Below are 227,038 nucleotides of genomic sequence, written 5' to 3' on the forward strand. Positions count from 1 at the left end.
CTTTGGCAGGTCATTTTGAAGTCACCACTTAAACGTGCAATAATAAAAATAAAAAAAAAGTAGTATGAAGTGAGGATTAGTGACTTGATTTATGCATATGCATGCAGAGTCTGATTGTGTAATCAGAGCTGTGTGCACTGCATTTGATAGCGAAATGCCATGTTGCATGTGTGGGAGTGCTTGTGGATGTGATATTCACATATTGTGAGGAAAATCATTTTCAAAGGAATGACTCAAGTGCGGCCAACAATTCTCATTGCCTGTTTGTGCCTTACAGGCCCTGTAGACCACTGAACTGGCTGTGCTCATGGCAAATGTGAAGTTAGTGGCCCTGCTGGGATTATGATGGCCACGTTTTTAATTATCATTTAATGACATTATAATTACATTTTCATGTCAATGTGTCTCTGTAATTGTCCCTGTGGCTTTCAAAGTATATGGCTGGCGGGGCGTTCAGAGGGCTGTGCTGAATAATCAGAATCAGGATCTTAAGACGCTGCGAACAGAAACTTATTTACTGCAGGTTCCACCAAAGGCAGTCTTGATTTATAGGACATCAATAAATGTAGTGTTTTAACAGTTTGTAATGGGCACTGACAAAGTTTGAGGTGGGGATACATTTCGTGGACCAGGCATGTGACTGTGCTTGTGCTCTATAATCAGGAAAAATATTCTTCCTCTGTCTTTTTATGTCTGGCTGAAAAATCTCTGCGGAATTACACAACAATGAATAATGAAGTATTTAATATAACAGTTAAAGTAAACGGTGCAGTTGGTGAACGGTTTCATTTGTTACAACCGTCGTAAAACACATGTCGACCAAGTACAGTAGCCTATGTTATATACATTTAGCATATAGCATTACATAGATTTATGATCTATCCCTCCACTAGTGGAGCATAAGCGAACACCAGCGAGTATGAACTAACCTGCTTTAGTTTTGTGCTGCATCTGCCATGACATCCACTAAATGAATAGAACCAATTGTGTAACTTTATCTAGGAGTGTCAAATTATCGCATTAATTGTGATTAATTAATTAATTACAGTTATGTTTTTTAATCGCGTTAATCTAATTTTTAATCTCTAACTTTACTGTTTCTGTATGCAAGCTCTTTTTTATAAAATCCGTTTTCATGTGTTGGGATTCTTGTGCCCCGACGGCACCATTAAAATCGACGGCGGAATTTAAATCTGCATCTGTTCAAGTTTGATAAAGCAATACATGACTTTATAAAGCCCCTTTTTGTTATATATCAACCTTATGAATAATGAATTTCAATGAAAATACATCAAGGGCTTTTCTCAGCAATTTTTAGGTGAGATTAAAAAAAGAGATTAATTACAGATCATAATTAATTAATCTCTCAATTTGTTTAATCGCTTGACAGCACTAACTTTATCACTTGGTTTGAGCGGGGGAAGAGGAATGGAAGGTGTGTATGTGTGGAGGCGTTATTTGAAAGGAGTAGAAGTCCTATATTGTGTCATTTTAAGATGACGTAAAAGCAGCAGAGAACAATTGTGGTAACCAATTGCCATGCGGTCATTATATTTGGGCCAAAGGCCAAGTCAGGCCCAACTCATGACAAATCACTTGCCATAGCTTAGTACTGGCTCATGACATTTGGGCCATAATATAATTGATGTGCCAATTGTGACCCTGATTAGGTCAAAGTGTATCTGCTGTCTGAGATTGGAAGGGAGCTCATCAGAGACTGTGTCAGCTAGTTAGTGATGTGTGATGTGTGTTTGCAGTATGTCTCTGAGAAAACAGAGATGTACAGGTAAGTGGACCTTTTAGGTTTCACAGTCAGTGCTGACAGAAACAATATGGCTGAAATTTGTGGTGTCCAGTCGTGGTCTCGGTTATCCATCACATGTTAAGCGCACGTGTGTGTTTGTGTGTGTGTAGAGAGAGGTTGTCGACCCATTGAGTCTGGCACTAAATCCATGGTTGAGATTACTGGCTTCCGTTATCAGGGCCCGCTGAGCCACAGTGGAAGATTGCACATAAATCTTTGTGAGACAACAATAAGGGGCTTGTTCCACTCATCTCAAAGCTTTTCATCTTAGTCCTGCAAAACACAACCACCTACGGAATCGCACTGCTGGACGGACATTCACACATATGTACATAAGTCAAGCACTGGTACAGACAGACAAACCGACACATTTATTCATCATGAATAGTCTTTTAAAGGTGTTTCAGAAATATGTCAGTCTTTTTTATTCTAAAGGGCCCAAGAGGCACAATTTCAGTGATGCCAAGTGCACAGATGACAAGCAGCTCTGAAGATGAGCTGGTTACCAGAGCGCGTCCTCACAAATGACTCTGGGATCTTCACACTGTGGGGATGATGTATGAATCGCCCAAGCTGAACTTGATGCAGACTGTATTGCCGTATTACAGCTGTGCTGAGGGTTGGGGGGGGTGATCCCCCCCATAGTGAGGACACTCATAGACATAATGCACCTTACCCTAAAGTTAGCCATCACAACTAAGTGCCTAACCCTAACCGATAAACCCAACTCTAACCGTGACCCTAAAACCAGGTCTTAACCCACAAAATGTCCTCACTCTCTTAGGTGTATACGTTTTTTTGGTCCTGACAAAGATACCCATACAATAGCATTTATCAGCAGAGGTTCATTTGTGAGCAGAGGCTCTGTGAAAGGGTAACTATTATAGTGGTAATATTCCTTTATATAAATCACAGCATTCTATTAAAGTCAGATGAGGCACTCAAACGAGAAGCTCGGATCATATTGTTCTGGTGAAGTGGCTCATGTCCATATGTACACATGCTTTCCATTTGTTGCTTAATACGCTGCTTATTTGATGACGACCAGCAATGTTTTGATTTTCATCTGCCCATAAAAAGCACATAAACATTGTATGGTCTTCATAAACGCAATCGTGTTCACATTCATTAAATACATTTTTAGGAGGTGTAGTAGAATCAAGATGTGAACACAGCTGGACCATCCTTGGAGTCGATTAACATATGTTTGAAAACACTTTCCCATTTCCATAAAGCAGACACTCAACCACTTTGCCACTCATTTTGAGACATAAATGTAACATTTGTGATTTTTTTTTATGTCCTTTTTGGTAAAAATATGTATCTCTTAAGTTTCTAAATGCCCAATATCGTTCACCAGCTAGTACCTGTGCTGTTTGATGCTGAGCAGGTAGCACACATTTGCCTTTTAGTGTTTTTTTCCCCTCCTTGTAAACAGCTGCTCTCTCTGCAGCCAACATAAAAGGAAATGAATAAGGAAAAAGCTTTATTAAATAATTAGCACAGACTCAAATGTGAAGCTATGCATAAACAGTAATGTTTTTGAACCTTGCTGCTTATTAAACGTCTCCATACACATTTGTGCAAGACTGCACGCACTCTCTCACACACACACACACACATACACACACACACACACTGGGTGGGAGTTTTCCTGAACTCTATGTAGGTGGGAGTCGATCTGCTTTTCTGAAACTTCTATTTCAATCCATTTATTTATCAGGGAGGGCAAGGAAATGTGATACTGTGCTACTTCGAAAAATTAAGGGAGCCCATTTACACAGCAAATAAAATGCAATGATGATTGTGTGTGTGGACCGAGAAATCACTGTATGTGAATATATATATATTCATATATATCTGTGTGGGCAAGCATGTGAAGGCGCGTTGTGTTCACAAATCGGCATGTATATACTGTATTTCCATACATCTGCAGCCTCCTCATCTCTGCCCTCTGGCCCCCGGCATATACAGTATGTACACAGAGAGTCTGCTGGGAGCTTCCAGAGTCAGCTGAGCCAGACAGACCTCCACACTGTGCGTCTGTCTTCCTGCTAATCCTCACATTTCCCATCCCTCCTACTGAGTTAGATATCAAGCAAATGAAATGAACACACATCCCCAGTTGACGGGTCTCCATTTGAAAGCAAGAGGCATTAATGCGCAGCCCTATTGCACTCTTCCCACACTCCACAGTTGAGGAGAGGAGAGAGAAATGACAAGGCAGATCTCCCATGGGCTTCTCCTCAAATGATAGATGTGTGGTGAAACTGCTTCATGCTAGGCAGATGCATAAAGATGCTTTTCATCACCAAAGAATTGTGCTATATGCCCCAAATACATCCCCTGCTGTTCCTTAAATAATAGAGGATCTCAGGGAGGTTTGAATCCTCTTGATAATGAAGCATGAGAGAATACTCAAATGTAATTATTTAGGAAAGGCATTAAATATGTCTGCAGTCTTCAGCAATACCACCACATTTAACTACAGCTTTCACTCAGTGTGTTTACGTGCATGTTAGAAGTCCAATTTTAGTCGGACTAAGGCAATAATCGGCTAATTGGATTAAAATACCTGAATAATTCAATTCATAGTCTGATTAATCCTGCATGTATACGCTCAGGTGGACTGGAGTCAGACTTCCCTCCCTGATTTTTTGACCTGGAACTAGAAGGAGACGATGTACAAACTGCAGTACTGTTCAATACAGAACCACAGCACCATCCATCTCACCGTCCATCTCGCCATTCACTGTTTTTCTGTATTGTAAAGGTCAACGGGAATCTGATACAATACGCACTAGCTTATGGAAAGATACAGCGCCACCTACGGAGGCGGAGTCAGACTTACACGGCCAATAAATCAATTTTCTCCTCCACATTTATACTCGGACTCGTCGCAAGTTGTCCGATTGCCTGTGTTAGTTGGACTACGGCCTTAGCTTGATTAAACTTTGCATATAAACAAACGTACCGAGCGACACAAACCAAGCCAAAATACAGCTTGAAATTAATTGTGACAAACTGCTTGCCAATTTAGCAATCAACTGCTCCGACTCGATCACTGCCTTGAGGAATATTTAAAGTTCTGCAGTTGGACAACAGGGTTGGCTTCCTTTTCTGACATTTCAAGTTGATTTACATTTCCCTCTCTACAGTAAGATTGGAGTTGTTGTGTAACTGTTTTTGAACGTTCTTGCCAAGGTTATACATTGCTATGTTACATCGCTTGTAACATTGTATACAAAAGGTGGACATCGTCTTCCGATTTGCTGGGTGACTCTAAGCAGGAAGTAAAGATTTATTGAATAGGGAGCTGTCACTGGGTAATTCCGGAGGTTCAGTCAGAACGGAAGTCTTGGGAAGTTGGGAAGAAGCCTAATTCTCACCTGATTTATAACATAAGTAAACATTTTCGAAAGAAGTTAATGGTCTTCATCACTAGTTTCAGGTCTTATATGAGTGAACCCTGTTTGACAGCTTGTGCAACAATACTTATAATTCTTATCAATCCAGGCAGTTTGCTCTGGACTACTGGAACAAAAAGGGCAAATATTTTTAGCCTTAGGTCTGAGATGTTGCAGATATATATTTTTTCTCTCTCTGACACATGTTGGAGGAAAATGCATCCCTTGTGCCGTTTGTGTATTTTGGCATGTTATGCACAATCTACAGCCTTCCTGAGAGGCTCACAGCAGCTGTTCAGTTTTCACGGTGAAGGAGCTTGTGGGCAAAAAAAAAACTATACAAACAACAGCTTGTACTTTGGCTACGTGAAGGCTTTACATAGCCGGGGGGAAGGACTTCATGCCAAGAGAATGGCAACTTCTGTGGCTTCATTTAGTGAAACCACAATTATACGCGTCAGTGTCACGGCACATTTGTTGTGCTCTGTATATGTCGCTGGTGTTATCTGTTGGCAGTGTGCGGATTTTCTGACGGCCCATGCATTATGTTGAGTTTGTGTGTACCATATGGAATACGGTTTGTTTGTGGATGTCAGAAGAGGGTCACAGTTTCCTCGGGGCTGAAATGTCGAGCGAAAGATCAAGTGCAAAAGTTTGTGGAGCTTCAGATCTCTGGATCAAAGTTGTTAGTGTAGCCTACTTTAACATTTAGTACAACGCACACGGTTTACACAGTGACATTTGGCTGTCAAAGTGTATACATATACATGGCTTTTGTGAATAAAACTACATTTTCTATGGGTGGCTGTAGCTGAGTAAGCAGGTCATCTTCTAACCAGGAGGTCAAGATGTTTGATCCCCGGCTCCTCTTGTCTGCTGATGTGTCCTCGGACAAGACACTGAACCCTGAATTGTTGCTGACAGTTGCGCTGTGGCGTGTGAATTAGAGCTGCAGCTAACGATTATTTTCATAATCGATTAATCCGTCGATTATTTTCTCGATGAATCAATGAATCATTTGGTCCATAAAATATCCGAAATGTTGATAGGTGTTCGTCAAACCTGGAAATGATGATGTTCTCATGTCTTGTTTTTTGTTATACAGAGCAAAGAAATTAAGAAAATACTCACATTTAAGAAGCTTAAACAATCGTAAATCTTGTTTTAATCACAATAAAAGCTTCAAATCGATTAACTGATCATCAAAATAGTTGTCGATTCATTTAGTAATCGATTAATAATCGATTAATGGTTTCAGCTCTGTTTGATCATCAAAAATAGAATAGAGCTACATAAAATTGGTTTCTTTTACTCACGTTCCTGAACTTCTATATGTTCTTGGTTATTATGATTCACTGATTGCAGACGATGAGGGGAAAACAAACTGATAAACTCTTTCAGACTGAGTCTGCAGTGTGATAAAATGCGAAGGGAAATGAAAACTTAATAAATATGCTTGACTTGATTTGTAATCACAAGAAATCACTCGAGTGTATTATCACATCTGCTCGTTGTGCGGGTCGATTCTATATCTCCCCGGTTTCAACGATGTGCTATGTACATTTCTAATGCGATGAAGATTCTACTCATCAAATGTGTGTAACCATTGGGTTCTAAGTTAGAAAACAGTCTCTGTTTATTTCCATCAAAAAACACTTCCTGAGGCATTAATAGATCAGATTCCTAGATTGTATCAAAGCAATTAGTCGAACACGCTGTGATTTTTCTTTTTTTTTTGATGAAATTTTGTTGTTTTACATTCAAATGAGTGCGAGATGCTTCAGGGCAGTCACATATTGTTATAACAGAACAGTGGTGACAGTGGGATACAAAAATACAAGATAAGGGATGTAAAAAAAAAGACTTAAAGCCTTCATCTCTAATACCTCTCTGAGTGTATCTGTGTTGTATCTGAAACACTATGAGAAGAGTAAGGGTTTTAAAAAAGCGGAAATAAGATCAAAGAGAGAGAGAAATAACTATTACACTCCCCTCCCTCCTTATCCTGATAATTAGTTCCAAGTTATCCATGAAAGTAATTCATTGATAAGGCAAGGAACAAACAGAAGCCAATTACTAACCTTATCCTGTGAGAAGTGGAGCATTTTAACACCAGCGGCTTTGATGAAAAACATTTAGGGCTGGGTCTTGTGGGCTGATTGGACAGGTGTTTAGAGGGAGGGTGTTTGCAACCGCTCTGTTTGCCTGGCAGCCTGCAGCATTTCTTTTCATTACCAAGCCAAGCACACACAGTCTTACCGGCTGTTTCCATCAATGATGGGAGATGAGACGTCGCATAAAACAAAAGGCCATTTACAACAAAAGCTGTGATTCAGGGAGACCTTGGGACCTGAGCTTCGCCTCGAGGGCCACAAAAAGCCCAGCGGTGAATCAAACACACACACATGCATACACACAGAGCAAAGCGGGGCTTGTCTAACATGTCTCTGTCTCTTTAATATGTGGTTATGTCCATGCACTTAGTCATGCTTTATGCTTCTGGGGTCCCAGTGCTGCAACAGCATCAATACATTGACTCCTCTGCCTCCATTCTTCACTGCCACCCTTTGACCCAGGAGGAGAGTTTTTCCACAATAACCCGAACAGCTGGATTTCTTTGCACACACTATAATTAGGAATTGATTAGATGCTGACTGGTCTGCTAATGCATTATGGTCAGAACCACAGTAGCTTCCAGCAGATCCCCATATGTTCACTAATGCCGAAAGGGTCCAAAGTCTAAAGCTTCGTTCAACACAGCTGGGTAGTTCGTCTCCAAATGTGGCACAACCTGACATTTTTTTTCTTTTACATCTGTTCTCTTCCCCATTGTCATAATCATTACCAGCTCTTGAAAAACACAATAATCAAGGGCTATTATCCAACTGACAGTCTTTACTTATTTAAGAGCACAATTTTTTTCCTTCCTCCCACGGTGTATGTATTTATCCACCCTGGACATTATACTCTCAGATTCAGTTAAGAAAAAAAAGCGATGTCCACCAGCAGAACTGTTTTGGTCACCGTAGTGCAGCCTCGTAAACCCCGGGCCTGCCCTGGGGATGCAATCAAAACCTTCACGCAGTCTGGCTTGCCATTGGATGAGACTTTCATTGGGAGATAATTGACAGTCAATTAGAGACAAGGAAAACAATGTGAGAGTCTGCTGGATGGCAGTAAATCACTACCTGTCAGTCAGGCGGCTGCGGTCGCCCCTGATCTCGTCTTCATTTTCTTCACTCTTTGTTTTAATTCCTCACTTACACAGTGTGCCCTCAGAAATATCTTGCCCTCACTTCCTCACACATGGTCTCATGCGGCTCTCACTGATGGTATTTATGGTATGTACGGCTGTTGACTCGTGACCTTTCCTGAGCAGTGATCACTCCATTCACCAGGTCAGTAAGGCTGAGTGAGAGGCTCCCGTTTTTAAAGGTCCTCCCTGCCACTGATTGTCGCCATTCACGTCTTGCTTTGCTTAAAGTCTTAACACCCTTGGTAACATTTCTCAGGTTACAAACACATTGACTCGTGTAGGTACCTAACCCCCCCCTTTTATCTCATCACGGTGGGATCACTGTGAGTGTGCGCATGGCACTGTAGCGGCATTTATTCTGGTAAGCTCTATTGAGTTGCTGGCTTCTGTCTGTGCATACAAGCGCAGACACAATGCAGTGACACAGTCAGTAACTTTAAGGGCTATTTAAATGATCAGCTTGTGCTGTGACAAATCCCTCAAAGTAAAGTATATGTGTATATGAGTTATTTGTTTTATGATAAGAGTGCAACTGCAACATTGTGCTAAGCAAGACGGCTGCAAACAGGTTGGACTAGTGGAAAGGGAACTTCGCTTGTAACCGGAGGGTCGCTGGTTCAAGTCTGCACCAGGTCAAAAGGGCTGGGCTACCCCTGAGCAAGGTACCCAACCCCCATTGCTCCCCGGGCGCTACTCAGTGTGGCAGCCCACTGCTCCTAATTCTAGGATGGGTCAAATGCAGAGAAATAATTTCCCTAAGGGGATTAATAAAGTAGAAGAAGAAGAAGATTTAAAATACAAAGAAAAGAAAAGTTTGAGAAGTGAATTCTACTGCTAAAAAAACCCTGATCCTTCAGCAGTTTGACCCAGCTCTGCACTGCTGCTGTATACACACAAATGCTCCCTCAGTCAGGTCTGATAGTATTGCTTGACAGAGCCTGTTTTCAGATGAAGGACCCAGCATTTAAATAATGTTACAATCTGTTCATAAAGACTGATCAGTGGCACGGAAACTCACCCAAAGTTATGCACTACAGCGTTATAACGATCCCTGCAGCTAATAAACAAGACCAAAGCAATCACGCTCCTAATCAGGCTGATGATTCCAGCTGGAAAAATTGGGGGTATTAAGTGAAACCTCCTGCAAACAATGTCTTGGTTTATAAGCTGCATTTTAATCAAAGAGATAAACCTCATACCTGAAACTAATTCTTGGCAACGTATTGCGCTGGTTTGCTTCCTGAGGCTGAGGTAAATGGAGTTGGCCCTCTGCGTCGTCCCCTCCCTGCATGGAGACTTGTTTTTGAGAGACGTGACTACAGTGCCGAGGAACAGAGAAGTTGCAAATGGTGCCTTCAGGGGACAATAAGGCCTGTGTGTATTGTTAAAGACAATGACAGGAGCAAGCATGTGTGGGTGGTGCGTGCATTATTCAAAATATTACTGTTGCCTATAGCCGCATGCTGCTGTAGGTCTCATCTCACTCATCTGACTCCCGCCGAGTCGCAGTGATCTGGAGCATTAGCGCACTGAAAACAAGAGCGTGCAGATGTCAGTCCTCTGACACGCGGCAATCTTTTAGGAGCCATTAATGCAACCCTCGTCTGGGTCGAGCTACGGGATGTCGACAGGTTTATCACTTGAGAGCTTTGCATATCATCATTTTTACCATTTGGTGGTGTTTTATGGGGCGATGAGAATACCCAGCACAACCTCTTTCCTAATTAGGTACGGCAGCACAGTGGCATTTAAATGACTGCGTACATGTTTTTTATGCAGATCGGCGAAAGTCGTGCAAAAACAAGAAACGGGGAAGACGTAATTGACTTGCCTCCTTTTAGTCAGCAGTCGTATTCCTGCAACCTTGACATTCAAAAGTCAGTATTCCCTTGTAGACATTCAATTGCTCTCAATTTACACAGTGCAAATTGGCACTACGCAGTCATAAAAGTAGCGGAAGCCCATATTTTCCCCTGCAGTGTATCACTGCTTGAGGCATCACATTGTTTTTGATTAGCAGCCATTCTTCCACACCTAAGAGGTCTAAGCCCCTTTAACTGCTGTGCTGATTCCTTTTTAATGTTTCAGTTAATGGAAAAAACATTCTAATCTGACTTGTGACACATTGAGTCTGGCGCTTTTGTCGCCCGTGCTGGCATGAGAAACATTCATTTTGTCAACCAGAGGACACGTTTGTATTCTGTCCTTTTCTAATCACCAGTGCGAAGGGGAAAAACAGCAGCTTTTGAAGCCAATTCCTCAGGACTGCCATTTGTCACTATAGACACCCGCAGCTCTAAGCTGAGCAGGTTGCTTTGAGTCGTCCACTTTATTACGTTTCATCCACACCCTCCTGCTCCTCTTTGTCCTTAGGAAGCTTTTGAATTTCACAGACAGTTGCGACTCTGCTCGAAGCATAAATGTCCTCGCAATGGTTTCCATTCATATGGACAGCCTAACTAAAGCGTTATCCTTAACCTCAACCATAACCCGTTAATGCTTAACCCTAACTTTATGACCCTTTAACACAGAGCGTATCACAGATGACACTTTGCATTGCCGTAAATACGCGAGGTGTTGTGCTATCGAAAAGATTCCAACCGTTTTCTGAAAGCTGAGAAGTTGCAGGCCAACATGTGGTTATTATGGTAATTTCACTTGTGCCGTTGCAGGAAGCCAGTGAGGAGAGAGTTGGAAAAACACCTGTACATAGTTTCCATTTTTTTGTCTGTTTTTTTGGTCTGACATTGACACAAAAACTCAAACAAATGTTATTTTAAATATGTTTTACACTGTTCAAATTTCAAATTTGACACGCTAAATCTGGTGTTCATGTACAACTACAGTATTTTTTCTAAATAAACTAAGCCTGAACCCTTTTTTAGAAAAAAAATTGTTTTTCTTCATTTTAAATTGTGAATACACTATTTTAACATACAGTAAATTGGAAATAACTGCCAGTATTGAAAGTTATTCTGGAAAAATGGGCAAAAACACTTACTCACAGGATCATTTTCTGGCCCTTTTATGATTAAAATAAGCAAAAAAAGTCCAGACTGACAATTTTTTTAACACTTAGATCTTAAAAGGTTAATCTAAACACAATTAAAACCTCAGCCCTATGTGGATGAAAACCAAATTTTTTTCATTTAACCTTTGCTTAGATATGAGTGGATGTGGTTTTGCCACTGACAACATATTTCCATGGCTGTGGTTTCTTCCTCAGTTGTGTGTGTGTGTGTGTGTGTACAACACTGTCAGAATATTAATCAGCTGCATTTTAGACATGAATTGTCTAATAATGTTCAAATATGAGGACAAACGGGTGTAGGCTGATTCGCTATGCTTAGCATAAAGAATTGGTTGAATTGAGGAATATCCGCTCCGTCCAAATGAAACAAATTAAAACCGACGTCTCGTTCCAAATGAACATTTCATAACTGGGTTTGTTTAATCTCCACCAAACAGAAGTGGCGCTTTTAAAACATATGAGATATAAGATGTTAATTAGTGAGCTTTAACTGAGCAGAGCTGCGGTTTATTTTGCAGTCTGTGTGACAGAGGTATCTATCGCTCTTCTTATCTTGAGTCAAGAAAATACACACAAAAAAAAGTACTTCCAAAAATGTCAAGTCATTCCTTTGAATAAAATAAAGCCTTCATAAATATTTGACTAAAAAACAGAACTCTATTATCCACACTGATAACTGCTTTGTCAGCGTCTTACTTTATATTATCTTCCAGAAAAAAGATACAGTATGTTCCCCTCAGCTGCTTCCTGAGACCAACTTTGAATAGATACACATTCATTTGTACAATCCCCCGGCTCCGTCTGGCTCCACTTCACCTTTCTTTTGAGTTGATAAATAAATCTTTACAGAGGCATCCCTCTCTCCCTCCTGAGGCCTTCAAAACTCCAAATAGATTTGGTTGCATCTCGCCCTCCTTTTGCTTACAGACAAAACAACAAGTGCAGCAGCAAGAAAGAAGAAGAAGCCGGAGTCGTGTGAAAACATGAATTTCCTATCTTTCATTGAATTTAAAAAAAAAACGCCTTCCCTGGAAATACAGAACGTATATTATTCGACAACTGTAAAGAGTCACTGGTGCAGCAGCAGCAGCAGCAGCAGCAGCAGCAGCAGCATCAGGCTCTCTATATAGGATGTTTGTTGTTTGGCTCTTTGACAATAGAGGACGTACGGCTGTGAGGTAAACAATTGTCCAAATTTACTATGAAAAGGACGGCTGATGTGGCAGAAAAGTCCGGTCGCGTCGCACACTAGCTTCCAGATTAGTCCCCAGATTAGTGTAAACGGTCGTACGAGTTCCACATTGAGTCTGACGACATTTGCAGCTTCTCCTCATGAATAAATGACTAATACAGCGCGGTCCTCTCATCAGTGTTATTCAGCAGGGACACAGCCTTCTTTTCTCTGTGGCAGTTTTTACTAATTGAAAGAGATAAGGAAATAAACATATATACTCAGAAAGAGTAGCCTCTCTAAATAAAGGGATACTGCAGGTAAAGCTCTATAGCAGCGTTCAGTTGGAAGACGACAATGCGTTTGTACCAAGGCGTTTTTTTTCTTTTTTTCATGTTCAGGATGCTTTAGCTGTCGCTGCAGCCTTAAAGAGCGCTATGGAGACGGAGCCAACACAGCCTGGGCCCTGGATGCTCGTCTCATCCAAGATGAAAGCATTTGGATAGCGTTACATCTGTATGCTTTTTTTTCCCCCCCCAGTCGTCTTGCATTACAGATTCACAGGGTACAGTGAAAGCCAGCTCCTGTTTACTTAGTTACCTTTAGAAAGTGCCTGAGTCATCAGCCAATTCCTTTTTATATGAGTATGCGATCAGATCCAAAAAAACTTTTTTTAATATCATGTAGAGCTGTAACTAACGATTATTTTCGTAATCGATTACGCTGTGGATTATTTTCTCGATTAATCGAGTAATCGTTTGGTCAAACCTGAAAATGTCTTTGTTATATGGAGCGAAGGAACCAGAAAATATTCACATTTAAGGAGCTGAAATCTTGTTTTAATCATGAAAAAAGCTTCAAACCAATTTCATCGATTATCAAAGTAGTTGACGATTCATTTAGTAATCGATTAATAATCGGTTCATCGAGTAATTGTTTCAGCTCTCATATTCTGTGATATTAAATTGTATGAAGTGAAGTATGTGGATATCTGAAAAATGATCTGCAGCGCTTACTATTTTATGCAAATAACACACATAATGACCTATTCTATTTTATGTCAGCTCTCTGGCTGGTATGAATACTATGAATAAGAATCTTAAAAAGCCCTTTATTTCGCTAAACAAAACATCAGAACACTTAAGGGAGTTGAGAAAATCTGGGTTACAATGTCTTATACACACAAACCCCCACTTTTCAATGTGGCGGGTCGAGAAAACAACACCATTTTTTTTTATCTTATCTTATTTATCTATGCGATTGATTTCCAACCAAATGTGTTGTGTTTTAATTTGTGCCTTTTCTCTGGGGTTCCAAAGAGCAGTCGTCTTCACGTGTATCAGAAAATAAATGATTTAAAGCGATAACAGCAGTTGCTGAGACTGAGGAACCACAAGCGAGGAAGCTGTAACTCCACTGAATTGCAGTTCTTGTCATGTGTAGACACAGCCATACTGTGAGAGCCATAAAGAGCAGGATTTCCACGGTATTTCACCATCTCTGAGTAAAATACAATAATCAGTTGCAGGAGCTGCACTTGCAGAAAAAAGCCCGCAGTCTAGAGTTACAGCCTCCACTTGGACACTTCCAAACTCATTTGTCTCCCACGATATCATTTTGGCAAGGAGTCTTTCTCAGTCCTGGTCCGTGAGGACTCACTCCCCTGCATGTTTTAGATGTTTCCCTGCTGATTCAAATAAATGGCTATTATTATCAGGCTTTTGCAGAGCTTGTGTGTTGGAGCGAGGGGAAACTTCAAAAACATGCAGGGGAGTGAGGATTGAGAAACTCCACGATAATAAAGGCTGAAACTATTTAAAAAAAACAGAATCATCGACAGATCACAGGAAATGGAGGCACCAGACACGTAATTTAATTAAAACTCACACACATACACATGATTCTTAAAGGGAACGCATGAAACCCCCTCTTGCACAACCAGGACAAGCAAGATATTCTTTTCTGCTCCGTGTCTGTCAGAGGACACTGGGAAACACAACAGCCTTTTTTCTTTTTCTTTTTTGATCTAGTGCTTATTAAGTCAGTCTTCCTCTGTGTCTGGTGTGGAACACGGCTTGTTTCACGTATCCTGGTGCAAAATAAAAGTACATCAGCGCACTTTCACCCCTCATGACTAAGGGCGAGCGTCCCAACAATGTGCTGCAGCGTGTTCACCCACAAAGACATCGGCTTATGACTCACATCTTGCACATGCCTATAATAAGAGCTGCTGCTGCTGCTGCTGCTGCTGCTGCTGCTGCTGCTGCAACACAAGCACCTCAAACTGTAGGATGTGCACCGACCAAGCAATGTTCAATCTGCAATACACGACAATTAGCTCCGACACAGAGGGATTCACGTGCATACATTTGAGTTTAGCAGCGTCGTCCTCCAATACTTTGTGTAAAGCCAATAATTAACTCAACAAAAAACAAAATGCATTTTACATGTGCGATATAAAAGGAAATGAGTGGATTAAACTGCACCTAAGTGGTTGTAAAAACACGCACTGCAACCTAATGAGTCAAACAAGCATGCATGTTGGAACAATTAGCACAATTAGAGCTACATTTCGTAAGATAAATGGTTCGTACAGTTAAAGTTGTTGATGAATATTCCGTTTTTATATAGTTATCCAAATCAAAACCGCAATAACACAATGGAAAGGCGGTTGAGTACTGTGCATTTGAAGCATTTTAAATCAAAAGGAACATTAAATGAATTAGATACTGGGAAAAAAAAACGGAAAGCTCTGGGGGAGAAAAACTAATTATGTCAACATTTAAAATATTAACAAAAAAGCCATGTGTGTGCAAAACACATTCATTAAGCTAAAAATATTAACCAGTTATTTTGGTGTGGTGGAGGGAAACAAGCTCATTTGTCAAAGCCGTGGGTGAATCAGACGGCAGCGGTTCACAACCGCAGATGTTGAAACACTAAAAGATAATTGCTGCTCCTAGGTTGTGGGAGTGTGAACATCACCTTAATAGAAAGGCACAGTGTGAAGTCGGCTCATGCTGTTTCTGTGAGTGAGACGCTGAGTGGATTGCAGCGACGCGTCTATGTTCGACAATCGTGATGGGTTACTGGACGTTAATAACGTGTTGTTTACTGCACACGGCTACAAGAACACTGCAACGACCAAACTTCAAAAGCTCCTCCTCTGTCTGTTTCTGGCACAAAAAAAACACCTACGCTCCATGACTCAGCCAGCGTGTTTGCTTCTGTTGTAAGGACGACTCGAGCATCGCAGTTACTCAGACACTTCTCTCCGGTTGTGGAGGCTTTTGTTGTGGAGCTTTGTGTTACATATGTACAGAGGAAGTCAGTGTTTGCTTTTTAGAAAGGCTGTCCTTCCTTTCTCATTTATTTTTCATTTTTCATTACATTTGATCATGTCTTTATTTGCATTATGTACATGTTGCCTTCACACAAGATAGAAAAAAACCACAAACCATAAATTAAATAATAAGAATAATTAAAAAAACAAAGTCATCTTCTTGAATTTGGCTTAAAAGCACAAGACAAAGAGAGCACGGTCACTCTGGCGTTGAGGAATGAATTCAGCAGAACATCTTTGTCGCGTGGTCGTGTACACATCAGCTCATTAAGATGAGGAGGAAAACCAACATACCGTTGTAACACACTGAACAACACCAGGTTTTCCAAAGAGGCCAGATAAAAACACATCAGCTTAATGACACGCTACAGAACACAAAACAAGTTCATCATTGTCAGCAGGAAAAGTTTCCCCTAAGAAATGAAAGCAAACACTTCAGTATAGTTACAGTGACGGCCGTGGCGTGTGTCTGTGTGCATACACTGACCTGGAATCAGCTGCTCATAAATTATCATAGGGCCACGCGTGTTCAGAAGAGGTCAGAAGTCATCGGGCTCCATGCAAACAAACCAATCAGTGTTCAGTTAATTACTTTTTCAGACGACCCAAACATTCATACAGTAGCTTCCAGTCCTGTAAAGCAAAGCAAACATAGGAAGCTCTTCCCAGTGTGAAGAATATGGGCAACATTCAGTCTTCATTAGCACAACTGAACTGACTTTCCATTGTTTGTTTTAAAATGTTCTTAAGAGTCGAGGTTGCCTAAATGGATTGTTTACGTGTAGGGTCTGACAGAAACCAGTGATGCCAAAAGTGGCTTATTAGTGAAATGAATGTTGTTGTGCTATTTTAGGGCTAAGCTCCAGAGAGTACACACACACACACACACACATTTCCCTCAGAAAAAAGAAGCCATTACCGGGAACTAATTGTGCACCATAAATGTCAGGTATGACTAATGCGCGACCTGTGCAGGGAAAACCAACTGTGTAATGTCACCTCATCTCAAGTTAAGTGTGTAACATACAATAAAGGGAAAATAAAACAAAACCAAAGTTTCAATAATTAATAAGCCCTTCGTTATAAACTTAATCGGTGGTCTTGGTGCTTCTGTTCTTTTCAGCTGAAGATGAATTCTCGAAAACAAACTCACAATGTCTCAATGCTATATTTCCATGAAACGCTCTTTGTTTAAATAGCTAAATGGAGAAATGTTGGTTTAAGTATTGCACAAAGAACGAGCCTCTTCACAGAACAATTTAAAGTTTAAGCTTCTTTCTTTTTTTCTTTCTTTTTTTTAATGATCCGACAAAAAGGCTCTAAATCTACTCAGTCGTGTGGAGTGGTCTTGTGCTGGCATAGGTAGAGACATGCAGAAAAGTAAGTGTTTACAGCTACATTCGGAAATTGCAACACTTTGTTTGTATGTGCAGCCCTGCACGATATGTAAGGCCCAGCTCTTAGTGACACCATCAGGATTTCTTTATCTTTATTTTTTATTTGGGCACAGCTCCCGTTATGGCCAACCTCACCGTCAGTGCCTTACTTTCTCAGAGTGATCAAGGTGACTTAATACAGCAGTTACAACATAAAAGGACAAACAGAGGAAAAAGCAGAGCACATTTGCATGTATGTTGGCAAACTATATCTGGCACAAACTTTTTGTTTGATGTCGCGGCGCATCTTTAATGGTTGCACATTGTCTTTGGGGTAAAATACAGGACTCAGGCTCCAGTGAGATTCGTGTAACTCATGCCGTCTTCTTCTCGCCTCCGTTCCCAAAACTACTATCAGTGGTGCTGTTTTTTCTCCTTTTCTCAAGAACTGAGAACCCTCCTTAGTCTTGATTTTAGAAACTGAGAAAGTGTTTTTGTTCTCCACATTTTTTCATCCAGAACCAATCAGAGTCCTAGTATTTGGAGTTGATGAGTTGGCACGTGACAGTCCTCCACAGAATCGCTCTGATCTTTCCACCAGCTCCGATAACAATAACTTGGTTTAAGATTTATGATGTGTGTGTTTCAACTGTCCTCGGGCTCCATTTTTCTAATAGTCACTCAAGTCCAAGGAGCTATTGTATAGTCATTTCGCTTCAGTGTTTCTGTGGGGTCTTAAAAGATAAAAACCAGCCAAAAGTGGACGAAGCCAACAGAGGCTTAAGTAAGTGGGATGCAAACTGGGCTCCAACATACTTCTGATACTCAAACCCTCTCCCTAGAAAACTTAAGATTATCCCCAATCCTCCTCTTCTCACCCTCCATCTTGACCTCTATCCAGACATTGGGGCTAATCTTGGCGGATGGAGGGCCTGTGGGGAAAAAGGGCAGGTAACGGAGGAAGGTGGAGGAGGAAGAGGAGGAGGAGGAGGATGGGGTAAAACTGTACATCCCCGAAAAACTTTCTTTGAAGTCTGCAGGGGTAATGCTGTTCCCCAGAGGTGTTGCGCTTCTCCTGGGCTCCCTGGAGGTGTGTGGAGGGAAGCTGTGGCTGCTATATGTGTCCTGGTTTAGAAAGGTAGGCAATGAGAGCTACCACCACACCCACATACACACCAGTGCCTATAGTGATGGAGAGGGCAGCCAGGAACAAAGCCCGTCGGGAGGCGATGTTGGCCAGGGGGAAGTCACCTTTGTTCACCGCCTTGGTGGTCTGAAGGAGAGAGATTGTCAGAAAAACAACACAGTCAGATACAGTTTGGAGGGGGACAGCGAGAGAGACAACAAACCATTTTTGAAAAGAACCCTAATTACAAAGGCTGTTTATTATTTCCGCGGCAGTGTGCAGAAAAGAAAATGAAATGGAACTGTACGACAGGCCCCATTGACCGAGTGTGTTCGGCGTAACCCAGGAAAGCTCATCATGCATGGCAGGACTGAAAAATGGCAATTAGTGTGAAAATGTCAAGGGCTGGATGTTGTGATCATCTCAGCCGCGAGCAGCGAATGATGAACGACACGGGAGAAAAGCACATTCATCACAATTTGTCATCACATTAAAAAACACCCAAAAAAAAACTCCTCAAAAAGGATTTTGAAAAGATAGGAAAAAAAAAACGGAAGTATATTTTGACAGCAAATCTGTTGTCTCCGTTTAGATAAAATGGCTGAATGCACCTGCATTGTCTTATTATATGCAGAATTTCATCCGGCACCAACATGACCCAGTTTCCATGTATTTAAGCTCACTGGGCACATATTGTATAGATCCTCTGAGGTGTGGTGTTAACTGTTCCTCTTAAAAAACGGTTAGACTACAGTATAAAACAACTGGAATGTGTTTAGTTATTTTAATAAAATAATAATCTGTGTATGGAATCTCAGAGATTGTGGGTCCAGCATGTTTACTTGCTATGTCAAAGTGAAAATGAAGAAAATCCCTAAACATTTTTAATTAAGTAAATTAAGGCAAAATCAAAAGAATTTAAAATAGCCCAGGCCTCTTTTCTGCTAATACTTAAAATGAATTTTAATCATGTGGACTCTGAATCACATTTAAATATGTACAAATGTCTGTTAGATCCAAGTCTTTTGTCAATTGAGTTCACACAGTGCTGAATAAGTCTATCAGTGCCACACAGCAGCTCTCTCACTGTGTTTCCCAGTATAGCAGTGTTTATTCCCACGCCGCACACAGGAAGTGATTTGTTTTATATCAAGACAGATGGCAACAGCTACATGGTGCGAGTAAGGCTAGACAACGGCAAACAGGTTGGAGTATGACTGAGAAACACAGCGTTTCAATAGTGAATTGTACTGCTCTAAAACAAACAAGAAAAAAAGAGTTGCTCAGCAGTGCCCCTGCTGGTGATTGTACTGTTTGTCAGAGCCCGTTTTCAGATGAAGTAACAACAACAAAAACACCAAAAGTTATGCACTGCAACTTTAAATTGTGTAATACCTTGCTGTTGGAGATTACTCAACTGAAACAATAGGAAAAGACATTGTGACGCAGCATCAGATCCTGGCAGTTGTCTTCTCTGTCACTGCACACAGGTTCTAAAGTGTTGGTCATCAAATGATCATCTCAAAAGATGAATATATTTGCTATTGCGCAACAATTGAGACGAATGTCCGGTTCCCATCAAAAACACAGCAATGACGGGTGTTGCTGCTGCTGCTGCCGGGTTTGAACTAATGTTCCCTCTGATTTGTTTTCCAACGTTGGAGAAGGTTATTCGTGTTCCCCGTGCATGTTGGCACTACCTGCGTTTCGTATCGCTCTGCTATTCATTTACAAAGTCCAGCCTTTTTCAAATTGCGGATGTCGTGTTGGTCTCTCTTTGTGCCAATTTCCTTCATCACTGTGTGGGTCCTTTCACACTGTGAGCCGCTTCAGCCTCACACAGCTGAGTCATAGACGTGTTCCCTAAAAGAGCTGAATGTGATCAATGTGAACCAAAAGAAAAGGAAGGTTTTCTCAACGTGAGTGACCCCAATATCATTTAATAAAGCAGTTTTAAATATTTTTTTTAAAAGTAAAGAATAAAATAATACTGTCAGAGTGTGCACCTGGGATTGGCTCCTGATCCACGCGTGACCCTCAAAGCTTATACTGAATAGAAAATGGACGGAGAGTTGTTGTTTGTTTTGTTCATCGTGTCCACAGTGACGTGTTTACACTGTTGTTGCTTTCATTTAACTATCTTACTATTTGAATTCACTTGCTTGCCAGGAGACGAATGGAGGAAATAGAGATGCCATCTTTGATTTGTTGCTTTCACTCACGTCGGTGAATAGAGGTCAACGCTGCAGTGGATATTACAAACAAACATTAGAGAATAGAGCAGTAGCATTGTTTGGAGCATTCTTTTTTTCCACCTCTCTTGTCTTGCCCTAAACTCATTTCTGTTCTGTCATTTCCAAATGTGTTCACATTTTAATCTAACGATGTTACTTTGTCTACTTGATGAAACACCGTGGTCAGCGGTTCATCACGTTGCTTAATTCCACGCATAATTAGCCGTGCATAGAACACAATGGACCCCTCCGACTATTGTGCAGGGATGCACACAGTCTGTCGCTGGTTTAAAAGCACTGGCTGAGGGTGTGAAATGACATTCATTATTCCACTGAATCCATTCCAATACGACGGCGCTGACATGTGATGAGTGTGAGTGAGATAAAGCTGGCACCAGGCAGCTGCAAATAAACAAGGTTATGTTTCGCATTCACCACTGAGATGGAGAGCGGACGTGGCGGTGAATTTCGATGCGGTGTTTACAGTGATGTGGAGTTTGTATCCGTCAGTGGTGGCGAATGAAGCGACTAAACAAAGCAAGACTCTTCTTAAAATCCCTGTTTCGACCTTCAGCTCCGTAAGCTCTCAGATTCTTAATACAAGTGACACAAATGAGCTTTTCTGGAAGGATGTCTAACCCCAAACCTCAGAAAAAGCCATCTGCTTTTTAAGAGGAGGTGGCTGGTTCAGGAGAGCTGAGGCGAGAGCCTGAGGTATAAACAGTACACACAAAGACACTAAAACACTCAAGCCCGCAGGCAATCGGACTTTCCCTGAGAGGAAATCGAGGAGGTTATCCTGTTGACTTTGATTTGACTTGATATTAACACCATCCTGGGTGATTTAATCACATGCAGACAGCTCTAAGTACAGGTGTGAATGTGAACGCACCCGATATGTCATGAATATGTCCTTGGATCCGATCCCAGGAACACATTTAGAGGTGGTTTGTGCATGTGGCCTGATTCTTGAGGCCCGTCCTCGGCACAGATTAGACACCAACTCCTCATCTGACGTGCCCTGACCCACAGCAGGGAAGCGACGGTCGTTTTTACTCTAATCAGTGTCAGTCTGTCACACAGGATTTCTTTTCTAATGGTTCAACGTCTTTAAAAGCAGCATGAGTAGGGCTTTGGTTCACTCATCACTCATGCAGATACACACACACACATTAATGTCCTGGAGACTTACTCTAACCTTAACCATAAATACTACTGACCTAATCCTAACCCTGACCTCAGCCTAACGTCCTTACATTACATTACATTACATGTCATTTAGCAGACGTCCTCACCTTAAGATGAAGCCATTGATTTTTGGACCCATAAAGAAGACAAGTCCCCATAACGTGACTGTGTAAACACATTTAGGTCCTCACAACATCAGGAATACCAGGTACACAAACACACACACGCACAGTGACAGTGGACCCATCTGCGCAGTCAGACTCATTAACATGATATCAGTGTGTACTTGAATGCAGCATGGGTGAGTGCAAATCTAATCACAAGTGGGCACAGGAGACACGTGCAGGATGAATTTTAATGCCAGGTGTGATCGTCTCACTCGGGACGGACATTAATGAACTCTCTCAGGGGCATCTTTACACACCCTGAGGTGCTGCCTGGTGTGGTATAGACCTCAGGCTTGCTCCTGTGCCGCCATGATTAGTGCCTCTTTGTGGTCTTTCAGTCTTCAATGTGATGGTGGAACATGCCATTTAGGAGCTAATGTTTATGGTCGTGTTTGACCTCCTGGCTCCTCCTCTTTGCTGGTCAGCACGAGGAGATGGCTTTATTGTAAAGTTCAGTTATGAATTTGCTTGCTTGATTGTAAATTAAATTTAATTTAATTGGAAGTGTGTGCTGTACATGTCAATGTGAGGATTTTCCCCTGAGAGAGACATTGTTAGAAAGATTAATCTCATCTCCACAATATAGAAAAACAAATACAGATAACTTCTTCGAGTTACCCATAATGCAGTTCACTATGAGAAGTCGTTTTTTTTTCTTTCCAAACACACAAATCTCTCCCTCTCCTTCTCTCTGTGTCTGTTTCTCCACACGCGTGCAAACACGTAGACGGCTTCACAGCTGCTCATTCATTTCCATCCATTATGATGACTTGTGTGCCATAACATAACTTTGGATGAAACTTATTTGCATAATCGTGACAGGAATCACTGGCGCTTCTCATCTCCGCACTTTCCAGCGCCGACGTCTCGGAGCTGAGAGAAACATTTATCTGAATCTCCAAACAAAACACTCACCCTATTAGTGGCAGTAATTGAAACTCAATTCCACTTTCCAATCAAATGCTCAAAGCTAATTTTCCCCGCTTATTCATGGTATTGTAGTCATTATCGGTGGCGCGTGTGTGTGTGTGTGTGTGTGTGAGTGGGGTTAGTGTTGAATGCTAAAGAGTGCGACACTATTTACCATAAAGACGTTACGCGGTATTGAAGTTGTGGTATTTGGCAAATAGGACACGAGCCATCTACAACAGCACATGAATGTGTGTGTGTGTGTGTGTTGGTGTTAGATGTGACGCCCTCGCTGAGCTCCTCTATCAGAAAGCCATTCAACAGCTCTCTCTGTTTGAATAGGTCTGCCCTTTCAGTGGGACAAAAAGACTATTGATCGGCTGTCCACAGACTCTATTACACTTGCTAACCTGTTTGTTCATAAATGCCCTCACAGTAAGTTGTGCAGCTGATGTGCTATCATTTCCAAACATTGCTTCTTGGCTCGTCCTGCTCGCTTGTCAAAGACCGTGATGTATCTGCTTGCACTGCCCGACAAAGGCAGAGAACAGTAACTTTGAAGAGAATTTGCTTAAGAAGGAAAACGACACTATACTACGACCTAAACAACCATATAGTTTTTTCTTTTCCCATGTTTTTGTGTTACCATATTCACTATGAAGGTTGTGGAAGGGTCTCGGATGACAGAGGGAACAAATGAGCTTCAAATGGAAGGCGAGGAAGTGTTCCACGTCCACGTTCTGTACATTTACAACATGATTACAAAAAGATTGCATGAAGGCATTCCAGTTGTAAATCGGAGCTATCATTGTTGACAGTTAATTAAATATGTCTGAACAATAAAAATCAAAGCGCTAAAAACTCTAAGCGGCCTGACCTTTGTGGGTGCAGCCAAAATAATGTCTGCGTGTGGATTTTCTGAAGTGCACATTTATGACTAATTAGAGATTTTACAAATGATTTTTCAGCAAACCTTGTTAAACTGGTATTAGGCACTTTTTTTTACCCACTATAGAGCTGTAGGATAATATTATGGAGAAGATTATTGCTCACCTAAAGGGACACAGGTCGGATGATGTGGTAAAGTTGAGGATAAATGCATCTGCGGCTTCACTTTGTTGCTGTGGGCATTTTTAATAAGGTAACCAAGCCGCGTTTTTGTCCGTCTGTAGTTTATACTTCTCTCGGGACAAAGCAATGCAGGGGCATAGAAGTTCACAGAAAATCAAATCCCAGCCTTTTGGTCTGCTGAAAACTTACAATACCTGTTAACTCCTACGGAACTAAATCATTTAGTCGGCGGGAGCTTTCCTCTCCAGTTGAATGGAATGAAGACCACTGAAGTGGTTTATTGAGCTATAAAGTGAGGCGATCCCGGACTCCCACCATATTTCCTACTGACAGCTCTTGTGAACGGCATCATCCGATGGAACCCTTTACTAAACACAACCATCGCTTGCCCATAATTACTCAAGAAGAATCAAATTAGCTCCTGACAAGATAATTCACTGACTGCCTTCGTGCCCACAGATAAGACAGGTAAATGCACAAGCTTTTGATAAGACTGTCAATGTCAAGGCAATTTACTAAAAAGCCTGTCTCTAGCATACACACGTGTGTGTGTGTGTGTGTGTGACTTGAATTTGTTACTTCTTTACGACATTTTCTGACACCTTGTCAGGACCAGTAGCCCTCACGGAGACCAAAACCTGGTCCCAGTGATGCAGAACCGGAATGATTGGACATCAATGCAGTGTCCTAAGAAGAATAGCTGCACAGACGTGTGTATGTGTGTGTGTTGTGTGCATGCGTGTGCACGGTTGTTGGCCCTTTATCCCTTTTTGCCTTTCAATATTGATGAGGGTCAGAACTGATTAGCGGCAGGAAAAGTGGTGATCAGTGTTCTTTGTCGGACTGACAGGCCATCAGCCGAGTTGTCTGCCTGGAAACCTACTGGACGATCATTGTGTTCTGATTGCGAGGTAACTGGCACAGAGCACAGCGTTCCCTTCCCTCCCTTGTTGGCTTGACAGATCGCAGTCTTAAGATCCTATGGAGCCGTTATCTGTGTAAATAATTCCGACGCTCCACACATAAGACGCTGCTTGCGGTTTAAGTTGAGTTTTTTTTTTTTTTTTTTTTTGTTTATGATGAATATTGAAAGTGAGTGGAACCAGAGCTCGAGAGACAACAAACCAAACAGTGAACACGACAGGCAGTCTGTTGTTTGAGTTCCAATCCAAACAAACCCAGTCACATCCTCTACCTCCTTAGTTTTCCCTGAGTTTGTGCTGCCTGAAATGTAAGAAATGCTCAAGTCTTGTGCTTAGTTATTGTCGTGTAAATATAAACAAAGACAGTTAATCCATGGGAATATAATTACAAACTGACAGGTTGGGCTGGGTGTCCCCCCCCTTGAGGATTAACCAGCGTTTAGTGTGACCTTTCAGGTCACCAACACAGGAAACACCTCTGTGTCGACATAATGTGCCTTAAATGTTTTCTTACATGTTATCAATGGACTCACGCTCTGCATATAAGATCTTATATTAATAATTAAACATGCAGAGAGTCCTTCAGTTTAATGCTTTGACAGTATCATTTAATGTGTCCACAGAAGCAAAAATGGAATAATCCAGCCACGAAAAACATCTCACATTACAATCTCCTTCCCAAACTACAGCCCAAACAGAACTCTATTATTTCTGAGAGTTCAATGCCTTTAATACACCAGCACACCTGTCATTGGGTTCATCCTCAATCCCCTTGAAATCCCCAGGAGTTCAAAGGCCTCCTCTCATATTATCGACATCTCCTTTGTTTGCGTTTACAGATGGAGCCTTGAAAGTGATTTATACACTCCCTAAAGCTGCTTTTCAGCTTGTTTAATGCACATCAAGCTGCTATTACGGACCGGCCTTGAGTTAATGACGGGAATCTTGGTTAAAAGTGTCCTTGCGTCGGTGGTGAGCAAGTCAGCTGTCAGTCCCTTTTATGTGTGAGAGCCCTTAATCTGTGTGTGATGAGTCATTCACAAAGCCGAAGCATGTGCATGTGTCCTTGTGTCCTCGCGCGTCTCCAAATTCATGGAAAAGTGTGTGTGTGTGTGTGTGTGTGTGTGGGTGTGGACGGATGCACCTGTTTTATGTCCGAGCTCCATTTAAAAAGGATGTTGCATCACTCTTGTGTGACAGACCACAACTTTGGAGATGTTTTCAAGACGTGCATGCAGTGTCCTTCCTTACCCCCTGTGAGAAGTAAAAGGCTGCAATCCCCAGAGGCCAGAAGCAGCAGAGCATGGAGAAGATGGCCAGGCCGAGGTGATCTCGCGGAGGGACGACAATGAAGTTGTCCTCACTCTCGCTGTCACTGGAGCAGTCTGTCTGCACAGAGAACACAACGTCCAGGTCACAACCATTTTATGGACGTTCTTTACATGGGAAATGTTGAGATGTTACAGGCGACGGCAAGTGATCAACAAAGACATTCATTTCAAATACGTACATGAGATGGTTTGACAGATTAATGTAAGAATTTGGATTGCACTCTGTAGAGTGAATTCAAGGCTACAGCCACCAGCTGTTTAGCCCACATATGAAAAGCAAAGCAGAAAAAGGACATTTAGCATGGCTCAGCAAAAATATACTAAAATCAACAAATCCCAGTACCTGTAACATTCACTAATTAAATGTCCAACGTGTGCAATTAGGGATGTCACCATTCTCCAAATCCTTGATTTGATTAGATTTTTGGTTTTAAGGTCACAATTTGTCAAAATCTATTCTCCCTCTCTTTTAGCACAGATGTGTCTGCCATTTTTTAGACTTCTCTAGTTTAGTCTACGATCATTGTTTTTATGTCATGATATCTGATCATTTTATCCCATTTCAGTTGTCTACATGGTGTCGTGAGCGATATAATGCCCATCATTTGTTTGCAATGTACCGCTCTGTAACGCCTTATTGTCAAATTTAAATCATTTATTGTGAATTTAATACGAATGTGACAATAACCAGTAAATGCTTAAATTAAGTCTTCCACCAGTGAATAAGGTCACATGTCTGATGCCACAAACACGCCTATAGAGTTGAATTTTGAGGAAGTTTTGCTCCAAATGAGGACGGAAGAGTTGTTTTCGTAGTTACGTCTACGTCCTTATGATGCATGGGGGGAGATATCCTGTGCTACACTTACATGTGCATAACACGTGCTTACACGTCGCGGTTTTCTTGTGGAAAACGCAAACTTTATTGACAAAACTCACGGGGAATGCCAAATATTTCCACACTGGTGATTTCAGAGAAGCTAGTTTGGGTTGATGGTTGATGTTTTGCCCAAAATCAGCGGTTGCTGTGGTTACTATTACTTGGCAGCAGCTTTCGGGTTAGCGGGTGGAGGTGACGTGTAGTCGCGCTGCAATGGCTACAACCACAACACTGTGTTTGTTCATGGTGAAATCCTCCATTCCACATTTGCTTTGGAAGGTCGAGATTTTGACGTCCTTTCGATCAATATTCAATTTAAAAATGGCGATTGTGACACCTGTAGTCATAATTGGTCTCATCTAATGGTGAGACTCCTCCGCTCACTCCTCCCTTTCCCAAACATAACATGGCCTCCTCATTGCAGAAATGATTTAAACACTCTATCACAACTCTCTCCAATCGCTCTCCGCTCTTTCCCCCTTCTTCATTGGTTTATGATTCACGCTCTTCCTCATTTACAATCACACGCCCGTTCAGGCTGCTGTAGAGACGGGTCAGTGCAAGATGGCTGCCTTCAGGAAGCAAGGCCCTTGCCTGAAATACACATTTTAAAGTGATTACACTGACGCAAGCATTCGTATTGTTATTCAATTATTTCTGATGACCTATGCCCCCTAAATGTTACACACTGGACTTTTAAATACTATATCTTATGTGTTTAACCCAGTGTGTGGAGACAATGAAAGAAGTCAGCTGTCAAGTGTGTCTGCACATACAAGGAAGGTGACTCCTCTTTTTGTACTTTCACATCAAAAAAAAACAACGACAAAAATCAACAAACTCTGCTGGAAAGTTTCACCAGTTTACATCTGGATTGGCCTCAAAGTTTATGATGCGGTTTCTCAGTTAAATAAAGCGTGCACTGATTTCACTTTGGAATAAACTCGGGATTTATCATCGCGGACACTTTTCCATTAGTAAAATATAATTTATTTATGTCTGTATAGGCCCTATATGACTTTATCATTTAGACATTATATTATGATCGATAATTTTCAATTACCTTCTTTTTAAACTGTTTGTCAAGCGCATTCTCTCACCGCCACTGCTCTCGGCGGCCCATTCTCCTCACATATGAAGTCGATTTCTCGACAGACAAGTGGATTGAAGTTGATTTTATTGTTAAGAGTAAAAGAAAAAGATTTCCTCTGTCCTGCAAAATAAGCTGTCCACAGTTAGGTGTGATTTTTTATTTTTATTTTATCCGGTTGGGTGGGAACAGAATGTATTCGTATAGTAATAAAACGGCATTTGCATAATGGGAAACAAAACACGGAGGAGTCGGCACGTGCGGAATCATTTGGTCCCATGTAATGTCACAGCTCATTTTCGTGGACTTTGTTGTGGACCATTTGTTTCTCATTAGCTCAGAAATATGCAGATTCCTACATTTTGGCATGTAAACAACAAAAAGACATTAAAAAAGAGCCACGGTTGGAAGTGCACTTCATTTCAGACGTGAAATAGTTATAAATCAAACACACCTACGCCCTGAAGCCTTATGAAACTATTTCACGCTCCACACAACATTCCTCACACGGAGCAGCGACGCCGTCAGCAAGAGAGAGAAAACTATGCATCTGCGTACAGTTCAAATGGAACTATTCTCAAGCCTGGTCCACACGCAGCACTGGCGACAACACTGAGGCTCGCTGGCTGCCTCAACCACACATTCATCTACAGCTGATCTTTTCAGACAATAACGGCAGCAGCAGCAGCAGCAGCAGAGATAAAGATTTATTTTCCACAGTAATAAGAAGTCACAGATTGAGGTCACAGTTTCTACATGAGCAATTAAGCTGCGTCCTTCACACATCATCCTGTTTGAGGGATGATCCAGTGTCAGGGTGGAAGAAAATGGAAAAAAAAAAATCAAGGCTAAGAGTATTCTTAGTGTCAAAGAAAAATGAATTAAATGTTTTAAATTGAATGTTTTTAATCTGAGACAGCGGAACCGAGCGAGCGATGGGGACAACGAACCAAAGTGAGCGATACAGGCATTTGAATCAGCCCACACGTCATCGCCTTTACAGATAATAGTCTGAGGAAAGAAAAACGACTGCCACCTTTATTTATATCCTGCTCTCACACTAACGTCCTATTTTTTTCACCGCGTAATCCTTTCTTGTAACCGTACATTTTATTGAATACTTTCCTGATGATGGACTTTATACAACACTGTGTGTTTTAAGTAGCTTATGTATATTTGATGAACGTTGTGAATACACATGAGCACAATGGACCGCTCTTTAAAAAAAATCCGGAGTTTTGTTGTTTGAGTGTGAGCGAGCACCTCATTTGTGTTGAAGGTTTGTATTGAAATAGCTCGGTAAGAGCGTTGGGAGTGCATTAGTTTGAGGGAGTGAAAGGGTTTTCAATTCATTTTAATAACACACACCTTTGACAGCCATATTGAAGGATGAGGGGGATTAGCCTGTGGGGGGTTGAAATGTGTGGGGTCCCTGCTCACTAATGGAAAGGGGATTTATTTCCTCCCAAATAACAGAACTCTGTAAGACGAAACAACTTTATTAAGAGGCGAATGAGCAACTAAGACGTTAATAATAATTTGTCCGTGCGCTCAGAGATGAACCCATTCTCTGTTATTATGGACCTGATAAACGCTGTGAGCACCAGCTCCCATCGGGATGATCATTATGTTTTTTTTCCTCTTCATAATGCGGCACCGGGGTGAAAAAAGGGCCTAACACATGAGCATAACGCAGCCAGCATTCTGCATAATGTCATTCTGTCGTCATGGCCTTAAGCAAGCACTATAGTGCAATCTCTGCAGAAGCAGCCCTGTTCTGCTCTGTGCCTCACTGACAATATCTGCACAGCCTTCTGGCTGTTTGGAGAGTGAAAACACACATCATCCAGGGATCCGGGCTGCATGGTTGACGTAGGTTACCAGGGTGGAGAGGAAGAGGAGCTAGAGAGGTGAAGGGTGGTTGTCAGTCAGGCGTGACAGCGGAGTCAGCTGAAGGCAGACCTGCAGCGAGCGGCGGGCGTGCAAAGGAAGAACGCTTCGGCGCGAGTGTTAAGGTCATCGATCATAAACCTTTACAATGCTTGATCTGGAGAGGGAATGAAAGCTGGCCAACGTGAAGCTGCCACATGCACGTTATTAGTGCGATCATACCGCAGAGTTATCGCCCATTTCCTCTGCGTGTCATCCATCAAATCACGGCCAATTCTCGAGTACCTGTGTGGAAATTCTAGGTCACAGAAACCACTGCACGCGGGAAAGACTGACGCGTGAACTTAATGAGAGGCTGCATTTGATTTAAAGTAAACAGAATTCTGTTTACCAATGAAAAAATGAGTGCGGCAGCGTGTTTGTTTATGTGTGTGTGTGTGTGTGTGTGTGCATGCGCGCACGTGCATTATCATTCATTGCGCCATTTCTCCTGTACTAGAAAGCCCTAATGACTATGCATGCTGTCACTGCTCGCTGTGCTCAGATATGTCTTGTGGGGCGTAAATCCTGTCAACAAGAGGCAACAGGCTGACAGGTAACGAAGTTCTAATGGATGGTTTCACCACTCTGCCATGACAGCATAACCAAGAGGAGGGCTTGTGTAATTTATCAGCTGCTTTGCCCCCATCCGTTGTTTTACCCTCTGTTCTCCCCCCCACTCCATTCTCCCAACCCTGGACATTCATCTCTGAACTTTGTTCCTTTTCTTCCTGACTCTGTGTCAAATCTACGCCTCATACCGTGACGCCTGTGTCTACTTTAAATCATATAAAGGATATGGGTGAGCATGAATTTGAATGTTTGTATGTTTGAATTGAATTACCCCCGCGTACAGATGGTCTCGCAGAGCCGCCCGTTAATTTATTTTCCTTTTATGTGCGTTGCATGACCGCACGGAGCATGTCTGTGAATGTTTCTGCTTCAGATTTATAGACACGTCGGGGGAAACGATCCCTGCTCATAATTCGCACACGACAGGAAAATAAATAAGGACAGACGCAGAGTTTTTATACTCTGTGTTTCAGAGGAGGCATTTGAATTTACAGACCTCATCAAGACTACTATCGTGTTGTTTTCCTTTTTAAATAAAAAATGCAATTGTGCCTACATCAAATTTAACAATATTTGACTCTATTTGCTTTTGTTTTCATAAAACCCATCCAACAGAGTCTCTTAACAACGGTAAAGACAAAGTAAAGTTTGACTCCATCGGAGGAGACAGTGCTCTCGGATGCAGCATCTTGCTTGAATGTAACCCAAGAAAAAGAAAAGTGGAAAACAACACAAACACATCAGAGAGTATAAGACACAGGCCACACTGAGAGAAATTAATGTTGCCTTTCTGGAAGTTCTATAAAGTAAGCGGTCGAGGTTACAAAAGTTAATTGCTTCACTCTGCAGCTATGAGGTTCAGCGAGAGGTCTGAGAGCTCCAAGTACTTTACAACCAAAGGGAATTCAGTTTTTGCTGCAGCAACATAACTAACTTCACCTCAACTGTTAGACAGTAAACGGCATTGTTGGATTAAGGGATTTTAAGTTGCGAGTTACTTCATTGAGAGTCCGCCACTAAACGCTTCATTTAACATACTGTATTAATCCCGCCGATTTACTACCACTGATTATGCAGGGAGCGGGAAACAGGGAGAGTTTTTAATTTACTGCTTGCTTTCCTGTGGACTCTGTAATAAATGCACATCTTGATATTTATGAAGCTTCGAAGTGTAGGAAAGAGACCAGAGCATTGCTGTGCGCTATCATGACTAATAGCGGTGTGTATTACGGATAATAGATTAGATTATTTTATCTCATGTTAGGATTTTGAGAGAATAGAGCCCTTACTAATTGTTTCTGGAGCTGAATCGATTATTAATTGATTACTAAATTAATCGTAAACTATTTGGATAATCGATTAGTCGGTTTAAAGCCTTTTTCGTTATTAAAACAAGATTTCTGATTGTTTCAGCTTCTTAAATGTGAATATTTTTGCTCCATGTAACAAAGAATTCATTAAAAAGTGAATCACTTTGGTTTGTGGACAAAACAAGACATCTGAGAATGTCACCGTATCCTGGTTTGACAAACACTGATGGATATTTTTGACATTTTATGGACCAAACGATTACTCGATTCATTGAGAAAATAATCGACAGGTTCATCCATAATGAAAATAATCGTTAGTCGCGGCTGTAATTGTTTCCCCACCCTCCAACTTTGAAATCAAAGGCATCAAATGAGAAACTGGACTCATTTCTGTTAATAATTGATAAATGCAACCACATGATGATGGAATCTTTCCTATAGCACCAGCTTTTAGAGGAGTCCACCACTAATGCCGTTGTCTTTTACTACGACAAAGGCTTTCGATCATAAACTTAACTGTGCATGATATTATCTGATGATCTCATGTGCCTGCACCAGTGTCCTGTGTCCATGAGACGAGAGGGAAAAGAGAGGGAGCAGGAGAAAGTCGTTAGGATCTGTGCACTTCAAACGGTCCCCTGTCATTTAATTACGTCTTCCACAAAAGGCAGCCCACATCCGCTTTGTCGTCTGTTCAGAGTCATCTGCAGGTCGTCTGGTCTGTCACGAAGCGTGAGTCACATGCTCGGCATCCTAATGCGGGATCAGTGCAACATACACTCCGTCTGCATCCATGCTCAGTCATATTAAGTTATGCCGGGGCAGGAAACTGTGGCCCCCAGATGTAACTATGGCGTAATCTTAAGGGTCTGTAATTTATCAGGCGGTGTGACAGAGTGCTACCAAAGGGCCCGGAAAAAGGGGGCAAATCTTTACCATGCTGATAATACGACCCTGTGATTTACACAGTGTCTGGGCTCAGCAGCTCGCTAAGGTCCACCACACTCAGGAAGCTCAGAGGGACACTCAGCAGCAGAGCGTGTGATCACAATGATAAAAGCCTTGTCAGGATTCCGATACCTCTCAGACGTGCATCACAGTGAACCACCCGCTGTGCATTAATGAACAAAATATTTGTTGTTTTCCTTCCATTGCCCCATGGCCTCTTGTTGACAGGTGTATAATTTAGGATTTTAGGCCACACGACAGAGAGAAAACACTCCGAGTTCTCACATTGTGCTCTGTAAACAGGTTGGTGTGTTGTGGTTCAAAGACGGAATCTGACAAATAAGAAATTCTCCGCCTGTGAAGCCTCTTGCATAATAACAGTGTGTGTCCCTGTGGCCTAAAGTATAAGGTGCCAACCATGACCTACAAAATCAAATCAATTCAAAATGAGCAAACAACAACAAGGTACTTATGACCACTTGACCCAAACACTGCAAATGACCAGTGACCAGAACAAACAATTAAAATACAAAGTCACAGCCAGAGAGACGGCGTGTGTGTGTGTCTGGACCTGCCTACAAATAGAGCGGCACAACATCCCCAAGGTACTGCACCAATTACACATCCCAAAACTCTCTCCCTCCCGCTGTTGTCGTCGGCGTCGTCGTTGAACAGAAATCCATCTAAATCCAACAAAACTGGCGAACAGACTTGCAGCATGCAATCATCCCCAGAGGACTTGTATTATTAAAAACCCATTGCGTTACAGAGGCATCTTTCTCATTTACTTGTTAATACTCAGAGCTGCCATTCAGGCCAACATTAAAGCAGTGGATTTTTTTGGCAGAGAGAGACAATACTGTGCAACTAATTCATCAAGCAAGAATAAGAAGACGCTTTTATTTGTTTAATTGACATGGCTCACATATTTTATTTCAAGTATTCCAGTCTTTAATGGCACAAAAGTATAAAAAGCATTAAAAAATATTTTTTTATATATATATTTCTTTTAATCTTAAGATATAGATTACTGATGATTACAGAATCCAAAGGTTTAGTTTTTTTATGTACAGCTGACCCCCCAGTCCACATCCAGATCCAGACGCCATCCTATCTGGACTGGATCACTGAGGATTTGTCAATTTAAACAATCTACAATCGAACCAATTTAATCAATATGCCGCAAACCCTGCGCTTCCGTTTTTCTTTCAAAGTAAAAGCACTTTACCGTTCCAGTTGCCCGAATCCAAACACTTCACGACTCTCATTGTGAGAAGTATTTGCATGACTGACGCTCGGCTCCACACTGAACAGTCCTGCTATTCTCTTTTACTTGGCGAGTAAAACAAAAGCAGCCGTTTGTTGTGTGGACTACAGAGTGAGACACGCTGAGGAGGGAACTTCACACGGCGTGAACTGAGGAGAGAATGTAGACGGCACAGATTTAATCAAAACAAGAGCAGAGAGGTTTTTAGTAAACAAAATAAAAAATGGTGAACTTCATTTAGTGCAGTTCATTTACATTTTTATTGAAGTGACTAATGTGGTTTTTATTTGTCTGTGAAGATTCTCAGTCATCCAGACCATAGTTATCTGCAGTGGTCGCCTCCGGCAGGAAACACAACGACTGCCAGGTTTTCAACCATTTTCTCTGGTGGCAACAACATCCTGGCGGCTGCTCTCCTGTGTGACTTTGGAGCCTGCACCTCGGGGGTGGAATATGGAATTCTACCTGGCATAATATTGTGACTAGAATTTGATTTGACATAAGGAAGGATGCACGGATGAGAACTTAAAGATATGAGCAGTTTTCGTCCATAAAATGTTGACCGGGTGAGTGTTTCCCAAACATTAGAATGACCACGTTCTCAAATGCTTAATTTTGTCCATAAAAAACACAAAATATTCAGTTTACGCTTGGAGACAAAAAGAAACCAGAACATATTCACATTTAAGAAGCAGGAAAATTACAGCCCTTAGAATAAAAATAGAACGATGAAACTCTAGCCTTTATTTTTTAACTGCAAATTTGTTTTGAAAATGATTAATTGTTCTAATGCGATGTCTTTGAAATTAAAACTCCCCGAAAGTCAAACGGAAGGAAAGAAAAAAGGATGCATTTCTTCAAAAATCCCTTTTAAGATTTGTATCTTTTGCTGAGCATAATGCAAACTGAATATTAAGTAGAACATCGTCAGGCGAACAGGGTGACATTTTAATCAGTTATTCTTGAGAATGGCTTCTCTTTAATTATCTTTCATTATTCTCAATTATCTGGGCTCCACAGGGATGAGTCTTGCTTTCTCTTCTGCTGCCGTTGGACCGAGCCATTTTCACTCTCCAAGTGGCTATTACTGTGAGTAAGGGAAGCAAGGGGAAGTGAGGAAGGGCATCGGAAAAGATTATTGAAAAGCTCTGAATTACACTGATTAGCTGTGCTTTTCCCCACTCCATCCCAGCAAGAAGAAGAAGGAAAAAAAATCCTGCCTTCTCTCATGAGTCATGTTGCCATGTCGTCATTTTGAGCCGCACAGCACCACGAGACATTAGAATGATGTGCCATTCACGAGACACTGCGAGACATTTGGAAGGATTTTTAATTGTGGCAACAGCATTAACACTGAGGTGACTTTTAACCCCCTCTGAAAGTCATCTTTCATACTAACATCACGCCCGGCTTTAAACGAATATCCTTGGTGCTTTATATTTGTGTTTGACGCCTTTCATGTTCTCACACAAAGTGACGAATTATGTTTTTAGAGGTAATTCGGGGTTTATTATTGCACCAACACATGAAAAGGCAGACACAGAGAGACATTTAATAATTCTGTTTTTAAGCCGGTTCCTGTTTGAAATGGGAAAAAAAACCCAAAATCCCTTAGCGAAATGGAAATGTAGAATTGTCATTTTATTAGGAATTCTCACTAGTCTCACTCATTACTCAAACGTTACATCTTTCTGGATATACATATATTCAGCTTAGGTCTTGGAGAATGCATGAAATGAGTGATCACTGTTCTTTTTTTTTTTTTTCTCTGTATCTTTAAATTGCAATTTGCATCTCATATGTGAGATTATTTGCATAATCTCACATATTCTGTCGCTGCACCACACTGTAGATGCCGAACACTATTCTTGTCAAGTTTCCTCTCATTGAACAGTGGCGTTACCAAGTTTGTATCACTGGCCTGAATCCATGTGCTAATGATCACATTATAATTATTTCATTCTTCTTCACTTGTCCTTACAGGGACAACAAACTTTTAACAATGTAGCAAACACTGTGAATGAATGAATGAATGAATGAATGAATGATGCATTTGTCATTATTCACTTATTTTCATTGAGAGCTATAGAAAGCAGAGTTCCGAATGATCCAAGCTAGTTTTTTTTCATTTGCTGCTCAATTAGGGCTGGGATATCTCTGACAGATTTATATATATATATGAAGAAGAATATATGATGCGGGCTCATACCGAGTGCCGGCTCTTAAAGGACACAATATGTGTGCGCTGAACCAAAGCATGACTACATTTTAGATTTAATGGAGGCATGAGCGCTCATGTGCCCTCCGATTTAGTGAGAACGGACAACCCCTTCAATCAAACCTGGACTCAAACACAGCAGATGGGAGAGAATGGGCGATTAAAAGTGCATTTATCTTAAAGCCAATTTCTCTATTGTTTTATGGCGTGCTAAAAGGAAAATATCCCAACAAAAAGCAGAGAAGAGGCCATATTTATATAAAAAAAATAATAATCTGCACACAAGCACAGCTACCACGGGTATGATATGGGATGATAAATGCTAATTTAATGCACTGGAAAAAGTGGAACAGATGGCAGACAAATAGAAATGATCTATCCCTGGTGCTATTTACATATGTATGTATATATATGTATATATGTGTGTATATATATATATATATATATATATATATATATACATAAACACATGGAAATTTTGAACAGACTGAATCACTGCCAGATCAGAGGTGTCCAGCACCTAGAAGAGTAGATGTTGATAAACTGTATGTTTGGGTCTCTTAGAAATCCGGAACTATAGCTACCCGTGCAATGATTTATGGTATAAACTGGGACTGTCACTTCTTATCTGACGTGTGGAGATCAAAATCCCATTTGAAGTGAATGTATACAGCATAGAAGCACACCAGACTATCTGAAGGAATTACCACATGGTCCAGCACTGTAAGCACACCTTGGCTTTTTTTTAGTGAGGATGAATCAAACTGTGGTGTGTTTACCTCCTTTGTATACTTATTTTTTTGTTTTTCGGGTTGGTGTGAATGTAGTCCGAGACCTCTGGTGATGAAGCTCATTTCCTGATCAATAAACATCAATAAACATTTCACTGCAAACAGATCTCGAGGAAATGTATCATCACTTCGGTCGAACTGGGACTGAAATATTTTAAAGACAGACGTGAACTTGTCTTCCGCATACTGTTGAGGATGAAAGGCAGCAATGGGATCCGGATAAAATTCAGAAAAAAAAAAAAATCACCTCCTGCTGGTTCATTAACCCCAGTTAATGCTCAATCTGAGGCTACCACCATAAATAATTTCCAGAATGAACAGACCTCAGGCCTGTGTTGCACTCTTACTGTATTCTTCCAACATTGTCAGGCGAGCGCACGCCTAGAATATAAACGATGTACCTGCATGTTTAGCCTCTCAGGTTGTCATAAAGAGGAGCTACAGAGCGCCATCAGTCCTCTGACACTGCCCATTCAGCAGAAAAGTGGAGGAAAAAAACTACAGCATGACATGAAAAATGTCCACACGAGCATCTTAAGGTCATTTGTAATAGGTTTTCTGTCATAACTTACACACAATACAGAACGATGGCTGCATTTCCACTACTTCATCTCCTCGTTTCAACCCACAAACCCCCGGATCTGCCGCTCCCTCCTCTCCGTGATCACCTTTCATTGTGTTTCAGGATAGCAGAGCATGAAATTTGTTTTGTTGTCATTGACATTTTTCTCATTTTCTCATCAAACAAAACAATGACTCAAATTTAAAGCAGTGTCCATGACTCATAAACGCTGCCTGTTTACCGGAGGAAAATTGGGCACTGCAGAGCTGACAACATTGATCAAATCTTTCATGCTTGTGAAATCTAGCAGCAGCACGAGTATAAGTACACGTTTTCATATCTATCTATCCATTGTGTTTCCACTAGCGCAACTCGACTTGCCTCGGCACGGCATGGCACGGTTATTTTGTTTATCCATTAGCGATAGTACCTGGTACTTTTTTTTAGTACCTGCTCGGGCGAGGTTCTAATGCTGTATTTCCACTGGCTCTACTCGCCTCGGCACGGCACAGCATGGCACGGCACGGCACGGCACGATTAGGTTGCATCTCCACTACAAAAAAAGTACCGACTTAACGTGGTCGGGGTCATCACTGCACGGTTGCGTGAAACTGTGTTGCCTTCGTTTTATACACGACACACACACAGACTCCTGGTAGTTGTATGAGATTAACTCACATTTTTAGGATTATTAAATAGTTTTAACTGATCTACAGTTCGGCACTGTTAAACTTGATTTTTGTCCACACGTCTCCGGAGCACAGACTCCTATTCCACAGACTACAGCGCCAGCGGTCTGCGATGTCGCTCACGATCAACGGCGCTGTCCCTAAACACGCCAGACTCCTCTGTTAAATATAGAGATTTCCCTGGTAGTTGTTGGAGATAAACCCACGTTTTTAGGCTTGTTAAGTAGTTTAACCGATCTACAGTTCGGCGCTGTTTGGCTTGATTTGTGTGTCGGACGGCACTCTGGCCAGTCAGTGGCCAGCAGTCTGACCAATCATCGCATAGTACCTACTCAGCACGCCTTTGGAACCTTGCAGGAGCAGGTACTAAAAATAGCACCTGGTACCAGGTACTATGCTAGTGGAAATGCTACTTAAACCGTGGCATGGCGTGGCGAGGCGAGTAGAGCCGGTGGAAATACGCCATTAGTGAGCCGATACTATACGTGCCGTGCACTGATTGGTCAGAATGCCATCACAGAAAGAGGCACAAGAATCAAGCTGAGCAATGCTGAACTGTAGATCAGTTACAAAGAGGTTTTCTGCCCAACATTTAGCACGGAATTTAACAAAAGGCTGTAATCGCGATCCGCGAGCCACATCACAAATGTGTCAAATGCAGTCTGTGCAAGTACTGAACAAATCTTTTGTATTTACTGATTCTAATGATTCAGCACACTGAAAACAACTGCTTTACAAGTCACTAGTTTGTGTGTGTCGCGTATAAAATGAAACAATTACTCGATTCATGGATTATTAATCGATTACTAAATGAATCACAACTATTTTGATATTCAGTTAATAGGTCTGAAGCTTTTTTCATTATTAAAACAAGATTCCTGATTGTTTTAGCTTCTTAAATGTCTTAAATTTCTCATGTCTTTGCTCCGTATTACAAAGAAATCATTAAAAACATCATTTGGTTTGTGGACAAAACAAGACATCATCGTTTCCAGGTTTGACAAACACTGATCACCATTTTTGAAATCCTCTGACGTTTTATGGACCAAACGATTACTCGATTTAATTCGAGAAAATAATCGACAGATTAATCGATTATGGAGAGAATCGTTAGTTGCAGCCCTAAAAACGAAGTCACGGCAGTTTCATGCAGCCGTGCTGTGATGACCCCGCCCACGTTGAGGAGGAGGTGCTATATTGTAATGGAAAACCAACCAAAACTACGTAGAGTCGAGCCAAGTGGTACAAGTTCTGATGGAAAGTTTTAAAAAGAAGAGAGGCGAGTTCAAATGCAGCTGAGTGAGTTTGAACACGGCTGCACCTGCCAGCATGCAGTGAGGCTTACGGGGAGGCAGAGGAAGTGGGACGTCCACTTGGCAGACCTCCAGGGCTTACTGTACAATTGTTACCACTGGAGCTGATAAGAAGAGACGGAAGAGATTCTCTTGGTTAGCTGACAAAAAAAAAAGGCCTGAGCCATGGACAGGATGTGTTTGACTTGTCTTCCTCTCAAGACAAAACTCTTGTAGCTTTAATCTCCCACATGGAGGTCAGAATGAGGAACTGTGAACGCCGAGGGATCCAGTTGTTGGCCTTAGGGCACTTCCGCAGGAATAAAGCTCCGCTTAATAGATGTTCCACTCACTAACTGCTAATGTTACGCTCAAAAGGAATGAAAAACAAGTTCATTAAAAATGTGGACGATACACTTGTAGTAGTGCTACTCGGGGATACGCCAACAGTCGTCTCTGACAATTTCAAAATAATGAAGTGTGAGTGAACCTTAACATGAGATGGCTGTTGAAAAGCAGCATATTTTCCTGTGCTCCAAATGTCTTTGAGCATGACAGTGCGAGATTAAATCACGCTGAGAAAGAAAGTAATATCATTAAAAGTTTGCGTTTCATGGTTGACAGATATTAAAAGGGAAGAAAACTTTAAAATCCCTTGATGAAATTTCTCTTGACTCTGCTCAGAGGCTATCTGTAAATTTCACACGCACTTTGATAATTGGATAATGTGTGTGTGTGTGTTTTTTTAAATGATTCTTTAACTCCAGTATAGCAGTAGTTCCTATCATATCTTTTTAATGGGTTTCGGAAAACGGAGATAAATGGGAGGCAAAATAAGCAAAAGCAGTTTATCTTGTTGTAGCGTGAACCAATGACCTTGTTGGTTTTTAAATAACTACCTCCCATCCATGGACCATGTTGATAGTAACCATTCTGGCCTTTCTTCATTAAGTCATCCACTATCTCTACCAGTTCACACCTATGGACACTTTAGTCTGCAATTAACCTAATCCCAATCTGCACTTTGAAAAGCCAAAACACAGACAGATTATGCAAACACTGCACAGAAAGTCTCATGGTCAAACAGGAAGTGAGAGCTGTCCTGCTGTGTTAACCATCACATCACCATACAATGATCTTTTTAAGGAATTAATTGATTCATTCATTATTATACTATGATTAAATCCAATGCTTGTATAAATGACATGATAATACTATAACAATATTACAACCGTCCTTGGAGCTGTTCCAAAATAATTTAATCCAACTTTTATACAGAGTCTGGTTCTGTCAAAAGATTTCTTCCTGTTAAAAGGACGCGTTTTTTTTTTCTTTCTCTCTCCACTGATGCTAAGTGCTCGCTCATTGTGTGAACTGTTGGATTTCTCATCTCCACTCTCTCTATTATATTGTAAGGTTTCTAAGCGCCTTGAGATAATGTATGTAGCGATTTGGGTCAAATTCTGTGACTAGTATATCTGCTGCTCTCGCCTGTGAGGGACGTGCCGCGGTTTGACAATTGCTTTCTAATCTTTTAGAAAGCTCTCTGGCGCTGCCACAAGTTTTCTCTCATCTAGTTGCAAAGTGCTGATGAAAATGTTTCAAATAATACACGCTGGGAAATATGGATTTGTGACGACTATCATTCTGCATTGCGGGATTACGGTGATTGTAGATTAGAAAGCAGATTCGATTAAGCCACCGGGGTTTGGTGGAAAAGCAACTTTTGGGCACGGGAAAGCCATGACACTTTTCAGAATCATGCGTCTAACAGAGAAAAGGGAGAACCTGACCTGAGATCTCAAGTGATCACACCAAAACGACTGACTGTCAGGTGCTTGACGTATCTAAAAGTGAACGTAAATGTCTCATTTAGCTGGTGTTTGCAGTATATATTGAAGGTGTGAGTGTGTAGGTGACAGTGACATTATACAGCCACAAATTTAAAGTTGTTTTGTGGATAAAGAATAAAGAAGCCTCCAACACATGGCCATTTCCAGCCATTTTATTTTCTTGTGAATTCTTGTTTTCTAATGCAAAAATTGTAAAATTAATAAATTAATAAATGAACTTTTGACTACCAAACCATTCATAATACATAATACATACCTACCGGTGCGTCTCGGCAGAGCACAACCAAGCATATGTGTGTCAGCAGAGGTCCTTGCCTTGTGTCAGACCGTGAAAGAGACGTCTCACACTTTTGCGTGTGTGAGAGTGTCAGTGGTCTGTTGTCGGGAGGCTCCATAATGAGTCCCACTGTGTCTTTCCCTCTTTGAAGCAGACTGTGGGGGCCTCGTGATGTTTATCTTTTTAAATATGCTCCGTTCGTTTGTGGGGAAAAAAATGCAAACGATAATAGTAATGTGTTCACTTGACCTTTGCACAGCTGAGGCTGAGCCTCCGTTTGGTGCGCCACGCCGTGTCTAACTCATTTGTCCTGTTATTTGTGTGCATCCACCTGTGTGCGTGTTTGTGCGTTTAAAAATGTCGTCACGTTTGCGGGTCATTTGCACATCTGCATCTGCATGCCATCAGTTTTCTCATCTCTTGCTCTTTGAGGTCTGCAATTCATTTGGGTTTAATTTCATTTTCTGTCCATGACACTCACAATTCCTCGCGCAGAGTAAGCCCCCCCAGCTATAAGTCAACCCATGTCACGTTGAATTTCAGCAGCTACGTGTTTATCACACCAATCCAGGTTAATTCTAGTGGACCAGCAGGTGTGTGCTCACTCCCTCAGGTCTTGCAGGGCAGTGGTCAAACTCCTCACTCTCATTTCTGATTCATTTCATTTCTGCCCATGCAATCCCTTAAATCCTTTGGAGTTCTTAGTGCCGGTGGCCATGCCAGCAGAGGGAGGGGACACACTGTGGCTTATGCTGTAGAACTGCAGCACCCTAAGTGGGTGAATTATTGTCATCTAACAATTACTTTAACTGGAGATGGGAATTGACGCCAAGGTCACTAGATCAAATGGGATTTGTGGATGGTACAATGTCAGTCAGATCCAGGCATCAATCCCAATCCTTTGGCGTGGGGATCCAAGCACAGCAGCAGCACAGGAATACAAGTGAGCTCACGTGTTCTCTCACTATTCAAACATGGCTTTAATGCCTCTGCTTTAACGATGAGCAAATACTCACAATGGATACAAGACTGATCGATCACTCGATTGGATATTGAAAAAAGCAAAAGCGAAATGTTTATTTATTTTAAATAAATAAATAAAAAATTCACATTATATGCTTCCAGAGCCGACTGTTAAAATGTGGGCTGTTCCATTTTCTTCTTTGTGGGAGATCAGATGGTAAATGCATCAGCACTAATGCGTAAAATGGTAAAAGCTTGGTAGTTAGTAAATTTAAAAAAATTGACTGAATCAGACTGTTATCTCACTGGCAGATACTCAAGACTGAAATCAGCAATTTTGCCATATGCACTGTGGTCAACAGCAAGCTTCAGTGTTGTCACCCTTCCTCGTGTATTTCTCCCTTACCTCGTACTCCACGTACTCCTCCTCCTCTACCTCGTAGGAAACCGTCTGAATCTTGATGTTTTCGCCGTCCTCCATCAGCTTCGTCTGAGGATCCTCTGTGCCAGGTGTGTCCGCCCCTACGCTGATGGACGCCTCCTTGGCCTTCTTCTCGGTGAACGTGGTCTCGCAGCACTCACTTTTGTATTCCTTAGCCTTGATGCTGCCGCTGTCCTCTTTGTAAAGGATGAAGTTGGGCCTGTAGAAGGCCTCTACGGCCAGATGCAGCGAGGTGGCGTCCAAAAGTTGCTGGGCTTTCACCTTCCCGTTGGTGCTGTAACCTCCGCTGCTCGCAACAGTGCTGTTATTTACTTTACCTCCTCCTCCTCCTCCTCCTCCTTCTCCTCCTTCTCCACCTCCACCACCACCTCCTCCACCTCCTCCTCCAGCCAAATAATTCATAATGTTTTCCTGGTACTGGTTATTATGGAAGTCCCCCCCATAACCGTTGACCATATGCTTACTGTTTTTGTCCAACAACGGGTTCTGGAGCTCACTGAGGTTCTCCATAGCCACAGGGGATAAAAAGTGAGCAGGAGGAGCTTCTGGGTATTTTATAGATGAAAGAGCAAAGAGCGGGAGAAAGGCTCCTCTGTGATTTGTCGCCAGTCAATTTGGTTATATCAGTCAGAACGCAGCACTGTCAGACCTACAGGAGAAAAAACAACAACAACAGAGAAACAAGGGGGTTTAAAACTTGCAGGGATAATTCAGTTTGACATTTAGCAGCAGGTAGTTTGATGACAATTTACCAAACACAGGCTCAAAACAAAATGTGTCTGTTGCTCCCTCAGCAGCAACAACTTCAAATGCATTTCACTTTGTCCAGACCTGCACCCTGCAGGGCATTTAAGGAAGTCCCTCAGTCTAAATACATGAGCCAACACACACACACACACACAATAATATGTCACTGTACACATGCATGTTTGTCTGTGTGAGGACATTTTGACCTTGTGGGGACATTTTGTCTAGGTCTCACAACTTTAGAGGGCTTTTTCAGGGTTAAGACCTGGTTTTAAGGTTAGGGTTGGGGAAAGGGTTGGGCACTTATTTGTGGTGGTTAAGGTTATGGTAAGAATGGGCTAGGGAATGCATTATGTCTATGTCGATGTGTCCTTACTACGATATAAAAACATGGTTGTTTTTTGTGTGTGTGTGTGTGTGTGTGTGTGTGCACAATTGTTTGGGGTATTTTTTTCACGTCATGAATCGGATGAGGCCTCTTGCACAGGTACAGCTCAGAGGGGCTGTATTCTTCCATCTGAGCAAATACATTTATGTTGAAATGACTTTAAAACTTAATTTACAACATGACAATCGATCCACAGTAGATTGGAGACGAGCTGAATTAAAAAAAAACAACACAGTTGACACTGGACACAGTATGATGATGATGATAATGATGATGACGACGATGGATCAATGACAACAAGTTCACTGAAATGGCCGAGTCTTTGTTATTTCTTAGGAAAGAAAGGAATAACTGAATGTCTAATCATGTCAGTGAATCAGTATCAGTCAGGCTTGATTGCTCTTTGGTATCCTAGACACTCCAAATCAAGATCTGTTTATTAATATACAAACATATATTTATATATATATATATTTATATGTGTATATATATATATATATATATATATATATATACTATAAATCCAGTAGTATATTTAAATGTTAGCTATTAAATTCAATAACTCAGTCCCTGCTGCATTTATTTCTTAAATTATCATGACATTATTCCCCCCCACACAACAAAATAATGCTGTTTTCCATAAAGCCGGCAAGTGTGACATTTAAGCATTAATAATGGCGTTGTGCAAACATTTGTATACAAGTCAGTCTTCCAAACTCATAGTGGGCGTAGTATTGATCAAGATCTTATGACATATCATAGCAGCCATGCAGTGGAATACTAATACTCGCTCGCCCTGCAGAGAACAGACAAATATGCCTCTTACTCTATATTTAACCGTCAAAATGATCGAAACCCATTTCTCTCCCTCTTACTTTCACGCTGCAAAAATAACCTAGAGGTCTCTGCTTCTCGGCTAGCACATTTACCCTTTGTCTGATTAATCTGTGTTTAAAATAGAAATGCTAAAAGCAGATTGTTTTTGTGGGGTCCTGACACCAGTCACGTCTGACTGGCACACTGCAGCATTTCCAAACCCATGAGGAAGAGGTATTTCCAATTGAGCACAACAAGCTTACACATAATGCATAATTACACTGTGCCACTGGGATATGGATAATAGCTTTATGGCTCACAGGCTAATAATAAGTTGCACACTGATCATCTTCTAGATGATTTGAGACATACATTTAACTTTTATCGTATATGGTGGTGTGAGGATTTAAATGAAGCAAAGAAGAATCTACGGATGCGAGGCGGAGGCGGGGTTACGTCGCTACCTGTAACGTAACCTGGCTCTTCATATTCTGCGTATATGCCTCTCGCTAATAATGATTCCTTGCAATGTCAGGCTTTTGAGAATATCTTTGTCACTCATTCCCAGCCTAATATAAAACTCATAAAACTCATATAAAAATCACACTATCTCTGGCCGGCCCAAAGCTTCGCTTCCCTCCTCGCTCGCTTTACTTGTGCAGCTCTCCCGGTAATTCATGAGAATGTTATTAATATTATTAATTCTGTGCGCACATTATACCTTTTTCTCCCTGTGTGTAAGCATTCTGGTTTTATATTTACTCTAATCTTGACTTCCTAATTAGATTTCCTTCTCCTTCTTCCTTCTTTTTTATATTTACATCCTTTTATATCTATTTCATCGTTTCTCTTTGCAGTTTTTGTTTGCAGTCGTTTTTGCCTTTTTCATGTTTTCTCCCCATTAATAAAATATGCCCCGTGCTCCAAGGCTTCCAGGAGCTCACTAAGCACCGGACAGCCAACAAAGTTTTGTGTGGTTCCTCCCTGTAGGACCTCCTGTGCCTGGATGTGCTGACATTGTTGTTCCACACCAGCGCACCGTGTGGTCCGTGCACTGCACAGCTCCAGGCAACGCACACGCGTGTGATTCTAGAAAATGGGAGTTTGAAAATGCCTCGTGTTTGACTAAAGATGGTCAGGTGCTGAGGTTGCAGTTGAGTTTATATGCTGCTTGTACGTGTTGTACATGGCTGCTTTGTCTGGGCCACGATGATATGTGGCATCTGCCCCCATTCACATCCGTAGGGATACCGTTTGTGTGTCTCTCACTACATGCACTACTGTGAGAATGAAATATGAATTTGACCTATATTAAAAACAAGAAATCACATGGTGATTAGTGTTTACATCGTTGTCATGGTTAAATTGTGTAAAAAGTAATGTCACCTGAGGAGGGTGTTCATGCATCGTGCAGGCTCAGGAATCCTCAGATTACCTCTGATCGTGTTTTGGTGATCGAAAGATGACTTCAGCGCCAAGTGATGGCGTTTAGATTAGATCAGGACGGACGTTAAGACCATGTTTTGGACACAGCCTGAGGTGTTCTTCGGCAAAACTACACTGACATCTGCAGGGCTGAGCACCTGCTGTGATATTCTCATGAGACATCAAGACAGAGTTCATGATTGGGATCAGCAACGTTCTCTGTTTTGGATGCTTTTAATTGGGTGCCGAAAGCGAGACAAGGACACCGCACGTCCTTGTCTCCCTGAGATTTAAAAAATGTCAGAGTGTCTGCTCTTCATAGTAAAAGTATAGCCACTTCAGTCAGAGTGCCCCAAGAATAGCATTTACCATCAATAATCACTAGTTCATTAACACTGACGCACAACTGTGATTATGACATGTGACAGACGGGGGACTAAGTTACCTCCACTCCTCAGTTTAGATGTGATGTTGTATTTCTGTAGATCAGAGGTGATTGCCAAACAGCAACAACACACGCTCAGGCGTCTTCCTTATTTACTCTTCATTAAAGGTTTTCCAAAATAGACCTCGCATTGAAACCGGATCAATGCTAATAAACTCGCTCTCTGACAGCATCTGAGGAAGCAACAAGCGGCGGCTCTCATTATATGTCTTCCTCTAAGAACTTCCTCGAAGATACTTCCAACATTCTGCACAAGCTGACACTGGATTACTTTTCCTGTAATTACTCACAGTTGCTCTGACAAATCTGTATGTTGTTGTCACGCTTCCATTTCCATGGGCGCTGTGTTGTCGGTGCCTTTTCTAGTAAACGACAGTATAAACGGGACTAAGCCATTCGGTGTATTCAGCGCAGCAATGTAGGACACCTCATAATCTGTGCATGTGAATACTCCGCGTGTGTGTACATGTCTGTTTATCGGCCTTTGTGTTTCAGGCGTTCTCTCCTGTGAGCAAGATATATGTGCCTGAGTGGGCAGATGACTTTGTGGGAGAGAAGCAACACCCAAAAAAGAGAGAGGGAGAGACACACGGGGGACAAGAAAGCGAGAGATGATACTTGTGTCGAGTGCACTGAGGCATGTTGGTCGACTTCACTGGCTGCGAGGCATAAATAGCTGGGAGGTGCAGCTGAAAGTGAATGAGGCAGAGCAAACGCCACTCGTGAGGAAAACAATTCAGCACGACAGAGATGGCACAAGTGCAAGCCCGTGTGCTGCAGTGCCGCTGAGCCCCGAGCTGTCTGACAGGGGGCTAATAGATTAGTGAACAACCTGTAAGCATCCAGGTGCAGGAGGGTATGAATGAGGCCGTGGCACTGCTAACATGCCAGCCTCTCCGATACGTCGCTGCGCTCCAACCCCATTAGACTACAGTCAGCACACTCGGTTTGCCTGTGTCAGCCAATTGCCAATCAACCTCACACCTCTGACCCTGAATCCGAAAGCTGGTATTATCAGCCAAGGCTGGAGGCCAGCTTGGTGCGATGCAGCTGAATACCAATGTATTTCGGCTGTCGGCCATGTTCACCAGCCGATTGCATTCAGACTGTGTCTCTCACAGCTTTTCCTGGACACCGCACGACGAGAGCTGCTCGTGCTGCTCGACAACAACAACTTCATCTTCCTGTAATCTCATTTTGAAGGCAGGGCTGGTTTATAATACACATAATGAGGTAACGCCAAGTTGTTATTGATGATCACACAATAGCACAATTTCTAAAAGTTTATTGCCCAAAATACATGCTATTAACAGAAACAGGTTAAATTAGCAGTTGCTATTTTACTTCAGATAGTAACGGTGTTTCTTTCATTGTCATCTGCAATCCAAGGTTTTGAAAAGACATTTTTCAGTTGAAGGAATGTTAATTTGAAGGCTCACGTTTGTGCTGTGTCATGTTCTGAGAGGCTCTAGTCATTCTGGCCCGGCATTTTATTATTCTCTCTAATGTTATTACAGCACTAGCTGAGTGAACCCTGACTAAGCAAAACTGTAAGAACAAAAACATTTTATTTTCTTCTTGGCCTGATTGTATGTATTTCATTATTAGCAGGGGCAGCTACATTTCAGCTTATGGACCACTGTTCCATTCAGTTCGGATGAATGTGCGACTGACGGACTAACTGACATGTGACGGGCACTGATTTTGGAATCAAGAAATGTGTCATTTAATTTTTGGTTTGAGGAATGAGGGAAAAAATGTCAATTATCAACACATCACAATACAAAACAAGTGGATCGTGACAAAATCACGTCATGCCAGCACGACTGCACTATTCCACATCCAAGGATGCGTGAAAAATGTCACAATCCACTTGAAAGTAATCTGAATCCCATTAGTCATTGTTGATACTCCTGTCAATCTCAGGAAGCGATAAAACATTTAACTCAGAGTGGACACAGTCAAGACTCCCTGGAGTCTTATGAAGCACCACGATTGTGTCACTCGCTTTAGTGGTTTTTTTTCTTTTTTATCTCCACGTCTCTGTCACGTGTTTGAAAAATGTTCCTTGATGTCTAAATCTGCCAGTGGAAATCTCAGCCGCACATTTGCATAATTCAGTGTGGTCGCTGTCAGCGGCAGTTAGTACACTGTTGCTAGAGTAGTTTGCTGATAATGATAGACATGCTCTGTCTAAGTTGACTTCCTCCACTGTTATTACATATGTTCTCCACGAGCTGATGGCAAGACGAGGCTTTACAGTCAGACAGATAGATAGACAGATAGATAGATAGATAGATAGATAGATAGAGCTATTGTACTGCACGTTCCAAACAATACTTCATATTCTACTGCAAGGATGACATCCTTAACCACAACTTTTAGCTTTGTTCTTGATTTAAATAGGATTCATTGTTCAGCATTAACAGATTTGTTAGGGTTGCTTTAATTAACTGCTAAATGAACGGCTAATTATTGCTGCCTTGTACGTTGTTCTTCATTATATGTGTCTACTCTCCCCGGATGTTATTTTTCATTGTTGTTGTTGTTTGTCCGATTGTACGTGTGATGGTGCTAAATGACCCCATTTTTCGATGTAGGTCTCGCTTGTAAAAGAGATTTTAAGATTTCTTAGTCAAGTGAATGTGAAATGAAGAACAAACTAGATTGCTAGATTAATAATAATAATAATAATAATAATAATAATAATAACATCTCATTTACTGATTGTGAGTCGACGAACAGAGGTGTATCATTTCCATCAGTTAGGGCTGCGGTTCAGACTGGAATCAGAAGTGACATCACGACATATGACTTGTGCTGCCCCAGGTGTTGCAGGCACCAGGGGTTGATCACAGTGAAAGTGATGGGATTGATTGCTTTGTGTGTGTGTGTGTGTGTGTGATCCACAGTCATTATTATCACTTTAAAAACATCCAGAATGCAGACAGTCAACCACTCCTTTTACTGCTCTTTGTTATTCCCCCCCCCCCCCCCCCCCCCCTTTTGCCTTTCTTTGTTTTTCTGGGGGAGGTTTAAGTGTTTCCTTGAATGCGAGCCAACAGCGTTGACTAATCTCTCAACAAAAAAATGGCATTATTATAGTTCACAGCCCACACACAGTGATTTGATGAGTTCATGCCACGAGCTCATCAGTCACAAACACACACACACACACACACACTGAGACAATGAGAGAGCAGGATTTATGCTCCAGCAGTCGCAGGTGGAAACATTGTGCAGAGTTCATTATCGACCCTCTTCCACACACACACACATAGCAATGCGACATATTCACCTCACATTTCACATTTGATATATAAAACAATAAGAATAATAATAGCAATTCACTCCTTAGATTATTAGTTTACCGCGTTCAACTACTTGTAAACAGCACGTACACACACGCGCCCTACTGTAAAGCAACTGTAAACAAAACTAAAGAGGGACATTTAAAGGGGGGGGGGGATAATGTGTTGAAATGATTGTCTTACCGTTGACTTCTTGACAGTCCAAATATTGTGTGGAAGACGCGAACACTCGCCTGTCCCCGCCTGCACATGATGGCTTTGTCTCCGGGTTTCTCAGACTTTCTCATTTGAAGAAATAGCCAGTCACTTCTGACGAACAGGTCTCCGCTGCGCGAGGAGACAGCGCCGTCACGCGCTCCTAATCTCTCTCTCTCTCTCCCCTTTTCGCTCTCTCTCTCTTTATCTCTTTATCTCTCTCTCTCTCTCTCTCTCTCCTCTTTAAATACGAAGGTCTCTACCCAATAACCCGTTTACCTTGTGAGTCGACTCAAATGTTTTCGCCGCCGCAAAGTTAGACCGCCCTCTCTCTCTCTCTCTCTCTCTCTCTCGCTCTCTCATCCTTGTGTGAGAACATTCAGAGAGAGGATGGAGAGAAGAGGAAGAGGAGGAGGAGGAGGAGGAGAGTCCAACATCCATCCTCCAATGAACATTTCAAGTGTGTGAAGTGGACTGAGTTACTGAGCGTTTACAGTCTCCACGCTTGATGTCAGACACTGTAGTTCATGCATTGTTGGGGGGGGGGGGGGGGGGGGGGGGGGGGGAATATTATTCACCTGGAACAAGGGCCTTTCTGCATGTTCTCCCCGTGTGTGTGGGTGTTTTTTTTCTCCAGCTTCCTCCCACAGTCCAAAAACATGCAATATGGGGATTAGGTAAATTGGACACTCTAAGGTGTGATTGTGAGGGTGGATGTTTGTGTCCCTGTGATGGAGGATAAAGCGGTAGAAGATGGATGGACTATTCCCCTACTAACTATAGAAACTATACACAGATAAATGACAGTAATGTATGAACAGTAGCAGTGGTGTGATGTGGGCTCCTGTCACCTCCCGAGTCAGTGTTTCATGCTTCACAGAGCCAATTCTCTGAGTGGACCGATGATGCGTCCACATGAGCTGACTGATCTGATTAGAGCAAGAGGGAGAAAGGGCACTTTGACGTTTTTTGTGGCACTCATATTAGGCACTGTAACTTTATTAAAGCGACACGATTCGTGGGATCTCAACCTTCAAATAATGTCCCCAAGATTATATTAATGATACATCAACTTATAACAGGGTGAATGGCACCTCTGACAAAGCCCGAGCACGTCTGCATCACCTCTACTGGAACTATGTAACGTCTGATTTCCAGTGCTACAGTGGTGGTGACAAAGGTCCTCCCACTTTATTGATATAAATCATTGAATACGAACCGACTTTTTTTTTTTTGACTCCAAACCGGTCCAAAATGAACCACAAGTTTTTATTGTAACCACGGCAACACAGGTCTGCTATGCCTGCTGACACAATTGAATGAGATGCTGCTGTGCTCGCGGAGACAAAGGTCAGTGTGGTTGCAGGACTTGTTGCTTCACAGATAAATGGTTCATTGCACTCTTCAGTCGCCCTGTAGGTGGAGCTAATGGTCACTCACCATAAAAAATCTGTCTCTTGTAACAGAAATGGACAAAACTGTCACTGGTCATATATGCAAATTGCTATTTTCAAATTGAAATGTACTTTTTTCTTTGTTTGCAGTGTAGAAATTGACAATGTGAATTTGATCACTTACATGTCAAACATTCACATCACATCAAAATGTGACGTGAAAACGTTTTAGAATTTAAAAATATTTCATAACTGAACAAATCACTGCGCATTTTAGATGGCGTTAACTATATTTTCGAGTTAAGTTAACACAATATCATATTGTGAACAGACAAAAAAAGAAAATTCAGTTCCAAAAATATCTGGAAAAGAATTTGTAGAAATGGCTAATTCTATTAAATGCTGTGTGGATATGAAAACTGAAGAGTGCAGCAGCACTTTTTGAGTTTCAGCAGTTTGCTGAAGGGCTCCACTCCACAACTGTAGTGTCACAATCACTGGTGCGATTTTTTTTCTGGTGTTTTTATATTTAGCAACGAGGCACTAATAAAGAGACAAGCTCAGGAGCCGACACAGTGTTATGTGGATAAGGTAAATTTAGACAATAAAAAAACATGTTTAATGTTCACGTATATGCATTAAAACGTTGTGTGTAGTTTGCCATTTCTTGGACGTGACTCTTTAAAAGCCACGGTTAATGTTCCTACTCCAAAATGAAGGCCATTATTTAAAGTTCATGGCAGCTTCCATGGGGTTAATGCACACATGAAACAGCTCACTTAAGTGAATGGACTTCAAAGATTGCCGAGCACCAGGTCTGAAATATCATTATCTGGGATCTAAAATCTTCTTCAGCAGCTTGTAAGTGGAAACCCCCGACCACTATCTTGTCACTCTGATCTTAAAGAGAAAACTGCTGCAGCTTTTGGCAAGACATCCGCCGTGTTGACGCCTCCTCACTCTCACGTACAATATATATTGTGCTTGTGGCATTTGAACCTTGTGCACTTCAAACGAGAGGAAAGAAAGGTCAACAGATAGTCAGAAAGGGAAGAGGATCAGAAATAGTCTTGTTGCCGCACTGATCACGGCTGAGGATGACCAAGGGGTGGACAACAATGCAGAGAGTCTGACAGGCTGTGTAATAGCCTGAGTGCTCTGAAACTCTCTATCACACCTCTATTTCAACATTTTTCCAAACCGCTCTGTGTTCTCACTCTGCAGTGTTGCCTGTTATTTCCTTCCTCGCACTCCAACAGTATTTATGGGGTTTTTTTCCTCGACATTGTCATCCACTCAGTATCGCCGCAATCATAACCGAGTCAGATCCAGTGGCCAGCTGCACCCAGGAACCTCATCAGAAACCCATCAATCACAGATATCATTTTCTTCTTCCTTCCTTTCCCTTCTGTCCTTCCTTCTCTCCCCCTGCTCTAAAGCCAGCTCGACTATACTTCACCGATATCGCCGCTGAGTCCAGACAAATCCTCCTCGGCTTGTTAGAGATGGTCATTCAGCTCGACGTCACGCCTTGCATCGTAGATGAGCTGCAGAATCCAATTTGTTTGTGTTGCGATGACTTCGATTCCTTTGCCACAGAGCATTAGGGTAGTAATTTAATATCCCTGGTCTCCGTGGCTTACAGTCTTATTCCAGACAGGAGACAGGCCCGCTGGGATAATGACGCTTCCATGGCGAGAAATGTATAAGACATGAGGTACCGTGTTCTCGCTTTTCTCTTTTCTTTTGCCGTCATAGTTTCCATCCATCACCTTTAGAGACCTTCTCCCAAATGAATTTGGAGGGTTGACGACTCATCGGTGGAGGCGAGCTCAGAGTTACAGCACCTGCGGTTCCTCGACGTGTGTGTCTCCACAGACATCACGAAACAGGGATGAATACAAATGAGTAACAACGTTGAAAAGAAAGTTTTGAAAAGCCATAAGTTCTATATAGTTGAGCGGATGAAGAGCGTCCGGGTGTGTTGAATTTACACAGCACGTAATCTAAGCACCAGTGAGGCCTGGGGCACAAAGGGATTGTAGTTAGTGTCTGAAATATTTGTCGGCGCAATTAAGCCAGTCAGAGTTTTGCTTGTCATTCCCTATCAGGTGCATTGATATCTAATAGGTGAAAGGTATGTGGTTCTTGGCCAGTGTTATATATTGTAGGAGCAGCTAATGTGCCGTTTAACCCTCAGAACACGGAGCATTTAAGATGGGTTTTTTTTCCCATTACTATGTTAAAACGTTTATACAGAGGCTAAAAGAATATGTTCAATATAGAGTGTTTTAAATCCTTTTTTTTTCAGCACAACCTGATGAAATCCTTTTTTTCCCCCTATTTTCACCAACTATAAACATACCTGCACAAAAAGTATTCAAGATTATTAAAATCGGATTGAATTTGTGCAATTTGGAAAATACGTCACAGTTCAGAGTTCGCTCGGCTCGTTTTAATGAACAAAAATGAAAGAAAACCTATTTTGTGACTTTGGCACAATTATAATAATTATTATTTTTTTTTAAATATGATCTAAATATATAATTAATCCTAACTTTGACTTAACAACGCATATGAAGAGGATAAAATTAATTTTGTAGAGCCTGAAGGTGGGACTTATAAACACACACCCCCCCAGGATGTCCATATAAGGAGTTGTGTATTATTCCCTCATTTGAGTCTCTTGTTTGTGGCATGAGTATAACCACTTCACAAATAACAGTTTATTGCCAGAAAATCATAGGAGGAATATCGTGAAATGTGTATAAGATTTTCATGAAGGGTCTAATATACTGAAACAGCATGAGCTGATATGTTATGGGATGTTGACTTAAACCCAGCGAGAACTGTGACCGCATGATACAACATCCAGCAAATGAGAAGCCGTTTATATAAAGAAGGATAACTCAATAGCTCATTTCCTCTCAGCATGTGAATAACACTGTATTATTTAATGTTGTTAACTTACATAAAAGACTAGAAAGTGATGACTTCCATCAAACGTTACAATGACTGCAGGAAATCGACTCAAATCATGCTGCTTGTCACTGAGTGTCCCTATGATGTCTTGACTCTTATGGATGGCGATTGGTCTCACTGTGTGGACTATCAGAATCAGAATACTTTATTAATCCCGATTCTGATTGTTCTACTCTCAGGCTATGCATTTGTGCATGAACTGTAGAACATTAAAGAAAACAACAATAAAATGGATCTTCTTTCAGTCTGCCAACGCAAATACAAACCCGTGCCCGTGCCCGATCAATTTGTCAATCGTTACCCCCTGTAAACAGGCAACGGTTGTCTGTACAGTTATTAATTAAAAAGATAAGATGTAACCTGCCATTCTTCATCTTTGCTAAGATGAAGAATGGCAGGTAAGAGCCTGAGTAGTTGTTGTACATTGTTTACAATTTGTTTCCAGTTTGCTAATGAACCATTTGAACAGTACCCGGGTTCAGATACTGTTTGTTTGAAATATGAATATGTTGATTAATGAACCTGAGGCTACTGTGTTTCCTCTTCCTATCAGCTGAGGAGTGGGTCAGAGTTTAATTTTTATTTTGTGTGTGTAATTGCAGAGCCGAGCACTGAGTGTTACTGAACAGTACTGAACAGAAGCGGCGGGAAAAAAACATGTCCCTCCATATCCCTTAAAGCCTCGTTCTGAAGGTAAGATCAGTAGGTAAGAACATCAGTCACATGTGCTTAGCAATCGCACAGAGCCACTGGTGCTGCAGAGACGAGAGCTGCCGCCTGCATGCTATCAACACACCACTGTAATCTCTCTGAAGTCTGCAGACAAAGAAGCTTTTTTTTTTTTTTCAAATGCTGTTTCATCCTACGGCGTCCAGTGTTTTAAAATGCAAAGCGTTTGTGTCGGTAATTTATCGCTGTTTATGCAGAGTGGTGTTTTTTCTTTTTACTGTCACAATGATCGCGGATCACATGTGTCGAAGCTTCCTGTTCTCACCACGACACAACAACAAAAAATCATCAGAATTAAAGAAGACTCTTCTTTAATGCTGTAGTGTAAAACGGGACTGGAAATCTTTCATGAATTGTATTTTATTCTCATTTGCATAAAGAGATGAGTCACAGCAGACTGGAAAGAAGCTTTGCGCCTATCAAGAAAGAATGTATTAAGACAGAATGTATCTCTCTATTGCAGCTGTTTTTTTATGTACATCCATGATCCAGTCTTGTTACTCTGCTTTTTTTATTCATTCATTTATTTATTTATTTATTTATTGCCCAGCTCTTGTGCCACTGGAAATGGAAAAATGTGCTTATACTCCAGGGATTTGAACAACCAGTCCTTCTACGAATTCCATCAGTCATCTTGTTTTGGTAGTTTCTCACTTCCTTATTGAGGGTGACCTTTCCCCCCCCCTCTAATGTCCTAAAAAAATGTGCAGCAATATTTCGTATTCCACCCTGAGATTCATTTGTTGTTGTTTTTTGTATGTTGGAGTGCTTAAAAAACCCTGTACTCTGTAGTTACTATGAACTACAGTGAGGAACAGTGGTGACTACACTGCACTGACTACAAGTGTCAAAGTAACACGTTTCATGTTCCCATGAAAGAACCATATGTATTTTCAATTCACGCTGTACTTTTAAAAGTAATGCCGACTACTTTAAATCGTGAACTAAGTCGTCATATCACATTTTTACTTCCTCAGTCGTCCCACTGACCATGATATATACGCAGTTATGTATGTTATTCACACATAGTATGAATAAGATATTAAGTGTATGAATAAGACATCCACATTTTGATGTCTCTTTCAAAAAAATGTTCAGATGAATGAGTTCTGGGGAATAAAAAGGAAGTTGACATAAAAAGACTAAAAACCCCGGTAGAGTTCATTCAGGCATATACTTACTCAGACTGATTCATCCCTAAACCAAAAGTCACTTGTCAGAGCAAAGTGAACATGGTTTTCTCAAGTCAAACATGCATAGAAATGTTATATGGTGAATTATTATTCTAAAACAAAAACATATGTCATTTCAGAAGATTAATCACATGCAGGGTTCGTTGTGTTAAGGCTGATCAGAGCGAAGCAGCCGCTCACTTGTAATTATGGTCATTATTCTAGATCAGGAAGATGAACATAGAAAAACATGTTGGCAATCAGAAGATCATTTTATTAACACAATGTGCAAGTGAAGTAACTGGCCTGTAGGTGAACCTGTGACGCTCCAAGCGTGGCTCAGTCTTCTCTTTTCAGGATATACACATCCAATATATACAATAAAAGTGTATGAATACAAAGTACCAGGCACGAAGCATAAACGCTGCTTCTGAGTGTTCATCTTCAGTGCTCACGTGGCATGGATCTGTGCCGCAGGCGCACCCATGAAAAATTGCCATGGAAATAATAAACAACTCTTTATATGGACATTCTGGGGGTGTGTGTTTATATTCAAGCTTTAAAAAATGTGTATGTTGAGTCAAAGTTATGACTAATTTTGCATCACATTTTTAGTAGTGATATAAAGTAGCAATAATTGTGCAGAAGTCACAAAATAGACTAATAAACTGTGACATATTTCCAAATTCCATCCGATTTCAAACATTTTGAATACCTTTTGTCCAGGTGTGTTTATATAGTTGGTGAAAATGATTTTTGTGCTGAAAAAAAGGATATGACACTCTATATTGCACATCCTTATACCCTCTCTATATATACTGTACGTTTTATCATTTACGTTGGTCCTTATCTGCCATTGTGCCTGTAATTTGCATAAATATTCATCATTATTCTAGACTGTGTGCAAAATGCTATACTTCTGGGACTATATTCCACTGACGACTGCTCCCAGCTCATTCTCTCCTTTGATCGAGACCTTCTCCATCTCTGTTGCATCACTGCCAGCCTATGGGTGTCCTATTAAGCGTCTCTCTCTCTGCCTCTTTGATTCCGCCACCTGCCTGTGCGAGTTGTGCCGTGCTGGGCCAAGACTGTGTCAGCTGCCAGCCACTCAACGCCTGGCGTGACCACAGATAACCCCCAGTGACTGCTTTACACTCACGTGATCCGCCCACATGGGGATATATCACAGGTGAATAAGAAATTTCCCCTTAAACTTTGACAGAATCATTGGTAGTCATTTGATTACCTCAGTTGGTGTGTATTACAAAAACAGGCGTGTGCAGGTGGATGGTAAATTATCTTTCTAGTATGACATTTTCAAGCGTCCTCCCACAGTGAGGATGACGGTTGCTTCTTTGAGGGGAAAGAAATCTTGCTTATTCAGAGTTCACGAAATCAGCATGGAGGCAGAAGCAGAAACCACAGTACAGTGTGTTTTCATTTTATCTTAAAAGAAGGTGCCTGTCAGATTACCAGACTTAATGTTTCTGCCCTTTGAGCTCAGCCAGGCCTCATGTGGATGTCTCTGACCTGGATACTTGATTGCCCAGTGTTTAATGAGAGCTGGTGTACCTTTGATTTCCAGGCCCCACTAATGAACATCATGTCAGTTTTTCCCTATTAGCAGAGGAAACAGTCCTGGGCTCCCTGGGTAATTAGTAGTGCGGTGTGTCCAAATAACAGTCAAAGGGCACAAGTGATATTTTATGCAGCTCCCTGTGGAACATTTTCATCATCTATTCAAGCATTCATATACGTTTCTCCAGGGAGTTGTCATCTCAACCGGGGAAGTGGCTGAGACACATTTTAATGCATGGTGAAATAGCGTGTTTATTCTGAATTAATGTCTCTGGAAATGCACATGCACACACGTGACCACTTTATTAGGTATACCTGTTCAACTTGTTAGCACAAATATAATCATCCAATCGTGTGGCAGCAGCACAATGCACAATGCACTGAATGTGTTGACTGAAGGTCAAGAATCAGAATGGGGAAGAAATGGGATGTAACTGACTGTGAACATGACATCGTTGTTGGTGCCTGACGGTTACAGAGAAGTGTTTGCTAAAGAGAGAAAATATCTAGTGAGGGGCAGTTCTCTGGGTAAAAAACACCTTGTTAATAACAGAGGTCAGAGGAGAAAGCCGGGGAATGATAAAAACAAAACAAAACAACAGAAACACATTTAACTGCTGATTACTTCTGACTTCAGCAGCAGAAAAGCACAGTGGGTGCAACTCCTGTCACTTTATTAGATATCCTTAGTTCCTAATAAAATGGCCAGTGAGTGTATACAACCGTAGTGACTTTTGGGTTTATCTTTTCTTTTCTTTTCTTTTCTTTAAGAGAGGGTTTTTAGGAATCATTTTTAAGTCATCACCTTCAGGTAAATCATGCAGTTTACTTGTAATTTTTAAATGATTATTTTTTTTAATTATGCAATATATAAGTCTTAACAATAAATAAATACATTCATAAAAAAAACTAGTTTAGACAAAGAAATAAAAATAATGATAATAAAAACAAACATAATGTCATGTGATCTGTGTCAGCCAATGGGAGGAGAAATGACCTTTGAACCTGACACCTGCCACTTCCGGTGAGTCAGAACGCACTTTTTCCGGAACTTTACCGAGTGTCACAGTGGATCGTTTTAATCCGGAAAACATGTGTCCACATGAGCGGCCAAAACCTGAGCACTGAGAGGAACTGTGAAGGCGAGACGAAGTAAGACGAAGTGTATGTGCATGTGAAGCGGAGCTGCCGGCCATACAACGACGACACATGTGGAGGCCAACGCATGCTACAACAAAAACACACAGTACTTTATATATATATATATTTATAAACGTTTAGAAACTGGTGAGCATATCGCTGACACGGTCCGTCACGTGTGTGAGAAGTGAGCTGCAGTCGTGTCTTGTCATCCGCGATGGAAAAACTATTTGAGGAGCAGATGCTAGCAGTGGCGACTTTCTTACTAGGAACTTGTGCAATAAACGCTGAACAATGAAGGACCATGGACAGCGACACAACTCAACCACAACAACCGAGGCAGGCTTCTGACGTCTTCATGGTAAGTGCACGAGTGTGTTTTTCCTCTCCATTTAGAACACAGAGCATTCCGGCTGCTTTTTACCATTACTAGGTTTAAACATACAGTATTTATAGAGGCGAGAAGAGTGAGAGTGTCTTATATCCTTGTTTTCAGACAATCTGATGAAAAACAACAAATACTTTCACTTACTATATAAACACACCTGAGCAAAAAAGTACTCAAATTGTTAAAATCATATTAAATTTGTTAAATTCACTTCAAAAGAAAAGAAAAAAAACGGGCCATTTTGTGAGGTCCGCACAATTATTGCTACTTTATATCACTACGTAAATGTATATAAGATGAATCATAACTTTGACTCAACAACACATAAGAAGATGAAAAAAAATATCATAATGCATTTTTAAAGCCTGAATATGTGACCTATAAATCCACCCCCAGGATGTCCATATAAGGAGTTGTGTATTATTCCCACGGCAATTTACCATGGATGCACCTGTGACGCAGATCCATGCTGTGTGAGCACTAAGGGTTAATGACTTTCTGGCTGTTCGTTGGTTAGTGGTGGTGTTCTTCAAGACATGTGGTGGTAAATGGCAGCAATGGTTTTGTACTGCGGTCAAACTAATTTTTCTGTGGTTTTTACTCCCTCCTTACTAGGGCTGTAAAGTCCCAGTCGACTGGTTGATTTATGAGTCGATACGTTCTGGTTCTCGTTCTCAAATTCTGATTGGTTGACTTTTTGCCATGTTAATTTCATACAATCTATGGTTAATTTGATTTCATCTGGAGGAATGCACCGAGTGCTAATGGGGGTGTTTTCAGAGCACCCCGTTTCACCGGTTAACAGCGTGTCTTCAGAGAACACCCCCCTCGTTTTCAGTATTTTGGATTAGCCCAACCCACAAGCGATAAAAGTACGTCCGGTGGTTTTATTTAATTTTGAACTTTTCATTTTAGGCTATAGTCAGTCGTCCTGTGACATCCATGTCAAAGACCTCGTGTGGCAGCGTTTTACAAAAGTAGATTGTGGGTGAAAAAAGTTTTAGAGACATTTCTAGTCAAAGTCCCTTATTCACACCTTTTAATAGAAAATCAGTTTGAGATGACATGAAAACGACATTCTCAGTCAGGTCAGTTCTGACCAGGACTGACTAGGTTGTGTTCAGGACATCTATGACTACTAACATATTGTAAATCAGACATGTTTACTGTACAGTTGAGATTTTTTTGTTAAAATTCAAATTTTTTTAAGCAGAAAATGATCAACTTTAAGAAAAAACTTACCCCTAACCTAACTTCAAATTTCTCTTAAACTGCACAGTCAAAACTTGGAATATTGCTGTGCATGCAAACAGTCATTGGAGGATGTACCTGCATGTGTTGGAGGTGCAGCGTGGCTATCGACACATTTATGAAAAACCGTATGTTTCACAGCACAGTCACTGAAACATTGTGCACATTTTTTTTCTTTCTTTCAAATTATTTTGCTGCAAAACAGAAGGACTGCAGCTGGCATCATTTAAAACCTCCGTTCCAGGTGTTCCTGGGGTTATATGAAACACAGTGGTCTGGGCACGGTGACCAGACTGCTGGAGGGAAGAGACTGAGCACAGTTGTCGTTACAGATAGTTGTTGATACACATATGTTGCATTTTGTTTTCTAAAACTGCACAGAGAACATGGTTTTTTTCTTACTCTCTGTCCTGCCATTTAAACTTCTCTTATGAATCCGTATTTTTTTTTAAAGCCATATCCAGATCTAGTAAATATGAACAACATCAAACCAATTTCACATTCAAATCTGTATAAACATATATGTGTATATGTATATATGTATATATATATATATATATATATTTATATATATATATATATATATATATATATATATATATATAATTAAATCTTTACTGGCTTTAATTTGCGTCTTTTCTCATCACTGTCAGATAAGACTGAAATCCAGACTCCATTAAATCCTCACAACGATTATTTATTCTATCATCTATAATATTTTGCTTGACTGGTTATTGAATACATGTCTGAATTCTAGCACTTTTGAAACCTCACTCTCATGTACTATAGAGAGCTGTTCATATTTCCATGTCATATCACTCTCATTGTCCTGTACTCCGTCTAAATACATAGGTGCGTTGACATTTTTGACTATACTAAGCTCTACTTCTACTTCTTCTGTGTTTCCCTGTGTTGTCTTACTGCTCTTCGGTTTTGGTCGGTTCTCCAATTTCACATTTTAGAACTCCCGATTTGTTGGTGAACAAGTCTATTATTATTTTAACTTTCGACTGTACTTGATTGACAGAGAGTCCGTTGCATAATCGCTGCATCCTGTTCCTCATTGTTGTCTTATTACCTTTATACAACCACATTGTTGGGCTGTTGATTCAGCTTTCACAACAACATTACTTAGGTGACACCACAATGTTTTTCTTATTCCAGGGTTGAAAACATCCGTGCATGTTTCTGATTCATCCTCAGTAAAAAAATAAATAAAAACAAGAGCTTCCTAACAGGCGCTATGAACCTGTATCTTTACTTGAGCAGTAAATGTGGTTACTGGAGTCACCTTCAGTGTGGACAGACGTCTGAAGAAATGTGTCAGAATACACAATGAGGGGCTGCAGACGAATTATTCACAGCTGAGTGCTGGAGGAGGCAAGGGAGTCTAATCAGCAGCCAAGACTGAGGTCGGCAACGAAGAACACACTCACACAAGCACCAAAGTGTCTTCTTTTTACTTAAATAGTATTATTTTTTAGGCATTACTTGCAGATGTAACTACAATACTGCACTGTCATTTGGAAGATATGGTCGTGTACAGTGTACTTTCCAGTGTCTGTAGTTTGTGCCACTGTTGCTGCATTGAGGGGGGGCATGTGTTGTGACTCTTTTCCCCATATTTAGAGATGGTAATTTGCACGTTAATTGTTTGAGTGAAAACCAGTTCAGCCGTTTTTGCAGCTTTCACGCTGAGTTTAGTTCAGACTCACATTTACACCGTGTCACATTTATATCTCTTCACCAGTTTCTACATCTTTGTGGTCCATAAAGCATTCGGTTATAACAAGCGCACACTTAACAACTGAATTAAATCAAATATGGGTTAGAAAGGAACAAATAGGCTTGTGGACATATGCGTCTTGTTAATTCCCCAATTCAATTAAAACCTCATTTAGCATGTCTCATGTAGCCTAATCTCTTTGTAAGAGATATGGATGACTAAAAGAGGGTTATACAGACAAATTCTCTCACTGAGCAGAAAGTGATGACGTCCTTTAGCTATAGAGCTTATGAATAAGTGACTCAGCCGTACTGTGGGTATTGGCAATAAATCTTCACTCGGATTTACTGTTTCATGAACAGAGAATCTGGCTGTCAAGGCTTTTCCTTTGAAAATTCAATTAAAACATCCGAGTTTGTGTTTGTCCATGCACAACACCAGAATGTTTTCAGGGACAGGGGAGGAAGCCGTGGGTGAGTCAAGTGTTTGCTCTGGGTCGGGAATTTGTTTTCCTAGAAATGAAAAGAAAATTGGTAAACAATTAGATTTATTACAGATCAGATTTTTTACCCCATTTTGACATAAAGTAACAAAGTGCAAATGGTTAAGGTGTTGATGACTGTCACAGGTTATCATTCTTGTATTGGTCACCATCTCTTATAATGGAGAAAACGTTCAAAATAAAAAAATATATATCTCTGTGAAAACTCTATTTGACATAGTCACTGAATACAGTGTGTTGTGATGCCACTCGCAGGCTTTCATCAGTGCTGTCGCTAAATACACCAGACTCCTCTGTTGAATATTGAGGTTTTAGACATTTCCGTGCTAAATGTTGGAGATTAACCCGGGTTTTCAGGATTGTTAAGTCTTTTTAACTGATCTACAGTGCAGCATTGTTCGGTTCGGTTCTTGCGCCTCTTGTGCCTGTGACAGCACTCTGACCAATCAGTGCACAGCACTCTGACGATGTTGCGCATGGTATTGCTTCAGCTTGCTTGGAACATGCCTGAGCAGGAACTGAAAAAGTACCAGGTACTATCGGTAATGGAAAAGCAAAATCACCATGCCATGCCCTGTCGAGGTGAGTAGCGCTCGCTAGTGGAAACGCGCCATATGTAAAATGCAGGTGACAAAGTGTTTAAACCATAGCGGAGGTCTGTGCTCTTCCAAATTCTTTTGTTCCATTCAAATCTTAAGAGAAATTGACTAACTTAACTCGCTAAGGTGTTGCTTTCACTTCACCTCCGTATCAGTTTTAAATAGAAATGTATCAGCCCGACAACGAGGTGATTAGTGAGCCTGCGTGTTGTGTACACACCCTCATTGATTGCAGATTTTCTACACATCATCTACGGCTCAGTAAACAGACAAAGTGCAGCCCTGTGTGAACATTATGAATCTGCAGATGGAGATTGATTAATACAGCTGTGCCATTAGCTCTGTCACGGGCAGATTTATTTGTGCGCGTTGTTTTTTTTTCCAGAGGTTATCAGTATTCCAGCACCAACCTGCTCGAGGTACAGTACGTCATAGATAATCAGTGAAATGATGTTGAGTGTTGCGACACGGAGAGGCAGTGACTCACAGTCTGGCTGATTTGGCTCATGAGAGCGCAGGATTTACAGTAGATTCCAAACCTGTAGGGTAAATGAGACTGTGAAAGTCCAAAGCTTCATTGCAGAGCCTCAGGTCAGCTGTGGTCTTTACTAAACTGCAGGATACACAAAGGTAAAATCAGTTTTGATGGTGACACAAAAACAAAGGCCCCGGGTCACATGACAGAACGGGGCAGCTCACTGAGAATCAAAAAAGGAGGAGGTATATTCTCTTGGAAAGTTGGAGGTGTGCTGTGCATTTTCAACAGATATATATATACTGTGCATTTCCTCCAGGACTTAGAATAAATGCATGCTTTTTTCTCTCTCTCTCTCTCTTACGACAAAGAAACAAAAAAACACAAGTGTGTTCTCTGGGGAACATGAATATCCTTGACAGTTTTTATGGAAATCCATCCACTAGTTTTTGTAATACAATAGGTTGGTCTACATTAGCCTGTTTTATGCAGATTTTCAATGTGCACCTACAGAAACTGAATGAAAACACAGAAATGTATAAAAAAAAAAAAAAATTGATAATCTTTGAATATTCCATGAGGGGTTTTACACTCAAGGGATTTGGAAAAGTTGTCACATTGTTATAAATGGGAAACTGGTGGAAAATTGGATGAGAAGAGACCTTAACATTCCTCCGCTTATATTTCAAGTAGCAAATATTACTACAATAATTGATGGGAAGCAGCAGTCAAATGTGCCCATGTATTAACAGCAACTGACACTCTTTATTTGCATCAAGGTGCACCTTTCACATTCTTCTTCTGTGGTGACCTGGGCTGCTTATAATATAAAATGTCAACATAATACAATATATACAGTAGAGATCTACACTCTATACAGTGCTGAATGGATGAGATGGTTGTATGCATGCAGTTTTTGTGATTATATTATTTGGAAAACCATGTTACTGCCAGTGGTAGAGTTGTGCGGCCTGACAATATCTCCAGACAGAGTACTGGGAATAACATCCTCCGCTTCTTAGCATTAAATCTCCTGCTAATATGACTAACATCTTGCACTTGAGTGAAATTTTGCTCAAAAACCTGGACTTTGACGGAAGCTATTTCCCTTTCAGTGGCTGAAACTGTGGCAACTGCTCTTATTGTCTAGCATTTTAGCAGCATGGCTCTCCATGACCATGCAATTTAGCTTATGTAGTCATTGTGTAGAGAGGGTGAATCGTAGAAACATCATGGCAACTTAGCACAAGCATGTAAGCATGTTAATGGCATGAATCTCAAAGCAGAATCTATAGCTTCCCATTATGCTGCTTCTATGTATTATTGTCACTGCTGGTTTGTCCAGTAAGTACTTGTTCAACTGTCAAATGTTTAATATTGACACGATTCTGCATATTTTATATTGCAGTTTTTTTTTTTTGCCATGCTTGTGAAAAATTCATGGTCTTACTCCAATAATCATGTTTTTCAGACACCAGCTCTTTACGCCTTAGTCGGCACAATAATGCTATTGAGAAATCTGGCTAAGAATAACGTGACTTGTTTTTTTTTTTGGGGGGGGGGGGGTTGTTTGGGTTTGTTTGTGTTAAAGCTGTTCCACTCTGCTCCTGCTCTGCTTCCAAAATCCTCATCCCATCGCAGGCAGAGGCAATTTTGGCTCCATTGTGCCGTGAAAAGCTGAACGGGCTAAATGAACAGGCCCAGAACAAGCCAAGTCATTTATATGGTTGAAACATGTAATAGTGTCAACCAAATTGACTGCTTAAATCAGCCTGTGTTGTCCTCTCATCTTGTTTGCCACCAGACCCGAAATGCACAGCAGGATATAAGCGCACATCTTTGTCTTTGTCTCAAATGCTTCTCTCACCAGTAGAGAGGCACATGAACGCTGACACGTGTGAGTGACAGAGAGGAGATTGGCAGTGTCTGTTAGAATCTGTTTAGAATAGGTTGTTAGGAGAGGCAGCGTTTTTTTGGCATCAGTGTCTGATGTGTTTTGTTTCCTCGTCGATCCCCTCCTGTCTGGCTCTTTGTGTGTTTGCAGAGGCTGCTTTGAAGACATGCTTCCTCATTACTGGCAGACATCTCTCAGTGGAGCTGCAGATGATGGGAGTCATTCACCTGACAGTGGTGTCACATGTCTCCTTTGTCTTTACCTTGTTCCCCACACTGATGCATCCTGGTTGTATTCAGACTCTGACTCCACGGTTTATGCTTAATGCGGCAGGTTTTGGAGTCAATTACTTGAAAGAGACATTAAAATGATGTACAGTTCAGCATTTTATATAATATACAAAACATGTTCTTTGTATTACATGTACCTTTTATTAATATATGCTTTGTTACATTAAATCAGAGGTGTCAAACTTGTGGTTTGCGGGCCACATGCTACCCCCCAATTGATTACACGGGGCCCACCACTTGGCTCACAACGGATCTATTTTGCATCATAAATATGTTATTTTTGTGAAGTATGCATCATTCCCTGTGAAAAACAAAGACTTTTACTTTGAAATTCTGTGAAATATGATCATAATATCTCATAATGCCAAAACTGTCGCTGAAAAGTTTTTGTTTTTTCCCCCACCTATTTTCTCTGGACATGTTTTGTTAACATGAAATTATATATATCCAAAAGTACTGGAGGGCATGTGATTGTATTCCCGGTAGTAAATCAATTTCTATTTCTATGTACATAATTAACCCTCATCAGACTGAAATGAGAATTAGGCACTTTCCTATTCAGCCGATGTTCTGTTTTCTCTGAATATGAAGAAGGAAATTAGTCTTCCAGGAGATAGAGATTATTGACACATACATAAAACCCATAATGCAAACGTACTGACATATCCTTCCTCCCTTAAGTATAGATTTTCTTATGAATTGCTGTACAGCCCAGCTGGAAGCGGGACAACCGAGGGAGCTTTTGAAGTTTAATTTATAATTTTCTCCATCTGACAAGTCTATGATTAAGACATAGGAGGTGTTCCTGCAGTACCTTTGCCATCGCTTGACATTTCAACCAAACCATAGGGGGGCGTGTTATGGGAACTGGCAGACTTCTGCAGAAGTGAATGAGCCTCTAGTGCTCTGTGTCTGGAACAAGAGGCGGTAGACTCTGTGCCGACTCTGCAGAGAGATACATTTAGGAGAGAAAATGTCAACTTCTGTTGTGTGCCAGATCTGAGAGTGAAGGTGAGGCTGGAGCAACGTCTCTTAGCTAAACATGCACAAACACATGAAAAACACCAAGGTTTTTAACAGTGTGTCACCCTACTTGCAAATTATGAAGAAGCTTCTTTTTATATTTTTCAGACTGTCACCCAAATTGCTTTAATCGTTTTTTTTTTTTAAAGCGCTGTCCTTTTCTTTTGTTCGTAAAGCAATCACAGTTATACTTCAAACTTGTTTTAATGAGTAAATAGTGTTTTAACACTTTAGATTAGGGAACACATATTCACCATTAATTAGCTGCTTATTAGCATGCAAATTAGTAACATATTGGCTCTTAACTCGTCATTATTAAGTACATATTACTTAATACTTCTCCATGGCCTTATTATACAACCAGTAAGCCATTAACTAAGAGTTTTCCTAAATAACCTTAGAGTTAGTAGTAGTAGAAGTAAGATGTACTTAATGACTTATTAAGAGCCAATATGTTACTAATTTGCATTCTAATAAACAACTCATTAATGGTGGATATGTGTTCCCTAATTTAAAGTGTTACCATGTTTTTTGTGTGATATTTGTAGGGATGGACATGAATATTCAATCATTTCTTTATTATATTATTTAATCCATCCATTCTCTACCACTTTATCCTCCACATGAGGGTCACGTATAAAAGGTTAATCAGTTAATGTGACTAATCATTAGTAGGTAGTTTTTCACTTTTAAACCTGAGATATTGTACTTTATTGTGCTTTAATTCTTATTATTCTAATCTAGAGGCAGGAGGTGGATTTCCTCTGTGACCGCTCAGAGCGGTCAAAGTGACATTCATGTCAAAACACCCAGTAACATATGTGTTATTGTGTGATCTCAACAATAAAACCTATCTGAAATTTGCAGTTTTAATACAATGCAACCATCCATTATCTACCGCTTTCTCCTCCACATCAGGTGACACGTGGGCGCTGGTGCCAATCCCAGCCGACACGGAGCAAAAAGCAGGGTACACAGCCAGCACAGGTTGCCAGCTTCAGTGCAGGGCCAACATTATAGAGACAAACAATCATTTACTCTCACATTCACACACTATGAAATAACAATTTAATTGAATTCAAATTCTGATGGATCTAATCAATCAGTTGGCCCTCCTCAATACAACATTAGTACAATTACGAGATACAAATTAAAAGAACGCACAACATGGCTTGAATGAGGACAAGCTCGTCACTATAGCAACATGTGACAGGATTTATTCCCACATGCAGCTTTTCAGCCCATTGATTCATTTAATGGAATATTAGCATAAAAACCGTGAAAGTGTCCTTGAATGAAATTAAAGGGTGTGACACATGGCCAAATTTGTTTTTCCTCTATGATTAGAAATTGCGGCCTCACGAAAAATTATGATTAGCAATTTTTTTTCTCGCCGTATCACACCACAGATTATTCATCCAAGGCTTTTGGTTGCTTGTATGGTTGTATGCTCACACGGCTCCAGAGAAAGCATGTTTTCTTCCCTCTGCATGTCCTCCAGGCTTTTCATGTGATGGACAGGTAGGGGTTTATTAAAAGTCTTTATAGATTGTTGGTGCTTCCCTGTCTATCTGTTTGTCCATCTGTAAATCTATTGGACAGGACATCCAGTATACTACATCCCCCCCCCACTGTGTCTGTAATGTACTCAAAGGAATTTGAAGTCTGCAGGGGCCGATTAGCAGGGAATTTGACTAAGCTAATAAATCAATTTTAATGAACCTCTGTGCACCCAGACCCCTCCTGTTTGCCACACTCAGTGGTTTCACTCTTGTCGTCTTAAAATGCCGTTTAAAAAAAACTAAATGCAAGTGAGATGCTTCCGACAGAATGTCCAACCCCAATCCCCATCCCAACTCCTACCCCCTTCATCAGCATCATCTGATATAAGTGCAAGAGGAGCAAGATATTATTAATGATTTCAAGCAAATTATGAAAGAGATGCACATTGTGAAAGCTTTTGTAAGCCTATCCTTTGATCATACATTGGTGGGTACACACACACACACACACCCACACACACACACACACACACACACACACACACACACACTCAAATTAGCAGAAAAGTTTATTAAATGGATTTCTTTCATTTGCCTCCAAGGCTGTTTGCATTATCACTGGCTTGATAACGTCGAGCCTTTTATGTGTTCTCCCAAATGTTCATCACAGCGTGTGAAATGACAACAAATGAAAGGACGACGGAACACAGTGGGGTGAAAAAGGAGAGGGAGGGAAAGTCAATGAAGTCTCTGGTGATTTGTGGTTTATGACACTTCATTGTTGGGACTTTACAGCATTTGTTCTTGTTCTATAGCAATAACCGGTGTCACAACCTTGACTATCCACCAACATCGAGATCAGTCCAATACTGTTGTTTTTACAATACTACGAAGCTGTTGACAGCACATTTTGTCCTGACGCCGTCACCACTTTGCCATTTCCAGCTACTTTAAAAACCCTAATGCTGCAAATGTGTAGCAAATATCCAAAATACGGAGTATCTGCTTTAGAGTCCTTTAGAAACCCCTTCTTTACCATGGACTTCTGTTCAAATCCTTACTCCAGACTCCTAGATGCAGGAGCGTTGGACACTTTATCTTCTCCACACACGCATTAACACATGCCCAGTGCACTTCCACTGTCCCAGAAACCCTGAAAGACTAAGAAAGACAGCACTGGAGAGGATATGCCCTACCATTCAACTCAATACACGTCACAAGTTTGACACTGTTTTCCCACGGGGAGATGTACTGCACAGGGCTGCACCATATATTGTGCTGATGAAGCAGGATTAGAAGATATAACACTCACAGCTTTAGGTTTTTTTTTGTTATCTTGACTTTTGGCCCGCTTTCAACAGACATATGAAGGGAAACTAGTCTCTGTTCTGTCCCTAATGAATGTGTGCCCTATTGGATGCCATACCGATACACCATCAAAGAGAATGATCATCAGCACACCATGCTTCATTTACTTCCTCATTTCTCTTTCTTATATTCTCTTTGCTCCCCCCGGTTGCTCGCACCCTCTTGTTCTTTCCTCCTCTTCTCCTCTGCCTCATGAGGAGCCGTCCTTATTGCAGCTGCATTAGGACCCACTGTAATCTGTGTGGCACGGTGAAATGGGACCTTCAATGGCTTTTTCTCGTTTCCTGGCTGAGAGGGCCATGTAACGTACTAATGGATTCAGTGGCTGCTGCCTGAGCCCCAGGTAGAGCGAGCAGCATCGGGTCACACAGCTGTGACTATCACAGCCAAACAAGTGGAGCCTCCCTGAAATCTTTTCATAGTTGCAGCAAGACTGGTATTACAGCCTCCCAGGTGAGGGATCAGAGCCCTCTTTGCTGCATGTCGGTGTGCTGTAGATAACGTGCAATCTGACATAAAACTACTAAGAACTTGTATATTATCAGTAGCGACGAGCGATGTTTTTACAGTTACAAAAAAAACAAACTACTTCTACAGGTTAAACTGTATTTAGTGTGACCTAGCCCTACATTTGAACAATATCACCACCATGGTAAAAAAACCACTGGTAAAACCTGTGTTTGTCCGACCATCTCATGTCGACTAAGGTTTATTCAAGACATGTTTTAGCATTACGGACACATTTTGTAAGAGGAAAAGTCATCTACACCTTTCAGTATTATTGTGTTGTATTTGATGCTCTTCAGAGTAACTACCAAGTAAATAATATAGCTAAAATTGTACAAATTATAAAGTAGCCTAAAATGAAAAGACCCTTGTAAATCACAATCGATTCCAAATTGTACTTGAATGATAATGTACTTTTCCCCACTGATGCTTAAAAGTCCAGATAGAGATAATATAAAACTAAGATAATGTGAAAATGGGCTCAAAATCTTCAGCTGAAAATATGAAGAGTGAATGGCAGCAGTTTCTCAGTTCTGCTGATGTTGTTCATGACGTCGTGGAGTCTAAGTGAGATTACGAAACCTGATGTGCAGTTAGTGCTGTCATGAAAGATTCAAGTCATTCTGAACTCAGTGTGAGCTTCATCTCACAGAGGCATTTGGAGCAGTTTTGTAACATGAACTGAATTTGATTTGATTTGGAAAATTTGGAGCAAGGTTCTGCAAGTGCAGACCTTGCTCCAAATTAGGGATGCACCGATTGATCGGCCGGTGACCGGAATTAACCCATTTTCACGTGATCGGCCATTAGTAGTTAGTTCAGGCTCCGGATAGCAAGTTAGTTCAGAGAGTCGACAGATCAACAAGGATCATTACGTCTCGGCACCATGGATAAGCGTTGACAGTGAGCGCTTGTTTAGCCTGGCTGAGAAAAGAATCAGACTAAATGGAGACAAGGCAGAAATGCTTCTGTTTTAAAAGAAAAACTTGCCTTTGATGTACAAGTGATTGCCTTTGTGTTTTGAGAAATATCTTTATTCTGCCAGGCTATATTTATTTGAATTGTATTCGTTATTTATTCATTGTTTTATTGCCATTACCTGGTTCTTACATCTGTTTTCATAGAAGTTTACTTTTCCAAAAATTAAGTTGAAAAGAATGGTCACTGCACTATTAAGATGTGTGCACCTTAAGTTAGTCTTGAAGAATGTATCTGTTAACCCGTTCCATTTCTTTTAACAGACATTACATGATTTTTAATTTTATATTAAAGAAGAGATAGAAAATAAATCTCTGTGTGCTGTTAAGTGGTTTGAAAAAAATAAATCGGAATCGGCTAATATCGGTATCAGCAGGTCAAACTCCATGAATAACGGGTCATCGGTGCATCTCTACTCCAAATGTAGCCCAGTCGTAAGCACATAACTATCTCATTAAATAGCTGGTGTAACGTGAGCTAGATAGTAGTAGTAGACTTGTTCAACCATGGCACAATATGTGTGGGACACACGATTAAATGTTCTTCTGTCTTTCTCCCATATTGCCACTGGAAAGTAAATAGAGCAGATTTCCGCCACCTAAAAATAATCATTAAGGGAACATATAGGCAGTCACTGTCAGTAGAAAAACAGATACAGCAGGATGACAGGAAGTGGGCTGAGCAAACAAAAAGAGAAAATCACATTTATGTCTTAAAAAAATCACAATATTTTCCCAAATTGTCATTAGATTGTATTCGCAAGCTGTCAAATGTGATCTGCTACACGACAAACAAACAAAACTGGCAACAAAGAACATATGGAACACGTATTGTCATTGTGTGAGTGTGGGTGTGGCCATCACTAGAATAGGAAATGTCTTTGAGAGTGATGATAGATGATGAAGCTGGCTTTGACGCTGTTACCGTCTGAAAATGCTTTCTGAGAGAAAAGTGTCCTTTTAGCTTAACAGCTCCTGCAAAAGTCCTTCATCACCTTTTAAAGGACTGAGGGAAAACATCATTAGACGTCGGAGCTGGATTTCTGCCCGACTCTGTGACCTTGGAACATCCTCAAACCTCCAGCGCTGGTAGCTACCGATGCATGTATAACACCATTTTTATAGTTCTTTGACTACTCTTAAAAAGTGTCCACACTATTTTAACTTGCCCCTAAAGCACTTTGCTGACCACATGCGGTGCTGAGAATGAAATGGTATTCTGGCAACCAGGGGCAGCGAGACACACTTGATAGAGACTCGCTTAGCAAATCAGAAGTTATTCTTCCCTTTTGACTTGGATTTCTTTTCCATTTTCACAGACGACTGCAAATTGAGCCACTGGGGCTCTTTTCTTTTATCTGGCCGACATTGTAAGAGGCTTCCAGCTGCAAGTGTTTTTAGATTTTTTCATTGACTTAGAGAGATAAACACGCAAGACTATGAAAAAATGTCATTATTCAATAATTAAACTACTGAATATGAGATATCCATACATTTATGGTATCCAGTAGAAATATTCTGTATGATTAGATTTCTTCGGTGATAAGTGGAAAATGCGGAACTATGTTTAGATGTGTGTGGATTACAAAATGTGACTTTTAAAACAGCCGTAAACAAAATTCCAAGATCTGTTTTCACATAGTCCAACTGTCAAATAATGTCAGTAAAACCAAGCAAAATAAACTAAAATGAAGATTGTTATGAGCAGTGGGAGTGGAGGCAGCGATCCCTCAAGGTGACTTCAAAGTAATCCTCACCGAACATGTTTCTCCGCTGCTGAGAGACCAGTGTTCTCTAATTTATCTCAATTAATGAATGACCTTTAGCCATTATTCTACTTTAAAAATGAGTCCTCTCCCTTTGACTGGCTGTACAATGAAAACTGACACAGTAGTTTGCCTCATCGACCTACCCCATCGCCTTTTGTCTCGAGGAAGGAGCAACTCTCAGAGAGAGAGAGAGAGAGGAAAGAGAGCTGATCTTTTACCAATGCTGTCTTTTGTGTTTTCATGGTCCACAGACCCTGTGGGATATGTATGAGCCTCATTAGGGATATGAACCCTGATTTGTATTTCAAACCCTCTCCACAGTGTGAGGAGAAAAAATCAAATTTATTTCTTACTTTTGATCATAGCCCTCAGCATTTCCCTGCTCATGGCAAATTCTCTGCATGTTTATAATTTTGAGGTTTCTCCTTTTCATTTCAATGTGCTCATTGATAGACGCCAACACGAACGCTGTCCTGAATGTCAATGAAATATCTGTTCATTCAACACGTGAGTAACAATGTGATATGTGATCTTGCGTGTCTGTTGTGCAGAGTGTTTTACCTTCAACCTTGAGATTACACACTATTATAATACTATAATACTATAAACATAGTGTGCCCTAAGAATTAATAATGTACAAATCTTAGTAACAAGGATATCAGCCAGCCTTTTATCACTCACTGTACTCTGATAATTATGATTTACAAAGAATTGGGCTCAGACTTATTTGAAAGTTATTTTATTGTGCTTTATATTTTCATCTATTCATCTTCATGTTTAAGTCACCTTTAAATGCAGCTCAGTTTACATAAAAGTCACATAAAATGTGCAACTCGTGAACTTAATCTGATGCCTTTGTGAACATATGGAGGTGTGAACTAGTCGAGGAAAGGAAATGAAACTCTAAAGGATGAGAGCAGACATACTCTAAGAATAGGATCTAGTAAATGTAACTGGTTTAAAAACACAGTGACTGACAACTAACAGTATATGATGAATATTTTTTTATAGACAGGTAGCATGGTATGTGTGTTCTAGGTATTACTCATGTTATGGGGACCTACATCGGTTTGTACAGTTGCACATCAAAGCCACCATGTGGTTATTACGGTAATTCCATTTGCTTGGTTGCAGTAAGCCGCAGAATCAGCGTCTTTGTCACCACCCTGGTGACAAAGACGCTGACACCCTGGAGAGAGTTGGAAGACCACCTGAACATAGTTTCCAATTTTTGGCCTGTTTTTTCACACATTGAGAGACAAATGTTATCATAAATGATAATGAGATATTTACCGTTCATATTTCAAATTTATCACGAAAAATCTGTTGTTCATGTACAAGATTTAGATTTAGAAGAAGATTTTAGGAGATAAGATTTAGGTCCTTTTATGGTTAAATTAAACAAAAAATAGTCCAGATAGACATTTTGAGGCTTTATGTATTAAAGGATGAGTTTAAGGTTAGAGTTAGGGTTAGGCCAATAGTTTGTAAGGTTAGGGTTAGTCATGGACAACAGCCTGTGTGTATGTGTCTGTCTTTATTTCCACTTTTATTTGGAGACTCTGCTTTGAGGACAGGAGTAAATAGTAGTTTCTCTCTGTATGTTGGTGCTGTGATGGAGGCTGGTGACCTGTACCGAGGGTAATCTGCCTCTCGTCCAGTGTCGGCTTGGATTGGCTCGGGCTTCCTCCATGACCCTCAAAGGATAAACAGTGTAGATGATGGATAACCTTAAAGCTGCAGTGAAACTCTGTGTTATTTGTTTTTCTTCTTGTTGATGTTATTATTCTGCCTCTGTTTGATCTGTGGACAGAAAAAACGTCGCATTATGTGTATGTGTAGGCTCTCTCAAACAAAGCTATCAGACCTGACTGAGGGAGTTTTCCTGTGTATGCAGGGGCAAGAGAGGGCAAAGGGCCGAAAAACAAGTTTTTTTTGAGCTGTAGAATTCACTTCTGAAACTTTTCGTCTTGCACGTCTTTGTGTCTCCAGTCTGTTTGCAGCTATATCTCACTTTATTACCTCAATGTCACTGTTGCCTCTGTCTGTCTTGACATCAAACACTGTTTGCATGCAGCGTGGCAATGTCACCGGGTGACACGAGATCTAAATAGATTTTAATCAGCAACGTGGGACCTCATGTGACAATGCAACAGACATGTTTGAATGCGCTGCAGTTTACAGCTCCTCTATAAAGTGCTAAAGGAACTTTCCACATTTCCTTTTAAATGTGTGTCAGAGAGGAAGAAAGGGACTGAATATTAAAACATCGAGATCCTTTTAAATGCTTTGCCTTAATGAATCCGTTTTAAGGATGTGTCTCTCAGTTAATATATACCCTTTAGTCCTTGAATGGGATATTTCTTTCTTATACCCACAGCTACTGTGCGTTTTGGATTACCTCTGTATTATCATGAGAGGCTGGTCAGTCAGGGATAAAGAGCGGGTTGAGAAACATCATAAGCCCATTGTGATGTGTATGTTGTCCATATCAGCATACATTTAAAGCAATTCACTGAGCTGCCTTGACAGCTAAAACCTATTTGTGAAAAGACATTTCTACTGCTTTCAGAGAACTAATCCTGCAACACCAGCTCATAGTGGTTTCTATTTTTTTTTCTCCCTCTCTCTCTCTGTGCTTCAAAATACAGACCTGGATTCCAGAATTGAAAAAGAGCAAATGGAAGCCTCTGGGTGGACATTTTGTTCAGCCCTGCCGCTGATTCATTTTAGTGCATTTGCAGGAAGTTCAGTTTGACAGTAACTTTTGATTGAATACAATTTTTCGAGCAGGTTTCTCCATTTCCTTTCTCCCTTTGAAGCCCTTTTCTCTCCCTGCTCACCCTCCTGAACTCATTTTTACTCCCGTGTTTTCTTTGTGACATTTAAACCTCACCTCTTTCATCCATTAATTCATTTTATTATATTGCGTGGTAATATATTTGCCCTTTTCCCGTCGCCCCCTCGCTCTGTCATTAATTTTCACCCTCTCTATATCTCCGAGCATGCGAGATCATTCCACAACACGTGCTATACGATTCTCCATGCAGCATATGTTGCCGGTGCACTATTTCCACATTTATTGTGCATGAATTCAGGAGCCATTGGCTATAGGATATCAGTCACACTGCTACAATGTAAGGCGACTGCTGCCAGTTCCACAAAAATCTCTCCCAGAAAGATTTTGTTTTTCTTAAAACATATTTGTTTCCTGAACTGTCACTAGAGATACACTTCTTTTTTTTTTTACCCTTTTCCCAGCAGAGATCTTCTTTTTCTGTTGTGGTTTGCACAGTGGAATGTGGGTAATGTCAGTATTTGACAACATTTTATTATTTAGTCTGTCTGAATGTCTGCAGTACAAACAGAGAATGTGAATCGGTTAAAAAAGTATTTGACAAATTTGAAATATATTGGTACATTGTGTGAGTGCTTGGTGGACTGAATCACATAGTGGGAAAAAATGGTCCAAAACAGTGTACAAATCAGTATTTGTGACCAAAGTCCAGACACTGCAGCATAATCATCTGCAATTTTCCATATGAATATGCACAAGTTTGAAAATATGCAATAGATGTTATTTATCTGTAGAGTTGAAGGACACCTGCAGACTTGTGCTGTCAGTGAGTTGTTTCTTCTCCATGCATCACTACAATGCTCCACATCACTTGCAGCAGAAGTTCACTGAGCTGCAACACCAGCAGCTCCCTTTCATGAACTTTAATCAGCAGCTGGGGAGAAAAAAAACAAACAAAACAGTCTCTTGTCAGGGGAAGCGCAGACATGCAAGACCTTGTCTGTTATAAACATGAAGAAGAACCACTTGAAGTTGAGATTGACTGATTCCCCATCTACTTGACATTTTGTGGTGTCACCACCGCGGCTCTCAAACCCGACCTGATGCGTTTACTGCAGTCGAGATCCCACGTTCACACACACACACATCTCATTAGTCGCAGACATCTTAAAATAACTGCTAGTTTCTGATTGTTGAGATCCATCTGTGTCACTGATGAGCTAACTGATGTCCTTTGTTATAGAAGTACATCGAGGCTAGTATTGTTTTTTTTGAGTGCTGATTATTTCAGCAGTTTTTAATTGGATGCTGGTATTTGATGTTTTTGTTTCCTGCAGATATTTGATTCATAATCCTTTTGTGCACCTTCATTTATATCTTATCTGAAACTAATTGAATTTTGAACAGAAGCTACAGGCTAGTTGAATTGATTTATATTGATTCAAGGACCATGTTATGGCACTGAATATGGCTATTTAGAGCTTGCTTCAGTTTTCCTTCCACAGCAACATGGTGCTGTGATAGCAGTGATATACCAGTTTAACCCAGAGAGAGAGACTACAATGACAGCTTGAGCCACTCTGAAAGGACATAAATCAGTCACTCACATGCACAAGTGTAAAGTGGCAAATTCAGACCCTACTGTCTGTCCTCTCTCGACCTCCACCTCTTAGAGGCAATAATGAACCCTGGACGCTTCCTGCCTCCATTCTCTAAGAGCAGACTCACAGGCTACTAAACTGACAAAGTTATGTTTTGTTTTTGCGTCTCTGTTCCCTGCTCACAAAGTCTTAAATGTGTTCATATTTTTCTTCATTTATGAAATCTGATTTTCTATTCTTTTAACCCATGAGTCCACTCTGTGGCCTGTTGTAACTTTATTCTCTTGCAGGGTGTCTCTGCTGTCTGCATGAAAAAAATGCTTAGGGTTAGGGTTTGTTGATTCATAAAAGAGGAATTTATGGAAATAAGGATAACTGGTAATGACACCTACACACATCTTATATATATGCATATATGTGTATGTGTATATTCTGCATGTATATATATATATATATATATGCAGAATATTTGGTTCTGCAGAATATTTTTATAGATTTAAAGTTTAATCAGCCCTCCAGTATTTCACATACAGTTTTGTGATTATTAGGGATGTGTATTGCTGCTCATTTCGTGATCAATTCAGTTAAGATTCACAAGATCACCAGCTGATTAAATTATAGATTTGACTTGATTTGATTCCATATTGACTTAGCAATATCTCAGTTTCCATTCCAGTTTTGCTTGGTTATGAAGGTGCTCACAGATGAAATGCTGCAAATTGTGCCAAAATAGTACATTTAATGCACTTTTTATTTAATACAACCATGCCGAGCACTTCTCTAGTACAGTCGTAGGTTATAATTTGAAGTATAACATTAATCCTTAGCACATGGAGCATTTCGGCTGCTTCTTTTCCATTACTATGTTTAAACATACAGTATATACACAGGCTATAAGAATGTGCAATTTAGAGTGTCTTATATCCTTTTTTCCAGCACAATCTAGGCTATCTGATAAAAAATACATTCATTTTCACCTACTATATACTATAAAGAAAAATGTGTCTAATTATTGCTACTTAATTTGCTACTCACTACTAAAAATGCGATATGAAACAACACATAAGTAGACAAAAAAATCCAACAAGTTTTTTTAAAGCCTGAATATGTAACATATAAACACACAGGATGTCCATATAAGGAGTTGTGTGTTATTCCCACGGCAATTTACCATGGGCGCTCATGGTTATAAAACAGTTGAAAAGAAAAAAAAAATCCAGTCTAAAAACTCATTGAACACTTTAAAGTAATAAACAACTTGTCCTGTGAGCAGAGCTTGACCTGCGTCCATCCCCATCAGAAGAAGACGACAGTGAATGTTGTTCTTAGGTGACAATTGGGGACATAAACAAAGAAAAGTGTCCTCCAGAGAAGACAATCATGACACCAAAGCATCTGAAAAGCCGTGTGAGGAGGTATTTCTGCAAAAAGTAATGAAAAAAAACCTGCAGACTCAGCTGTTAGCCGTGTGACATTATCATGGTCATGTCATGATTGTGCAGAGGATACAGGAACTGGCATATATCAAATGACTGAGCAAGCTCTAACATGTCAATGAAAATTTCATACCACTACTACTTACTATAATATCCTCCGATACTGGCATTTGAATGTTGGGCTTGGACATAAATAGTTACCTGGTGAATCTTATGCTATGAATGTAAATCAGGACACGGATGTAAAAACATGTCTAACCTTGGATGTTCAACCGTGGACTAAAAACAACACTCAGAAGACAAAAAAAAACCCTTGTTGTGGCAGGTGTGAGTGTCTCCGCTCTCCGGCATCTGTGTGTGTGTGTGTGTGTGTGTGTGTGTGTGTGTCCTCATTCTAGCCGAACATGAGGCCACATGTCAACATTGTGTCAGCAGGTCATTTGTTCTACAGGGTGGAATAAGCTTTAAACTAGACATGTGGGCTCGATGCCCCATCTAACAAGCTGACAAGTGGCTGTAATGGCTACCTGCCTTCAATTGCCGAAAATGGCACCCTGACATGCTCCTGCAGCGTGTCCCCACACACCCACAGCTCTCAGAGCAATAGGAACTACACGGATGGTAGAAATGGAAATATAAGTGCATGGATGACCTAGAACCCCAAACATCCATGAAACCTCTAAGCCCTTGGAAGATAGGTTAACTTGTGAGCCGAGCAGAGCCTTAAGATACCTGCTGGAGCCAAATGTGCAGCAGGATTACACACTTTGCCTATCTAATCAGATAAGATACAGATAAAATAAACTAACTCTATTATCCCCAAGCTGCACAGCATCCTTAGTGGTAATATTAAGTCTCTCTGAAGCTCTTGCTTTAGGGAAGGCTTAAGAAATACATGCTAGAGTCCATGTTTACTGTGCTCTTCACTATACGCTGATGAGAATAACAATAATGTGACTATGACTGTGTGTTTCGGCACAAAAATGAGCGAGCACAGCGGGCAGGTCCATTAGTCCGTCTTTGTGTGGTTGCTGTCAATCTAGTCGATTGTTAAAAGGAAGATGATTAGGAGAGACAACGAGACAAGCAGCTGTCTGACAGACGTGGTGAACCTCGCTCTTAACACCAGACAGAGCTTCTTATGAGAAGACAAATGCTGCGAGATTAAACGATGTGCAGCAGTCTGAGAGTTATTGACAATTCACAAGGATTTGATTCTATTTTCCGAAATGTTGCCTGCATGGAAGAGTTCCACTATCAAATCCTAGGCAGATTTCGTCATTGGCATTAAATGTATCCTTGTCTATGAGAATGAATAATATGCAATAAACATCCAGAATGACAAAAGCTGCATTTGGCCTTTATTTTGACACAGTTATCATAATATATATGTATGTATATATATATATGTATGTATGTATGTATGTATGTATATATATATATGTATATATATATATGTGTATATATATATATATATATATATATACAGTATATATATGTATATATATGTGTATGTGTATATATATATATATATATATATATATATATATATATACACTGCTCAACAAAAATAAAGGGAACACTTAAAGAACACAATGTAACTCCAAGTCAATCACACTTCTGTGAAATTAAACTGTCCACTTAGGAAGCAACACTGATTGACAATCAATTTCACATGCGGTTGTGCAAATGGTATAGACAAAAGGTGGAAATTATAGGCAATTAGCAAGACACCTCCAATAAAGGAGTGGTTCTGCAGGTGGTGACCACAGACCACTTCTCAGTTCCTATGCTTTCTGGCTGATGTTTTGGTTACTTTTGAATGCTGGCGGTGCTTTCACTCTAGTAGTAGCATGAGACGGAGTCTAGAACCCACACAAGTGGCTCAGGTAGTGTAGCTCATCCAGGATGGCACATCAATGTGAGCTGTGGCAAGAAGGTTTGCTGTGTCTGTCAGCGTAGTGTCCAGAGCATGGAGGCGCTACCAGGAGACATGCCAGTACATCAGGAGACTTGGAGGAGGCCGTAGGAGGGCAACAACCGCGCAGCAGGACCGCTACCTCCGCCTTTGTGCAAGGAGGAACAGGAGGAGCACTGCCAGAGCCTTGCAAAATGACCTCTTGAACCCACTCAGCCTGTAGTGTGTTTTTCCACTTTCATTTTGAGTGCGACTCCAAATCCAGACCTCTATGGGTTAATACATTTGATTTCCATTGATCATTTTTGTATGATTTTGTTGTCAGCACATTCAACTATGTAAAGAACAAAGTATTTAATAAGAATATTTCATTAATTCAGATCTAGGATGTGTTATTTTAGTGTTCCCTTTATTTTTTTGAGCAGTGTATATACACACAAGCTATTAGCTGCAGGAAAAGCTCTCATCCTGATTCCTGCACGGATGAAAATCAGTTGTGGGCTCTTGTCAACGTGGGTGGTGAAAATCTACAGTAATGTTATTATTTGCTAAATAAAGAGACTGCATGTGGTGTCAAATATATATATGGAGGCACGGGCTGTAACATTAAAGCAAAAATTGGTCAAGTGTGGGCTGACTGGAGCGTTCCAATGCAAACTTTGCCAACTAATGGCATTAAAAGTTTTTGCTCTGAATGTGCACCTGTGAAGCAGTTTATTGCAGCATCACCCACCACGCTGCACCACAGTAATCAGTTTAATCGCCGCACAATCAAAATGAAAAATGTGTCCACTTTGTGAAAATGACACCAGCAGCATATAATTGAACCAAATGTAACCTAATGAACAGGCGTGGCATGTTTTATACATTGGCACAAACCTGTGAAAATTCTCTGGGATATGTTGAATCACGGTGATTTTAGCACATGCTAGTTCCCTAGCAACTAAACATTCATCGTCTTCTTTTCTTAATGAGTGGTGATCACTGCAGGACTGATGGATTAAAATCAGACACTATGTGGCCGTGGCACTTCAGAGGAACATTGAAGAACATATGTGTTCTGTATTCCTGACTAAAAATATACCTTTTTGAAATGTGTCGGCACCACTACCGCTACCAATCCCCTGACAGTCCTTCACCATATTTGAACATGGGTTGCTGCACAAAGATCAGTAGGAAAGAAAAAAAAGAAGAGCTGTCTGACCTGTCACAGTGTTGCTCCCTAGGGAATTCATTTAGTTTGTTCTTTTCTAGGTAAATCATGCACATGTGAGTGTTGAGGGTTTTGTAATAGAGGAGCCTGACAGTACTGTGTTTAAACATGGTGCAAAACTGTCATAAAGGATGCATTCACACCAGCCCTTCTTAATCGAACCGTAGTTTGTTTGCTTGGACTCTGATGCGCATCAAAGAAGCGAACTCTGGTCTGTCTAAAAACATAGGTCTCATTTGCCTCAGGTGAACCAAATGCAGGACTACAATGCAGGGCATTGTGGGTAAACACAACCAAAACATATGCGTGTATAGTCGAGCGATAGCTGGAAGGGATGGCTGAGTCCATTGTTGCAACGTATGTTCACATAAAACAAAATAAGAAACGCCAAGATTAATAGGATTTGACACAGCTCCATGTTTTGCTCTTATGTGGAGGAAACGGAAGCTCCTCTGCTGCATTAAACAACAGAGGAGCGAGTTTTCTTGTTCATTGTTTGACTCGTCTTCTCCTTCAGTCATTCTCGGAATGACATGCAGCGGAATATGTTATGCAAAAGGTTCGGCTTGTTTCATTAAAGTGCAGTCCCCAATCGTACTGATACAGCAGACTATTAGTGTGTGAAAACGACTTAAGTCACCTCAAACATTCACACCATAAAACAAATTGGTTATAGTAAAGCTACGGGGGTAGATTTAATGCCTTTTTAAAATGTCTTACAAAGGTGAAAGGAAAAGATACCGCTCACTTGTCTGTGCAGTAAAAATGTCACTGGAGCATAATCCTGGAAACTGTGGAGGGAAAAACAGTTTTAATCTGTCGTCAGAATTGGAGATATTGTTGACTGTAAATGTGACTGTGTCACGTATGACCATGTTGTGACTTCGTGTTGGTGTAGTGTCAGGTGTCATCCATTATGACACACTACTTAGAAACAATCAGCTGTCACACCTGGTGCACCGCGGATGGCGTCTGAACCCACTCAGCTCACTACTTCTTCTGCCAGACTTGAATCAGGCTGAAATTGTGAAGTCTGTCTCTGGCATGCAGCTCAACAGTAAACGTGGTTTTGTCACTTTTAACTTCTTCTCCTTCTCACCAGCTACGGCTACTACGTCTAAATAACCTGGAATATCTGAGGTCATGGTATGAGACGTGTGTATTAATAATTCAACTAAAATATTATATTATCTGTGATGTCTGTAAATGTAGATTAATGTGTGAAAGAACACGAGTGCAATAATGGGCACAAACACACAGGTAATTATGGGGAGCAGCGCACCGTGATATTAGGGAGGTAAAAATATCACTAAAATATTTTGTCAGGTCATATTACTGACAGTCATTACACCATGCTGATTTATGATTTAATATTAGCATCTGAAGGCACTTTTTATATCAGTATTTGCAAAAACACTGTATAGGCTTTTCTTATATTACCCTATGCCCTTTTGCTCTTTTATGATCTTGTGGTGTTTTTGCACATTGTTCTACTCTTCTTTTGCCTCTTGACTTAAAAGTAAATCCATTAAGGCATTCTCAATAATACGATATTGAACTATTATTTCCAGAATATTACAGCAGAGACTGAACATCGACCACAACTGCTATTCTAAATTCTAAATGCCAATTAAAGCCTCACTTACTCGTCTCCAAACTTATCTAAAGTAAAGAACTATGCACAGATGTGAAGGAGATTTCCAAGTGACCACCATGTTCTCTCATGGGAGTCAAACAAATTGGTCCACGTCCCAATTTCCATGGTAACCTCTATTTCGATCACAGTGTGATTTGGAAAGGGTACTGAGTTTCACCCAGACTGCCATCTGTCTCTCCAATATGGAGGTGAGTTTTGTTTTTTTCATTCCAAAAGAGGGGAGAAAAAAAAGTTGTTTTTTTTTTTAGGTAGAAGAAGAATAAAAAAAGAACGTCAGAGCCCCAAAACGGATTCCTTCCACTTTTGTATGTAAATTATTCATGCTTCTGGATGCATTATGCACCCGGTATGAGATGCATGCAGACCATGTCGCACTGTTTCCATGTTTTGTCTCCATGTACGCAAGCCGGTAGTCATTTGGCATGGACATAGTCATTCCTGATTTCTGCACTCATTCACAAGCTATTGCTTTCATCTGAATACAAAGACTAAGCTGTGATTTTGCTCGTATATGTTTTGGCACAATTACAGATGTGATTCTAACACAACACAACAATCAATAAAAGAAAAGAAAAAAAAGTATGGCTGCAGTTCGGGTAAACACAGAGTTCGGAAACTGATCACAAGTATGATGTAGAGAGAGGTCAGACACTTCTAGAGCTAAAACGATTAATCGATGAATCGATTATTAATCGATTACTAAATTAATCGACAACTCTTTTGATAATCGGTTCAAAGCTTTTTTCATGATTAAAACAAGATTTATGATTGTTTAAGCTTCTTAAATGTGAATATTTTCTCCGTTTCTTTGCTCTAAATAACAAAGAAATTATTAAAAGTCAATCATTTTGGTTTGTGGACAAAACAAGACATTTGAGAACATCATCATTTCCAGGTTTGACGAACACCAGTCAACATTTTTTAAGGTTTTCTGATATTTTATGGACCAAAGGATTAATCGATTAATCGAGAAAATAATCGAACGATTAATCGATTATGAAAATAATCGTTAGTTGCGGCTCTAGACACTTCCTAACCTTTTTTTTTACCCCTTTGGCAACTGTTCACTCAGAAAACATTCAGTTTACACAAATGCCAAACAACAATGTTCACATATTCAGATACATTTTGTTTTATTTATTTTGTTTGTCAAGGCTACGTCTGAACCAGAACACCTCGTCCTTCACGTGCTCACCGTCCCTGCTGGAGAGAAATTAAAGGAGATGTGCGGTCAGCTGTTTGAGGCAGAATAACAGGGGACAATCTGCTCTCTTCCACCATGTGCCTTGAAGCAATAATCTTAACACAGATTCATGCATCTGAAGTGGTGCTATGCAGTTCATCTACGATCTCGGGCCTGCTCTCACCGATTCGCAGACGTTGATGTGAGAAAGTGAGGCTTGTCCAACAGTGCAGACGGTGAGAGGGCTGTCTCGCAGACATGTGGAGCCTTTTATGCACACCATAAATCTACAATCCTGCAGGCGTTGCTTCAGGAAACGGCCCACAGTCAATAGCCTCATGGCGTTAGGGCACTGGCATCACTGAATAGACCCAGTATCAGACCCTGGTAGCAAAGGGATGTAGAATAAATAGTAAGACATTTTCAATTAGGGATGTCCCGATACAACTTTTTCACTTCCGCCGATATCCGATATCAATATCAGATCGGGACATCCGTATTTTCAATCATATTCAAATCTGCCACATATTTCAATAGGAGCGGAATGCTTCACCAATTTGCTTGAAACTGCAACGCGAATTCCACGCACGGTGGCCACGTAACAAAGGAGACAATGAAAAATACTAGCCCTATTCTAGTAATACAAAGCTAAATGCAAATCGAAGTATTCCTTTAAATGCAATGAAAACAAAATGGTTTGTACAGGGTTTAAACTTTCTCAAGTTGACTTTTCTGTAGTTTTCACATCAATTGTACAAACACTTCTGAAAAATTTCCTACGAAACTGTGATTTAAATCTGACGCAATAAGAGTTAGTGCTGATCTTTAATTTGTGTTTTTGTAAGGTTATCTTTTTTTGTATTAAGTCATGGTTTTCTATGGCTCAAGCCGATTCCATGTGGTTGCTGCCTGTTTTAGTTGTTTTCCAGAACTGTTGTGTGGCTGTCGTTAAATATAAAGACACGATTGCAAAAACAGATTCACTGAGAAAAGCATCATTAAAAATGTGCAAGTGCAACAGGTCGAGTACACCCCTGCATAAATTACTATGTGGAAAAATAGAAAAATAAAAAAAAAAGAAATGTGGCATCTGATTTTTAACTGCTATTCTTTGTCTGTGGAAAATGAACTTAGACATTTAAAAATAAGTTGTAATATTTGGGTTTCATTTACAACTTTTTTGTTCGTTTTTTTTAATTCAATGTTCTCCCTGGAAAAATGAACACTGTTTTGTATGAGTGGTGTGAGGGCTCTCTGTCTTACAGTCGTAACAGACAAGCCCACAGTTTAAAAACGACACCAAAGCTTCCGACATGAATCATCACCTCTGCTCGAGAAAAGAGGAAGGACAACTCCTGCTCCCCAATTCATCAGACTGTCTAAATACAATTGCACAGTCAGCCCTAGATCAAGCACACCATTTATTAACTGGAATCTCTTGGTGTCAGGCACAACACCTTATTCATTCTACCACTGTGCTGGTCCCATGGGCCTTTTACTCCAAGACAAGTGGATAGATCTTCCTGTTCAGGACCTGTGGCTGTCTGGCACAAATAAATTACAAATGTTTTGGTTTAGATGTTTTTTGCCTTTGTTTTTTTTTTTTGTCTGTGTGAGACCTCTCTCTCCTTAGGGAGGCATAGTCATCTTCTCTTTATCCATTTTGCCCCTCAGACCTGTGAGATTATTGAAGTGAGGGAGGAAGAAGACGGTGCGGGCTTCAAACAAAGACAAATCACATATTTCAGCTGCAGAAGTGTTGTAGATATTTTAGAAATCCCAATGTTATTCAAAAGCTATGAGCCATCTATTTCATATGCCTGACTTTTTTTTTGTTTGTTGTGGTGGCAACAGGTCATGATGTTACCCCCGAGAATCTGAACTCGCATTTTAGACGTGTTTCCATCATGGTACAGTTCAGTTTGGTACAGTACGGTATGGTTCGGAATGGTGTGCGCTGTGGCCGATGGCCGTGTCATCGAGATACATAGTGACTTTGAACGCGACGCAACAGACAATTGAATCGGACATCGAATCAGCTTGTTTTTTCTGCTCGGTTTGTGGCTGATTGTCTCGACAAGAAGTCCAGGTTGTATGAGAATAGACTGCTGTAGTGAAAAAATACCGGTTGCAAGAGAGTGGCGCTTTTCTGTCGCCCTTTCGGCTGACTGTCATGGGTCTAGCGCCACCTGCACCGTAGCATTACTCTCTTACAAAAAAATGGAACAGGGGGCCGTTTTTGTTGGAACTATTCCTAATATAGTATGTACTATTTGGTACTAATGGAAATGGAAAGAGATGCACGCGGTACCGAACATGCCATTAGAAACCTCAAGATTTGTGGTTTGATCAGACACAGACCAGTTGAGGTTTGGCACCCAGAAGTTCACAGAAGTCACCTGCAACCTGTCATTTACAATGGCGACCTTTTACAGATGCTGTGCTGTATTGTCTGTTTATCTCTAAGTGGCACCATCATTTACAAAATTCTGTTGAAGAAGGCCTGAATGGAGACCATAGAATAGATCAAGATTTATAAGAAAGTCTTTTTAAATATATTTAGAGAACTCTAGAAACATGTACACATACACATAAAGAAGACATTTCACATTAGTGTCCTGGTTGCTTTAAACGGCATTTAGTGTGTTGATGGCTCTGAAGTATGCAGTCTGTTTGACCTGCACTGTCTATATAGAGTCAAAATAGAGTGTCTGGGGTCAAATGGAACTTTTAGTAATATGTCCTTTGTCTTTTGAGGCAGCGGGAACTATACATCTCCTGCAGGGAGAGGAGAGGGCAACCAATGATAAAACCAATAAAATATCTGATATCCAGTCTGTCCTATAAACTCAAATAGTCAAGAAAGTGTACCGAGAAGCCACTTTGTCAGACAAATATCTTCCGAAGAACCAAACAAAATTGCCACTCGCATTATAATGTTTTAGCCCCGAGGACAGCACAGTGGGCTCTACGTGCATTGACTGACAACGGTTCAGCAATGCTTGGTGACAGACAGCGACAGGCAGGTGCACTCTCTCAGTAATTTGTTTTGTTTTTGTTTGGTTTTCCTTTTTAACACAAAAATAATGCAACATAGACACTTGCACCGTCTGGGACAGACCACGCCACCCATGGCCAGTCCACAGCAAAAGTAAACATCGCGGTTTGACACTCGAGCACTTCATGAGCAATGGCAGACACGTGTCAACACATGCATTAAATATGGAGTGATGTGACACATCAGTCCATATTACTTTGACTTCATAAATTGGTTGAAATGGCCATGTGAATGTTTCACTTATCAGTTTTCCCCCCGCTGGAATAAAGTGTGCTCCATTTGTTGCACATTACAGTCTCTTTTTAAAATACCTTTTTGAAATTCTCACCCTTCCTCCTCAATAAAACGCTGATTGATGCCCGCCTTGTCACAGTCCCTGTCAGCTCGCAGTAACATTAGACCGACTGTCTGCTCCATCATTGTCACTGCAGTTGTGGTACGAGGACGAGCAAGATGAGGAGTAAGATGTTAGACGAGCACGGGATGTAATTCAGCTTGCCTCATTGTTTCGCCCCTTGGGTTTTATTGCACCTGGTTTAAAGTTTCTGTCTGATATACTGCGTAGTGCTTAGCTAGATTTTGAAAGAATCAGATACAGAGCATCGCTCCAGCTCTCAGTCATGTGGCGTTTGGTCGACAGTCTGTGTATTTAAAATTCTCAGTTGGTCATTAAATCAAGTACATGCATGCACCGTTGTGTTCCAGCTACAAAGTAACTGTGGCTCACACCCTGTGGCCCGTTATGTTTTTATAAAAATGTGAAACTTTAGAAATGGGGTTATTAAAGGTCTGTGGGGGAGCACATTGAAAGAAATGTATGCATAAATTATACTTTAGAAACAAAAGGCAATGGATTTCTATGCACAAAACACCTGAAGACATGATTATTACTAATGAATTTTGTCTGTGTATGTGTAACCAGCCATAGTAAATCTTAACCTTGGATTTTTTTAAAGTTTTGTATCATTGCTTTAAATTGTGTTTGACAGGTTTAGCTTTAAAGTCACATATCGTCTTTGAAATCATGTTTTAAAGTGCTGGATCGTGACAGCATTCGTGACACTGACTATTATTGAATATTCTTCAGTCAAAATACAGGGTTTAATAAATATGAAATAGGCTTACCCTTCATCCCTGCTGCTAAACAAATGTAATCCAAGCTTTGAGCCATGCAGTGCAACACCAGCACATGATTGAGCTCTAATCTTAATGAAAGAAAAAATTATAATTTATCTTCGGCTGTGGAAATTTTAATTTTCTTTTGCTAATACCAACGGCACGAAGACAGAAACCTGAAATGTATATACCTGTTAATTAAATTCAATGTGCACACATGCAGACACGCACTTCAAATATTGTGTTTACAGTCATGAACAAGCTTAGAACCACTGCTGCCTCTTCGTTCCTCTCTATTTCTTGGTCTATTCTCCTCTCTATTTCTTGGGATCCATACATGACAGATATAAATGGAAATGTCAGCCCGTGGAGCAGCTTTCCAATCCTCAGTGTAGGATAATGGCCGATCTGCTGGGGATTTCCAGAGGGGACTTGTCTCTAACCCCCACATCCTCAATTACCAACCCACCAATAGGCACCTAAACGGTCTCTGCAGTGTAAGGATGAGCTGAGAAACAAAAGCTAAGGAATTAAATATATATATTCAGGATATTTCACAGTGCATATTTAATATAGAGCTATAGTTATAGCTGTTATCTTGAACGTTAAACAAACACAAATGTACTGTAACTGTAATGAATTTGTTGCATTCACATATTAAAAGTGACATTATTGTGAACACATAAGCGGTTGTTCTGAAAGATATGACACATGTTACCATACAGTTGAAATACAGACATTATGAACATTAGTTGAAGATGCACACAGCACATTCAGAGATTGGTTTTTTGTCTTATAAAAGGACTGATCCACATATTTTTCTCTCACTGCTGCAGCGTCACACATCATTTGTATCGCACAATGCATGTTTGTGATCACATTTGTCGATTGACAACCACAGTCACAGTCACACTAAAGCACATTTTGACACACGTATTTATTGTGAGTGGATTAAAGAAGTCTCCTGATGACATGACCTGCCCCTGTGTTCCTCTGTGGGAGGAAAGGATAGAAGCCGGTGTAATATCTTACTCATGGTTGCTCACTGTTAATGAAGCCAGCGTGCAGTGGAAACGTGCGTCGCGCTTGCTTGTGTATTCTCTGCTGTTGTGTGATACAGGCGTTTTGGGTCACCGGGAATGTTGGAACAGTCTAATGAAGAGGAATCGTTCCTGTCAACCTGCATTAGACGGCGCGCTGTAAATTTCCGACCTGTGAAATCCATCATATTGCAGGAAGTAATCATGCATACGTAATCGCACCGTGAACCGAGCATTACTCCAAAAGCAAATAAATGCTTTTTTGAAAATCCCTTGTTCTACAAGAATAACAGAGAGCAAGCCTCCCAAGCCCCTTGAGTTACAGCCAGGGATTTGCCACATATGGCACAACATAAAGGTAAACTGCTATCACTATAATGTTGTGTGTGCTCATAATCTTAACTGTGTGTGAGTGAATTTTAGATATTAACGTAATATCTGTACAATTTGGCCCCAGTGGATCCCGTCTTGCTTACTGAGCTGACAGAAACCTGGACCAATTGATATGTTTGGAGACATGTTTGTGTCCACACACATTCTTATTGTTCCGTCAATAGCTGGCGATCCATATACATAAAGGAAAGAAAGGTTACATTAATCTTCTAGATTGGGATTGGCATCAGTGACCCCCGCGGCCCTCATATGGAGATAAAGTGGTAAAAGATGAATGAATGAATAGAAATTGGTTAAATGCCAAAAGTCCTTGGATACATTGTTTGTTGACCATTAATATCTGATCGAATGCAAACCATTGCTCACCAAAATTCTCCTGCTTCATAATATTTTATTATTATTCTCATCAAAATGTAAAAGGTCTATGTGACAAAGTCTCAAGCTGAATGCCATCTCATGTTTACATCCTTTATTTACTCCACCCTGGACTCTGCTGTGTCCTTGTCTTTTTGTTTTTCTTGAGAAGAAATGTCCCATTTGTGTTTCTCCGGGGGAAAAAGGGCTACAATTTAAGGGGTTAATAAATCTAAAGATGCACCGTTTTTGGACAACCCGACGACATTTTTCTTAATCCTTATGTGGTGTGAAATCGTGGAACAGTTTAAGTGTGGAACTAAAACAATGTCCAAACATAACTCAGTACAAAAAATCTATATAAAGAGATTATTTTCACAAGGTAGAGGGATTCAGATGGGTGTTAATTACAAGGTGTATAACTTCTGTTGGTGTCTGTTTGTTTGATGCAGTATTTTTCTGTTCTTTGTTATTGGGATTTGTTGTTCATTCGTGTTTGAAATAAACTTATATATACTAATAATAACTAAACTAAAAATAAGTGGGCAATGTCAGTCGCCCCTTACTTTTCTGGCTTTGAAATCAGCAGATTACAGATACTACAACTGCAATGCAATTCTAAAGTCTGGAAGAGGCATTTACTATTTACCATCCTGTCCACCACCGAAAGCCCAGCTCGACATTTTGTGCTTCTTTAAAATAGATAGAGCATAATGTGTCTGTCTGCTTTGCATAAAGTCAGAGCAGAAGCATTTGGCTTGTCGGAGTGAATCATAATACTTTTGCTAAAACCACTTTAAAAGATGTTAAAACACATTTGCTAAAGTGTTAACTAAAATCACATCAAACATCGCTCCAGGACACTAATAAAAATTAAACTTCTTGCTGCTTGCTTTGCATTTTGGCTTTTCGGTAAGACAAAGTAAAAGCTGAAGCAAACTGTTTTCTAGACGTACATCTTAGCCTGGAGGATAAGTGGCACCAATGTTGTCTAATAAAAGTGAATTGCTTTATCAAGCCTGTTGATGTGTTTGTGGTAATAGATTTCACACAGGGAGGGACAGACATTTTGTTTTGTGCTTGCAAGTAATTGGGAAGAAGTGGGAAAGCCACTGATTCAGGCGTTAATTTCTGTCGGTCGACATCTTTAATGAATCATTTTGTCTATGAAGTGTTGATGAGGGATGACAGGGTGAAGACATTCAGTTCATTCAAAAGCTTCCTGCTCTTTGTGAAGCTGAAGATGCTGGTGTATTTATTGTTCCATAGTTAGACTTTGTTTTTGCTAATTTTGCTAAACTGCCTACCAAGCTTTAGAAGCTCGTTTAGTAAGTAATTGGTCAGTTCAGTTCAGTATCACCTAATGGTTTGTCATTCTCACGCTCACTTATTCTTATTTGCAGGTGCATCAACATGTTTCAAATCACGCCTCACAATCACTGGCTTTACGCGCTGACGAGTCTCATCATCTAACGATATTTGTGCATAACGAAAACTGAGAAACTCCCCCGCTCTTCATGATGATCTATACAGCACGGTATATTATCCTGGTGGGAGAGATTTGATTATATAAACACTGCCGTTGAATGGATAAAAAAAAAAATAATAATTCACTCTTTGACACACGTATTTATATGGACTCTTCAGCTGCGGTACTTTGAACCGCTTTGGGGTGGCACTTATCACAGGAATGAAGACATCCAAAACATGGATCGTGACCCATGTTTTGTGTATCTTGGGTATTGCAAGTTCACCTCATGCCACTATGGCTGCGACTAATGACTATTTCATCAGTCGTTACAGTTGTCGATGACTAGTCGGATTATGAACTGCACAAAAAAAACATCGATCGAGGTGCGTCTGAATCATCCAAAACGTGTTTCCTCTATAAATGTTCATGCATTGCTGAAGCGGCGCCATGGTACGTGAGGCTCAGCTTACATTAGGGCTGTCACTTTTTTCCAAAATAAGTTAGAACCAATATATAATGACCCGGAAAATGTTAGAATATATTTGAACATTAACACACACACACACACAGTTTTCTTAGGTGCAGCCCTACATACCACACAAGTGCACAAGTGCATCCGCAGTTAGTGGAGGTTTCAGTGCATACATGACATGCTCATCATACCAAAGAACTCTTGATGGGGTCACCACATAGTAGAGGAATCCATGACTGTGAATACTCTATCTCTTTTTAGAGAAAGCTAGAAGCAATTGCCGTCTCCATAACTCCTAGAATGAAATGGTGAAGGAATCGGGATGAAATCAATCGACATTTAGCTGAAAATAAAAAAGAACAATGACACACACGAGTCATAAAGGAATGACTTTACGAGTGGGTAAAGGAAAAGGTGTTATTGCTTATTTAAGAGAAGATGTGGAAGACAAATTAAATAAAGAAAATACACTGACATTGAGCTGTTACTTATGGCTACAACAGTAGAATATTAAAAACCTAAATTGGACATTCACTTTAATCCCTTTGGTGGTGAAACCAGCTCTGGCTCTCCAAGGAGCTTGATTGCCAGTCGTAAAGCGTAACAATATCAGGCTGCTGTGTGTGTGTGTGTGTGTGTGTGTGTGTGGAAACCTAGTCTTACAATATCAATAAACACCTCAACTATATAATTCACTTTTTCACTCTAAGCACGCACATATGTACGCGCACAACACGTCAGCAATTCAATCAACCGTGATCCAGACGGAGAGGTGTTTAAGTTGCCAGACGTAAAAGGGTGAAATCCTCATCTGTTGTGTTACTGCCATACTTTTAAGTGCAATGAAACTCCACATCTGCCAGATATTGACCTGAGAGGTTTCATCACTTTAATGCATCTGACTGCACAGAACTATACATCAAATATTTAATAAACAAAAACAAAGTCAGCAGGTCAGAAAAAAACACCCCCTTGTTTATTTTTTTTCTTTTTGGAGGAATATTGTAGTCATTAAAAATAAAAGACATCATCGAGATGAAAATTTAATGTTTGCATTTTTTTCCTCTACGTTGGTTGAACATATACATTGTTGCCTCATTTGTCTTTTCTTTTTTTTTTTACTTCATTAAAGTAAAGAAATTACAGGTCAAAACTAAATGAAAATAGAAATGATAAGCACTTTGTTTACAGGTGTCTGCAGACAACTTTAATATGGTTGTATTAATCTGTCTAGACTGTTTTTGTGGATTTTGTGAGGTGGAACGTGCTTCCAAATATCATTATCATTTAAAGAGATCTGTTAAATTCAGTGTACTGTCCCCATTCTGTAACGGCAATGTTTATTTAAACAGGGCTGTTTCTCTTATCTTCTGCTCATCTTTGATCACAATATCCAACTTGGCTGCATCTCCATCTCTGTGCCGGAAATTTATTCTTTACTCTATAAAGAGACGTGCTTTCTTTTAATCAATAGTTGGAGGTCAGGGAATTGTCTCGGCCTTGATCATTTTTATAGTGTTTTCATCAGTCAAAGGAAATATTGGAGACACTTTTTTCTGTTTTCAGTTGCTGGAGCATGTTGGAAGAAAACTGTAGACTCTCATCACAGTTCCATTTAGAGTCCCCTTCCTCAGTTTCTGTGCAGAAAGCAGTAGTTATCTCTCAGCACTCTGTCAAAACTTTGGGATCTACTCTCACAGTTTACGGATGATGGATGTGTTTTGGGGCAGAACGTGCAATAAACAAATCGGCGTATCGTCTTCCATTCCCGAGGTGTGCTTGCACCTTGGAGAATTGCGAATTTAGAAACGAAGACCGCGTCTCTTCGGAGGGAACTGATCTTCTTGTGTGCAAAGTCAAAGCTTATGTGAGCTTTATTCTCGCAACATCAGGATTGAACCAAAGTTCCCTGAGGTGATGACGTGTTTGTAACGAGCGACACAAGAGTTTGCACACATTTCTGTACACGGGAGATACAGGGAAATGACACACCGCCAAGTTCACACAAGACTTAATGGGGTTTAGTTTCATTAAAACTTGACACTAAGTCACTAAAAATCACATGACAATGGATGCACTCATGAACCATGACATCATCCACTGCCATTGGCTGACAAATGTCACAAGCTACTCCTCATGGCATAGCACCAAAATCATAAAAATGCATTATCTCAAGGCACTTTACGTAGTAAGAGTGAGACTTTACAATATTATAGAGCGAAAGAGAGACCCAGGAGATAACGTGATGAACATACACAATGAAAAAATCCCCAAGGACACATCAGCTGCAGCAGTAACCTGTACTAATAACCTACAATGAGACCGGCAAAGCAATTTTCTGTTTCACCAAACCAGCAAATCTTACTGTCCTTCAGTAAATCTGCAGCCTCCGTCTTTGTTGATTGGACTTCCTGACAAAATAATCCTCCCAGTTTTTTTTCTAAAATACACATGATCACCAGCTCAGTACAAGGTGCTTTTTCTCAGTTAAACAACATTGACACTCGTAGGTCGTTTTCAAATCGGAATTACATTTTCCAGTTCTCATCCTTGAATTGGGATAAGAATAATATTGTTAATATTTTCGCCCCGAATTTTCCATCTCATTTTAAATCTATGACACAGTTAATATGTAACTGCAAATCCAATTGCACTCACATTATATGTCAGCTATGTCAACAACTGCAGTGATAAGAAACAACGTTTCTGCTCCCAACACCCTTGTGTTTCATCCTGCTTTGTACCAAAATGTAAAAATAGTGGCCCATAACCTCAGGTCTTGATCCCAAACCAGTTAGGTTTGGAAATTGTTTACTTTGGGGCAAAACAGCAAGAAAACAGCAAGTCCAAGAGGAGTAGTATTTTGTTAGAAAAGCATGGAACCGATATAAGGGTTAGAGAGGTAACAAGAATACTTGATGCGCATCCTTTTTTTTCTTCTTTGTATCTATAGGTGCTTTGTCATTTTCTAGCTGTCTAAGCTTCACCTCCTTCATAGCGAGTGCTGAAAGCATTGAAATGCCAGCGAGGTGTGAAGTGCTCCATAATTTCATTTCAGAGGTGATTGGAACCTCCATTCTTGAAGTGCCGCATGTGCAAGGGTTCTACCTGCAGACACTCAAGTGACAGAGGACATTTTCCACTCACTGGGCTGTGACACAGTCCAACCCCCTTTTCCCTCGCTGAGTGAGCCGCATGTTTGAAGTAAAAATGTCTGTGATGTGATGCTTTTTGATGCGTTCTTGAATTTTCTCCTCCGGGGGGAAACAATCGTCAGGATTTCTGCTGTCACAAGGTGAATCAAGCAGCAAATTGCTTTTAACCTTTTCAGCAAATTACAGAAAAAGTAAAAGAAAACAACTCTCCCCAAAAACTTGACAATATCTTTCAGCAAAACATTTTCTCTTCTGCTGACGAGCCTTTGTGGACAGAGCTGCTGAATTCAAACTAGAGAGTGAACAAATACCTTGGGCATTATAATAAAATCTCTGCCGTGTGATGTATGCTGGCATTATCTTTTGCTGAGTATTGATGGATCCAGCCTTTGTCCGTTTAAGTGGCAGGGCTGACACTTCATTTTCGGCTTTACATCCCAGAATCCTTTCAAAAGGAAGGTGTTAGGCTTTAAGTTCGCGCTGTGCTTGCATAGGCTTTCTTTTTGATACAAGGAAGAGCCACGGCCATAAATCGTAATGCAGTTACTGCACAGGAGCAAAGAGACAGAGAGGGAGAGAGAGAGGGAGAGAGGATGCATTTTGATGAGAACAAAGAACTAGGAATGGAACAGTGGGAAATAAGAGGAAGACAGAAGGAATATTGAATTCTCACTGGAGCATATTATGAGTGAAATAGAGGGGCGGCTGTAAATTACAGGTAATTTATGTCACGAGTTGGAGGATTTAAATCACTTGAATCAATGTCAAGGAGGAGAGAAAAGATATTGCACACAGTCAACATTACAAAGCAGAGGAAACTAGGGCTGACGTTAATGTCTGGGTGGAGAGGGGGAGTTAAAAGTGCCAGTGCCTGGGAGGAGGTCAGGAAAAGAGATGATGATTTTTCAATCTTCTCACCCTGTCTGTTGGCAGGTGTATGCACGCATCATTAAAGAATGGGGGAAAAAAAATGTGCGAGGAGGAGGTGTGGTGACTCACTCATGACCTTGACCGCTAACTTCAACATGTACGCCGCGTCATGGGCAACAGGAGGAGTGCGAGCATGATGAAATGCACTCCTGCCGAGAACATGAGAGAGGGGGAAAGAACATTATATATTCCCAGTATTAAAGCAATCTTTGTTCATTTATCACCTTTTTTTGTGTGTCTCTCCTGTCTGCCTGGAGCCCAGAAATACTTGACACATCCTTTTGTTCCAAAAAAAACCAAATGAAAAACAAGAGCAAAAAAAAATAAAAAAATAAAAATCATTCTCAAGGTTTCCTGTCTCTCTCTTTAAATCAATACAAAAATCACAACAGCAGCCTTCCCCTCGATCGTTTCCACACTGACATTTCCAAAAACAGACGGATTGTTAAGTTGCAGATAAATGCTGATTTCTAAGAAAAGACGAATGGACACCGAACAATTTGTTCAGCGTGTGTCCTTACTTCACCTGCCATTTAGAGCTGCTGTTTATGGGGATAATGAAACGTCTGTCTGTCTGCTAGCAGAGGGCCCAGAGGTTTTCAGCCACTATAGGCCAATATCCTCAAGTCTGTGTGTGTGTGTGTGTGTACTTGTATTCTCTACACTTTTCTGTAAATGAATGTGTAAGTGTGCAGCGGTATTTCATTATAAAGTCACACTTGGATTTAATCTGTAAACCTCATTTCTATGTCCAACTTTTACCTTTTTTTTGAGTCATCGGCCGAAGCCTGTTTCTTTTACATTATCTGTCCTTATGAAGCCGACATCCTCAGCGGCCATCGGCAAACAGCGGGCTCGCGCAATTTTATCTACCTCACCTTGTCAAAGAGGGAGAAGAGAAAGCGAAGAGAACGCCAGGAAATGAATTACAGAGCAAAATGGAGAGAGTCATCTATTGCTGATGACAGAATACACTCCGACTGGAGATAAGGAAATCCCATTTGTGGGGGGAAAAAGGCCACTCAGCACTTTTCATCATAACCTGTTAACAGAGCAGGTCACCCTGGGTCACCAGATAGATAATACTGCTATGATGGTTAAGAGCAAAAAAAAAAAACATGTCAGGGATATTGTCACTGTGTGAACATGATTATCTGTGTAACATAGAAAATAGACCTGGATTTGTGGCTGGCTGCCCAGGGATACTCATGTCAGATTTAATACTGCATTAAATGAGTTTACCGCGGGAACATATGAAGATAAAATAAACTCGGTCCAAGAGGATATTTCTTTTCCTTCTTCTCTTTTCTTTTTTTTTTTCTCTGCTGCAGCTGCAACAGTTCACATTTCAGCTCCGGTGTGCATTTGTTTCTTGATGATCTCAGATTTTGTTGTCCCAGTGGTAAAGTTTTCATGATGGATTATTCCCAGGCTGCAGGGCAAGGAAAAGTACATTGTTTATGTTATTTGTTTTGTTGCCCTGCTGACAAGCATTCTGTCTGGGTGAATGACTTTCCACACACTATTTCTCTAAATATAAATATGGAATTATATCCTACTGTCCATGTCAGGTACAGGGAAGAATGGAAGTTGTCATTATGGATGTAGGCAAAGGGCCGGGAAATGGCTTTAATGCCTTTACTTCCTCAATGTGTTAGAACTTACTTTGGCTATTTAGCTCCATGTATCTCCCCAGTGTCAGTTTCTTTTAATTACAGCCCCTGCTTTAGTGGGAATCAAAGAGAAACAATTAAAAGAAGATTGTTTTTAAAGCACTCAATCTAGCCAATTAATTGATTTGGAATGCAAAGTAGCTACAAACTTTCTACAAAGTTTAAAAAGGGGGAATTAATTGGGCTGAACTCGGAGAGATTGTATTTCCAAAAGAGGATGTTGTTGGTCAGGGATCCATCGCTAGATTGAAGAGGGCTGTTTAATGATACAGGCTAGAATGACTTCTTAACAAAATGTACACCTGAGCTAATGTGTGAAGTATTCAAGGCCACAGACTTGGCTTCCACTTTAATCAGCCTCAGCAGAAATGAGCCATTTCGCCTCGCGATCTCATGAACTTCTCTGAGGGAGAAAGGAGACGAGTGAAGGCAGGGCTCCTGGCAGAGATACAGCTCAAATCAGGGATAAACCTTCAGCCACTCATGTGCATTTCAATGCGGAGGAGTCACAGGGGCCGGGTGTAAAAGTTGACATATAGCAGCAGTAGAAGCCTGCTCAAGACATCTCAGTTTGATCAATTAATAAACAGACTCACTTGCTCTGCTTGAGCGTGGTGGTGATGGATGTTGTTCCCACTCTCACAGCAAATCAATCACATCTCTGCCACAGGCTGTAATCTCAAACGAGCCTGTGCAATCAGCAAAATGTCAACTGGACACAAAACCTGCAATTATGATCCTTTTTTCCCCCCACACAGGTATTGATACCACAAGCGAGAATTCAAGCTCAAATTGTGCGATTCTTCACTGGCACTGTGTGTCACTTCCTCTCTGTCCGTGAAGAGAAAATACCCACTGTGTGACGACAGCTGCACACATATTTGACAAGATCAATTTTTTTAAGGGAACACTGGGAATCTAAATTCAAATATTTCCCCCTCACTGCTGCATTGTTTAATCTGTGCTCATGTATTTGTATGGGCACCAAATCACAGCATACATTCTACTGAATGCACTTTCTGTAACATGGCAATAAACGTCTATTTTATACAGCGAGTAGAAGAGAAAGCCAACAGTTCTCCCGATGAGCAAGCATTTGGTGTCAAAGCCAAGAAAACAAAACTCCCTTCATATCACTCAAGAAGAAATCTGAGGCAGAACCCGACTCAAAAGATGTGCAGCCATCTGCCATGCAACAAAAACATCAACAATAATGATTATTATAATACATTCATGAAATACACTACTGTGCAGAAGTCTCAGGGCACCACCAGCTTTGTGGTGTTTATGTCTGTCAAATGCTGTGATCATTGGCATTTGGATTTGGATGATGTGACTGAAACTTGATCTTTAGCCAACATTAATTAGGTGTTCTAATGCATATAAAAGAAATAATTACAGTGTATAGTCATAGTGTTGCTTAAACAACAAATCTAATTGCAGCCTAAGAGTTTTATTTATTCATACCACTTGTGAGGGTCACAGGGGGAGGTGTGGTGGATGTATCACCAACATACAGAGACAAATACACTTATTTAATATACAACTAATGTCAAAACGTTACTTCAGTTTCATATTTTAATTCTACGGTCGATGGAGAGCAAACTCCAGGTTTGTCTTCACCACAAACTCTCCTCAGTATAATTACAAAGCACAAAGAGCTCAAGCCAGTTATTTTAAAAATTCATCTTTCAAATGAGTTGCTAGCAGCTAATTTCGTCTTTTTGGCTTAAACAAAATAGGAGAGGAGGAAAAATGCCTCACAGCTGTGCGATTAGAGAAAGTCCAAACTATTTGCTAAATGCAAACAGAAGTAATGCCAACAGGTTGCTACATAATACCCTTTTTAAGGGCAATGAAGCAGTACTTTTTTTTTAAAATCTAGTTAAGCTAATGTGCTAACATCACTTGGAGGAAATCTGGCTATTACCTGCTGCTCCTTTCACATTTACTTTGGCTCATTTCTTCTTTCAGCCCATCATTTTCATTCATTTATTGTGCAGTCACTTCACAGCACGTGTGTTTTGGGATTGTGTCATTTTCACCAAAACGGAAATAGTTTTATATGGATAAAAGATATCCATCCACTGATGTCATGAGGATTATCCCATGGGTGTGTGACATATGCCGTAAAGTAGAATGTTGGAGTTTTTTTGGGGGGGGGTAAATTCAACAGAATTCAGCACGAAAATAAAACATTTTCTGGGACTTGAACCAGCGACCTTCTGGTTACAAGCCAAGTTCCCTTTCCACTTGGTCACGGGCTGCCCAGCTCTGGTGCCAATACAGGCGATGCAGACCTGCTCAGGCTTTGAAGGGGGTTGCCATTCACCCTGTTGTTCAAATGAATCTTGGAGAAGGTTGAAATCCAACATTGTGTTGATTTAAAAGTAGACCTACAGACTTATCCCAATTAACTTTATAACTTTAATTATTAAATTTAATATTATCCCTTACTAAATATTAACGTTATGTGTGATTGGATGTTTGAATTGTTTAAATATAATCGTTGCTGTTCATAACAGACTTTTTGAGTCCATCAGTTAAGCAGTAGCACCAGTAGAGTTATGAAGCAATGCCCCTTTAACTCCAATGTGATTGTGATAATTGAATGGCATTTTCCCCAGAGCCTGAATATTTTGTAAATATGTCTGTGACACAAGCTGAATGATGCTCTATTTGCCAGTTACCATGGTGATGTGTGGACATAATGCAGCATGAATGGTGCTTGTACCAAAGCGCAGTAAGAGTGAAAGCAGAGACGCCGAAAGAGAGAGGCACTGAAGTGTGTCATAAAGAGGACACGACGAGAGGTGTCATTGATGGAATTCATGATGTTATGCTCATTTCAAACTGGGCACCCACAACATTGTATGTATCGTTGAGTTGTATTGGTAAGGCAGCAGACTTTGGTTTTCTTTACGGGGAAAAGAAACAACCCAAAACATTATCTTTCCAGTCATGCAAGGGCATGAAAGGAAATGAAATGAAATAAAATGACAACACTCTCGCCAGATATGAGTTTGAATATCTGGTTATTTTGGCAAAATTAGCCAATTAGTTTTGGCAAAAGGATTTTATGTTCAGGGTCATAAAAATGGTTCATCCGTATCCAGACGACCACCAACATCCACTACTTTAGTCCTTGGTGCCATAATGAGAAGATTTCATCCAAATTCTTTGCTCTGTGAGTTCTGCTGCTCACACACAGACAAATGCAGGCTAAATAATAACCTCCTTTGTGGAGGAAAATAATACCTTCACACCTGTGGTTCCACCTCGCTGCATAAAAGACACACTTATCCGCTGACATTGGACATATTTTGAATTATGTTCCAAGTCCAACTTTTAAAATATGCAATCATTTTGGTAATTCTGCTGCCCCTTTATTATTTTTTACACACTTTAATCATTATTTTAAAGATCTATAAAATGTTATGTTGCTTTGCTCAGGGAAATATTAATTATAATGATGCTGCTGCTCGAAAAGAACACAACATGCCCTTTTAAATAGTCTTGGTGTTCAAAATGTGATTACATGCTGTGTAATAAAGTTGAAACCTTGTGCATGTATGCTGTTTTTTTTGCATACTGCACCACCAAAGAATGTTTGGTGTTAAAGATAAAGGGGTGTGCACTGACTGTGGTCATGGACATCGTAGATGGGATTCATGTAACTTTTATCGATGAATAAGGAAGTTTAATCATAAATAAATAATACTTTGAGATATAATAAATCATGAGGATAGATGTGGCTCCCCATTGTGATCCCAACAGAATCACTAGGACTGTATGTTGGGAGGTATACAGGAAATTGAGCATGATTCATGTATTGTAAGTGTTTTGTTTATGAGCGACAATATTGTATATTGTCCCATCGCTATTGGGATATTTCTTCTGGCTTGATGAGGAGAAACAGCCAAAAATCTAAAGTAGTGGAAGTTTTGTTTTTCAGTGTTATGTGCGATCCAGGGTTTTGAAAAGACAAATTATCTGTAAATTTGAAACCGGGTCACATTTTGTGCTGTGTCATGTTTTGAGAGGCTCTTTTTCATTTTGGTCCTGCATTTTTAAATTTATGTTATTTCAACACTGCCTACTCAGGGAATACACTAAGTAGGCAGTGCTCAAAACATTTAATTTTATTCTTGGCTGATTGGATTTATTTTATTATTAGCAGGGGCAGCTGCAATGCAATCAAATTACTATAAATCTGAACTGAAGTCAAATCGGCCCCCAGGTATCATGATACAATCGAATCATAACTTTAACACATATATATGTGTATATATATGTATATATATGTATATATATATGTATGTATGTATGTATATATATATATATATATATATATATATATATATATATGTATATGTATATGTATATATATATATATATATATATATGTATATATATATATATATGTATATGTATTTATACTGTGTATATATAGGGAGATGTTCAGGATTGCAGTAACTATAGAGCACGGGTGTCAAACTCAAATACAGAGTGGGCCAAAATTTAAAACTGAACAAAGCCGCGGGCCATGGTTGAACAAATTAACCTTTTAATAGGGACCCAAACAAGTTTTGCATTGAATATTGAACAAGCAAGGCTTATATAACTTTAAAGTGACATGCAAAATCGAGTTTCAAATAATAATAATAATTAAAAAATATCAATGGCATATCAAATAAAATTTAAATAAAAATGGAATGCACCCTAAATACAGGATAAGCGGTAGATAATGCATGGATAAAAATTGAATGCCTCTTTTCTATTTGCAGCCTTCTGAGGTAAATATCAACATTAACTTTTTCCACATGCTAATAAATTTGAAAATAAAATAACAATGAATAAATCAACCATTCAGGCCTTTTTACTGCTCAGTTTGCAGTTGGCGGTGCCGCTGTATAATACCGACGGGCCAGCTCTAATGTTAATTTGATATTGCCTCAAGGGCCAAATGAAATTACACGGCGGGCCAGAGTTTGACACCCATGCTATAGAGGAATAAAGTTGATGAGCCATACAATGAAGTTATGGGAAAGAGTAGTGGAAACTAGACTGAGAGCAGAAGTCAGCATTTGTGAGCAACAGTATGGTTCCATGCCTAGAAAGAGTACTACAGATGCAGTATTTGCTTTAAGAATGCTGGTAGAGAAATACAGAGAAGGTCAGAGGGAGCTGCATTGTGCCTTTGTAGATCTGGAAAAAGCCTATGACAGGGTGCCGAGAGAGGAACTATGGTACTGTATGAGGAAGTCTGGAGTGGCAGAGAAGTATGTTAGACTGGTGCAGGACATGTATGCCAACTGTGAGCAAGCGGTGAGGTGTGACAGAGAAGTTCAAGGTGGAGGTGGGACTACATCAGGGTTCGGCTCAGAGTCCCCTCTTGTTTGCGGTTGTGATGGACAGACTGACAGATGAGGTTTAGACAGGAATCTCCATGGACTATGATGTTTGCAGATGGTCATTGTGATCTGTGGTGAGAGCAGAGACCAGGTGGAGGAAAAGCTCGAGAGGTGGAGATATGCTCTAGAAAGGAGAGGAATGAAGGTTAGTCGCAGCAAGACAGAATATATGTGTGTGAATGAGAGGAACCCAAGTGGAACCATGAGGCTACAGGGAGTGGAGATAAAGAAGGTGGAGGATTTTAAGTATTTAGGGTCAACAGTCCAGAGCAGTGGAGAATGTGGAAAAGAGGTGAAGAAACGTGTTCAAGCTGGTTGGAATGGGTGGAGAAAAGTGTCAGGGGTAATGTGTGATAAAAGAGTATCAGCCAGAATGAAAGGAAAGATATACAAGACAGTGGTGAGACCAGCGATGATGTATGGTCTAAAGAGAGTGGCACTGAGGAAAAGACAGGAAGCAGAGCTGGAGGTAGCAGAGATGAAGATGTTGAGGTTCTCTTTGGGAGTGACGAAGATGGATAGGATCAGGAATTAGTCAATCAGAGGAACAGCACATGTTAGATGTTTTGGAGATAAGGTCAGAGAGGCCAGAATGAGATGGTTTGGTCATGTACAGAGGAGGGATAGTGAGTATATTGGTAGAAGGATGCTGGGGTTGGAACTGCCAGGCAGGAGGTCCAGAGGAAGACCAAAGAGAAGGTATATGGATGTAGTGAAAGAGGACATGAAGTTAGTTGGTGTGAGAGAGGGGGATACAGAGAACAGGGTGAGATGGAGGAGGTTGATTTGCTGTGGCGACCCCTGAAGGGAGCAGCCGAAAGGAAAAGAAGAAGAAGAAGAAGATATATATATATATATATATATATATATATATGTGTGTGTATATATATATATGTATATACACATATATATACACTGTATATTGACATAGTGACAAAGTGAAGGTCACAGTATGAACAGTGCATTGCATCATGAATAATGCAAATGATTTTTTTTGTTGTTTTTCTATTTATTTTCAGAACCATACAGTGAGTTTTCCATGAAAATGACTCCAGTCATTTTCATGGAAAATAGATTCTATAGCTTCGACTAATGTGGGCCGGCCTTTTAAGGGGTTTTAAGGGAAGTGGAGACAAAAGTCAAGGTCAACGTACATCCTCACAACCACACACATGCAGAAAAAAAAAAATATTCACAATAAGTCTCAGTTCACGAACAAACTAATGAAAGAAAATCTTTGCCACTACAGGAAGTCCTCCTCCTGCATTTTGCCCTGGTCATGGTTTCTACCGGTTTATTTGTGTTTCTTCCACCTCCATCTGAGCGTATACACACACACATTCAGTAATGTAGGAGTGAGAAGTGTAACTTCCCTTGAGTCACATTTATCTCCACAGCGAGCCGTCCTCCATGGTGGAGGGCTCTTTTCCGACCTGATCACATTACACACGGCAAGTACTACAGCTCAGGAGCCTCGGAGGCTTCAGCTGAGATGCCTACAGCTGGGGATTCAAGTGCAGGAGGTGGGGTATTAGTGTGGTGAGGGGGTGCTGGGGCTGATGAGGGAACCATGTCAGGGTGGGTGTGAGAACATGTACGCACGTATATCAGAAAGCAGGGCAGTGTCAAGGTCCCATCATCATCATCATCATCATCATCACCAGCAGCAGCAGCAGATCATGAATGAATATGAGGCAGTGTTCATGAATATTCTATTGAGTGTTATCTTTCCCTTTTAACTTTTCTCATTTTTTTCCCCAGCAGTGTCTGATTCTCTCTCTGTTCACCTCTAATCTTCCTCATCGCATCTCCCTCTTTGTTTTTTTTGTCTCTCTGCAGGACATGGTGTCCTTTACTACAAGGGATAACAAGTGATTGCAGATCATGTCCAAGGTACTTTGTAACTCTCTTTTCTTTCGTTCTTTCTTTCTTTCTTAGCAAAGATATTGGCTGTGCTCTCAGTAAATCCTCCATTTACATGTACGATAAGGATAAGGGTTCAGTTATGTGTTATTTGAAGCAGTGTCCCTGCACATTTGTCTCTCTCGTCTTCCTTGTGAGATAAAACTGACACAAAAAACAAAACAAAGTTCCCTCAGATTTCGAGTACTCTGCTGAGCTGCTTACCGTTCCCCCCTGTCACCCCTGGTAGACGAGTGTGAAGCATGTTTTGTAACTTGGGGCCTCATCTTGGCTGTGTTTTGGTTCTTGATGCCTGGTCAAAAAAGAGTCGGCAGTGTTTGATTTACAAGATTGTGGTATCCAGCGCTAGTTGTCGCAGGTGTCCACTCAATGGTGCCGTGGTCTGCGGGCCGTAAAATGAGTAGAAGGGCATGGCTTTGAATGTCTCTTCCACAGGACCCCTTGGGCATAGACACAGCAATCAGTTGCTTCAAATGGAAGTGCAATTGTGTGCGAAAAGGGCAACAGCACTCACAGACACACAGAAACAGACAGCAGACCCACCAGACAACAGTTTGCCTGATTGGTTCTGGAGTTGGCAAGGTTGGCACAAAGGTCATTGTTTGGATATAAAAGAAGACCAAAATGGGTTTGTGTGACTGCTTTGGCCCAGTTTGCTCGCACAATTTGTTTTCAAACAGGATGCAAACAGTAATCAGACTTTTTTTCTTCTTTTTTTCACCTTTTGTGAGCACTCAAATTGCAAATGGGCACAGACGCAGTATAAATCTCACCACTCGCCTTTCTTGGCACATTTAAGCAAGCAAATGATCCCAGACACGAGTGATCTCCTTGACTTCCATCTTAATTACAGCACTTCATAACATTGTTGCACGGCAAATGCTATGCAATTCCAATTAAATGTTACATTTGCAAACATAGCATACATAAGTGGAACTTTCATGCAAATTGTCTCAAAGCCCCATCACTTTCTCTCCATTGTGCCTGTCTGTCTGCACAGTGGGTACTGAGTGTGGTGAACAAGTGAATAGACATTGAATGGATGAATCAGCATTTCACCTTCATTACACTGGAGCAGCACAGTGGGATCCTGAACCCTCCTGCCTCACACAGACAAACTGAACATACCACCAGGAGCTACTGTCCATTAAATAAATCCTCAGAATCTCTGCCTGTTTTTTTTGTCTTAGCTCTCTCCTCCCACACACACTTTGCAAACAATAATCAACCATGCTGCTCTTTTTTGTTGGCGGCTGCTGAGTAGAAGGAGGAGAGCAAACATGCCCCGGTCAAACCCAAATCAAAATCTAAGATAGGCATGGGAAAAGGGAGATGTACTTTGTGTGTGTGTGTGTGTGTAAGATAGGCATGGGAAAAGGGAGATGTACTTTGTGTGTGTGTGTGTGTGTGTGTGTGTGTGTGTGGGGTGCTGGGGTGTGTGGGTGGGGGATTCTGAGAAGAAATGTAATCATGAAGCAGCTGGGGGTAGAAATGAAGGGTCTACAGTGGTAGACGGGGAATAATGGTATGAGGAAAGGAGAAAAAACACAGTGATGAAAGAGCCCATCTGTGGTAATAGTATCAGCAGCTGGACTGATTATAATGGAAGAGTGATTTAGAGCAGTCTCTCTTCCCCCCCCCCCCCCAAACAACCACTGCTGAGTAACTTTAATACAGTCAGTGTCTGAGTGAGACAGACATAATGGAGAATATCCCTCTTAAGTGTTAGATACAAACTATACATACACTTACAGTATGTGCCAGCTTATTAAAGCTGCAGTGCGTAACTTTCGGGAATTGCATCTGAGAACATCCCACAGCCTTGTGTCCACACATCCTTATTAAAGAGAAACGAAACCCCTGTTCTGAAGCTGACTCCGCCCAATGCCTGATTTTAAAAATCTACAAAAAGTGGGCAGGGAGTTATCGGTGAGTGGGGGGGTGGCTAGAGGAGGACAGTTATTGACGGAGAACCGGGACAGTGATGACAGCCCAGTTAATACGAAAATTCATATGTAATGGGAGGTGTTTAGCCAGAGAAGGCAGTACATACGCCCATTTTTAACACAAAATACTCAATTCAAATACTTTACACAAAACTACCAAGAGTTGGACCTGGATCAGTCAGTAATATTGCTAGATAACCTTGTACACTTTTAACCTGGGTTTAGTTACTCTAATATTTATATTGATATTAATATTACAACCAGTAAAGGTCACAGTTATTATAACCATCAGTCTTTCTTTTAGCTGTTGTTAGAAATTCTGTCACTTTCTGTATTTTCTATGTTTCCACTCTTTGTTAAAGTTTTGGGAATGTTTTCCTCACTGGATGTGAGGGTCTAAGGATAGAGGGTATCACGTGCTGACTTTGAAGCCATTTTAGGCCAATTGTGTTTGTGATGTTGGGCTATGTAAATGAAATTGACTTGACTTAACGTTATTTGTATCCTGTGTCCATCTGAAAATGGGCTCGATTAAGCAACACTATCAGACCTGACCATCCTTTGAGATATACAATGGTCTGTATTTATAAAGCGTTTTTATAGCCCTGATGACCACTCAAAGCTGCTTTGCACTACAGTTTTGCCATTCACCCATTCACTCACATGTTCATACAGCACATGTATGTGTCTGGACAATCCAGAGTCTTTTCGGGTGTCATTCCATGCTGGTGGAATGACGTACCAAGTGCTACCAGAACAGAGGCATCTGTGTCTATCTTCAAGAAGCTCTTGAAGACCCAGCTCTTCCAAGAGCATCTTCTGTCCTAGCACTTACCTTTTACCCCCTCCCCTGCATGATCTCCTTCTGCACCTGGATCCACTTCTGCACTCTCACCTTCTGTCAGTCCACTTTCTTTCTTTCTTTCTTGTAGCTTATTCCTCTTTTTTAAGTCCCTTTGGATAAAAGTGTCTGCTAAGTGCTTAAATGTAAATCTATGTGCAGCACATTTTCTATCACTCATCTTTCATAACCTGTCACACGCTGCCGGCACAGCCGTCAGGAGCAACGTGGGATTGCGTGTCTTGCCCGGGGACACATTGGCATGTAGATTAGCAGAGCCGGGAATATGTCACAGGTTGAGTGAAAATGTTTTCCATGTTGGTAGTGGCAAAGCTAGAGGATGACCAAAACAAGCATTTCAAAAGTGAGGGGATCATATTGCTCCATCACCTGGAAGCAACAAATGCCTCTTCAGTATTTCATGGTAATATATCCAATAGAGATATTTAAGTCTGGACCAGAGAGCAGCATCCCTTGAGCCATAATACTAAACACCAAATGTGTTGCTTAAAAAACAGCCATCTCAACCATCCACATATATATGTGCTCTGTAAGTGATAGAAAATTGAAATAACTCATCCATAATGTTCTTAATAGAGCAGTTTAGCCAGAGTGAAGTGAAGAGACAGAAGTGTGAAACACCTTCTCCAGGTGTAAATTGACCAATCCCTGTCTCAGCCTGTCTGAAATCCTCCGGGAGCGTTTTCTGATGAGCTGAGTTTGGGTCCTCAGTAGCCTTGCAGAAGTCTGATATACTCAGCAGTTTGCAAAATGGCTTTTATCCACTGTGGGGCTCTGACTGAAATTGGAAAGAGAGGACACAATGGTTGAAAGCAAAGGTTCGGCGGGGGTGAAACAGACTTGTGACACAGCTGTGACTGCAAGGACACACACACGGACACAGATTTGTGTGTGTGTGTGCTGTATGTATGAATGTGAGGGAGGAAAAATTACTCCACTATCTAACCCACTAATTTGCTCTGTGAAAAAGCCCCTGGGAGCATTTCTCTCATTCTTTAGTAATTAACAGTTTCCTCGGTGATGAGATGAGTCACTTCTCTGAAGGTAATTCCGCCTTAATGTACGCACACCACGATGCACATTATTCTGTTGTGTTTAAAACGGCACAGAAATTCAATTATGAAGTAACCGATGATTGCATTTCCAATCTGGAACAATGTGATGCAGCGCACTCTGTAGGTCCTTCATTCCTTTTAGTCGTATGCAGGTGCAAACATACATGTCATTAGAATGCAATGCTATTTTCTTTGTTAATACTTAATATTTGTCTTTTTGAGGAAATTAGTCCAACAATCAATTAATCTTTTTTGACATTTTGTGTTTTTTTATGGATTGTTCACCACAGTGGTTAAGATTTACATTTTAATTTCAATAGTGGTAATATTTTCTAGCACGGCCTCATGTAGCAAGAAACCCAACCACCTCAATAGTCATTTTGTGCTTAGGAAAGTCCATTGTTTTTGTTTTGTTTTTTCAAATGTGAGCTGAAAATAGTTCTTAAAACAACTTATTCTGAATTGAACCCTTAATATTGTTCCGTGTAACTCAAGGATACCAGTTTTCATCCTTTATAACTATAATCAAAATCCTATTCTTTTAAAGTCTTCTCGAGCAATGGAGAGACAATTTTATTCCGAATGTGAAATTGGCACCAGCTTCAGCAACAGTTGTGCTTAGTCATGGAGAGAGCAGAGAGGAATGGGAGCCATTATCCCCTCATCTGTGTAGCTTTTCCTTCTTCCCTTTTCTCTTTGTTTCACTCATTTTCCTTCATATATACTCTACTGTTTCACTGTACGTAAATTATCCCTCAGCCTTTTAAAAATATTTATGAAGCATGCAAAAAATAGTTGTTATTTAGTATAATATGACAATGTAATTTATTGCCGACATGCTGCCTTACATTGATGAAAGAATGGTCTTATGTCAATGACGGTACATGATGCCGTATCCTCATTAAGATATTGTATGTGGAATTGACATAGTTACAGTATATGCTTATTATTGAAGTATATAGCAGAAGGTTTAAAAAAACAACCTCCAGTCTTTGGTACTAAAGCAAGTACTGTTTCAGCACCATGGACAGCAACAGTAATAGACAAATGATCTGCCAACATATGGCACTTTTCCACTACATGGTTCCGCCTCGCCTCGCCTTGCCTCGGCACAGCTCGACTCATCACTGCATGGCTGCAGGAAATTGCCGTGACTTTGTTTTACATGTGACACACACAAACGAGTGACTAGTGACTAGTTGTTTTCAGTGTAACTGAATCATTAGACTGAGTTAATTAAAAAGATTAGTTCACACAACCATACAGTACTTCCCCCATGACAGGAGCACAGACTCAGTCTGACACAGTCACTGAACTGAAATATAGCAACAGGGGTTGGGGCTCGCCGCTCACAATTGTAGGCTTTCGACTCCTCTGTTGAATGTTGAGATTTTAGACATTTCCTTTGCTAAATGTTTTCAGGATTTTTAAGTATTTTAACTGATCTACAGTTCGCCATTGCTCAGTTTGATTCTTGTGTCTTGTTTTGCTCATGCCTCTTCCTATGACGACAATCTGACCAATCAGTGGCCGGCAGTCTGACAACATCACACACAGTATCGGCTCAGCTCGCTTGTAGAGCAGGTACCCAGTACCAGGTACTATCGCTAATGGAAAAGCAAAAAAAAAATGTGCCGAGGGGAGTCGAGTCAAGTTGTGCTGCGAGCATGACCATGAAAAGCGGCACACAAAAAGGTGCTATTTCAGAACTTTGGACAGCACCAGTTACGGGACACATGATCTACACACACCTATACTACAGAAGTGTATTATTTCAGCACCATGGACAGGGGTATTTAGATTGTACACATAAAACAGTCCAAGTTGATCCCGTCTTTTACAGCTGTTATTACACCAACCACTGAGTAATAACTTTTCTAATAAAATGCCCGCAGCATTCCTCTCATGCGTGCTGTATTATTAAACATCTGATTCCCAACCAAAAAATGCATAATGCACCAATGTCACAACCGTGCGGCAGCATCGCATTCAAATTCATGGACGTCATCAGAAAAGGCTTTAAAATACGACCTAAGCCTCTTATTTTTTAATGTGCCCACAAATTCTCTACTGTTATGCTTTTCATCTGTAGTACGAAGGTCATAAGACAGAGGTTTGAGAGGCAGTGCACTGTGTGAACAGTGAAGTCCTGTTCATAATAAAACCCAGCTGAGCACCAACAAGGTCAAGATGAGCACTCAAACCCTGCTCACTCCTCCAGTCAACAACTTAGCTGTGTGTGTGTGTGTCCGTATGTGTGCTTATTTATATTTGTTATGTCTTTATGTCCTTTTCTGGAATAAACATTGACCTTGTCGCAACCAGTAGTCCTCATGGAGACCAAAACCTGGTCCTAATGAGGCAGAAACCTCACTGGTTATGTTTAGGGCTAAAATTTGAATTGTTGAATTGTGGTTATGGATAAGGTATAGGGGACAACACTTTTGTCCAGGCTGTTCAAATGAATGAAAGTCAATGCAGTGTCCTAGGAAGAGTAGCTTTGCAACCCTATGTGTGTGTGTGTGTGTGTGTGCGCGCCTTAAGGTTCGCCTTAAGGCGCACACACACACACACAGCCACACACAGCCACATGGTCACACACACGTGCATGCAGGCCCCAGATGATCCCAGTAAGGCTGAGTGATGGAGTATGTGATAGCACTGCAGTCTCCTCCTCTTCCCCAGCATGTCAGAGCAGCAGAGCCTGTATCCATGTTTCACTGGTTTACTTAATGACCTGCCGTTTGACTCCGCATGATGCACTTTCCCTATATTCCCTCCCAGTCTCCATGGTGTGAGTGTATGTGTGTGTGTGTGTGTGTGTGTGTGTGTGTGTGTGTGTGTGTGTGTGTGTGAAGCTTAACAATGAACCACGTCAACACTTGTGTATGTGTGTGTGTGTGGTTGAGTTTATTAATGCAACAATCTACGTGTGCCCTTTTTGTGAGATGCCGAGACGGCGATACAGATGTAAGAATGTCAAGGCATCGCAGGTGCGTCTTTTGATTTGTGCAATTACCACAACACAAGAGCTGTCACCATCACACAGGTGGTTTCACCTTTGATGTAATTAGTAGGAAAAAGTGGAGTGGAGATGAAGATGGAGGCAGGGATGACAGGAAACTGTTTTTTTTTCCTCAGTGCAGACATGATACATACAGTAATCATGTCATGCCATCACGCCTGTCATGATATACAAAAGAGTCTTGAACAAACTTTGTTGCCACAAGCAACCTGCAGCCTATGTGAGTGCTTTGCTTTATTGTTTGAGTTAATAGGGCTGTGTGTATGCATGCAGGTGCCATATGTCACCACGTGGATCAGGTTATATTTTATGACCCCCACTCTTTGTTCTTTGCTTTTTTTAAAGGCTGTCCTCGATGCTTTTATCATATAATTGTATTACCTTTTCAGTGCCAGTGTTCATCTGTAGCCATATGCTGTGTCTACATGAATATACAGCAGGTGGATGCAACAGTTTGAGTATAATATAATATAAAAATGCAACCTGCTGCAATAACCGTGCAACACATAATGCTGTCAGTGTCAGTGTTCTGGTGTTGCAGAGCTACGTTTCTATTATATTGTAAGGTTTTAAACTTTAGACTGAACCGAACAAATGAGCAGAGAGACGCACCTCCCTAAAGCTGCGGGCTTATAATTCTCTGTAGGTCTGTCGCCACAATCGCGTCTTTTATAAACACAGTCACGTTCTCATTCCCGCTGAAAATGTATGAACCTTTTTATTTACGAGAACAAAAACATGGGATGTGTGAATCTGGAGGTGGTCGCATAATTTACAGATAGCGTTGTAAATGAGGGTCACGCCTCAGCGACTTCCCGGGGTATAAATAAAGGTTGTATGTGTGAATTTCATAAAGGCGTGCCAACGTGTGTGGGCATAAAAATAGAAGAGCGAGAATATGGGATGCAATTGGAGGTTTGCAAATGAGATCCGGCACAATAGTATAGTATGGAAGACACGCATACACCATACAAAACCCTTGTGTTTTTGGACAGGACAATAGCACAGTTTTATATATTGATTTGGCTTTGACTCATGTACAACCTGACCTCTTATAAGATAATATAACATTATAATAATATAATAAAACACATTCTATGATGTGAAGTGAGAAGTGAATCAGATAAAGAAGAAAATGCAAAACATCTGCTGATGTGACTTCACACATCACAATGTGCTCTATATATAAGACTCTAAGGGAAGTTTTTACCGATCCTTTTTCTACGTGATTCTTTACACATGCCTCCTTTCCTCTAATTAAGCTTGGGTGCTGAGGGTATCACGTTCTGTGAACCACGTCTGCTTCCATGGTAACACACTTGTGTTTATTCATAGTACAATGTGATACATCTGAATATTTATGAAGATTTCCTTCAAACATGTCTTTTCCAAAAAAAGCTTCATTGACTGAGCAGTAAATTATTGGTATTGTATGTGAACGGCCATCGTCTCATTTCCACCTCAGAAACTTTTACACTGGCCTATTTCTGTCCACACAAGAGGCAAATTGCCTGTCTGCCTTTCATCATCAATGCCATTGGAGATGCGGCACCGCGAGCCTCATTGTTTTTCTCAAAGGTAATTGATTTGGAAATCGCTTTTTCGTCAGCACTGAGCTGAGTAAACAAGTGCAGGCGAGGGTAGAGATGTGGGCATCTGGTGGAGCGAGATTGCATGTTGTCTTAGATGATACAACATTTTTTTTGTTGTCGTCTTAATTCTGCTTATTAAAGGGGATAACGAAGCCTGCTGAACTGCAATACTGTACACACAATAGTATTTAAATGGGCTCATAATGAATCTCACACAGAAACACACAGCAGCTTTTCTTGCAGAGTAAAGCCTTGGTCAGCAATATTTATTTAATATGAAGCAGGTCTGAGGGAAGAAATACATTACATTTCGTATTCATGGCTCGCTGTAGCCGTAAGCAAGTTCGATTAAATGTGTTTTCCATTTAAATTACTATCAGCATCTTATCAAAACAAACATTTCTTAAAAGAAATTGGTGTCTTTATAGTTCAATCAAAAACTGGCTCCTTTTATTTTTTATTTTTGGCACATTCAAAGTGTTTTTTCTGCTCAGTGAGACATCTGTTCAGAAAAATCCTCTTGAATATTTTAGTTTTTGTGTTTTGTTCTTGGTAAAGACCAAACAGAAAACACATTTTCCCCAGCTATTGCATCAGAGAGACAGTTAAATGAAATAAGTCATGCGTGGAAAGGACATGAAAGCTAAAAGGTAATCCAATTTCCATTAAATGTAATTTTCTTAAATTTCCCCGCAGACCTATTGGGGGAAGCCATGATTAGAGACTGTGGACGCATGTCATTTTGTTCCAGTATTTCATAAAATGAGAGCTATTAATAAAATATGGGTTTTGGAGATTAGTAATTCCCCCCACAGAGCTGATGGTGGTAGGTATTAATGAAAAATTAGTATTTGACAGGATTTGACGGCGTCTACTCACTTAACATATTCTGATACATTTTCATAACACACATTATAGTCATCTAGTGAAACAGCGGGCACAGGTTTAAGATCATTCAATCTTATAGTTAATCTCAAATCCATATCCACACCAAAATTCACTGTAAAAAATATCATCTATAATCCAGCTCAAGCAGTCAAACAAGCCAATAAATGGATAAAGAAGATGCACAATGAACAACCACACGTCTTTATCACTCTTGCACAAGTTTATGCAAGTATCTCACGTTATATTCACGGCACAGAATCGGCTGCTACTTGAGATGCAGCACTTTGCTCAGGCAGTCAATGTCAAGGTGCTTTCATCACCATCCTGATCATCCCGTCCATCAAAAGCAAAAGCGGAAAACTGTTTTGGAGTTGTACATCGAGGATCCTTTTAAGGATACACTCTGCATTTGTGGAAGGCGCAGGTCAAACAAGAAGGAGCAACTTAAGAGATCTCTAGAACTCAGCAAAATACATAAATATCAAAATCACTACTGAGCCACGCCAGTTTGATTTATCTCCTGTACAGAGGAGCTTTAGGGTGAAGCTGTTGCCATCTATACAGTTTATAACGGGGGTTTTTGTGTGTGTTTTTTAAGAAAAAAAAACAGGGTTTGCACATTAGGGGGTTTATGTTGACAGAGCATGAACAAAGGATGGAGACATCAATGGCCAACACTCTGTAGCTGTTGTCAGATGATTTTATCTTTGAAGAAGGAACAAGGACATGCTGTTTTGGTGATGTTTTCAAAGATTTCATCTAGTTTTTGTTGTTATGTTTGTGCAAGTAATTACTTGGGCTTGGGCTGGGGGATGTGGGAAGAAAATTATAATTTTTTTTTTTACATCAGTGATATTGATATATATCACAATATAAATATTTATGTAAGGCTGGGTGGGTGATATGGATTATAAACAACTCTATTTTTAGACATACAAGACACATCGGGATATGAAGCTGCACACCGGTTGTCTCTCTGGGCTCATGAAAAGTTTTCTTTTGAGATGTTTTTTCTTTTTTTTTGCCAGTACACTGAAAACACACACAATAAAATATCTATTCTTTATGATCTGTATAACATACTTAAAATACAGTGATTACCTCTCATCCCAGATGATACCTGGTTTATTTCTTTGGCTTTTTAATGTTAAATGAAGGATATTTGTCTGTGTTAGAAACAATTGCCTATAAGTAAAGTCAAATAACACAAATAATTAGGCCTACAATTAAAGAAGTGTTAGGAAGTGACTTTTTCAAATATAATTTCCCACGTATTTTAATCAAAATATAATACATTTTACTAATAAATATCATGATTTTCAATGCAGCAATGCATTGTTATTATTATTATTATTATTATTATTACATTAAATAATACTAAACATTCAGTCAAACTCGTCATTTACTGAATATTGACATCATCATGTTAGCTATTAGCTGTTAGCTACTATAAGTTGTAACTTTATAATTATTATTCATTAGCAGCAGCAGCAGCTGTTTAATTTTACATGCCCGGTTCTTACTCAGCAATGATCAGCACTTTGTTTTCTATGCAGAGTGATAATTAATTTAATTAGAATTTTATTAATCCCCTTGGGGAAAGTATTCCTCTGCATTTGACCCATCCAGCCCTTATTGGCCGGGTGGGGATTTGAACCGGTGACCCTCCGGTTACAAGTCAAGTTCCCTTTCCACCCCAAACTCGTTGGCCCATATGGGGATCGAACCCGCGACCTTGGCGTTATCAGCACCAAGCACATAAGGTACTTTTATTTGACCTGGCAGGGGCAGCTATGAGGTTGATGGCTGCTCTGGACGACCAAACCATGGGGAGAACAGTTAAAGTCCATAGACATGTATGCAAAAATAGTACACACAGTCCCCTTGTTGTGAAACAGCCTCTTACTGTGAAGCATCAAACCAGGCAATACCACTGGTGTCCACTCATATGTACCATGTTTAATTTGGCATGTTCTATTGAAGATCTGAATTTAGCAATTTAGATTATCAAACCATCTTAGATGTAGACTTCCATCATAACTCACAACTCTTTTTGCAACCAGCAGCATCGCCCCCTGGTGGCTAGTTGCTACTTTAGTCCTGCTTCCTGGGCTTCTACCTTCAAATTGGAAGACCATGTTAGACACAGCGACTGACTTCAATTCCGGCATTTCCCGGCATGTCTCCTTACTATTTGGGATTAGTAGGACCTAATTATAGTTGAAATAAAATGTTTGTTTTCTATGTGCTCTAAATATATGTATATGACACCAATGTCCATATATGAGCACATCCACAAAACGGCACAAAACATAAATGATATTTTTCTTTTCAAAAAGTCCCTCATAAACATGGCATCGTTTATATATAGACATACACATTACAGATATGGTACAGATAGGTGGGAATATGACATCTTCAAAACAGAAGTCTCAGGTCCCCTAAAACTTGGAACGACTCAACGTCCTAAGTGCACTGTGCATTAAGGTAAGATAAGGGAAGATGATCCTATTTTAGTCCTGCAATGGGGAAATGTGCATTGTTACAGCAGCAAAGACAGTTAGGGTAAAGGTGATGAATAATAAATGTACATTTTGACATCTATAAATGTACAATGTAAAGAAAATATTTACTAATAAATAATAACACAAAACAAATATAGAATAGAATTTGCAGGAGGGACGGTGATATATATACAGCATGTACTGCAGGACCTTGATATTTACAGTGTAAAGATTTCCAGGATATAACACTGGGGTTATTATTGCGTGACATGTTGTACAGACTTACAGCAGCAGTGAGGAACGACCTGTTCCTTTAGCGCGCCTTCAGACATTTAGGATGTTTTCATCTGTCACTGAAGGATGGTGTGATGGTGTCCTGAAGGGTATCATCATAGTCAAACTATCATCTATGATGATCATCATTCACGCCCCCCGGGGATGTGCAAAAAGGCTAACATCACACATTGAGTGGTAAGTAAGCAGTATTTAAATATGAACACATTCTTTAATCCAAACTCCCCCTTTAGGTTTAAATCCAGTGTTTCCTTCCCCTGCACTCTCACCCAGACATCAAACCGTGTGAGGCCCTTTTCACTAAGACAACCAGTGACTACAAATCACCTGGGAACACTCAGTGAATGCCTGTTTAGAATGTCTGTGTGTGTGTGTGTGTGCGTGTGTGTGTCCTTCCTCCAGAGGCAGCTGTGAGTGCAGCACTGTGCGTCAAATCAGCAATTTGAACCCAGAAAATGTATATTTCTGTGGTGTTTATAAAGAAGTAAGAATACTTTTGTTTTCCAATTATGGATCGTGAGCAATGGAAATTGAGACACTTTCAAAAAGGACTGTACTATGAAATTGTGTGTGTGTGTACTGGACCTTTTTAATAATAATAATAATAATAATAATACTACATTTAATTTAAAAGCGCCTTTCAGGTCACTCAAGGACACTTTACAAGCAAGATGAATTAAAATTAAAATCACACAATTACGTAAAAACCAAAAAAGGAGCACATAAAATCAAGACAATAACTTTGGGGAAGTGGCGGTAAAATGAGGGGGGGTTAGAGGGAGTAGGCAGTCCGGAACAGGTGAGTTTTCAGTCTTGATTTGAAGAGGTGGAGAGAGTCACAGTTACGGAGGTCAGGTGGTAGTGAGTTCCAGAGCTGAGGAGCAGAGTGGCTGAAGGCTCTGCCCCCCATAGTGCTGAGGCGGGCAGGGGGCACAGAGAGGTGGATGGAGGAGGAGGATCTGAGGGAACGAGTGGGGATGATGACGTGCAGGAGATCAGACAGGTAGGGAGGGGCAAGGTTGTGGATGGCCATGTATGTGTACAGGAGGAGTTTGTAGTTGATGCGGTGTTTGACAGGGAGCCAGTGGAGGTGCTAGAGGACGGGGGTGATGTGGTGGTGTGAGGGGTCTTTGTGATACAGGCGGCTGAGTTTTGGACCGTTGCAGTTTATGGAGAGACTTTTGGGGGAGGCCATAGAGGAGAGAATTGCAGTAGTCAAGACGGGAGGTGACGAGACTGTGAACAAGGACGGCTGTGGAGTGGGGGGTGAGGGAGGGGCGGAGTCTGTTGATGTTGCGGAGATGAAAATAAACGGTGCGGGTAGTGATGTTGATGTGTGAGTGAAAAGAGAGTGTGCTGTCGAGGATGACACTTTTCTAGCATAAACACTGGCCTTGTCAGGACCAGTAAGACCTAATGAGGAAGAACCTCATTTCTGAGGAACTGGTTAAGATTAGGGAAAGATTTGAATTGTGGTTTGGTTAAGGTGAGAAATAACGCTTAGTTTAAGCTGTCCAAATGTGTATAATTGCTATTTTCAGTCCAAAATAGACATCAAATGTAAAGCATTGACACAGTCACTCTAATTTCAATTAAAAAAGACACTGTACCTGCTTCGGTTCCCCTTTTCTCATCTTTGAATTGGGATGAATTCCTGCCAGATCTGTGGTCATTTCATGCGTAGGTTAAAAGGGGTTACAGAATGCAATTAATCACCTGGATGATCATCATCGACCTGGCTGCCAGACAATCAGCTAGATTTCTGGCATGTCAGAAGTTGCGCTCGCTTGTCTTGCATTTTGAGCAGTGCCACGGCTCGCTGTTCCACTCCGGCTGCTGTCAGAGGAGCTGTTATGAATGTAACTTTTCAGATAGTAGTACCTGCCTATTCCAGCGACCTGCCACTCTATACGTCACTTGACATTCCTGTTGCTTTTCATCCACAATAGCTTTTCTCTTGTGTGTCAACTCAAGGACACACAGCCATCTTGTTTGAATTAACTTCACCGGAAATGTCGAAGTACATGCTTACGTGCCTTGTGATCTCGAAATGATAATTATTAAGTTGAGTTAGTGTTAGTTTTGTTGAGGAAAACATGTCACAATGAATGAAATCACAGTGTGCACACACATGGGACTCAATTAAGCACTGTAATACAATACTATAAGAGTCATGTGACCTCGTCCATTATAAAGTGCCCCTTTTATCCACCGTGAAGCACAATTCTGCAGTTAGAAAGTAGATCATTTGTCACTTTAAGATGTTGTTCTTTGTTGTGTGTGTAGTGATAACCATCCCTCCATGGTGCTGTGCCAATCTCAGCTGACACAGGGTGAAAGGCGGGGTACACCCTGGACAGTTCACCAGTTCATCACAGGGACACATTCACTCTCATACTCACGGTCAATTTACCAATGTCCAATTTACCTCATCCCCAAATTGAATGTTTTTGGACTGTGGGAGGAAACCGTAGTGAAAACCATTAGAAATGATTTCAGCATCATTTTATGCAGAAAGCTTACTCTGGTGCTGGTTGATAAGTACAACATTGCTCTGTTCCCTCTGCCATAACAGCAACCATTTTTCAGCAGCTTGGTTTACCATGGCAACAGTAGACAGTGTTGGCCTGTGTCTCCTCATTAACATTATTGGTAATGTAACAGTGATTAAAGGGAATATGTCAAATTGCTGCAAAGGTTTTAAGTGGGCGTTTTATTCACGATGTCAGGCCTTGACCAACAACACAACAACATCACCAGCGTGTTTGTGTTTGTGTATCTTTGTGGTGATTAATAGTCTTACTTTTGTCAGGAAGAGGTTTGTTCTGCAGAGGGATTTGCATGCGCTTGTTTACTCAAACTCAAACCCTCTTTTTAATGCCGATTAATGTCCACTAAACACAGCGTGTAAATCATTTCATATTAAACATGCCTCGCTCTTGAGTTGCACACTGACACCTGAGTGGCCTCGGGCCTCATTTTGCATTCATGAATTTAGGGAGACCACACACACACACACACACACACACACACACGCTCAGATCCAAACACTGGATGACAACAATAATAATAATAATGTTGTCATTTCCCACATACAGCAGAAAAGCAGGAAAGTAAACTTCCACATACCTGCACACCAAGCTAATATTGACACACATTTCTGCAGAGGAGATTTTGAGAGGATGATGTTGGGAAGCCCACACATACTGGCTGCCCTTTTTTTGACATTTACAATATATTTTTAGGGCTCGAGCACCGACTGGTTTCTGTTTCTTTCTTGTTTTTTTTCTTTTTTCTTTTTTCTTTTGCTTACTGTTGAGCACACTTTTTTCAGGGCCTTGCCATGCTTGAAAACATTGCCTCCGGGTCGCTCTCTAAAAAGAGCACTACCCAGTTGCCAAAGGTAATAGCACGCAGCAGGAAAGAGCTAGTTGTATGAAACTTGGTGGGAAGGTGGAACATGCTAAGCTACACAATAAAATCGTTTGGATTTTTTTTTGGTCCATATTCTCACAAAATCTAACTTTTTTTAACATGTTGTTAAGCAATATTGTGGCTCATAGTGGCCATATGAGCCTGATCAATCATTATGCTTAACGTATAAGAGCAATAGAAATGTGTATTGCAGACATAGAGTTAGATATACCGTACTATACAAGCCATACCGTGAATGAACGTTCATTAAAGACAAAGGGATGACACCTGGAGAGTGCTATGTGCGTGACGTGCTGTCTTCCCTGCTGTGTGTGTGTGTGCGTGTGTTGGTAGCGTGTTGTATTTCATGGCTGGCGCAGGTGCAGCCTCCGTTGAGCGACCACGTATTCAAACAGAGCTGTGCTGCCCGCTGAAAAAAAAAAACAGCAGTATCCACTTAAAAGCTGACCTCTTACACCAGCATTATCTCAGTGTGTGTGCAGTGTGCACGGTGGAGGAAAGTGGAGAACGTGCAGTGATTTTAATGGAGTTACAGAAATATACTGATATGGCGAGCATTTTTGTCTTCTTCCCGTTTTGTACTGTTTCACACAGCCTTCGTCACTGGATGAACTGTCGTGCTGTGATATTTCCATTTGGAGAATAATTTCAAATGACATTATGAAACTGCAGCTGCTTGTTTGAGTGGCTGTGACGGTTGTATCTATATAAAAAAGAAAAGGCTTCACTCTGCAATTTGTGGTGTGTCTGTTGGTGATGGTATATTGTAAGCATTTATTAATCGTGCCTTTATTCTTTTGAGAAAAACTCCAAATCCAAAAGCTCAATAGAGACTCCAGGACGACAAAGACGGTAAAGAGTCTTCACTGAAATAGGGAAGCAAAGGTCAGTCAACGGCCCAAAGACGAGACAGGCAGAGCAGGAACCACACAGGAAAGCAAATACATGTGTGGAGAACTCAACAATGTGCACATAAAGACTATCTGATGACAGCTTATTAGGATCGTCTTTATCATGATATGACCATTTATTTGTAATTATGTCATTATATTAATGTTGTATTCCACATGATTTTCTCCTATGAGTACAATACAGCCTCAATTACCTCCATAATTAGTACTAAGTACAAAGAAATCGGTTAGAATCGGAATATGTATCTAAATGTCATTGAATCGGTAGAAGCCTCTTGGATGAAAGGTGAAAGGTTTTTTTGGATTACTATGACCAGGATGAATGAGAATCTATACAGACAATCTGGACATGCAGTATTATCATCTTTGTTAATAATAATTATCCTAAAGTTGCCAGAATAGCAGTTATTTAGTGACAAACATGTCCTCACACAATCTCAGTTTGTAAAACTTGATATAGATCTATGTGGACGTTAACATTTTGTGTTTCCATAAAAAATACTGCTGATACTATTTTTCATATTTGTGAGACCTCTGCTACTTTCAGATGAGTCGGTGGTTCGTCCGATTGAAGCGAGCAGCGCGGTGACAAAGCAAAAACTCGACGGTTTTGTGTTTGTTTTGCTTTGTCTTGCAGCTCTGGAACTTTCCTCTACCCATCTCTCCCTCTAACGCTAATCTGTAAACAGTCATCATAGTTACACTTCAGCTGCCCCATTAAACAGCCAAGCACCTTGAAGGATCCTTGATAGCACTGACCAAGAGCCTTTAGGCTTTGAAACAGTATTACTGTTACTCTGCTGCCATGTAGTCAATCTGGCTTCTCCCTGAACACCCCCTCTGCTCCTCAGGCCAGTAATTTTCTGAGCTGAGGTCGTGTCGATATTGACCTCCCACAGGTACACTACTCTACTTCCATCATCCTCTTTCTACCCCATAGGAGTAAAAAAAAAAAAGGAGAACTGGCACACTTCCTTCAGTGCCTTGATTCATAACCTTTGACTGTCAGTCACAATAATGACATGTGCATTTATTTGTGAGCATGTGACTTTTCCCCCTGTGATGTGTGCAAGTGGGAGACATTACCATGAAAGTAAAAGTTACTTCTTTCAAGGTCGCAAAAGTAGATCATTAAGGCACAAATATGCAAATGTCTCACACTCCTGTTTGACTTTTAAAGAGTTTCGCATATAGCACAAAGTGCGTTAAGCATAATGCATCATTTTATCATTTTTAACGTGGGCTTTGTGCATCGTCGGCACATTCTGGAAATATGCAGCTCATTATGTCTCAATGGATGTTTAATTCATAAAGGAATGATTTAATTACACAACAATTTTTCTTGCCGACTGGAAGCAGCCTCTAATAGAATGCTGGTGCGAAACTGTCATAAAGATGAATAAACCAGGGAACACAAAATGTCACATGGGCGCATAATAGAAAAATACAACACCTTTCTGCTCGACTCTGCAGCCTTGTTTATCAAAAGTTGTAAATGGACACTTTGTCGAAGGTGGCTATAAGTATCATTTTATGACAACGGTGTAAATATTACACTCTATTTTACTCTGTCATAGTGACTGGTAGCTTCTTAATTTTTTGTGTTTGTGATTTCTAAAAGCAAATATCTATTTCTGGGTACTTAACACGATAAAGGGTATTTATTGAAAAAGGTTCCTACTGAAGCTAATAATTTTGGGAGCACACTTGCGTACTACACATTTCTAATCTGATGGTCCATCCATCCATTATCTACCGCTGTATCCTCCACATCAGGGTCATGGGGCTGCACCGTTCAAGCAGAAAAAAACATTTTGAGTCGCCAAGGATACTGTCGTCATCCAAGCCTCAATCTGGCGACCCTTAAACCAGCTTGACACCCCGACTCCCCTGCCCGGCAGGCGTTACAGCTGTGAGCCGCTTGAACCAGACGTGTCCGAGGGAGCTGTAGCATCGTTCTCTTCGGTATTCCCTGCGTCCAGACTTGTACGTGCGAGTATACCAGGGTCCGCGCAATGCGACGCGCAGCATGTGTGGGGACGTATACCAGAACAAGCATTCACTCACACACTCACATCTACGGGCAATTTAGAGTGTTCAATTAACAGAAAGACAGGCACACAGAAAGGCCCGGACCAGACCAGCAAATCCGTAGACACGATCTGCAAACCGCAAACTGATGATGCATTTAATACTCAGCATTTTCAATGCGATATGTTGCTTGTATTATGTTGCAATGCGCCAGTACCTTCTTGTTGCTTTCGTTCGTTACGTCCCTACAGCAGTAATTATGATTGTATGTATCCATGCATGTAATGATCACTCAGGGAAACCTTTGGCTCTACAGTACAGCCCTGACCTCCAATTTCATGAATTATAAATGGGAAAAACTAACAGACTAACCGCAGCTTAACATCTGTCGGCGTGACCACTTAGAACTCATTCTTTTCCCGAATCTTCGCTTGCACCGAGCGTTTTATCCCATTGATGATCCCGCCACCGCTGTTCGTCGAACGATAGAAACATGTTCAAATATTGTGCCCTTGAAATGTGGTTTACAGGAACTGTTTTTGGTTACCGTGAAGATACTTTAGAGGAAATGTGTCGCATAAAGGAGAAGAAGCACCTCTGAGAGAAGGGGAAAAAGTTCCCTTACAAGACGTGGAACCTCATTAGCAGGTGAAATTTATGCTTTTGAGTTTGTAAACCGAGATGTCAAATACAGAGTTTAATATGCGTGAAGGTGACAGTGCGTCATTAGCAGAGATGAAAGTATAGTTGCATGAAAAAAACATTACAATCACTGCCAGCCATTTCTTTTCAACGACCAACCACTGACTCATTACACGTACAGAGCCATTACCGTCGCCAAATTACAAAACGGGGGGAAAAAAACAAATGAAGCTATAAGCAATACAATGAGATTAGTTAAAAATTACAAAGTGGTCGCAAGACACAGTAACAGTAGGAGGTGACACTTTTTCAATTTTAGTGCAAAAGAATTATATAATGCACATTTACAAGTGAAAACATCCCTGAAAGCTGAATTAAAAGTATAAAATATGCAAAGAATTATGTACCAAGAGAGGGAGAAGTATGTGATGGCACACATGGGCCCAAGGTTTCCACATTTAATGGGCTCCCCAGTGTGCATTTGATCTTCTCTAAATTTAGAAAATCCATCATGTTATTTAGTCATAGTTATGCCCTGGGCCCTACAGTAAGTACTATTTGAGTTAAACCTTCCTCTGTGCAAGGAAAATCATTTTCCTTCCCCTGGTTTAAAGATTAAAAGTCAAGCCCAGTTCTTTACATGTCACATATACGGTTTTCCAATACTTTTGACTTATTTTTTTTACTTCTGTGACATTAACTGATCCAAAAAAAGTGCTTCCATTGTCTGAGAGAGAGAGAGAGAGAAAATGAACTGGTGCAACACATGGCAAAGACAAATAGGACATATTCTTGTTAATAACCATACACGTTGACAACCAATACTCAAGACTGAAGCAAATTATGATTCAGTATCTATTTTTAAACGTGGGCACACCACCTTTTTTTTGGTTTACAGTTGCAAATTATAGCACTTAGGACAAACCCCTAGAATGTAAGAGGGCAAGAAAAAACTGAAATAATGTTAAACAGAACAGCAGTTGTCAGGTGTGCAGCCTGAGGATACTGCGCCAAGCTTCTTTATGCCCCTCCAAATTTGAAAATCAACCAGTAACAGATTGCAACTGTCCTTCAAGACTGCCCGAGGACAGTCCATCTGTCCAAAATTAGTGGCCAAATATAGAGGAGAAAAATGGCACCCAACTCTGATATCAGTTTGGGGTTCATTCCTCAGAGAAAGATTGAATCACAGTAATTCTCTTTGAAGGAATTTCACCTCATTGCCCGAGTGCACACCCACATACAGTTTCAACACGGTGCCTCTGCCTATGTTCCCATCGTCCTTCAGTGTGACTTTATTATTATTATATTATATTTTACCTTCATGGGTTTTGTCACCTTGTCAGCCCACCTCACCCAGCTCTCGCCTCAGACTCAAACATGTGCAGCCTTCAGGAAAGTAGTGGACAGAGGAGATCAACAATCAAACGTACAAGAAATGTGTTGAAATAAAAATAAATAGGAGCAAAGGGTGAGAAGACAAGAACCAGGGAACATGAAGCAACAAAACAAACCAGAAATACAATAGATGATAAATACATGTATCATCTCACATAAAGTTTTGTCTCCCTCATTTGCCTTCCACCTCTCACCCTCAAACCCCCCCCCCACGCGTCGACCTCCTTGCACACCATGCAAAGCTCCTGACAGCTTCCACCTGCTCCTTTCCTTTTCGCTCTCCTATTTCTTCTTTTTACACATCTCCACAGCTACCGTATGTTAGTGGTGAGAGCTGCTCTGATTCCATCTCCCCCCAAATAAATGACTGTGAGGAGATAAAGAGAAGGGGAAGGCAGAACAACTGATCGGGCGGAGTGGGGGCTCTCGTTCCAAGGAGATAAGCAAGCACATCGAGTGTGTGTGTGGGTTTGTGAGTAAAAGAAAAAAAAAGCAGCAAGACTGGAAGCTCCTGAGGGCACCATGATGTGTCACCTTATCAGCCACCAACACTCAGGCTTCACTGAAGACCACCCCTCACTGCTGCTTCTTGATCTGCAGCGATAGACCACTTCCACTTCTGGGCACTCTCTCTCTAACAGTCGAAGGTAATCATGTGTGGAATCACATTGCCATCAACCTGTGAACTCCCTGATATGAAATTGACACACATTACATTCATATGTGAAAGGAAAGTGTTTTGTCGAAGCCTCTGCAAAAGCAGGGCGGCACTGCACGGGTCAGCAGCTTTGTTGAATTTTGTATAACTCTCTGATGGATGAATAATTGCATTTTTCTTCGTCAAAGGAGTTAAAAGTGAATAATGGATCTCTGTGCTTCATCTCGTCAGCAGATACTCAGTTGTCGCACGGCTCCCCAAAGCTTCTCGCTTGCTTCGCTCGAGCGGTTTGGTAATTAGGACCAACAGCTGCCATTTTCTGACATAACTCGTTAGCATGTCACAGCCAAACAAATCCCTCACACTTCTCTTCACCTGTTCACTTTACAGTCTGCTGCTGGCACCATTCCTTCTCCCTCTGCTCCCTCTTACCATGACAAATTGGGATCGGAAGACAAATGCATGATGTTCTGTTTTTGTCTGTGTTTTCCATCGCCGCCTATCACGTTCCTAACTCATCTCCTCCCCGTCAGCCGAGTGGAGATTTAGAGACATGCTTGAGGGATTGTGCACTGTGCCAAGACAAGCAATAGGTAAGACAATGGGTTTGTGTATGAGACCTTGCAAAATGTTTGAGGTTTATTGACCCATTACTTTTGTGTATAATTAGACTGAGAGAGAAAGTGATGCTATCTAATGGCCTTGTCTGTGGAAATCTGGCCAAATTTGGATGATTCCGCACTGAGAAATCATCACATTAGGCTAAATAAATGAATAGAACAACTGAGAGAAAAAAAAAAACGACATGATGTTGTATCCAAAATTGCCCTCTATTCATTTTACTTGAACGGCAACAACAATGCAGTGCTTCACAAGCAAGAACTAGAATTGAATGTCCTCCCTGTATCTCTAACACCCAAAGGGCACACATTCATACAGCTCATCTGTATCATGTGCCTTTTCTATCATACCAGAGTCATGCACAGGCCCATTTTGCAATACGGCACCCACCTGTAACCGTTCGGACAGCAACTCCAAGCCTGTGACGACTTCCGGTTCATTGAGCTGTTGCTCCAAAACTCAGTAGCCAATTAGCAGGCAGCTTCCCATGGCCCGCCCGCAAAAACAAAAAAACATCATATCAGGGAGCACAAATTCCATTAGCAAGCTTTCTTTTTTCCCTTTGTTGATGCCTGTGACATCTGACTTTCAAAATAAAAGTAATTTTTGGCTTGATAAGAGTGAATCATTTTAAAAATGCACATCTTACAATGTGTTTTATTATGAAAAATACAGGACTCTGTATCATACTGTACATCTGTCATACAGCTGTTAGCATGTGAATGGGTATGTGCATCTTGGGTTTAAGTGTTTTATCTTTTTGGAAAACATTAAAGATACACAAACAGGTACACACCATTAAAACAGGTAAAACAAACAATAGATGGCAAAAGAAGGAACGACACTGTTGGCGCTGCCAAGAACAGCAGGAAGGTTGAAGCGCGGATAGTCGGAGTCCAACATTTGATCTGCCAATTCTCCTGGACAAGCTCCTGCAAGCCTTTATCACTCCAGCCTGTGATCACCTAATAAGACACAGTGAATATCTCAAAAGGCAAAAATCCTGTGCGATCCGATCTCAGCCAAAAGCGTGTATTAATGATGGGGAACCTGTGATCTTTTACTAATGATTTACTTAGACATGAAGACTGGAGGTTCATTAGCATATCACCCTTGAGCATTTGAGCAACAGCTTTTTCACGACCTGTCAGCCGCCTTAAAAGCTTTTGAGTGAGCGTTAAAACATTAATAAATGATTGACTCTAAGTAAAATCATAAGCTACAACTAATGCATTCATGAAATCCTACATAAAAAAAGAGGGAAGAATCTTCCTATAAATGAAATCGCCCTTCATGCATGGTGACCTTTACGGCTACTTAGCAAGACTGAAGATAAACAATGTGATTAATGTTAAACGCTTGCAGTCATAATCACAGACGTGAAAGCAGCACTTTGCAAGGAGTTATATAAAAATACCTGTACACACTTAACTCAAACTTTATTTCTACAGCACCTTTAAAAACGACAGCAGTCGACCACAGTGATGTGCACAAGGGGGCACAGGTTACATAGAAAAATAGGTGAGAATAAAAACAATATAATTACAGTAATCAGTAGAAACAATACAACATAACATTTGCATGTGGTCATTTATGAAGCACCGGAGAGAAGAAGTGGGTTTTGAGGGAGGATTTAAAAGTCTCTAGGGTCTGGAAAGTTCTAATATAGAGGGGAAGAGTTCCAGAGTCTCGGGCGCAGCCGCGGCAAAGGCCCCGTCACCTCTGGACTTATTCTGCTTTTAAGAACCTCCTACAGCTGTAGGTTGTGGTGACGCAGGAGCTCAGAAAGATACAGAAGGGCCATCACCATTGAGGGCTTTAAAAACGATTTATTTTAGCTTAAAATCAATACGAAAACAGACCAGGAGCCAGTGGAGGGCAGCAAAGACTGCCGTGATGTAGTCCGGAGAGAAGTCAGGCGGCAGCGTTTTGAATGAGCTGAGAGGGAGCTACGATTATCTAATGTAACGAAGGATAACCTTTTCAAGCTCAGTCTTAGAGAAATAGCACTTGGTCTTCGCTAAGAGGCGGAGTTCAGTCGACCAAAGTCTTCCTAGAGTTTGTCCTAAGTCTGTCTCTGCCTCTCTGCACTCTGTTAGCAGCGTTTCCTCTGTGTTCTCTCGGGCAGGTGTGGTGAGGCGCTGACCTTTCTGTGACTCTTCTCTCTGCAAACCAGCGCACAGCCTTTCACGGTCCCCATGGACACAGTGAAGCTCTCCGCTCCAGAATAACCAGGCCATTTTATTTTGTTTTATCTCCTTGCTCAAACACTGGAGGAATAATAAGTCGAATTTATGTCCTCGTGGGTATCGTGTGGAAGTATACCACACTGTGTGAGTGTGGCCATCACAGCTGAATTGCGGTGTCTGTTATCTGTGTTTGAACAGTCATTTCATTAATACATTGTTTACTCTTTGTGTTCTACAAAAGGCAGAAACCCCTTTTATAATCCACCATTAAAGCCAATTCCACAGCCAAATGCAGAAGTACAGAGGGAAAGCTTTCAGAATATGTTTTGACAAATTAAAAGAGTGTCTCCAGTATCGTGCAGTCTAAAAATGAACAGAACATTGTTTATGCCCCCACGCTGGCAATAGCCTTGGCCAGATATGTTTGTTTTCCAGGTCTCTCGTTCTTGTTAAAGCGATATCTATGAAATGCCTTAGGGGAATTTCACTGCACCCTAGTGCACAAATGAACACGTCGACTCAAGGATGAACTGATTAGCATTTGGCTGTCAAAGGCGTGTTGTTTTAAATGTAAATTAAGAATTCATGGCCGCGTTTCACACAAAACACGGTTAAAATTACACTCTCTCCTCCGTGTTTGTTTTATGGATCAGACCGAGTGGCAACCAGTCGTGACTTGACATAAGAAACTCATTTCATTGGTGCCATGTTGACATTTTGCAGACGGATATTCACAGATTTTGGATGACGTGTGCTGTGCTATTATCTATTTTCCCCTAAATGGGAACTTAATTGACATCATTAACTCCTCGGGAAAATGTTTGCTGATGTTATGTGGGGAATTCTACTCATTTCCCCATAGAGTTCTTTTTGCAACTACTAGATTCACTCCCGGTGGCTATTTAATGTATTATTATTTCCTGGTTGGATTCAGGAGAAACCCAGAAGACTTTTTGTATCAGACAGGCCAATTATTTTGTTTGCTGAGGGAGTCCAGGAGCAGTACAATTATCCAACCTCCAAGATTTTTATTTCCCGTTTTTCCATTTAATGTAAAGCAGCCAGCACTTCAACTTCAGCCTTCTGAAAAGCTCTGCAGAGGAAGTCTTTCTCCTCATTATTTTCAGGATTGAAAATCTGTCTTCCTGTTGACTGTTTTTGAAACGTTTTTTTATGAGCTAAAGTGCGGCGCAAAGACACCTATATCTCTCTTCTTTTTTCTTTTTTTTTTTTTAAACCTCAGTCACATTTGCGTTCCTTTGCTTCGTTTAATGAATGTGAAGCCTCACACAAGTAGCAATCAACGGCAGTTTGAAATGCATGAAATAGAAAATTACAAGCCGCGTGAGTCAGCGGGAGGAGATGTACAAAGCAAATAAAGAAAATCAAGGACATGCCTTTTCTGCTAAGAAGCTTATTTTATAGTTTTAAATAGTTTTCCCATTTGTGTGTTTATTAGGAGGATTATGCAAAAAAACAACAACTACTGAACTGATTTCTTTATAATTGGTGGGAAGGTGCGTTATGGTCCAAGGAATAACCCATTACTTTTTTGTAGCACCTCTTAAATCAAAGGGGTGGATACAGATGTTTTATTAAACATAGTGAAGAATTGCAATTACATTTTCATAAAATTTCACCATAAATAATGCAGAGACCATTATGGAAAAACACAGACATCTATATGAACAGGTAACATTTGATGTGGATATTGTGTATATGAGTGGATTTTTTTTTCACTCTTTCTTGTATTTGTTCTGACGTTGCTTGTTGTTTGCATGGGTGGTGATTAATATTTACCCGTGGGTGCATGTGACATTAGCGTCGTGCATTTACTTCAACCGAGTACACGTTAAGTGGAAGATGCAAACGCACCTGAGTGTGTGCGTGTGTGTGTTGGGGGGGTTAATGTTATGTAGGAAATAATTGGGGTGAGAGAGGGTCAGTGCTGGATTCTTAATGAGGGTCTTGGTTCAGACACAAATGACACAAACAGTCAATGCACAGAGTTTAGTATTGTTTGTTAAGACATTTCAAACGTGACACTATTCAGCCTTATTGGAAGGGAGAACAAACATGTTGTGACATTAGACGTAGGTTACAGGGCAACGGTGTAACTGGCAGGATGTGCCCCGACAGCGACAGCTTATGTTTAGCGTATACGCAACATAATGTGTGCTAACGCCTTTAGATTTTCTCAGATATTATATATTCTCACCTTCACCTGCAGATTAAATCCGGTGCTCATGAAATCATAAATCTCTGTGACACCTCGTAAACAACAATCCTTTTCCTGTTTTGAAACGCAAGTGTCATCGACAGCTATAGCACCTCCGCCACCACCTCCTCCTCCTCCTCTTCTTCTTCTTGCCTTGTTATGAGAGGTAGCATAAAAACGTGCAACTCCACTCCCAGTTCCCTGCACTAAGTAGATATTACAGTCTATTTTCACTCGCTCGCGTTGTGTCTCGCATTCCCTCTCCTATCACGTGCCCACACATATTGTTGCCTCTCAATCTGCTCACTCCCAGCTCTTTTCACAGTCTATTCCATCAGTCCAGCCTCTCCTGCAATATCAAAATGGAAATGATGGATAGGCAATCTATATGGAAATGATACGCAGGTGTACAAACACACTGTGCTCAGGGAACATGGACATCCCTGGTCTTAATCTGTGCTTCCCCGGCACAACAAAACTGTGTATTCTCTAAGGGAATTGTTGTGCTGTTGTTGGGCTTTTGGTGCATTTGTCAGCTTTAAGGGTTTTATTTTTAGCCTGACACTGGTGGGAGCAGCGTAGTACAGTGGATGGCAATTATTGGTTTATTTGTGTTTGTGGGTTCACTTTTCAGGGTCGAGCACTGGTTGCTGTTCAAGCTTTGCAGTGTCCAAGGAGAGACGGGAATAAGTGCACCTGTGCACAACACATGAGGAACTTTTTGAGAGTTGAGAGTTTTTCTGAAGCATAATATGATTGCGTTAGCCCTTAGAACACAGAGCATTTCGGCTGCTTTTTTCCATTACTATGTTAAAACGTACAGGATATACAGAGGGTATAAGAATGTGCAAAATAGAGTGTCTTATATCTTCTTTTTCAGCATCTACATAAACGCACCTTAGCAAAAAAGTACTCAAAATGTGTAAAACCGGATTGAATTTGTGAAATTTGGAAATATGTCACAGTTCAAAGTTCACTTGGCTCGTTTTTATGAACAAAAAGAAAAGAAAAACGGTCTATTATGTGACTTCTGCACAATTATTGCTAATTTATATCCCTACTAAAAATGTGATATAAAATGAATCATAACTTTGACTCAAGAACACATAAGTCAAGAAGTACACATAAAAAAGTTGTGTATTATTCCCATGGCAATTTACCATGAGTGCACCTGCGGCACAGATCCATGCCACGTAAGCACTAAGGGTTAATAAGCAAATATTGCATGATAAATTGAAAGGATCTTATTAATTATGGCAACTCCCAAACAGATTATAACACTAAGTGCTTTAACACACAATCTGCCAAACCTAACTATAGTCAGATACATCTCTTACATCACACTGCATCATTGCCACAGTTAGGTGTAGTGAATATGATGTTAATCTGCGTACAGAGATCATATACATGCATGTAGTTCTAGTGTGTGACACGAACAAAATCTCTCACAGTACATAACTGCATGTAATTCAAAACTAAAGTGTGTAACGTATAGTGATTTTTGTTGTTTGTTTGTTTGTTTTTTGTTAATACAAATGATCGAACATCACACCTGACTGAGGGAGAGTTTTTGTGTATACAGCACCAGTGAGCAAAAGCCAGAGGCATGTATCCCATTAAATTGCTTTACAACTGGGTTTTTTGAGCAGTTTCGAGGGTACATCTTTATTTTTTCAGTCACACTCGTACTTGAGATTTGTTGCTGTTGCCTCCGTCTGTCTCGACCAAGCACTTCCTGTGTGCAGCCGGCACCGGAAGATCTAAACGCCAGTATATTGAGAAACACAGAAACACAGCATTTCGTGAATTCACTCGACAATAGTTTGAACGTGACAGACATTTGTTTATATTTAAAAGTGAGAGCTTTAATCCTGACGGTGTGGGTTTTAATCTCGTCTCTGTTGTGTATATAGTATCCAGGAATTCCAAATGCCTCTAATAAAGTGGAAAACAGGCTAGACTAGAGAGTAATTAAGTCTTGTGAAATTTGTTCCTGATTTCTCTTACACAAAAATAAACAAAGCGTATACAACAAACAGCCAAAACACTTGCTAAATTGAATCCTGAGGGCCCTGATGTGTTTGTTACAGGGAAATCAACTCCCTCCTTCCATAATCCCCTCTCTCCCCCCTCCCAGACTGTCTACACAGAGGACTTCATTACATTTCACTTCTAAACTGTTGTATTATATTTAAAGGAGGAGGAAAATAGAGGAGATTGGGTTTGAGAGGATTAGTGTGGTTGGTGGAATGAAGAAATAGTGAGGGACACGGAGATACACTGGACACAGCATACACTCAGCATTCTGCTGCTGCTGCTGCTGTGGCCTACTTAGATTAAAGTAAGGCTTCCTGTGACTTGACCAAGACTGCTGCTAAGTATTAAGATGCAGTTATACTGGTTATAGAGAAAGATGGAGAGCTCAGAAAATATAAAACAGTTTTAACACAGTGGAGATCGAGTGGGGGATTTGGACTGAGGCCGAGGCTCATGATCAAAATGGGTGCTTGCTGTCTGAAACCCCCCCAAAAAAAACAAACAATAAAAAAAGTATTGGTTTGCACAAAATTGGTGTGTTGTTGCCATCCCATCGATTCCTTTCCTCATTTTCTCCAACGGAAATGTTGTTAAAAACATTTCATTGTATCAAATCAATTCAGTGTGGGCTTGTAACTTGGTTGTAGAGAGGATTAAAAGTGGATCCTTCCTCTGTGCTGGTGCATCTACCCACGAAATAACATGACAGGAAAATAGTGACACGTACTGTATGGGTGAGATCATCAAAGTGTTGCAGCTGTTTGTAATTAGGAGGATCACAAAAGCCACAGTGTCCATATCAACCGAGAATAGGACCGATGTGTCACTCAAAGCGTACCATGATTGGCGATCTTGGAAATGGCTCCTGTGTGTCTGATTTCTCCGGGTTCTAATGTAATAGCTCTGCGTCTGGTGTCGTGGCTCATGTCATATTTTGTACTTCAGTGTCTCCGATAGACTTCAAAATTGAGTTCCGCACGTGTCTGTGTTTGGTCGCGCAGCACGAGTTTGATGGCTGACTTTCAACAGCGTGCGGCGCAGCAGCCGGAGCCTGTGGGTCAAGTCTGTTTGTCCACCAGTCAAGATGATTTTAAAGAGGAAGAGGTCAAAGCGCTATAAAAATATGATGTATTCATCAGTCATCATCTACCGCTTTATCCTCCGTCAGAGGGTCGCGGGGGGTGCTGTGCCAATCTCAGCTACATCGGGCGATAGGCGGGGTACACCCTGGACAGTTCGCCAGTCCATCGCAGGGCCACACACACAGAGACAGACAAACAACCATTCACTCTCACACTCACTCCTATGGTCAATTTAGAGTGTCCAATTTACCTATCCCCACATTGCATGTTTTTGGACTGTGGGAGGAAGCCGGAGAACCCGGAGAGAACCCACGCACACACGGGGAGAACATGCAAACTCCATGCAGAAAGGCCCTTGTTCCAACTGGGGCTCGAACCCGGGTCTTCTCGCTGCAAGGCGAGAGTGCTAACCACTACACCACCGTGTGGCCCATATGATGTATTATTATTATTTATTATTATTTATTATTATTATTATAAAGAGTACTGATGTAGATTTCAAATCAGGTCTGGAAGGCATATATTAGGAATGGATGGTAATTATGACTTGTGTGACATGTATTTTACATTTTCACACATGTTGTTTCCATAGTAACACATCACTCTGTCAGGGGGAAAAAAAGGGCCATTTAAAAATGTCGCACATGTGAGAAACTTTATTCCCTCGTATTTCTCTTTTCTCACTCTCTCTCTCTTTATCTCCTGTCTAAAATAACACACACGTCTGTGCCGAGTGTCTTCTGCTTGATCCTGTCCCCAAAAGCTCATCTTGAGCTCCATTTGCCTTCAGATCAGACTCCGGTGATGCTTTGTTCTCTTTTGCTTTGCTCTCCTCACAACCGAGTTGGTAAATCAAACCTCTCCTGGTCCCGCCAGACTTTCAGGGACAAATGGAGAGAGAGAGAAAGAGAGAGACAGAGAGAGAGAGAGAGAGAGAGACAGAACATTTCTTTGCAACACAGAGTCAGTAATGAGGACCGTGTTTTTCTTCTGAATGGAGTCCTTGCTTTAAATCAAAGCAGTCAAAGGTCATGTCTTTCAACAGTGTCAGTCCTCCTAATGAGCAGATACCAACCCTTTACTGCTGTAGATTATTGTTATGAATAATGATAAATACTGTGTGGACATGGACTTGCAGGTATACTGTACAATAGCATTTATGGTCAATTTTACACTAACTTTTTGTATTGTGATCTCTACTTAAACCACGAGTATAGATCCTCTGTTACCCCCGTGGACCTCTGGGTAATATTCACAACACTACGGTCCTGGTTTGACCTACTTTTTTTCTTCCCTACTTCCCTCCCTAATCACTTATTTACACACACACATATAAGCGATTGACAGAAACAAGTTTGTGATGTGTGGTTTGTCTGTCTTTGACCGTGGCCTTGTTTGTCGACACTGTATCCAGGAAGGTTAGAACTATGAGACGCAGAAAAGCAGACCAGCACATGGAGGCATTTCTTTCCAATATTGGACACTCATGTTTGTGAGAAGCTAGAATACGATTACTGAATGTCCACGTTTATTTTTAGCAATGAAATCCTCTTCTCAACATTCTTCCTTTCTGAGCCACAGTGTCTCTCTTTTTGCACACTCCCGACATTAAATGCGTCACTCTCTGTACGAGAGAGCCACGTGGAGCTGATAGGCTTAATCATCACAGTGTGAAATCATTTGATTCTATTTAAAAGTTAAAAATGTATTTGCTATAAATGTTGTCTTACATTATGAGGAGTCTGCATTGATGATTGGACGATTTGTCCGTAACAGATGTGGATTACAGAGCTCAGAGGTTTCAATCAAGGTTGAAACCAATAATCCATTAATAATCCCACAATGCCAGTTTTTTGGTTTGTTTGTTTTCGTTATACATTAAAAAATGCCATAGTTAACACACACGCACACACACACACACACACACACACATCACAGTTGAGTGCAGTGTCGCTGTGCCCGAAGCACACTGAATGTGTCTCCTATTTCTGTACCAGCCAGAGTTTGTTTTTCTCTTCGCTCTATGTAGGTGCATTTGTTTATTAGTCTGTAACTAAAGGTTTCATTGTGCATGTTGGTGAGAGGACCTCATTATATTCAGACATGTGTTGTTCTACCTTAGGTTAATTGTGCAACATTGCCTCCCTTAAATTAAATTGAAAGTAAACAGATGGAGCAGTTGTTAATTGAACTAATCTGTGTTTCGGAGAAACATTTTAAAACAGTGCCACTGCGGTTATGTTTTCTCTTATATAGTTGTAGCAGTCTATTAGGTGAAAATAGCCTGCTCTCTTACTTTTCTTATCAATACGATGGCAATTACACTGGAGATTTTTCATGGGTCTAAGTAGCATTTCTTTCATTCTGGTGTGATTATGAAGTCATTTTTTAACTTTACATATGTGAATCATGTCACACATAGTAACTAGTGATTCTTTTCAGTTTGTTCAAATTGTTCCGTGTCAATAATTTGAGTTAGAAATTGATTAATAATTGATTATTTGTTGCAGCCCTAGTCATAAACCACCAGCAGCCAAGACAGAAACTGTGCAGTAGTCATCAGTGTGTATATGTGTTCTGTTATGAGTTTGAGGCGGAATGGTCAAAAGGTGGTCATGAAGGTTTTAAAGGGAAGCACTGCTGTGGCAAATGAAGTGGTACGAGACTGAAAAGAGAAAAAAACCTGTCATTCATATCTGGCCTGGAAAACATGGCGTACTAAAAACAGATACTGCCCCATAAAGAGCACCAGCCCTTTTATCAGCTGCAGGAGAAGACACTGGAAAAGTGAACCTAAATCTTTATTTGAAACAATGTTGTCACAATGAACTCTCAGCAGGCTTGAAAAATATCTATTTACAGAAAGGATCGCACTGTTTGCCAAGAGGCCTCGCTGTAAAAGGTATAATGAGGCAGCATGAAATCCAGCCTCCCACACTCCATTTTCATTCATATTACACTTGAAGATTCTGAGCTATAAAGAAAATCCTTTCAAAGCCTTCACGTGGAGGTTCTCAACGTTTATTCTATATTATTTTCATGTATTTGACAATGCTGCCCGCACTCTTGTGCGGCATACTTAGATTTAAGATAGATTTTTAAAAATAATAGTGAAGAGTTCCATTTCCTCGCTGCACACATGACCTACCGGGAGCCCCCTCTGACAGATTTTCCGTGTCCCACATCCCAGAATAGAATGTATATAGACCCTTAACATCAACAGTGTCTATTTACAACTGGCACAGTGGAAGTGGGAAACACAACTGGAAGGAACAATAACGCCCTACTGCTGTTGAGCAAAATGCACACGTTGATTTCTTTTGTAAAAAAAATCCACAGTTGGAATTCATTCGACACGCGATTCATGTTTTGCTTGTGGCAAATTAAATATTGCCTAATTTGCTTGTTTAATAAAAGTTCATTAAGCTATGAAGTGTCACACTTAATCCCTTGCTCATACAGCCGTAATCCAGCCCATGCACAATGCCAGAACATGTTTTTTAGAGCTGCTATCAATGTCATATGTACACAGTATGATAATAACTGCCTTTAAATATTGATCACCACATTCTCCAAAACATGAACCGAGTGTCTGTGTGTCCGTCTGTCCGTCTGTCCGTCTGTCTGTCTGTCTGTCTGTCTGCACTGTGGTCTGACGACGAGGCAGCTGGAGGCAGCAGAGCTCTAGGTGAAGGCAGGTATTTGAGCTCCCAGACAAAGATCCAGTTTCCTCAGGGGGCGCAACAAATGTTTGCCTCACAAATGAAGAATTCAGGTAAAAGAAGAAGTGGAGCAAAAAACCTCTCCAAACCAATTAGCATTGCTGTCTGAGATGGCGTCTCTGGAGGGTGGGGGAGGAAAAGGAGGGGTCACAGACACTGTGATTTTCTATTTTTAGATGCGTAAAGCTTCCCCCTTAGACGCTTATTTTTGAAGACCCAAGGGTAGACATAGATAGCGAAATCTTTTTTTCTTCCAGCTATTTACATTTTCTACCCAGCCATATTCTTCTTTGGCTGTTTTATTGAATAATCACCTCGATTTGACTTTTCCAGAGAATCTGCACCATCTATACCAATGGGCATTGCATTTATATCACATTTCTGGTATTAGGCTGATGCTCACATACAATTCAAACCAAGTAGACACTGATCCCAGAGTTTTCGAGACCTCTGTCTAATAAAATTCAAAACATACATCTGCCTTTTATAAGATAAACTGACATATTTCCCATTCATTTCTTTAAGGTTTATCTCAGTTACTTTGTCTTCATACACTTTACATTTGATGTGTTGACTTTAACCATGTGGTTTTAGTTATTGAAATCCTGCCCACACAAATACACATTCATAAGCTTCATAGAAGAAGTCTTAGAAAGAAATCCATGAGATAGGAACAGTGGACTGACAGAGGGTGAGAGTGCAGTAGAGGATCCAAGGTTAGGGGTGGTAAGGAAAGTGCTATAGGACAGAAGAGGCTCTAGGAAGAGTTGGGTTTTCAGGAGCTTCTTGAAGATAGACACTGTTCTGGCTCTCCAAAGAGACAGAAAGAGAAGCTTCTTGTTGTTTTTAAAAGTGCTGACAAGACTCAGTAGAGATTCATCACATACTTTTTAATTTAACGGTAATCAAACTGTATTATTTCCCTGAAAACAAAGCTAAAACAAAATTATGAATAGAAGTGCCAGGCTGGGAAATGTTAAAAATAAATACAACAAAGTAATGATTAAAAAAAAACCTTTGTGATTCACGTTAACCCACTTTCTTTTAGTCTTTAACAATACATTTAATGGTTAATGGTTTTTTTATGGAAAAAAAAAAAAACCCACCAACATCCCATTGGACTGGCTCCATATTTAGATTCCAACCCCCTCCTACAGAGTGAGTCTCTTCCTCCCCAGTGATTCTACATGATAGTGCACCCTGCACTTAATCCTTCTTCAGTGCTGTCTCGGCAGCAGAAAGCCTGCACGGCTAATACCTCCTCACAATGTACCCACAGAGCTGTCAGCGGCAGCAGCAGCAGCAGCCACCGCGGGGGGGAAATAAAAGATGAAAATGATTCATGTGATGTTATGTTGTGCTTCTCGGTAAATCAGCCAGAATAAGTCAACTAATTTATGTTTCTTACACAACACAGACTGTGTGTGGCGGGCGATATGAGTGAAAGCTTTTATTTGATCTTATTTGTCCTTCAAAAGTGAGGGAGGCTGATTTACGCGTCTGCTATTGGTCTCACTGATGCCATATGTGTGCGTTGCCTTTGTGTGTGATATACTGTATGTGTTAGTATTTATGTGTGTGTGTGTGTGTGTGTCAGGTAGTGTAGCAGCTGTTCCAACACTCTTTGCTGGTGAGTCAACCCAAACCAGCAGGCTCAACAGTGACCTTTGGAGGTCAGAGACTGGACTGGACCAATCATACGCGCAGTAAATAACCGGGATTATCCAGACTGTGCATCCAGCAACTGCTCCCATTCTCCAGCACTCCACAGAAGCTGTCACTCAGTCTCCACACTCTCATTTCACTCCCCTGCTATTTCATCACACTGTGTTTTTTTTGGTCCCCCATTCACACTGCTGAGAACCCCAGAGACCGAACTTGTGTCACATTCAAATCTACTGTAAATGACACGCCACCACCATTTAAACCAAGAGCTGAGGAAAGGAGGCAGCGTTCACTCTTTGTATTTACATTTAACACAGTTTCATACAGCTGAGTTGTACTGACATGCTGCTGTTCACTGCCGCCCCCCCCCCCCCCCCCCCCAGTGACTGCATAGAACTACCACATGCCGTCCCGCCTGCTGAAGCAGACAAAAGGCCGCAACATGATTCACTCAAACAAAAGTGCATCTACTGTAATGTCAGTGCGGGCTGTCAAATAATCAATCCTCTGCATGTACACACAGTGAAAGTGTAAAATCATGGTTGCACCATTAGGAAAGGTGTGCACTGGAAAGAATCACAGCAAGCCAGGAAAACTGGGGCGCATTTCCTCTCTAAAGATGCTGTGTTTTTGAAGTTACACACAGCTTTCAGATGTATGAACTACAGGCTGACCTATATGGATTTCTCGGTTTTTACTATTTCACCATTTGTTTTCCTCCATCTGATAAAATGTAGCTGTTTATTGATGACGACTAATGAGGGCTGTCAAAGTTAATCGTCGCGATTAATACCGCCGAGATGAACACGATCAAATAATTGAACGCACGTTTGTTGACTTCTGGTGTGCGCTGACCTCCGACATGACGGGATTGCAGGGCGGAAGGTTTCATTTTTAAAGAAGCTGAGCGACGGCACTATCGATCAAATAAACATGCGTGTCAGTGCACATGATATTGACAATGACTGGAAGTTGTGATGCTTTGCCTTGACTGTCAAAAAAAATAAAAAAAAACAGAGGCGCGACTAATTGCTGCGCAGAGGAATACCTCGACATCCCCAACGAGTGGAGAATAAGTGGCAAACTAACCACTAAGTGCCCGTAATATGCTGGCATCTGCCCGACGACTATTTGGACACCTACTCTCCGTGGTTGACTGCTTTCATTTGACTGTGCTTTGTTGTTTTTTTTCTTGTTGCATACAGGATAGCAGTCATCCATGTTGAGCCTTTATTTTAAGACGACCTGGTTGGCACTTGATAGGCCAGTTATTGAACAACACTAATGGTCTCTCCAACCTACATTTTATGTCTGCAATGCACTGCAGCATTTACACTCACTCACTCATCTTCTACCACTTTATCCTCTAAATGAGGGTTGTAGGGGCAACTAGTGTCAACAATTAATGTGTAAATTAAATATTAAATACATGAAACGAGATAATAATTGGCTGATTAATTAATAATAATCGGTCAATGCTGATTATCAAAAAATGGCAAATATTATCTTGGCTAATCGATTACTCAGCAAATTGAAATGAACATTAGCACCCAATCACACTTGAGCACTTTTGGTTTGGATGTAAAAAAAAAAAAAAAAAAAAAAGATAAATGGCATTAAACGTTATGACTGATGATGTGATGCCCATAGAGTTGTAGGTGTGTGTGTGTGTGCGCGTGCGTGGGGTCCAGGACAGGGAAGGGAGGTCATAATTAGCAATCATAGTAATTAGACTAAAAGGTTAACAAGACTACGCAATTTATTACCGGATATGAAACAACACACAGGTACTTTTACACACACACACACCCACACACACACACACACATACAGAGAGTCACTCATATGTGGAAAGTGAGCAGACATTTCCGATCTTGCAGTTTGTTGAAATTGCTCGTGACATTTCGTACCCCGGCACTTAACCCGACCCCCCAACTCCGCACCCGCCTTTTCTCTTCAGCCATTGCATCTTATTAATGCTGATAACCAATTAACACAAGCAAGAATTAGTAACCTTTTCCATTTCTCCTCTGTAACACTAATGACCCCGATGTGCTCTGCTACTTATCTTTATCCTTGCTATCCAGAGACACAAGTGAGTTTATTTCAATGCCTGGAGCTGGAGTTAATGTGGCAGCACTCACAAGGAGGAAGATGAATATAGTTGAGGTTCTGTTTATTGTCTCAAAGGGCACCACCACCACCACCATAGGAGCTCTCATGAACATTATGTCCAGAGGGGAACTATTCACCCATGAGCACTTGCTTCCGGTCTGACTGATCATTTTTTTATGCAGATGCTGTCAACCTCTATGTCCTGACCCAAGCAAAAAGAGAGAGAGAGCGAGAGTTACAATAAATCTAGTAACAAACATTTTGTTGTTACAAAGTGTGAAATTCTTATTTATTTATTTTTTATTCTTTAACAAGCTCAGACAAAAGTACACATGAAACCAAAGTCTTTTGACCATCAATTTATGGTTCAGCAATGCAAGACGTTCCCTGCACTAAAAAAACGACCAATATCACCCAGGCGGGAAATAAGTTGCCTGTGAATGCAACTGATGATCAATCATTGAAAAGTCAATGGACACTGTGGCAATTATCAGTCGAGTTTATGTTCCAATATTAGGCGACACACTCGGCGTAACATCTTATTGAACTGTAGAAAAGAGCCGCCAAAGAAAAAAAAGCTGTGGCTGCATACAGGGTGTTATGTTGCTAGGAGACACAATGCAGTAGATGTAATGCTCATTTACTGCACACAACTTTAAATCACTTGTTGTGACAGTCTGTCAATCTGCTCTACAGACCCAGCTCTCCAATCCACTCAACAAGACTACTGTATGTCCTCACTCACCTGGTATATTAGAGACGCACAAGCACAGACGTTTCTAGTTCCGTTTCAGATTAATATGAACGGAGACCTTTAAAAAAATGATGACACAGTTGCCTACGCTGACTTCCTGATTGATTCATATTGGATATTGGCCACAAGCTTAATGAACACTCTCAGTGTCGCATGGAGTTTGCATCTTCTCCCTGTGTGTGCGTGGGTTTTCTCCGGGTTCTCCAGTCTCCTCCCACAAAACATGCAATATGGGGATTAGGTAGATCGGACACTCTAAATTGACCTGGGTGTCCAGGGTGTACCCCAAGACCTGTATGTGGAGGATAAAGTGGTAGAAGATGAATTAATTAATAAATGACTTTGTGTAGAAGGTGCAATTCAGAGAGGCACTTTAAAAACATCACAAAGACAATATATTCTATTATATATATTATGACACATATTTTCAGGGACTATAGGTGACATGAATGATCATTTCTAAACATGTAACATACACTGTAGCTCTGTATGAAATGTATGGGAGCATGAGATCAGCATTAAAAGCTTTAAACAGTTCATACGTGCTTTTTGACACATTATTCATTCTCCCACACAAAGCACACAGAGAGGCAGGAAGGACCCAGCCTTGCGGCCATGTTCCAGTGGCTCTTCAATTAACATGTGATTAGGTAGATGGTGGTCCGTATTGACGTTTCATTAGTGGCAGAGTCAGTGTATTGCTGTGTCATTTATGTTTATGGCGTGAGAAATCAGAGCTATAGGACAAACCCTAATGAAGATGTCCTCTTGTTTCTCAAGCCTGACACAGTGAATACTCACTCGGATGAGATTGTTTGATTTTTGCGTGTTCTGAAGAGAGTGCTATATCTGTTTTTTGCCTCTTGGAGGCAGCAAAATCAATAAACACAGCCTTCTGGGTTTGTTGCTAAATTTCCCTTTTTTTTTAGGACTAGAGGAGTTTGCAGATGTTATGCAATCAGAATCCTCACTTAAAACTCAGGTACTAAAGGTACGTAATGATCGGCGTTATTGATCAGTAAGTCCATAATAAACTTAAATAAACTGCATCCCCTGTCTACAGAAGCACAACTGAATTCCACTACACCCACACTGCATACACGTTTCTCCCAGTGCTGGATTGTTACTTAACAACTTCTTAGACTGCAAAAAAAAAAGGAAAAAATGTGGCAGATATTATTATATCACATAATGAAAGAAGTGTGTCTGTCCAAAACTTGAGTAGCCTGTGAATGAGACAACATTCAACAGTTTTTCTGGTGATCCTGTCTGTTGCAACTTAAATAAAAGAGTAAATTGTTGATTTTGGCCTTTTTAGTTTGCTGGTTGTTGCTGCCTTCCACTAAGTTGAGGAGATAAATGACGATGGAATCACGACGAGTGACGCCTGTCCCATTAAACAAAGTGATTTCATTCGCTGTCATCAAAAATATATTAATTCTAACTCCTTTAACGAGACAAATGGGGTAGATTTGAAAGGATTGGAGAAGAGAGAGTAAACAGAGCTATTAATCGCGGGATCGTTACACAAAACATCAGCTTGCAAATGACTTACCGTTTACCAATTCATCTGAAACTCACCGATCGCGAAAAGTTCTTTTAATTGACAAATATGAACGACAATACGTTACACTGTGGATTGTCTGTCCAGCTCCGCCGATGGTAATGATGATTCTCATGAATGGCATTGTGATGTGTTTGTGTGCAGCGGTGTGAAGACATCTGGATTGAGACGCGTGTAGAAAGATATGACCTTTACTCTCTGCACCTATAGGGCCAGGATATTAACCAGCAGGCCCCTCACTGGGTGGATTGATTGAGGTGCACAGCTCAGTAGAGATCAATATCAGCCTTAATATAGCCCATACTAAACATTGGCTTTTTAATGAGACACCAGTGGCAGTTTTTCACCTCACTTCTCTGGCTAAAGCGCCCATCATGATTCATGTCACTCTCCTCTCAACCTCGGGCACCTCTGCAAACATTCAGCCTGCTATTTCAGTCAATTTGATGGCAATTAGAGGGGAGCGATGTATTCTAGTCTGAGTTGTCCAACACCATTATCAATCCTTTATGGAACAAAATATCAGCCGTCCTGCTGAGCACACGTGTAAGCAATCCATCACTCTGTTTGAGTGTGTGTGTGTGTGTGTGTAAACATATTGAAGATAAATGCCAGAGACTTTGTCTTTAACTCTTATCTTCTGCCTCTAATATGATTAATTACATATGTGGAAGCCTTTATATTGTACTGTTATCTGTGTGTTTGGAGCCGTGTGACATCTGCTGCTCTGGAAGCTGTGCAGAGTCTGTTTGACAAAGTGGCAATCATCTTACAATAGCTCCCTCATGTGGCGGGAAGCTTCTCTACAGCTGCTCCCCGATGAGTTCTACCTGAACCTAAAGCTGCTCAACGGGCGAGATTTACTCCCCCTCTCTGAAGCTGGCTCACGCTCACTAAATGTTAACATTTGTCAGACCACTGACGATTATTCAAGTCATAATGTCACATTTGCATTCTTTTGGCGAGCGAGTTCCCCCTGCTGCTCCCTCCTTTTAGCTCCAGGCTAGAGATTTGACTTGATAAGTCCTCTCTCCACACGAGTCTCAGTCAATAAATCATCGTCAGGCTATGGCGTGACTTCCACGGTGAGAATCATTTGAGCATTTATCTGCATCAAAGTGGATAGGACTGCAAACAAGTGTGTTCCTCCCCAATTTCCTTTTCATTTCAACGTTTTTGCAGAGGCAGCGTATTAATCGCACCCTTGCATTCCACCAGTGAAGCATTTTTCAACAGTCTGAGCAGAGGTGGGTTATATATCACGGTGTGTTAATATGCAGATATATCTCAATATAAAGAAAACATGTACCGTACAAATACAGTTAATTCAGTATTAGAGACGTATTATGTAGTATTATGATCTGTGTTACACTAAAAAAAAATTTGAAAAACGTACCTTTAATTTTAGATATCTGGTGTATTTTTTATTAATTTATACATTGGCTTTTTAATGATTACTAAAGGATATTTTCACGTGTAAGAAACAATGAAAATGATTATAAAGATGGTCTAATTCTGCTGTAAGGGTTAAGTAAAGAAGATCTGTTAGTTTTATTCTATAATTTGATGTTGATTCTATATTATTATTCAGGTTTACATTTGATAACCATATCATTTGTTGTACATCAGCCCTAGCAGGAACACACACTGTGATAAACGAGTGCATAATATACTGTAGTCATGTAGCCACGTTTCACAACATTTTCCAAAAAAAAGTGCTCGTGATCTGAGGAATTCCAGAATAAACGTAGGAAGAAGGAGTCCTTGAGGAAGACGAAGGTCCGGGTCTGACTTCATTCTTCCTGGTACCTCCTGTCCTCCTGGCATAAGGTCTGATCACACTGCCCTGCCCTGGGAAAAAGGAAAGCGATTAACAGTCCCGTGAGAAGGACACATTCAAATAGGAAACCATACAGAATAAACACAGGGTGAGCGCGCTGTTGGGTTCCCATGACCCAGAATGACTGGACGTGTATGAGTGTGTGGGGAGGTGTTTGTCTGAGTGGGTGTGTGTGTGTGTGTTCAATGTCTGATTTTTTTTAAACCATTTATGGAGGGACACCTTTCTTTCCAGTGAGGCCAAGGAACAAAGCTATTGAGCAAACATCGAGGAAGAACACAGAAATAAATATAACTAAGCAGGAGATTAAGAGGAGTTTTTGAGAAATACTCAGCAGAGTCCTTTAATTAACCAATGGGTTCATGACTGAGTATGATTTAATGACTGCAAATGATCATACAACGTTAAGAAAAAAACATTGCATTCACTGTTTATATAAACTGATCATCAAAAACCCCAGATATAGTCAATTCACCATAACAAAAACTAAGAATAGTATAAAATCCTGACTCAAGAACAAGAACCACAACATTGTTGATACTTTTTAATGTTGACTTTAAAGACAAACTGATCATAAAAATATGTAAATATGTCATTTATATACTGTATATAAATGTATATATGTATATGTATATGTGTATATATATATATATATATATATATATATATATATATATATATATTCTTACTTCTTGGTCTTCCTCTCTGAGTCAGACGTTGTCCACTGAGAGGCAGTAGAGTTCCAGCGTTCTTCACAACCTCACACAGCCTCAGTGCTGTCTTTGCTGAGAGCCAAGCATGTCATGAACAAATGTAATATGTTTTGAAATACTGCAAACAAAAGTGTCTCCAATAAAGCCTCAAATTCACCTAAATACAACACTTCATACTGATAGGCTGCAGAGCAATGCTGACACGTCACTGTAATGTCCCAGGCCTACAGTCAGAGTCTATAAAAGGAGAATTTTCTTTTCGATGGAAAAGCACACTGTGGCCAGATCTTACGCTCATGCTTTAAATTACAACCACACCTTGGAACAATAACAGGTTGCTATTCCTTGCCTCATGGCGATTTACAATGTGAACAGTTTGGAGCTGGAGGAGCTAAAGTGCAGTCATTTCACTTGGTGATGAGCCAGGACATTAGGCGGAGGTCGCTAACATCATTTCGCCCCGCTCCCTCTATTCTTGAATGGGCAATCAGAGCGAGGTCACACCCTCATCCGGGTGACCTGAGCACTGTATATATTATTAACAAGTGAGAGTGTGTGAGTGTGTGTGCGGTAATGGCGGTGGGTAATACAGGGACCTGAGGGGTTGGGGGTTGTTCAAGAGGGGGGGGGGTATAATTATACGAACTTGAAGTCTAAGGTTGAGCGCAAGAAAGACGAGGGTGGGCTTGCCTCTGAGGACATGAACCACTGGGGAGATACAAATAAATAAAGGCTGTTGAGAATATATTTGTGTTGGATTGATGTTCCAGGATGAAAAAGCTTCTGAAGCCGATCCAATTCTTTCGATTGATTGTATGTTGAATGCTCTTTTACTGTGCCGTCATTTAATTCCTGCCAGAAGCCCAAATGGAGAACAGGCACAGACAGATTGATAGAAGGTTTACGGGCCCAGTGATGGATATGCAGTAATAGCACGGTTATCTTTATAGGCCTGGTGTTCATGCCTGTGTGTGCAGATGTATCCATGTTTCTGCCTGCCCACTTGTGTGCCACAGCCTCTTTATATGTGAGTGTGTGCATGCATGTATTGTGTGTTTATATCAAGGGGGATGGGGGGTTGTCACTGAAAGCATGGTGCAGATTAAAAAAAAAAAAAAAAAAAAAGGGGGAGTGTGCAAAGGAGTAATGACAAGAAAGAGGCAGCCGAGGGTTCCCAAGGCAACCTGCTGCTCCCTGGCCCTTGCGAGCTGGCGTGGGGGGCCCTGTGTCTTCTTGTGTTGTGCCTGAGCACCTGCACACTGTTTGCACAGGCAAGAGTGATTATTTTGATGATCTCTTGGCTTGCTAGAAGCCCACATCACAGGCCTTATCCACTGATCTAATATCTCCCTCTAGCTGTCATCCATTTATTCAGCTGGAGATCTGTTGAAAGTGCCATATACACGGAGACAAAAGGACGCAGCCCAGGAGCAAAGCAACAATCAGAGCAGACCCTGAAACCACATAGAGACTGACAGTTGCCACATGCTCAGTGTAGCCTTTAAGCGATGGCTCCCCACTGACACGTCGCAGCCTTATTTCTGTACTCCAAGTATAGAATCTTAGTGGAAACATATTCAGAGATTCCTTTTATCAATTTCTATGAGCGTGTGGGTCTAGAAGGTCAATAACAGCCCAGCTGCCCCTGGAGCATCATACAAAATCATTTAAAACACAAAAAGGCCCATAAATAACGATTATAGGGCAGTGCTGAGAGGAAATCTGAGTTTGGAAAAGGAACAATAGACGAGAGCTGCTCATCATCCTTGGACAACAAGCAGCTATAAGTATTTTCCATCTGTTCTTTCCATATTGAATACTGCAAAGTCGTTCTATTTTTGCAAATGCAGAACCCTGTTGCTGGCCACAAATTACAGGATTTAATTTAAATTCAAAGAAGCATTAGCCGTTGCAGAAACAAGTATAAAACACACAATAAATCAGTTATGAAGAAGTGAATGTCTGTCGTCCAGGTTTTTGGTTGGCTGGCTCAGAGATTTAGCGGACTCTTTCCTGTGTGATGCCGGGCCAGTAGCACAGAGCGTTTGTTTGTTAATAACAGCTGCCTGCTATGTTTGAAATCAGTGCGATGCTGTCACAGTGTCATAGCTGCAGGCCAAAAAACGTAAAACAAAGATCTCCACAAAGCAACTGCACACGTGATTACAATTAGGACTAGGGGGGGTAAAAAAAAAAAAAAATACAATACAAATGTTATGAAATCAGTTTTTACAATAAAGTTGTATTTTTCAGCTCCTGAGATTAACTCTTTAGGCAGTGAAGTTTAACACTGAGTGACAACTCATTTCACAATATTAGGTGATACAGAGGAAGTTTAGTCAATACCACAAAAGAAAATATGTGCCTTAACACACGACAACAAGATCAACCGTTTCAAAAGCTCTGATTCATATTTGTCATAAGTAACAGTGGCCGGTTGAAACCACTTCTATGACTACTGTGTTTTTGACAACAACAAACACAGTCGCACACACTTTAGCCCCTCCTGAAGACCTCTGCATTTCCTGTTAGTCAAATAATGCAGGAACAAGCAACTCTACTTCCTGGTTCTCAGGCTGGCGAGGAAGGAACCGCAGTCTGGTCACACGGTGCTCACCGCTTCCCCTACCTCCACCCCAGCCTCCCTCTCCATTCTTCACACTTCTCTCTCTCTCTCTCTCTCTCTCTCTGTGTCACTGACTATTTTTCTTTTTTCTTTTAAATATATTTCTCTCACCTTTGTCTCTTTTTACCTCCCACACAGGCCCACACAAATACATGTTCTGGTGCTTCTTGCAGTAGAAGGCAACAAACAAACGCACTCTGTTTTCCCTCACTGGAGGCAGGATGTTCCCCAGATCGAAGGATATTTTCACATGTCGCTGACTTGGTTTTGAAGAGCAGAAAACACAGGTTCTAAATTTACAGGCCGTGTTTATCTCCTGGTGTGGAAGTAGGATGTGGAAGCTGTGTTTTAAAAAGACAGCGGTGGAGGGTTTGGAACGGAGCTGGATAAGAGTCACTGGTGAGGAGAGAAATGATGAGAGGGGGGAAAGAGATAGCGAGGACAGAGAGGGATTGTCAAGTTCCAATGTGCCGTTGTGGTGAAGTGCAGCGAAAGTGATCCACTGTACACTCTCCTCCTAAAAATGGCCACTCAACACCCCAAAACCTCTTTTATAAATCATTCATTCAGGCCTCCAGAGGAACATATGGGAACTTGCTGATGTGCTTCCAGAACAAGTGCCGACAAAGTAGTGCGCTGTGCGGTTACGCGTCCCCACAGACATTTTATAGCATCATTGTCTGGCTGTGAGCGCTTTGCTCTTTGCTCGTGCTCCCCGTGGCGTGTCCCATTAGCGGTCTCTAGCAGGCCACAACTTCTCCTTCCCGGCATGAGCCGAAATACTGCATTATTAACCAGCCTCACTTGTTTACCCTCAAAGCAACCAGTATGATATGGCCGCACGCGTACGCCAGCACATGCATGCATTCATTCTGCATGTACACACACCCACCTTATTTACTCTCCACTATAATACCCACAGGCCTCGAGCCTTGAGCCCCGAGGGGAAAAAAAATGGTGCTCCAGTTACGGGCAACAATGGTGGCATTTAATATGGGTCACGGTTACTAGGCAACCACAAGCAGAGTGGACTGGTGTTAGATTACTGATCGTTTCATAATTAATTATGGATTATGAATAATTGATTGAGAAGTGTTGGGTAATTTACAGTCGTGTGTAAATGGGAGCCATTCTACAGTCTCTGTGTGAGTGTGTGTGTGTGTGTGTGCGCGTGCATGCATGTGTGAAGCACGCATGTGTGTGTACACGCATGCAAATGACAGTTATCATCTCTCGTGGTGTGCTTGTATCTCGATGACAAAACAAACAGTTTTCAAAGGTTTCTAATCAGACACGTCTCAGCGCAACAATACGATGATCAAGATACTTTCATTTTTTTCTTAGTGAAAATAAAACTAGTCAACTGCAGTTTTGTTTTATTTCTGTAACCAATCCAGATCAGTGAGGGGGAAAAAGCACCTACTTTCACTACATTTCTCATACATTATTTTGAGGGGGACACTGTTTCTGACATTCAATCACTCCGGTCAATGACTGGCTGCTGCGAGGGGTTTGAAGGAGAGTCATTTGTGTTAAAAGATGGAACAGTGTTAGAAAGAGAGGCAAAAGAAGAGATGAGGATGTAGGTGAGAGGTAGATAAGTGGTGCGTAGGAGTTTGAGTAGGCGAGAGAGGGAGGAATGGTGCTGAAAATCAGCCTGGACAAAAGACCAGCCAGAGATAGTGGCAAAGCTGTATTTCATCACATTAAGATGCAATGTTAAACTAATACTAGGTATTTATTGATGATATTTACTGAAGCCTGTCTAAGACTTACATTTAACAGTAGAACAGTATATGCTTGATTTAAAGCATGACACTTACGTTGAGTTTCTATTATGGCGTGTGAGTGTTTAACTTTGCATAATTTATAGCAACCTGCTGTTCTTGAGGCCACCAGTAGGGGTCAATGACCATCACAAAGTCTATGCCCTTATGGCCACTTTGTGTGTACAAGAAGAGATGGATGGATGGAGTAAAAGATAAGAAAGTACACTGCACAAAGATACAGTATTAATGAAAACAAGAGGATGCACTAATGTGCTATTGGGAGATTCTTCGAGTTCCTTGTAGCATTACAATCTGTTACTATGGAAACCATGTCAAAATATGTTGTAAAGTCTCCATTAGGAGTACGGAGAATGGCGCAAGGCTCACAAAGAAGCTGAAAATGAACGATGTTTTTGAATGATGAATTAAAGTTGATGTCATAATGTTTTCTTTACTTCTGAAACTAAAAAAAAAAAAGAATTCAGGCATAGTTTAAAAGACCAGAGGCATTAACAGAAATTGGGAAAAGTGTGAATGGAAATGAAGGACAAAGAAAGTGGGAGGAAGTGTCAAAAAGAAAGGGACACTAACATGTGTGGTGCGAGCGGGACAGGTATAAAAGAAGGGAGGGAAACAAGAGTGGGGTCTGTCAGTGGAGAATAGAGGAGGGAGGTGAAAGGAGAGGTGAATTACTGCAGTATCATTTTCCATCTTCAACCACTTCTAAAACCTCAAACCTCCTTGCCTTACTCACACACACACACACACACACAAGGTATATCATGTATCTGTTATTAGCGCTGACTGTTTAGATTGTGCACATCTTTATAATCAAAGCGGAGCTGGCGAGAAAAGAAGAGCGCGGTTGTAAGGTCCCTATCGAGTTTCATTATAATGGTGTGTGTGGTGATGGTCCACAGGGAGGGGGCTACACAAGGCTAGTACAGCAGATGAAAACATTCACATGTGACCTTCTCAATATGCAAATTGCGGCTGATAACAACAAAGATGGACAAAGTTTGAGAAGGAATTAATGTCCAGCTTGAGAAATAACATCTCAGAACATGTACAGAAAAAGATGGCCTGTTAGAAATATAGCATATGTAGCATAAATATAAATATACTATGTATGGGATCAGCAATTTACAAGTAAAGCCAAGTTGTGGAGCACATTAAAAGCAAGTAAATCATTTTGAATTTCATCATAAAGCCAACTGCAGTTAGTTAGGGACTTTTGAGCTTTTTAAATGATCACACAAGGCGTAGTTTGGTGGTTAAGTGACTTAAGATGTGTTTTAATATTCAAACGGGGGAAAATAAAAGTGATCCAAAGCTTTCTGAAAACATGCTTTGAGTTATCAGCCAGGAAAAATAATAATGCAGTAAAACTGAAAAGGTTTGATTTTGTGCAAAGACCAGAACTTGAGTTTTGTTGCAATAATCTGTGAGACAATCCAGACACTAACTTAAGGCGATTTCTTCAAATGACCGGATTTAAAAGTTTCCCAGAAATCCGATACAAAAAGCTGGACATCATCAGCATACTAATAATAAGAGACGCAGCAAGCCAACAAATATTGTCTCCTTAAGGCCGAATAAAACTGTTCCCAGGTTTGATCCCTGGGGAACGCCACAGGCCAGACGAGCACAGGAGAAACTGTACAGGGAGAAAACCTCTCAGTGGGGCTACAAGTTTTAAGAGTCCCAGCAGGAAATGAATACTGCTCTGCTCTGCCGTCGCAGCGCTGATGAATAAAAATGTTACTGTCATGCCAAATGAGTGTGTATGAGAGTGAAGAAAGGCTGTGGAAAGGAAAACAGCAGCACACATAAAGCAATTAGTTAAAGATGCTTTAGATACCAGTGATAGAAAATATTATCCGATCTATGAAGACAACGGCGTGGGGCTCAGGGTTGCCGGGAGCCATTTGCAGTGAGAACAGTGTCCAGGAGAAGTGATATGTTTGTAGTGAGGCGTCGGAAATAGAGTACCCCTGTTTATTTATTGAGCAGTAATAAAGCTGCCAGGGGTCAAAGTACAGGCATAAAATAACTTAACAGCACCTCAGATATACAGCAGGCCTGCTGCCTGTGTTGTTGTGTTTATTAGCAAGCAATATGAATATGGGCTAATGGGGAGTATAGAGTGTGCACAGCTAATCCATCACCATGACTGTTATTCCCAATGCACAGGTTATGTAACAAATGCATTTGATACCAATGAGAAACAGACTCAGAAGAAGCATCAGTTTGTGTGTGTGTGTACTTACACTGACCTTGTCAGGACCAGCAGTCCTCACGGAGACCAAAACCTGGTCCTAACAAGACAGAACCTGATTTCTGAGTAAGATTTTAATTAGTATGGTTAGAACTGAGCATTAGCTGGTTATGGTTAAGGTTATGGATAACGCTTTGAGCCAAAAGAGAGTCCTTAAAAAGACAGCTGCGTGAACCTTCATCTGTGTGTGTGAGAGACATCCAACATCATCAATGCTCGTCTGCTTTTTACAACCTATTAATTACAGCTCTGGGATCACAGATATCCGTCTGATATCGCTCTCTATCTGCCGGTTGCCTTTCCTCTGTTAATAATGCTGGATGAATGAAGGTCTCTTTTGCTTTCATTTCCCTTACCCGAATCTTTGCACCTTTCATTTTTATTCTCGTAGAAATTGAAACATTTATCCAGAGTCTTTCTTTCTTTCTTTCTTCCTCACACAGGTTGACACAGATATTCACGTTCACATATTACAGGGTTTACTGGCAATGTCAGGAAGGATATACCTGAATAAACATGCCCTGTGTGTATATGTGTGTGTGTGAGAGAGTGTGTGCACACACACATACGAAAGCAAAAGTTCTCCTCTTTTATGTGCATGTACAAGTGTGCATTTTGTATCTACTCACTATATGCGCTGCATGATTAGGATTGTGTGTGTGTGTGTGTGTGTGTGTAGGTGGGTGAGTGTGTGCCTGCCCATGAGAGCTGGTGTTCACTTGGGACAGGTTGTAATTTACAGAGAGAACACGGAGCCTCATCAAGGGGCAGGACCCAGGGGAGTCATCAGGCTGAACTCGCTGTTCCCGGGACGTGCCCTGGGAAGAGACCCGATGTCACTCGGATAAAAACAACACACACGCCCTGTCAAGCGGCAGGGAGGATGGATGGATGGATGGAGCAAGGACAGGGTAGTGATAAAAAAAAGGGGTGGAAAAGAGAATATTGACCAGAGTTAAATGGACAAAGACCACAGACAAATAGAAAGATTAACTGATAGAAAGAGGAAGCGAGACAAAGGGCGATAGGAAGAGATGGAGAAAGACAAATAAAAGGAAAAGAGTAAAGAATGTGTAACCTCTGCTCCGCTGGAAATAAAACGTCATGACTTGGCAGAGAATGGCAGATATTCTGACACTGTAAAGTTTTATAGCAATACCTCACACTCAATTCCCTGCTCCACTTAAGAGTGGAACGCTAATGGGTTACAGATAACAGGGTGATCCAGAAACAGAGGTATGATTACCATTTATGCAGTATATAAAATATGATTATGGAGCTCACTTGAACTACTTTGGCTACAGAGTTTTTATAAAAAAGTCATATATACACCAACACCAGATAAATCACCAGAAAGAAGATGAAACGAAATTATGATGCACAATGTGATATTTTTGATCGCTTGAACCTTTGGAATGAATGTGAGATATGAAGAGATAAAAAACAAAGACATCTCAAATGTTAACCCAGCTATAGAGTTGGTTATGCAGAAGTTAAAAAGGTTGGGAAACCGCCGGCATCATCTTTACCATTGTGTGTTCTGTATTTCAAAAGCTTGTTATATCGTCTCCATCTGAAAAGTAATTCACAACTTAAATTGTTGCAGCAGCAGCGGTCCAAAGAGTGGAAAGCGCAGGACAGCTGAGTTGGATAACGCGACAGCCCAAGATGAGACAGTTTACTGCTGTCACTCTCACACATCTCTTTTTATCACTGATGAGCCCCAGTTGTGTGAGGGGCAATATAAATGTAGCATGTGTGGAATGTCCAACCCATATAATGCACTCTAACTATTTATCATGTTAATGTTAGAAGCTGAACCAGGAAGATTCAGGTGCTTTTTTCCTGTGGTTGTCTTCCATATATGAACAACAGGAACCCGGTTTGGTTTTTAAAAGCCTGTTTTCTGCACCGCCGCTCCGCAGGACCTTTGCCACCCACTGTACCCCAATTACAGACACTTCCTCCTGGATATCCTTTTGTCTCTGCTCTCTGATCCCCTACCGCTCCCCTGGGACCAGGCCTTGTTTGTCTGCGCGTCTGTGTGTTTGTGTCTGTACCTGAGTGTGTTTGCAGCGTGACTATACTGTATGTATACACTGTAATTGGATAAGACTCGTTTTTACACGGCGCATCCTCATGGATGCTCATGACAGGTTGTACTGAATGACCTGGCGACCTGGTTACAACAAGTGATATTTGACCCTTTACTCCGGTTGTTCCTGTGAGCTACTTAACACTGACGGAAGCTTATTATATTTAGATAGTAAGCATTCGCCTAAGATTTATGTGGAAAACTTAAAATTTGTATTTACTATTAGTTAGTATGCCCTACGACTAATGTATCTGAAGCTTTTATTACAAGTTTGATCATAACATTGTGAGTTTTTGTGAACCCGCAGGTAGAGCTGCTGTTATGCGGTATAGCTAATGATGGATCCCTATGAACTAAAGTCAACAAAAAACATCATACATCTGAGATTATGGGGTGTTGTTTTTGAGAGGATGTGTTTGCTGTAATCGCCAGGAAAAAGTGATCAAAGCCTCTTCCTTTTCTCGGGGCTCCAACATCGAAGGGATATTTACTGCTTTGTTTGGCTCTGCGGCAGAGATGAATGGTTATAGAAGGGAAACCAGGGAAGATTTACCTTAAGTTATAACGGGACGACACATGTCACAGCAGCAGCAGCAGCATGTGGCCTCATTAAAAATAAAAAAAAGCTGTAATAGTGGCAGGATTAAGGCTTTTTATTTGTATTTTCCTAAAAACAAACTGCAAAATTGAATGGTCTTAGCATTTGACAAGGCACTAAATCCACTGGATTTTTTTGGTCATATTTTAAAGTGGAACTATTTTGATTTGCGGAGTTATTGTGATGGTTAAATTGCTTGTAACGGGGATATTGGAGGCTGTCTTCACTCCCCCTACTGTCTGTTAGTGGAAAACCAGCCTCCCAAGATCAGGACTGCCGACCCGGAGTCCTCAGAGTCAGACAGTCTTGCAAGAAACATTGCATGGCAGTTATTTTAGACTTTGCGGCGGAGCCGGCGAAAAAGAAGCAGCGAAAGCCGTTGTCAGAGGAAGCGAGGAAGAGGAAAAGACTGTCTGACTGAGCTAGGGGGCCGCACACGAGTAAACATCGGACCGGCTATTTTTCAAATGGCAAGAACTGAAAAACACAGACGCATGGCATGGCTCCACAGCTTTTGTTCGCTGCTCTGTTGAAAACAAATGCACAAGGACAAGAGAGGTGAAAGGAGGGGGGAGCGTTAGCGGCGAGTTTTTAAAACTGAGGATAAAATGGTAGACATTGGATGGATAGATTAAAAATATGTACTCCAAAACTGTAGGGGGAGCTCCGTAGGGAAAATGGAGAAAAGGCGACCAGACTTGCGAAGTTCCGCTTTCATTGTACTAAGACACTTCTGTATTGGCAAGTGAATTTTAAAGCCATCTATTACTTTGCGGCACTGCTTATCTTTTTCATCATCAGGAACTGCAGTATCACAGCATGTGTTGTAGAAAAGATTGCATTTACACGACAAACGCATTCACATTTGTGTTTGATGTGATACTCACGTTTCAGGAACCACGAAAACCAACTGCTGGGACATCTCAACCTACACATCTACAGTGAGTTTTTTTACCTCACACTTTTTTATTTCTTTTGTACAGTGGCCAACAAAACACTTACTATAAAGACACCAGGAAAAAAACAGTACAGTAAAAAAAGCTATAATTTAGTCTTACAATGTCAACAGGAGCATTTGGCCGTGTGTGCTATCTCTGATAAAACATCTAAAAAGTCCATTATAGAAAGCAGAGATCAGTAGGAACTGTTGTTTTATGACCTGAGTGTGCAGTTAAAGCACACCTGTGCGTCTGCCAGGTAGCAATTAAAGGCAGAGAGATCACTGTACTTGTTTCACTCGTCCCATTTGACATCGTTATTGTCAGAGACGTGACAGGTGCTGCATTATGTCTGCATCACCGGTCAAAACCAAATGAAAATGACAGTGTGCTTTTATCAACCGTCTTCCATGATCAATGATTACCAGACTTATACAATATGATGTGAATTCATCACAATTCATAAAAGATAGCTGCTGCTGCTGCTGCTGCTATCTGATTAAAACGTCATTTTGTCATTTTAGTTTTATGATTGTGACGTTTCGCTTTCTTTCTTATCATCATATGTTTTTCTTGTCCTCCTGACCGGTTCAGCCCTGTCCTGGCAAGAGTGGAGGAGCTTGGCTGTAGTGGCCATTTCCTCACAACAGATAAACAGGAGATTGTCCAATGAGCAGTCGTTCAGAGCCTGGGCCCTAGACCCCGGGCCCCAGCTGCTATCTCAGCTTCACAGTCAGTCTGCTGAGTGTGAATATTCATTAAGTTGGCCTGATAATCATAGCCTCACTGATGTTTGTGTTCCTGCCTCGGGGTTTTTATATGAGGACTGAGGGGCCCATTCAAACACACAAGCTTCATTTTATAGCTCGCAAACAATGCAATGTGTTTGTAGGACATGTCTCCATTGAGCACTGTGTCGTGTTGTGATACATAGAGTTTCAATGAAATCGTAAAAGAATCATATATCATAATACAGAATATGGGCTCGTCAATCTTCGCCAATGATGTTAGAAAAAAAAAAAGGAAAGAAAACAAAGACGTGCCAGGCGTCGTTAATGTTATGATAATGATATACAGTATATGCACACACCTCGTCTAAGTTCTCCTGTGAAAATGTTCACCACAGTGTTTCATCAAAACCATGGTGGGAGCTGGCTGCCCTGACAGAAACCAGAATAAGTAGCTGTGGGACCACTCTGGCTTTTTTATGAGGCTTCATGATCCTGCAGGCCTGTATGGCAGGGATACCTCAACACCCTGCTCTACTGAACCAAGTAATACCCTGCCAGTTGGAGTCTTATAGAGTGACTCTGCTCCCTGGGAAGACGCCTTTCACAGCTACAGCACTGACAAATGTCTATTTTCATGGCTTGACTTCCTCTCCAGTGCCATGGCTTTTGCCCCCATGGTATACTTAGAGGGGGCTAATTCCCGGGTGTCTTTTGCCCAATGCTGTTAATAAAATTGGGACCTCTGACTGGGCAGGCAAAGACTACTTTCTGGGAATAGGCGCATGACCAGATGGTCAAATACCCACAATTTGCTTTCCAGCAAATTAGATGGGATGAAATCAAGGCAGCTGCTGGTGAAATGTGGAGGATGAGGAGGTTGAATTGACATGTTTTGATTCAAACCATCAGAGACACCAATTTTACCAAGATGTTTTATTTTTTTTTAACTGCGAAATTAAGATCTTTCTGGAGCAGACATTATAATGTGTAATTCCCCAGCAACCTCTCAGTGTGTCTCATAATTCCACTACATGGCAACAACAGCTTTTCAAGGTTTACAAATGGCCCCTTAGGTATTATACACCATGTTTGGATAATTCATTCTGCCTGTTTAGGTGAACATACCACAGAGGGCAAGTGTGTTATCTTCTGTCCTTTTCTGCCCCTCCTCCCTTCTCTCCCGGGGCTGGAGTAAATAGGAACGCTCGTGGCGGTAAGAACGGATCCTTCAGGTGATCGAGTTCTCCGCCAAAGCACCCTTGAATAATTGAACACGTGGTGGGCGAGCCTGCTCAGGTTTCGCAGTTGATTCAGATTACCGTGTTTATACAAACAGATGCAAGCGCATGCGTAAGCACACGTACTCTCACACACATAACATGCACACACAAATACAAACAGCCTTACTTGTATAACCAGACTCTTGGCTATCACACCATTATCTGATGGTATGGTCCCACCCACTCTCTCTCTCTCTCTCTCACTATCTGCTTTACAATCAACTGTGGCTTCAAAACAACTTAATCCTTCTGACTGGCACACTGTGCTGTGTTGTTGCTATGCCGGCTAGTAGTCCCACACCAGGCTATAATTTCACACCATTGTATCCCAGCCAGTCCGGTAGTCATGTTTATTCTTAAAGGTATCATGGAAATGTATTTTTCCCTATGAATGAGCAACAGCACTTCACTGATGATTTAAACATACTTCCTTCATGCTCTGGACAGATTTATGGTGCCAAGCACAGGAACTGGGAGTCTTTTGTTTATCAGTTTGAGTTCATGGCTCCACAGGCTGAAGCCAAGCCTTTGTATGCCCGCATATCCAGCATCCACAAATGTTTTATGTAGAAACTGAGACATGGTGATCTAATGATGAATGGGTTTTGTTTTGTTTTTTTCATGTATGAATACTGTCACATACACTGAAAAATGAATGTCGTCATACTCCCCCTGCAGTGGCCACCTCTCACCGTCATCACAGGTTGCATTATTCTACAAGCTATGATCAAAATGTGTTGAAATTATGAGCAACTAAAAGCTCTCAAATTGTAGGAGAAGGGTTACATTTACCAGCTATTCTCAGGCCTGCATTCACAACCTTACATATGTAAACAGAAACTTATTGACTTTCTTATTGAGTAGTTGGACTGTCATTATTGATATGCTAGGATTTTTAATGTATTTTTGGGTAATGCTAACTACTTTAGACACCACTTGATTGAGGTTTTTGTACAATATAATACAACTACAGTAAATAGTGTGATCATTGATGTGAAATCAAAACACGTATAGAACTGAACAGCTCCTACATATATGTTGCTGATAAAAACAAAAAATGAAATAATGCCATTGTATCTTCTTTACATAGCACTTCAAGCTCATTCATTCATTCATTCATTCATTCATCTTCTACCGCATTATCCTCCACATGAGGGTTGCAGGGGTGAGGGTGTTGGGGTGGGCGTTGGTGCCAATCTCAGCTGACAAAGGGCAAAAGGCGTCGTTAGTAGAGATAAACAACCATCCACTCTCACCTACCTTCAATTTAGAGTGTTCAATTTGCCTCATCCACAAATCTGCATGTTTTCGGACTGTGGGAGTAAAACCCACACACACACACACACACGGGGAGAACATGCAAACTCCAAGCAGAAAGACACAGGTCGCAAACCCGGGTCTTCTTGCTGCAAAGGCGGAATGCTAACCGTTGTGTGGCGTGCTTCAAGCCCAACTTCAAATCAATTCAAATCCATAACCATAAACAGCATAGTGTGAACTCAGTAAATTTAACAAACATTCATTTATATTCAAAAGCTATGCACTACAATTTTGATATTGTCCCTGTTCTCCCATCCACCTGCTTCCCCACTGTGCCACATGTGTCCACCTGGCTGGCACCACACACTGGACTTTGATACCAAGTGATGTCACACACCTGGCCTGGCCTGTGCCATTATCGTGACACCTGATCGTATCTGGCATGGCCTTGCCACTGTTCATGGATGTTCGTACAAGTGTAATGTGACAGCCCGTTCCTTTCACATGGCATCCGTCTGATGTCGTCTCTACACATGCTGATAGGCTTATGCTACTCAGTTACAACCCTCGGCAATTGCCAGGACACAGGAAATGCAGATCCATTTGGATCACTCTGGTCAATTGGTTTGGATCGGGTTGTGCATTTTGGGGATACCAGTGGCTGCTCAGTTTAATGTAAGAATCTGCTGGGAGCGGCTCATGATCTCAGTAATCACTTTAATTCACGCAGCAGCTGCTACATAAGAGGCGACCCTTTCAGTCGAATTCCAACAGTCAGAAGAGCGAGAACACTGATTGGATGAACATTTAGAATGACATGAGGTGACAAATTTGAAACTGGACATTATTAAGTTGCTGTTATTTTCACATGCTTGCATCCAAAAACAGTCAAATCACAGTTTATTTAGCCATTATGTATAGTGAAATAGTTACGCATCTAACTGCAGAACTAGACTTTGTTTTTCTAGACCTGCACACACACCCTGCTGTCACACAGACAGGATGTCGGAGCGGAGTGGTTTACACCTGGTGAGGAAATAACCATTGGCTTGAAGGTTGTGATGCGTATGGGAGAGCCTCTGGGCTTCCACCACCTGCTCCATTTCTCACATTCTGTCACACCTTAGGGGACATATCTCCTCCGGTCCACAACCCAATTACTCCACAACACATTTTAACCACCATCAAACGCTGCACAGCAGGGGTGCGAGGGAGCCGCGCAGAGCCGGTCTGTTGCCATGGCCACTGTCACTCAGCAGATTTCCAAGGATTGGAAAGAGATAGAGAGAGCTCCCCGATTGGTTGCCGCACTATTTTGACCAACTGAGAGAGGGCCAGTACTCACAACAATCACAGACACTGTTGTTATGCAACTGAACAATTAGAATATGCACATTCGTGAATACTGGCTGGTCCTACTTCTTAAGTTGGAACCATGTCACGGATTGGGAGACGAGGCACTTTGTCATTTGCCTGGTTTGTATATCAGATAAGCCATGATATCACACCATGTGCTCGCTCTGTGGAAATGTACGGAAACGCACCATGCTTTTTATGTTAGAACCCCAGGAAGCATGAGTGAAATGTCTCATTAAATAAAGTAAACAAAGAAGAAAAAAAGAAATGGGCATAGTTGGGTTTTATAACTATATCATTTTCTCTTAGAGGCCCCTATTTTCCAGCACAAAACACACAAGGTAGAGATCCAGGGGAAGCAGAGACATGCAGAGCCTCTGGCACTTGTGACCACACACGTTGAGATTTTCCACTTGACCAACAATCAGAGGCAGCTGAATCTTGTCTTCTGTCAAGAGAAAAAAAAACAAAGAAAAACACATCACTTTGCCCACAGAAATGTATATAATATATATATATATATATATTTTTTTTTTTTTAATATATACTATTTCAATATTATCAATTTATTAAACATATATTATGATATGAATGTCTTGGTAGATTATTACACTAAAGTAAGGAGACGGTGTTGCCAACAACTGTTCTGGTTTTCATCTTGGAACCATGACATTCCAGGAAATTGAACAAATATTAGTTTTGCTTTTAATTTCCTCTTCCTAATAATAATTCATGTTCATGGCACACAGAAAGTAGAGAACAGATCATTTATCTTATTTTGTTCTGGTATTGATTGGATATCACTTAACACTCAAACTCTCAAGGGAGCCACTTTGGAACCCTGACTTTGTTTTCTTTATTCTTATTATTTTACTTTGATTAAAAAAACACAAAAGTGTTGTAGTGTATTTCTACCTAGAATGGCCATAGTGGTCATGTTAACCGTATGCATTGTTTATATACTGTTGCTATGGTTTTATGTATGCTAATGCAACCTAGCATAGTTTGTTATCACCTGTTTCAACATTACAGATCGGTTTATTTTTCGATTTTACGTCAATTATTGAAAGATATATGCAAATTAAATCTACTAGCCATTCTAGTAACCACATATTCGAGTAAATCTACAGATCGTTCTTGCTCTACTGTACCTCTGAAATTCAGAACATGGAACAATCGCCCTTGTGAGTCACAAGTGGAAATAATTTGCCCAAAATGTCTTGACTCAAGCTTTGATTTAAATTCCGGTCCTTCAAGGTGTAGACGGCTCATGTGCAATGATGAAGTCATGTCTTCATATTTGGTTCTTGCTGGTCATGGTGAGAGCATCGACAGGAACAGGACCTGAGTAACACACTCATTTCCCCTTTATTTCTATTTCCTCTGACTCAGTGCCTTTGGGCCTTTGAGTACAATACAGCATCACACACTATAACGACACTCAAACTACTCCAACAACCTGCTTTTTTTTTTTGTTATCTCGCTCCATCACAAACTGAAGAAAACAGCACAAACCGGTCCGTAATAAATATCCCAATCTGCCCTTTATTTATCAGGGGACGTTTCGGGCATCAAAGCAGGGGAAATTCAGCACCACTCAGTCATCATTGAGTGCTGTAGGGCAGCGCCACAAACACTGCTGAGGCCAGATACAAGGCCAAAACTAATGTGGAACGGAACCCGCCTGGGTCTTTTAACCATCGGACTCAGAGATACTATACAAGGGGAGCGGGGGGGGGGGGGGACTAATGGGGACCAGAGGTCTGTGGTCTACGTGATGCTGGCCAGAGAGACCAGACGACCGATGACTGATCTGGAAAGAGGAGGGAGATTGGGGGGGGGGGGGGGTCATTAAGGAGCTGCTCCGGCTGTAATCATACAATAACACTCCTTCTTTTATCTACCTTCACCTCCATCTCACCATGAGAAAAACCAAAAGAGTGTAATCCAAGCCCCGGTGCAGCACTGAGCCAGGGTGAAATTCACTGATGAGTCTTGTCGGGGAAACATCTGCAAACCATCCACTCAGAATGAGCTTCAAATAAGAGGAGTTTGACCAAAGAGGGGACACTTAATTGGATTATTTTGAGGAGTTGTTGCTAGCTGTAGTCAGTAAGTGCATACATAATTTATATTGTGCAAAAATGTCAAGAGGATGGATTCCCCAACTCATAGCTAAGGCTATATGTTAAATTATTTTGTGATTACGTGATTTTTTCTTTTTTAGTTGATGCTCCTGAGATCTTGTTTCTAGATCACATACACAGTGTCTCTGATATTGATATTATACAGAGAAGAGAAACCTAACAGTTCACACAATGAGCAAACACTCTGCATCACTGGAGAAAGAAAGAAAAAATCAGGAAGAAATCTCTAAAGGAAACAAACACAAAGATGTGCGGCCATCTGCCTTGACCGGTTGGGGTGAAAGGACAAATGGGAGAGAGGAAGGGGAAGAGGGAGGTGAGGTAAAGACAGAAGAGAGAGAGAGACCAGCAGCAGATATGTAACAGTTGTGTCAATAGATTATAAGTTTAGACAGGACAGTTCTGAATCATATGTGAATGAACTATGGAGAGGAGCTGTAAAGCTCAATCCCAATTATACATTTTACTGCGATAGGTTCCATGTCTCGCTTTTCACTATAGGGGATCAATAACGGTACATTGTTTCCTTTCTTATCTTTTCACGAAAATGATCTTTTCTGTTGTTGTTGATGGTTCAAAAAAGTATTAATGTGTATCTGTTATTTTTGCAAATAAACTGACACCCCCTTATTAACACAGATAGAAACTACAGTAGACAATTAATTAAATCTAGCAAGTACATGTGGTCTGAAAAAGAACCCTGCATAGGATGTGTGAATTGGCTCCTTCACATAATTTGCTTTGACATATTCATTGGTGAATTGTGAGTAGATCCTAAGCAGATCTTAAACTGATTAAACAGGCCCGAGGACGGAGCGAGGAGGGCATTAGTTAAGAAAACAGAGGCGAGGGCTGAGAGCGACAGGGGTTTGGCTTATCTGCCCTGTGAGCTGGGCCACTTTTAACTCACTCTGAATTACCCAAGTCGTGTGTGCTGGAATAATCATCCCCTTGTTTATTTGTTCAGGTCTTGGCACAAGCCTTTATCTAGTTCTATAGCAGTCGTGCCTCCTCTCCTGCTCTGCCTCCTTCCCCTCTGTCTGTCTTAGAACTCAGACTTGCTGATTTACCAGCACTCGGAGGACAAAGGGTCACTGGAACCTGCACTTGTTTTCTGAACACTTTGTTTCATCAGCAGCTGGTGAACATGACTGGGCTGGGTGAATGAAATGCCCCAGAGGGAAAATCTGCCTGTCACACCAGTGTTGTCAATAGCTTCAAATAGAGGAACTCCGGACAGACTGACACACCTCAAACTGCACGACTTACTACTACTACTGCGAATAAGACTATGATTACAATGTAGTTATTCCTAAGTGGAGTGACGGTGAGACCCAGTTTGATAACCTTCCTCACACTTTAATGTAATGTCATCAGCTATGATACATTTTTTATGAGAAATCCCTCTGGATTATCTGCATCTGCAAAATAACCATGACATTGTACACAGCATGCCTCATTAATTTGCAGATGTGCCGACTGATTCACTTACAGAGCTGTGTAAATATCCCACAGACTGAACAAAGCAGATTACATGGACAATCCAGACGTCGGTGCTTTGGCTAATTATAGTCATCACTCAGACGTAGGAAATACACATCTGTTACTACACATTTGATGAAATAAAGCAGTGGAAACACTTTTAGTGACTTAAAAATGCAGATAATGCTTTCTTAAGCCGTCGAGGTAATTGTTATTTGATAATATTTATACAGAATGTAGTCATAGTGGACCGAATCCATTTGAATCTATAGTCGACCCTGAATCGCTCAGCTTTTATGACTTCTTTGATTTCCCATCAAGGCCCATTCTTCACCTCTGGCCTCATGAACTTGCAGTTTGCATGCATATCACACTGGCACACAGGCTCCATTTTTATTTCCATTGTGGCCGAGTCTGTCATTAAGGGCGGAGAAACAATGGCCAGAATGAGTGGTGCCACAGTAAACAGCTCCCCTGTGGATCCAAGCACAACAGTTCCACATCGTCGGAATGGGAGCTCCAGCAACTCGGCCGCACTGGCTCTGGAGCTGCAAATCATGGAGTGACATTATTGTGACTTGTTAAAAGCTCGTTCCCGCACAATAGCTTCAAGTCGCGCACTAAACGGAAAAATGGTGGGTGTATTGCAAAGATGATAAGTGTGAAAGCAGCCTGTGTCTTTTGGCCCTCCGTGCCCTCACTCTGACCTCTGTGGGCTAGGACAGATTGTGCCTTTGTGGTTCTGCGGTGCCAAATGTTGTCTGCCAGTTGCTCAACGAAGAGTAATATTTTGAAGCACTCCTTAGAATATGTTCAGTGAGACTGTGGGCTAAAATCTACTGGCAAGGCTATGTTTATATTCCTAAGGGTAAGAGACACTTGATGACAGAAGGCACCCGAAAGTTTCAGCATGAATTCAGGTCGTAACCTCCGTGATTCATCTGCTCAAGGATCTTTCTGTTCCCTCTTTTACATCCTTTCATCAAAATCCCCCTCTGTCATCCATCACTCCACCATGTCCCTTTGCTCTTTCCCCCCCCCTCACAGATTTAACTCACTGTGTTTGTGTTGAGAGTTCTGGCTTGAGTGGGACACATTTTGTTGTGTCTTGTTTGTTTAATCTTAAGCCAGACGTGCTGTTTGTTCCTGTTTCCAGCCTTTGTTCTAAGCTGAGCTAATTGGCTGCCAGTGGTAGCTTCATATTTATCATGCATGGCTCATCTCGTTCAAAAATGAAAGCAAATGAACACGGTTTCTTAAAAATGTTGAAATACTCCTTTTAATTTGGAGCAAGTACAACGTTATCTAGTTGGTCAGAGCTATGGGAGATGGTCAAATACTTAATTTGATTAAACTGAGCAGACTTTTACGCTCGCTGGTCCGTTCATTAGGGACACCTGTTCAAAAATCTAATCAGCCAATGACACGGCAGCAACTCGGTGCATTCAGACGTGGTCAAAATGAGCTGCTGAGATTTGGGGTTTACAGAGAACGGTCAGAAAGAGAAAATAGATCCAGTGAGCCGCAGTTCTCTGAGGGAAAATGCTTTGTTGACGTTAAGGGCAGAGGAGAATCACCAGACAAGCCCAGATATGAAGATGTACCTAATAAAGTGGCTGGTGAGTGCGTCTGCACGTTGTGGTAAAGCTTGTGTCTACAGTGTCAGCACATTACAGTTGGGCCCCGAGGGCAAGACTCGGCATCAAAGGCAGAGATATGAAATTACATTTTTACGATGACGTCATACGTTTTTTTTAAGGAATTCTGTGTGCTTTGAACAGATGTCATTAATTAAAGGATTAGTTCAACATTTGAGGATTAAATGGTTTTGTTTGGAGATGGAGAGTTTGATCTGCTCTTCATTTTAGTCTAATTGCACAAGACCCGACTCTTACAACAGACACTATTCATTTATATGTAATGTAGCTTTAAAAATCTACACACGACCCTGGTGATTTTGTTCCCTCTGGACATTTATAAAACTCCAAGTAAAAACAAAAAAATACATATTCTGATTTATAAAATTCTCAACAAGATTGAGAATAGTAAACGGTTTTGGTCAGTGTTGTTTCTAAAACGCGCCGTCGTGCAGCTGCACCACAAACAGAGCAGCGCATGAGTCAGTGTTTTGCAAACACTTGTTTGTAGTTGCTTTCCACCACAGGAGCAGGTGGAGCGCTGGGGCAATCAGACCTGTTACGAGTCAAAGCCCCGAGAGAGATCCAAACTGTTCTCACCTGTCGACACACCACAAACACACGGCAACATTTCCAGACAATTATACTGAGTGGCCCTGTGGTGGCTGCTGCTGTCAGCAAACAATTCAATTGAACACTAATCTGCATATTGGCAAACACTCAGGCTGACTGTCGTTCCTTTTGTGTCAGGGAGGTTTTTCAGTCGTCGCTGCAGTCAAATACAGAACAGCATCCAAAAAGAGAATTACTTCAGGAGGTGAATTTTTTACGATATCTACAGTACACTGTTATTTGCAGTAAATGAATGGCTACTATCAAATTACTGTGTCTATATTTACAGTAAAATACGATAGCTATTGTACTTTCACAGTATGTAAATGTACAATTTTATAATATATGACAGCTGTTTACTGTTACTTCATACTTATTCCATATTTCTGTAATTTCAGCTGTATTTTCCTTTATATAAACTGTATTAGACTATAAATCGCACATGAAATAATCACTTTGGAGCAGTTACAGTCATTACAACACATATTGAATGTACATTAAAACACAAAATATGTAATTATATTGTGAATTATCACAGTTTAAGCACATTAAACTATACTCATATCATTTATTTTTGAAAATCGCAGTGAAAACTTACTGTTTGTAGTTTATTATGTTGTTTAGACCTAGATCTGTATTTACTATAGAGTATAGTTTCTTAATATATACTTCTTTTTTCCTTTTATATTTCTTTATATTCTTGTGTGTTTACAGTTTTAGAGAGACTCAGGGTCACATTTCACTGTGGGTTACGTAAGCGTAGCGATGCATAGTAAGATATATACAGTAAAATAACCCATCCAACATTCCGGTGTGCAACATCTTTGAATGTCTTGGTATAACTGCTTGGATCATGACTAAGAGGGCATCCTTTTTCAGTGAGTCAGAGGAAAGACTGCGCGCCAACTGTCTCCAGACCAAGCCACAACTGTTACTGTTATTTAAGACTCTAAACACTTTGTCACATTTACACGCACAAAATCGCGGGAGGATTACGCCGCTCATTTGTAATCTCAGCCTCCGGCGCATCGACGCATGTGATTGAGTCGATTGCCGTCAAGTGAGGACAAGAGTGCAGATAGAAGCTGCACTCTTACGGAGATGAGGACCAAGTGTGACACACAAAACTGACGCAGTATTCAGCCCATAATGAATCTGTAGAGAAAGAGAAGAAGCTGAGACGTAGAATCCAAATTACTGCCTTGTAAAGTTAACGATGCCCGGTGGAGGTCTTTGTAAACGAAGTACACATCCAGTGTTTGTTACCAAGTTTGCAGTATGAGGATCCTCGAGGTCTACTAAACACACTGAAGACATTAAATTCCTCATAAAACATGTTTAGTTATTTTTTTTTTCCTTCTTCAATAAACTAAAATGTGCAATAAGAAAGCAGTCTTGTTCTGCACTGCCTTGTGTGCATTACATCTCCAGTTTGCCTGTTACCTACCAGCACAAGTATGATTCAACCAAAATGGGATCCACTTGTGAAAACATTGCTCCATCCTGTTGCTAGTGGTCTCAGACTCCACGGGGGATTTTTAAAAATGTACAATTGCCTTCAAATTTCTAGTGTGATTTGCCAGGCAGCTTGAGAAAAAGGCTTGGATGAGTTTACAACATAATCGCGCTTATTTCAGCGTAATCGTCCGGCTCAGTGTAAACTTTGGTTACACTGTGAACTGGATGTGATGACATTTCACCACATAACGATCATTTAAGGCACAACACAGTATGCTGTATTTTTACAGTATTTTGAAAACTATGTGTTTATAATTGACAGTTAAAATCAATTCTAAGTAATGTCTGTCAAATAATGTGGAAGACTATTATGGGCACAGTTAGCTGTTTGGCTTTAAGCCTATTAGTTGATTAATTTGGGGTAATTCTGTCATTATTGTATCCACTCTAATTTATGGGCAAATTCTTGTCGATTAATTAAAGTGTTTCTTTTAAAATGTCTTGTGGAAAGAAAGACATGAAAATACATCTGTTGCAAATTAACACAAGGCTGCTGTGGCTGATTATGAGAGGAAACAACTATCTGATGGACACACGTTTTCAGTCAAACACAAAGAGAAACCGATCGGGCGTGCGCGCCGCGATTCGCGGACTAGTCCTACATGTGCGAATAGAAATGTATTGTTTCTTTCACCTCCTACATAGCCTGATAAGTCCTTTTGTCAAAAAGTTTCCAGTGAAATGTCACTTCAATTATACAAAATGACCTTTTTGTATCAACAGAGAGGGGCCTCTGCTGCTCTGTGCCAAGCCTCTGCTCTTCCATCCAAAGTGAAATGAGAAAAATGTGTATCAGCGTTTGATGATAGAGCTGTTCCCTGTGGTTGCAGAAGAACACCCTGACTGTAATCTGACCTCCTCACCCTCCAAAAACAGAACATTACAGCTCAGTTAAATACACACGTTTTGCAGCGACAAACAAAGCTCCACACACAGACAGAGACATCCCTGCCACCTCCTGTACACACACTCTATGTCCCACCAAAAATTGATATGACTTTACTTTGCCGACATAAAAAAAACAGCCTCGTTGAGTAACCTGTAATAGATCTTGAAAATAATAAATTACGCAGATAACTTGAACTAAATCCCTCCTTTCAGCAAAAGCAATCATTTAAATCTCTGCTCCTTTTGTTCTGTGGCCTGGTTTTGGTTTTGATTTTGGTCATGGCTTGTTTGCACCAGGATGCTCTCATCTTAAACGTCCTTCCTTTATATTGGACACAGGTGAAGACGTATGCAGTGTCACCGTGATCGCGCCTCGTCATTCCCCAAAGTTAAAATGTGCAGCTGGCTAAGCTGGCCCACCGCATCACCACAGCGTGTCCCAAACATTTACATCCATACCTTTTTAAATGCTTCCTGTGAGTGAGCCGGGCATCTGTCTTCTATTTAGTCGCCTCTAAAATGTTATACATTAAGGGTAACGAAAGTACCTGAGAAGAAGAGCGGGAGTGTGCTGGAGTGTGTGCTTATCACGGTCAGTTTAGAAATAGCTTTTTAATGTTAGTAGTTTGCTTGGGTCATGATGGAAGGATGAAAGCATGTTTTTTTGTTCCTGTCTGCTGCTTCAAAGTGTTGAACACTCTTCATCCCAACTTTCTGTCTTCATTTTATTTCACTTATTTTCATTTATTTACTTTTTGAGGCTCTTGACTGTAATTACCGGGGTTATTAGAAACTAATGCAAGTTTTCAAAGAGAGTTGTTCTGTCATTCCACTGTATTTAGTATGATTTTAGTTGTTGCCTCTATGTTAAGCATCTCTATGTGGAACACTGTTAAAAGTGATATGTAAATAATAGCCATCATAATTACAACAGATGGGAATCAGTATCGGTGCGATACTGGTGGAAAATAACTGGATCATATAAAAATAGAATGTTGCGTGCACATACAGTAAAAATGTAAGTACAAATCAGCAAAAAGCATTTTCGCTGAGTCATGGTTGGGCTGTTTTTTTCTTCTTTTTGGAATGACTCAGCACAAATGTGTTGTTAACAGCTTCATACGTTCATAAATGGTCTGATATCGGTATCGGTAGATACTTGAGTTTGTGATATCGACACAAAAAAGTGGTATCGTCCCATCCCTAATTATTATTCATGTAACTGTTAATCTACAGCCATTCTGTCTGCAATGTACTGGCCTGAGATACAGCTGTCTTAAAAACCTTTATATTCATGTCACCATGCTAAAATGCATACAAATGCCAACCTCATGGTGGTGCTGTCGAGTCAGACGATTATCAAAGCCTGTAGGCTTCATCCTAAGGGGACCATGAATGTGTGGACGGACTTTAATGACTTTCCATCATGTAAGATGTTGCAATTTGGACCAAACGTTTTGTTGACAGGCAGACATAACAGCACTGCCTTCCCCAGAGCCAATATTGCTAAAATATTATTGTGTGCTCTTTGGATATAGACATCGAAATGAGAAATCTGTGGGAGGGAAAGTGCACTTGAGAATGAAGCGGAAGCAGTGTCAGGTGTTTTCTTTCTTTGCTTTGGAGATGACTTATAAAACACTGTCCAAACTCAAACACATCAACTGGACTTTTTCCAAAGACAGAGCTCTGGGGAAAAAAATGTTTTTCCTTTGCTCAGCTTGTTATTTAAGACACAATTTGATGCCTGAGTTGCTGCGTTTAAGTGGCCGTGTTGCTTCACAAGCAAGGAGAGCTGAAGCGCATGCTGTCGCATCAGATTTCAGCTGTATGCAGGTCACTCATGTTCGCCGCACGCAGCACCTGAAAACTGCCAGCTCTGACACAAAGTTGAGTAGACTCATCATACTGTGTGACCACTGAACTTAACACAACTGCTATTCCTCCCCTACATGAGTGTCTCAATTTAAAAGCCTTCTCCAGTGGAGAATACTCACCTGTACTGTAACATTAAAAACAGCCGTAAAAGCCTTACGATTTCCAGATGTCACCATTAGTCTTTGAATAGGATCAAACAATGCTGTGCGTCTCGCTCTGTGTGCCACCTGAACTTACCATGTGTGAGTTCCCACTTTTTCCCCCTTTTTTAACGACATAAAAAGCTTCAAGGGGCTGGGAAACTGCTATATAAATTCACTCCATTATTGTCCGCATGTGTCGGCACCATTGTATCCCCCCCGCACTTATTGTGTTAAATGAGGTTTTTAGACTAATGGTTTAAACAGAGGTGGAGCCACCTGAAGTAAAGACGCTGCTTTAGCCGTGCTACCATTTGTAGTCCCGTTTGTATTTCCCTGAAAAAGCATAAAGCTGACGGTAAATGATTTCTGCTCGACTTGAAAGAGTCGGCGTGTCTGTTGCGGGGAAAAGGATGTGCAATAAAAAAAAAAGGTGTTTAAGGGGAAACTTTTATGATGTGTGTGCATACTGTTGGGATTTTTTGATCCGCCACACAGAGTCGCTGACAATGCTTACTAAGCTGAAACCCAATCAGCGGCGCTGTAGCCTGACAATTGCCAAAAAATGCTGGACGCTCAATTGACTGAGGAGTTGAGTGTGGTTGTTTATGGAACATGTTCAGACTTTAACAGCCCAGCCCACCCCCGCTTCTTCTTCTCTTCTTTATTTTAATATCCAGGTGTTGACGCCTATGTTTTCACTTTCTAATCATGAGCATTCTTCGTAGCCCTCAGTTGCATTTACAGCAAAATAATGGAAAAGTAAACTCAAAGTCATGTTGCATGACCAGTGGATACCAGGGCTATGTATATATATATACATATATATGTATATATATATATACACATGCAGAGTTACTCTATGATATATGCTCAACATGCATGCATGCATGTGCTTGGTTTTCAAGGATCACGTTTCCACGTCTTTTTTTTTCACATTCTCATTGTGCCGTGGTCCATTTGTTCCAAGGCCATGGTGTCAGGAAGATAAGAATAACAATGCATGAGCGAAACACAAGTGGCAGAGAACAGTTTATGAGAGCGTTTCTCAAATGTGCATGTGATATTTTGATAAGGGACAATGTAAACTATTTGGGCCGCTCTTGATAAACACACGTCGGCTCACAGAGCAGCAGAAACTGCATCTTTAATAAACTGTGCACCACAGTTATTTTAATTTTTTTTTTCCAGCCACTGGAAATCAGTGAGAATTGCGTTTGCCAGAACAAGGCTCAGCGCTGCCAGGATTCACAATCGGATCCAGAGTGTTACTGCATGCTTTGGATTAAGCCTGATGAATGACATACACTCTGATGACCAACCTACTATTTCTATTTTGTTTCCAAGAATAAGGTTGCCCCTAAAAACAATAATAAGAATATATAAGCCGACACCACTCGAGAGCTCAGCACAGTTCTGTTCGCCTACGCCAAGTATGTGAACTATTTTGGCTGGTGATAATAGATTGAAGCTGAAAAACATTTTAAATGGATGGTCCTATTGTTCTGCAGCTACACCGAGTGAAATGTTGTCTGTTGCATGTTTGAAATACCACCTCTTGTCGTGTGTGAGAGAGAGAGAGGACATTCTCAAATTGCTACACCTTTTCCAAGAAGCTATTTTATTACTTTATCTCAAAGGAGCAACTCTCGACTTTTCTCTACCTTAAATACATCTTGAGGGTGATTTATATCACATGTGACTGTGAACGTCCAAAAACAGCAAGACCCTTTTTTCCCCACTTTTTGTCTCCGTCTAATGAGAAATCTGCATTTTGAAGGTTCCTCCCTTGTTGCTCTTTGGCCTGCTATGTTTTTCTCTCTCCTCCACTCAAAACCCAGATCCAGACAATCACCAGGCGAGCTGTCATTCTTCCAGCCTCTGGAATGTCTGAAAACCTCCTGCTGATTTCACATGTAAAAAAAAACAAAAAAAAATAGCTGTGAGGAGGTTGCATGGGTGGCATGGATTGTTTGTGGTGCTCTGTCTGGCATGAACTCAGATGGAGCTCAGATTGATGAGACAATCGTGTCATCTCGTTGCTGTTTGATATACAGCTGCACAGAAAAAAGTCACGGGCAGACAGGGAAAGGCAGTGATCGCCTCGACTTTGGCTGATTCAGGTCAGAGTCAGCACTGTGAGACAGCACATGAGGCTTTTCTAAACCCCGTATGCAGAGCTGTGCGTACACTATACCTTCGGAGGCCACGTCCACCTCCCAAATGCAACCACGCATCACACTTATGTAACTCTTATTATTCCCACTAAATGGCAGCAAACTCATGGAAAGATATAGAGTGTATGTATGGAGTAGTGTGCAGAGTATGCATAGAAACCCGACCACCACCAACTAGCATTTGAAGTGCAACTGCAGAGTGACACATTGACACTAGTACACACCCGTAAATCCACACAAGTGATCGCATTGGCTAATGGCAGTAGGAGCCCATAAATCATACTTGAGACACCGTGACACCGTGAACTTGTGGCTGCTGCAAAGGTCTCAGGATGGTACGGAGACCAGATAAGATCTCATTCATTCAGTCGATGCGGAATATCTGCTTTATCTGTTCTTTATTTGTCCGCATTAGCATCTTTGTGCGACTACAATGCTACTGAAGCGTACCGGCGTATGTGACTGCAGCAAACCAGGCAAGATAAATAAACCAACTATCAATCCTACTGTCATGCAAGCTCTCAAGAGGACACACATCGCTTGAGTGAAGTCAGACTACACAGTGCTGTCCATGCACTTAATTGAATTCCTCCCCGGAGAAATACCCCGAGCTCAACAAATTCCCTCAAGCTGTTTCCATATTGCAGATCTGTGCCGTGTGTCATAGCTTTTTCGAGGCTCAGATAAGAATGCTGCAAAACAAGATCGGACAAGAGATGAGAAGTGTCCATACTGTCCTGAGGATAGGGGAATAGTCGCCGACTCTGATGTATGAGGAATTAGATAGGAATGACGTTGATGTGATGTTTATGAGACTCGATGCAGGTCAGTGCAGGATCATACCAGCGAAGTTGTTGCTGAAGGAGAGAGAAAGAGAGAAAAGAGAAAAAAAAATGAAATGACAAATGATTAGTCCTGTAACATTCGTACTGGACGTAGAGAATCAAGTTTTCATGTGTCTGCATGTGTCCTTACTTAAAACAGAGCAGTAATGATTATCTAAAAGTCAAAAAAAGGACTCAAGATAAAGTAAAAAAAAAAATACTTTACTTTTTTTAACATTCTTTCTAACGTTCTTTCTTGTGTTGTGCAAAAAGGACAAGGGGACACACATCTCACATGAATTGTTTTTAATTAAAGGCAAACCTTTACAAATGAAAGCGCTGCAGTGCAAACACAGCTTACACTGCACAACAAAGCCGTTGCCTTTCTTGCACGTGAAGCCGTTAAGTGGTCGCTAAATATGGCCAGGAGTGAACTTCATTCCCTTCGACTTCAACTTCAACACAATCTGACAGTTTGCACAGTAACTCCAGGAAATGTAATTCATTACTTTCCACCTCTGTCAAACGGTCATTTCAAACTTCTCACCATTAGGAAATAACGTTCCCTTTTCTTTTGCATGTCCTGAATAAATATTTAATATTAAGTGTAGAGACCCATTGCAGCAGTCACTTTGCCCTGGCGGCCTGATTTGCAGTTTGTGTCCGTCCTGGTACCTTTGTTGTATGTCATCCTCCGTCCTTTTTGCCACTCATATCCTGTTGTCTGTCTATAAAAAGCCGACAATACGCCAGGAATACCTTGAAAAGGAAATTGCAACCATACACAGATGGCACCGCTATAAATATCGCTACATTTCCTGCATTTTAAAAGCAATATACTTTCTGTATTGATGGGCAACATGTCGTAACTTTATCGTTATTTTTATCTCCTCAAAAAAAAAAATGTAATCATGCTAAGCATATTGTTTTTCCATTAACTAGATCCACTACAGCATCACAGTCCAGATGACATCACCTCTCTGTTTGAGACTCAGTGGGCCATTTGTAAGGAAATGGCAATGCCCCCGAGGAGCTCAACTCAAATTAAGTTGCGTCGCCAAATCGCCTCCAAACAAGAATTTAAAACGCTTTAGCTCCTCTGTGACGTACATTTTCCAGAACACTCGCACAGAAACACTTTGCCACCCAAATACACAAATTCTGACATCACGAAGCTGGTGAAAAATGTGTTTTCTTGCAGCCAGATCATTTTGAGATCGTTAACCCTATACATCAGCAAATATAGCTCTTAAAGTACAGACGTGACGTGTTGTGAATCTAGCTGGGTCCACTTGTCATCACATTTTCATGTTTCATGTGAGTGTTCCACGATATGTCTTTCATCCTCCAAAGGTAAGCTGAAAAGAAATTTATTGCCCATTTATCTCCGCAATATCTCACAGTGGTTACAGTGCACGTTGTCGTTTTAATGACACTACACCATGACTTCAATTCCTGAGTGACATGAGGGGAATTGGATGTAATTGACAGTTGCCTTGCCCAGATGGCTGTGTGTGTGTGTGTTTGTGTGTCTGTGCATGTGTGTGTATGAGAGGCCATGTGTTCCACTGTATGATGCAGGGGCCGTGTTTCTCCCTCCAAATCACACTCTGGCCAATGTCACCCGTCTGCCTCGGGGAGTAAATATCCATGGGAACCAAAGTAAGCCCCTGATGAGGAAAAACCTCCATAACCAATGACACACATGTATATACATCCCAAAACCAGCCATGCCCAATGTCACAGAAAATATAGACACAAAGAACGTGGCACTCAAACCTCACCACATCTACAAACCTGCAGAGATGTCATTTTAAGTGAAGTGCTCAGATAACATCAACAGTGATGTTTGTTGTTTACAACGCAGCTTTAAATTAGACTCTTTTTTTTTTTATATATACTTAATCCCTCTCAAAAATCTGAAGGTCTCTTGGGATTTGAAAAGAAAGGGGAGGGTTCATTCTCAGGGAGACCATTAAGGGTGCATGCCATTTACTAAACAAATGGCATCAAACCATTGCCCATTAAAAAGGAAATTGCCGGAAAATAACCCCCAAGTCAATTAGGCTCATTATTTATTTTTTTTTTCCTTCAGCGATGGGGGGGTTGGGGTACCATGAGGAACTGAACAAGCTTTAACAGTGACTTGTTTCAGTCAGTGTGTCACAGGAGGTCAAAGGAGAAAGAGTTAACAGGAGGTGAAACACCTGCTGGATAACAACATGGACACAAACGTGAAGGCTGAGGAAAGTTCCAGAAAACAACTTGCTTGTTGTTGTGCGTTTTATCCGGGATGTTGATTAGAAACAGAAAGTATCACTTTGATAAAGCTCGGCAATGCCGTGATAGCGCGGGGAGACTTTGTGAGACTTTGTTACAAACCAGACTGTAGCGACAACATCAGAATCTGTCTAGATGTGATAAGGCTCTGCTCAGGCTCTACAGCAAACATCTCAACGTCTGCTCTTAACAACATCACTGTTATTGGATGTAAAAAAAATCTCTGTGTCCGTATGTTTTCTTGGCACGAGTTGTATTTAAAACAGATTTAAAACATTTGAATGTCTGTAAATATGAAGCTTCAGCCAACAACCACTTTAGCTTAGCTTAGCTTAGCTTAGCTTAGCGTAGGTGGGGGAAACCGCGAGCTGAGATCTAGATCAGGAAGTCCTGGCTCCTGGCCAAGAATTACTCCGCAATGTAAACCTAGGATTAGGAAGCTTTTTCCCGATCAAGATCCATTTCCGTTTTTATACATTTTTATACATCCTTCATGAGCAATACTAAATGACTGAACATTCACATCACACTAATGTTTTCAATGATTCCTCTGATGTCAGATGGTGGTGATGATGATGATGATGATGATGATAATGATAGTCACAGCTGGTTTAAACCAAAACAAATGATCATAGTTGATCAGGTCATGAGTGCTGGGTTGGACACGTATAGAGTATTAGCAGGTCCTTATTTGAAGAGTGGTTTTATGAGTTACTTACAAACTGTGTGGGCCCCTGGTGCCGGGAACTGTAGCTCTCGCTGGAAACATGTCTGCCAGAGAGGGACACGGGGAAAAACTGTGTTTACTTAGGTCTATGCTGTTTTAGTTTTTATTTCTTTATCTTAGTGAAGCTTGTGTTGCTTTATGTTCTGGTCACTTACCCACATCAAAGTCTGCGATGTTACATCATGGCACAGAGAGGTTTATTCTCTACGGCCTCTATCAGTAAGTTAAGATTAGTTATTTTGTGACATTGGTGTCACTTAAGTTCAATTTTTTTTTTTTTTTTTGAATACCTTTTTGGACATTGAGACAAAAACTGTTCAAATTTAAAATTTAGCATGCAAAATCTGGTGTTCATGCACAACTACAGTGGGGTTGTTTTAAATAAAATATTGTTTGTTCTTGTTGATACACTACTTTAACATCAACAATATTCTGTACGTTATTCTGTAAAAAGGGACAAAAGCACTTAGTTACAGGACATTTTCTGGTCTTTTTATGGTTAAAATATGCACAACAACAAAAAAAAGTCCACATGGATATTTTGAGGCTTAAGTGTTAAAGGGTTAAAATGCTAATTTTCTCAATGGTCTTTGGTGCAGGAGATTGTGTAGTTCTAAAGCGTGATGGAAAAAAAATATATATTGCAGCGGCAGCCATGTTTTCGTTGAGGGCAAGCCTCAATGTCTCAGGCCAGTTCCTGGTGCTTCCAGTGTGCACAGCAAAGTCAGCGCTGACTGTCAGTACCTCACACAACCACACCAATGAGTAACACGAGAAACCACGAGTGTGTCAATGTACACATGAAATGAGCATTTACTTAACTTTAAAAGGAGACAAAGGGTTGAAGGCACTTAAGATAACTGAAAATGACTCTGCGGTTCCAAAAATATAGATCCTACTGCACCTCTTAAGTGTAGTGACAGGGGGTTATTGAGGCCGCAGTCTTTACAAGCACTATACCATTAGACTCAGGAAGAAAATGGAACGAGGGCACACCGTGTCACACACAAAAGTAATTCAATCAATTCCTTTAAGTCCTATTCGATTACTGCCACTCATAAATGCACTTAGGTTAACTGTCCTAAAGATCCATTTAGCTGCAGTCATGATTGTCGGTGTAATTTAGCAATATGGGGATGTCAGTGAGCTGTTACTGTCAAAACCCCGTGTCGCACTGGATTTTTATGCTGTTTAGTGGAGGGTAGGGTTTGTTCAGGCAAAGGCAATAAGGAAAAGTGCTTTTTCAGCACTCTTTCCGTCTACTTTCTCACGTCTGCGCCCACTCTCCTCATCTGACCTTGACGCTAACATGCGGACAGCTACATCCAGCTACACAGCATGCTTGGAAATTGTGAGGCTCTTTGTGAGGCTTAAGTGTTCAGACTAATATTTATGTGTGATGTGTATAAAGTAAACAGTGCATGGAGCCACGGAGGAAGTCAGTGTTTTTAAGTTTGTACTAAAGAAACTTTTGCATCTTAAGTGGTTTTATAAAAATGACCGATTAGCTCCCGGGATGTGGACAGTTTAGGGATTGTAAATGTATCTAATTATTAAGCACAGTGTCTGTTTTATACCGCACATGTGCATGAGGTGTGTGCTGAGTTTGTGTGCTGTTTCTGTTCTCCCACCATCATTTAATTCCACAAATGATGTGTGCAATAACCCAGCTGGTCTGGTCAGGGGTTTGGATCAGAGAATACAGAAGGTCTTTGAAGGGATCAAGGAAAAACCTCCTGCTGGTTGATAAACAGAGTTCAAAATCTGGCTGGCTGGAGGTTAAAAAGCAGAATAGATTTGCTGTTTGCAGGACTAATTTAAAATAAACTGTGGGGGCTGTATAAAGGAATACTATATAACCATAAAACTGAAACAGAGTGGAAGGGAATGTGACTGGAAAATAATGCACATGGTCTATAACATCATAGAGGAGTGTAAGGGAAAGATTGCAGTGCTTTCCTCTTCCATTGACACGTGAAAAAACATCTGTGTAAAAAAAAAAAAAGGAAACTCTTCAAACAACAGGAGAAAAAGTTCTGTGGAGCATTATTCATTATGGGGAAACAGTACTTCAGGGAGTCAGAATGGTGTAATATGGAGAACAAACCAGCGGGGGAAGACGGCAGAGTAATCAACAGGAGGATGCAAATAAGACATGAGTGTCCTGTTTACCAGGTGAAGACGGCCTTTGATGACGGTTGTAAAGATTCAGGGATCGCAGGGGGGGAGGAAACCTCTGCTGCCTTCAGTGGGTTTTTAGTGAGTCGAGAGGAAGTCGGTAAATCTTGCGCAGTATTTATAAAAGGCCATTTCGTTTACTCGCTGCAGAGAAAACAAGAAATACAAATACACAAGTATGGGATTTAAAACCAAGCATCCGTGAGTGCAGATTACAAACAACACAAATACATTTTGTATAATAATAAATATAATATTTGTATAATATAATAATACATTCGCCGCATACGATATCCTGTTTCCTGTGCAATATCTTGAATACTTTAGCCTATTTGATTTGTGTATGTTTGCATTTTCTAATCTCCATTCAAAGTGAACCGACCGACACAAGCTTTTCACACGTTCACACAAATAAAAATCTTGAAATTTTGAACGACTTGATAAATGAATATACAGCACATTCAGTTCATGTTAATATTGTCCGTCTTTGCCTCGGATGTAACGTCAGGCGTTAGTGCAGGTGGTTTTGCACCTTTAACATAAGACTATAGTGCAGTATTTGGAATAGAATCAATTTTCTATTTAGTTCTAAAAGTCAGACATTGTAAAATATATAGTTATATAGATAGTTTTTTCTTTTAAAACACCTAATCTGTGTCTTATACTGGGCCTTGAAAGAAGTGTGAGGGCGGTAACAACCCTCTAAAGATCAATGAACACCAGCTAAGGAACAGGAGGAGTTAGTGTCGGCCAATCCCTGCAGGCCTTGGGGAGCAGCATCTGACGCAAAACCAGGAAGCCACCTGATGTGAGCGGGGTCAGATAAACGCAACAGAACTGACGGTCACACGGGACAGGTGCTTCCTTAATGATACACATCACACTCGCACATACACACATATACAAATACACACATTTGCAAACTATATTAGGCCTGTTGCTCATCTCCTCCCTCAGCTGTGTCAGAGGCTTTCCCAGACATCCAACTCGCGCACACACATACGCACACACACGCACACATCCTCAGACAAGGTGGAGAGGAGAGGACAAGCAGGCCAAGGAGGACGTAGGACAGGGCACGCACGCAGACAAGCAGGAAACTCTAGAGAGCAGTTGCTGCTATTTTCCTCCACGCTCTCAGTTTCCATTCTGGTCAAAACAGGTAGGGGAAAAAAAAACTGCAGTCATGAAAAAGGGAGTCGAATAAACCTTGAAGAAAGCATTAAAAGGAAACCGAGCACCAAATTAGGAATGTCTGCTCTTTTTACGTATGAGAGGGATTTGGAAGGCTCATCCTTCCTATCATGTTTCCTCCTCGCAGTGTACAGGAAAGCATACGTCCAATACAGACAGGAACACCAGCCGCGCCGCTCTGCATCGCCGTGAATAAAGTGTGATAAGGCAAAGAGGAATGCAGCATGTACGGTGTCCATACGTGCAGATTTTAGAGTGGACTTAAACAATGGCTTAAACACGGCTCTCGGGGGGGGTCATGAGAGGGGACAGCTGGGGTTAGGGAGGAGGAGGAGGACACTTTGGGTCAGTGCAGAGAGCTGCATGTGCTGTGTCATAGTGAACGTATATGCGCACAGAAATGCACATTTGGATCTTATTAAACTTCTGACCTGAGGAGGGCTGCAACCAAAGACGAGCAACTGCTCCTTCTGACTTAAACTGGGTTAGACGTCTCCCTGGTTTCACTAAAACTTTGTGGAAACTAAAAAAAAAAACAAAAAAACAGTGCAATTTTCCAAATCATAGGCAATAACTAATTATATGTGATAGCAGAAGGCCGTCCTTTTGTTAGTGTCATCTCAACAGCTTTAATAAGCAGCATTGCTGTCGACCAAAATAGGATACCATCATTTAGCTTCGGGTTATGGTAATGTCCCGAGGATATTATTACAGCCTCTATAGTTTAGATCCCCAAGGACTATTTACGGTGAAATGGGACAAAATGGGTTTGGCCACAATTCAAAGAGGTCAACACCAAAGGCGGAAGATGCTCTGGAAAGCATCATATAAATATTCTCTTACATGCAACCTTGCAGGCACAAAATCTCCAACTACACATCATACGTTTTCTGATTTGACTCAGAGGAGCCGCTGTAATATATGGAATTTTTATGAGAACGTGGTTTGACAGGCGAGGAAAAAAACCTGTGACTGAGAGCGCAGCAGTCATTTTTATGACAATAATGTTTCATTGTTTTACAACAGAACAGATTATGGTGAGACTCAGGTGGGTGGACCAACAGACGGCTGCTCAGGCCTACTTCGAGTAATATGTCCGCCCATTATTTGTTTGAGTGAGTGTCAGTTGAGCACAGTGGGATCTTTTTTTTTTTCCTCCTTTGTCTGTTTTCAATCGCCCATAAACAGTCTGCATAAACCAACAACCAAAAAAAAAAAACAAATTCTCCTCCTCTTTTGATGGAATTTTTCTGCATTGCCCTCTCCTGCTCCCTCTGTTCACTTGTTCTCTGGCCTGCATCGCTGGACCTCGTACCCACAAACACTCTGAGATTGTTTTGAGCTGTGTGGCGGAGGAAGGAAAGCGGTGTGAGAAAGTGGCTGTTTTTTTGGAGCGGACAGGAATTGGCCTCACGGCGCACGGTTCCTCTCCTCGCAGCGGGAACAATGCCGTGGCGTCACACCCGTGCACTAACCCTCGCTGTTTCACATGGAAAAATGTTCCCAGAATTCCGCTCCCAGGCTTAGAGGTATAAGGCCGAGGGCTTGGAGTAGAGAGAGAAAGAGAAAGAGAGACACAGACGGAAGGTAAGAGGGGAGGGGAGCCTTATGCTACCAGAAGCATTTGTAGCCATGACAACTTCAGCTACAACGACTGAAGCTGATTAGATAGATCAAGGAAGAGGAGGTGTGGCTTTAAATCAGGAGTCCAAATACAGCAAATCACACCGTCCAGCTCCATCTGGACGTACAGACAGAGCACTCGCTGTGCCAGGTGAACTGTAGTAAAGTGCCACCCCCTTCGTTCTCCAGCCATTTCACTTCAATACCCTGTCATTATTGCATTGTTGCCTCTTCCTGCTCTTTGTATATAAACCGCCTAATCAGCTGTACTGTTGGCACGCAAACGTTTCTCCCTAACGTGGCTCATGCAGGCCACTTTGAGAAAGTAAAACTGAGGCAGTAAAACTGACGGGGGTGTTGAGCCGTGGAAGCGGCTCGCGAGGGTTGCGGTTGGCTTAGATCGGGGGCCGGGGGGGTCGTGAGAGGCAGGGCGGGACAGCTCATACAGTGGTTTGTACAGATAAATAAACAAATATTATCAGGTTCTCAAAAGCATTTCAATTCAGGGAGGGGCGTGAAAAGAATTTTGTCCTCTGGGGGGGGCATGACAGAAAATAATTGAGAACCACTGGCTTAGATTGACAGACCGCAGCAGATGGACCCAGGTGTACCATTAACCACTAACATTAATTTGAGCCTGGCAAACTGTCCAGGGTGAACCCCCGCCTATTGCCCTGTGTCAATCCCCCCCCCCCCTCCGTGATCCTCATGTGGAGGATAAAGTGGTAGAAAATGGGTGGATGGATTAATTTCACCAGGGGGAAAGACAGGTTTGGATCCAGACCATGAAAAACAAAAGCATATGATGAATTCAATAGCCTAACAGTCAGTTATGAGACTTCCTGTAGTGTCTGTTGCCGATCACCTGCTTGTTGTTGTAGCAATCATAGCAATATTAGTCAAACGGATTTGTAATGTTATCATGTGTAATAGTAATGATAGGAAAAAAATGGGAAAGTTGAAATAAACTTATCTTTTGAGAGAAAACAACAGGACTAGAACGATCTGTTGCACATTAAACTAAATTACTATACTTTAAATAAGACTGCATCAAATTTCACCCCTGTCTTTTTAGGTTTTTTTGGGTTTTTCAGTAACTTCGTATTGCTTTTCGTCGGGTAGTCATGCACATGTAAATTCATTTACGGGAATTTCTGTCTAGCAAAGCAGCAATAACAGAGAAAACGTCATCAGATATACACGTAAAAAAACATTGCCTTGCAAGATTAAAACCATAAAAAGTAAATAAATAAATAAATAGACAAAAAGTAGTAACAATAATACTTTATAATTAACAAATAGATCATCATTCATATACCATCTCTAGATTATACTCTTCTATTTTCTATACTCATTTTAAATAAAGTCTACATCTGATGAAAACTACAGCAGCTGATAGTTGTTAGTAATTCATTTACAGCGACCACAAAACCATGCTATTGTGCCACTTTAATAGCTCTGCCGGTAACCTTATATCCCTAGTGCAGCATATGCTGCTGGCCTCACACAATAACCATTTTTATTTGCCCTTGTGAACCTCGAGTGTTTGTACAAAACTCCAGTAAAATCTGTGCTGATGTTGTAGAACGACCATAAAGGTTGCAGGACACCGAGTGTTCACGGCTCTCTCAGGGAGGATTTGGCATCTAAACCCGCATCATAAACAAAGATTAAAAATATGAAATTTGGAATGAATTCGGAAAATGAGGCGGTGTTTTCCATCGGCGCGATCCAGAGTAAGCTCCTCTTTGTGATTACATCAATAAGTTTGATTTACTGTATACCACGACAACACCACTATCCATCTTCTCTGTTTTTCATGGTCAAAGTGACCTGAACAACATGGGCGGAACAGGCTCTGAGTTTGGCAGTCGTCTTTTCAAAGACACGCTTCAGAGGCAGACAACGAAACATGCTGATTAGGATGATAATATGGGTATTAAGGGCGGAGAATGTGAGCGGGTGAGCTGGTATTTGATTTGTTGAACACTGATTCTTTAAATTCAAGGATGACTGATACTGAAAGGGCAGTACTGCCGCTGATGTGATAAGACATCACCGCATTAAAAATAACTGACAACTCCCTTCTAATGGTGAATTAAGCAGATAAGTTGTTTTTTTTTTTCTCCCTAAGCAATAAACAGACATTGGGGTGACAAGGCACGGAGACAAGGCATGAGATGAAAGAGGAAGCTGGCCGTGACCTTGGAGGAATTGGGGTGAGGAATGAAAAGCAGGACATCAGATGAGGGAGAGGAGGTGTGGGAGGAAGATGAGGGGCTGCCTGTGCCCCACTCCTCTGTTTTGTTTTAACTCAAGTTGGCAGCGCCGTGTTTTGCCCGGTTGGCATTTGGCAAACGGTCTCCACCCTGTGACTCAGAATGAAAGCACTGCACTGTAAATTTCCTCTCATTTCCACTGTCTCTAATTTCTCTCCTGCAGTCCAGTCATTGTTGTTTTTTTACCACTTCCCTGTTGAACTGGACGTACGTTCATCAGACACCAAGGTCACATTTCACATTTTTACCCCTACCCCTTGGCTCTTGCCCTTGGAACTGAGTTGCAAGCAGTAGTGGTTAAAACCTAGCCCTTTCAAGAACATGACTTGCCCTACTTTAGTAAAAAAAAGAGATTCTCCTCTTCACACATTATGTATGTTAGAAAACAGTGGCTGAGAACATGTGAAAGTGTTAGAGCAGGGGTGTCAAACTCAGATGATCTGGGGGCCAATGAGCATCTAGTCTGGTCAAGAGAGGGCAGGTCTAGAGAAGAAAAAGTAAGGGAAAAAAAATGAATATTCATGATATTTCACAGAAACATACCAACACAGGCATTAGCCAGTCACATACCTTACATGAGTGATACTCATTCACAACTTGTTATGTTGTTGACCGTGACAGACACTGTTAACCTGTTAACCTCTGAACCACAGTACCAAGCATCCGACCCACCTACTAATCAAGCGTTGTGGCGTCCAGCATAAGCACTTTTCTGCAGCAAAGCAGAAAATACTAGTGATGAGCATGAATATTTATACAATTGCTGATTGATTATAAAAAGTTGATCAGTGAAAGACATTATTCATGAGTATAGTAAAAAAAAATATGTTATTAAGAGAGGAGAGATTATTTTCTTTATCCACATGGTGTAGCTTTGCTTTGAGTCTACATCTGAATGCTATAGGATGTATGGAGTCATCGTAGGTTTCATTTTTATTCACTTTTAAACATGTGGTGTTGTGCTGTAGAGTCACGAGGAGGCTCTGGCGAGGTTCCAAGCGAGCGGAGCCGATGCTAAATGTGACATCGACAGACTGTCGGCCACTGATTGGCAGAGAGTGTCATCACTGGAAGAGTCATGAGCGTGACGTCTGACACAGAACGTCAAACCGAACAATGCCGATTTGTAGATCAGGTAAAAAGATGTAAAAAAATCCCAAAACATCCACTGCAGCTGTGCTATGACAACTCCAAGTCGAGCCGTGCTGTGCTGTGTCAAGCCATGCTACAACTGTATAGTGACATCTCGGTGACATCCGCATCAAAACACCCAAAAGTTGTCCTCACAACAGCGGCATTTCAGAGCAGGTTCATGTTGGATGGCAAGGTGTTTACAAATGCTATTATATCAGTCTTGTTTTCACAATAAGGTTAGACCATCTTTCATTTTGAGAAGCATTTAACCCACTGTTTACCGGAGTAAGTTTCGCTCCAGCATTTTTGTTTGAATGCCCATCCCTACTCGCTATACAACATGCTAACCAAATGTAAGCTTTATGGCAGTAACATTAGTTTCCTTGGATTTGGTTAATGTGGAGAAAATCTCATTTGCCCTTCGTTTTTGGGTGAACTTCAAAAATCTCTGACTTTGCAAAATATGTGGCAGTTGCCAAGGGGTGCAATGAGTTTGAGCCCATATTTTATGATCCTTTTTATGACAGCCTTTGACGTATACTGAGCTTGATGTCAGAGCAGAATGGCCAACATTACTTAAAAATGTACTAAAAAAATCCATGTAAGACAGTATGAGCCAGAAGTGATTGATATATTTAAGTCAAGGTGGACATCGGGCCAAAGATGAATGTATACTTGTGTATCCTGACACCATATGGGCTGTAAATCTGCTCCTACCTCACTCCACCTTTTTGAAGGTAACACATTCCAGACTCTGCAGTGACTGACCCCTGTCAGAAAAAAAGCTTTACAAGCTTGCTTCAGCCTGCAGAGCATCAGCATTTTCTTCTTTTTTTTCGTGACGTAAAAAATGTCAAAAAAAATCAAGTGTAAATATATCACGTTATCAGCAAATGAGGACGTGGTCAAGTGTGTGTAAACTGTTTTCGAGTGAACTATGTAGACACGCTAATTGTTTATATGTTGCACAGCAGTTTATAAAAGGGTTGCAGACATCTGACAGAGACGGTGTGTGAACAGGATTCAGACATGTAAAATATGTTACCCTGGGACCTTCTTATTAATTGATCTATATTCCAAAAACATTCAGCAGATCTTTGCGCTGTCAAGTTGTGAATGACAAACGGAACAAACACTTTTTTCTGTGGTTGACATATGTTGAGATCCATTGTTGTAATAAAAGGATGCACTTGTCAAAACATACTGCAGAACATTATCCGCCACTCGTATCTCCGTACTTTAACATTAAAAAAATGACACTTGAGTTTTATAAGGTCAGAGGTTTACAGTCAGCTTCACACTACTGGTAAATATAGCTTACCTTGGTTCCCACACCGTAAACAACCTTGTGATGTCAGTGATGATCCTGAGGCCAGGATGAGGGCAATAAACAGGAAGTAACTCAGCAGCAAGCTGCATCCCATAATAATCAAGACAAAAACACAGACAAACAATCTGAAATCACAGCAAGACACAAAGTGACAGATAACACAGAGAAGCGGCCCTGAATCCCTGCACAAACTTACAACAACCCCAAAAGCAACATGCCAGAGAAGTACAAACAAGCCACATTCACGCAGAGCGCCTCCCAGCAAGAGAGGATAACATCAAATGCTCCAATTTACAAAACCAAAGCCTTGTGAACCCAAACAATTCAGTAAACGGACAGTCAGACATGTTGAAAGAATCCAAGATGTGTGCGGAGAAGGATGCCCGAAGGCGTAAACATATAGGATAGTTTGACGTTGTAGAAACATGATGGTAACACCATGTCTTTCACACATAGGACATGAAAAAGTGTGTTACAAACACAGCGTATTGCACTAGAACCTTCACAACACATCACCAACAGCAATGTGCAGCCTTTGTTCTTCACGTCAACAGCAAGACCCACTCATCGGCCACCCGATCTGTGTCAGGGCCACATAAATCCATGCCGAAGCTCTCGCTCTGGCTGTAAGCAGCTGGAGTCAATGTTTTTTTAAAGCACTACAAACACAGTGCAGATGCAGTGACATACTGTAGGGATTCCCTGACTCGTCCACGCCGGTGGATGACGGCAGCAACCTGAGAGAAACCATATGCACACTCTTTCAAGCACTCGTTTTTAAATGAATGCACCTCTTTGCCTTCTCTCAATGTATGAAACGTTAAATGAAGACCTCAAAAGACAGGCAGGCATCAACGGTATGTCACTTATTCATCATCATTTCCAGTCGTACATGGTGGTTTAGTGGTTTCTCTGTCTGCCACTTTGTTCACGATTATCTAAAAGATGGTCTGTCGTGAAATCTTGTACAAACATTTAGGTCCCTAAAGCCTGTATCTTAAAGACCACTGATCCCCTGTGACGCCTTTTGTGTCACCAGTGTGCACATGTGACCCAGGCCATATGACGGAAGCAAACAACCAAGGATGGATTTCCTGTATGAATAGCTGTGTGAATGAAAATTAGAATTATTAAAATGAGAAGTTTGCACACACAACCACTAGTAATAGTGAATCTGACCTCTGCATTTAGCCCATCCTTTTTTTCCAGTAGTGAACACACACAAACCAGGGGCGGTAGTGGGCAGCACGTATCTGTACCCCGGGAGCAATGGCGGGTCGGTTATCTTGCTCAGTGGCACCCCAGCCCTTGTCATGTCTCAGGATTTGAACCTAGTGACCATCAGGTTACAAGCCCCGATTCCTTTCCACTTGGGAAGTGGGTCACATGGGCTGCCCATGAAGTAAATAAAGAAAATTACTAGTATTTTGTGTTCAATGCTAATTAGCAATGATCTGCACATTAGTATTTAAGTATTTTATTTGATGTCAGTGAACTACTGTCAGACTCCATGCAGATGTGTAAAACACTTTTAGTCTTATTCACCTATAATTGTTACAGTCTTTGGTCCAACTTTAAATATTAAAAAAAATCTACGTAAATGTTTTAAAATAAAAAAATATAGTTGTTACAGTATTTATTTCATTTAATGCAAATTCAAGTCCTGCTGATATTTAAATGTCAGCAGGAATATGACATCGTGCTAGAGTCATCCACTTTCATTCCTTGTATAAACCGTGGTCATGATGCAGCTCAGCAGAGGAGATGTAGCGAGTCATAGCCCTCATCCCCTCATCTGACATCTCACTGAGTCTGTGCAGCTGTAAATCCTGTTCCCTCCCAACTTTGACTACTGACCACAGTCATGGGGGGGGGGGGGGGGGGGAGAGACTTGAAAGGCAACCTCAGTGACTGTACTTCACACCTATTTCTCTGCCTTCACACACAAGAGAGCCTACACACATGGACGCACACACTACAACAGTTTCGCTCTCGCTCACGCACACAAACACACAGCTGCCTGGACACTGAAGATAAGGAGCTGGAGCTGTGAGAGAGCAGGAGGGGGGCTCACTTGGATAAATTGTGTGTGTGCATGTTTTCTGTTTGTGTGTGTGTGTGTGTTGGAGGAGTGGGGGTTGGGGGTTTACTCTACAGGACGTCCTGAGAATGGCAAGCTTCTTACTCAGAGGGACGAGCCACAGACCACATGAAGGCACACACGCGGTGAACAAATCTCATATTTAATACAAATGACCATAAAAGCCCTAAAGGCTCACGCAGACAGAACATGTCCAATCCATCAAAATAGACATTAAATATCAATAAGTTAATGGCGAGAGAATTATAACAGTTAAATCTCCATCTGGCACACATTCAAAAAGCAGCTGTTTATGCTAATGAGGGTAAAATATAGCACAGCTGATGCTCTTACTATGAACAGTGGATGTAAACACAGCAGCAGCGGCAGCAGCAGCAGCTAACCAGTGTAAAGATGTCATTAGCAGCAGGCGTACGCAGATGGAACCGCCTCACCATTTCCCTAACGACTGCGCCATAGGAAGAGAAGCAAGGTCTTCTCAGCACTGATTTTCCTCCTGGGTTCATCTTGTGTGCGTGCGTGTGTGCATGTGTGTGTGTGTGTCTCAGCAGCAGTTTTTCTAATGTAATGTCTTGTGTACTTGGGGGGTCCTGGGAAACAACAGTGTAACCAAAGGGAAGAGCTGGAGGAAAACAAGCGCCCCTCCCTGTAAGGGACAAACATGTCACACATATTCTCCTTGCTCCCCTCTCTTTCAGGCCGGTCTGGAGGCGAGCCAAGATCCAGGACATGTTTTGATGTGAGATCAGAAACGCGGTGCAGCGCGGCCTGCACGGCCTCAGCTTTACGTTTCTGATTAGGAGGAAAGATGAGGGACGCCTTTATCTCTCTGTGTGCACACTCTTTTCATCTTGTTTATTTGCCAACATGTGCTGTGGTCCTGGGGGCCGCCGGCCAATGGCAGGCCTGGGATGGGAGTTGGCACCGTGCTCCGCTGGAGCAGGTGTAGCCAGAATGGGAGATAAGGCGAGCATGCTGACAGATCTGCCAGTCATCTTAATAGCACTGATTGAGACAGTTGATGGGAGGCTGCCTTTTGGCTGAGGGGACGCTGTCGTATTGCATGACACCCATGCGGGTTGTGTGGTGTGTGGCAATGTTTGTGTGGGATTAGAGGTTGGGGATGGGGAATGGCTAGAAAATGCATGTGTGTGTGTGTGTGTATGAGTCGGCTCTATAGTGCCAGGGCTCCTGTGCGACATCGTGGAAAATCCTCCTCAGCAGTTTCCTGTGGGTCTCCATTATCAGGCCTCGTTGACAGACCAGCTTTCCCCCCCTACTTCCTGCTTCTCTTCCTCCCCTTCCACCCCACTTCCCCTCCCACACTCTTCTCAATCACATGAATCACCGCTGCCACAGAGAGGGCGAGGGGCTGGCAGCAGCTATAAACTACACTCCAATCTCGCCAGTATAATCAAAATAATCTGTATACTTTTCACTGTGCGGTGAGATAATCCCCCCCCCCCCATGACATGTAAAGCAATGCCGGTCGGTCACATGTATTGTTGCATCATCCCTGTCAACAACAGTTAAGACAATCATTGAGTCACTCAAACATGAGGTCATTCCCCCTTCTCCTTGTTAGACGTCAAACCAAGATGTCAGTCAGGATACAGATGTTCTCTTCGCAGTTCAGTTTAATATTGTACTTATAACTATAAGCAATGACATAATTCATCTTAGTGCTGGGTTTGTCTTTAACTTAAATTGTGGGCTTTAAACAAACCCGAAATAAAAGCACACAGTTTTATAGGTGTGGGTATTTTAAAATCAAAAGGTTAAGGATAGTTCTCCTTCTCAGCAGTGGTGGGACGACTCTTGGCAACCAATGTTGTCGCCAAGACAACATCAACAAACACAGTCGTACCTGATGATAATGGGGGCTGAAACATGACGGCTGGTCGATAAACGCACACCCACAGGGAGAGAGAGAGTGAAATGAGAGTGGGCCTCAAACGATTAGAACCTTTGCATTCATTTCTGTGTAAATGGCTGGGGGTCGAAAAGCAAGAAATAAACATGACATAAGTAGATCTGTGTGAGTCTGTGTGAATGAGGCGGAGAATGGCGGCGAGCCTGAATGGTTAGAGGGATAAAACATGAATAATCTTGCTGTCTTCTAAAATAAAAAAAAATAAAAAATGCCCCCTGTAAATCTTTCTTCACATTTTCCATCACTCTTGTACACATGTAGAGGATTGATCTATGGCTGCCTTCCAGGGAAGGTAGGGTTGTTGTTCGCGACAGGACGTGACACAGAGCATGTGTGGGGGGCCAGATAGAGAGGCAGAGGCCGATGAGAAAAGGAAAGAAAATAAAGAGAGGGAGGAAAGGGAAGCACTTAGGTGTGCTTGATATCCCACCAGTACCCAATACCCATCTCAGGCATGGAAAAACACCATGAATGGGATTTACTATTCCCTGAAAATGAGGGATCTCGTGCACGTCTGGCCGACATTTCGGACCGTGTATGGGAGCGAAGATCAAATAGTGGATGGATAAAAGCCTGGAAACAATACCCAGTTCCCTGTGTGTGTCACAGAGCCAAACACACAAACGCAGCAATATGAGTTCCTTTTTGTTCTTCAAAATGCTCCTCAGATGTCTGACGCAAGACCGAGAGGGATGAGAGCGAGGGCGGGAGGGGGAGGGGCAAGGGGGGGGGGGGGGGGACAAACCACAGTTAAGGTAGTTTGTGGATCCTTTTGAAAGGCTTCATGATTCATTTGTTAGGAAACATCTGCCATATTGATGTATGAGACCAGGAAAAGACAAATTCCTTCTATGCCTGTAAAGCAAACCTGTGTAGTCATGAGTTTCCATTTCTTTCACCTGTACCTCTGGCCTTCACGTGTGCGTCGACATACGAAAATCCAGACAACTTCCTGATAGGGACGGAGGATAAGAATGTATCTTTACAGCAGAAAAGCTGCCATACAGGAAAGAAGCATTTTTCATAATCCCCAGCAAATGTTACAGTTCTCATCGCTCATCTAGATACTGAGAGAGTTCAAGCAACTCGGCGGTTCGCCCAAATTTCCCCGATAGTCCCTGAGAGGAAGCAGGGAAAGAGCGGAATATAAGATTTACTGTGTGAGGTCGGTGGGAACAATAGTTGCACAGATGTACCCTGCACTTTTCTGAGCACAAAAGCCACATGAGAGTAAAAGCAAAACTGGGGGAAGCACCACTGTGCTGTTTACCTCACCATTCTTCAGGGAAATCATCTGCTTTAGTGTTAAGTGTTGGAAAGAGAAACCGAGAAAAAAAAAAAGAAAGGTCACGAAAAAGCACCCAAACCCTGCAATCTGGAGCCGTGAGGAGATAAACGGGAGCACTCCGCCACGGAGACACAGCAAGTCTGGTGTGGTGCGCAAAAGACCTTGTGTGTTTGTGTGTGTGTTCAAGTACGCACCAGTGTGTTTACACTCGACATTAAAGAAAACATATCTTGGGTCATGAAGGTAAAAACTGCAGACAGAGGAAAACTTCAATATGGCGGTGGTTTGGGCGGTTTGTTGTGCAATAAACAAAGGAGCAGGCTGCAGTGTGCCTTTGTTTTCATGTCAACACAGAGCTGTTCATCCAGGGCACAAAAGGACACATGCACACGTATATACTTTTGACTTCCCCTTTAGCCCACTACTGCGATCACCTGCTCCGGTTGTGGTTATATGTTTATTTGCTCTCTCGCAGAAAATGAGATGAAAAGATTGACACCGCCCTCATATCTGTCAAGATGAGCAGCAGGTTCAGTTTACCACAAACACTGTGAGCGATGAGTGGGATCATCTCGCCTGTATGGTCTGTTTATACTTCAAAGTTCCAGCTTGTAAAAGTTAAGTGAAATGATTTTCACTCGGCAGAAACTGAAGATAAACGTCCATGCAATTTGATTTAATATTGCCCAACATCAGAAAGGGTTTTACAGTCTGAACTACATTTAAGTGTTATTTTTCATTACTCCAGAATGAAGAATGAGCCTTTTGTGTTCATATCAGAATCTTTTTTGTGTTTTGATGCTATCTGAAGACCACATGGGTTCTCTAACACTTGGAAATGAGAAATATTGTCATTTCACCAATACATTTCACACACTGTACCTTTAAACAACATGTAATTCATCATTCCTACTCCAAACATGTCGTTAAAGGGTTTCAAACTCCTGTTTTGCTATTTAAATGATTCTACACATAGCCTGTGCATTCATTTTAAATAATTAACATAAACATCTTTGAAACATTTACTTGAAGCTTTGAAGTAAAACACAGATTTTTGAGCTATATCACAAACATTTTACTCTTTTTTTTTTGTTCATATATTCTGACCACAACATTGGCAGTGGTATAAAAGAGACTTCACTTTCATATACTTCTCTGTTTTGTGGTTTATTTCCCTGAATTTCAAACACACATTCAGCTGTACTCTGCCCTGTGTTACGTACAGTATAATAGGAGTCATGTGTGACTGTGTTTGTTCTGTTCAGAGTGAGAAATATGACGTTCTTTGTGTTGATGTGCTGTAAACGAAGGCCGAGCTGATGTGGAAGAGCCTCAAGTTTTATGTGTTTGCAATTACATCTCACAGTCAAGATCCAAGGTGATACAGAGATGGCTACGTTAAATATTCTATTTAAATATCCAAATAAAGACATGGACGCTGTCTTTCTGGTAAAGCTGATCTGGAAGTAAGAATATATATAATAGCCACCAGGGGGCAATTGATTTCCTAAAGAGTCTCAGTCACTTGTTTCAGGTCTTCTTCAATAGTGCTTTATGTCAATTAGTTCCCATTTGGAGGAAAATAGACAATAAAAGCAGAGCACATGGACGCCAGAGTGATTGACAGCTAGTGTGGTCCAATAGGAGCCTGGTAGCAGGTGAATTGTGAATCTTGAGGCTTCAAACGTTCACATTCTTATGCGTGACCTCATAGTAGTTTGCCACTTGCTCCAAACCGACACGTTTTTCTGATGTGGATAAAAATGTTGCCCTCTTTTCTCTAACTCACCTGAGAAGTGTTTGGATGTATCATTTGTTCTGAACTTGTCACTTGTTTAAGTTACTGGGAGGGATGCAGAGTAATTTGGCTTGCAGCAGGACTGTAAAGTTAGATCAGAAGCCAGACTCAGACAACATTGGCTGAAGCAAAGATCCATCTGTCTGTTCCGTGCTGAGAGGAGCGTGTGGGGCATAGAGTGCACACACACACATACACACACATACACCTCCCATCGCCAGCTGGATCAGAGAAAGCACCACTTGGGGAACAGTTGACACTCTGATCTCTTTAATGGTTACATCCTCCACACCCAGCACCCGACACTCAGACACACACGCCTTCATTACTTTAAAACGACTGACAGAAAAAATACATATTGCGACATATCTTCCTCCAGATTCACACACAACTCCCTGCTGCTCTCTCACACACACACACACACACACACACATGCACACAAATATACACTCTATCCTGTTAACCACCCCCACCCTCCATGCAATCAGAGGCTCAGAATAGGAAGGAGGGAGAGGAAGCGTCCCTGCATTCACAGGCTGGGAACAAGGAGAAGGAAAAACAGCCGGAACCTGGAATTTACGGAGGAAAAAACAGCGAACATCCAAAAATACCTCAGGACCATCTCCGCAGATAAACAGAAACATCATTACTGTCATCCTCCCGCTCACAACGGTTTTCCTTACACACTTCCTCTTCTGCTCCTTAACTCTGTTGTTGGGCACTCAGCAACGAGGAAACTTACTCAAGCAGCAGGACTTTTAGATACTTCAGCGTAATTGTTCATCAGATCAGTCTTTTACAGATCAGCAAATCCATGCACGACGTCTAACTATGAATGTAATTAGCTCCCTGTCTAATCAGTGCTAAGTGACTCGACAGCAGACCAGACGTCCTGCTTTCTTTTAAGGGACGACTGCATGTTATGTTACATCCATGCTACCAGGTTTTCATTTAAAAATCTTATCTTTTAATAAAAAAATCTGCATCCAGACAAGTGTTTTAGCTCCATTTCATTTCTAAAAACTTATATTCTGCAGGTGTTGGCATAATAAAAAAAAGAAAAAGAAAGACCGTAACGGTGAAATGCAGATTTCTTTACTTTTTAGACCAACAATGAGGTGAAACTGAAACTTAAGTGAAGAGTTTTAGCAGAACGTTTTGCTCACAGCTGATAGTGGAGTTGTGGCAGATAAGAACCAGTCGGGATGTTAGTGCGGGTGAATCTGTCATTGTTTCCAAAGGTTTGCAGATTTTGCTCATCCATACGAAAACACAGCCCTGTAGTTTTCAAACAAAACAAAGCCAGCTGGGGTTTTTTAACTTCTCCGTCTGTGTGACTCTAAAACACCTAGGTAATATGGACAACAGGTAAATCCAGTGCAGAATTTAAACATTTTTAAATGAAAACAGAGTAGTATGGATGAAGCCTTACACATAATATGTGAAAAAAAGACAATCTTTGCGTTGTGAAGCTCCATTAGAAATGCTGTATTATCCATCACAGACCTATCACATGTCATAAAATGTAAGCTTCTTTCATCAAGTATTAGTTTAACGGGTTGTTAAACCCAGTCAATGCCACCATGACCGAGTCCTTCCTGTGGTTCAGGGTAAAGTTCACTGACCCTGTGGTCGTTTCCTCTGACCTTCTCTTCCAAATTGATTCAATTTCCTAGCCATTGGTCCCCTATTAGGGTGTTCACTCATACCTCATGTTCAATATCCCTTCCCTTTGTCTCCAAGGAAGCACACATTTTCGCGGCTGTCACACTTACCTCTCAGTGGGTTCCTGCAACCTTTTAATGACTTAAGTAACCTTTTGGAGACATTGTGAATTTGAACTGTAGAAGTAGAAAACAGTAGACCTGTGACTGTAAATGGAAAATAATTGATTGTGGTGATTGAGTCAACTCAGGTTTACCTAATGCTGAGGTCAGACTATACATTTTAAGCATTTTTATACCATGATCTGACAGACGTAAGTCATTTGGACCAGATCTGAGACTCCTCCCCCAACAGAACTCCTGACAGAAAGTCTGGCATGTTGTTGATTTATTTTCTTTTATGTTGCATCAATGAAGTTGACCCATGAGAGCACAGAGCGCTATGCACATTCAAAAGTAAGGAGCATAAACTAACAAAATGGTGAAGCGAAAGAAGAATGATGAAGTTACCTCAAGTTGAGGGATTAATAGTTCAAGTCTTCTCTCGACCCAACGCAGCAAGGATCACTTCTTTCTGGGTGTCGACAGCCCCACCTCATGGTCCAGACTTCCTGTTGACATCATCACATCAGTTTGGGATGATTGGTTGGGTTGGGTGCCATTGTTTAGTTTGTAGCACAAATCTTTTGCCGCTTTTCCATGATACAGTAACTCAACTCTACTGGATTTGTGGGGTCAGGCACGTCGTTTTCCGTTACTTCATCGTACCTCCTCAGTGTAGATGATGGGGTTGTCATAGCACGGCTGCGCGAAAACTGCCATGATGTCGTTTTATACGAGACACAATCTTACACATCTTTCCACAAATGCAGTTTGGGGTTTAATTCTGGGCTTTGGCACACCAGCATCAACGAGTTATGTGCTCTGAAGTAGGCCAGTACTTGGATTTTACCCAAGGTCACACAGCAGTAGCTTGGTCTTTTGGGCTGTCATCAGCATGTAACTAATGTGTTTATTCCTTATTATTGAATAACATTCATCCCTTTGGAACCATATGAAACTAGCCATCATTTTAACGGGATTGATTGATGTTTTAAAAGTATAGTAACAAACATTTGATAACCGTCACCAAACCCTTTATCATAACTTGCGGACAGACTGTGGCCGACACCCTCTGACCACTATTTTGCTTTCAGGTGTTGCCTGTGCATGGCTCCAGACTGACTGTTACAGTAAAGAAGCAGAGGGTAGATAAATTATTTTACAGTTAACAGTAAACATAACTTTCTCTGAGGGTGGGATGACATGATAAAAATAAACGTCTTAATTATTCATCACCTGTCACTGGGTTTAAGGCCCCAGCATAGGTCAGTTTCCATGATGAAAAGTGTCATATGGGTGTTCACATAAATAAACAACGCACTCCAAGTCAGACACGTTCCTGTTTGCATATAAACACAGTCAATTTCAGGGTAATTACACTTCAGAGTGCTCTCCTGTTAGTCGTTGTGTTTGCTTTAGTGTTTATGCAGCCGATCAAATCTGACAAAACCAAAGCCCATGGCAAGGTTTCTCGTTTTGAATGGACCGGTTTTGAAATCCGGATGAGTGATCCATTTCGTCATTGAATTCCTGAAGCTTAAAGTCGGAAAGTTTAATCCTGTGGTCTTCACTTTGTGTCTTGAATATGGCTGAGGCATTTTATGTCGGTATTAATGCAAGTAAAATGACACTAAATATATAAAAAGTAGATACACAGCATCATCAAACATTGTCTATTGTGCATTGTTGAGGCCAAAACTTGCAGAACACACTGAATAAACAATTTAAATTTGCTTGTTCTCCTCCTCTCCTACTCAACTGGCTCTCGGCCTGAAGCGGCATTTACAGTTCAGTTTGTTAAAGAAATAATCCAATCGTGTGTTTGCACAGATACACTGACTCATTTACATGTCCAGGATTGTTGGTTAACTCTGTTTGAAGGTTTCGGAGTGAAAAGAAATCTGTGACTTCAAGTAAGCCATGACCAGTTGCTGATGCAGCGCTTCCTCTGATTGCATCGTCCCGCTCTTGCTTTCACTAAACGGTGTCTTCATCTGCAGCGGTTTCTGTTTATTAGTTTTAGTGTTTGACATTTTCCCAACACAACGTCTTATACAAACAAGCCTGCTCCCAGCACGCTGCTTTAATCACAGACTCCTCGTTTAAGGTAAATACAAGTGGAGAGCCTGTCAGATAGGCATTTCACAAAACTACATTTGTGGTTTGCTAGGTATGGCATTTGAGATGTGAACGTGCACACGCATGCACAGGGTCATATGTGTGTGTTTGTGTGTGTGTGTGTCTTAGCCCCACTGAGAGCGTTATTACAAAGAGCCAATAGGAGCGAAGGACCACACTCTAGCACATCCTGTTTGACTTGACCTCAGAGGATATTCTCCTTTCCCAAGCAAACAAACCGCCAGGCTTTTGGATCGTACCAACGTCGGAGGGGAAGGGAGGGGACGGGAGCCGGGGGACGTCTCTGGTGGGGAATCAATGGGTAGGACAGAGTTTTTGCAGCACAGACAGGCCAACGAGTTGCTGATTTGCCAAAAGAGCAGAGCAGGTAAAATCTCTGGATGCTGGAGAGTTCATCAAATGAAACAAATTCAGTAGCATTATTGGTATTTTATTACAAATGTGTTTATGTTGGAGACAAAACAAGAAATAATCAAGAAATCATTGTAGCCCTAACTGCATCCAATTGGCCTCTTCTGTCTCTTGTTGGGATATTTTTTCAATTAAATGTTGCTTCTCCAGGTGACACAGTTAATGCATTGACACAAAGGTAATATCAAAAAACATCGACAAACAGGCCACTAATAGGTAGACACACATCTCAAAACGACAATTTAGTGTCAGTGGGATTCGTTAGAACTGCAGAATATCACTTTTCCATATAAACAACTGTCTGTCACATTCAAACCATTGTCAGTTGTGTTCACACAATGTCCATTAAGCCTATCAGCTCCGTACAACTCTCTGTTTTTCTCAGTATGGAGGTGTTTGGATTTCATGTCGCCCGGCAACATTCCTGCGCTGCACGCAGGAAGTGATTTGTTTTATGTCGAGAAAGACGGAAGCAACAGCAACATTGTGCTAGTAAAGTGAACAGGTTAGAGAGCGACTGAAAACACAAAAAAGCGCTCACGAAAGGTTTCATAAGTGAATTCTTCTGTTCAATTTGCTTAAGTGAAAAATCCTGTTTCCAGACAAAGGACACGGCATACGAACAATGTTACATTGTTGCTGTTCACAAAGACCAGAGGCAGATTAATAACAACAAGAATTAGCAGAAGTTATGTGCTGCAGCTTTAAGTTTAACTTCAGGGCCACGGGCTAATTATAAACCAATATTTTACCAAACCCTTCTCCATGATGTCACTTAGCCCGTTCCATCTGACACTATTGTATCACTCACACCCCGGCATTTGTTTTGCTTTACATATTAAGCAGAAAGACGTGCCCTCCACTGGCTGTATCTGATTAATCCATTATTTAGATAAGTCGCTGCTGCCCCAATCCCTTTGGTCTCCCCATGGTGTTTTCTTCAGCTCACGGTGGGCCAGCTTGGTGCTGCCGCTGCTTCTGCTGGGAGACTATTGGGATTAATGCTGTCGACTGACACTAATCTTATTGTGGTCAAAGCTTTGGAGTGTCTGTGTACACCCACTTTACTCTCACTCCCAAACACCCGCATTTGTGGCACCAATCCACTGGGACATTTATGCCCGAGGAGGGATTTTGTGTCGTGGGTTCCCTCGTTCACTTATTGATTTGATCTGACTTTGATATATGAACTCTCGAATGACTACCATTTAAGCTGCAACTGAGCACCTTGAATCCTATCAGCGTCATATATCTTTTTATATTAAAACACCCAACTCCAGCAGGGGCACTAAGGTTGGTATTGGCAGTCCTTTTTCACTCACTGCATCATAAACTACAGGATTTCTCTGTAATCTACCTGTGAACTATAGACTTGTTCCTGAGCTACAGAAATTCATTCTGAACCTTAATTATCAAAGAGCCGAGCGAGTCCTTCCATTCATATGAATGCATAATGAAAAGCTCTCTGTTCATGATGAATGAGAGTCGATGCTTTTATGGACTTCGGGGGCTGCTGTCACTATATTTAGCCTATATAGCCAGTGTTTCCATGGCTACAAGAGTTACAAAGTGTGGCAAAGGCAGCAAATTTACACAATCTATATACTCTGACATCATGTCAGCAATCACAGCATGTATGTCTATGACATGTGGATCAATTCCACCTGGAACCCATAATGCAAACCACCCTCAATTTAACATTTAGTTGCCCACACACTGCTGCAGATTTAAATGGGCTTTCCCAAAACTTTTTAACATCAAACGACAAAAAGCTACATTTAAAGTCCAAAAAACTGTATTGTCTATTTGACGTTTTCTACAATTATTGGTGTGACTAAACCTAATTTCCAGTCCTTTGACATTAAAACTGTAGTGCATTACTTATTACTACTTACTAAATATGAGCAAATGTATGTTGCATTTAAATGAGTTCAAACAATGCTGAGTCTGTGTTTCTCAGTAGGGGGGTGTTTAGTTCTTGTGTCGCCCGGTGACATTGCCCTGCTGCACACAGGAAGTTATTTGTGTTATTCGTTTGACTGAAAACACAAGGAGGCACCCACAGAAATATCAAGAATTTAATTCTACTGCTCAAAGATGGTGATTTAGCAAGCTGACTGAATACATGCACCCTGCCACTGTCCACTCCTGTGCTGCTGCTGTATACACACAAATGCTGATAGTATTGCTTGACAGAGCCCATTTTCAGAAGAAGGAACAAAAATCACCGAAAGTTCAGCACTGCAGTTTCATGACGTCCAATTTTCTGGCACAACAAAGCGTCGACTTAGACAGTTGAGGTTAATACCTAGCCTTTCTCAAATGTGACTTAAGAATGAACCTTTCAAAATACATCTGCACTCGTGGTCAACCTCTTCCAGATCATGAGCTTCTCAGAAAAGGTGAGTTTTGATAACAGCGTTGCCTTCCCTGCATTTTCACAGCACGGATAAACAGCCCTGTTGGCTCATGTTGCCAATGTTCTCGTCAAAAGGCCAGGTTAGTGCTGGTACACTGCTGTTTGTAGTAAACACTGAAAAGTCAAAGAAAGGAAAAGAAAGTTCCAAAACAGAAAAAAGAGGAGAACATCGAGTCAGACAGATGATATTTATGCTCCTAAATGAACTTCATGAAGAATTGTTTTATTGTGCGACGGGTCATCTCCGGACAGCATCTGTGACAGTAGCCATTAATCAAGAGGTACTGAAAGAGAAACATGATTGGTTTGATTTATACCATTTCATTTGTGAAAAGAAATGAGTCATCTTTATTCTGTTGACATAGTTCACATACCAAATAAAGGTTTTCAGTTTGTAGAAAACAGTTAAAGAAGCCAACACTTCTCAACTGTTTGACTTCTGCAGGTCGTTTCCTTCACCTGCAACTGCAGCAAATGAGAACTGCAGAAAGTTCTGATTGATTTTTTTCTTTTTGTAGGTCACCAGCGACTTCCTCATAGGAGCTCATAAATCTACCGCCCTACTCCGGTCTTAATGTCAACGTCACTGTCAATCTGCTGCAACATATTGGCCCGCTTCACTTAAATGGAGTTTTATATTACTTTTACGATAAAGCCCAGCTGGACTTCAAACATTAGCTGCAGTGGGGAGAGCAAATATGGCGGGGGCCTGCTGATCAATATAACAGGTGGCTCATCAGCCAGCTTAACAGGATCAGATAAATATGACTGACTTTCACAGACATGTGCCGTGTAGCACCCGCTCACTCCGCTGTCATATTCCCATAATGTGAGGACTAAATCTTTTTTTCACCTGACGTGCTTCTATTACTTACTTTTCTGTAACATGTGTCCACGTCGTGTCTGCAGCAAAGACGTGTAAAAACTGTGAGGGCTTTAAATGAATCCATGTGGCATCTGATGACGGCAGCAAAGGTCTGTTCCTTTCTTCTCTTAACCATCTGCAGACCGAAAGACTGAACATGTTACAGTTACGAGAGATGGCTTTGTACCACTCTCGCATGTCTCACAGACTGTGGCGAGTGCGGCGTTGTTTCAAACTAGTTCGACGTTCACAAAGGTTTATGAAGACATGATCGACTCAGTCAGCACCTGCCTCACCTGCTGTGGAGAAGACGTGTGTCCACATTGACGCTGACAGATCTGCAGCTGCACACAAGAGCTCTTTTGTACTGGAGGGCGATCTAGTGCGCATGCACCACTTATAACGAGAGTCGATGGGAAAGATTTTTGCGCCCCAAAGGAACAGGAAATACGTCACTTGACCGCTCACTCCCTGTAAACATTTAAACTATAGTTAAATGCAGATTACACACGGCACTCACGGTCTGTATAATGTATACCTAATTTATTAAAATTTTCATGTTTTTGTTAAATATTTATTTTATGTGATTCCTATCTTCTTCATGTGAGACAGGTGGGGCGGCACCCTAGTGCCCCCTCGTTTTCCAATATCTGATCAAGTGATTTTGATCTGCATCCTACTTTTATTGGCTCATTCCTACCGTTTAATGGAGAAATAAATGTGTGATTCTCTTGAATTGCATTAGATCTATGTTGAAATCAAATTAAAAACTGATTTATTAATTTTTTTTTATCTTTCCATTAGATATTAAGTATTTAATTTCAGTAGCCTCCAATCTGGATGACTCATTAAACTAGGTAATATAATGGGAGGCTGATGTCATGGTGGTGTTCTGGCTACATATTTAATACAGTAGCATTCTTCACATACCGTCCACCGACAACAATAGATATTCCCGTGTCCACTGTATGAGCAGTAAACCGGAACTGTTCACACTTCCTTGTCACAAGGATCGCGGTTTGGCCGAGACAACGGGCCAGAATGGTGAGAACAGGAACCATGGCGTTCTCCGCTGTCGTCCCTCAGATCTTCATCAAACAAGTGGAAAGGCATCCGTCAGGCAGACGGAGCAGTCGTAGGTGGACCTGCAGGTTTTCCCACTGCAGCGCGGAGATGAGCGGAAGCAGATGAGACGGGATGCTTTCTTCATCTTCCATGACACCCTCATATATACACACATGCAAACATCAAAGCTTTTGGACTAGGACTTGAGCCTGAACTAAAGTCTGATCAGTCAGAGCCTGCTATGTTGCTGGATAGCGAAAGTCTTTGATGCTACATCTTAATATATGCAAGGTCTCAGCCTGTGGTTCAGTCCATGGGTCCAAATAGCCTTGGTATGAGCCGCACCACAGCACTTGGTTTGTTGTAAGCTCCAGTTGTTGTCTGGCATTACATTAGAGTGCCATAATACAATGCTTTTTCAGGGAGGCGTGTTATAAATAAAACCACTGAAAGCTTTTGTTGACAGCAGCTTCATCTCTCCCTCCGCTCCTCTTTTGGAAACGTTTGTGAGTGTAGACATCCTGCAACATGTGTTTGGATTTCAGACATTTTTGATTTCATTTTTGGGCCTTTATCATTTTTTTTATACATATATATACACAGTATATATAAATATATATATATATATATATATATATATATATATATATATATATATATATATACTGTATATATATGTATATATATATATATATGTAAAGGTTTGACAAAATGCTTTTAGTGGATGAATGACATAAAGCAATATGTGAGATGTGTATGTAGCATCTGACAGCTGGTAAGTTTTACATGACATGAGAGAAAAACTAACTCCGCCTATCACCCTGTGTCAGCTGAAATTGGCACAGCACCCCCCACGACCCTCATGTGGAGGTAGAAGATGAATGGATAGAGAAAAAACTAATTATTGTGTTAAAACTTGACTTATAAAATACACATAAATAAATAAATACACTGAATTTAATTTCTAATTTGAAATAACACACTTTACATACACTACATTGTGTTCACTCAGACCAGAGACAGACTCAAGCTGGCCTGACCTGGTCTGCACATGTGTTCCTACTGTAAACTACCTGGAACAAATATCAAAATTCAGTGCAGTACATATTTTTCTTTTGAATTTTCGAGTTGATGCGTTGTCAGCTTCAAGAAATTGATAAATGTGAAGGTATTTTAACATCTAACAGATATATCTATCTATCTATCTATCTGTTACCTATCAGTGTAGTCTGCCTGCAGTCTGTGTCAAAAACTACAGAACTGATTTTCACAGTAATTGTGTGGAGGTGAATGGTGTGACCCAGCAAAGGACCCATGACATTTTGGATCTGATCAAGAGGGTGAAAACAAGTGCTTTAACATTGTGTGATATAAGCTAGGGCAAATGACATGCTCTCTGAACACTTAGAGAATGAATAATGAAACACTTGTCATCCCAAATGTGATTATTTCTGGCTCTGGCCTTGTATTTAAGGAGTTTTAGTGCTGTTTAAAGCGTGATTCTGCATCAGTGAAGTTTTTATGATCGCGATATATAAGTCGTGTAATGATTTGTTTTTTTGCTCACATGTTAATCAGCGTTCCTCACTGTGAGGAGAGCTCTGTGTTATCAGCAGCTCTCACCTGCTTAACCTACTATAAACTGCAATCGCCACCTTTTTTATGGCAGGTTCATGATAGCCAGTCTGGGGCATGACGCTATAAAAAGGAGATAAGATGGGTAACACTCGCCATCAGGAACCATTATCGGAAAGATAATGACAGCAAACATGGAATCACAACTCAAATCACTCATCCCGTGTAAGAAAAACAAACACATTAAGAACAAATGAAAAATGTTGCTCTTTTAGTGCAAGAGTGAACCATTTAATACAGTTAATCCAAACCTGGAATCTGAAATCTTCTGACAGATCACTTCATTAAATCACAAAGAATCAGCGTCAAGGCAATGTCAACATGTAACAGAATTAGCAGCCGAGGGCATATAGACACATGGCATTCAGGCCGGCATAGCCAATGCCATTGTGTCTCCGTGGACCCATTGGAGACACAACAGGTGTGTCAATATGACAAGCACTCAACCAATCCACTACGTCTGGCTCCTATAAACACTGAATAAATATAGACGCTCTCTGTTTTCACTCTCAGCGGCGCACAGCTTCCATACGACAACAGCAAACCAGAACGCAAACATTCAGCACAAACATCCAGAGACCATTCAGAGTTCAAAGAGTCCCTCAAAAAACAATCCATTTCACGTGAACTTTTCGTGCGCAACATTCATTAGGGATGAGAAAATACACAACGTGCGGGAAGAACGTGGTAGTTTGTTTGTCCACTTAAACTTTGTGCTTGTTATTTATACAAATTAACAGTTGTACATTTGTCAAAATGCAAACCTCAAGCAGGTCATGTATAGGACATATACTGAGTAGATAGATAGATAGATAGATAGATAGATACTCTTATTGAATCCTCACCCAGCCTTAGTTCAGCAGTAATTGAAATTACAGCATATTAATTTCTCAATATTTTGGTACTAATTAATGTCTTCAGTGACCCTGTTGTCACACCACGCTGACGCCTGCTGTGTCCTTAATGTGGACTAATTATGACATGTATGAGCGTTAAGTTGTGTGATGTTTCAGCGTCCACAAACACGGGAAACAGCATACTGTAGACTGACTCTGACTGTTATTACTGGATTACTGTAGTTCCCTTTCACACAAATGCACGAGCTGATGCCAAACTGACTGGAGATGAACAGGTTGGAGAAAACTGGCTCGCGCTCTCCGTGAACAGACGACAGAAACCGGTGCGTTGCGCTGCCAGTCTCCCACCAGATGGTAAATCAGAAAGACACGGGCGATCAAGTAACAGATACTTACAACCAGTCACGTGATCCAAAATAAACCCAAATGAAAAAATGGGTTTATTTGTTTATCTCTGTAGATCTTAACACACCCTTCATTCGTTGGATGTTGGATTTTGGGGACTTTCACAATTAATTAATAAGGTTCATACAATGCTTCAGTTAAATTGGGTGGTTGTTTTATAGGTTATTTTTTGTTAATTGACACCTTTTAGTTCTATGAAATCCTTACATTTCAGGCCATTGTTTACCTTGCGGTCCACTGGCACACGGGCTGCGCGCGTGCTCTGCGTCATTCCTATTGTTGTTAAAGGTCACGAGCCATAATCAGGAGATAGAATCAACCACTTCTACTGATGCAGGTGATGCGTTAGTGTGTGTGTGTGTGTGTGTGTGTGAGAGAGTGTGTGAGAGAGAGCTCATTTACATACAGCTGAATAGTTATATGTCTCCTGTCCCGCACTTTACACCCGCATGAGGGCGAGAGAGGGACACGTGCCGCAACAATAGGAGACACGCTGCCACTAAACTGTAAAACGCACGGGTGGGCATGAAGCGGCACACGCCGCCAACAAGATGAAACACACTCACGACACAACGTCTTACATCAGTGAATGTGAGTGGCTATATATGCCCGGGATCACGACATCATTGTAACCCATCATTTATGATTTTAGACTATAATTGTTTTGTTTTTTTAACAATTAAAATAATGTATACTGTTCTATTTCTTATGTTTGCCCTGGATTCCAGTTGCTTCTAAACGAGAAGACATTAAATAAAGTCACCTGAAATAATAAATATTGGTGAGATTGTTTCTTTAAGTGATGTTATATTATGTGTGATGCAGCCCTGACATCATTTATGACCCCACTGACTGACTGAGAGTGAGGGGATCTGAGAGGAAGCCGTGGTGCGCACTGCTCCACAACCAGTGGGGGCTAATTAGGCGTGCAATTGAGTGGAACCAAGGGCAAATGGGTGCGTGGGGGTAAGACAGTGATTGAATTCCTGCTTTTCCCCAACTTTCAGCTCCCCCTTCATTGTCCTCACTCACTGTCCATACAATGTGTGAATGTGTGTCCGGCGTATTGTGCGCTAAAAATAAGTCAACAGATGTTGGGGCTTGTTAATAATCGCACAGTATCCACGGTGGTCAGTCAGTCAGCACCGTGCCAGTGGGTATTAAATCTGGATAATTGTTGTTGGGTTGGAAGGGAAGGGGGTTGACTGTGCGGAGTGGGCGGTGTCACTGCCTTGACTGACAGTTTATGTAATGAGCCGCGCAGTGCAAGTCTATATATCTGGGAGGAGACACACTACGGTTCATTCACTAGTAATAAGGCGAGTGATGAACGTCCGTGGCGCACTGACGCACCTACTTCAGCACCAAAACAAGCACTGAGCCGCGCGCGCACAGCGGAGTGACCATTGTGGAGTACAGTACCATGCAAGGAGAGGACGCCTGCTGACAGACGGACAGAGAGACAGACAGACAGAGAGACAGGCGGACGCACGGCTGTGGATATTAGTCTTCCCTCACCTTTGGATAACTTGGAGATTGGAGGCGCTTTCTCTGGACGCTTTTGACGCACAGCAACGAGGAGCTACGGGAGAACTCCCCCGTTAAGGATTTACTTGTTTTTAGATTTTGTCCCCCCTGCTGTTTCCCCCGATTTGTTTACCTCTGTGTAAAAACACTTTGGAATAGAAAGCTTCTGCTGTGTTTTTTTGGCTGGTGACGCGGCTGCCCTGGAGAAGCGAGAAGGATGGCAGCTTGGTTCACCTTTACCATTGCGTTCAGCACCACGTTGATAACACAGGTATGGAGGAGGATAATGCATCTTCTTGGTGATCCAATGAAAACAAACGGAGAGCTGTAGTTATTTCCAGTTGTTTTATTTTCTCTGACATAATAAGATCAAATATAACCGATTCCTAAATTATGTTATTTTTTCTTTTGTAGGTGTTTGGATCCGGAGTTTTTGAGCTGGATCTGCACGAATTTAAAAACCACAAAGGTTTGCTGGCTAGCGGGAGCGCGTGCAAGCCCAACTGCAGGACTTATTTCAGAATTTGCTTGAAGAACTATCAGGCTGTGGTCTCGCCAGGTGACTGCATCTTTGGAAGTACAATGACACCAGTGCTGGGGACAAACTCTTTCAGCGCCAAGGACAGTGGCACTTTACCAAGACCGATTCAGATACCGTTCGACTTTGGGTGGCCGGTAAGAGCGTGGTGCATCCACTTTAATTGTTTTTATTCCAGTGACTGCTGCTGCTTCTGCTGCTGCTGCTGTGTTGTTTTCAGGAAACTGCTGTGCATTTTGGGAGCGCACCGGTTATTGGTCAGCTCATCTAATCCACACCACTATCTAATAATCTGTGGACAAACAGATTGCACTACGTCGTTCATTTAAAATACAAAAGCCACACTGTGCAGCACTGTGGCCTTCAGTGCAATTTACATTTATTTAAAAAAGCATGAAATAGTCTGCTATTTAATACACCAGATAATAAATCTGTATGATTTAGCTCTTAATTAATGTTGTAACATAAAATAATAATTAATTATCTACATGTGTTTTCTCCACAGGGGTCATTTTCATTAATAATTGAAGCCTGGCATTCACCTTATGGAAACCTACCTGTAGGTAAGTGCAGCATTTTTTTACCACAGGAGGGAGCTCTGTCTGTACATTTAACTCATGAGGCTGTGCAACTACATTTTCTTTTGCTCACACACTCAAACAAAATAATCAAAGATTGCACTGGTAAAAGTTGCTTTTCGTCATTCAACAAGTTCCTCACTGCCACTTATTTATTTGTTGGTAATTTCACACATTTTCATGCCTATTCACCCCGTTATTATGAACTTCAGAACACCTTTTTCATTCTTATACCCAATACAATTGAACTTCCTCTAGTTTATTTTTGGCGTGGGAAAGAGCTGTGGGCTTTGGTGAGAATATGCAATGCCTGCCAAAAACCCCTGACTACATCTTCCTGTATTTTACACCTTACTCTGTTCCGCCCTTTGGAAGAGGGGACTGGGCCTGGGAATGTTTTTGCTGACGGAAAGAAAGAGGAAATTTCAACCTGAGTTTATCTTTCATCTAAGCTGAATGGGATTTGATAAGGGATGCAGCTTGGTACTGGGCAGATTATTAAAGCGAAAGCGGATGACTTTTGAACCCACGGCCATTTATGATGCCATTCTTAACAAAGAAATATAATCAGGTTGCAAGCTTGGATGTCCTTCATTAATCCTGATTCTCCCCCTCCTCCTTGTCTCTCTTCCTCTTTCAGATACCAACAACACAGACTTTTTGATTAGCTTTTTTGCCGTCCAACGACAGCTAGGTGTTGGGACTGACTGGGCTCAGTATACGCAGAGTGGGAAGCAGACAGAGCTGAGGTATTCATACCGCTTAATCTGCAACGACAGTTACTACGGCGAAAGTTGTTCCATGAAATGCACGCCAAGGGACGACCGTTTTGGCCACTACACTTGCACCCGCGATGGGCAGTTATCCTGTCTGCCCGGCTGGAAAGGGATATACTGCGAAGAACGTAAGCAACTAAAAAATTCTTAATTTTAAAGTTGATTAGCTGTGTGGTTTGGCCCTCTTCATGTCTGACTATAAATACTGGAGCTTTGTGCTTCAGTCTTGGCACGTGTGATCGTGTTTGTGTGTTTTTTAACAAGCTGGAGATACGCAGGTGTTTGCAAAATGGGTTATAAATAATACAGGCTGTTCTGAAGCTCGACACAATAAGAACCCTTTGTATAGTTTGTGTGGATAATCCGTACTTTAAAGTGTTGCATTACCTGTGCAAGGCCATGATGATCCCGCCTCCACATGGTGCGTGACCTTTAATCTTCATTAGGCTCCTGAAAAGAAAAAGTCTGTGTGAGAATTACAGTTGACGTGTTAGACACAGGTCATCATCACTAAGGCCACACGTCAAGATGTCTGTCTGATAGGCAATTTTGGTTCGGTATGCATATTTTAGGGATATCTGCCACATGTAATTTGTAATCATATAATTCTGATGTGTAATTGCTCACTGGTTTGTGAACACTCATTGAATCAGGGGACACACGGCTTAGCATGACAACAGACACTTTATACTTGTGCAAACCCGCTTGGCCTCACAGACCATCAGTTCCGTGCTTTGGACGGCACTGAATGGGCCTGTAAAGGGGCCCGGTGCCATTTGGCTCCACAATAACCAAGGGCCCTTTTCACCAAAACAAATTAATCAAAGAGTAGATTGGAAGGAGGCACCGTGAGAGTAATAGTTACCATGTGCTGGATATGTGACCACATGGGTGACAGTGGATCTGTTATCCATGTCACTTGGTGGTGAAAGAGAAATTGGCATGTGCTATTTCCACCGTGGCGCCAAATTCTAACCAGATGGGCTCACGTGTCGCAATTACAGACACATCAATCGTTGGTGACTACAGAAAATATACATGAGAAAGATAGATTGGACATATCTTTCAGACACTATAATTTCTCTTCTCACTCACACTCCCATACATCAGTTTAAACAAGCCTTGTTATTTGGGCCTAGTATACATTTTTGGAAGGTTTTAAGCACAGTGCAGCAGACACACACTTGTGTTTTTTAGATAAGCATAGTAATCAAAATAGTTGCAATTATGTTTGAAATAAATGGGCAGTAGCAGTTTTTGTTTTTTTTACCTGAGATCCATAACTGAACTAAATGCTACTTAGAGGGCTTGTGCAGCGTAAAACAGCATGTGAAAAAACTTTTATATATATTTGCATTTTTAAACATGCAGTGACAATAAAGATATTCTATTTCTAAACACAGCTGTTAATTATAATAAGTGAGTATGAAACTTTTGTTTACGAAAAAATTCGCTTTTCTACCTTAAGGGGCTACTGTACCGCGCGTGCCCGGTAACATAATCCGGCGGGGGGGGGGGTGCGGAGGGGCGCGGGCATTGATAGGAGGAGCTCGGGCGACTGCACGCGCCAAGGTTAATCGCGGCATTATTATCCGCCACGCGCCACCGATATTTAGTCGCATCCATTGTTGGGCGCGCGTTAGTGGCAGCTGCAAATATGGTTGTGGCAGACCACAAACAACAATAGTGGCAGCTGTCTGCTATTGAGAGCAAGCATCTGTTCTGGACTAAACCGGCCGCTTACCGTCAGCCGCATGAAATGCTGCCCGCCTGCGAATCAGTGTCACACAAGACCGGTGCACTTTTAACAGGACAAACAAACCCCTGCGTGCACCGAGGCAGCTGTGGGTGTGTCAGACAGGTTGAGATCAAACGGATTCTGCAGAGGAAAGTCCACTTCCACACGGACTGAGGCTGTTAGAACGACTGTGGGTTACTTTTAAACAGTCTTCCGTCTAATATTTCTACTGCTATGTATAGCCATTTGAAACCTGAGGAAATGTTACTGATTGTTAAAGGTACAGTGTGTAAAATGCAGCAACATGTTACAGCTGAATGTCCATCACCTCTCCCCTCCCTTCAAACCTATGTCTTAAATTAGGGTCAACACTCAAAAAGTTGTGAAGTGTGTCCACTTTCTGCCAAAGGAAAATGATTTCACAAACTTTTACACACTTTAAGTGTGTGCCACACTGTGCCAACAGGTGGGCATCGGCAGCAGACTCATGCGTGTTTGTCTTTTTCTCTTTTCCTCAGCGATCTGTCTAGAGGGCTGCAGCGAGAGGAACGGAAACTGCTCCAGACCCGGCGAGTGTGTGTGAGTATGAAGACATTTTACGTATTGAAATGTGACTTGAGAAAGAAACACATATGGATCCATGTGGGAAAACTCTATTTGTGTTGCTCCAAACTCCATTTTCAAGTTCTCCTACTGTGTGTGTCTATGCACAGTTATGTAGAGCGGGATATTATATCATGTGACGGTTCACATCGGCTCGTCTTATGCCCACATCATTCATCAGACGAGGTTAAAAGTCGCTAAATCAACAAAACATCAGTCTGTGCCTGCGTCACTTCTCCACCTCCCATGCCCCCCCCCCCCTCCACCTTGTCACTAGCCCTTCTCATTCACTCACTCACTCACTCACCAGCAGAGATAATTCACTCACTCACTCTCACACACACACACTGTGAGAAAGTCCTCTTGAATCCTACTTTGCCCTCCTTTTTAGACATAAATCCACCATTCCCACCACTTAAACTGACCCAAATTGAGGTTAAACCCTGTAGATGGATACCCAACACCGTAAAGCTGCTCCCATGTCTCTGCTCACTCAGCAGAAAATGTTGGAGCCTTTAAAGCACATCTTAAGTCCCACAGTCTCTCGGCTTGACATGGTTGTGGGCAGAAATAGATATGTCCATGGGAAACAATAATAGAAAAGCTGTTTGGCTCGCTGCCAGAATTCTTTCACATTTACATTGTCAAGTGATCGTTTGCGCCTACTCTCTGCTCACCTCCACGATTGGTTGGCGCCCGACACTTACCTCTGTTTATTCTGTTTGTGATGTAGACACAGAGCTGACATCATGCGTCCCAATATTTTCCCACCAAACAATATTGTTTATAATAACCGATGTGTAGTGATGTAATAAGGTGGTGGAAAAAACTAAATCCGCCATGGTTGATGCATGACTTCACACTCAGCCTTCAGGAAAAAAACCCCCCGAAAGTTTCACTTTTACCTTGCCGAGCAGCACATTCCACTGATTTATACGCTTGTATACAACTGTGGTGACTCTATTAGTGTTATATTATACATCATAAATAATCCAGTATAGACCCAAGGGACGTTGTGTGCTCTATAATTCATTATTTATTTCTGTTTTACTTTACATTACAGTACAGTGACAGCATGGTAAAAGTATATAGTAACAATTTGTAATATAATTTTCCAGCAGTGTAATTACAATGTAAACTTCACTGTAATACCATGTTATTTCCAATGTAACATCCAAGTAATGATTCCACTATTACTATACTCTGTGTAATACCTTCAGAAAATGTTTGTGAATCAAAAATGATATAGAAATAATATAATATGATGTATCTAGTATTATTTATTATTGCTCTCTTATTACTGTACTGCACTATGAAGTATTGTCATATTATTACTTGTTTGTTTATGTATTTATATGACTAACGGGGGGAAATGTCTTGTCGTTTTGCAGCTGCAGAGATGGCTGGCAGGGCACATTCTGTGACGAGTGTAAGAAGTACCCGGCCTGTAAGCACGGTACCTGCCAGCTGCCATGGCAATGCAACTGTCAGGAGGGCTGGGGAGGCCTATTATGTGACCAAGGTACACCACACGACTTGGACCACTGCTGTTGTTCCTCTTGAAAAGATCTTCTCACATTACTTGTACACCGTTTTCATTTGAATTAACTGGAAAGCATTAGTAAATGAGCTTTTCTCTGAAGTGTTCCACGGTATGTGTTTACACACATCCGGGGGAGATCTTTCTTTTTCTTTTTTCCTCCCTTTGCGGGCTCTCTTGTAAACAAACACTCTCCCTCTCTCCTCCAGATCTCAACTTCTGCACCCATCACCATCCTTGCGTGAATGGCGCCACCTGTATGAACACAGGCCAGGGAAGCTATACATGCACATGCCTGCCAGGGTTCACAGGGGTCAACTGTGAGCTGGAGATGCAGGAGTGTGACAGCAACCCCTGCAGGAACGGAGGGATATGCACAGTAAGCTGAGACTGATTGATATATATATATTTTTTTTTTATATACTCACTGTTTTCTATTTTTGACTGGCTAACATGTTTTCCCTCTTTCTTTCTGTTTCCCCAGAATTTGGAGAGCAGCTACATGTGCTCATGTCCTCAGGGTTTTGAGGGCTCCCACTGTGAACACAGCCTGCTTACATGTGCCGATTCCCCCTGCTTCCACAGTGGCAAGTGCTGGGAGAAGGACAATGGCCGCAGCTACATGTGCGAGTGTCCCCGTGGTTACACCGGACTCAACTGTGAGAAGAGAGTGGACAAGTGCACGTCGCTTCCCTGTGCTAATGGTACGGCCTTCCTCCCCTCTTTGCCCCCCCCCTCTGAACTTCCCCTCACTTTGTCTCCCCCCTTCAAATTCCTGCAACTGGAAGCAGTGTGGAACAACAGGAATTGGTGGGAACTTGGTGTCTATTGTCCTCCGTATAAACACTCGGTAGCTCAGAGCAGCAGCTTGTAAATGTCACCACAGCTCGCCGTGGTTGTTGATGAAAGGGGACAAAATTTCCAGTGCAGCTCGATTTCTGTCTTGTTGTAAACATGGATGGCTCTGGGATTGTTCTGCGCTGGGAGAACAATACACATTCGAGCACACAATCTCTGCGGTCACATTGTGGACTCGATTTGAGATGTGAGACCTAAAAAGGGCCTCGTGGGAAGGTTCATGAAAAAGATGTTTCATATAACCTGTGTGCTTTTCTGTACCATTTGAAAACCTGTACTAACTGAGCACCTCCTCTTCTGCAGGTGGTCTCTGTCTGATCCATAACAGCATGCGAATGTGCAGCTGCCGAGCAGGATTTACAGGCCAGCGTTGTGAAATCAACATCAATGAGTGCGCCGGAAACCCCTGCCTCAATGGAGGCACCTGCCAAGACCGAATCAACGACTACTCCTGCACCTGTCCTGCAGGTTATGGTGGACGAAACTGTGACAGAGTCCTGGATGAGTGTTCCCTACACCCTTGCCTCAACGGGGGCATTTGCACTGGCGGTGGTGGGCCAGGCAAACCTCCTGCTACCTGCATCTGCAACCCTGAATACACTGGGCCCCGCTGTGAGTCCTTCGCCGCCGTAACTTCTCCTGTCACCAACCGAGACATCCAAGATGGCTTCCAGTGGGCGGCGATTTCTCTGGCTGTGGGGTTGGTGGCGTTGCTGGTGCTGTTGTGCATGGTGGGCCTGGCTTTGCGGCACATCCACAGGCAAGCCCAGAGGGAGACAGGAGACGCAGAGACTATGAATAATCTGTCCAATTTCCAGAGGGATAACGTGATCCCAGCGTCGCAGCTGAAAAACACCAACCAGAAAATCGGCCTGGAGGTGGACTGTGATTCCGAGAAATCGAACTTTATCCATAAAAACTATCACTTGGACTCGTACAACTCAAAATCAAAGGAGTTCAAGGATGAAAAGTCACAAGAAGATAAAAGTCTTATTTATGACAAGTGTTTAGAAGATAAAATGCCCTTAAGTAGAATGTACAGGTAAGAAAAAAACACCTTTTTTTTTTTACATTACATACACATTTATGTTGTGATAGCAAAGATGAGTACTAGGAAGTGTCTCCATTAAATGTGTCTATAGAGTAAATATGGAGGCCCGTAAACTTTATCTTTTTATATGATTGCTTTCCTACAGACCGCCCAGTACTTTTTGCTGCCTCACTGTGTGTGTGTGTGTGTGTGCGCGTGTATGTACCTAATGCATAGCACTGCCAGATGCTTCACGTTTGTGTTAACATAAAGTGTGATTTGTGTTTGCAGTGAAAAGCCAGAGTGTAGGATATCAACAATATGTTCCTCAAGAGACTCCATGTACCAGTCGGTATTTGTTATAGCAGAGGAACGGAGGGAATGCGTCATAGCAACTGAGGTAAGCCAAAAAAGAAAAAAAAGACGTGGGGGGGGGGAGAATCATATTTTTATCTGCATTTCTGCACAAATCCGTCATTTTTGTCCCAAGTGCACTTTCCCTTACAAGCGCACCGACCTTTACGATATGGGATGATGCTATTTTGAGAAAGACTGTGGTGTGGTGTTTGGACCACAGCTGGGAATAGCGCCGATCGCTTCACTCACTGGTTTCTGTAAATTACACTGGCTGATCTTTATCTTGGCCATGTGATGAACCAAAGTCAGAGAACCTCTGCTGTTTCCTCAAATGTTTGGCTCAACTTGGTCTCCAAGGTGCTACATTTTACTGCTGTGGCATTTCATGGAATTTTTAGGAGTTTTACTTCCAAGCAAATTGCTCTTGATGGTGACACTAAAGCATGAGAGATAACGGTTTGGAAAAATGCTGTAAAAACATCATTTTAGCCATTGCGGTATTTTAAATAATAGTTTTTTCCCCCTCTTTTTTTCCACAGGTATAAACTGTGAGGGATCTGAAAGCAAGGGGACGAAGGAAAAAGATACAATCGAGGAACACAATACAGAACAGAACACAATATTCTGGATTGTTTACAAATGCCGAGAAGAGACTGGAGATTGTTTTAGATGTCCACTGCTGCTCTGGAACACTTGAGAACTGGAAAGGGCAGAAAAACTCTGCTCCGCAAAAACAGAACAGGACTGAGAAACTCTATGTTGACCGAGTGTGTGTATGCAAAAACATGTACAGTGAAGGACCTCTCTCTCTTAGTTGTGACAATGGTTGAACGGAGTGGCGGAAAAAGACTGACGACACGACGTGTGAAGACTAACAGAGCATCGGGAAAAATATTAATTTATAAATTCAGCCATCCTGGACAGTAAAATGAGGCGCAGGTGGATGATTGCCCCTCATACCAGCCTTGTGTGATAATCATGATGACTTTGACAGCCAACCAATCAGTTAAAATGGTGCCTAATATGAGATGTGAACGCCCCCCCACCCCAAACCAACCACCGCACCACCCCGCACACATGCGCACACACTCCTGCCAGCTTCGCCTGCTATGCAAGACTCAGGGTCGAGACGAGTGCACTCGCCCACCGTCACAATCCAACCTCACAAACACTGAGAGCTATGAATGTCTGAAACTAATCTTCAACAGTCAATCACGTGAAAATGACTGGTTGGATTTTTCCATGCAATGGTGAAGATTGTATGCAGCCCAAATTCACTAGAAGCCTTAAATGCAGGGGTTAGAATGCTAAATTTGTGCCCTTTTCTGTCCTTGGATCAAAAAAAAAAAAAACAACAGCGGGGGGGAACAAAAAAACCCTTTTCAATCAACAGCGATTTGAAGACAAAACAAGAACAACAAGAACAAGAACGCAATAGCCACTGCTGTGCCAGCAAGATCCAAAAGAAGGGAAAAGTGTGCATAGAAATGCATTTTTATGCAACCCAATGGAGAAAAACAAAGCGGAAAGACTGTCACGCCACTGCCTGCCTATACGTTTCAAAACTACAGAACCAATAATGTAATTTTTTAAAATTATTATTTCCAGAGTTTAATTTAATGACACACTGCTCTTTATATGTTTTATAATATTATTTTGTATATAATGCATATTTATAAGGACCAAACTTCTGAAGAATAAAACTTCCTTGGAAATTGTTTTTAATTTGATGTCAGTAAAAGAAAATTATTTTTGAGGTGTTTTTAAATAATGAAATTGAGTACAAATGATGATCAAGTGTGTCTTGTATTTCTTTTTCGATCTTGACGTACTACAAGAGGAGGCTTGAATGACGTCTTGTACTCTGTATTTACACAAGTGAGTGGGTTTGTGAGTATGAAATCGAGCCACTATACCACATTTACACACTGTATATTATACAGTGTGTAATGTTTTGTTTTTGTGGTAGAGACTGTGACATCTCTACCTCGAGTAATTCCTGGAAACGCCTTTGGCTCCCACTCCGCTCACCCACCCACCCCTTCGTCCTCTCTCTGGCCCTAAATTGGCTTGAAATTCAAATCCGTTTCCACGGATACCACCCCCTCAAGCTGGAAATGGCGAAACAAAGCCAGGCGCAGGGCAAAGGGGAACACCCCCACCTCACCACCCCTCATAATGCTCGCACGCGTCTGCTCACACACACACACATACATATGTACACACACCGCCAATCAAACAGATGCCGTGGGGGAGCACAGAGTGAATCTGTAGTGCCATAAAAACAGCAGCATATGCTCGGCCTCTTGGCCCATGTGCATGACACACACAGAGTGCACAAAGCCCCACCCAATACAAAAAAAAAAAAAACACACTCAAGCACTTACAGGCTCCCCAACTGCCTGCCTACCCTTCAGGGTTAAGAGCAATATTTCAATGCCCAGTTCTGTACCACCCACTCCTGCAGACAAAGCTGTGGAGAAGAAGAGGTCTGGCACTGGGGCCTTCAGAGGAGGGAGGAGAAACCAGATGGGGGGCCAGTCGATCTGCTATGAATCCATATAAATAAATAGATCTCCCTTTTTTTTTTTTAAGCAAAGTTGAGTTTGTCAAAGCAATCCGGTCGATCTCTCTGCCCTTTGCCCCTTCTTGTCGTCCTGTAAAACACTGCTGTCTTGTCAGCGACGTTGCCCGTCTGGACTCGTCTTCCAGCACATTTTGAAACCCACTTTTCTGTTGTGGCCAAATCTCGTCCACATTATCAGACCCTCTCCTGCCTTCAATTAACAGGAATCTCGCAAGGGTCAACACCCCCTAATCAGGAGCAATCAACACTCATCAGAGAATCTGGATGGCTTTTCCCTCACACACATCCTGTTAGTCTGTTGACCTAGGCATCCTCATCTAAGTGTGTTTGTGTGTGTGTGTGTGTGTGTGTGCAAGTCTATGCTTGTGTTTCCCGCCTATCACAATGATTAATCATCTGTTACCTGACTCAGTCTGATATTACTCAAGAGCTCAAGAGTTACTTCCCACCATCATCATACTCACACCTAAAACAGCAAAACACACCCGTATTCTCACTTGATCGCAATGGCAGACACATGCTATGTCTCTGCTCTTTGGCCTCTGGGTCTTCGTAGCATGGCCAAGCATTTTCATTGTGTTATAATCACAGCATCCTGTTTGTGACCCAGTGACATCAGTTCCTGTTTCCTTTGTGATAAAAAAAAAAAAAAAAAAAAAAAAAAGGGTGAGAAAGACCAACGGCAGAACTTGCCGGTTTGGGCCAGCTGTTATTCTCACGCATTACTTTCTTCTGTCTGCACTTGTTGGCGCAGATGGCTCAGGTTTTGAGGAAACAACCTCAAAACAAGCGAGAGCGTGGTAACACAAGCTAATCAACACTAGTTATTCTGAGAAGAAGGAAATGTGAAAATGACTGGCTTGATGTGACAAGTGGCAGAATCAGGAAGCAGATTTGAAATTCAAATGTTCCTGTCTTTACCGAGCACTGCAAAAATCACTCTACATAGAAAATAATACCTATTGTGTTGCAACAGCTTCACTATGTATATGTTTAAATATGTATGAACACAGTATATGAGGCTGTTATCTGGTGCTCTGTTACTGTGTTCAACCTGCTGTCGTCTGAGTTGTCTCATTAATTAACACTAGGTGTCACTAAAAAACCCACACACCTGAAGAAAGTAAGGCAGTCAAGCAACTTCAATGAAGAGCAGCAAATAACCACAACACCAGAGTGCATGAAACTGTTTTTAAGTGCTAATTTTTCAAGATGTGTACAACAAATGAAGACAACTACACCTTCAGGGGACTGACCATCTTCAAGAAACTATTCCAGTATCTAAGTGCAGCTGCTGAATAGACAGTAAATCACCTTCTCAAATTCACTCTATTACAATCTGCATTTTCAGTTGAATCAACCATTTTCGGCACAAAAAGATTTTATTTTTAAATAAATCTGCAGATATAGTCTTACAAGGGGAGTCTATTTTTTCTTTGGTCTACTTTTAGATGCCTTTGATGTTCTCCAGTAACCTGACCTCAAACTCCTGACCTACAGTGGAATGTTTACATAATATATATTTATATATATACATAGGTTTGTGAGTGCTTCCCTCTCTCAATAACCAGACTACAATCTCGTCTCTCAAGTTATTTAGTACAGTTAAGCTCTTTTGTTCGTTTTAGATACATATATACACATATATATATATATATATATATATATATATATATATAAATATATCACTTTGATTATGTGCAAAGACATATAGACAGGTGAGCATTTGATAAATCTACAGTCAAAACACCAGAGCCGTGCACTGGATTAGATTACAACCAGTGCTGTCACCAAAAATCCTTCAGTGGCTGCTGGTGAGAGTAGCCCTGAGGGTGCTACAGAAGCAGCAGCCGGGGTGGACATGAAAGACCATGGCATTATAGGATGCACGCCCAGGGTCGCTCAAAGGCATGGGCTGTGTGGTGCTTTAGATTTATGAAGAGCTGATACAGTTGTCTGCCCTCTTATCAAGGCAGGTAATGCCAGCTATTTATAGATAATCTATTTAATGAGCGCAGATAAGCCTCTACTATTAGAACAGGTCCACCAGCAGTGGTGGGCATTTCTGAACATTTTTAATCTCGTTCTCTGTGTGTCTCTGTTTTTCCGTGCCTCTGCCGCGTTTAACATTTTAAAACGCTTCTGTTATTTCTACACTTACCAGCCACTTTATTAGGTACACCTATTCAACTGCTTGTTAATGCAAGTATCTGTCCAGCCAATCACATGGAAGCAACTCACTGCATTCAGGCATGTAGACATGGTCAAGATGACCTGCTAAACCTAACTAACCTATGACTTTTTTGTCAAATTTTGGATGACATACTAACCTATGACTTGTTTGTCAAAATTTGAACAACATACTAAGGTATGACTTTTTTGTCAAATTTTGGACGTCATACTATAGTATGACTTTTTTGTCAAATTTTGGACGACAGACTAACCTATTACTTTTTCGTCAAATTTTGGACGACATACTAACCTATGACTTTTCTGTCAAAATTTGGACGACTTACTATAGTATGACTTTTTCGTCAAAATTTGGACGACATACTATAGTATGACTTTTTTGTCAAAATTTGGACGACATACTATACTATGACTTTTTTGTCAAAATTAGGACGACATACTATAGTATGACTTTTTTGTCAAAATTTGGACGACATACTATACTATGACTTTTTTGTCAAAATTAGGACGACATACTATAGTATGACTTATTCGTCAGAATTTGGACGAGATACTATAGTATGACTTTTTTGTCAGATTTTGGACGACATACTAACCTATGACTTTTTTGTCAAAATTTGGACGACATACTATAGTATGACCTTGTTGTCAAATTTTGGACAACATACTAACCTATGACTTTTTTGTCAGAATTTGGACGACATACTATAGTATGTCTTTTTTGTTAAAATTTGGACGACATACTAACCTATGACTTTTCTGTCAAAATTTGGACGACATACTATAGTATGACTTTTTTGTTAAAATTTGGACGAAATACTAACCTATGACTTTTCTGTCAAAATTTTGGACGACATACTAAAGTATGACTTTTTTGTTAAAATTAGGACGACATACTATAGTATGACTTTTTCGTCAAAATTTGGACGACATACTATAGTATGACTTTTTTGTTAAAATTTGGATGACATACTAACCTATGACTTTTTTGTCAAAATTAGGACGACATACTAAAGTATGACTTTTTTGTCAGATTTTGGACGACATACTAACCTATGACTTTTTTGTCAAAATTTGGACGACATACTATACCATGACTTTTTTGTCAAATTTTGGACGACATACTAACCTATGACTTTTTTGTCAAAATTTGGAAGACAAACTATACTATGACTTTTTTGTCAAAATCTGGACGACATACTAACCTATGACTTTTTTGTCAAATTTTGGATGATATACTAACCTATGACTTTTTTGTCAAAATTTGGACGACATACTATAGTATGACTTTTTTGTCAGATTTTGGACGACATACTAACCTATGACTTTTTTGTCAAAATTTGGACGACATACTATAGTATGACTTTTTTGTCAAATTTTGGACGACATACTATAGTATGACTTTTTGTCAAAATTTGGACGACATACTATAGTATGACTTTTTTGTTAAAATTTGGACAACATACTATAGTATGACTTTTTGTCAAAATTTGGACGACATACTATAGTATGACTTTTTTGTTAAAATTTGGACAACACTAACCTATGACTTTTCTGTCAAAATTTGGACGACTTTTTTGTTAAAATTTGGACGACATACTATAGTATGACTTTTTCGTCAAAATTTGGACGACATACTATAGTATGACTTTTTCGTCAAAATTTGGACGACATACTATAGTATGACTTTTCTGTTAAAATTTGGATGACATACTATAGTATGACTTTTTGTCAAAATTTGGACGACATACTATAGTATGACTTTTTTGTTAAAATTTGGACAACACTAACCTATGACTTTTCTGTCAAAATTTGGACGACTTTTTTGTTAAAATTTGGACGACATACTATAGTATGACTTTTTCGTCAAAATTTGGACGACATACTATAGTATGACTTTTTTGTCAGAATTTGGACGACATACTATAGTATGACTTTTTTGTTAAAATTAGGACGACATACTATAGTATGACTTTTTCGTCAAAATTTGGATGACATACTATAGTATGACTTTTTTGTTAAAATTTGGATGACATACTAACCTATGACTTTTTTGTCAAAATTAGGACGACATACTATAGTATGACTTTTTCGTCAGAATTTGGACGACATACTATATAGTATGACTTTTTTGTCAGATTTTGGACGACATACTAACCTATGACTTTTTTGTCAAATTTTGGATGATATACTAACCTATGACTTTTTTGTCAAAATTTGGACGACATACTATAGTATGACTTTTTTGTCAGATTTTGGACGACATACTAACCTATGACTTTTTTGTCAAAATTTGGACGACATACTATAGTATGACTTTTTTGTTAAATTTGGACGACATACTATATATAGTATGACTTTTTGTCAAAATTTGGACGACATACTAACCTATGACTTTTTTGTCAGAATTTGGATGACATACTATAGTATGACTTTTTTGTTAAAATTTGGACGACATACTAACCTATGACTTTTCTCTCAAAATTTGGACGACATACTATAGTATGACTTTTTTGTTAAAATTAGGACGACATACTATAGTATGACTTTTTCGTCAAAATTTGGACGACATACTATAGTATGACTTTTTTGTTAAAATTTGGATGACATACTAACCTATGACTTTTTTGTCAAAATTAGGACGACATACTATAGTATGACTTTTTTGTTAAAATTTGGACGACATACTAACCTATGACTTTTCTGTCAGAATTCGGACGACATACTATAGTATGACTTTTTTGTCAGATTTTGGACGACATACTATTGTATGACTTTTTTGTCAAAATTTGGACGACATACTAACCTATGACTTTTTTGTCAAAATTTGGACGACATACTATAGTATGACTTTTTCGTCAGAATTTGGACGACATACTATAGTATGACTTTTTTGTCAGAATTTGGACGACATACTAACCTATGACTTTTTTGTCAAAATTTGGAAGACAAACTATACTATGACTTTTTTGTCAAAATTTGGACGACATACTAACCTATGACTTTTTTCTCAAATTTTGGATGACATACTAACCTATGACTTTTTTGTCAAAATTTGGACGACATACTATAGTATGACTTTTTTGTCAGATTTTGGACGACTTACTAACCTATGACTTTTTTGTCAAAATTTGGACGACATACTATAGTATGACCTTGTTGTCAAATTTTGGACAACATACTAACCTATGACTTTTTTGTCAGAATTTGGACGACATACCATAGTATGACTTTTTTGTTAAAATTTGGACGACATACTAACCTATGACTTTTCTGTCAGAATTCGGACAACATACTATAGTATGACTTTTTTGTCAGATTTTGGACGACATACTATTGTATGACTTTTTTGTTAAAATTAGGACGACATACTATAGTATGACTTTTTCGTCAAAATTTGGACGACATACTATAGTATGACTTTTTTGTCTAAATTTGGACGACATACTATAGTATGACTTTTTTGTCAAAATTAGGACGACATACTATAGTATGCCTTTTTTGTCAAAATTAGGACGACATACTATAGTCTGACTTTTTCGTCAGAATTTGGACGACATACTATAGTATGACTTTTTTGTCAAAATTTGGACGACATACTATAGTATGACTTTTTTGTCTAAATTTGGACGACATACTATAGTATGACTTTTTCGTCAAAATTTGGACAACATACTACAGTATGACTTTTTTGTCAGATTTTGGACGACATACTAACCTATGACTTTTTTGTCAAAATTTGGAAGACAAACTATACTATGACTTTTTTGTCAAAATTTGGACGACATACTAACCTATGACTTTTTTGTCTAAATTTGGACGACATACTATAGTATGACTTTTTTGTCAGTATTTGGACGACATACTAACCTATGACTTTTTTGTCAAAATTTGGACGACATACTAACCTATGACTTTTTTGTCAAAATTAGGACGACATACTATAGTATGACTTTTTCGTCAAAATTTGGACGACATACTATAGTATGACTTTTTGTTAAAATTTGGACGACATACTAACCTATGACTTTTTTGTCAAAATTAGGACGACATACTATAGTATGACTTTTTCGTCAGAATTTGGACAACATACTATAGTATGACTTTTTTGTCAAAATTTGGACGACATACTATACTATGACTTTTTTGTCTAAATTTGGACGACATACTATAGTATGACTAACCTATGACTTTTTTCTCAAATTTTGGATGATATACTAACCTATGACTTTTTTGTCAAAATTTGGACGACATACTATAGTATGACTTTTTGGTCAGATTTTGGACGACATACTAACCTATGACTTTTTTGTCAAAATTTGGACGACATACTATAGTATGACCTTGTTGTCAAATTTAGGACAACATACTAACCTATGACTTTTTTGTCAGATTTTGGACGACATACTAACCTATGACTTTTTTGTCAAAATTTGGACGACATACTAACCTATGACTTTTTTGTCAAAATTA

General features: G+C 41.0%; 2 protein-coding genes and 1 long non-coding RNA gene across 3 annotated transcripts; 2 read left to right on the plus strand and 1 right to left on the minus strand.

Annotated features, from left to right (window-relative positions):
- Positions 1 to 16,003: 16,003 nt before the first annotated feature.
- Positions 16,004 to 51,101, minus strand: syndig1l (synapse differentiation inducing 1-like). Its single transcript, XM_058614325.1, has 4 exons — positions 50,737 to 51,101; positions 43,386 to 44,070; positions 26,258 to 26,395; positions 16,004 to 18,661 (listed from the first exon to the last, which is right to left on the minus strand). The coding sequence occupies exons 2-4, from the start codon at positions 43,929 to 43,931 to the stop codon at positions 18,503 to 18,505; spliced, it is 843 nt and encodes a 280-aa protein (XP_058470308.1). The 5' UTR covers positions 43,932 to 44,070; positions 50,737 to 51,101; the 3' UTR covers positions 16,004 to 18,502.
- Positions 51,102 to 59,695: 8,594 nt separating this feature from the next.
- LOC131443252 (uncharacterized) lies at positions 59,696 to 204,851 on the plus strand. The gene is made up of 3 exons (XR_009233588.1): positions 59,696 to 60,107; positions 106,738 to 106,791; positions 203,935 to 204,851. It is a non-coding gene; the product is annotated as an uncharacterized LOC131443252 (long non-coding RNA).
- Positions 204,852 to 209,442: 4,591 nt separating this feature from the next.
- On the plus strand, positions 209,443 to 219,575 carry dll4 (delta-like 4 (Drosophila)). Its single transcript, XM_058614394.1, has 11 exons — positions 209,443 to 210,041; positions 210,185 to 210,445; positions 210,814 to 210,871; positions 211,527 to 211,790; positions 213,919 to 213,979; positions 215,395 to 215,525; positions 215,753 to 215,922; positions 216,028 to 216,247; positions 216,705 to 217,443; positions 217,723 to 217,831; positions 218,328 to 219,575. Exons 1-11 carry the CDS (start codon positions 209,988 to 209,990, stop codon positions 218,331 to 218,333), a joined length of 2,073 nt encoding a protein of 690 aa, XP_058470377.1. The 5' UTR covers positions 209,443 to 209,987; the 3' UTR covers positions 218,334 to 219,575.
- Positions 219,576 to 227,038: the final 7,463 nt, after the last annotated feature.

Source organism: Solea solea, chromosome 17, assembly GCF_958295425.1.
Source record: "Solea solea chromosome 17, fSolSol10.1, whole genome shotgun sequence".
Taxonomy (NCBI): domain Eukaryota; kingdom Metazoa; phylum Chordata; class Actinopteri; order Pleuronectiformes; family Soleidae; genus Solea; species Solea solea.

Excerpts from the sequence above, each read along its gene's own strand:
- syndig1l (XM_058614325.1), bottom strand. The coding sequence starts at position 43,931 with ATGGAGAACCTCAGTGAGCTCCAGAACCCGTTGTTGGACAAAAACAGT. Across the intron at positions 26,396-43,385 it reads AGGAGTACGTGGAGTACGAG|ACAGACTGCTCCAGTGACAG; the intron begins GTAAGGGAGAAA and ends TTCTCTGTGCAG. Across the intron at positions 18,662-26,257 it reads CCTTTTACTTCTCACAGGGG|ACCACCAAGGCGGTGAACAA; the intron begins GTAAGGAAGGAC and ends TCTCTCCTTCAG.
- dll4 (XM_058614394.1), top strand. The coding sequence starts at position 209,988 with ATGGCAGCTTGGTTCACCTTTACCATTGCGTTCAGCACCACGTTGATA. Across the intron at positions 210,446-210,813 it reads CGTTCGACTTTGGGTGGCCG|GGGTCATTTTCATTAATAAT; the intron begins GTAAGAGCGTGG and ends TTTTCTCCACAG. Across the intron at positions 215,923-216,027 it reads GGAACGGAGGGATATGCACA|AATTTGGAGAGCAGCTACAT; the intron begins GTAAGCTGAGAC and ends CTGTTTCCCCAG.